The sequence below is a fragment of the Sarcophilus harrisii genome, chromosome 4 (assembly GCF_902635505.1).
Source record: "Sarcophilus harrisii chromosome 4, mSarHar1.11, whole genome shotgun sequence".
Classification (NCBI taxonomy): domain Eukaryota; kingdom Metazoa; phylum Chordata; class Mammalia; order Dasyuromorphia; family Dasyuridae; genus Sarcophilus; species Sarcophilus harrisii.
The window spans coordinates 67,897,242-68,185,599 of NC_045429.1; the positions used below are offsets into that span (position 1 = coordinate 67,897,242).

At 36.4% G+C, this 288,358-nt stretch overlaps 3 protein-coding genes across 13 annotated transcripts; 2 read left to right on the top strand and 1 right to left on the bottom strand.

Annotated features, from left to right (window-relative positions):
• Positions 1-15,751: 15,751 nt before the first annotated feature.
• AXDND1 (axonemal dynein light chain domain containing 1) lies at positions 15,752-137,147 on the top strand. Of its 6 annotated transcripts, none has more exons than XM_023503919.2 (26): positions 15,768-16,187; positions 16,721-16,884; positions 19,050-19,225; positions 20,171-20,271; positions 33,611-33,737; positions 34,515-34,600; positions 35,359-35,415; positions 35,603-35,705; positions 38,114-38,235; positions 43,062-43,202; positions 45,410-45,514; positions 49,148-49,268; positions 60,973-61,074; positions 63,725-63,888; positions 68,556-68,631; positions 75,643-75,877; positions 85,980-86,190; positions 88,560-88,653; positions 104,719-104,927; positions 111,584-111,680; positions 116,767-116,877; positions 131,480-131,710; positions 131,873-131,983; positions 134,047-134,138; positions 135,091-135,389; positions 136,807-137,147. In XM_023503919.2, the coding sequence occupies exons 2-26, from the start codon at positions 16,782-16,784 to the stop codon at positions 136,893-136,895; spliced, it is 3,363 nt and encodes a 1,120-aa protein (XP_023359687.1). In that variant the 5' UTR covers positions 15,768-16,187; positions 16,721-16,781; the 3' UTR covers positions 136,896-137,147. The 6 variants fall into 6 exon arrangements, 5 of the variants coding, with proteins under 5 accessions (XP_031792822.1, XP_023359687.1, XP_031792823.1 ...); XM_031936960.1 differs by lacking the exon at positions 15,768-16,187 and adding an exon at positions 16,363-16,592; XM_031936962.1 differs by lacking the exon at positions 116,767-116,877 and having other exon boundaries at positions 15,766-16,187.
• On the bottom strand, positions 137,037-158,776 carry NPHS2 (NPHS2 stomatin family member, podocin). Its single transcript, XM_003770400.4, has 8 exons — positions 158,440-158,776; positions 153,594-153,697; positions 149,247-149,319; positions 147,598-147,680; positions 145,303-145,506; positions 141,157-141,212; positions 139,157-139,235; positions 137,037-138,940 (listed from the first exon to the last, which is right to left on the bottom strand). The coding sequence occupies exons 1-8, from the start codon at positions 158,738-158,740 to the stop codon at positions 138,662-138,664; spliced, it is 1,179 nt and encodes a 392-aa protein (XP_003770448.1). The 5' UTR covers positions 158,741-158,776; the 3' UTR covers positions 137,037-138,661.
• Positions 158,777-178,743: 19,967 nt separating this feature from the next.
• On the top strand, positions 178,744-242,769 carry TDRD5 (tudor domain containing 5). Of its 6 annotated transcripts, none has more exons than XM_031936964.1 (19): positions 178,744-179,455; positions 179,987-180,255; positions 183,573-183,980; positions 185,266-185,447; positions 186,241-186,324; positions 194,692-194,748; positions 197,685-197,838; positions 199,891-200,054; positions 200,807-201,027; positions 202,772-202,984; positions 203,302-203,368; positions 204,342-204,542; positions 205,060-205,212; positions 206,922-207,041; positions 207,341-207,514; positions 212,615-212,761; positions 226,958-227,101; positions 229,080-229,299; positions 237,337-242,768. In XM_031936964.1, the coding sequence occupies exons 1-19, from the start codon at positions 178,824-178,826 to the stop codon at positions 237,588-237,590; spliced, it is 3,864 nt and encodes a 1,287-aa protein (XP_031792824.1). In that variant the 5' UTR covers positions 178,744-178,823; the 3' UTR covers positions 237,591-242,768. The 6 variants fall into 6 exon arrangements, with proteins under 6 accessions (XP_031792824.1, XP_031792825.1, XP_031792827.1 ...); XM_031936965.1 differs by having other exon boundaries at positions 180,014-180,255; XM_031936967.1 differs by lacking the exon at positions 226,958-227,101 and having other exon boundaries at positions 237,337-242,769.
• Positions 242,770-288,358: the final 45,589 nt, after the last annotated feature.

Consider the following 288,358-nt stretch of genomic DNA (forward strand, 5'->3'; position numbering starts at 1 on the left):
AGATATTGTATATCTTCCCTGAGGACTACTCCTCTCAGCCCACAGATATGGATGTGGAGCAGGGAATACTCCAGTGTAGCTGAGTAGAGAGGTTATAAGGCCATAAAGGCAGGACAGCCACAAATTGTGAAAAGCCTAAAGGAAGAGACAAGGAAATTAAGTGGATGCTATTGTGGAATTTCAGATGGGCAGGAAGTGTAGTGTTGTGTAGTGGGTAGAGACCTGGATTCTAGTCCATCTTGACATACCATTTGTGTGACAGAGGAAGAGGCAGCCAAGATTATGTTACTGGCCCTGCATTGGTGAGGGTAGAAGAGGAAAATAAACATAGGACCTACTGTGTGGTCTGTATGTTGCTGAAAAAAATCACATCCAGAATAGAGGAAGGGATGTATATGAGTGATATAGAAATGGAATCGGTGGGACCATGGTTATTGATATGAGAGAAAGAAGAAAGATCAAAAGATAATAACTTGGGAAATCAGGCCATAGAAATACTAAGGAGAATAGGTCTCATGAGCAAAGAAATTTAATTTTGAATATTTAAATTTGGGGTGCCAGTAGATATATTCTTTATTCTCCTGGGAAAATGAGTACAGATAGAAGAACAATTAAGACAGGAGATGTGTGAAGTGATTTGAGTGTCATTTAATTGCAAAGGCAAGAAAATGACTGAGCATGTCTTTGCAGAATAAATACTATTAAGTTATCAGGAAAAGAGATTGAATGATAGGAGTGTGAGGAGAGTGGTCTTGGAAGGCATGAAGAAGAGGAGGAGTGCAGTACATTGAGGGAAGGTGACATTTGGTGATGAAATTATTGACTTTAAAGAGCATCTTTAGTACTGTGGAAGAGGAAGTGTTATCACAGAAATCAGAATCTCAGATTTGAAAAGGATCAATCCCAGCTTCTCTGGGATCAAGGTGCAGAAATATTTTTGTTTCTTGGGTTTTTTTTTTATTTTTTTAGTCAGAAAATGCAGAGTATATAATGGCAGTGCAGAAGAGTGGGGACTAGTTTGGATGAGGAGCAGAAAGGTCCCACAAGAATAGTTAAAATTTTATTGCTACTCATAAAGAGAAGAAGAAATCTATAAATTCAATCAACACTTATTCAGCATTTATGTACCAGGTACTGTGTTAAAACTCAAGCTATAAAGAAAAAACAAAAACAGTTCTTGCTCTCTGGTTTAGACAGTGAACTGTACTACACACACAGCCCTATCCAATCTGTTGCCAAGTCCTTTTGATTTCATCTGCCACATCTGAAAATGTCCCCTTCTTTCTGAACCGGTCACCAATCTAGTGCAGGCTCTCATCACCTCGTCCTCGGATTATGACAATAATTTGTCGATGGGGCTACTTGCCTCTCCCTACTCCATCCTGGTTTATCTTCCAGCTGCCAAAGTAATTTTTCCTAAAGAAGTAGACCTGGCTGTGTTAACCTTAACTTACTACTTAATAAATTCCAAGGGCTCCCTGATGTCTGCAAGATCTAATGCAAAGGCCTCTGGTATTCAGATCCCTTCATAATGTAGCCCTCTTGGTCCTACTTTTTCAGTTTTCTTATTCTTTATATCACTCATTAAGTACTCTAAGATCTGATCCAGACACTGGCCTTGCTCTTTGGGGAACAAGATGCTCCATCTCTTGGCTCCAGGAGTTTTTTCTGGCTGTTCTCCTAAATCTGGAATGCTCTCCTTCATTTCCACATGGACTATTGGCTTCCCCAGCTTTCCTCAAGTTCTAATGAAAATCTTTATCTTTTAGAGGAAGTCTTGCTCAATCCTTCTTGATTCTAGTGCCTCCCTCTGTTAATTATTAACTTTTTATCTCGTATAAAGCTTGTTTGTATATATTTGCTTTGCTTATTGTCCCCTCCATTAGATTATCACAAGTTTCTCTTTGACAAGAGGGATTATCTTTTGCCTCTTGTGTATCCCTAGTGCTTAGTACAGTGCCTTACACATAGTAGATTCTAAATAAATGCTTATTGACTGACTAAACTTAGGGAATCATTCTCTTTTCTTATTGGATTTTTTTTAATTGAGGAGGACTATACAAAGTCATTAGAATCACTTTCTCCTCAGGAGCTATCTAGGTCCAATGGAAAGATATGGATCAAAAGGACTGGAGATGGCCCTGGACAAAGGTCTCCCATTGCACTTCCTCAACTAAGCTGTAAATTCTACTTCCAAGTCAATCTGGATGGTTCTCATTTCTTTTCTAAAGCTCTCAATTCTTTATAAAAAGAATATATTTATATATGATGAATGTACATATATATAATATTTATCTATTTTACATATAAGAACACATTTATATATAAAATATATATTTGACCTTTCGATTCTATGGTATTAGACTAGCAAGTGTCTTTAGCTAGGTCATACCATTTGTAAAAGAAATAGAATGGGTAAGAACTCAGATATAATAGTGCTACATCTTAAGAAATATGAGGGAGTCATATAGCAGCCTTCTATAAATCACCTGAGTAGAAATTAAAAATAGATGTGAGATTTGGGAAAAAAAGCAAACATCACAAGCCTGATAACAGAGGGATGTTATAGTAGTGTTCAAAACAGTGGTAGGTGGGGAGTACTTCAGTGATTCAGATATCTGCTAAAACTCTTAAGATTGCCTGAAGAAGAGTAGCTAATAACTTGTCTGTCTTAAAAGATAATTTCATCCTTCAAAAAATGGAGAGGCAATGGGAGAAATCAATTCTAGGTCTGATTCTCACTAGTAGTGAGGAACATTAGTGGCAGAGGTGTGAATGAGAACTTTGTGGGGAAGTGACCGCTCCCTCCTGGAGTTTGTTACGGAGGAGAGGAAAATCAGATTGCTTTTAGCATGTATCCTAGATTCAAGAAGAACAGATTTCAAAGGGTTCAAACGAAGGGTAGGCAGGATTTTATGAAACAAAATTCTGAAGGGAAAGAAAAATTCAGGAGTGAAATTCTAAGAATTCAGCAAGAAAGAAAAAAATATGAACTGTTTGAACAAATTGGTAAATCCAATCAATTTGGATTTTTTTTTCTTTAAAAAGCATGTCAAAAAGAAAGAAGCAAAAGCAAGTAACAGAATGATGTGGATGTGATGTGGCCATGTAAAAATTGACTGAAATGCTAAAGCTCGGAAGGAAATGAAATTTGTGAGGAAAGCAGAGGACCAAAAATATTTCTTTTAGGGAGTTATTTTGGGAGAAAAGAAGAAATGAAGAGATAGGCAAAGATGGAGGAGTAGAAAGAAGAAATACAGTCCAGTTCTAACAATTACTTTTAACAAAAATAGAGGAAGAACACTAGATTGAGTTAAAATTAGGAAATCCAAGAAGAAACTTCAATGTGTTATTTTTTAAAGCCCTCTTTAGTATAAGGTAATAGCCAGAGGTCTGAGGGCTCTGGGGAGAAGTTCTACCCAAATATTCCTATGCAAAGTATTCCAGCATGCAAACTGAGCCCGGATCTGTGGCTGTCCTTATTAGGTAAAGAAGAGTTCTTGGATTCAGTGTAGACAGGTAACTGTATAATGCTGACCAGAGTGGAGTCATAAATCCATTCCACAGAACCAGATTGGGGTCTGCAGGTAAATAATTGGGGCACAGAGGACTCAGGGGAAGGCCTTCAGTTCTGTTGCTTACTGATAGGAACAAGGACCAATAATAATCTAGAGCTCTAACAAGGGAGAAATCTGAAATTGTGTTGTTCAGGCCCAAAACAAGAGTGAAGAGTTTGCAAAGTACAAATGAGAAAAGAAGCAATACTCAGATTTTACCTAGATCTGAGAACTTGGGCTATTTTAGATTTTTGCAGACCCTCAACCTGACTTGCCCCTAAAATTCTTGAAGAACATAGTGCCTAATATTTAGAGAAAGCAGCAGCAGGACTCCAGAGAATACAATTCAGGACCAGACAAGGCCTTAGCATTTTTCCAGAAGAAAAGAACTTAGTTTTATCACAAAATCCCAATTGGTACGTAAAGCTGGAATAATAAGAGCAAAACAATTACCAAAAATAAAAGCTTTTATGAAAGTGAGAATACTCAAGTCACAATCCCAGAAGAAAAAATAACTACACAATCTCAGAGAAAAACAGGTTGGCCACAAAATTAACTAGAAGTTTTAGCAGAAATGGTGCAGGAGTTTGTTATTGTTATCTTAATCCTCTTACAAATAAATGGGAATTGCTAGAGAAAAGAACTGGAAAAGAATTGAGAGTTTTAGAAAAGAAATGAGAACCATCCAGATTGACTTGGAAGCAGAATTTACAGCTTAGTTGAGGAAGTGCAATGGGAGACCTTTCTTTGTCCAGCGCCATCTCCAGTCCTTTTGATCCATATCTTTCCATTGGACCTAGATAGCTCCTGAGGAGAAAGTGATTCTAATGACTTTGTAGTCCTCCCTCAATTAAAAAAAATCCAGTAAGAGAAGAGGATGAAAGGAAATACACAATGATAACTGTGAACATGAATTAAATGAAGGAAAATTGCAGAACGGATTAAAAAACAGAATCCAATGAAACATACAAGAAACATACTTGAAATACAATTGAATCATTTAACTATTAAGTGCCTACTATGTGCCAGGCACTGTGGTAATAAGCACATGGGAATACAAAAAATAGCAAAAGACAGTCCCTACCCCAAAGAGACTCACAAAGTAATCCAAATAAAAATGCACACAGCTAAAATAAGGGACTGGAGCAAAATCTGTTATGCTTCATCAGAACTAAAAAAAAAAAAAAAAAACAGTGATGACAATAATCTTAAACAAAACAAAACAAATATTGACTTGTTGAGAGAGAATGAAAGATACCATAAACAAAGGGATCAAATCAATATTTAGATATTTATTCTGAATAGCATGGTGTCTAAATACTTCAGAAAAATCAAATGGTTTATAGGGAGAAGTAAATGCAAAACTATAACAGAGAAGACATCACTGTTGCACTCCTCCCTCCCCTTTCATATGGGAGACAAATCTATGTAGGAGTTTTTTTAATTTTATTTTTTGTTCCAAATTTTCCCTCTTTGTTTTCATTCAGAAGGCAAGGGGAAATTTTTATTATGTGTGTATAATCACACAAAGCAAATTCCCATATCAGATGTCAAAAAAATTTAAAAAGCAGAAAATGCATTTCAGTTTGCATTGTTGAGTCCATTGGCTCTCTTTCTGGGAGCACATAGCATTTTTCATTATGAATCCTTTGGAATTGTGTTTGATCATTGTTTTTGAACAGAGGTACTAAGTTGATTGTCTTCAAATTACTGCAATTATAAAAATTACCTGCTTCTGCTCACTTCGCTTCATATCAATTCATACAGATTTTCTCAGTTTTTCTGCAACCTTCAATCATTTCTTACAGCACAATAGTATTTCATTATATATTATATATATATATATATATATATATATACATATTATAGTTTGTTTATTCATTCCCCAGTTAATGCATATCCTTTCACTAAGACATGTCTAACAAAAGAAAAGAAAGAAAGAAGATAAGTACCTGAATAAAATTTTAGAAAAGTTAAATCCAATCAATTTCATGTATAAAACATTTGGGAATTCATTAAATATGGGAACCATATAAATATAGCTGTAACACACAAAGATCTAAAAAAATTGGAGAAATTTTAATTGCTCTAGGATAAATTAAGCTGAATATAATAAAAATGGCAATACCATCTAAATAAATTTACTCCATCAGTTCCATGTCACAGTACCAAAAATTTATTTTGTAGAACTAGAAAAAAATGACTAAACTTATCTAGAAGAACAAAAGATCAGAAATCTCAAGGGAAATAATGAAAAATAAGAAGGAAAAAGGAAGCTAACAGTATCAGATTTCAGACTGAACTACATAGCAGTAATTTTCAAAGGAGAATAAAAACAAAGAGGTTGATCAGGAGAAAAGATTAGATCACCAACATACAAAAACAAATGAATCCAATGTTTGGTAAACTCAAAACACTTACTGGAGTAGAGATTCACTATTTGAAAGAAATTCAGGAAAACCTGGAAAATAGTCTGGCAGAAATCAGGATTAGATCAATATCTCAAATCATATACAAAGATAAAATCTAAATTAATAAATAAATTAGATATAAAAGATCATAGGAAACAAAGGAGAGAAAGAAGGAAATTTTTTTTTCAGATTTATGGATAGGGGAAGAATTTATGACCTGAAAAAGATCATTAATAAAAAGGATCATAGAATTTAAAATGAATAATTTTGATTAAATAAAATTAAAAGGGAAACAAAAAATTTGCAGCAGCTTCTTATAAGAACTAATAAAATTTGTAAGAATATTAAATAGTCCCCAAATGACAAATGATCAAATAATATAAATAGGAAGTTATTTACAAGTTATATGCATGGGTAATTTTACAGCATTGACAAAAGCCAAACCTAGATGGCAAATTGACTAATACATGTTAAATATGTTAAAGTATAAATTAAATACAATATATGTATACATGTACAAACAGTTATTTTGCTGTGAAAAAAGAATCGGACTCTGAAATATTGTACAATTAGCCTGTGAAGGAAATCAAAAATGCAGGCGGGCAAAAATATAGGGATTGGAAATTCTATGTAGTGGTTCATAGTCATCTCCCAGAGTTCTTACACTGGTTCAATTCATTACTGCTCCATTGGAACTGATTTGGTTCATCTCGTTGCTGGAGATGGCCATGTCCATCAGAATACATCCTCATACAGGGTCGTTGTTAAAGTATATAAGGATCTCCTGGTCCTGCTCATTTCACTCAGCATCAGTTCACGTAAGTCTCTCCAAGCCTTTCTGAAATCATCCTGCTGGTCATTTCTTACAGAACAATAATATTCCACAACATTCATATACCACAATTTACCCAACCATTCTCCAATCGATGGGCATCCATTCATTTTCCAGTTTCTGGCCACTACAAACAGGGTTGCCACAAACAGTCATGGGAAAGGGTTCCTTTCTCTTCTTTAAAAATCTCTTTGGGATATAAGCCCAGTAGTAACACTGCTGGATCAAAGGGTATGCACAGTTTGATAACTTTTTGAGCACAGTTCCAAATTGCTCTCCAGAATGGCTGGATGTATTCACAATTCCACCAACAATGTCCCAGTTTTCCCACATCCCCTCCAACATTCCGTATTATCTTTCCCTGTTATTCTAGCCAATCTGACAGGTGTGTAGTGATATCTCAGAGTTGTCTTAATTTGCATTTCTCTGATTAATAATGACTTGGAGCATCTTTTCATATGATTAGAAATAGTTTCAATTTCTTCATTTGAGAATTGTTTGTTCATATCCTTTGACCATTTATCAGTTGGAGAATGGCTTGATTTTTTTTATAAATTAGAGTCAATTCTCTATATATTTTGGAAATGAGGCCTTTATCAGGCCTTTGACTGTAAAAATGTTTCCCCAGTTTATTGCTTCCCTTCTAATCTTGTCTGCATTAGTTTTGTTTGTACAAAAACTTTTCAATTTGATATAATCAAAATTTTCTATTTTGTGATCAGTAATGATCTCTAGTTCTTTGGTCATAAATTCCTTCCTCTTCCACAAGTCTGAGAGGTAAACTATCCTGTGTTCCTCTAATTTATTTACAATTTCATTCTTTATGCCTAGGTCATGAACCCATTTTGACCTTATCTTGGTGTATGGTGTTAAGTGTGGATCAATGCCTAGTTTCTGCCATACTAATTTCCAGTTTTCCCAGCAATTTTTGTCAAACAGTGAGTTCTTATCCCTATAGCTGGGGTCTTTGGGTTTGTCAAACACTAGAGTATTAAGGTTATTGACTGTTTTGTCCTTTGAACCTAACCTATTCCACTGATCAACTAGTCTATTTCTTAGCCAATACCAAATGGTTTTGGTAACTGCTGCTTTATAATATAATTTTAGATCTGAGTTTCTTCCTCACACCCTTCAGATTTGCAAAGTTGACAAAAGTTAACGAAAAATGTTAGAGTTTGCAGGAAAACTGAGTTGATTCAGCTATTCTGGAAAGTAATTTGAAATGGCTCAACAAGTCACTCACTAACTGTAGAAGCTGTTTGACTTAGAGATAATACTACAAGTTACATACTCCAAAGAGATCACAGAAAGAAGAAAAGTGCCCAGAGGTACAAAAATAATTATAGTAAGTCTTTTTGTGGTGGAAAAGGATTATAATCTCAAGGAATGGGCACCTACCAATTAAATAAGGTATAAATATAATGCAATATTATTTCTACATAAGAAATCCAATAAAAATGCATTTTTCATTGAAAAATGGTTTCAGAGAAACTTGGGAAGACTTATAAAGAGTAAAGTGAACAGAATCAAGAGAACACTTTATATAAGAAAAATAACATAAAAGATATAAAAAACCTTTGAAAGTCTTAAGAACTCTGATCAATTCAATGACCAACCATTATTCCAGCGTACCAGTGATAAAATATATTGCATACTTCCAAACAGAGAAGTGTTGGATTCAAGATGCAGAATGAAATATTTTTTTGATATAGCCATTGTGGGAGTTTGAAGTGTGTGTTTGTTTTTGTTTTTGTTTTCCAATTGTTGGGGGTAGATGACAAGAAAAAATAAATACTTGTTAATTGGGGAAAATATGTAAGCAAAAGAAAAAACAAAGGATGAGACCATTTATGTAGTACTTTAAGGATAGCAAAGCACTTTATAAATATTATCTCATTTGATCTTCAGAATAACTTTAAGAGGTAGATAAATATCCTCATTTTATAGATGAAGGAACTAGGTTCAGTGACTTGCTCAGGGTAACAGAACTGGTAAGTATTTGACTACGATTCAAACTCCTGCCCAATATTCACAGAAGACTGAAGGAACTATTGGATGTGATTGTCAGTGAAAGCTGACAGAAAGTAAAAAAGTTGACAAGTGCCTACTACTTGTCAGTCGTTGTGCTAAGCACTTAATAAATACTATCTCATTTGATCTTACAACAACCTTGTACAAAAACTTATGCAAAGTCACACAATTTAGTAATTGGTTCTGGATTTTGAACTCGTATTTTCCTACCTCAGGACAGTGCTCTATCTGAGCCACCTGATTGCTCAGAGAAGTGCACCATGTTTAGGTGAAGGGCAAATTCCTGAATTTAAAAAAAAAGGGGGGGATAGAGAATGGGAGCCATACACTATACTAAAGGCAAAAACTATAAGTTAATGAACATCCAGAAAAGAAAGTTGTGATTTCAAAGGGCCAGCATGGCTTTAACAAAACAACATTTAAAAAGTCATGCTAGATAAACCCTAACCCCTTTTCCTGAAAAATTATTAAATTGGTAGATTAGGGGAATGCTATAGAACTTCACATTTTTAATGTAGAAGACTCCAGCAATTCTTAGAAAAAAGACTTGAGTGTGTAAGTTACACAACAATACAATTAGGTGGATTTGGAATTGTGATAGTTACTAGTTTTCAAGTCAAATCGAAAGGAATGATCCAGTGGAGTGATCCTGGGCTGTTTATCCCTAGAGCCTTGGACAAAGGCATTGTGCCATCTTTATCAAATCTGCAGATGATCCCAAGTTGTGGTTGTTTGTCCTTCAGGAGGCAATGTCTTCACTTACTCATGAACTGGATTTAAGTAAGGCTGAATTGCACAAAGTTGTCAGCCTTCCTCTCCTTCCAGAATCACTGAAATCCAGCGGCAGGACAAAAATTAAGACAATGAGCAATGAATGGTCCCAGTGGATGACCAAGCTCTAAATGCTCCACAGTGCTGAGAAGAGGGAGGGGATAAATCTTCACATCTTTAGGATAAACTTTTTTGAAGCCCATTGGTTACCCTCAAGTTTATCTCGGGGTACAGATGCTGTGCATGCTACAGATTTTTGGATGCTTAGTTAAGAGTTGAATGAAAAGTGGATGGGCAGCCATGAAAAGGACTCAGCATGTTCTCACACTGGTCTTCCTGCAATACTCCATACCCCACGATGACCCTGAGCTAGGAATTTGAGGTAATAATGGTTGATAAAACTGGGAAAAGAGCTTGGGAAGCTAGAACATTGGGCTATTTTTCCTTCATCTCTGACATATGTTTAACATTCCTTTGTTGAAAGTGGATTTTGGAGAAAACATAATAGACTCCATTTTATTCTACATTTGTTATTATTTTCTTTCTAAAGAAAAAGAAGGCTTCATGATACCTCTTTGAGAAGTAAGAAAATTCTCTCTCCATGCCTTTCTTCCCCCGAGTCATTTTATGATTATAAAATGGGGGGAGAAAGAAGGAAAGAGAGGGGAAAATGGAGGAAAGAAGGAGAAAACATGGAGGGGAGAGAGAGACAGACAGAGACAGAGAGAAGGAGGGAAAGAGAAATATATATATGTGTGTGTGTGTGTGTGTGTGTGTGTGTGTGTGTGTGTGTAAGAAAGAGAGAGAGAGAGAGATAGGAGAGACAGAGAGGAGAAACAGAAAGAGAAACAGAGAGAGAAAGAGGAGAATCAGGCAGAGAGACAGAGAGATTGGACCTTCAACTTTTTAAAAGCAGAATTCTGAGAAGGGCTCGAGGGGCTTAGATTTCACCGCTTTCCTAAAGGAACCCAGGATACAAAACAAGGTTCAGGACCTCTGTTATAGAAAGACAAGAAATACAGACGTGAAAGCATAATACAGTCCATATGGCCCTGAATGGAAAAATTAAAACATTTAACCCATATAACCAATGAATCAACAAGCAATTCAAAAACATCTATAGAGTATCTAGGTAGTAATGACAGTATTTATATAACATTATAAAGTTTATATTTTACTTTACAAATGTTTATCTCATTTTAATAACTTCATTACTACCTTGCAAAGTAAGTGCTATTATTATTTCCATTGTACAGCTGAGTAACCTGGAGCAGACAATTGGTTAAGTGACCCAGGACCCATCAGTTAGTGTCAGATGTAGCCTTCCTGACGTCAGGTCTAGTCTCTAGCAACTGTTCCACTTAGCTGCCCCAGTTCTTAGAAACCTTTGTTAACCATTCTTTAAATTATCCAATTATCTCAAACTATAGTGTTAGGGAGGAAAAAACCAAAAAACTCTGGCTGCAGATTCTCTTCTGAGAGATTAGTGTTTCCATCTAAATACTAGTTGAAGATTTATCTCTGCCCTTTGTCTCCTTAGCAATCTTTAGAAATTTAATCAATCTTACTCAAATTTATTCTATCACTACAGGGCGGAAGTTCTCACTTGTCTCAAAACCCAAAGTACTTTTTGTTAATACTGTTCCTCTTATGAGAAGTCAAATCAAAAAAAGCATTTACTACTGGCCAAGGTCTGTGCTTGAACACTGGGAATAACTCTCCCCTACCAAAAAAAGGGCATTGTGTCACTTAAGAAACTGATCACCCTCAAAATATTCCATTTTTACTAAAGTTATTTCTGTCACATTTCCTTTTCCCTGTTTAGTTAAAGGCAAAGTTTACAGAGAAATTATAAGGGGTGGAGTCAGGAAGCCTTGTGCAACAATTTAGCCACGCTGGCCTTCAGTTCCCTTCTCGGTTCAATGGATGCCTTGTATCTCTAAATTTACGATCCTATATCTTATTCCATTCAAATATTGTGAACCTACTCCATGCAAAGCAGTGTGTTGGGATTCTGGGGGAAGATTCAAGCCCAGTCTCGCAATCCAGGAAATGTGAGTTTAGTAGATCCTTTCCTAAGGGTATGTGTCAGAATGAATGTGTGAGTCAGATGACTAGAGCTAGAAGTGAACTGACCCAACTTGCTCAGGGTCACACCTCTAGTCAGTCACTAGGCTTACAGCAATCCTACAGAGAGGCCCCAGTATCTGGAGGGGATGGGAGTGGGAGGGAGGAGGATGGGTCACCGGGGACAAAGTTCACTGAATTTATCAACTGGCTGGGGATCTTTTGCAGAGTTCATTGGATGGAGTGCTAGCCATGAAACCTGTACCAAAGCCATGTTAAGGAACTGAATCCTTCCATTTGAATTATTTTGGAAAGATTCTGAAGGTCACCTGGAAGGATGAGGTACCAGACACTGAGGTCCTCTCTCAAACTAAACTGCCAAGCATTCTAACTCTACTGCAGAGAGCACAGTTCCATTGGGCCGGGCACATTGTTCCAATGCCAAATGTACGCTTGTCAAAAACATTATTTTATGGAGAACTCACACAGGGCAAGTGCTTACAAGGTGGTCAGAAAAAGCGATACAAGGGCACTCCCGAGGTTGCTCTTAAGAACTTTAGAATTGATTATATGACATGGGAGACATTGGCACAGAAGCCAGCAAGGTGTACCCTCATCAGAAAAGGGGATGTGCTCTGTAAGTGAAGCATAATTAAATTAATTCAGAAGAAATGCTAGATGCACAAAGTTAAGAGAATACACCCCAAATATTCATAGGGACTATTTGTGTCTGACCTGTACCAGAGCATTTGAGTATCGGTCTGATCAGCCACCACTGGACACATTGTTAAGTTCACACTAACATAAAAATGTCATTTGGTACTCTGAGAATGAAGGGCAACAACAACAACACACACGTCGACAGGGAGTCAGAGAATTCAAATTTGACCTTAGACACTCTTTAGCTGGGCAAATCACTTAATCTCTTTGCTTTAATACCCTGAGCAAAGAAATGGCAAATCACTTCAATATCTTTGCCAAGAAAATTCAAACAGGACTGAACAGCAATAACCAGAGCTTAAAGGGATCAAAGACATGTTCTTAAGCAACTCCTGACAGCATCTTTTTGCTGCTCTGGCCTATATCTGGAATCTTGTGGGAAACCAAATGGTCAAGTAGATTGGATATGTAAAGTGGCAGTGACCTAATTATAACACTAGTTAGTATTCATGTAGTGCTTTAAGATTTTAGAAATATCTTATTAAGCTTTAGAAATTTTTTATTAAATATTATTGTATTACATATAAATATTAAATATATAAATTTTATTAAATATTCATATATTATTGTACAGATAGATATAAATTAGAAATTTATTTATTTAGAGAATAAGCTTTAAAGGGAAAGGGACCTGTATGTGCACGAATGTTTGTGGCAGCCCTTTTTGTAATGGCTAAAAACTGGAAACTGAATGGATGTCCATCAGTTGGAGAATGGCTGAATAAATTGTGGTATATGAATATTATGGAATATTACTGTTCTGTAAGAAATGACCAACAGGATGATTTCAGAAAGGCCTGGAGAGACTTACACGAACTGATACTGAGTGAAATGAGCAGGACCAGGAGATCATTATATACTTCAACAACAATACTATATGATGACCAGTTCTGATGGACCTGGCCATCCTCAGCAACGAGATCAACCAAATCATTTCCAATGGAGCAGTAATGAACTGAACCAGCTATGCCCAGAAAAAGAACTCTGGGAGATGACTAAAAACCATTACATTGAATTCCCAATCCCTATATTTATGCACACCTGCATTTTTGATTTCCTTCACAAGCTAATTGTACAATATTTCAGAGTCTGATTCTTTTTTTACAGCAAAATAACGTTTTGGTCAGGTATACTTATTGTGTATCTAATTTATATTTTAATATATTTAACATCTACTGGTCATCCTGCCATCTGGGGGAGGGGGTGGGAGGTAAGAGGTGAAAAATTGGAACAAGAGGTTTGGCAATTGTTAATGCTGTAAAGTTACCCATACATATATCCTGTAAATAAAAGGCTATTAAATAAAAAAAAAATAAATTAAAAAAAAAGAATAAGCTTTAGAATATCATTTTATTTGAACCTTCTGTTTTATAGATAGTCACAAAGAGAGGTTAAGTGCTTGACCAGGGTTACACAGCTCATTAGTTTCTTAGGCCAGATTAGACCTAAACCTTGACTTTTAGAACCAGGAATCAAGTCAGTTGGGATCCAAGTTCACAAACTAGATTCCTGAATTCTATATCCTGGATTCCTGAATTCTATATCCTAGATTCCTCAGTTTCTCACCACCCTTATCCAATCTGTTACAGCTAAAAGCCTGTTGATCTCACCTTTGCAACATCTCTCAAATATATCCTCTTCTCTCCTCTGACACTGCCATCACTAATTCAGTCTCACTTAATGCTTGGATTATAGCAATAGCTGCTGGAGAATCTGCCTGCCCTAAGTCTCTTCCCCCATTCCAGTTCCTGTTCCTCCATTCAGCCACCAAAGTGATTTTCTTAAAACACAGATCTAATCACATCATTCCCTTATTCAATAAATCCCAATAATCCCTATGGTCTCCAGAAACAAATACAAAATGCTCTGTTTGGCATTCAAAGCCCTTCATAACCTAATTCCTTCCTGTCTTTCCAGTCTTGCATCTGACTCCCCTGTGACAAAATACTCTTTGATCTACTGACACTGACACCCTGGCTGTTCCACAAACAAGACACTTCCACGCTTGGCTCAGAGGCATTTTCTTTGGCTATCTCCCATACTTGGAACATTCTCCCTTCTCCTCTCTGAACATTGACCTCTTTGGCTTCTTTTAAGTCTTACAACTTCTTCCCCAATTTTTCTTTTTTTTTTTTTTTTTTGTGGTTTGCTTTATATATGTGTGTGTGTATGTACGTTTGCATGTTGTCTTTACCGTTAGATGGCAAGCTCCTTGAGAGCAGGAGCTATCTTTGCCTTTTTTGTGTATCAGATCTTAATATTATCTATTATTTTAGGGATACAAAAAATAAGTATTAAACCAGGCACTAGGTACCAGCCATTGCACTATTAGACATTGAGAATTTAAAAAAAAAAAAAAAAAGCCAGTCCTCGCCCTCAAAGAGTGAATAATCTGTAAATCTACTGCATCGCCTACTTGCCCCTATGACAAATCATTCATTTTTCGTAAAATGTTAATTTCTCAAATCCTCAGGAACTTTTTTTTTTTTTTGTGCTTGGCTTTAATTTTTTTAAAAATTTTATTATTTTAATTTTTAAAAAATCATTTATTTATTTTATTAATTAAAATAAATTTATTTTTTATTTATTAAAATAAATCATTTATTAAAATAAACAAATAATACAATAAATTTAAAAATGTTTTTTAAATTTAAAATTTATTAATTTTATTTTTAAAAAATTTAATAATAATAATAAAGCATTATCATTTTGATATTAACCACAGTGATCAGAGCCAGGGAGGCTTAATTCCGAATTCTACCTCACATAACTTGCTATTATAGTCCTGGGCGAGTCCCTGAACCTGCCAGCCTGTTTCTCCCTCTGTAAAAGGGATATAATGATGGCGCCTGCCTTTTAGGGTCTGGGGGAGAGCGAATTAAGCTAATAATGAACACGGAGCGCTTTGCTGACCTTCAGGGCTAATCGATGCAATTATAAATGCGCGCTACTATACTATTGCAGTGAGCTGGGGGCAGGGGCCGGAGAGATAATTGGAGAACCGAGATTCTGGCTCGGTTAATTGCCTCGCCCAGGGTCCCATGGTAAAGACTCTCAGCTCAGCTCAAAAGCAGGTCTCACGTCCACGGACTAATTAGCTGAGGATTCTGCGGTTCGCCTCCACTCGTCGGGAAACCGCCGAGTAAATTTCACACAAGACCGAATAAGGGACCTTTTGAACTCATGCGCACTGGCGTTGTTATCCCTCGGAAGAGACCTTTTGGGCTGGCATCGTTATCCCTCGGAAGGGACCTTTTGGACGCATGCGCACTGGCGTTGTTATCCCTCGGAAGAGACCTTTTGCGCTGGCATCGTTATCCCTCGGAAGGGACCTTTTGGACGCATGCGCACTGGCGTCGTTATTCCTCGGAAGGGACCTTTTGAACGCATGCGCACTGGCGTCGTTATCCCTCGGAAGGGAGCCAAAGGGCGCCTTTTGCCGTCGAGACAGGACCCTTCTAAAAAACTCTAAATCCTCTTGACGGCTTTCCCGCCTTTTCTAGAATCTTTTAAAATACCTCTCTGAAGAGACGTTTTAAAATGCAAAGAGTTTTGCCAGGGGAACGGCAAAAGCAAACGTTTACGTGCTTCGCCTTCTCCTCAGGCTTCGGTGGAGACAGCCATAATTGACAGTTGCTAAGGCCCGGGGAGGGGGCCCTTAAGTTTCTATGGCGACGATCTGGCGTCCATGGCGAAGTCCCTTGACCTCGTAGCGGAAAGAGGGAATTTTGCAGTGTTTTTGGCTGGTTTTTACTTGACTTGAAGGGTGGAAGCTGACGCTGCCCCTGCGAAGCCGTGGTGGGAACCCTTCGTCCAGCAACGGGGACCCCTCCCCACCCGCGTCGAGGGTCCCGGGGATAGGACCATGGCGGGGGGAGGGGAGGACGGGGAGGAGGAGAAGAAGACGGGGGGTGGGGGGGGTGGGGGAGGAGAAGGGAGGGGGCGGGCGGCGGGCAGTCCCGCTTCAGGACTGAAGTCCGGTGGGAGCCGAGCTCCTCCCCCTCCCCCTGGTCTCTCTGACAACCTCCCGGCTTTGAAAGCCTCCAGAAAACGGCTGGCTCCCACCCCCAGGCAGAATAGAATCATTCAGGCCCACGGACTTACGAGGTGCCGGGGAAGGACCAGGGGCTCCCGAGTCTGAACCCACTGGGTTGACATTTGCGGAATAGGAGGCTGAGAAATGGGCCTGAAGTCAGTCACAGAGTCAGTAAAAGGCCGCGGGAGCCTTTCCCACTCTTCTACCCCCCAGCAGGCTGCAGTCTGTCTCTCTGTGCTCTTGAAACCTCAACTCTGTCACTTTGTGACCTTTTACATATTTTTCTCTCTTCTAGGACTGCGGTGGTAACTGGGAGTGGAAACATTTGAGTAAAAGAATAATAGTTGTTATTCACCATGTCTCATAGTAAAAAGTCTGTTTCATTTCCGCCAGTCCTGCCCTCAACCTCTGAGGGAAAAGAAGCTACGGAATTGAAGACCACCCACCATAAGGAGATAGGTAAAAGCTACCAAAGAAGCATCCTACAATGGAAAACGTTCCCTATTCATTTTTCCCTCGTTTAAGTTGGCAACATACCTAAAACCTTAAAACTGTTTTCTCATAACATGTTTAATAAAGGAAAAGAGTGATACATCAAAACACCTAGTTTCACCTTGTTTCGTAACATGCATATAGCATTTTTGGCTATGTATCTGTTTCATTGGCAAGTCTTGTTTTATATTGTTTTGAATTAAGCCTATTTTAAACATGGATTATATGAACGATTCAATTCAATAAATATTTAAGCACCTACCAGACACTGTGTATTGGTGGTCCCACTGAAAGATTTATTTATTTTCTATATTTGTAAGTTATTATTCTCCGTAGTCAAGGTGGTGACTTTTTTCAGGGGGAGAAAGGTACCAAGAAATGTATGTTCAAAACATTACAGAGTCAGACCAAACCGACAAACTCTGATGGAATGGCTTTCCAAATTCAAGCTAATTGCTAGATGAAAACAAAAAGAAATTCAATACACTTTGATACCGGCTTGTTTACTATGGGATAAAAAGGAAGGGGAAGTCATTGATTGCCCAATTGCTTAGCTAATTGAAATCATGAGATCATAGATTTAGAATAGGAAGGAAATTTAGAGGCCTTTTTCTCAAATCCTTCTCTTTTCCTAATTTCCAAGGTTTTATTTGGGGGTTTCTACTCTCTATTTGGATACTTGTTAACTGACCAACCATCTCCCTTGGTAATTTTATAAGAAGAGTTCAATTATTATCTCTATGCAAATAATTCCCAGAATCAATATGCTCTCTTGCCTTGAAATGGATATCTCATAGATATCCCAAACTCACTATGTCCAAAACAAAACTCGTTACCTTTCACTCCAAAGCTTCCCTGATTCCAAATTTTGCTATTATGATTCAGGGTACTACTATCCTTCCAAACACCCAGCTTGGAAAAACCTAGGTGACATCTTTGATTCCCTAGTTGCACTCACCAGACAAGTTATGTCATTTCTGCTTTAGTGTCATCTCTCATATGTATGTCCTTTCTTTACCTTCCTACTGCCTTTATTCTGGTGCCCCATCACTTAATCTTAAATTATTTGGCAATCACCAATTGCCAAACTGTTCTCTCCATTCCAGTTCATCTTTCACTCATAGTTCCCAAAGAGATCTTCCTAAAACACAGGCCTTTCTTTTTGTAGTCAATAAATTTGAGTGGATCCCTTCTGTCTCCAGAATATTCTGCTTGGTTTTTAAAACCTTTCATAACCTTTCCCTTCTTGCCTTTCTAGTGTTCACCTTCCTCTCTTGAATATTCTTTCCTTTTGGTTTTTTTGACACTACTATCTCTGGTTCTCTTACCTGTCTGACCAATTACTTTTTTCTCAGTGTCTTTTGCTGGTTCATTATCCATATATATATCATGCCCCCATTTAATGTGAATGTTTCCCAAAAGTCTCTCCTTGACCCTTTTCTTTGTCTACACTCTCCTGTAGTCCCAACAGGTTCATTGGGTTTAATTTTGATCTTTAATGATTCACATGCAGTTCCATATATTCAGTCTCATTCTCATCCCTGAGAATTCCCAATTTGAATTCTGGACATTTTATTTTAACTGTTGAAAAAGCTGGGACTCACAGTCTCACACAGATATTAAAGTACCAGAACTTGGGCCAAAACTCAAAGATCAATTTGCTTTTCTGTATTCTGAGCTCTTTTATATATTTGCGTTATTTTTAACTAGTAGTCAAGGTTGTCAGTACCATGTATATTTGGAAGTCAGCAGCAGCATTCATCTTAGAGAACTCATTTCAGTGGTAGTTTTTCAGTCAAGTGGTTTTTTACACTATCCACCAATGTTCTTCCCACTTTATCCCACCTTTTTAAAAAAAATCTTTATTTTTTCCTATATTTTCCCTAGTTTTTTTTTTTCCTTTCCAGAGGGGGAATATAACATATTCATATAACATATTCATATAACAAATAATTTTTAAAAGAGAGATTTTAAAAAATCTTCAAAACCAATCAATGTATAGCTCTAACAGCATATGCAACATTCAGCATCCTCCGATCCCTCACCTCTGCCCGGTATCTTTTACAAAAGATGAGCTTTTTGTTTTCCCCTGCAGATGATACCAGCAACTTTTCTCTCCAACTACTTTCTAGTAACCTCCGAAATGGACGATACATCCAAGGCGCTAGTCTGCTCCGACCAAACCCCGCTCCAGTGCGATTTCATCCCAGAGGAAATTATTTTGTCTCTGACCAATACAGCCTATGCTGCCAGTTGCCCTGAAGCCTTACTACCCCGTAAGAAAGCCAAAAATGGCAAAGAAATGAAGGTATGTCCACTTGGGAGCATTTCCGTTTCTGACATGGAACCATCTTAGAAAAATCTATTTGTAAATAGGTCTTACGGTAGAAATCTATAAACCTTCCCTCCAAGGTCGAAGCTCCTAGGTAAATGAATGAATGAAACTTGTCCTTTCACCTTTAACCTGTTTACAAGATTGACAGGAGACATTTCCTTTCTTCCTCTTCTTCTTTCCTTCCTCTTCCCTTCCTTCCTTCCTTCCTCCTTCCTTCCTTCCTTCCTTCCTTCCCTTTCCTTCCTCATCCTCTTCTCTTCCTTCCTTCTTCCTTCCTTCCTTCCCTTCCTTCCTTCTTCCTTCCTTCCTTCCTTCCTTCCTTCCTTCCTTCCTTCCTTCCCTCCCTCCTTCTCTTCCTTCCTTCCCTTCCTTCCTTCCTTCCTTCCTTCCTTCCTTCCTTCTTCCTTCCTTCCTTCCTTCCTTCCTTCCTTCCTTCTTCCTTCCTTCTTCCTTCCTTCCTTCGCTCTCCTCTCCCTCTCCTCCTCTCTTCCTTCCTTCCTTCCTTCCTTCCTTCTTTCTTTCTTCCTTCCTTCTTCCTTCCTTCTTCCTTCAGCACCTCCCCCTCCCTCCTTCCTCTCCTTCCTTCCCTCCTTCCCTTCCCTCCTTCCCTCCTCCCTCCTTCCTTCCTTCCTTCCTTCCTTCCTTCCTTCCTTCCTTCCTTCCTTCCTTCCTTCCTTCCTTCCTTCCTTCCTTCCTTCCTTCCTTCTTCCTTCCTTCCTTCCTTCAGCTTCCTTCCTTCACTTCCTTCCTCTCCTTCCCTCTCCTCCTCCTTCCCCTCTCCTCCCTCCTTCCTCCTTCCCTCCTCCTTCCCCTCTCCCTCCCTCCCTTCCCCTGTTTACTCAGGATCTGAGCCTGTAGCAGGTTTTCGCGTGAGTACAGCGCCTTCTGCTGAGCCACGGTCTCTGTGCTTCTCCCCAGCTCGGCATGCGCCCCACCAGCAATGTTTGGCACCACCCCTGCCGAAGAGAGAAGTTTCGCTACCTGACGGATCACCCCATCTCCTTCACGGGAGCTGGAAGGTAAGGGGGCGGTCGCCGAGGGCAAGGGCCCAGGGAGGGGCTTCCTCCGCCAGGGCCGACCGGGCTTACTGCGGGGCGTTTACAAGCGCTCCGGGGGCCCGGGGCGCCGGCGGGCACGTGGCAGAGTGGGCTTTGAAGCCAAATCTTACCGACTTGGAATCCAGCTTTCTGTCGGATACGCCGGCGCTGGGCGCCCCCCGAAGAGACTTAGAGTCATGTTTCTTCTTCTTTTCCACCCCCTTAGATTCGATGCTCAGTTAATAATAACAACAACACATATGTATATGTGTGTGTATATGTGTATGTACACATGTATCAGTATTTATTGTTATTGTATATTATATATGCATATATTGTATGTCACCTAAGCACATGTATATTATATATGCACACGTGTACATTATAGACATATATTGCATATATGCACATATTGCATATTATATATGTACACATACACACATATGTACACATTATTAGTATAGAGGTACATATTGCATATCATATGCATACATTGTATATTATATGTACATATTTTGTATATTATATATGCATATATTGTATACTATAATGTATATAGTGCATATCATATATTCATGTTGTATATTATATATTGTATATCGCATATGTTGTATATTATATATGATATGGTTGTATATCATATATGTATGCATTGTATATTACATGCATATGTTGCATATTACATAGCACATATTATGTATTATATATGCATATATTGTATATTACATATTACACATTGTATATTATATGCATATGTTATATATTACACAGCATATATTATATATGCATATATTGTATATTACATATTGCACATTATATATTATATGCACAAATTGTATATCATATAAGCATATGTTGTATATTACATATGATATTGTTGTACATTATACATGTATACATTGTATAATATACAATATATGCAGATAACAATATATGTATACATTGTATATTATATGCATACATTGTATGTTACATAGTACATATTGTATATTATATGCACACACTATATTATATATGCATATTTTATGTTACATAAATATTTTATATGTATATTGTGTGTATTATAATCTATATATTATATATCATATATTATATATGATACGCTTGTATATTATATGTGTATGTTGTATACATATATAATATATATGTATGATATTGTATATCATATGCACACATTATATATTATATGTACATATTTTGTATATTATACATACATATATTGTATATGTATATTTTGTATACTATTATGTATATATTGCATATCATATATGCATATATTATACATGTATACACTGTATGTTATATGCATATGTTGTATATTACACAGCACATATTATATGCATATATTGTATGTTACATGTTACACATTATATATGCATATATTGTATGTTATATACATATTTTATAAGTACATTTTGTTTATTATAATATATTGTATATCATATATGCATGTTTTGTTATATACATATGTTGTATATTGTAGATGTGTACATTGTATATTGTATGTATGTGTTGTATATTTCATATGTACATATTGTATAGTGCATTGCACGTTGTATGTTACATATATGTGTGTATATGTATGCACCCATATATGTTGTATATTCCTACTATGTGCCAGGCACTGTGTTCAGTACTTTGCCAATGTTGACTCATTTTTTTCCTCGCAACAACCATGCAAAGTAGGTGTTATTATGATCCCCCTTTTACAGTAGAGGAAACTGAGGTAAACAAGGTTAAGGGATACATCTAGTAAGTATCTGAGTTTGTATTTGAACTCAGATCCTTCTGACTGCAGACCTAGTGCACAATGCACTGTGACATCTGAGGCTTCTAATAAAATTCTGCATGGGTTCCTGGAAAGGGTAAAAATGGGAAATCATAAAATGTTAGATCTGGACGTTTTCCAGGATCACAGATTTAAAGAGACCTTGGATGTCAAGTAGTTTAGCTTCTCACTCTAACAGAGGAGTAAACTGAGGCTTAAAGAGATTAAGCCAACTGCCCAAAGTTGAGCAGATAGGAAGCAGCTGAGCAAGAATTTGAACCCAGCTCCTTGGTTTCCCAGTGTAGAATTTTCCCCGCTGTGCTTGCACTACACTACACTACACTACACTACACTACACTACACTACACTACACTACACTACACTACCCTATCCCCCCAGCCTATAGAAGGTATGTAGCATTTTTTCTTCCACTCTTTAGCAATAGCAACAAAACATTTGAGAACAAATTCACTGCTTTGTCCCTCATGCTACAGTGGGACAAGATGGGATCAGTTATCGGATCTAGTGTAGAGTAAAGGCTAGAAAATAGACTATTGGGATATAAAGAGGGGAGGACTAAGCTAATTATTTCTGGAATCTATGCAATGTTTTTTTTTCCTCAAAGGGCCCTCTAATATCTATGAGTTTTCATTCATATCAGCAGAAATTTCCTAGACCCTATTTTTAGAACAGCAATAATACCACCTTATGTTTCCATGGCGATCTATGGCTTCCAAAGCTTTTTATTTGACTCTCACAAAAACACATTGCAGTCAACAAGGCTGAGTCCACTTTAATTATCCATAATTTACAGATGAGGAAATGAGCCTCAGAAAGACTAGATGGTTCCCTCATTGTCTAGATTTCAGCTTCTTAATCAGTGAGTCATGACTCCATATGAGGTATTATAACTGAACGTGGGGGTCTTGAAATTATGATTTAGTATAAGTGAATGTTTGATTTGTGTACCTGTTTTATATACCTGTATGCTTAGGGTCACATAAAAATTTCTTAGGTGAAAAAAGATCATGAATGGACAAAGTTTCAAGAAGCCCTGCTCTAGATATATACTAGACTCTTTTCTTTGAGAGTGTACCGAAGTTCAATGGTTTGTAGAGTTCCGTATAATTGAGTTGTTTTTTTTCCTTATGTGTGTGTGTGTGTGTGTGTGTGTGTGTGTGTGTGTGTGTGTGTCTGGATGATTCCAGAGAAGGTTGTAGTCATAGTAATCTTTCTAATCCCACTGCAGAAAAATAAAAAGAATTTTTATACTTCTTTTTATTAAATTGTTCTGGTGACATTTTTTGGGAGGGTGAAGGGCTTATTTACCACATTGCTTTTCCTTTCTGAATGCTGACATTGTTCTTAAGTTCATTATCCCTCTGATCATTCTAAGTTTTTTCAGGACTTGGGTCTTCTGCGTATTAGTTTTTTCTTGTGTTTCATAATCATTCAAAATTTTTTAACAAAATAAAACAAACAAAATTTTTGTGCTTTCTGATTATAGCTTACCTTTTTTGATTACAGCCCAGTTATTAGTTTATTTCTGGGTAGCCCCTTTACTAAGTTTGCCATTGCAGATTGTCTTCAATGTGCTTATTTGTTGAAAGTCTTGATTTTCTTGTAGGGAAAATAAATGGGCATGAATAGTAGCCCTGGGAGGAATGTATGTAACTACTTGAAAAAAAATCAGGCCAAAAAGGGTTCTGATTAATATCAACTTGGGTTAGATGTCATTTAGTGAGTAATCCCTTAGTCCTATTTTTGACCATTTAGAAACCTAATTACTGGTCATTCTAAGTCACTATTGCCTCGCCATATAGGTGTAATAATAGCAAAAACCTGCTGGGCCCAGATTTGTAGCTTAAAGGAAAGTTGTAGATATAGCTTCCTTAAATTTCTGCCAAATCTTTGACAGAGTCCCTTATGCTATCCACAGTTCTCACACACACCCCTCCCTGCAACCTCAGTAAATTCCAATGGATCAAATATAAATGCTCTGTTTGGTGCTCAAAGCCCTTTCTAACCTAATCCTCCTTTACCTTTCCAGTCTTTTTTACACTTTACTCTTTATTCCAGAGAAAGTAACTTCCTTCCTGTTTCATGAACAAGAGGCTCAATCTCTCGTATCTAGACATTCTTTCTGGCCGTTTCCTATGCCTAGAATGCTCTCCCTTCTCCTCCACTTTGATTACTAATCTTCCTGGGCTTCCTTTAAGTCTAAACTAAAATCCAACCTTCCTATTATCCTGAATATGCAGGATTGTTTGTACATGGTAATTTGCTTCCTGTCTCCTTCATTAAACTGGGAGCTTCTTGAAGGCTATGGCTATCAGAAGACTGATTTCAACCATTTTAAAAGCCCAGACCAGTTCATCTCACAGGATGCTGAACCAACAAACTTGCTCTTTAAGACATTGGGCTGAAAATCCGGAGATCATTAGCGCTTTTCCTTTACCACTAAGACAACTCCAGACATGGGTTTAGGAACAGATGTGGAGCGATTTCAGAAATAACGGGAAATACTTTGTTCAAAATGAAAAGATCAGGATTCAAGGCCCCGTTCCCAAGTCTGGGTCCTTGTCTCTTCTCCTTCTATATAGCATCTCACTTGATGATCTCATCAGCTGCCACAGGTCTAGTGATTTCTCTGCAGATGATTCCCAGATGTGTCTATAATCCAGTCCTTTACCTTTCTCCTGAGCTCCAGTCTTCCATCACCAGATTTCTTTTGGATTTCTTTCAAGTCCATGTCCCTTAGACATCTTAAACTCAACATGCTTAAAATACAAGTAATTGTCTTTTCCCCCTCAGTCTCCCTCTCCCAAAAAATTTCCCTGTTATTGTGGAGGATAACTCCATCCTTTCAGTCATCCAGCCTAAGCATCATCATCAGGTGCTCATTTTCACTAAAATCTCATGTCCATCAATCACCAAATCTTATCCTTTCTTGTTCATTTCATATGATCCCTTCCTTCCACAATACAGCCACTACCCTGGTTTAGGCTGATATGTTGTAATGTAATGTGATATGATATGATATAATATAACAATATAATGTAACATAATATGATATATGATATAATATAATACAATGATATAACGTAATGATATGATATATAAATCATAGAGGCAGTTGGGTTGCACAGTGGAGAGAATATTGGACTTAAGAGTCAAGAAGACTGAATTAAAATGTGGCCTCAGGCATTACTAAGCTATATGACCCTGGACAAGTCATTTAACCTTTTTGTCTAAGTTTCCTTATCTGTAAAATGGGGACAATCATACCACTTATTCCATAGGGTTTTTGTGAAGCTCAAATAGATAAGAAAGGCAAAGTACTTTGTAAACCTTAAAGCTAATTATACGCTAACTATCAAACTATCACTTTTGAGGTGCCTCCATTTTCTCAGTTGTCCAGGCTTGCAATCTCAGTGTCATCCTTGACTCTTTCGTCACATTCACTCCACACATCTGTTGTCAATCTTGTCATTCCTACCTTCATAAAATCTCTCATAAATGTCCCCTTCTTTGCACCGACACATCCACCATTCTATTGTATGACCTCATTCTTGGACAATTGCAGTAACCTTATGGTTATGGTAACCTGTCTTGAGGCTCATTCTTAGCTCCAAACTCTCCTTTACTCACTGCAAAGTGATTTTTCTAAAGTGATCATATGGCCCAATATTTAATAATCTCCAGTGGCTCCCTATTACCTCCAAGACCAAAAGGAAAATTCTATTTGGCTTTTACAGCCTCTACAACCAGGCCCCATCTTACCTTCCCAATTATCTTCCTCTTTATTCTCCTTCCCAACAGTCCAAGGACATCAGCCTTCTTGTTCCTCACCCATGATCCTCCATCTCCCATCTTCATACCTGGCTGTCCCTTATGCCAAGAATATTCTTCCTCTCTGCTTCACCTTTCATTTTGCCTTCAATACTCAGCTCAGCCCCATGTTCGACAAGGGCACTTTCCTCCTCCCCCTACCACAAGTACCTGCTCTTATTTGCTGTACAATATTTTGTGTGTATGAGTTTATTGAATGATATTTTAAGTTTTACAACATGAGCATCTTGATGGGAGAGAATGGCTTTTTGCCTTTCTTTGTATTCCAAGTATTTGGCATAATGCTTGCCACAAAGAAAAAGCTAGATAAATGCTTGTTACCTCATAAACTGCAACATGCGACAACTAGGTGAAAGAAATGGGAGTGCTTAGTCTATATTAGACTATCATAATAGTCTTTCAAGCGTTAGAAAAACAGTACTGTGGAAACTGTGTGTCCAAGAGGGCAAACTTTGGATCAATGGGCGGAAGTTTCAGAATTAGATTTAGTCTTCATACAAGGACCAGTTCCTAGCTATGTGACCCTGGACAAGCCATGTAATCCTGATTACCTCAGTTTCCTCATGTGTAGAATGAGCTGGAGAGGGAAATGGCAAACTATTCTAGTAGATCTACCCAAAAAAAATCCATAAAAAGTCAGACATAACTGAAATCAACTGACCAAAGACAACCCTCCTAACAGCTGGAACGGTTCAAAAGTTGGCATATGCTATCCTTAGGAAGTAGTGAATTTGCTATCACTAAAATGTCCAAGAAGCTCAATTAGCACTTGTCTGAAATTCATTTAGAGGGGTTACTTGCTCAGTTCTAGCTTCCACTATATTGTCCTTTCTAGTTTCAAGATTCTGTGATCTAGAAATATTTGAAAAAAGCCACCATCCTGAAGTTGTCTTAAACAAGATAAGATTTAAATTACATTATAATAGCAGCTTGATTTGAAATCAGGAAATCTTGATCTTCTCTTTGGTTCTGCTCCATGTGACATGAGTAAGCAGTTTCATTTCTCTGGGTCCCCATTTCCTCATTATTTTACAAATTGGTAATAATAGTACACTTCTCAGTGTTCAGGTGAGGAAAATTCTTGATAAACTAAATTTCCATGTAAATATGAACTCATTATACCTATAACATTACTCTTTTTGTTAGCATAAGATTTTTATTGTTTCTCTACTCTTGATTAATGCTGCTATCTTTCAAATCTAAGGAATAGATAGTTTTGCATTTATTTGCAAGTAAAATAACTTAATTCAAGGCTATAGCCTTTTAACTATGATCCTTTAAAGTTATCCTTATAACTATATCCTTTTAAGTTCAGATCATCTAAATTACATCTATATGCCCATCCATGTGATAGAATGATAGCTATGTCTTCTGTGCTAGAACCTGTTGCAGAAGAAATAAGATCTACTCAGTTATCTCAATGAAAGGCTTGGGGCCCTCCAAATGTCATGAAGCAGCTGATTTTTATTGTATGCCCTTGGGATGTGATTTTAATGAATAGTAATTACCATTTATATTGCTCTTGAAGTGCTTGGAAGAATAATTAAATGTTCGTGAATGTTATAATAAAATGCTATATACATGTATGTGTGTGTATATATATATTTTTATACATGTCGATACATACATATGCCATACCACATATATCCTAACTCTAGCCAATAGTTTTAATATAACTAAGATCCAAGAAGCAAAACAAAACAAAGACCTCTGAGCAGCCAAAATAATAATAGTAATAATTCTAATAGCATAGGTAGTGCATACTCTGGAATTACTCTCTTAGCTCCCACTCAAGTGAGATGAGTCCAGAGGGTGGCTGTTAGGTCCCCTAAGAGTTCTTAATGGTAGCCTTGAGGGGTTAGTGTCACTTCTAATGGTCATTCAGGCTCCCAGTAGTGTGCTCTCTGCCCTGATTATCAGTTCCTATCAATCAGCCAACCTGGATGGCCCTGGGCATGTAATCTTGTTTGAGTTTGCTCTTTTGTAAAATGGGAATAACAACAACCCCTACCTTCGGGGGTGGTTATGAAGATCAAATGAGATAATATTGATAAAGCTCTTAGCTTGGTGCCTGACACATAGTGAGTGCTGTATAATTGTGATAATTATTTTTCATTGACTTCCTGCTTCTTACAAATATACTCAGATCTGCCCCATCTGTAATCCCTCATAACACTCCCCTGTACCTCTTTTCTCTTTCACTTCCAAACTTCTGGAACAAATTGGACTTTTTCTCCCTTCCCATTTATGTCTCGCCTCTAAATCTATTATGCAACATGAAGTGGTTTGTCCACAGTTCCCCATGACCATTGCCAAATCTGATTTCTTTTCTGTCCTTATATTTCTTGGCCTCTCAGCAGCTTTTGATAACAACTATTTACTTCATTATGTGATTCTCTTTCTACATGTCTGCCTGCTTTCTTTAAGAGGATCAGTTACCCAAGTTTGCAGTGCTAAAGTCATCCTTGACCCTTCCCTTTCCCTCAACCTGTGTTGCCAAATTTTGTTAATTCTATTTTCATGATATAGGTCACATCTAAAGTGATTTTCCTGAAGTTCAAAGCTGATCACTTCAATCCCCACTCCCATTCAGTAAATCCCAGTGCTTCCTTATTGCCTCCAGGATCAAATACAAAATGTTGTTTGGTATTTAAAGCCCTTTATTGCTGAACCCTCTTTTCCAGTCTTCCTATACTTTACTCCCCAACAAATACTCTGGGAGCCAGTGAAAATGGCCTCCTGGCTATTCCATGAACAAGTTTCTCCATCTCTCAGCTTCCCAGTTTCTAACCTATCATATTGTTCCTCGGGTCTATACTACAAGTTTTGTAACCAATAATAGTTTTCCCACCTATGATGTTGCTTCTCCTTTTATCTGTAAAAATGATTTGTCTTCTCTCATTCAGAGTCTTTTGGCTTGCTGGGGAGCTGAAAGACCCCTTTTATTTGGTAACTGTTAGCTTTGCCAGCAAATTAAAAGTGCTTGGAAATTTGTGCTTCAGTCTATTTTAATTTTAAAAGTGACATTACCCTACTGCTCAAGAGAAGCTATTGCCTCCCTCTCAGCTCTAGTGTAAATTATTCTCTGTTTGCCTTTTATGGCACTCCACAGTGTAGCTCCATTCTAACTTCCCAGAGTTATGGCACATTCTCCTCCTGCCCACCCCCACATATACTCCATGTACCCATCAGACAGGAGGACTTAGGGTGCTGGGTACACAACATGCCATCTTTCCAGTCTATGCCTTTGTGCTTGGCCTGTGCTTCCCTCCCCAAGCATGCTCAGCATGTCCTTCCTCCTCAGCTCCTCCTCTTAGAACTCCCAGCTTTCCTTCAAAGTCCGACTAATGGAACACCTATCCTGATCCTCCTGGTTGCAATGCCCTTCCCTGAAAATTACTGGTATATATTTTGCATTTCATTACCTACAGATATGTTGTTTTTCTCCAGTGTAGGACTGGTACTGTTTTTGCACCTGCAGTACCTACAAGCATGGACCCTAATTGGCACGTAATAATTGCTTACTATTTTGAGTTGACTTGCACCAGGGTACAGAGCTGGACCCAAGTCCAGGCCTTCTGAATCCATGTCATTGGCTCCTAGAATGAGAACTTAACGACCTTAAAGTTACATGCTACAGTCATCAACTGCCCTAAGATGCCAACAGATGTAACAGGCTAATGGAAGCACTCTCGATTACAGAGCAAATGGTTTTAATCCAGGTCCTAATGACTGCACAGGACCCTGTCCTTTCTATACTTCTGCTTCTACACTCATAACAAGGTGATATGTTTGTACTGCTTACCTCACAGAGTGGTTGTGGGGAAGCAGAAGGGAACCATGATACTAATGAACGTTTCTACACAGCTTTTGAGTTTTGCAAAGTGTGTGAGAAAATTATCTCATTCATGTGAGCTTCACAACAATCCCATGAAGTACATACTACAGGTGGTATTGTCCCTATTTTACAGATGAGGAAACTCTAGCTTTGAGACCTTAATTTGCCCTTGGTTACACAGATTGTCCAAGGAATGATAATGTATAGAAGAAGTGCTTTGTACTTGTGCTTTAAGGGTATAAGCCTCTGTGATTTCATTAGTGTGGTTATTCCTATTCCCTCTGGCCCCCTTTTGCCTTGGTAGATTGGCTTCATGAATTCCTGTGGAGGGGAAAGTCATTAGCCAGTGACCAGATTTGGGGAATGGCCTCAGTAAATATGACTGGGCTGGTCCTTGGATGATAGACTTAGAGTGTGGCCCAGGACTGTGCTGGAAGCCTGACCTCTCTTGGGGAAGGGCTTGCCCGAGCCTGTGTTTGCTTGGCGTGGCTTCTGGGTATGAATAGATGCTTCCCCAAGGGGGCATCAGAGTGAGACTTTAGTGGAGACTCATAATCCTGAAGTACTATAAAATTCTAAGCTAATTATTCAAATGATAGAAAAGTTCATTCACTTCTTTAAGGTCAGTAATTGTCAGTGTGATTTAAAAAATTAGCAGTTTACCTGAGAACAAGTTCCAAGTTGTTCTGAAATCTTTTTAATTGCTATGGGGACGGAATCGAAGAAGATGACTCAGGGGAAGTAGGATGTAATGAAGAGATGCCTCAGAAAAAGACCCAAAACATTATAGCATATAAATAGCCAAAGAATGGTTTCTACTTGCATCATATACCTGTAGTAATAATTTGGTCATGCTTGCTTCTGCAACAGTTCAGCATCCTGTGGGAGGTGGAACCAGGTGATTATCGAAAAGTATAGAGGTGGGCCCGTGTACCACCCTTTGGCCATACTACTTGGGTCCGCCGGCATTGTCATAGTGTAAATACGTTGTCTGACCTTAGATCAGTGCCGTGTAAACCTAGCTCAAGTTTCATACTGGGTGCAAAGCTGAGAAATCCCTTCTGTTCTGGAGCATGCTGGGTGATCTTTCTCAGAATTAGTCTGGAATGAGAAGCCTAGCAGATCCTTGTCTAGCTGGGTAGTTCTTTTGATGAGATCAAGTTAATTGAGGGACTTTAAGTCTTCTGATGAAACTAAAACATCTCCAGGTGAATTGCAGTCTTTGAAAGTCTCAGAAACTAATACTACCACCACTCAATTCTCTAGACTGGTAACTTGGACCATTCAGGAACAGCCCCAGTTAGAACGGTGGGTTCTAGTAGCTTAATATCTTTGGTAGTGGGATAAAATAGCTTTTTTCTATTGGTAATTAAGGCTGTAACAAAACACATGAACATTTCAATGTATTAATGTGATACTGTTTTGATGTAGTGTTAGTTGTAAATAAAATATTTTAACATATCAAATACAAATATTAGTTCCAGTGTAGAAGGCCAGTGTTAACAAACCTTGTTATTACTATAGTTAAATAAATATTACATAACATTAAATTAAGCAGACATTTATGATTCTAATTCTGCTTCTTTTTTTCAAATTTTCTAAATTGCTCTAATATAGATTTATCTTGCTATCTTTCTTAAAGCAAATAACATTTGAATATTGGAGCTTTTAGAATTGAATTAATGAGCACATATGAGTCTGGTTGAAACATATTGGGGAAAAGAAAAGTAAGAAAAGATATATGTAGTATTTTAAAAGATGTCCTATGGAAGCAGCATTAAACTTTCCCACCTTAGCTCAGAATACCTACTTAGAACACACAGGGCAAACTGTTAGAGAGGTGGAGTTAGGCTGTGTGTTACCAAAAATTAGCTGAAGATTAAAGAAACTGCTTTGGGAAGGGTCATCAGGCAGAGGCCACATGAGCATTTATTTGGAGACATAGACATATGCACATACTATGCATATTTCTATTAGTCAGTTCTTTCTCTGGAGATGGATAGCATCTTTATAGGTCCAACTATTTTCATGTTTTTCTAAATCAATCAGTTTATCATTTCCTGTATCACAATAGTATTCCTTCACAATCATATCCCACAGCTTATTTAGCCATTCCCCAATTGAAGGGCATCATTTTAGCCAATCTGATAGGTATAAGATACCTAAAAGTTTTTTTTTAAGTTTACATTTCTCTAATAAAAAAGAACATAGCATTTTTTCATATATAGTTTTGATTTCTTTATCAAAAATTGCCTTTTCATATCCTTTGACCATTTATCAATTAGGGTATGACTAATATTTTTGCAAATTTGAGAAACTTTTTGAGAAGTGAGATCTTTATCTGAAAGATTGTCTGATAGTTTTTCTCCAGTTTTCTGCTTTCCTTCTAATCTTGGCTACATTGATTTTATTTATGTAAGAACTTTTAAATTATATACTTTAAAAATGCTCCCTATCTCTTGTTTTTTCATATATTATTTTCTTACATATGAGTCTGATAGGTAATATTTTTCCTGTTGTTCTAATTTTCTTAAAATACCTGGATCAGGTATCCACTTTGATCTTATCTTGGTGTATGTAGTTTGAAACATTGGTCTATGCCTAATTCCTGCCAGATTGCTTTACAGCTTTTCCCAACAATTTCTATCAGTTTTTTTATCTTTAATAGTATTTTATTTTTCCAAATACATGCAGAGATAATTTTCAACATTCACCTTTGTAAAACCTTGTGTTCCAAATTTTTCTCTCTCTCCTCCTCGCTTCTTCCTTCTCAGGACAGCAAGAAATCCAGTATAGGTTAAACATGTGCATTTCTTCTAAACATATTTCCATATTCATCATGCTGTGCAAAAAAAAATCAGATCAAAAGAAAAAAAAAACAAGCAAACAACAACATGAAAATACTAGGTTGTGATCTACACTCAGTCCCCATACTCTCTGGATGCAGATGGCTTTCTTCATCTTGTGATCATTGAAACTGGCTTGAATCACCTCGCTACTGAAAAGAGCCATGTCCATCAGAATTGATCATTGTATAATCATCTTGTTGCTGTTCTGGTTCTACTCACTTCACTTAACATCAGTTCATGTAAGTCTCTCCAGGCTTCTCTAAAATCATCCTGTTGATCATTTCTTACAGAACAATAATATTCCATAACATTCATATACCACAGTTTACTCAACCATTCTCCAATTGATGGGCAACCACTCAGTTTCCAGTTTCTGGCCACTACAAAAAGGGTTGCCACAAACATTTTTGCACATACAGGTCCCTTTCCCTTCTTTAGTATCTCTTTGGGGTATAAGCCCAGTATTTGACCCAAAAGAGTGGAACCAGGGACAATGAGTATAAGTTCAAAAAAGCACTTTTTGGTTTGCTCGCAGGAACAATTTCCTAGCATGACATTCAAGACAAGGTCTGACAAGGGCATCACCTCCCTCCTCCTAGAAGATTTTACTCTTTGAAGGTGGCCAAGAGCTAATGAGCTTTTTTTTTTTTTTTTGCTACAGCATCACTCTAATGACTCATATTTAGCTTCCAAGTCATTAAACATTCTCTCTCTCTACCTCAGATCCTTTTCAGAATAACTTCTGTATTATCTGATATTTGTGGATTTGATTTTTTTGGTACCGAAATGCTAGAGTTTTTTTTAGATCTTTTTGGAGTATTGGCTTTTGCACTTAGATTTCTAAGTGCAAAGCTGAAAAATATTATAGCTACCTGAGTGCCAGTTAACCTCACCTTAATTTCAGTTGTTAGTTCACAGTAGATTTTTTTTTTCAAATCTGTAATTGGCCAATTGAATATGATACAATTTTGTGGATAACTAATTAATGAATACATGTGTTTTTCATTTTCTTAGGGATGTTTCTTTTTTGTATGATGTTAAGGCTGAAAAACTAGCAGATTCGTGGCTTCCACACCTGGTAACAGAGATTACCTCCGCAGAAGAGCCACCACATATGGGTTTGTCTATACCTGACTCATCAGTAAGTGCAACTTTTTGGCCACAAATTTTTTCTTTTAGAATTCATTGAAAATAAAATAATAACATAGATGATTAGGTCCGATTGTCAGCATTTGTGTATGAGTGTAATTATGGTAGCTTTTTCCTTGAATGATCTAGGTCCTGCTTATCTTAGGGGAAAGATTTTTTTCCTTCTTTTTTTAAAGTTGTTTTTGTAATCACATTGTTTAAGGAGTTAGTATTACCGATAATGTATAGTCAAGACAAAAAGCATTCATTAAAAGCTCCTGCTAGATGTCAAGAACCTGTGCTAATCACTGGGGATACAAAGAATGATGAACACTTTTTCTCCTTGAGGATCTCACAAAGTAGGGAGACAGCATATAAACAACTATGTACGTGAAAGATGTGTACAGGATAAATTGGAAAGTGGATCACAGTTGCCTTTCTAAAAGTCATCTTAAAAATGGCAAGATATATAATTTTCAAGCTGCTGATTTGGATTTTTAGAATTAATTAAATGATCAGTTATTGGTAGAATGTAAGAAATAAAATCCATTGAGTTTCAGAGAACCTAGGACATGTATCTATTAACTGGACTCAGACACCAAACCTTCAATTTATTTTTCTACAGTATAGGTGATTTTGCTTCAATATTACAGCCTCTACCTAGAACTATGTGTAAACTATTTCTCAAATCAAAATCACTCATACTAAATCCTGAGTTTTTGGATGTGGGGTAGTAGTTACGTATCTTTAAGAATTCTTTTTCCCTTTCATAGCTCCATTTCTTTTTCAGCCAAAGAAATTAACAGATACTGTGATCCCTGAAGAATTTCACATTGCATCCAACACAGGAGTTGAAGGTCTACAGTATTATGATGAGTGAGTTTTATAATTTCAATGGAACCTTTCATAATTAACATTATTGCTAACTCTCTTGAATCAAAGAAATAATCCCAAGACTGAGAGAAGGACATTTATGGCCCTAGGAGTGGTTTAAACCCAGGGGTTTGTTGCTAAATATTTAACAACTGGCTCCCTGAAATAAAAAAAAGCATACAAAAACTTTTACATCTTATCTGCCTTGTTAATATTTATTCATCACTTTCTTAATAAAATCACTTCCATCAATTCAGTGAGTCAAGTCCTGACTTAGAGTGTTTATGATTTTCCAAGGCATTGTAAAGATCAAATGAGATAAGACTTATCAAGTGCTTTGTAAATGCTAGCTATTATTATTGATAACAATCTCATATTAACATATTATATAGTTTACAAAGCATTTTCAGATATGCTACATCATTTGAACCTTAAAACAACATTGTAAACAAGGACCCAGGAAGGATGCCCTAATGACTTCCTAAGATAAAATGGCTTTGAAAGGGGAAGAGCTTCATTAGATGATAAACTCCTTGTGGGCAGGGACTGATTTTGTTTTTATTAATTGTATCCTCAGTCTATCAGATTGCCTAGTGCATTGTAGCCACCTAATGTGGATTGAATTGGATCCAAGACTTAAGCCTGGGTTATCTTGTTGTCCATTCTCCTCCTGAGGGATGGAGAGTATGTGATTATGCATTATATTATAGTCAGATTATCAAATGCCCTAAAGAATAATATGTAAATTACCTTTTTTGCAGTAAATACACAACCCTGCTCACGGACAGTCAGAATAGGCTGCTACTTTTCCCATCCATGTAAGTAGAACTGATTTTATAAAATGCTTTCCAAAATAGAAAAGATATAATTTCTATAAAAGTCATCCACTACCCAAAGATGTATGTGTTGCCTTTATTATATTTTGTTATCTTTTGAGTTTAGAGATTTGGTCCAGCATAATTCTGATAACAGTAATTCTCCATTTCTGCCATTTTCCTCTCCTAGGAAACCAAATAAGAGAATTGAAGTGATACAGCTGAAGAAGGTGATGGATATGATGCTAGAGAAGGCTGGTGTAGACGCTGACAAATCAGTAAACGCAACTCAGGTAGAATACCCTTCCTAAAACTCATCATGATGAAGGGTATTTCATCTTTTAGCATTTCCTATAACCGTATGGCATGTATTAAAAATGTTTTAAATCTCAAGGATTACCCAATTGCAAAGTCCTTGTGTCTATTCTTTTAATAAGATGTTGTAAAAGTTTAATTATAAAAATGAATTCAGAGAGAGCCTGGGTGGTAGAATGAATAAAGAGCTGGCTCTTCTGGCTTTGTGACCTGGGCTCAGAGAGCTTTTTAAGAACTGAGTTTCAGAGCAGGTCCCAATCTGCATTTTCTTTAAGAAGTTTCCTGTTAGGAATTCCCTACACCAATGAAATCACAGATCTAGTTCCCCAAAAAATCAGAGACAGAATAGCATGGCATAAAAAGTGCTGTTCTTGGAACCAGGGGACCTAGGTTCAAATCCCTCTCATATTTACAGCTATATGATAATAGGCCTATCGTCTAGTCTCAGCTTCATTAACTGTAAAATTAGGGGATCGGATTAAGACATCCAAAGTTCTTTCCAGCGTTACAATCCAGCCCCGGCCCCAGTATTAGCCATTTAATGAGGGTTTTGTGAAGTAATTGGCCAATTTTACAATGCTGTGCAGATGTTTTAAATTATAAATTTCTATAGAAATTTCTGGGTCATCTTGTGAGTGTGTAGTAGCTTTTTTTTTTTTTAACTGTCAATGTGAAAGCATTAAAGTAGCTGATTATAATTGTTACCTTCTTGGAAGATATGGCAGCAAGAATAATTCTGTTCAACGACCTAATAACAAACATCAGATGATCCATCCAGTATAGTCAAGTTTGAAGAGAGGTTCCCATAGGTTGGGAGATCCTCCAGGTGCTCCTGATTGTAGTTCATGTTCTAATTGTGTTAAGACCCAGGGCTTGGCAGACTCTCCTAGAAGAGATCTCTAATCCTTCAAAGAGTTTGCCCTTTCCATCCAATAGGAAAGATTAATGGGAGAGTGGGTCTCCGACCGACTCAAATTTCAATATACATTTAGATGAATCCCCAGGAGTGCCTGTCTATCAGTATGTATCATATGAAAAGATAATACGGTTGGATGACAAATTAGGTCCACAATTAAAAAAGAGAATTGCTTTTAGGTAACTTCAAAGTTCTTTTACTGACCTCAAGGTTCCTGTAAAAGCAAAGGGCCCTTTTTCATTTTACCATTGTATTCTGTATGATGAGACATGAGAGACCACTAGCTCTGATGAGTATCATGCAGAGATCAGTGAAGAGATGCATGGTCAGTGTGAGCTGACTGCAGCATAGCTGCAGCGAGGAACTCTAAGAAGCAGGTGGGAAAGATGTCATCAATGAATTATAAAACAGGACGAGAAGATAGACTAGTCACTTGCAAGAACATGAGACGATGGGCAGCGGAGAGGGCCATTGGCTCAGTTTACAGGAGAACAGGGACAGAAGTCAGGCAGGATGAGCAGGCTGGACTGAGCTGTGATTGACATCACTGCAGGAAACCCCCACAGCATTTAGCTGCCAAATTCAGTTGAGGTGTAATAGTCTAATGGTTATGGACTAATATTTTTCTCTCTGTGAAGAGAGCTGTTGAAGTATGAATGTGAGCCTAGATATTACCAGGGGAAAATGACAGAACGGATATAATAATGTGAGTTTTGGATATCACCACTCGAACTGTGAAAAAAGCTACCAAAGAATCCCTCTTCCTTCATTTTAACTACAAAATGGGACAAATTTGAAAATCTGTTTTTTGGTGAATGTCTACCCCCTCCCCAGTATACAGCTTTCTTAATTAAATGTATAGCAATAATAGTAATGATAATAATAATAACATAATAGCTCTCATTTATAGAGTGTTTTGAGGTTTGCAAAGTGCTTGTATATCTACATCATCTCTTGCCATATTGTACAAAGAAAAAAACAATACACCAAGATGCTCTTTCCCTCTCCACTAATAATTTGCTTTATGACAGTGGGCAAACCACTTAAATTCTGTGGAGTTCATTTGGCTTGTTTGTAAAGGGTAAAATGTAAACATCTTACCTGTTTTAAAGAAGGAAATTGAACTAGATTGTAGGATGATGTAGTAGAGGAAGAATAGGATGATGTAGTAGAAGGAACACCAGGTTAAGGATGAGAATACATGGGTACAAGTCTTTTCTCTGCCATTGGCCAAGTTATTCAACCCTTCTGTATCTTGGGCTTCTCACTGTCAAATGGAAGGGCAGGGGATGATTCTTTAGATACTTTTCAGCTTCAAAATTCTATGATTCTATTGTTTTATGAGGGGAAAAAAAATTTCCAAAGGAATCTCGTTTTCAGTGTCTCTTGTAACACTCTTTCTTCAAGGAGTTGTATAAGATAAACTATTTACTTTAATGCCACACTTATCCCTTACTTATCTTCTACCAGATGCACAAAATTCTTGAAGTGCTGAAGACTGAGCAGAACATTTACAATACGGTATTTCATGAAATCATTCGACAAATCAGTGTGGAGTGCTCAGACAGAGGAGAACTTTTGGCTAATATAAGGTCAGAGCTTTGAGGGTGCTAATAGTTGTCCTTTATTTTCCAAACAATATCACGATTATCTTTGTTTTTCAAAAAATGATAAAATCTCTTTCCCTATTTTAAGAATAGGTAGTCATGTTTCCCCTTTCTTTCCTGTGATGACCTCAAAGAGAATAAAACTGTCTCAGCATTGGCAGGGATCCAGAAGCCATGCAATGCAACCTATATCTGAATATAAATCTATATCTGAACAAAATCCTTAACAAATGATCATTTAGGCTCTGTTTAAAGAACTGTAGTTAAGAATTGGCTACTTCTCAAGGCAGCCAATCCATGTTGGGATGACTCTTAACTAGATGTGTTTCTTCATGTGAAGTAAAAAATCTTCATTTTTTTTCAACTTGATCCTCAGTTGTGCTTTCTGGGGGCCATTCCTCTTCCAGAAGAAAGCCTTTCAGATATTTTTAGGCGACTACAGTAACCCCCTCCCCCAGCCACCTTCTCCCTTACCACATCTTTTCTTCTCTAGACTAAACTTTTCCAATTCCTTCAGCCAGTCCTCTCATGACATGATCAAATGAGGTCATACTTGTAAAGCTCCTTACAGACAACAAAGACCCCTTTCATGGGAGAGAGTGACTTCTATGAACCACTGGTATTTTCTTCTAGAACCCCTGTTTCATGTCCCTGGAAACACCAGCAGATGGAGGGAATAATTTGGGATATGCGAGTTGAGGAGTGTCCCTCTAAAGGGTGGAGAAAGATGCACGGATATTTTTCAAGTTATAAAATACCTCTTGAAATAGTAATAGTATAATCACTTCTCAAGGTTTTATTTAAATAACATAGCAAAAATTGTGACTTTCTCTCTCACTAGATATGGACCTCATGACTGATCTTCTCAAATACCCCATGGTTTATTGAGACAGTCTCAGAATTGTCACAGAGGTGTATCCCAGGCTGTCTCAGAACTTGAATAGCTATAACCTAAGACTTATGGCAGAGTTCTGAGAGGAAAACTACTCAGATCTAGGATTTGGCTACCTATAGTCAAGTCTTTCTTCTCCATAGCTTTCCCAGTTGTTTTCCTGTTCCTGCATCTGCCCTAGAGTTTGTTGAATAGTCTTAATTCTCCTTTGCAGAATTGATTTTCAGATCATCAAAATTACCATTGACTGAATCTCTGGTATATTTGCCAAGAACTAATATGAGGAGAATCTATAAGCTACTTGAAGTGGCGACATTCCAAGTATTGCTTGTTAAATTAAATTGCTACATTACTTGTTAATGGAGGGATGGCGTTATCTCGGCACATTCAGTCATTAGCAAAAACTAGATCGTCCTGTAATAAGTTCGTGGCACAACAACATAGGTACTAGGCTGTGCTCTATATGTGCATTGGCCAGTGATTGGTGGGTGATGATAAGTTTTAGCTGAATCCTTAATGTCTTCTGAAGACTTGACTAGTAACTGAGGGCCTCTTCCCTGAGTTAATCTGCATGGAAATTCCATGATGTTGGGTAGATGCTAGCTGGGGATGTGTGATCAAGTTCTCCATACTAGAAAAATGATGCCGTTATGAAGATGTTTGGCCTGGCACATAAAAAATACTTAATAAATGCTTATTGACTGATGAAATCAAATTCTAGCTACTGCCATGTTTTAGTGGATACTACAAGTCACAGTGGAAGAAGTTTCCTGGATCCTATCAGGGCTTTATTTGTGCACTGGTACCTTTCCTATATCCTTTCTATGAGACTGAGCATCCTTTACTCATTCAGACTCCTAGTAATGCTAATGCACTGAATTTTGGTCCTTAACCTCCTCCAGAAGTGTGGCTGACAGATATCTCCTAGACAGAAGTACTACACCCTGGCCCCCCGAGAACATTATTCTTGCTTACTGCATAGACCTTGGAAGCAAATAATGGTTCAGTCCGGACTTCTTCCTCCTCAGGTTCTGAGTTTTACCCAAGTGCGTTAGTCCAGCAGGCAGAATGTCTCAATAAGGGCTGGAGACCCTTGAAATCACTCATAGTGACTTTACACATTGGTGCTTCTATGAAATCTTCAGGGCAACCTGGGCAAGCCCAAAGAATTCCTTTCTTCTAAAAGTCACTGGATGGAAGTAATGATGTTGAATTTTGAAATACTTCCTCAGCCATCTTGATTTTTTTTTTTTTGCCAAAGAAATTGGAGTTAAATGACTTGCCCAGGATCACACAGCCAGGAAGTGTTACGTGTCTGAGGCTGGATTTGAACTCAGATCCTCCTGACTTCAGGGTGGTGCTCTAGCCACTGTACCACCTAGCTGCCACCTAGCCAATCTTGAATTCTAATAAACCACATGTAAGCATGGTGACTATTACTCAGATTAGGGCAATTTATACCCATTCACAGAAGCAGCATAGAGTTTTAATAAGATTGTAGAGCTAGAGCAAAAAGGGAGCTCAGAGACCATCTAGTCCAACCTCCCTGTTTTACAGATGAAGGAGCATTAAGTGACTTTGTCAGTGTCACACAGATAAAAAGTGTTGGAGATTTTAGCCCAGGTCCACTGAATGAAGGGTCAGTTCTTATGCACCTAACCACACAAATTCTAGGCATTTCATTAAATATTGGAGGAGACTGGAGGAGATTGGCCAACCTGAATGGTATAGACAAGAATAACTTATCTCTGAAATTCAATTAATTTTAATTTATTAAGTACATACTTAATAGTGCCAATCACTGTGTTAGTGATAAAGTGATGAAAACAAAAACTTTGCCCTCAGAATGCTGCTAATATTATTGGAGGGAAATAACATTTGCATATAATCCAGTATAAAATTTATTCAAGGAGTTCTGGAGGGCCTTAGCAACTGAAGGTATCAGGAAAGGCCTTTGTAGAAAACCAAAAATTCTACAAGGCAAAGAGGGAGAGCCAAGCATGGGGGACAGCTCTTGGGGTCATGAAGATCGAAGATGGAATGAAAGCTCCATACAGGGAAGAGCAAGCAGGAAAGTGTGACAGGAATGCAATGTGCATGGTGTGGAGGGATGGTGAATGGATGTGGAAAGGTGGGCTAGACCTCGATTGTGAAGGACTCCAGATGGCAAAAAGCGGAGGTTATATTTTATCCTCCAGTATTAGGAGGAGAAGAATAATAGTAAAGGAGGGCAGGGAGAGAAATGAGAATAGGAAGTTCCTGAGAGGTGTCCCAAATTTTCTCAATAAAGTATGACATGAGGAGTGGAAAGGAAATGCCATGGGTAGTTTGAGTAAAGAGAAGGTTTGGAACTGATCCTATGAAGAATGAAGTCATGCAAGTGAGTTGGATTTAAGAGAGGACAATGCAAGTTTAGCAGCCTCCCTTTTCCCTCCAGAGCCATCTGGGTCCATGGTCAGAAACATCTCAGGACCACTGGAGATGGCCCTGGATTCAGAGGGAGACCTTGGCTTGTGTAAGGCTAAGGCCTTTAACAAGTCTCGATTTGGTCGGGAAAACTGCCCATTCAGTGATTATTAGGAAATAAATAAGGCAAAGAATGGCCTTTACAAAAAAGTCTGGTAGGGGAAGAGACTCAGGATTTGTGACCAAAACAACCAAGCCCAAAAGAACTCTAGTATAGTAGAGAAGGGGAGGGCCAATTAAATGTACTCACAGTTGACCCAGTCAGCACACTCGAGTGACTCCCTTCTGCATCAAGGATGTAAGTAAGAGTAAAAGAGGCAAATGGCAAAAGTAAGCCAAGATTGGGATTTGGAAAGGGTGGAGGACTGATGGGACAAGGGGACAAAGGGTTTGAAGACAGAGGATTGTATAATGTTGAATTTATTAGCCAAGGCACCAGAATGTAGAGCAGAAACCAAGCCAGAGCTGGGGTGGCAGACTGGAAAACATGGAAAGTAGGGTGACAAGATGATACAATGAGAATATATATATATATGTATATATACATATATATATGTAGGACTGGTGAGGCATAGGGGGATAAAGATGAGAGACTAAGGTCAGAAGAATTCCAGTGTTCTGGACCATGGGCATGGTGACCATGATTTGTTTAGCTATTTCTCAATTGATGAGCACTCCCTAAGCTTCCGATTGTTTACTATACTAAGAACTTTTATAAATGTTTTTGTATATCCAGATCCTTTATTGGAATTATTTGTATTTCTTTAAATATTTTATTTTTAAGAGCTTCTCATCACTCCTGGCCTGATATCCCCTCTTAATTTCAGCCCATAATAATGCTGCTTGTTTTTTGTCTGAGAATACAAAGACAAAAATGAAACATCCCCTGCCCTTAAGAAGTTTACATTCTGTGGCCATTCAGGCCAATTCCAATAGACTTATGATGGAATCATCTGCATCTAGAGAGAGGACTATGGGGATTGAATGCGGATCACAGCATAGTATTTTCATATTTTTGTTATTGTTATTTGCTTATTTTTTCTCATTTTTCACTTTTGATCTGATTTTTTTGGTGTAGCATGATAAATGTGGAATTGCACAGATTTAATCTATATTGGATTACTTGCTGTTTAAGGGAAAGGGGATGAGGAGGGAGGGAGAAAAATTTGGAACACAAAGTTTTGTGAGAGTCAATGTTAAAAACTATCTTTGCCTATATTTTGAAAAATAAAAAGTTATTAGTATAAAAATAAACTCTTTACAACCTGAAAAAAGTTTACATTCTATTGAGAAAAACAATAGGCGCTCTATAAACATATTTGAAATATTTGTTTGCATCTAAGAATGTCTGTTGTCTATCTCTAATTCTGTTACTTTAACTCTTGCATACTTTCCATAAACTATCTCTTATTCACTCTAGTGTCCTTCCCACCTTTTTTTCCCCCTCTTACAGACAGAGGTATGTGAATTTGCTTGACAAAATAGCTCAGCAGATGATTGATTTTTACAAAGACATGGTGGCCCAACGCATAATGGACAAGCGCATCATAGAAGAATTGTATAATTTCAAAAAGGTTGTTGAAGAGCTGAGCAGGTATGAACTTTGATTGTCTTTGAAAAAAAACCTGGTTTTGGAGAGAAATGAAAATATTTGGGAAGACTAGAAACATCAAAATTGAAGTTTCTTCCATTCTTAAAATAGAGAATGGAATTGTGAAAATAATAATGTCACATTTATATGGATCTTTTGATTTCAAATGCCTTTTCCTCAAAACAACTTTGTAAGGTGGGTATAAATGAGAGTATGTGAACAAAAGGTGGCACAAAGCTAAATTTGAGTATTCTACTTTGGCATTCTCTTTGGCAGCTCTTTCTCTCATTTGTTTTGCTCATTGTGGCATTTTGGGAGATCCTTTGGTGGTCTTGTTTTGGCAGTTGAATTACAGATGAAATTATTATAGTTGGTTTTGATGTGAATTCTATTGTCTATTTCCCATGTTTTATTTTATTTTATTTTAAATTACTTAGACTACTCCTACTCCTCAGTCACTCAGCAGAGAGCTTTTTCTGTGCATGAATGGCAGGGAGGGAGAGAAAGCAGTAAATGAATAAATATGATTTGACAGCCCCCTTTTGTCCCTTTATCCTTTTGTCCCTTTCCCCCTCTACCTGTCCTGCTAGAAGTCAGATAAAACAATCCTGAGTCCACATTAGTTCTGTCATTTGGGAAATTTATTAAAAAATGATAAATCAAAATGATAATACTTTTTCTCAGTTTGATCCTTCAACTAGAGCAAGGCTCTGGAGGAGGGTCAAACCTTGTAACTTTCTGTCTTTATATATCTGTGCCTCTTACCAGTAAGGAAACACACAGCTCAGAAACAACTGGGACTTTTTTTTATTTCTAGCAAACTGGCTATGACACTGACTTAGAAAGGAAGTAAATAACTATTTTTTTTAAAAAGAAAATTTTGTATTTAAACACCTGTCTTTTCAAATGGAAAAGGTGGGGAAGGTGAAAACTGTACTTCACTAATTACCTGAATCCTTGGCCAGGGAACAATTTACCAACAATTGGATTCTTTCCACACTCTGGTCACAGCTGACATATGACCAAGTGCCCAAAAATCCTAGCACTCTGGTGGAGCACAGGCTTTTTCCTTCATCTATGCTGAGCATCCCTCTCCTGGAGCTCTTCTCTATCACATGTGCTACACTGTGGCCTGGCTTAGCCCATCTGTGTACCAGAGTGTGTGCGACAGTTTCTTGGAGCCACAGGTAAGAGTGGGGTGGGCTGCCAGGTGGACACCAGAGGTGGATGAGCAGCCCTGAAGAGGGCTCAGCAGCTCCCCCACCAGAGGCACGAGTCCTACTTGAATACCTCCTGAACCCCAAACCCATGAATGATTATGAGGATGTCTCTCCCAAGCATGTGATGACTTCCCTGGGCAGAGAACGGAGGAGAAAATTTGTTCCAATGGCCATGATGGCGGCTGAAACAGGTACTGTGGAGTGCTTAGGGCTTGGTCAGCCATCAGACACCAAGGTCGTCCATGGCATCCTGGTCATCTTCCCTTTTGTCCTGCCACTGGCCAGTAAGGCTGATGACCGTGCAACTGCCTCACTTAACTCCAACCCACGTGATGTCAGTGGTGGTCTTTCAAATCAAAGGATGAACAATAAATTGGTAATTCTGTGACTTTCCCAAGATCATATAGTTGGTGAGTAACAGGGCTGGAAATTGAGCCTCATTCCTCTGACATAAACCTAACGTTCTTTTCGCTACATGTGGTCATGAGCATTTGGTTTTGGAAGATCACTGTACGACCTATGTCATGGAGATGATGGATGTAACACATATCATTGATGAGGGGGATGATGGATGGTAACGGAGAGGACATTTTCAAGCCCAAGTATATTGTGGAATAGACCAAATGTGGCTTCCTTATCCTGGGATGTGGTTCACCAAATATTTTTTAGCAATTAAAAACTTTTAATTCTCTGGCGTTATTAGTTAGTAGTAGTCCATTAGGGCTTAACACCCTGACATTTCTGAACATGTAGCTGAGTTCTAGAGCAAAATAGTTCCACTTTTTGGGGGAAACTCACTTCTAAGGAAGTAAGCTATTCCCAATTTTTATTTTATATCTGAAGACACACACTGAGAGGTTTGTCTTTTGACCTCAAAGAGGTCATGTCTTTTCTAAGGCCACAAGTAATAAGTAACAGCACTGAGATTTTAACCTAGGTAGGTTTTTTCCTGGGTCACTGAAGGAAACAAAATTTCTCCTTTGATTTTAGAGAGCTAGTTCTAGTTCGAGAATATGATTTAAAGTTGAGGAGAAAAGCGGAGGCCATCCATGAGGAGTTGATGTTAGCTCTTCATAATGCCGAGAAGAATGCCAGGTGAGTTTCATAAATCTTAACTAAATTAGATGGAGAAGGGAGAGGCTAACTGTTTTTAAAACAATGAAATGCAAGATGACTATTGATGCCTTTTGTAGAAACTTTATGTATCATTTCTCTTTTGAGGTGAGAGTAGGATAACGAGTCCTAATTTCTTTGGGGAACGAGTCCCAGTTGGTTTTATTTTAATCATTCTGTTAATTGTGCCTTTCATGCTCTTTTCCTGTTTTTTCTTTTTTTGAAACTTGAATCCACTCTTCTTTTCTATTATCATCACATTATTACATTATTTAATAATTTTTAATATTTATATTATCAGAAACTATAGCATGGAATGGCAAAGTCAAAATTCTTAGTTAAGACAAAGAAGTGAAAAAAATGCAAAATGCAATATTGTTTCAAGCTATCATGCTCTTCATAAGATGGAATGAACATACTCTTTATAAGATGGAATGAAAGGGTGTCACTGTTTTGGTCTTATTGACCTGTTATACTTGATGACTACAGCTGCTGTCTTTAGACAAGTCTTGAGCACATACAATTATTCTGTAAGCGGGGAACTAGACCTTATAATATAAGCCTGTAAAAGTGTACAGGAATCCTTTAAATGAGATAATATTTATAAAGGGTCTAGTATAGTGCCTGACAATTTTTAATAAATTATATTTCACTCCTCTCCTCTTCTTTCCCCATTAAAGAACATTTAATATTATCTTTTCTATTTTCTTCAATGTGCCACAGAGCACAAACTAATAGAACCTTGTGAGAACAACTCTTTATCAGAACGATATGATTATATTGAAACAAGAGAGAATATTTCTTCCCAAAGGGATCCTTCAGCAACTTTGTGAATTGTACCTTTAGTGGTCACTGGTCACTAATATGACTTGTTTCCCCTAATATATATATATATATATATATATATATATATACATACATACATACTTGTAACTTTCTGTCTTTATATATCTGTGCCTCTTACCAGTAAGGAAACACACAGCTCAGAAACAATTGGGACTTTTTTTTTTATTTCTAGCAAACTGACTGTGACACTGACTTAGAAAAGGAGTAAATAACTATTTTTTTAAAAAGAAAATTTTGTACTTAAACATCTGTCTTTTCAAATGGAAAAGGTGGGGAAGGTGAAAACTGTACTTCACTAACTACCTGAATCCTTGGCCAGGGAACAATTTACCAACAATTGGATTCTTTCCACACTCTGGTCACAGTTGACATATGACCAAGTGCCCAAAAATTCTAGCACTCTAGTGGAGCGCAGGCTTTTGTGAAAGAAAAAAAAAAAAAAAATATATATATATATATATATAAAACTATCCCTCTTTAAGCAGTTGCTGGAAGAATGTACAGGGATATAATAGTTAATATATCTTATAATTCTCAAATGTTTTCTGTTTCTCTTAATGGACACCCCCCCCCCCCCAGTTACACAAATAATAAAACACAAAAGCCTCCATTGTTTTCTGGTACTGGAAGTTTCTTCCCATCACATGGCAGATAGGTAAGATCTGGGACAGTATAAAATATGTGAATTATCTTAAAACTTGTGTCAAATTTCCAATTATATTAATGTTATATTATTATTATTAATTATAATTATATTTTAATATTTATTATTAATAATTATAATAATTATTAATTAATAATACAGAGTATTTAATTATTTGCCATAACTCTCATGTTTAGATTATATGTTTTTATCAATTATCATTGCTTTAGATGTTGTGTAAAGGCATTAATTAGATTGTAAACCTAATTCAGATGGTGTCTTCTTCCTCAAGTTTTTCTAGATCTCACTCTTTGATGACAATCTGTGCTCTTGATTAATATGAGTGTTTGTTGTGGAGATAGAATTGATGAAATTGACAACTGGTTTGATCTGGTGTGGGGCAGTAAGTGAGAGTGATAATGGAGTAGAGAATGATTTCTAACTTTGAACCTGGTGCATGAAAAGATTATAATATCCCCAAAAGAAATAGAAGCAGTAGAAAGATGCATACATTTAGGTAGAGATATAATGAACTCCATCTGGATATGTTCAGTTTGAGATAACTGTACAGGATGTGCAAATGGAGATGTCTAGTAGGCTTGTTGGAGATATAAGATTGGAACTCAGGAGAGAGAGAAAAAGACTGGATATATAGATATATCTGAGTGATTTGCATCTGGATGCTTATTGAACTACGGGAATTGAGGAGAGAGAAGGTACAGGAGAAAGGAAGGTCCTAGGAGAGGGCTGTAGGGCACACTCCATACACTGGGGTCATGGGTGAAGGGCTTTCAAAGGAGGCTTCAGAGGAAGAGGCAGACAAACAGGAGATCTGGGAGAGAACATCATCAGAAGTAAGGGAAAGCCATTAGTGCAAGACTCTCCTGAAAGGTCACCTAGGGTAAGGACAGAGAACATCCTTTTGGTTACAGCAGCAAAGAGATTGCTGGTGACTTTGCAAAAGACCACACTTCTGGTTTAGGGATGAAGCTAGAAGCCAGACTGCAAAGGGCTTATTGAGTGAGAGGTGAGAAAGGGGAGATAGCCAGCCTACCAATGTTTTTCTAGGAGTTGGACTGTGAGAAGAGGATTGTTGTTCAGTCAGTCACATCCAAGTCTTTGTGACCATTTTGAGGTTTTCTTGGCAAAGATACAGAAGCAGTTTGCTATTTTCTTTTCCAGCTTATTTTGCAGATGAGGAAATTGAGGCAGAGTAAAGTGACTTGTGCAGAGTCATACAGCTAGTAAATGTCTGAGTCTAAGAAAGATGTTTTTCTGACTCCAGACCTGGAACTTTATCTACTGTGCCATTCAGCTGCTCTTGTGAAAGGGGGGAAGGAAAGAGAAATAGATTATTTTGTATAGTGGTTGATATTAGCTAAACAGTAAGAAAATTGAGATTATCACTTCATTCATCACACTTAAAGGAGCCCAGAAACAAGTATTAATTTCTATCCATAATATCTGTCTTTAACTAGATTTAAACTCCTCAAAGAAAATGACATGATATTCTATTTTTTAGCCACTGTTTTAGCTATTGTTTCTTTTCTTTCTTTATGTGTTAGGACTGGAAAACTGATATGATCTGCTCTTTTTAGATAAAGGAAAAATAACAGAAATTAATAAAAACATTTTACAATCAAACTAAAAATTAGTATTCCTGTTGTAAGTTCCTTGAAAAGAAGGAGCTTACTTTTTTTATCCTTAGCACTTAGCACAGTGCTTGGCACTTAACAGATGTTTATTGATTGATTGAATAAATTACAATAGTAGCTGCTGGCATTTACGTAATACTTCAAAGTTTGCAAAGCATATTATATGTGAAGTTGTAATTGAAATATATTGTACAAATTCTAATAAATGAAAGAAGAAAAATAACATGAAAGCTATTTTGAGAAAAGAAAAAATACCTTAGACTTTAGATTTTCATTGACTGCTTTTTCTTGAGAGATTTAGAAGAACCTTTAATATTACCTCTTCTATTTTACTCATGTGAGATGTGCTTATTACCTATATCTTCAGAGACTGTGTCACAGGTATCAGTGTATAGTGAATTTTTATTTTATGAAGAAATTAATGATTTTAGAGCATGACCAAACCAATGTATCCTTTATCATTAAATTTAGAATTGTGGAGCAATATCATGACTTATATACATCACAGAGAATAAGGATGGAAACCGACATTAAGCAGTTAACTTCAGAAAGAGACCTCTGGAACACAGCCAGCTATGACTTGGCCCTAAAGGTAGAGAGAGCTAGACAAAGCTCTGAGCCTTCCCTCCTCCTCCTTTTTTTCCCCCAGATTCATTTTATAATTGTAAATAACACTAATACAAAAACTTAGGGCTAGAGAAATGTATTTTAGCCTTTCCTGAACCTCTTAACTGATAATTCCCTCCTTATCAAGCTGCCTCGTTTTTAGTGACTTTGTAATTATTATCTTCATGTTTATTAGGATATACTTAGGTATTTAATGACTTCTCTACTGGAATGTAAGTTCTTTGTGAGTAGGGATTGTTTCATTAATTATATTTGTGCTATATTTGCACAATAGTAGATGCTTAATAATACTTGATTGATTGATAATTGGTCAATAAAGCTATACACCATGAAGACTGAAGACATTTATTAACTTACTCTTCTGGACAGGAAGTCAGTTAGATGTGGGTTAAAATGCCACTATTTTACTTTTTTTTTTTTTAAACTATATATGGACAAGTCACTTAATCTCTATGAACCTCAGTTTCTTCATCTGTGATGACTGCGTATTTTAAAATCAGCCAGAGTCAGGAATTCAGGTTAAGGGAAAATCTTAGATCTTTATTCTTTGTGGAGGTGAAGGGAGATGGTGATAGGACGGTGAGCAGCCTGTGACAGGAACCTGGCCAGCAGTCTCTCTCCTCTCCCCACCCCTTTCTCTCCATCCACCAAAATCATCCCTATGTCATTTCCTATACAATACATCAGAACTTGCACAAAGAGTGGGCAGGGGCCATTGTTTCTCCAAGCATATATTAATAGAGTATGGTCCAAATTACTGTTTAGCCTCATGTGCTTGGGACCTCAGTGCATCAACTCGAGCTTCAGCCCATTACATCTCCCTCTTTCTTTTGTTTTAGAACACAAGTGGTCATGCCATCCTGAATTCTCAGGGAGGTGAGAGCCCCCATGAGGAGGTGGTGATCACACCCCCCCCTGACTTCTCAGGAAGGGACGTGAAAGCACTAAAAAGGAGATGATCACGCGCCCCTCCTCCCCCCCCCTCGACTTCTCAGGAAGGGAGATGAAAAGCATCAAAGAAAAGTGAGGATTGCTAGCAGGTTTCTGGGCTGAAGGCTCTTATTAGAAACAGGTATGCACAAACCCATCAGCATGGGAGATATTACACAAGCACATAGCAATAACACATAGGCTATTAGTGATGACTCTCCCCACAGTCAGTGCAGGCTCGATGTGGTGTAACAAACATGAATTGTACATGCAAGCAGTGATATAACAAACAATATGAATCACCATGGTGTTGTAAAAGATTTCTAGAAGTCCTAGAAGGAGGGTATGTAAACAAAAGTCACACATACGCCTTCTTCAGCAGCCAAGAGATAGTCCAAAACCAATCTACTGTCCATTGCTTCACATGTCAGGGAATCCAATGATCCCCCCAAGTTTTTGAAATCCTGCACAGTTCTTTTTTATGGTAGGGAATCCAATGATTTCAGCAGATTTTGAAGTCCTGCAACAGTCTTATCATTTCTCAGGGAATCCAATGCTTCCTGAGGGTTTTCAAATCCTACAACAATTTTATCATGTTTCAGAGAATCCAATGATTCCTGAGGGTTTTCAAGTCCTACAACAATCTTATCATGTCTCAGATGATTCCTGAGGGTTTTGAAGTCCAATAATTTTCAATATCCATGAGTCAAACGCCATAACTGCCATGCTCTTTCAATGTGCTAGGCACAATCAGCAACGGAACCACCCGATATTTCTTGGGTCTTCTCCTTCATTTCAAGGGTCTGCTCCGTCTTTCTCCAATGGACAAGGCGAATATGGCTCGTTGGCACCCATATGATTCCTTTTCCATCTGTAGAGATACAAGCAAACCCTCTCCCCCAAGCAGTTAACCTATCTGGTCCCTTCCATTCGCCACTTTCTGGGTCTCTCTACATCACCTGGTGATTATTTAAAGATAGTGGAGCTGCTTGCACTGGACACTGCCTTTCTGGTGGGTTATAAAACCTGTCTGCCAGAGCCAGTGCATCTTTGTCAAAAACCAAGAAGTTAATAGTAAAAAGGGTTAGATTTAGAAGTTCTCTAGGGTTACCTGTGGCTCCCCCTTTCTTTTGTTTTTTGGAGGAGTGTCTTAATGTGTCTGTTTCTCCTCTCTACTATTGCCTGTCCTTGAGGACTAAAAGGTATGCCAATGGTGTGTAAAATGTTATACTGTGCACAAAAGTGTGCAAAATGTTTGGAAGTATATGCAGGACCATTGTCTGTTTTTATTGCTTGTGGCACACCCATAATGGCAAATGCTTGTGTGAGGAATTCAGTGACCACTTGGTCTGTCTCTTTTGCTGCTGGTATTGCAAAAGTGAATCCTAAAAAGGTGTCTACCACAACGTGGATAAAAGACAGAAGACCAAAAGATTTATAATTGGTCACATCCATTTGCCAACTTTCATTAGGTCTCAAACTATGAGGGCTCTTCCCTAGAGGGAGTGTAGGAGCGTGGAAAGGAAGGCAAGCTGTACAGGCTTTTATTATGCTCCTAGCTTCTTCTCTTGTTATTCCAAATTGTAAATGTAAAGCTCCAGCAGCCTGATGATATTTAGAATGAGATTCCTGGGCTTCTTGGAATAAAAGAGTATTGGCCAGCATACTTAGAAGACTATTTGCCTTTGAATTACCATCAAAAATGGGACCTGGAAGTCCACTATGAGAGGGGACATGCAAGATATAAATCTTACCTGTTTGCTTTCTCACTTGCTCTTGAAGTTTCTTAAAGAGCTGATATATATTAGAGGGTGCAAATTTTATTTGGGCTGTGGTAATTCTTTGTACCACACCCACTGAATAGGCCGAATCAGATATTATATTTATGTCTCCTGGATAATAAGTAAGAGCTAGAATGATTGCATACAATTCATTCTGCTGAGTGGACTGAAAAGGAGTTCTAACTACTCTCTTTATAGTTAAGTCATGAGAGTAAAAAGTGCAAATATTATGTTTGGATGCATCTGTAAAGATAGTTAGTCTTTTAAGAGGAACTTTAGAAACTTCAAGAATCCATCACCAATTATGTAATAGTTTGGTTATCTTTAATGGACACCCGTGTGTAAAATTTGGAGCCGTGGCTAATAAAATTTGCTACTCTTGGATGGTCTCACAGCACACATTAATTTGTGTATTAGTATAAAAGGTGTATATAAAAAAAGGTGTATATCTTGTCAAGTCTTGTCTCAGATAATTGTACTGCTCCCTTAATGGCCTTTAATAAAATTCTAGCCACAAGCACTGGGTAAGGAGTAAGGCTTTGTTCTGGTTGTGCTGGAAGGTTCACCTACTCTATCACACTGTCTCCTTGATGAAGGATGCTGTGGGTGCCTTTTGTGTAGCAAAAACTGATATTTTCAAGGGTTTTTGAGTGACTCTTTCAACTTCATTGGATAAAGCTAGTTCAACTTCTCTCAAAACCTCTTGAGCTTCTTTTGTAAGCTGGCGTGGTGAATTTAAAGCACTGTATCCTCTTAAAATATCATATAACAGTTTCAATTGATAGGTAGTCAAGCCTAATACTGGTTGCATCCATTGGATATCTCCTATTAATTTCTGAAAATCATTTAATGTGTTTAGCTTCTCTGTTCTTAAGGACAGTTTTTGTACTGTAAGCACCTTAGGGTATACTTACTTCATATCCTAAATATTGAGAAGGAGCATGTCTTTGAATTTTTTCTGGAGCTATGTACAATTTGTAATTCCTTAGTGTTTGTATGGTCTTTTGTAGACATGCTTCTAACATTTGTTCCTCAGGTGTACATCCCAATATATCATCCCTATACTGTAATAGCATAACTTTTGGGAATGCTTTCCTTACTGGAGTAAGAGCAGCAGCAACATACATTTGACACATTGCGGGGCTGTTTTTCATTCCCTGTGGCAAAACTGTCCATTCATATCTTTTATTAAGCTCAGCTAAGTTAACGCTGGGCACTGAAAAGGCAAATCTTTTCATATCCTCCTTATTCAGAGGGATAGAATAGAAACAATCCTTAATGTCTATAACCATTCTCTAGGGAATTGAGTAGGAGATAGAAGCCCAGGCTGAAGAGTTCCCATAGTTTCCATCTGTTCATTTTCCTTTCTTAAATTAGTCAACATCCTCCATTTTCCAGATTTCTTTTTTTACAACAAATACTGGGGAATTCCAAGGACTTAGAGAATAGTTAATAGACACTTAGTAAGTGTCCCTGGTCAAGTTGCTCCGGTATTATATCTAATAAGGCCTGAATTTCATTGCTACCTAAGGGCCACTGTTCTATCTACACTGGTGTATCAGTTTTCCATTGGATAGGAAGAGGTGAAAGTGTTGGCAGGCCTTTAACAGCAGCCCTGCCTAAAAAGCCGAAGTACTAATTTTTAACCCTAATCGTTGTAAAACGTCTCTTCCCCACAGATTGATGGGGATTTTTTCAACTATAAAAGGAGTAAAAACTCCTCTTTTGCCTTCAAAAGTCCATCTCATAAGGGCAGCATTAATTTCAGCTGCTATTGATCCTCCTACACCAGACATGTAGGTGTCTGTTTTAATCTTTGGCCAGTGACTGGGCCAATTGGCACCTTTAATGACTGTACAATCTGCACCAATGTCTACCAATCCTTCTAATGGTAGGCCATTTATATAGATCATGAAAATAGGTTGGTCAGCTGTTACAGCTGCTGTCCAGTATATTCCTGGATTTTGTGGCTTGGAGTCAGAATCTGGGCGACTATCACCAGGTCGCTTATTAGGAGTCTGTATCAGTAAACCTGATGCTACTACTTCTTCTGGGTGATAAGTCATATATTGTCTACCTGTGTTAGTGACTGGGATATTATCTACAGATTCCCCAGTTTCCCACATTAATGTGTGGATGGACACTTTTGTACGTACTCTCAGGAGGTGAAATGGTCAAGTCTACTGTACCTGGAGGCAAGAGATCCATAGGCTGGAGAGGGAGAGATTTCACTTCTCCAGGGGGTATCTCAGTTGTCCCAGCTGTATACAACTCTATTCTCCCCAATTGTATTCCCTTTCTCCCATCAGGTTGCTTCCTGGCTGATTGATTGTGTAATACCTTTCTCCCATCAGAGGGCTTCCTGGCTGATTGGTCATTTCTGGGTACTGGACTTTTAGGCACTCTCTGGGTGTGTACCATCGGCTGCCATCATGCCCCAAGTGTTTTTTTCCTGGGGCCCTGGGGCTGGGCCCCTCATCCTATTTCCCTGAATCTGTCTACATTCTGAGGCCCAATGGAAGCCTTTGTTGCATTTTGGACATGGGGTATTGGGTCTTATTCTCCCACCCTGTTTTCTCATTCTGTCTCTATACCAACATTGAGCTTTCAGATGCCCTACTTTACCACACTGAAAGCATTGATGAGTCTTTCTGGAAGTCCCTTGCCAGAAGGGACCCTGTCTTCCCATGTTGGGATCTTGGCAAGTCTGCATCATAGCCTGGCTATAAAAGGCATTTGTGCCCACTGTGGCACAGCATCTTATGAGCTTCTCTAAAGGAGCATCCTTGCGCAGTCCTAGTATAATTCTTCTGCAAACCTCATCAGCATTTTCCTTAGCAAGTTGCCTTATCAAAATGTCTGTTACTGCATTTTCACCATTAGTTTTTGTGATAGCTGTCTGCAAACATCCCACAGAGTCAGCAAAGGGTTCATTTGGCCCTTGTGTTATTTTTGTGAAGGCCTCACCCTTGTCATCTTTATTGTGGAGAGAAGCCCACGCTTTGATAACATTAGCAGCAATTTGCTCATATGCTGCTATCGAATAATTAATCTGTACTGTAACGTCTGCATAGGAACCTACACCTGTTAGTAGGTCACAGGTGATTGCAGTATGAACTCCACTTTGATTATTTCATTGGGCTTGTATCCTACAGAGCTCACTATATTCAGAAAGCCACAATAAGTTTTGTCCAGGTTCTAAGGATATCCTTGCTATAGATTTCCAGTCATTAGGGGTTAAGATTTCAAAAGCCAAATTTTGTAATAACATCTTAACATAAGCTGATGTAGCCCCATAAAGAGTGCAAGCCTTTTTCAGGTCTTTGAGGATTTCTATATCAAAAGGAGCGTATTTTCTACTTTCTTGACCTGAAGAGTTAAACTGTTGAATCAAAGGAAAAATGGGAGGTTGGAGCTCAGTTACATCTCTCCCTTCCACCTTGGCTTTAAGTCGTCCCTTTTGCAATCTAGTCATAGGAGCGGTTGGATGCTGGGGGGAAGGTGCTGGTGCTGTCCCTGCCCACCCCCCCCTCGCCACTACCCCCCCTCCCTCCATCCTGGAAGGTGGAGTTGATGGAGGAGAGTCAATTAACTACTCCTTAGGTGGGGCTGAAGCTGCCTTGTGGGGTGGAAAGTCACCACACACTTGAACCTCACTTAAGTCTCTATGCCCTGTGGGGATATGGTCATTAATCTGTTCATTGTCTTTCTCCTTTATCTCAGGCTTCCTAGCCTGGCTATTCCTAGAACTCTTTTTCTTCTATAACTCATAGGATTTTTTTTAAGGCCAACTGTATTATGTTGTATACATAGAATGCCTCAATGGAAATTGAACGAGGACCATTTTCGTTGTAATATTCAGAGAGTTGGTGCCCTATTAAAGTCCAATTAACTGGAGAGATTTTCTCTTCCTCTAAGAACCAAGGGGAGGTGTGTTTTAATATACCCAGAAGTCTAGCTATCTATTCCCAAGTTATAAGTAGCCCTTGTCCTTCTATCAGCTTAAGCATGCTTTTTATAGCGCCACTCTGGGGCGGGGATGGGGAGGGGGGTGGAGATGGAGGCTTTCCTATCATCTGTCCCATTTGTCTATTAAAATACTCACCTAAGTTCCTGGTCCCTGGAGACTTTTTCAGTGAAAGTAGGGGCCTTGGTTTCCATGCTTGGGCACCAAGTGTGAGGACTACATATTTTAAAATCAGCCAGAGTCAGAAAAATCTTCGATCTTTATTCTTTGTGGAGGTGAAGGGAGATGGCGATAGGAATGTGAGCGGCCATGACACAAACCTGGCCAGCAGTCTCTCTCCTCTCTCCCTGCCCCTCTCTTTCCACCCACAAAAATCGTCCCTCTGTCATTTCTTATAGAGTACATCAGGACTTGCACAAAGAGTTGGGCAGGGGCCATTCTTCCTCCAAGCATATATATTAATAGAGTATGGTCCAATTACTATTTAGCCTCACGGGCTTGGGACCTCAGTGCATCAACTCGAGCTTCAGCCCATTACACTCATCTGTAAAACTGGGATCACAACATCTGTAAAGCCTACTTCCCAAGGCTCTTATGAGGCTCAAATGACCCAGTGCAAATCTTAAACACTACATAAATAATAGTTATTATTGTTGTCTTTATTACTTAGCTATTATAGTGTAGCTTCCAATAAGGAATCCTTTTCTCCTTACCTTCACCAGAATTTACTGGAGTATGACTGAGAGCTTTTCCATCAGTAAATAGAGATGGGAATCAGTAAGAGCTCCAAAATGTCAATTTAGCTAAACCTAATGTCAGGTGTTGGAGGTTGGGGAAAGAAAGGGCTCTTATCTATTCAAGGAATAACTGTGCTGCTCTCTTGGGCTCTACTATCTTTTCCCTTTGGTGTCTATTCCACATTAATGGTCTCCTTGTAGCCTGACAGTTTCACTAGCAAAATCCCTCGATTTCCCATTTTCACACCTGTTTAACTCTTTCTTTATTCCCACCTGTGAAATATTAATCATATCTGTGGCTGTTTGGGAGTCTTAACAATAGAGCATCATCCCCAATGTCATCCTTTTAGACTCAAACACTGAAATAGGGATTCATGTTTTAGAAACAATTGTTATGTTTCTAGTAGCATGTTTCCAGGTCTCATAACCTACTTAGCATTTTTATAAATCACTTTTAGGACAAGTGAGGACTCAATGGATAGAGAAATAGGTTTGGAGTCAAGAAGACCTGAGTTCACATGTGGCCCCATAGCCCTGTTAGCTGAGAAGCAAAAGAGAAAATTTTCGAGCTAAAACCAAAGCAGAGACTTGGATTGTGGGTGAAAGTGGTCAGGGATGCAGTGATGACATTCACAATAGATTTCTCCTTGCCACAGCTAGCTGCATCTACTCAATAGGGCTAATTGTGCTAGGTAACAAGGTCAGAGGCTCTTGCTAGGTCAATACATCCAAGATAGTAAAATACTGACCCTCCTGGGCTCAGTCTGCAGAGAGGTCTGTTCTTTTGTGCTATCAGGTCCAGTTTCCTGTGGAGTTGGTGCTTCTGCCTCTAATGGCCAGTCCTTCTAACAGACTGAGTTGGGCTTCTTTTGAGAATCATATTCTTCCACTTTCTTTTCCCTTCTTCTGCTGTGTAAGCTCCGGAGAATAAAATAACCTCTGAGTGTATATGGTCTAGAACTCCCAGTCCAGCTTTGTCTAATGAAAGTATTTAAGGTTTAAGAAAGTGGCGGAATAATTGTTTTATTAAGCATCATATGCTTATAAACACTGTTTAGTTGTTTTTTTGGTTTTTGCTAAAAAGTACTAGCCTACCATAGGCATACAATCTCCAAGCATGTATCTGCTTCTTGGGGAGCCAGTACCAACCTGATAGGATCATTGTGACCAACGCTCACTGAAATAAAATAATTTTTTTTAAAAAAGGAGGCAGGGCTTCATCAATGGGTAAGGACTCAGAGTTCAATCTTACTCAGGTAGATCCAAATCCACATTACTCTTGGCATTGAGTTGGTACTGCTCAGCTTTCTATTGATTTCCTCTGTTGATTATCTCCAACTGATCTTGCCTATGGCTGATCTGTTTAAAGTTATTTGCATTTTGCCTCCCCCACTAGATTGTGAGCTCCTGGAGAATAGGCTTGTTCTTTTGCCTTTCTGTGTATCCTCAGGACTTCGCACAGTGCCTGTCAGTCCATATGCATTTATTAAGTAAGGAACAAAAAGGAGGAGAGGCTCCTGAGTGATGGAAGCCAGGGGAGAACCTGGAAGTGCTCATGAGGAGTCAAGAATATTCCAACTCCCTCACTTCATCCAGTGAGTTGAGGGGAATGAGTGAAATTGTAGCCAGTGCCAAGAAAGAGTAGCCAAGGTAGCTTTGCCATCAGGGGAAATCATGTTTCAATAATTTCTAGAAGATGGAAAGAGAGAAAGAGAAAAAGGTTTAGGATGAAGGGAAGTTTATTGCCTATGGAACCAGCATTCCAACGGGCACAGTGGAAGGGTTGAGTGGCATTTGTTTGGGACTTTGGGTGAGAGCATTGAGGTGAATGGGAAGAAGGAATTGGAAGATGGGGATGGAGAATGGGGTTTGGATGAAGACTTTCGTTCATATGTAAAATATGAATAAGTGTGAGAAGTTACCTGACTGGCCCCTTTTAGCCTTCCCTCAGGAGACAGGAACAGCAGAAGCTTGTCCCAGGAGTCAAGGTCTGGTTCCACCTCTCACCTGGTGATGTGATGAAGCAAGGAGTAGAAATCTTCCATATAGAAGAAAGTTCAGTTGAAGTAGATGGAACATAATAGGTGCTTAGTAAACTTACTGCTTACTAACAGACTACTCAGTAGAGAGAGGAACTAGGGGATGGAACACTACCCTCACTTGGGAAATAATATCCTTTTAGGGCTTATGGAAATGAGCAGAATGAGCAGAGGACTCACTAATGAATGCTACCTAGCACTTAAATATAGGTGACACAAAGTTGGTTAGGATAGTAATGTGTTAGGTGGCAGAAACAAAGCTGAAAACAATCCAAATGGCCCCAAACTCCTTCAGTATTTTTATGAATTCATTTAACACTCCCATCTCTCAATCCAGAATTCAGTACTGTCAGGGATGTTGCAGATAGGATTAGTGGAGCAGGTAGAAAGTTAGATCTCCAGAAAGTTTTCTCCAGTTCTAATGTTCTATTATTCCATTTTCCTTATTTATTCTAATTCAACAGTTTTAGAAAAATTCAAGTTTGGTTCTGGTTCAAACTGATTAACTAGATAATGATTTTAAAAATCAACCCTTTAGTTCATTTCCTAGTTCTCTAAAGCTCAACATTTGCATTTAATTTGGTACAATTTGTCTCTATTCAGTCCAAATCCTGATAATCATATATTGTTCTTAAAGGCAAGTGCTAGTCACACACGTTATGCCCACTTTACAGGTGAGGAAATCTGAAACTAGATACTTTAAATAATTTGGCTATCATCATCCATATGTTGGGGACTAGGAGATATTTGTATCTCTTCTGACTCTAGGTACAGTATTTTCTTCACTAGTGATAGATTTGTGAATTGCCCTGGCAAAAACCAAAAACCAAAACCAAACCCACTTCACTATAAATCTGAGGTTCTGCTTAGTTTGAACTTCATGGAACAAGATATCTGTTGGCCTCTCTCCAATTTCACTCTTCTCTGAGTTGTAGCTTATTTTTGAGTGTTGTATTCCCCCATGAAATTGAAGTTCCTTAAAGCCAAGGACCATCTTTTTTTTTCTTACTTATATCCCCAGTGTTCGGCACATGTTAGGTGTTTAATTTGTTTATTAAATTGAATTAAACCTAGTGATTAGCCCTTTAGAGCTAAGCCTCTGTAGATGGAAGCTAGTTCTTGTACAAGAGATGTACACTATAGCACTGAGACTATACTCAAGACCTTTCCAGTTTGCCAACCTTTTCTGACCTTGTGTTCTACTAGTAGAGCCTGGGAGAATCCAGGATCACAACTGCTTGCCATGATGAGGCATTGGAGAACTTTAGGGAGGAAAGGAAAAGAAGGGAGAGAAATGAAGTTAACAAGATGAAATTTTTGTTGGATATATGTACTTTTATATTTGGGTTCAAAAATTTTACTCATAAATTGAATTAAGGAAACTTGGCTTAATAGAAGTTCATTAAGTAGAATCAAAGCTGCTAGTCAACCATAAGCTAAAAAGGTGAATACTGTCTCAGGTTGCATTAATAGACGTGTAGTAGCCCGAACAAATGAAAAAGTATTCCTCCTGTTCTCTTCATCTTGATATGTTGTGCTTAATTCCACATTTTAAGGGTGTTTCACTAAAAGTTTTATGCTGAAAAGATGAAGAGAATCCAAAAGATGATCAGGATAGTGAGGAGTCAAGAAACTATTTTATATGAAGAATAATTGAACTAGGAAAGTTAAACTTGAAGAAGAGATATTTTATGGGAGATATATTTGCCATCTTTAAATATATGACAGCTGTTATCTGGCAGAGCTGGGCAAATGTTGAAAACAGAACCAGGGCCAATGGTAGAAATGACAAGGAAACATAAATTCACATATTGACTCAATAAACAGAAAAACAAACTATGTAATTAAACTCATATGGAATGGGTTGTCTTGTGAGAAAATGAACTTCCCATCATAGTACCATTTCACGTAGAACCTAGATAAACATCTATCAGGGATGTTGAAGACAGGATTCCTGGAGTAGGTAGGAAGTTGGATCTCCAAAATTCTCTCCAGTTCTACAATTCTATTGTTCTATTTTCCTTATTTTTTTGTAATTCAGTGGTCTTAGAAATAGTCAGGTTTGGTTCTGGCTCAAACTGATTAGGTGAGTGATTAAAAAAAACCCTTCAGTTTATTTATTTCATGCTTCATTTAAGACCAACATTTGCATTTAGTTTGGTACAGTTTGTCTCTATTCAATCCAAATCCTGATAATCTTATTATTTTCTTATAGGTCATTAATAAAAACAATCTCACACTGGCCAGAAGACTTTATCTTAATGAAAAGGCTTGGAATAAGTATGTCACACATTTCATTGTTATGTTGGCTTCCCAGGTAAACTTCAATTTAAGAGGCTTGTGGGAGCTGAGATTGTGGGCATTTATGTGTTTGGGGTGGGGGGAGTGGCAGAAGGGTGCATGTATCTGAAATTATAAGACTTGTACCCAATAAGAATAGAGAATGTGTGTGTGAATAGAAATTCCATGAAATAAGCCTAAAAAAGTGTTTGAAGCCAGATTGACGATGTCTTTTAAATGCTGAGAATGGAGTATGTATTTTTTTTTCAGAGACCACTAAAAGACTTGTCTAAGGAAACACTGTGAACAGACTTGTACATTAGGAAGGTTACTTTGTTTTACACAGAGAAGGATGGGTTGGAGAAGGGCGAAATCAGGCAGTTGCTACAATAATCTAGGAAAGATGAAATTGTAGTGGTTGTTTGATAGGAATGGAAGTTGAATGGGCTAGATTCCAGAGCTACAATTGAGGTAAAATCCAAATTTAACAAGCATATCTTGTTACAGGTATGTAGTAGCTACTCCATGCCATGGGGCAGGCAGGTAGGTGGGGCAGTAGATAAAAGTAGAAGGACCTGAGTTCGAATGTGACCTGAGACATTCACTAGCTGTGTTACCCCCTGGACAAGGCACTTTATCCTATTTCCTTAGTTTTCTCATCTATAAAATGAGCTGGAGAAGGAAATGGCAAACCACTCCAGGTACTCTGCCAAGAAAACCTCAAATGGGAACATGGAGAATTGGATACAATTAAAAAGCAACTGGACAACAACATGTGCCAGATGTAATGTTAAGTGCTGGGGATGCAAGGTTGCATGTGGGTGATGAGGAGACTGAGCAATTTGAAGATGATTGTATTTGATAAGAGAAGTTGGGAAGATAGGGAAAAATCTGGAAGCAGAAATGGCGAGTTTTTATTTTCTATATGTAGTGTATGAGATGAATGGGACATCATGTAGAGAAATAGAGGATAGATATAGATATATATGCGTATATAAATATATATATATACATTCACACATATACACACACATATATATGTATGACTATATATCATCTCCATCACTTTATTTTGATGACTTGTGAGTGAATATACATATACAAATATAGGTATACATGTATAAGTACATGTGTCTATGTGTGCATAATACATGCATGTATATAGAAATTTATGTATATGTGTAAAGGATATCTAATGTAACAATATGTATAGATATGAAATAGGATATACAAATATCCTTTATGCTTACAAAACATATGTATGATATATATTCATATACAAACATACCAGATGTGTATGAATGCATATGTATGCACTCAGTGCTCATATATATACACACAGTATATATGCACATGTATTTATGTATTCGTAAGTGTCATATATATGTCATTTTACAAAGAGATGAGTTAAAATTTTGGGAGTGAATGAAATTGCTAAGAGATAGAGAATAGCGAATGAGGGATCAAGGAAAGAGCCTGGGGGACCCACTCTCAGCAAAAACTCATTAAATTATCCAGAGCCTTTGCTACATGTTAGTCATAACAAATATATGATGTGGTCCCCATCCTCATAATTGGAAAGAAAAATAACAAGAAAAGGGAATAAATGTTTTTATTTTATTTTTCTTTCCTCTCACAATCAAGAGATAGTTTTAGTTTTAGATAATCTCAGTATATTAACTGAACTTCATAGTCTTCTTTCTTGTGATTGCCAGATAAATGTCAATGTTAAATATTAAGTGCTTTGGTTTTGAGCAAAGCCTTGGGTCTATTAAATGTAAAATCCTGAGAGAATTCAATGGAAGGTCAATTGAAATATTTCTTTAAGTTGCAGAAGAATAAATTCAATCTCTAATATTCCAGATCAGTAATCTCCAAGTGTGGTCTGGTAACTCCTGGATGTTCCCAGGACCTTTTCAGAATGTCTGTTAAATAAAAACTATTTTCAAAATAAAACTAAGATGTTTTCATTTCTAATGTAAGTATCCATAATCTTATAAACATAAACAAAAACTCAGGGTAGGGATGTTATATAGAATTAAGAGTGTCAAGGGATTTTAAGACAGAAAAAATCAAGAACTACGATTTTATATGTAGAAATGATTTTATATGTTGTTTTGTTAAAGTAAGATCATTGCTTTTTTAACTTCAGAAATTAGATAGTGGTGGAAAACAGAATGGTGCTCTGAAACTGCACTCATTATTTTGGGTGGTCACAACAAGACCTCTCTTATACAAGTTTTTTTTTTTGTCTTATTGTTGTTTTTTAATTTTTCACCACAATCATTAACCCACTCCATTGAGCTCTTTTTTTTTGGGGGGGGGGAAGAATAAGAAAAACATTTAAGCAAAACTTAACACAGACTGTGACTATCCTCACCTCTCTTCTTCTCCCTTTTTTCCCCCCAAGACAATTGCTATTAAGTGACTTGCCCAGGGTCATACAGCTAGGAAATGTTAAGTGTCTGAGGCCAGATTAGAACTCAGGATCAGGGCCCTATCCACTGTACCATCTAGCTATCCCTTCTACTTCTCTTCTGAGAAAAGGAAAGTGTGTTTCCTAAATAGTTCTCTAGTTCAAAGATTATTCACGACAGTTTATCAGAGTTCAGCTACTTTTTGAATGTTATTATTTACATTATTTTATGAAGATTTCTTAGTAGTTGCTTTCCTTGCATTTTATCTAGGATGCAAAAGATCTTTCACAGTTGCAGAAAGCTACACATCAATGGAGAAGCATTTTTAGAAATCTCAAATATGAGGTGGAGCAAAATGAAGATTACATCAGAGGCAGGGTGAATTTTATGGAGAACCTCTTAACCAAATTGCAGACGGTCCTTGAGAAAAATAAGTGGGTGTCCAATAAGTGCTTATTTCTGGTTTTATTGTGTCGACTCCCAGATAATGAATTTAGCTTGTTTTATGCTCAAATTCTGCACGCAACTCTGACAATTTATTGTGTATTGTTTAGTCATTTCAATCATGTCCAATGCTTTATGGCCTCATTTGGACTTTTCTTGTCAAAGACATTGAAGTGGTTTGCCATTTCCTTCTCTAGCTCATTTTACACACTGACAGTCGCAGATTTGAATTTGACTCTACTTGTAAAGTTAACAGCCTAATGTTAAGTGAGAGGATGTGGGGTGTGTGTGTGTGTGTGTGTGTGTGTGTGTGTGTGTGTGTGTGTGTAAGGGACTAGAATCTAAAGGGAGAATGGTATGAATTGGTGGAATGTAGAATCTTATAGTCATAGAATTGGTAATGACCCTAGAGGTCAAACTAGTTCAACTGGTGCCAAAGGAAAAGTCCTCTAAAATAGCTACAGCACAAAGCTGCCCAGGTTCCATGGGAAGATCTCCATTGATAAAGAACTTAACCACTTTCCAAAGAACTTGATTCTACTGGGGATTCTACTTAAGGTTTTTTCTTATTTATTATTTTGAGCTAAAATCTGCCTGTTCTTCCACACTGTTTCAAGTGTTCTCTTGGGGTTCTAAACCTTCCCCAAGGAAGTATTCAGATACTTGAAGATACGTTAATTGCACTTTCCTAGTCTTCAATTTTGCGTGTTATATATTCCCTGATCTAACAGATTCTCATTCTCCACCATATCACTTCTCTAGTGATCCACTAATTACTCACCAGACCCTCCTTCCAACCTTTCCAAGCTATTTTTCTTATGTTGTCCAACAATACCTTTATCCTAAAAAGATTTGTGCTGTTGATTTTTTCAAATCAGTTTGTCACATTATTCTAACCTGTCAAGATCACGTTGGATCCTGATTCTGTCTTATAAGGTACTAATTATTCCTTTAGAATAGTGTCATCCAAAATCTAGTAATCATGCCATGATCTAAATCATTGATCTTTGTATGTCATGGGCTAAGGATGAAGTCCTATGACACTCCATCAGATTATGGCCTTCTATTAGAAGCATCCCTTCAGACTGAAATCATACAATTAATCACAACACTTTGGTTCTAATCACTGAACCAGTTCTTAATAGTATTAGTAATAGTAGTAGGAATAGTAGTAGGAGAAGGAGGAGGAGGAGGAAAGTAGTAGTAGCAGTAGTAATAGTAGTAGCGATAGTAACAGTAATAGTAGTAGGAATAGTTGGAGGAGGAGTAACAGTAGTAGCAGTAGTAGTAGTAGCAGCAGTAATAGTAGTAGTAGTAGTAGTAGCAGCAGTAATAGTAATAGTAGTAGTAGTAGTAGCAGCAGTAATAGTAATAGTAGTAGTAGTAGTAGCAGCAGTAATAGTAATAGTACTAGTAGCAGTAGTAGTAGTAGCAGCAATAATAGTAATAGTAGTAGTAGCAGCAGTAATAGTACTAGTACTAGTAGTAGTAGCATCAGTAATAGCAATAGTACTACTACTAGTAGTAGCAGTAATAGTAATAGTAGTAGTAGTAGTAGTAGTAGTAGCAGTAGTAGTAGTAGTAGTAGTAATACTAGTAGCAATAGTAGCAGTAATAATAGTAGTAGCAGCAGCAACAGCAGTAGTAGTAGTAGGAATAGTAGCAGTAGTAGGAATACTAGTAGTAATACTAGTAGCAATAGTAGCAGTAATAATAGGAGGAGTAGTCATAGGAGGAGGAGTAGCAATAGTAGTAGTAGCAGTATTAGCAGTAGTAGTAATAGCAGAAATAATAGTAACAGTAGTAGCAGCAGTAGTAGTAGCAGCAGCAATAGTAGCAGTAGTAGCTGCAACAACAATAAAAGTAGTTGAGGAAGGAAGGAAACATTTCTGAAGCTTCCAAGATGTGTTGATAGGAATAGCCAAGTGGAGCAGTTGAGAGAATTCTGGTCCTGGAGTCAAGAAGAGTCCTCCTGCCAAATCCAATTCTAGCTTCAGACTAGTTGTGTGCCCCTAGCCAAGTCACTTAACCCCATTTACCTCAGTTTTCTCATCTGTAAAATGAGCTGGAGAAGGAAATGGGAAACCATTCCATTATCTCTTCCAAGAAAATCCCAAATAGGATCACAGAGTCACAGAGACTGGAATGATTGAACAACCACTACAAAATGTGTTGATGATGCACATCCTCGCTTTACTCCAGTTGTTATTGGGAAGGTTTTTAGTCTATCCCCATTACAGATATTCTTAGTTTTAGATAAATACTATTTTGTCATTTTAAAGAAAATTCTATTTACTCCTATAGTTTTTAATGTTTTTCTTTTTTGTATTTTGTCTCAAAAACTGCATCTAGATAATTAAGCCTTTTTCCATCTGGCTTAAGAGATAGAAAACTTTAAAGTGTGTTGGCTTCTTAATAAAATATGAATGCCTTGAGAGCAAGAACTAACCTGTTTTTTTATTTGTATCATCATACTTAGCATTTAGTCAAGCATACTTAGACATTTATTAGGCACTTATTATGTGCCAGATTACCTGGCACATAATAAGTGCCTAATAAATGTCTTTTCATTGATTTGCCAGTTTGGTACAGATTTAAACAATGGAGATCATCTATGAAACTGTAGAAAAATTGAAATGTGGGTGATAGAGGGATTACCCACACCAATAAAATCATAACTCTGTGAAGAGTTAACAATTAGAAGGTGCCACTGGAGAATGACCAAAAAGGGTCTGAAACTATGACATATAAACAGTGAGGGATCTGGGAGGTTTAGCTTAGAAATGAAAAAGACTATGGAAAAAAACAAACATAATAGCTTCCTTCAGATACTCGGAAGTGTGGAAGAAGTAAAATGATGGTGTCCTTGTATTAGACAAACCAATACCAATGGCTGGAAATTGCATTTGATTCAAGAATTTATTTTCTAACAATTCCATCTGTTTAATAATGGAACAGCCCACATTCTGTCAGGAATGTTATAGTAGGAATTTCTAAATTGAACTGCCCCCAAATCTTCAGGGTTCTTTTTTAATTATAAGAGGCAGCTGAGCATAATGCTCAATTTGTTTTTTCAGTTGAAAATATCTATATTCAAGCCAATTTGCCAAACTTTTATTGAGCCCCTAGAAGATAAAGATAAAGGGAGGTGTGATATGTACACAAGTAACTATAGTATGAGGTAAAATGCTTAAGTATATAAGAGAAGTTTGAGCAAAAGTGTTCTGAGTTTTCAAAGATGAAGAAATCACTTTTAGCTATGGAGATCAATGAAGGTTTCATAAGAGTAGAGAGTATTTGCTATATTAAAAATATTTTTGTTGACTTTTTATTTTATTTTATATATTTTACCACCTAAATTTCTTCCTGCTTCCTTTCCTTCTCCCCTTTCAGAGAGCCACATGACAATTTTTTTTTGTTAAAGATAAAATTCTTGTAGGAACTCAAGAGAGAAAGATGCGTGTTAAAATCAGCAAATGTTATCAGTTCATTGAAAAATAATATGAAACTGTATGCAATGTTACACATCCCTAGACACACCCTCCCCCAAATATATCTTTGCAAGAATTGGAGTTGGGGTACAGAGCTCTTCTTTGGGATAGATAGTTTTTTAGTGGATTTTTAGTTAAGTAGTACTTAAAAAGGCAAAAGTTTCTAGAAGAAGGAAGGATTCCTTATCCAGTAAGGGTTTTGTGAATAGATAGAAATATTGTTTCAATAGATTTCTAACATGGTTTTTCCAAGTTGGAGCAAGCTGATAATAATAATAAACCTTCACTAAGTTGGTTTATTACTAGCACCACTCTCTCTCATTCTTAGGCACTTTGCTGTCAACAGTATCTAACCCTTGCCTTTACATTTCCATAAAGTATAATCACAAGGGCTTTTGGGGAAATTAGAAACAGTTTCTTCAGTAGAAAAAAAAAAGAAATTGAAGATTCTTTCCCTAGATGGATTAGCTAGTAGATTTTCAGAGAGGAAATTAAAAAAACACTTCTCTTTTTTCACTATTTTTTGAAGGCATTTGGAGTTAAGTGACTTTCTCAGATTCACACAGCTAATAAGTATCTGAGGCCAGCCTTGAACTCAGGTCCTCCTGACTCCAGGGTTGGCAGTGTTCATTACTTTTGCAGCTTTAATCAACTAGAATTATTCTAATATTATTCTAATTTGGAAAATCAGGGATACAAATGGTAGCTATTTAGTACATCGTCTCTCATGGGTCTAGGACTTGTTTATTTGTTTCAAATTTTATTATTTTTCAATATTTACTTTTATAATATTTTGATTTCCATTTTTTCTCCCATCCTTCTTCCTCTCTCCCCTCTTCAAGATGGCAATCTGTTATAGGTTATATATGTTTGATCATATTAAACATATTTCCATATTAGTGTGACTTGAATTCCTGTTTAGGCTTGGTATCTTCTCTCCTTTAGTGAGAGATGTCTGAGTTTAAATCATTTTGGTTCCAGAACTATAAGGGTCTACATAATATATATCTCAATCTCAAAGTTGAGGAACTTAGGAAAAATATCTGAAAATTATTAAGCAGAAATATGTGATTATAAAAATATAATTCCATCTATTATAGACATAATATATTTTCTTTTCTACCTTTCTGTTTCTAACTTTTTTTTCCCTTCTTCCATTTTTCCAGGGTAGATGGTGAATTAGCTCCTATCAAGGACTCTGTCTTGAAGACAATATGTGCCGATTTCAGGAAATGTAACCAGGTAAGATTGTTGTAGATAGTTTGTTCTTTAAAATGCAGGCAACTAGGATTAGATGCTGTCCATGGATCTCCTCTCAGGGCTAGGAAGAACCATGATCTCTTAGTCACCACCAGTGAATAAGAATTTATTAAAGCAGGCACTATGCTAAGTTCTGGAGATGCAAAAGACCATCCCTTTCCTAAGGATCTCACACTTTAATGGGGGAGACACAGTGCAAACAAGTATTTTTTCAGGTGCTGAAAGCTAGTCACACTTGCATACTTACTTCTGGCAAATAGGTAAAATTTAATGCATCTCAAGCCTTGCCCTTCTCATAAGCCATAGGCCATTTTATATAAAGGCTCATTGGTTTTATCTGAAAGTTCCTTTCCCTGGTTGCAGAAAGAATTTTCTTGAAATTTTGCTGAAGAACAGCGGAAAGAATTCTGAATTTGGAGTCAGACAATCTGCCACTAGTTCTGTGCATGGGTTCATGTACTATTAATGGAAGAGGGGACACGTGCAATCCCTGTAATTCCTGCTCCTGGATGCCTCTCTGCAGGAACTCCTCTCGGTCTCTCATATCTCCACTTGCTGCTTTCTACACCGACCGACCTTCAGACTGTCTGGGACCTCTGTTGGGCTGCCACTTGGGTCCCCTTTCCTGGTTTTTCTATTATTGGTGCCTCCACTGAGCTGGGGCTTCCTGGTATTCTTGTTATTGTTTGGAGTTCAGCCATTTTCACAGATGCTCGTCTCTTCTTGGCAGAGATACTGAGTGGTTTGCCGTTTCCATCTCCAGCTCGTTTTATAGGTCAGGCAAACAGGGTTAAGTGAGTTGACTAGGGTCACACAACTGGGAAGTACCTGAATCAGGATTTGAACTCAGAACTTTCTAAAAACAGGCCTGGTGCTCGCTCCACTGCATCATTTAGCTTCTTCATTCTACTGTTCTCCCACTATTTGGGCCATCTTATCATTCTTTTTCCTAAAGGGACCTTTTAGTCATCTGAGCTCTTTTAGTCCATAGCTACAGGATCTAATTTAGCTCTTTTTTCATTTAGCTCTATAATCTGCATCCAGCAAGCCAACAGAAGCCCTGAAGCTTAGTTTCCATTTTTTTGAATTCCTTTGCTTTGGCCTGAGCTGCCACTCACTGAGTTCAAGCTGCTGCAGGATTTAAGCTGGTGTGACTGAATTCCAGATTTCAACTCCCAATACAAGCTCGGAACGCTCTGCCACTGGTCAGACACCAATAGTCCAAATGAACATTTGGGGTCGATTCTCTAATTTTGCCCATCTCACATTTCTTCTGGCCTTAATTCAATTCTAATTTGCTCATAATGCTCAGGAGGAGGGTACCCCGTGCTGGGTGGTCCTGGACCATTGTCTCCCATGTCACCCAATCCATTCTAAAGTTCTTAAGAGAGACCTTGAGTGTGCTTGTATTGCTGTTTCTGACCACTTTGTCAGCGCTTGCCCCATGTGAGTTCTCCATAAAACAGGTTTATTTGGCAAATGTATGTTTGGCATTTGAACAATGTGGCCAGCCCGGCGGAGTTGTGCTCTCTGCAGCAGAGTTGGAATGCTGGGCAGTTTAGCTCTAGAAAGGCGTCTGGTATCTCATCCTGCCAGATGATCTTCAGAAACTTCCGAAGACGGTCCAAATGGAAGTGATTCAGTTTCCTGGGTTGGTATACTGTCCAGGTTTCACAGACATATGACAATGAGATCAGAACAGTTCTGTAGACCTTGGGTTTGGTGGTCAGTCTAATACCTCTCCTCTTCCACAATTCAGAATCTCCCAAATACTGAGCTAGCTGTGGCAATGCGTGTGTCAATCTCATTATCAGTGTGTATATCCCTAGAAAACAAACAACTTCATTTGCTGTAATAATGGTTCTACACATGGATGGTAGGTGCTTGCTGATGGAGCATCTGTGTATTTTTTTTTGCTGGTTTTAGAATAAAATTAGCACAAGCAGCAGAGAATCCATCCATACATTGTTACAATGAAGCTCCATTGAATGCACCATCATCTGCAAACAAAAAAACCATGCATCAAGGCTTCCTCCACTTTAACTTTGGCTTGTTGCCTTTTCAAGTTGAAGAATTTACCATCGGTGAGGTAGCTGATTTGATGCCATGTTTGTTCTCATTGAAGGTGTTTTTCAACATGGCTGAAAACATCATGCTAATAGGAAGCATGGGAGCAAGCACAAAGCCTTGTTTTACTACATCAGTGATGAGAAAGCTCGAGAGCACCATCCATTGTCCAGAACCCAGACAAACATGCCATCGTTCAGAGAGCCAATAGTCTAATGAAGGAGGCAATATAACATGCAAGACATCTTTGCACAAATTTGCACAAATCAATTCACTCTATCCCAGTGATTTATATTTGATCCTCAAGGTGGAAGGTAGCCATTGGAATTTATTGAGTAGGGGAAGGACATGATCAGACTTGCACATTGAGCGGATGTGACCTAAATAAAGATTCATCTTACCCAAGGAGGAGTGGTCTGGTAGAAAGTAGTATATTGAAAATCTAAAGATAAGAGAGTATCAGGGGGAAAAGAGAATGAAAAGCTATAGGAAGATCAAGAAAATGATAAGGGAGAAAAGGCTATTAGATTTGGAAATGAAAAAAATCTTTACTAATTTTGAAGAGAATAGTTTGAGTTTCATGATGAGGTAGGAAGTCAGATTGTAAAAAGTTAAAAGAGATACAAGGATTATTGAAATTTGTATGTCAGGGGAAGGGGAAGAAGGGAGGGATAGAATTTGAAACTCAAGATTTTAAATAAAAATGTTAAAAAATGAAAAGTTATACTAACTCAGTGTTTCCAGTCCTGCTTCTCAATCAGTTTTGGGAAAGGTGTCCCTTAATCTGCCACCTTTTTATATTTTTTTATTACCTGCTACACATCAATTGAAGGGCATGTCCTATCTATTAGGTTTCACTTACCAGCAATTGGGGAGAAACTGAGATGCAGTAGTTGACATGGAATAGTCTTTATGTCATTAGAAAAGTTGTCAATAAAAGCTGCCTTGACTCATTTTCCACAAACTTTTAGTTATTTTGTTCCTGAGTTTTTCCTTGCTAATCTGGATGAAAGACTGAACGAAGAATTTTCCTTTTAGCAGGGGGTACATGCAGTATAGATGGACTTCTCAAGGAGTTTAGCCACAAAAGGCAAGAGAGATCTGGAATGATAGTGGGGATAGATGGGTCAAGTAAGTGTTGCTTGAGGATGGGGAAGACATAGGAAAGCAGACGGAAGACAAGGAGAGATTGAAAATAAATGACAGATTGTGATATAAGAGAGAGAAGAGTGAGCTTTCCTTTCAGTAAAATAGAAGGCAAGATTCTCATTTAAGTTGAAGGAAGGAGAGAGAGCTACCAGAAGTTTGAAAGGCGATGAAAAAGTGTAGAATAGTGGCTGTGGTCAGTGGGATCATGAGCGAGTTAGAGAAGCATAGCAGGATTGCCTTGTTTCAGTAAGGGTCCAGTTGAGGTTTATCCAAGGTTTTATGATTCTCTCCAGCTTTGTTCACCATCATGTGAGTGTGAGTCAAGGCAGTGGACGGTGAGAAGGATCCCACCTTGAGATGGGGGCTTGTCATGGGAAAGCCCATCAGTGAAATAGTGAGTTGATTAGTGTATATGGAACTGGTCCACCAAGGGGTCATCACCAACCAACAAGGTCTACAGAGTCATCCTAGGAAGGATGTGAAGCTCTGAAGAATGAAATTATAATGACACAGAGAATTATAATTCTAATGAGAGAGATAAATGTGTCCAATAAGAAAGCAGATGTGTAGGGAACTCGTGTCTGAGTCAGATTTAAAAGTATATGAGCATATATGAGAAGGGCAAATGACTAAATATGAATATAAATGTTTTTAAGAATTGCATCAAGAACACTAAACTCCAAAAGAAGTTGAAACTGATGTTAAATGCTAAGGATAATTTTTAAAAATTTTAAACTATGGTGTTGCCAAACTACTGTTGATATAGGATGGGGTTTTGATAACATATAATGATGAGAGGACTTAAATGTTCAACTCATATTTTGTTCCTATTTCCTTTTCCAAATAGAATGATTTTTCTCTTTGACCATGAACAAAAGTGGGAATCTAGGTTAAATGAGGAAATGGTGACATAGCATCTAGCTGCCTTTATATTGCATTTAAGTCAACAGGTCCAGATCAAGCATATCTAAGGATACTGAAATAAGCACAGTGTCTAGGCACACAGTAAGCATTTAATAAATGTCTATTGTCTGACATTGATGAGTGTGATTTTAGAGACATTTTCAGTGATCTTTGAAAGATCTTAGAGAAAAAGAAGTAATATAGGACCTGGAAAGAATAAATATCCCAATTTTCAAAAAAAAAAAAAAAAAAAAAAGGAAGAAGACAGAGCCAAGACATTTTAGGCCAATGAGTTTGACTTTGGTTCCTGGTAAAAATGATAAAGAACATTATTAAAGGAATAGTAGTGAACAGTCAAAATAGGAAGCAATGACTATTAAAAGCTAGTAAAATGGCATTATGAATAAAACAATATTGATTTCATTTCCTTTTTTTTTTTTTTTGATAAAGTAACTAACTGAATTGGAAGCTCTGGAGAATATTGTAGATTTAAGATACTTAAGTTCAACAAAGTGTTTCAGAAAGACTCCTATAATGCTAAGCTTGTGAATAAGATGAAGAGATAAAGGCTCAAGATGAACAGCCAAGTGAATGTGAACCTATTTGAATGGCTGGACTGAGGAATCATCTTTAATGGGTCTATTATAATAATTTGAATGATAGTTATCTAACGGGAGGAAGGGGGAAGAACCATTCTTGGCTGTTGAGCTTTTTTTCAGTCATTTGATGAAATTTGTCAAATTTGCAGTTGACATAAAATTTTGAAGCACATTATATAACAAATTATGTAGAACATAGGTGGCCCACTTGTCATCAGTGAAAATGGGAGAGCTGTATCTAGACCACAGTTCTAGGGGAGAAAAGATGTGGGAGTTGGATAGATTGCAAACCCATTATGAGTCATCAATATTTCCTGGCAGTCAGAAAATCTCATGCCATATTGTGCTAATAATATTTGAAACAAAAGTTATAATAGTTCCATTATATTTTGCCTTAGCCAGGCCAAACTGAGTTCATTTTTGTTCATCACATTTTTGAGAAAACATGGATGAGCTAGAATCACAGATAAGGTCAGTTGGTTGAGGAAAAGATTAGAGAACATTCCAAAGGCAGATGGTTTGAATGAAAGAACTCTAGATAATTTAGTCTGGAGAAGAGATGTTGGGGAGGACTGAGATGTAATACCTATTTTTAGATATATGAAGAGTTGTCCTATCTTTAGATATTTGAAGAATTGTTATGTGGAAGAGAGACTGGATTCTGTCCACATAGACCTACAAAGCCCATCTAGGAGCCACCAATGGAAATTGTAAAGAGTCACATTAAGACTTGATGAAAGATAAAAAAAACCTTCCTAGTAATTAAATCTGTCCAAAAATGGAATGGGATGCCTTGAGGTCCATCTTCATTAGAGATCTTTAGGAAAAGGCTGGATGACCACTTGCAGAATCTGTGAAAAGTATTCTTATTCAAGTATTGGATGAACTAGGGGATTTCTGAAGTCTCTTCCACTTGAGCTCCTGTGACTCTGTGATCTTATAATGAAGGAAAGACAAGGACTGGTTGACTAACAGGGAAAAGCAGCATGGATTAATGAATAGAGAGATGGATATGGGGTCAAGAAGACATAGGTTGAATCCTCAGATCCTTGCTAACCTGTAATCCTGGGTTAATTCATTTCATTGCATATCAATTTTCTCATCTGTAATTGAGTGGATTGACATTTAAGATCCCTTCCATCTACCAATCAATGATTCTATGACCTGGTTATCTCATGGAGCAAGATCCTGGAAGAGGTGTAAGAAGATGGAAACAAGGGTTCACTTTGACCAGAGGATCTGTATCCCAAAAAGATTGTAAAAGAGGTATAGGATACTTGTGTGCAGAAATGTTTCTAGCAGCAAAAAACTAGAAACAGAATGAATGCTCATCAGCTGGGGAATAGTTGATAAGTTATGGTATGTGGATGTAATGGAATATGATTGTTCTATAAGAAATGAAGATCAGTCTGAGTACAGGAAAGCCTGGAGAGACTTAAATGAACTGGTACTAAGTGAAGTGAGCAGAACCAAGAAAACATTGTACATAATAACAACAAAATTATGCAATCAACTGTGATAAATTTGGTTCTTTTCAACAATGAGGGGATTCAAGGAAATTCTAGTATACTTGGGATGGAAAGTGCCATCCTCATTCAGAGAGGGAACTATGGAGACCAAATGTAGATCAAAGCATATTTTCATCTGTTTTGGTTTTCCCCTTTTTCTCATGTTTTTCCCCTTTTGATCTGATTTTTCTTGAGCAACATGATAAATATGGAAATATGTTTAGAAAAAATATGTTTAAACTACATCAGAGTGCTTGCTGTCTTGGGGAAGTGGGGAGGAGGGAGGAGAGAGAAAAATTTGGAACACAAAGTTTTGCAAAGGTGAATGTTGAAAACTATCTTTGCATGTATTTGTAAAAATAAAATAATATTTAAAAATTAGGAAAAAAAACTTTGACCAGAGGGAGAACTACTTTATCCTTGAAGACAATTTTAAAGTGTGGAGGAAGGGAAAGAAAGGAAGTTTTGTTAGCTTCCATTTTCTCAAAAAAAATTAGTCAATTTAAATTGCTCAGAGATGAATGGGGGTAAAACTGAAGGCTTGAGGATAAAGGAATAGGTTTAGAGCAAACCTATACAATTGCCATATAGGTATGGAGAATCTAAAATAACTTAGAAATCGGGTGTTTATAATGTGTTCAGTATCATTTCATGACTTTCTATAGCACCTGTCAGGAATATTGTACTTGCTAATTAGGGATCCAGGAAATCTCCCATTAATGGGATGTTTAAGGAATGATTTTGTATTCTTTTCTTTCCTATCTTAGATATTGATAGAAATTTCTGACTTCTATGGTGGAGATAGACTAGTTGAAAAGATCGAGAGCCTCAGGATTGCTCAGCGTTTACAAGGATCCTGGACAGAGTTTGCAAAAGCAATAGTGAATCGTCACAAAAGTATAGATGGAAACCTTCCCTCACAAGGTCTCTTAGAAGAGATTAATGACAGTAGCTCAAGACTCTGCAGAGAATATGAATTAAGAGTGAATGGAGGAGAAAATGGTAAATTATACAATGAAAATTATGTCATTGTTTAGCATGATGCATCCTAACATAGGGAGGCCATGAAAGAACATTTTTTGTTGTTTTTAAACATCAGGTTTGCATAGAAACTCAATATTGAACTAAAATAGGCTTTTAAATAAATTTGGTCTCTTAATCCACAGCAGTTTAAAAGCATACAGTAATGTTAGGGGTATGGAAGGGGCAGGAAAGAAGTCCTTCTAAAGAAAGTCAGACATAAGAACTCAAAAAATGTGGCTTTGTGTACATACTAACAGCCATCTAACAGACTTTATAAAGCCCTGAGGATATATTTATATAAATAACAGAACAATCACTAATGTGTATAATGATGTGTCTGAGTTGTTCAGAAGTGATCGAATTATATTCATTTTATTTTTGAAAGTCAACTAAGTATAGAGTGTAGTTTAGATTTCCAGTCAAAATGATTAAAATATAAAAAAGGCTCAGTGCTTTGGAAAATTCACTTATATGGAATGAGGTTTCCAATGAAGTTGGATAAGAAGAACATACTAGTATATAGTTCCTATACAGGAACTGATATTTTAAAAATTAATTTTATTTAAAAGAACCTCCTTTGCCATATACCACATTTACTTACACAAATATTATAGATAAGTAGTTCTTTCCACCTTGTCAGAGCTTAAAGATGAAATCAAATAGAAAAAAAAAAGCTAATATTTATATAGTATTTACCATGTGCCAGGCAATGTGCTAACTAAGCACTTTTCATTTACTGCTAATTTAATCCTCACAAGGACCCTGGGAAATAGATGCTATTATTATCCTCATTTAACACATGAAGAATCTGAGCAAAACAGAGGTTTCGTAACTGTGAGCTTTTAGACTTTGCTTACTGGCAGACCCAAATATGGATCCTGGGAAACAGCATCTCAACACAATCAGTGTTTTCTTCCTGCACTGGAAGAAAGGCTAAAACTAAGCCAAGTTGTTGTTGTTGTTGTTGTTGTTTAAACTGGCCGATGGCTGAAATGGGGAGCTCTTGAGTGTGGCTCAGGGTAGAGTGGTGGGCAGAAGCCAGCAGCTGGTTTATCACAGTATTATGAAAGCAGAGAAAACAGAAATGCTTCCGTAGGTTATTGCAATGGAGCAGGAACCTGGCTAGAGTGAGAGCTTTGGGCTTACTGCTTTCCCTGTCAAACTCAGCACGTGGGGTAGGAAGAGATTATTACTTTGAGAAAAGGACAATGAAGGTTTAACTTCCTCCCCACTTCTTTCCTGATGTTTGTATCCTGAAAGCTTTTTATAACACACATTTTTCAATTTTTTAAGCTTTTTTCTGATTCCAGATTTGTTTCATATAAAACTATGATTGATCAAAATATCATGTCTCTTAATTAATTGCATACAGATAGATTAGAAGAAGTTGATAAAGGTACAGAAATAAAGAACAGAGGATGAACCTTTTTAGTTTGACTGTCAGAGAGTGTCATAAAAGGCCATTGCTTTTTCTTACAGTTTTGACTTTTTATCATATCAAATATAAATTTGTGTGGTAAATAGAATCTTTAATTTATATGCTATTAAATTTATTATATTAGGTTGGCAGAGTGGAAAGAGTGCTGAAGTCAGGATCTGGTGGTCTGAAGGACCTGAAAGATCTGACACTAGCTGTGTGACCCTGAGCAGTCCACTTTTGTGCTAATTACCTCTTCTCTGTGTATGGGCACAGAGGAAGACTTGAATTCAAACATAACCTCAAATCCTTGGCTCTGCAACTCTAAACAACTCACTTAACCACCATTCTTAATTCTCCCATCTATAAAATGGGAGTTAGAGTATTTTTTTCTAAGGGTTGTTTGAGGAGCTAACGGAAACTAGAAATATTTATTTTTAAAACCCAGAACATATTATGCATGGTTATATGCTGGCAACAACAAAAAGAAATGGGGGAGGGCTTTCAAAAAATATAAAGTACATTAACTATTGGAAGGCCAGATAGAAAACTTAATAACTGAATGTTAGAAAAGGAAAGAAACTATTAAAGAAAATATTCTTGGTCCTGATGGATTGACAGGAAAATTCTATCAAACCTAGTCCCCATACATATTCTCAAAAACTAAGAAAGAAAGCACCCTATCAGAATCCTTTTTATAAACAAGAACATAATTAATCATGTTAAAAAATCAAAACATCCAAAGCCACAAGTCATTTCAATAGATAATAGAAAATGTGTTTTACAATGTACAGAACTCTTTTATGCTAAAATTCCTACAAAGTATAGATATACAGGAATCCTTTTGTAATGTTATTAAAAGCATCTTATCTAAAACCAAAAGCAAGCATCATATGTGATGGGCATGCACTAGAACCCTTTCCAATAATTACAGGAAGGGGGAAGCAAGGGTACCCACTCTGATGTCCAGCTAGCAAGGATGCACTGGCAGTTGGCCAGTCCTTAAGCAAATTTCCACAGCCTGGATCGAGATCAATGTCGCACTGGAAAGAAAAGAGTTGGGGGATCAAGGTGTGGAGCTGCCTTTTGTAATCACATTTTGAATTCTTGAATCAGTCTAGTGCATCCTCACTGCTAGTGATGTGGTGGTGATAGGAGGGATGCTGAATGAGCTCTAAGTAGCTTTCAATTCATGGTGGTTTTCAAATTTTTGTTTTGACTTTGATTCTGGGTGCCCTAGACCATGGATTCAGCTGAATTTGCTTTATCTTTGTCTCAAATTTTCAGCTTTGAAACAGTTAGAGAGGTTGTAGAGCTTAGAAAAAATGTCCAGTCCTTCTTATAGGTCGCATTACCAGAAGTTCTAGGGGCTCTCTCTGGTTTTTCTTTGAATCTTCAATCTTAGAAGTGTATAGTGTACAGTAGTTTCTCAATAAACGTTTATTGACTGACTGAATTGAGAGTTGTAGTTGACAGTCATTGATGATCATGGCTAAACTGATGATGAATCATGAACTTAGGTAGGCTGTTAGAAGGATAATGGCCATGTCCATCTTCTCCATTTGGGACATGGGGAAATTGAAAAAGGGTAAGAAGAAGCATTTATAAAGTGCCTATTATGTGTTAAACACTTTTCTATTTTTACAAACATTATCTCATTTGATCTTCACAACTACCTGAGAAACAGAATCACACAACTGGAAAGTGTCTGTGGCAGGCTCCAGACCCTGCAAGCTTCTCTGTTCTGCCACTGGCATAGAAACCCTGGTTTGCCAGGGTATGCAGTTTTTATAACCTTAAAAGAAACCCCAAAGGAAGGAAGTGTTAATCATCTATATTCTAGGCACTGTGCTAAGCTATTTACAAATACTTTATTTTCACCAGAACCCTAGGATTATTAGCTCTATTTTATAATTAAGGAAACTGAGGCAGGCAGTGGTTAAGTGATTTGCTCAGGGTCCCACAGCTAATAAGTATTTGAAACTGGATTTGAACTTTGGTCTTCCTGACTTTGGGTTCCAGCACCTTCTTCACTGCACCATCTGGCTGTCACCAAAGGGAGGGGAAAAAAAGTAACCAGAAGAGCTGGAATAAAATGTGAATCTTAGAAAGATTCATTGTTGTCCAGTTGTTTCAGTCTTGTCTGATTCTATGTAGAGTTTTCTCGGCAAAGATGTTGGAATGGCTTGCCATTTTCTTTCCCACCTTATTTTACAGATGAGAAAACTGAGGAAAACAGGGTAAAGTGACTTGCTAAGGTCTCAGTTAAGAAATTCCTGAGGCAGGATTTGAACTAATCTTCCTGATTCCAAGCCTCCTCCCTGCCCTCTTAGAGAGATAGATTCATGAAAAAAATAATGATGAAATGTTTATAAAAGCCACTGTCTTACATGTACCAAAGTATCTTTTTTCTATATCTTTGTGGGATGTTCAGAGAAATCATTATATAAAACAAGACAACAAAGATAAATTTTGGCATATTTTCAAAAATATATAATTTCAGAAATATGAACAAAACCACTGCCAACTTTATATCATAGGCGTTATGAGTGTTCTATATTTAAATATAGTGCTGATGGTATATAGTAATGCACACATTGTAAGTAGATCTGTTATATCAATGAAAAACAAAATTTCACTTTAACCATTGATTCCCCTTTAGATTATACATTTTAGGTCAAATTGTTTGTAGCCTAATGTGGGGGAAGTACCCTTGAATGTGGGTCGCCTTGTCTCCAAGATCCACTCTTGTAACTACAGATATGCAGGGAGCTGCTCCCTCTGTGGCTCTGCTGTTCACCGAGGCCCTTCTTGGAACAATCATGGGGAACTTGACTTGCCCAGCACTCTCAAGAGCCAAGACAAGGAAATATAGTGTTTTGTCAATCCCAAATCTGACCACAATTGATTAGTCCCTCTATAACTGTTCTTATTTGTAAAAATAAGAGCTCTCTATGATGGTGTGAACTAGAGGGAGACATTAAGTAATGTCTAATAAAATCTTACCATTTTGTCAGCAGCAAAATGCCATATAGCATATAACTTTAATTCATTAAATTTTCCTCAACATTGTGTTTTTGTTAAGCAGTCAGATGCTATCCTTTCTATAATAGTCTTCTGTGTCTATAATAGAAGGGGCTGCAAGATGGTGCAGCCTGGAGCGCCTGCTCTGGTCCTTGAGGACTCAGTGTCCTGAGATCAATTCTGGTCTCAGACACTTACTAGCTGTGTGACTCTGGACAAGTCAGTAATCCTGATTGTCTTAGTTTCTCATCTGTGAAATTAGCTGGAGAAGGAAATGGCAAAGATTCTAGTATCTTTGCTAGGAAAACACCAAAATGGGGTCACAAAAAGTTAGACCTGACTGAAATGGCCAAAACCAGCAATCTTTCTCTACAAACTCACACACATACACACACACACACACACACACACACACACACACACAGAGAGAGAGAGAGAGAGAAAGAGAGAGAGAGAGACAGAGGGACAGAGAGAATATATCAGAGACATGGAAAGAGAGACAGACAGACAGAAAATGTGTGTGAGACAGACAGAAAATGTGAGACAGAGAAAATGAGAGACAGACAGAGAGAAAGAGAGATGGAATAGAGGCAAAGACAATGTGTGAGAGAGAGAGAAGGAAAAGAGACACATAGACAGAAAATGTTTGAGAGGCATAGAGAGACAGAGAGAGAAATAGGGAAGAGAGACACAGAGACAGAAAAAATGTGTGAAAGACAGAGAGAAAGAGAAAAAATGTGAGGGACAGATACAGAGAGAAGAAAGGGAAGAGAGAGAAAATGTATGTGAGAAAGAGAGAGAAAAAAGAAAGAGACGGAAAATGTGAGACAGAGAGAGGCAGAGGAGAGAGACAAAGACATAAACAGACAGATTCAGAGACAAAGACAAAAACAGACAGATTCAGAGACAAAGACAGACTGAAAGAGTGAGCTATCTGGTAGGTTGAAGAATGAGGTGTTCTGGGCATTGGAAATTTTCAGAAAAAGCAAAGTAAAAACTTTAAGCATTGAATCCTTTTTAAATATATCCCTTTTGAGAATTCCTGACAGAATCTGTACTTTGCATAACATGCTGATTTTTGCAGACCCTGTTTTTGTAAATCTCATGACTTGATATTATATCACCTGCTCTTAATAAAATGAATGGTTGAGTTAAAGTCTGAAGTGGCTTTCTACTAGAGTTATCTGCTTATCTTCAGTAAAATCATCTTTGTTGGGGTCCTCTGAAGTGGCAGCAGAGCACAGTAGTTTTAGAGACTCAGGACAGGAGTCCAGATCTAGCCTTTCTCACTTAATAATGTTCTGAGTATGGTTGGAGTCCTGGCAATATTGATTTAGAGCAGGAAGAGATCTGAGAGGCAGAGATGAAGAAATTAGGACTCGGAGAGCTTAAGAGAAAGAATTCTATTGGCTCCTTACCCTCCTTGTCACTTTCTAACCCTTCTTTCACTTAAATCAACTTTTAACTGGAAAACAAAGAATGAGCATCTTACTCTCTTCCTCAAGGAAACATTGCCATCTTCTGTATAGTTAGGGTACTGCTGCTGCAGAATATTGATGTCAGGTTGCATTTTTCTAAGCGTAGGCAAGATGGCATGTAGAGTAGGGATGGATTATGGGGATGGAGTCAGGTTCCAAAGAGAGGGGACTCCTAGAGGTTTGTAACAAAATAGGAAAAATATGCTAGTGAGATTGAGGTGCCGCTCAAACTTCCATTGGTATATAAAGTTTTGCTGATTTTGTAGAGGAAGCAGGATGGCTCCAAAGTCTCATGTGGGAGACCCAAATATAATTAAAGTGAGAGAAATTGCAATCTAATTGCTGTAACATGTAACATGCTGCTGTCAACTTGAGAAAGGTGGTGATGAATCAGATTTGTGTAATCTTGAAAAAGTGTACTTTTGGACCCATGGATGTCCCATGTTCTGTCCATTTAGGATATCCGATCCAGTGCAGAAGACCAGGTCAACCTGTTATAGCATAACAAAAATATCCCATAAGGTCATTTAGCTCTTTTGTTATGAGTCTCTACTCACCAAGAAAACTTTTGATAATTTAGTTCTAAGGTATAATTTTCTACTTGAAAGAGTAGTGGATATAGGTATTTCAGTCAGCTTAGCAGTACAATTCATTAAATTGACTTAATGATTTATAAATTATTTTCTTGCAAGTATGATTTTCACAAACCAGTTCCTGAGGGGATTTATAATTTCTGGTAATATTGATAAAACTAAGTTCCTGAACAGGCAAGGCTGAGGACTTGACGTTCAATATGTGGTGCAAAAACTTCAAAAGGTTCTGTTTGAACAGTTGATTTCTACCTGGCTATGTCATCTCACCTTTAATGGTCTTAATTTGGAATTTGCAAATTTGGTTTTTTGTGGTAGCTTCTCATAAAAACCTCTTTGTGGATTTTTGGGTCAGGACAGTGGCAGATACTTGAAGTTTCCCAGACTTTCAAGTGCCAGATCATTGAAATTTTAATTATCTGTTTGATATTTAATATCATAGCTCTGTAAATTTATACAGTGAGTATGTGGTAATGATTGAGTATAAATACATATGAGCTATTTGCCCTTCTCATCCTTCACCAGTCTTTACCTTGGTACCTCATCATAGCATGGAATTCTGGGTTCTCACAGAATATGCAAGCTCTGACAAGTTCTTTCAAGCTAACAGGATTTTTAAATATTGCCCAGCAAAAGACTGCATATCTATCTATCATCTGAGGACCACCATTGCTCTGCTTAGAGAGTTTTATCTATGGTTGGCGGCCAAATAATGCTGTTTGTTGAACATGATTATTGATCCTGAAGGGGTTGTAATAATCTCATTATTGAAGGTTATACTCACTGTGATGAATTTTTGAAGAATTGAAGTACAGACACTAAAGATAGTCCAGTAAAATGATGATCTTTTAACGTCATTTGAAGCAGTATGTTCCCTCTTTGGAGAAGAGAATAAAGGAGTTTGTGGAACTGGCCTATCATGTACCCAAAGATAAGAAATGACAGTTTATGGAATATTTTACTGTGTAACAAACTGAAGTGCTCATGGTAAATATTTGTAAGAGGACTATCGTGAAAAGGATTGCATCTCCTCAATATATGCTACAGAGGATGAAAAGGTAGAAAAAATTATATAAAAATATTATGGGACCATCCAAATCAAATCAACAAATAATTTGACAGTTGGTGACATTAGTGGAAAGGTGATATTAAGTGAAGATAATGAGAAATAGGTAGGAAAATATAGATCAAAAAAATAAGAAACAAGAAGTCACAAATTTGTAGGCCACCCAGACGCTTTGTGCCCAAATGTTATGAACATCTTGCTTAAGAAAAGAATCCAGGGATGTTGGACAAATCAACCACTAAATAATATTATAAACTGATATTGATTCTATATTTTGATAACAGGAAATGACAGGAAATGGCTTGTTTGATGTGGTGGTCATTCCTAAATCTCCTTGCAACACTAGTTCATAACTAGTGATTTCTTAGAGCAAAGATAAAAATTAGTAATAGGGGCTCATAAAATAGAGAAGTAATGGAGGGTAAAACCAGTTTAAAGAAAGCTTTGAGATCCAATTAAGTAAAGTCATCCTTTAAGAACTTAAGGCTGTGTAATACCAACTCCTACCTGGACAAGGTGGGCACAGGAACAGCCCTGTGGTTCTTGAAGGAGCGATATATGACTCTTGATTGGCTAAGAGAATGCTGAGTAAAATGTTTTGTACTTGGATAAGGGGCAGATATGTCATTTACTTTGCCTGGGTGGGATTGGGTATTTCAGATGAATATGTAAGGGCAACAAATATAAGAAAATGGAAAAGAACTGCAGAAATTTTTTTTGTTTGTTTTATAAAATGCTCTTTTCACCATCAAGTATCATTAAAGGCTCATTTCACAATCCCAGATATATTTATAGAGGACATAGAATTAGCAAGAAAAAGAACCAAAAAGAAAATGCAGCTAAATGATAGCAAGTTTACATTGTACTTGAAATGATTGAGAACACGAAAGAATAGATTCACAAGATATGGGGAAATGGCAAAGATACCAAAGGCATGAAAAAAAGTATTAGATCTATCAGTTCTGAAAAGTGGACAAGAGAGTATACACAACCACCCATTATTTACTTTTACATATATATAATTTTGTGAATATAATGCATCAAGGATATTTTTAATTAAGAGTATTATCAAGTAATAGGCAGGTTTTCATTAACAATAATGCATAGCAGCTCACCACTTTATTGTCATGTTATTGACTAAAAGAATTAGAAAATACAAGATCCTAAGCTGTTTATTATTATTGATTTTGTAGAAAAATGCTCCCTAGAAAGCTATTTTCCAACAAGATATCTGCCATTCATAACATCCACCAAAATCATTCAAGATTCCTTGAAAGATGTAACCTTCTGATGGTTAATTTTGATTCACAAAACAGAGTAACATGCTCACCAAAGATGTTTGCTACTATTATACTGATGACTTCAGTACAATTTAAATTGAAGAGAGATTCTGTCTTGAGAATAAGATTCTCCAGATGCTCTTATTTGCAGATAATCTTGTGCTGCTTATTATTAAGCCCTAGAACATTGTAGGATCTCCTGGAAGAAATCTAAAATTACTCAACAGAGTCTGACCTAACTATTCACACACAAAAACCTAAGTGAACGGAGAATGCTACCTGTTATCTATTGATTATGACAAGGCAGTTCAATGAACAACTTATAGAGCTCATCATATAGTGTATATATATATATATATATATATATATATATATATATATATATAAATCACACATACGGTGTTACATGTACACATATTCATATATATATGTATACATTCATATATGTCTTAGATGGGCACTGCAAATAGGGAAGTTGGTGCCAGAATTAAACCATAGTAAACTGTAATGTGCTTGGTAAATTGCAAAGTTGCTTAATGATCACAAACTTCTCCCTGAAAAAAGATCCATTTTAAAAATACTAATATTCTACCAGTGTTACTTTATGACTGAGTCATGGAATGCTTGAGTCTCCAGAGAATTTAAAATGAGTGTTCACTCAAAAGGGCAAAGAAGGATGACACAGTAAGTATAAGCAGGTTGAAATACATAACCAATTAACTATGAGGAAAAAGTCAGAATAAAGGATGTAGAAGATGGATTAGTTCAGGAGTAACAGAGGCACAGTCCATATGTTCCACTAATAGTCTTGTGATGTCCAAAGAAAGTGAAGAAGGAGCAAAGTAAAATGGGTGAACACCTGGGAGGTAATTTATGGAAAGATATGAACCAGATTTGCATAAAATGAGCCGTCATAGAGAAGTTGCAATCTGTATCATTAGAGGGAATTTAACAGATCAAAGATCAGATTGAGAAAGATCATTTTGAGTATTTGAATATAAAATAATATAATTGGTAATGACTCATTATATCTGATACCCAGCTAAAAATTCAAAAAAATCAGACTAAGAACTGATGTAGAGAGAAATTACCAAATGGCTAAGCAGTGAAAAAGGGGTTATTTAATATGAAATCATCAACTTATTTTGTAAAAATTCATTTTTAATTACAGAAAAATTCCAATAATCCCACTTAATGTTTTTTTTTCCATCTTTAACTATTCTTAGGTTTTAATAAGCTTTTTAACACTTTAAATTCTGCTTTTGAAACGTGGATATTCAAGATGGAAAGTGACCATCCACTTACTTCAATGAATCAGGATGACTGGAAGATACTTTATTTAAAAATTCCTGAATTGATTAGTTACCTGGATGGGATATTAGATATTGTTGGTCATATTCCATTGACTGAAGATCAGATAAAGAGTAATTATGTCCCGTAAGTGAAACCACTTTTACCTTAATTCTGCAACTTAAAAAGCTTCAACAAACATTAGGAGCCTATTGTGTACAAATAATGAGTGAGGTTTTTAGGAGGTTCAGATAATGAATGAGATAGTCTCTGCCTTCATGGAGCTTATAGTTTAATAAGGAGTCATGACATAGATACAAAACAATCACTTAAACATTTATTAAATATCATGATCCAGAGAGTATATTAAATTCTGGAGATATAAAGAAAAGAAAGAAAAAAAAAACAAGTACACAAAGAACTAGAGAATGTAATAACATATGGTGTTTACAGAAGAAGAAACAAAATATTATACAAATTCTAAGGGAAAAGTCATTCTTTACTGCTGGAGAGAGATCACGGAAAACTTCCTAGAAAAGGTGGCAGTTGAGCAGGGCCCTGGAATACAGGTAAAATTTCAATTAGTAAAAATGGGAGGAGAGGACATCCCAGGATTAGGGCAAAACTTAAGTAGAGGGCTATTTAATCCATGGTCCAGCATTCACCAAAATCTGGGCTCACAGTGAACTGGATATAACCTTGGGCATTATCTTGAAAAATATATTTTTGTCTTTGGCTAGTTATACTCCCATCTATATGAAAATCCCTAAGTACAGCTTTCATAAATGAGTTTAACAGAGTGCCCAGCTCAAAGAAAAAAAGTGCATATCAGATACAAGATAGCCATTATTTTATCTCACACAGAAAGAAGACATAAAAAAGTCAAAGAAAGTCCTACACAAATTAAGATAACACATAGACAGACTTCACTTGTCCATAAAAAAACAAGACCAATTATCCCTATCTCCATTTGGATTCCATTTCTCAGTAGGAACTTCTAGACTCAATAGCTCTCTATACCAGGAGGTAACATTTTAGGGTTATCTGTGAGGTAAAACTAAAGTTTTGGTGACTCTCTTTCCCATTAAGGTACTACCCTTACACATTCAGTGATACATTGTGGTTTAAAACTTGGTTTCCTCCTAGAATGGAAGCACCCTTTGGTATTACTGGAAGGTACCCACCTTTTCATAAGACTTGTATTGTCTGAATGGCAATTATAGTGAGCAAAGTACTGATAATCTGCTTCTCTCCTCATGATTCGTTCATCTCCTCTGTTATACTCAGGAATACATTGCTCAGAAACTTCCAATTCTATTTCTAAGAAGGCTAGGGCTCTCAACTCTAGAATTTAGGATTACTCTTGAGGCAATCTCCAATAAATCTCCCTTTTCATTGGAAAAGAGTAGATTTAAAGATAACGTTGCCTAGGAAATCAAAATCTACTTCCTCTCATCCTCCAACATACACCAGGGAACATTATCCATAAAGTCCCTCAGCTTCCATGTGCTTTTCCAGGATGCCCTACCATCGTTCCAGCTGTTGCCATATCTTGCTGTAGAAAATTGCATTCACAGGTAGACAGACTCCTGTGCTTAGAATGCTGTGGGAGAACACATTTAGCTCCCATGTACATCTGCTTCTCAGGAAGTCATTAATTAGCTCCTAGGGAATAGAACTGGGTACATCCAGGCACAATTCCTCCTGCTCCCTCCTCCTCACCAGACCTAATAGGTCTGGGATTAGCTCCTTGGAGGATTTTGCTTAAAAATTCCAAAAATGGTTTTCCAGTTTTCATTTGTGTGCCAGCACAAATAGTAGCTCTTTCTAACATAGCCCATTCTCCCAAGAATCTGAGTCAAGCAGACTCTTTTTATTTATTTTGGGGGCATTTAAGTGGAAGTTCTCTTTTGTTGTCTTAACAAGATGCATATGGTTATCTCCATATTCCATAGGTAGATAGTCATAGATAGCTAAGGGTCCCAAACAAAAGTTCACCATCCTATGAACTTATCAAGTTAATTGGGGAATTCACCTAATCAACTCCTTTACAGGAGGTAATGGGGGAATACTATAGTTTTGCTAGAATGGGAATAAGACTGGAAAGGTTAGACAATGGAATGCTTTTGATACTTGACTTAGGAGTTTTAACTTTATTTGGTGCCCTTCTTTTGTGGGGATCTTCTGAATCATCCCCTCAGTTTTTATTTGGAAAGGCACTGGCTTAAAAACAGTTGTTTATAAGAAAATTACTTCTTAACCAATATTTTTTAAAAATAGATCTGTATGGGTCGTAGCAAAGAATTGATTGTTGGTAGCTGTCTGGTGAGCAACCAAACCAAGCAACACAGGATTTGGGTCCATGTGGCCTAAAGTCACAAGAAAATAGTTATCTTATCACTTTACTTTGAACTATATAGGCTTGGTCAAATAAATTGTTCATATTTTAGCTAATAATTATTTAGATATATATTTTCAGAGTTGAGTTACTTCTTTAAAATTGATGTTTCCATCAGGGTAATCCAAGCTAATGTGTTTCATTTGATGCAACAATGGATTTTGACCTTATCTAACGGGACTGACAAGGACAACTGTGGGCTTCATCACCAAGTATGTATTGATCATCCTAGAGGGCCATAAAGCCCATCCTAGTGTGTTACAAGACAGTTTACCCTGTCCACAAGACCACTGACTCTCAGAACATTATAGCTGGAAGGCATTTTTGGTTGTCCATTCCTTCCAGTTGTATCTGACCCTTTGTGACCCATTCAGGGTTTTCTTGACAAAGATACTAGGGTAGTTGGCCATTTCCTTCTCTAGCTCATTTTACCATGAGGAAACTGAAGCAAACAAGATTAGGTGACTTGCCCAGGATCATACAGCTAGTAAGGGTCTGAGGCAAGCTTTCAACTTTCTGACTCCAGGCCCAGGACTCAATCCACTGCACCACCTAGCTGCCCATGGGAAAGGATTTTAGGGATCATCTATTTACACTTTTGATCGATTTTATAGATGAATTTTATAGATGATTTTATAGATTTTATAGAGTCTGAACCTCAGGGAAATATGGTATAATATAGCTAGACTTGGGATTTGAACCCAGGACTTCTGACTCCCAGTCTAGGACTCTTGCTACCATGCAACACTGAGAGTAAGGGAGAAGTTTTGTAGGAGCCCCTCAATTTATTATTTTTGAAGTTTTTAAAATTAGAATTGTGCTATTTCTTCCAGAAGGGAGTCCTGGAGATTACAATGGTATATTTAGATTTACTTTTACCTGCCAAAGGTCCAGTGTCATGAATAGTGCTTTTCTTCTGACATTGTAGACGTGGCTACTTTTAGAATTGACTGCACTTGGTCTGGGTGGTTACATGAGGTGAAACTGAAAGGTCTCAAAGGTCTGTTATAACTAGAACAAATAAATGGATCTTCTTTTGGGAGATGAATTCAATTCAACATCATTTCAAAGTCAACTCCCTTTTACATTCCTTCTGGATGCAGACCATTGCATTGGACATTGGAAGAATACAAAATTTAGATAATTCATGGTTTCTGTTCTTTACAGGCTGATGGGGGCTAAGACATATAGATAGATAGATAGATAAATGTACATGACACCTGAATATCTTTTCTAATTGAAATGGATCTATGATATCATGGATTTCAACATTCCTTCCAGTGTGCAGGTGATAACCTACTTGCCTAACCCAAGTCCTAGTCATACTTGCCCAACACAAGTGATAAGTATCCTCCCTTAAGTTCCAGACAAGAGATCCACCTGACAGGCTCGAGGGCTTCCTTATTTTATCCTCATACAATATAATACCAGTAGAGCATACTGCCTGTACATCTTTCATTTATTATTATTTCTAATAGTTTCTTCAGGGATAAGCCCAACTTTACCTCTTAACCAATGCAATATGTTCTTTTTTTGAAATTTTGGCTTCATTATTATGGAACATTTTATGAGTGGAACTAAACAATTTCACTCATAAGCTAAACTTGAACTGTCATGATATGATACATGCACTTAACATCCAAACATTTGTCCTAATTCACATACCACATGAATTCACATATGATAAAGATCATCCCAAAGAGGTGGCCACAAAAGATATTGGATTCTTCTCCAGTAGAAGGCTTCAAACAAAGTCTAGATTATCCTTTTTGGGGGATATTGTGGAAGGGAGTCTTGTTGAGATATAAGCCATATTAGATGGTGATTGAAGTCCCTCCCAGTTCCTAGATGCTGTGAGAATGTGCTTGAGAAAATTGAGAGCCAGAAAACAGGTATGTGTGGGGAGAATAAATGGCCTTAGGAAAAATAGGCCATTGCTATTGCTGCACAATGTGCACAACTATTTCCAACTGGGACTAGGAGTCTACAGAATTCTCAGGCTTCACAAAGATTATCTAGTTCCTATTGATATGGATCCCATTTGTAACAATGCCAAGAAATACAATATAATACGTTATCCACTTGGAGATTCTCAGTAACAGAGAACTCAACTTGGGACAGCCCTTGTTTTTAAATAGCACAGTAACTAGAGAACTGGCTCTAGGGTCCGGAGGATTTGATCTTTACAAATCACTTAACCCCAATTGAAAAAAAATGTGTTCTTTCTTTAAAAATCTCCCCCATCCTCAACTAATTTGTCCCATCTGGAGCAAGTTTTATTCCTCTTCCACACAATAAACTTTCAGATACATGAAAACTTCTATAAAATCTGCCTTAAGTCTTTTCTCCAGGTTAAGCATTTTAACTTAAAAAAACTCATCCTCATCTGGTGTATCACTCCCCACCCAGAGGGAACCATCCTGTAAGTGAAAACCATCTTGTCAACATCACTTATACAATGTGATGCCAAAAGCAAAACTTTTCTTTGTTTTCCCCTTTACAGTTTTATTCTTGAATGTCCTTTGGATGACTTTTCTTGGTTAGATTTATTGCCAGGTTTTCCTTAAATTCTATCTTCTTCTGCTTTTCTCTGCCTTAAAAAAATGATATTGTTCATGATTGCCAATCATCCTTAAAAAAGATTTTGTAAAAGCTTTTCTATTCTATCTAATATTGCCTTAGCTGCCACTTCTCTCCTATTTACAATCAAATAACATATTTTACTGATTTAGATACTTTCTAAGCTTTTTTGGTCTTATAGCATTAAATTTGCAGCAGCTAAAGTTATCTATGAAATTATTTTAATCAATGTCAATATCATTTCTAAAGTCCATTTCTAATGTCCCATTGTTGATTAAATAGTTTAAATAGTTCAGGGTTAACTTGTTTCAATTATACATCATGCCTTTCTTTCATTACTTTTATTTCTTATTACTTTTTAAAAAATATATATTTTTATTGTTTGCCTTTTTCTGCTTATATATATACATTAATTTTTTTAATGCACATTTCTTTATGACTCATGTTGGGAGAAAAAATCAAAACAAAAAGGAAAAACAAAAAGAAAAAAACAGAAAAAAAGAAAAAAGTGAACATGGCACATTTGCTTTACATTCATTCTGCATAGTTTTTTCCTCTGGATACAAATGGTGTTTTCTTCTCATTATTTTTTTTAAAAAATAACTAATTTCCATCTTTACCCTGACAAGCTGGTAGTTTGACTATCCACTGACAACTTGACTCAGGGATAATTAACACATAAATAACAACCAAATTATTTGGTTTCTGTCAAAATATAATCATTTTCTTTCTTTTTCTTTTTACAATGTTATTTGGTGCTTGCTATGTTCAGCACCTATCAATTCTTTTCTCAAAGGAAATGTTCATAATGTATAATCATGAGACTTCTGTGTCATCTATTTCTTTTTTCTGAATTTTACTTTTCCATATATTTCTTGCTATTTTCTCATATTTGCACTGAAATCTTCCAGATGTTTTAAGAGTGCTTGTTGATGATTTAATTTGGAGAATTTCTCTACATAATTGTAGCTCATTATTTGACATTTTAAAATTCTGGATATAATAGTGAGAGCTTGAACTCTCTCCCATGTTCTCTTGAAATTCACATGAAACAAAGCCTCTAAACAGAGTCTGATGGACTCTCCATCTCAAGCTTCTTCAGCTCAAGATAGATTAGGAGGACTTCAAGAAAGGTCAGTCTCACTGGGATGGAAAAAGAGCTCAGAAGGAATCTGGAAAAAAGCCAGTGAGAGGGTCTTAATCACAGCAGATCAGCAATGGAGACCCTCAGTCCTGGCTCAGTCATGAGGAGACCAGTGGGACAGCCCCCAATACCAGTTCAGAAGGCAAATTTACAGCTAGGGAAACCAGGCTGTTTCCTGGAAAGAGAAGGAGGGCTACCTTTGGCTAGACACCAAATACCAAGGGCCTCTATGCCCATAGCCAAGGCTCAGAGATGCACAAGAAGCTGGAAATGTACCCCAGGAGCAGAGCTGAACCATAAAAGTCATAAAAGAGGAAATACAAAAAGAAAATGAAAGAAAATGAGGAAGAAACAGAAAAGAATCTTGACCATAGAAAGCTATTATGGTGACAGGGAAGACCAAACCATCACCTCAGACAAAGTCAAAATGTCCAAAGAGGAAATCTCAAAGAGTGATATTAATTGGTCTCAAGCCCAAAAAGGTTTCTTGGAAGTGCTCATAAAAGATTTAAAAGGCAAATAAAAGAGGTAGAAGAAAAAATGTGAAAAGAAATGAGAGAGATGCAAGAGAGAGTTAACAGCTTGAAAAAGGAAGGAAAAAAATTGAAGAAAATTCCTTTAAAAAATGCAATTGACCAAATGCAAAAAAAAAAAAACCACTGAAGAAATCAATTCCTTAAAAAACAAAATAGGCCAAATACAAAAAAATTCACTGAAGAAAATACCACCTTGAAAAGCAGAATTAATCAAATGAAAAGAGAGATACAAAAAGTAACTGAAGAAAATCACACATTAAATACTAGAATGGGGCAAATGGAAATTAATGAATCAAGAATTAGTCACACAAATTAAAAAGGATGAAAAAATGGAAGAAAATGTAAAATACCTCATTGGAAAAAGTTGATCTAGAAAATGGATCCAGGAGAGACAATTTAAAAATTATTGGTTTACGTGAAGGCCATAACAACAACAGAACCTGGATGACATTCTTTAAGAGATCAACAAGTAAAACTGCCCTGATATACTAGAACCACAGGGGGAAATTAGTCATTGAAAGAATCCATCAATCACTTCCAGAAAGAGGTCCCACAAGGAAAATCCCAGGGAACATTGTTGCAAAACTCCAGAACTACAATCTCAAGGAAAAATTACTGCAAGCTACCAGACAAAAACGATTCAAGTATCGAGGAGCAACAGTCAGGATTACCCAGGATCTGATAGCATCTACAATAAAGGATCAGAGGGGCTAGAATACTATATTCTGGAAGACAAAGTACCTGGGTTACAATAAAGAATTAACTACCCAGAATTAACTACCCAGTGAGACTGAGCATCCTCTTTCAGAGGAGGAGATAGATTTTCAAAGACTTTCAATCACTTCTATTAAAAAAAAAACATAACTAAACAAATTTTTTTATAATTAAAGTTTTTTATTTTTTAAAACATATGCATGGACAATTCTTCAACATTAGCTCTTGCAAAACTTTGTGTTCCAATTTCCCTCCCTCCCCCGTTCCCCAATATCCTATCCTAGATGGCAAGTAGTACAATATTTGTTAAACATGGTAGAAATATATGTTAAATCCAATATATACATACATATTTATACAATTATCATAAACAGAAAATTTAATCTTCAAACACAGGACTTAGGAGAAGCATAGAAAGGGAAACAGGAAAAATGTGTGTGTGTGTGTGTGTGTGTGTGTGTGTGTGTGTGTGTTGTTTAAAGGTTAACTATTTAAATCCTTAGATGAGATCATGATATCTGTCACTCTTGAGAACTGATATCTGTTACTGAAGTAGTTAGAGGGGGGGGCATACATGGATGGAGATTGTGGTTGTAAATGGATTCTGATATGAGGATATAAAAAAAAAAGACATTAAGGAATGAAAAAAAGGATTGTATTGGGAGAAGAGGAAATAGGAAATAAAATGGGACAGATTATATCACATGAAGAGACAAAAAAGACCTATTGCAATAGAAGGAAAGAAAGAAAGGGGGATGAACATTGTCTGAAGTTTAATCTCATCACTTTTGGTTCAAAGAATGAATAATGTAATCCCTTAGTTGGGTATAGAAATTTATCTTATCCTATAAGTAAGTAGGAGTAGAAAGGGGAAAAAAAGAGAGGGGTTGGATAGAAGAGAGGGCAGAAATACTAGGAGAAAAGGGTAAGAGAAGACAGTATGATAGAAGGAAGGACAGAGTGTGGCTGGGTTAGAAACAAAACACTACTAAGAAGGGATAGGGTGGGAAAAGAACAAAAATATATATAGGGGAGAAAATAGGATGGAGGGAAATACAGAGTTGGTAGTCATAACTGTGAATGTGAATGGGATGAACTTTCCCTCCCCAAAATGGAAGTGAATAGCAGAGTAGATAAAAAAGCAGAATCCTAAAATATATTCTTTATAAGAAACATATGAAACAGAGAGATACATACAGATTAAGGGTAAAAGGCTGGAGCAGAACTTGTTTTTCAGCCAAAGCAAAAAAAAAAAAAAAAAAAAAGGAGGGATAGCAATTGTGATCTTAAATAAAGCAAGTAAAAATAAATCTAATTAAAATAGATAAGGAAGGAAATTACATCTTGTTAAAGACTGTAAAGATGTAAGCTTGTTAAAGAGTACTATAGACAATGAAGTAGTATTGATATTAAATGTATATGCACCAAATGGTACAGCATCTAGATTCTTAGAGAAGTTAAGCCAGTTACATGAAGGAAATAGATAACAAAACTATATTAGTGGGGAACCTGAACCTCCCTCTCTCAGAATTAGATAAATCTTACCACAAAATAAACAAGAATGAAACTAGGGAAGTTACTAGAATCCTAGAAAACTTAGATATGATAAATCTCTGAAGAAAACTGAATAGAGATGAAAGGAATACACCTTTTTTTCAATAGTACATGGCACCCACACACAAATTGACCATGTATAGGGGCATAAAAACCTTAAAATCAAATAGAAAAAAGCAGAAATAGTAAATGCTTCTTTTCCAGACCATGATACAATAAAAATTGTATTCAATAAAGGATCAGGGAAAGATAGACTAAAAACCAATTGGAAATTAATCAATCTAATTCTAAAGAACGGGTTAAACAACAAGTCATAGAAACAATAATTTTATCCAGGAGAATGACAATAAGACAACATAACCTATCCCGAAATCTATGGGATGCAGCCAAAGCAGTTCTTAGGGAAATTTTTATATCTCTAAATAGTTACATGAATAAAACTGAAAAAGAGGAGATCAGTGAATTGGGCATGCAACTAAAACTACAAAAGGAACAAATTTAAAACCCCCAACTAGATATAAAATTAGAAATTCTGAAACTTAAAAGAGGTTAATAAAATTGAAACTAAGAAAACTATTGTAGTAATTAATAAAACTAAGAGTTGGTTTATGACAAAAACTAAAATTGATAAACTTTTGACTAATTTGATTAGAAAAAGGAAAGAAAAAAATTACAATATCAAAAAATAAAAGGGCAAACATCACCAATGAAAAAGAAATTAACACCATAATTAGGAGCTATTTTGCCCAACTGTATGCCTGCAAGTCTGACAATGGATGAATGTTTGCAAAAATATAAATTGCCCAGATTAACAAAAGAGGAAATAAATTAATTAAATAGCCTTATTTTAGAAAAAGAAATTGAACAAACCATCAGTGAACTCCCTAAGGAAAAAAATCTCCAGGGCCAGATGGATTTACAAGCGAATTCAACCAAACCTTTAAAGAAAATTAATTTCAACACCATGTAAACTCTTTGGAAAAATAGGTAAAGGAGTCCTGCCAAATAACTTCTATGACACAAAGATGATACTGATACCTAAATCAGGAAGAGCCAAAACGGAGAAAATTACAGACAAATCTCCCTAATGAATATTGATGCAAAAAATTTAAATAAAATATTAGCAAAGAAATTACAAAAAGTTAACAACAGGATAATATACTATAACCAAGTGGGATTTATATCAGGAATGCAGGACTGGCTAAATATCAGGAAAACTATTGCCATAATTGATCATATCAGTAATAAAAACCAACAGAAATCATATGATAATTTCAATAGATGCAGAAAAAGCTTTTGATAAAATATAGCATCCATTCCTATTAAAAATACTAGAGAGCATATAGATAAAGGGAATTCTCCTTAAAAGAATAAACAGCATCTATCTAAAACCAATAGCAAGCATTATTTATAATGGAGAGAAACTGGATATGTTCCCAATAAGATTAAGTTGAAAGGAGGATACCCAATACTATCACTATTATTTAATATTGTACTAGAAATGTTTGCTTTAGCAATAAGAAATTACAATATGCAGTGAGGAGATAAAACTATCACTTTTTGCATATGATATGATATACTTAGAGAATCCTAGAAAATCATACAAAAATCTACTTGAAATAACAGCTTTAGCAAAGTTACAGGATATAAAATAAACCCACACAAATCATCAGCATTTCTCTATATCACTGATAAAGCCCAGTAACAAGAGATAGAGAAAATCCATTTAAAATAATTCTATACAAAATAAAATATTTTGATGTTGTAAATTTGATGTTGGTTATTGGAAAAATATCACTCACTCATGGATAGACCAAGATAATATAATGAAAATGATAATTCTACCTAAATTGGTATACTTCTTCAGTGCCATACCAACCAAATTTCCAAAAATTTATTTTATAGAGATAGAAAAAATAATAAAATTAATCTGGAATAATGAAAGGGCAAGAATATCAAGGCAATTAATGAAAAAAATTACAAAGAATGGTGGCCTAGCAGTACCAGACCTAAAACCTATAAAGCTGCAGTCATCAAAACCATTTGGTACTGGCTAGTAAATAAGTCAGTGGAATAGCTTAGATTCATATGATACAATAATGACTACAGTAATCTAGTATTTGATAAACCCCCAAACTCCAGCTTCTGGGCAAAGAATTTACTATTTTATAAAAATTGCTGGTTAAAGTGAAAAATAACATGTCAGAAATTTCGTATTGACCTATATCTCACACTTCATACCAAAACAAGGTCAAAATGGGTACATCATTTGGGAATAAAGGATGATACCATAAACAAATTAGGAGAACAAGGGATCATTTATTATCAGATCTTTGTAAAAAGGGAGGAATTTATGACCAAACAAGAACTAAAGAACATTATGAAATGCAAAATGGACAACTTTGATTACATTAAATTAAAAAGGTTTTGCCCAAACAAAACCAACACAAGATTAAAAGGGAAGTACAAAACTGGGGAGAAAATTTACAGCCAGTGTTTCTGATAAAGGCCTCATTTGTTAAATACATAACTGTGTCAAATTTATAAGAATTCAAGTCATTCCCCAATTGATAAATGTTTAAAGGATATGAACAGACAATTTTCAAATGATGGAATTAAAGCCATCTATAGTCATGAAAAAATGCTCTAAATCACCATTAAAGAAATGCAAATTAAAAACAATGGTGAGGTGCCACCTAACATCTCTCAGACTGATTAGACGACAGGAAGAGATAATGATAAATATTGTAGTGGGTGTGGAAAAACTGGGACACTGATACATTATTGGCGGAGTTGTGAAATGATTGAACCATTCTGAGGAACAATTTGAAATTATGCCCAAAGCTATTAAACTAAGCCTACCTTTGATCTAGCAATGCTACTATTGGGTTTGTATCCTAAGGAAATCATCAAGAAGGGAAAAGGACCCAAATGTGAACAAATGTTTATAGCAGCTCTTTTTCTGGTAGCAAAGAACTGGAAAATGAATGGATGCCCATTAACTGGAATGGCTGAATAAGTTGTGGTATATGAAAGTAATGGAATATTATTGTTCTATAAAAATGATGAACAAGCTGATTTTAGAAAGACTTGGAAAGATTTATATGAACAGATGCTGAGTGGAACAAGCAGAACCAGGAAGATATTGTACACTGTAACAGCAAGATTGTGCAATGATCAACTATGAAAGACTTGGTTCTTTTTGGTAGTTCAGTGATCCAAAGATATCCTAATACACTTTGGATAGAAAATGCCATCTGCATCCAGAAAGAGAACTATGGAAATTGAATGTAAATGCAACACATGATATGTTCACTTTTTTTTTCTTTTGTGGTTTTTCCCTTTTGATAAGATTTTCTCTCCCAACATGATTTGTAAAGAAATATGTATTAAAAAAGTTAATGTACATGTATAATCAGAAAAAAATAAAACAATTAAAAAACCAATAACATAGAACTAAATTAAAGATATAAACATTTATCAAAGAGAAGACAAAATTATGTGTGTTTGCAGGAGTTGTGATAGTATACTGAGAAGATCACAAAAAATCAGCAAAATTACTAAGATACTAAATAACTTCAGCAAAGTAGAAGACTAAAAATAAATTGACAAAGTCATCAGTGTTTCTATGTAGTTTTAACTGAAAGCTAAAGCCTTCAATTCAAAATGACTGCATAATATAAAGTATCTGAGCATTAGTCTATATAAACTATCTAGGAATTAATCTAGATACATACAACATTTATATAAATACAATTACAAAATGTTTTCTACATAAAAGATGTCAAGTAATTAGAAACTCATTGTTTATCATTTGATAGTGCAATATAATAAAATAATAATAATATTACCAAAATTGACTTACAAATTTAGTGCTTTAACAATTACAAGGGGACATTTTGATATTAATTTTTTTCTGAAACAATAACAATTAATTTGGAGGAACAGAAGATCTATAACCTCATGGAAAATGAGGAAAACTATAAATGAAAGGATGTCAGACCTCAAATTGTATTATAAAGCAGTAATCATCAAAAGCATTTGATATTTTTTGAAGAAACAAAACAAAAACAAAGAAGAAACAAAAAAAAAAGGAAGGAAGGAAGGAGGGAAAGAAAGAAGGAAAGGGACAAAAAAGATGGAAGGAAGGAAAAGGAGAAAGGAAAGGAAGAAAGGGAAGGAGGGAAGGAAGGAAGGAGGAAAGGGAGAAAGAAGAAAGGACAGAAGGAGGAAAAAGAAGGAAGGAAAGAAGGGAAAAAAGGAAAGAGGAAAGGAAGGAGAAAAGAGAAGGAAGGAGAAAAGGAAGAAAAGAGGGATCGATCTTAATACTTCCTAGCTGTGTGACCCTGGGCAAGTCATTTAACCCCAGTTGCCTCAGGGGAAAAAAAAGAATTGATCTATTATACTATTTAATTGTTTAGATCAAAGCTTCCTAAACTCAGTGTAGCAACTTCATGTTGGGTTGCATAACTGAATATGGAAGTTTTAAAATTGTGACTTCTCTGTAAATGTTTTGTCTATGGACTTTACATACTTATGTACCTGGGATTGTGTAAAAATTTCTTGAGCTAAAAGAGGTCATGAGTGGAAAAAATTTAAGAAGACCTGATCTAGATAAGACCAGAAGTAATCAAGAACAGTAGCCTGATGTTTGCTAACCCAATAATATAAATGGTGTGTGTGTGTGTGGGGGGGGGAACGAGGGAGAACTCCTTTTTGGACAAGAACTGGAGAAAAAATTAGGAATTTGTTTAGCAGAAATTAGATTTATTCAACATTTTATCCTAGCATATTATATTCAGTGCTTAGGTATCACAGTGGCTAGAGTCCAATATCTGGAGTTAGGAGAACCTAAGAGCAAATGTGCCCTTAGGCACTTGCTATGTGACTCTGGGCAAATAACTTTAAAAAACTGCCTCATTTTACTCATCTGTAAAATGAGGATAACATCAACTACCCTGCAGGGTTATGGTAAAGATTAAAAGAGATAATAGTCATAAAAGCTATTGTTATCTGAAACTAAGACAGGAAATCAACAACATGCATAATACCCAACTAATGTGAACAAAGAACATGAACAATTTCCAAAAAAATTGCAAAATACAAATGGCCATTTTAAAGCAGGCTCCATATGACTGATAGTAAGAGAAATTCAAATTCCAAGAAAGTCTGAGATTTCATCTTATGCCCTACAAATTGGCAAATTGACAAAATGGGAACATTTTCAACATTGGAAGGGCTATAGAAAGACAGTTAACTAGCATTTATTAAATATCTATTATATGCCAGGTATTTGCTAAGACAGGTATATTGTTAGTGAAAATATAAATTTTTTCAACAATTTTGGATGTTGATTTGGAATTGTTCGGTCATTCTAGTCATGTCCAGATCTTCATGACCCCATTTGGGCTTGTGTTTAGCCTTTTCCTTCTCCAGCTTATTTTGCACATGAGGAGACCAACGCAAACAGGATCAGGTGATTTACCCCGGATCACCCAGCTGGTAAATCTGAGGCCAGATTTAAATTCATTAAGATGAGTCTTCCTAACTCAAGACCTAACCTTCTAACTATTGTGCCATCGAACTACCCAAAATAGAATTAGATTAGAAAAATGGCTAAATGTATATACCCCTTTTATCCAGTGATTTTACTACTTTACATGTACACCAAAGGCATTAAAGACAGAAACAAAGGTCTACTGTATGCCAAAATATTAATAATAGTCCTTCTAGTAGAAAAATATATGGGAATAGCTTAAAATCTATGATTATGAGAACACCAGTAGAATATTTGTGTGCTGTAAGCAATAGCATAAATATGGAATAATGATAACTCTTTGTAAAGTACTTTAAGTTTTACAAATGTTTTATAGATATCTCATTTTATTTTCACATTAATCCTGGGAGGTAGGTATTAGCATCTTCATTCGAGGGGATTCAACGAGGGCCCAAAGGAAACAAAGGCTCTTTGAGGGGCCAAAAACAGTCCTGTCCAATCCATTCCTTATGGCTCATCCAGTCACTGGGACATTAGCAGGTACATGGCCCTTTGCTGGGATCTTAATTGTCCCATCAGCAAGACATAGATCAGGATGACTGGAGATGGTCCCAGATTCAATGAGAGACCATTGGCCTTTTTAAGTCAAGTTCTTTCTCAGGTCTTGGTTTGTCTACTCTAAGACAGCACAGTCAGAAAACAGATAATGAAATCTACCTCCCTCTTTCTTTAGAGGGCCTGGAAGAAGACTATCAGGGAAGAATTTATATACACTGTTAGGTGTGCTCACAGTATGCAATCTTTTTTCTTAATTGTTTTTCTTTGTTAAAAGGAGTTTGAACCTTGGGAAGTTGGGATAAGAAGGGGTCTTTCACCAGAAATAACTGTGATATAAAAAGACTAAAAATATAAATAGGGTAAGTTTTTTAAAAGGGGGTGCTATTGCTTAACTAGGAAATATGGGTTAGTACATACAGTAGTGATGTATGTGAAATCCGTGTTAGTACCCTGAATGCCTTAGAATCAGCCCAAGTCAGGATAAGCAAAAGTCCTTGGTCTTTATTCTTGGTCTTTAGGGGTAGAAGTGAAGGGAATGGACACAAGCTCTCCACAACCTCCCTTCTCCTCATCCACTGCAAAAGTGACTCTGGCTTGTTTTACTCCACCTCCTAATCCCTCCTACGATTATCTGTATACACCAAAAGATTGAACCAGCACAGAATAGTGGGAAGAGCCATTTTCCAAGCATATGCTAATAGAGTATTGTTCAATCGGTAATTAGCCTTAAATGCTTGGTTGTCTGATTCCAGTGCATCAACTCAGAGTTTCAGCCCTTTACAGTGATCAAAGCCATTAGTCCAGATGGGTGATGCAGAGGACCTCCTGTACTGAATCCAGTTGTATATCCTGTGTTGATTCCCTCCCCAAATTACCATGTTTCTATTTTCTGTTTTCCTGTTGATTTTTCCACTTATTAGAATGTAACCTCCTTAAAAATAGCCAACTTCATCCTCCACAAAGATTGTTTGATATGTCTCAGTTCTTCAGCCATCATTCATGCACTTACCTACAGCCAATCACAGTCTCCTATTTTCTTGAACAACCTGAAGCTGTCCAAAGTGAACTCTCTCATTTCTCCTTCCCATTTGTCAAAACTTCTTGTTACTGTTTATCATTTATGAACTCTTCCTGTGCAGGAAGCACAAAGGAAAAGAATCGTTACTTCTCATTGATGCTAATTCTTTTGCTTACACTCTTAGATCCTTTTCCCTGAATCCTCCAGCAATCATTCCCCTTTTCTCAATAATCTTCAGTCTTTCCACCAATTCCTTCCCATTTGCCTACTAATACTCATAAGTCATCCCAATTCTGTTTTTAAAAAAATCAGCCAAACCTTTTCTTACCTTTTTTATGTCCCATTCAGACATTGTTCTCAACAAAACATAAGTTCTTTGAGGAGAGAGATTGTTTCATTTTTGCCTAGCACATAGCAAGTACTTAGGTACTTATTATCCTTTTCTTCTTTTGACTTCTCTTTTTCATCAATAGAATTCAGTTTTCCAAGGTTACAACTTCTTTCTTTCCCCTAATTTATCATATCCAATCTATATACAATCAATGACCATGTCTTGTTACTTCCACCTATACCACATTCCTGATCTTCATCTTCATCCATTGTGTCTACACTAGTCCAGGTCTTCATTAACACTTGCATAGACTATTACAACAACTTCTTAAGAGATCACCTCATCTTGACCTCTCCCTCCCTCTCTATATTAAAGGATTCATATTATAGATTGCTGACAAAATAACCTTATTTATTTGTAAATCTATTTATTTACTACCTGTGTTCTGTCAGTGATTTCTTTGTACTTAATGAATCAAATTCATTCTTCTTTGCCTGGCATTCAAAAATCTTCCTTAGCTTCTCACCACCCTACCTTTCTAGCTTATCACTTATAATTCTTCTAAGTATTTCCATTAAACTAGATTACTTCTCATTTCCTAATCACATTCAGTGGGTCTCCTCTTCTGTGCTTTTCCCATGCTGTTTCTTCCACCTAGAATGTCTCCTTCTTTGCTGGTTAAATTCTTGCTGATACTTCAAAATATACTTCAAATGACATCTTTCCCATGATCTCACCAGTCTCTAAGCTTGAACCTTAAATAGAAATTGATTTCACACCTTTCTAACATATTTATGATGTGATATTTTGTATTCTAGTTATATGTATATCTATCTACTTTCTCTAGTAGACTCTTAAAATCTGTGATCACAGACACTTAGATCTTATCTAACCTTTACATTTCCCCAAGTACCAGCCTTTGCACACAGTAGATACTTAATAATAACATTTTTATAGCAAATCCTTGCAATTCCATCAGTGTGAGAATGTCATTAACCATAACTTTAGAGTCTTAATTACTGAGGCTTGGGGAGGATTAGTAGCTTGACAATGATTAGTTTACTATGTTCAGTAAGTTAGTCAGTCATAAGCATTCATTAAGCACTCTGCTTGTTACTAAGTATTTGGGATATAAAGAAAGGTTTAAAAATGGTCCCTTCCCTCAAAGAGTTTACATTTTAGTGAGAGAGATACCATGAAAATGATTTTGAACATACAGAATACATACAGAGAGATGGAAAATAACTACAAAACAGAAGACACTCAGAAGAGGGAGGATGGGAAAGACCTGCAAAAGGTAGGGTTTGGGCCAAGTTTTAAAAACCAGGTAAGGTGGAGGCAATGAGGGAGAGCATTCCAGGCATGGAGGAAAACCAGAAACAAGATATTCAGTTGAAAGATGGAGTGTCATGTCCAAAAAACAACAAGAAGGTAGATGTTGCTAGATTGTAGATTATGTGGAGGAGAGTAGGTCATAAGAAAACTGGGAAATTAGGAAGAGCTTTCAAAGCCAAGCAGAGTATTCTAATCCAAATATTATTTCAGTCCCAGGGCTCAATCCATTACAATATACTGCCTCTTAATGAGGGTTTGGTAAATTGACTAGGCAAGTTGCTTACCTTCTCTAGGTTTCAGTTTTGTTACCTGTAAAATGAGAGGGTTTGATTAAATTCTTTTTAGCTCTCCAATTTTAAAACTCTATGAAATTTATAAAGCTTAATCATAAGTATATAAAAACAGATGCTTATTTGCACAACTTTGTTTGAATTCTATAAATCGTGCATTTTAATTGGGGAACTAAACTTTGAAAGTGTTTTTTAACTAAATTAAATTTATTTTTTGATTACATTTTAAGTTCTTAACTGTCTTCTTTCCTCCTTCTCTACCCCGCTCCACCATATATACATACATACATACATACACACACACATACACACACACACACACACACACACAGGTCTTCATACTGTGCATACTTCTGTTTATCAGTTCTTTCTTAGTGTCACAAGAAAATGTTTTTTAAAGGCTACACACTGGCATCCTTTCCATTGCATTTCTTTCTGAGGAAATAGCTCTCTTTAAATGGCAGCAGAATAGTGCCTTTTATTAACATTCTAAGCAAAACTAGAGATAGGAAGACAGAAGCTCATATGCTATAATGAATAAAGGATTCAGGAGCTATTTTATGATGAAACTAGATATTAGATTTAAGCAACATAATATCATTAAAGTCAGGATCCAAAGATTGAAGACATCTCCAATGCCTAAATGCAATATAACTTTAATGAAATTTAAATGGTTCATGTGAAATCTAATCTTTTAAAATAATATTTTTCTTCCTAAAGGTGAATGAACTCCATATAGCCATGATTAAGTGGATGGTAAATTTGTTGATTTTAATGGTACCTGACCATTCTGATGAGCATAGTCTCCCAAAGACTCAACAGGAGCTCAGTGAGGAGGAAATTCATCTTCATACAGGTGTTGCTATGTTGGAGATAGAAGGCATATCACTGGCAAAAATGTTGAGCCGATTCTCAATCTATATATTCAGGTGAAAGTGATGATTGATGTTATACTTATGAAGATAAGATAAATATAAAGTAGTAATAATAAGTCTACATTAACTTAATCTCGAAAGATATTTTCAAGAGATTTGTACTTCATCCATACTGTTTTTTTTAATATTTAAAAACATTTTTAAATAAAAAATTTGAATAGAGGCCTTTCTGACATGCTTATCCAATTTATAGAAGACACAAAATGGGGGAGAATAGCTGTTACATTTGGTAACAGAGTCAGAATTTCAAAAGATCTTGATAAAATGGAGCTCTGGGCTAAATTTAAGATGAAATTGAATAGGGATAAATGTGAAGTATTGCATTTTGGTGAAAAAAAAAATCAACTTTACAAGGACAAGATAGAAGAACAAGATAGGGGAATATGGTTAGATTTCATTTTGTCTAAAAAAGATATGGGGATTTTATATGCTCAATATTAGTAAGTGTTATAATATAGCCACTAAAAACAAAATAAAACAAGTAATGCAGTCTTGGGCTAAATTTAGAGTCATAGCTTCTGGGAATAATGAGGTAATAGATTTGTAATTCAAAGCCATTGTATGTCCATGTCTTAAGTCATGTATTCAGGTCACAGTTTTAAAAGGATATTGATAAAGTCATGTGAAAAAATGCTTTAAATCCTTAATGACTAAAGAAATGCACATTGAAACAACTCTGAGAAGAAACAGAGTTGGGAAGGCAGAATGAAACATTTCTGAGTAGCTCTCCCAACACACCTCTTCTACAACAACCTAGAAAATGTGCCAAACCAAAATATGATTGGGAAAACCGAGAAAAAGTCATAGTCATTTTTCTAGCCCAGAACAGTTTAGGAAGATAGATGGAGAGGAATATGTACACTAGGGTGGCAGCAGCTGTATCCAGGAGCATTCCTGCTCCCAGAGGGAGGTAGGGAATTGGTATAGTGCACCAGGAGAGAAATAGATGCAAGGCCACCTGAGAACTAGCACTGGATTCAGAAATGGCTAACATCCAGCCTGTCACCCATTGGCCAATTCTGAATCAGAGATCCAACATGGAGAGGACCAGGGTCCCTAACAGAGCATGAACACAAAACACATTTCAGAAACTTAGCTATATGGCTCTGATTGAGAAGCAGAGCAATGACTCCATTCTACCCTTTAGCCCAGCACATTATCCTGCAGTGGAAAAACCAGAGCAGGGAGACTAAGACCAAAAAGAAACCAGCAATTCATTAGTTTGATACTGCAGAGCCTCTCAGTGGGCTAAGAGCAATTGAGTCCAGCAACAGTCTACAGAAACTCAATTACACATAGGCCAGTAAACCTAAACCTGGGTCAGGAAATTGTAGAACCCAGACCAGGAGGATGGAAGACAGATCTCTCCCTGGACCATTTGACTTTGGAAGAACTGAAAACTTATAGGGCTCTAGACTGAACTGTGAAAGCAACAGAAGCTCAGGCCAGACATCCTCCTTCCCCTGCCTCCAGATGTGAGCAAAGTCCAACACTAACATAAAGTCCAAAGTCAAGAGGTAAATTGGAGGAATGAACAAATAAATAAACAAAAGGAGCCTAACCACAAAGATCTACTATGATGATATTGCAATCGAAGTAAAAGTAAACTGAGGCACAAAGCTCTGCACACAATCAATTTATCAGCAAAGAACAAATTTGCTAATAAATAGGATCTCAGCTTTTCAGCAAGCTAAGATTTTAAATGACTGACAACTTAGTTTAGAAAGGAAGACTAAACTTCTGAACTGGTTCTGAACTTAAAGAAACATGACTTAACTAGTTATACAAAATGTCAGTAATTGATATAAAATAAAATCAATTACAAAATGGAATTAATGCAATTTTTTCAATGACAAATTGACACAAATGAAGAAGAAAATTACTTGAAAACATTGATAAGCAAAGCCTCAAGAAAAATAGAGCTAGGATACAAAAAAGAAATCTTTAGAAGAGTTAAAGAAATAGAGAAAAAAAATAAAAAATAAAAGCAGTAGAGGAAAAAAATGAAAAAAGAAATGAGAGCTAACCAAGAAAGTTGTATAAAAAAATTCAATAAAAATGGAATAAAATCTTGCTGAAGAAAACAATTCCTTAAAAATTAGAATTTATCTTAAAATTAGAATGCTAATGACTCTGTGAAATGTGAAGAAATAATATAGTCAAAAACCTTAAAAAGAAAAGAAATTATGAAATATACTATAGGAAAAATAACTGACTTGGAAAATAGAAAAAAAATCATCTAAAAATCATTGTTTATCCTGAAACCCCCCAAAGAGCCTAGATATCATATTTCAATAAATTATAGTGTCTCAGATATCTTAGACCCAAAGATCAAAGTAGAAATTGAGAAAATCCACAGGTCACTTCTTGAAAGAAACCCCCAAAAGAAAACTTTTAGGAATATGTAGCTAAAATACAGAACTCCGAAGTCAAAGAGAAAATACTGCAAACAACCAGAAAAAAAATTCAAGGACCACTAAACAAGTCAGGATTTAATATGATTTAACAGCTAATAAAGGAATGGAGGGTTGAAATATTCCAGAAGGCAAAGAAGTTAGGTATATAACCAAGAATAAACTGAGTTTAATGCTACAGGGGGAAGAATGGGCATTAAATGAAAAGAAGGACTTTCATGCATTTCTGATTAGATGACCATAGTTGAATAGACAATCTGACATACAAATAGAGAATTTGAGAAGCATAAAAAGATAGATGTGAGTGAGAAAACATAAGGGAATAAAAAAATTACATTATTGTATGGAAGAGGTAATATATGTAACTCATCAAAACTTTATCATTATTAAGAGTTTTAGAGACAGACTAGAGAACTCCAGTGTGAGTCTTTTATTTTTATATGATCTAAAAAGAAGAATGGAAAAGTGGATTGCATAATAGGATAAAGTAGTAAAATTATATTAGGAGGTTACCCCACTCAGACCTAGGTAAACCTAGCCACAAACAAGAAATTAAAGTGGCTATTTGAATTTTAGAAAAAAATTAGTTATGATCAACTCCTGGAAAATACTGAATGGAAATAGAAAGGAGTATGCCTATTTCTAAGCTGTGGATGGTACCTTTATAAAAATTGTAGTAAAATTTGTTATTTCACAGATAAATGCAGAAAATCAGAAAGATTAAATATTTATGACCATAATGCAATAAAAGTACATTCAATTGAAAACCTTTGATGCATAGATTAAAAATTAATTTAAAAATAAATCTCTTAATTCTGAGGAGTCAACCATTAATAGAAACAACCAATAATTTCATTAAAAATCATGACAATAATGATAAAACCTACCAAAATTTTGGGATATAGGCTAAGAAATACTTAAGTAAAGTTTATGTCTTTACACATTTACATCAATAAAAGAGAAAAAGAATAGATCAACAAATTGAGTATGTAACTAAAAAAGGAGAAAATCAACAAATAAACATTCAATTAACATCAAAACAGAAATACAAAAAGTTAAAAGAAAGAGTAGAAAAATCGAAAGCAAAAAATCCATTGAATTAATAAATAAAACTATGAGTTGGCTTTTTGAAGAGAGCAATAAAATAGGTAAACCACCAGTTAATTTGATGTTAAAAAAATTACCAGTATCAAAAATGAAAAAGGTAAATTTATTGTGCCTAACTATATGCAATAAAACTGTCAGCCTTAGTAAAATAGACACATATTTACAAAAGTATAAATTTTCCAGACTAATAAAGGATATTGAATTAAATAACCCTGTCTTCAAAAAAAAAGGAATTTGAACAATCCATAAGAAAAATATCCCTGAACCAGATGAATTTACAAGCTAATTTTATCAAACATTTAAAGACTAATATACATATTGCTTGAAAAAATAGGTAAAGAAGAAACCACCAAATTCTTTCTTTGACATAAATATAGTCTTGATACTAAGTCAAGGAGAGTCAACACAGAGAAAGAAAACTATAGACCAATTTCCCTGATGAATATTGATGCAAAAAAATTTAAATTAAATGCAAACAAGGAGATTGCAGCTATATATCACAAAATATCACTATGAACACACTGGCTTTGTACAAGAAATTAAATATAAGTACAACAGACTACATTAACAATAAAAACAACACATATGATTATTTCATATGTGAAATCATATTATTTCAATAGATACCAAAAAAAAAACTTTTGACAAAATCTAACATCAATTCTAGTTTAAAAAACGAGGCAGCACAAAAATAAGTGGAGTTTTTCTTAAAATGATAATTAGTTTCTATGTCTCAGAGCAAGCATTATCAATATGGAAATAAACTAAAAATATTTCTATTAAAACTAGGAGTAATATAACGATATTCATTATCACCATTACATTTCTGCTTAAAATTTAAGCAATAAGACAGGAAAAAAATAAAGGAATAAGCATAAACAGTGAGGAAACAAAATATCACTCTTTGCAGATAATAAGATGATTCATTTAAAGAATCTGTGGGAGTCAATTAAAAAACTAATCAAAACAATGAATGTCTTCAGCAAAGTTGGGGTATATGATATAAACCTACACACATCTGTATATTAACAAAATCCAGCAGGGAGAGATATAAAGAAAAATTCCATTTAAAATAATTATAGACTGTATAAAATACTTGGGAGTCTACCTGCCAAGGCATACACACCCAACAATCATATGAGCACAAATAATTGAAAAAATATTAAATAAATAAATGGAGAAATAGGTGAAATAATAATTTCTCATGTGTGGGCCAAGGCAATATAATACAAATCTAATACTACTTAAATTAATTTTATTTAGTACCATAACCAATCATATTACCGGAGAATTACTTTATAAAGCTAAGAGAAAAAAACAAAATTCACCTGGAAGAATAAAAGATCAAGAATATTAAGGACATCAATGAAAAAATTTGTAAAGGGAGACTAGTAATACTAGATCTCAAACTAGACTTCTTCACTTGTTTCAGTAATTTCCAATTCTTTGTGCCCCTCTTTGGGGTTTTCTTGGAAAAGATACTGGAATGATTTGCCATTTCTTTCCTTAGCTCATTTTACAGATGAGGAAACTGAGATAAATAGAGTTAAATGGCATGCTCAAGGTCACATAGTTAATAAGTATTTGAGACAGGATTTAAAGAAATGATGAAGATAAGTCTTTCTGATTTCAGGCCCAGCGTTTTCTCCACTATACCATCTAGCTGTCCAAACTATAGCGCCAAACTGTAATCATAAAAAAAGATACTAGGTAAGAAATAAAGTAGTTAATCTGAAGACTTATGGGCATTAGGGCATTGTTATTTTCAGTCCTTTGAAAAGTACTTTAACTCAAGTTACTAATGGGTCTTGTATAGAAAATTTCCCAAAGTTTCTGGTTTCCTATTCACTTTATGAAAAACTCAATATGCTATCATGATACTTTTTCATTTTTCATTTTCTTTTATTAATTTTTATTATGTCATTATTCCTGGAACATGTTGGCTAACTGTCAATATTAGCTTCACCTAGTTAAAATCTGATTCATGGAATGATAATATTAGGTAAAGACTTTGACATTCCTCAGATAAGAGACCAAAAGGGAGTTTTGAGCTTCCTGAGGTGATTTATTTATTGTGAAATGATTCTACTGACTCTGATTCTACTTATTTTTAAGGCATATAAATCTTCCCTATCAATCAACCCATCGTTAACTTTCTAAATGTAGTTTAATCTGTAACCTGACAATTTATTTACAGAATCTGTTTAATGTTTTGTTTCCTTAGGAGATATATGAGATTATGATTGTTTAATTAATTTTGTTCAATTTTTATGACCTAAGAGAAAGTACTAAATTTATTTAACTTTTATGACTTAAAAAGATGTACTAGATTGCTGTATGTAAAAAATGATTTTTCTGGCTCTCTAATATAATTTTTCCTATTTAAAAAAGCCTCCTTAGAATCCTAATTTTTTCTCCAAGGTTGTTTTTCTACTTCTAAATTTATGCTTAAGCACAATAAAACTTAGATTTTTACATCTACAATTTCTGTGTTATGATAGGTATATTGAGCAGTAACCCACATGAACTGAAAAATTAGATATTTCTACCATAGCATAACTAACACTTTTATTTTAGTCAACCAAAAATGATGGTTATGTAGATATGTAGATAGCCTTTTTAATGAATAACTTAATGAATCATAGTATTTATGACAATTCACTCAACTTGAAGAACTAGTGCCTGAAATGAGGTACCTAATAGTGAACAGTAAAATGGCAACTTAATATTACAAATGCCTCAAATTTAGGAAGTTGAGTTCTCAACCACTAGCTTTAGGCTTTTTCTCTTTCTCTGTCTTTCTCAATCTCTTTCCTTTCCTCTCTCCCTCTCCTCCCCTTTTTCTTTCTCTTTCTCTCTCTCTTTCACACACATATACATATATTTATACATACATATTTATATACATATACATATATACATATATATATATATACACACATATACTAATGTTACTAGGTGGTAGACAAGATACAAATATCCAAGACTCTACAGGGTCAGAATTGATGGTTTTCTTTGCTAGTATAGTATTAAAGAATTATTGTTATAGTAAACTCTCTTTTCTTTGAAATTTAAAGCAGAAAAAAGTTCCAATAATGCTCACATTTTGTGAATATTCTGTTTCCTCAGTTGTTGCAAAAGCACAGTGGCAGCAATGAGTACCAAGAAAACATCTGTCACACATCCAGATCCTACTAAGGAAGTTACGAATCTGTCAAAGATCAAGGTAATCTTCCTTTCAATATATGCATAAATAAAGCAATTCTCACCCATTTTATTCTAGATTGTAGCAGTAGGATTAGTCTGGGAATAATTCATTTAAAAAGCTTAGAGCACAGCAAGCCCAAAAGTCTCTATCCAATAAAACAAATCCCACTCCAAAAGCTCCGCTAAATTCTAAAATGTTCAGTGGGGAGTTTAGTATAAAGTATTCTGATGCCCTGAAACTTTACAAAATTATTTCTGGTTCTTTCTAATTGGGTCATTAATACATTAAAAAAAACTTTTCCCTAAAAGAGAAAAGAGGCCGTTAAGTGAGACAGTGGACAGAGGATAGGATTTAAGAGTCAGAATGACATGAGTTAAAATTCTGCCTTATTAGTTGGATCAGAGTCTGTAAATATTAAGTGTGTACTATATGCCAGGTACTGTGCTAAGTGCTCTAGGAATATAAAGAAAGGCATAAGATAGCCTTAAGAAATTCACAAATCAATAGGGGAAGATATCACATAAAAAGAAACTGGAGTGTGTGTGTGTGTGTGTGTGTGTGTGTGTGTGTGTGTGTTCCTCAAAAGAGTCTGGGAGAAGCTCCCAGATGCTCTTCCTAAATAGAAGGAGTTCCAGGGATAGAGATTATTGAGGAAGAATGAATAAAAAAGTTGATTTCATCTTACAGAAGGATGAGATTTTGAAGATAATGAAATCCAGAAAATTAGGTGGGTAAGAAATGAGTCATTAAATCTCTTTCATCCTCATTTTCCTCATCTGTAAAATGGGGATAGTACCTATCTCCCAGGGTTATTATGAAGATAATATGAGTTAATAGTTGTAAAATGTTTTGCTTACAGTATAAATACTAATATTAGAAAAATGTTTTTTTTTTATTTTAACTCATTTGATTGGAGTATGAAAAGCTAAACTTCTACCCTTTTCTACCTCCATAAACTTTTTTCTCTCTCTTTATTTGTGTCCCACCATCGCCTCTAGGTGTCTTTGGGGACATATTTGTCCACTGGGATCCCCAGGCCATAACATCTTATACATTCATGCTTTCCCTAAGCACACACACAACTTTAAAAACTCTTATCACCATTCTTCTTTTATATCAAAAGTCTTATGTATCAAAAGTTTTATGTATCCTTCCTCCTGGAAGCTGACTAGTTGTCAGTTGGAAAAGAACTGGTAATTCACAATAACTGAGTAATAATAGCTCAGTGTGTTATTCCTTTTAGATTAATCTATATTTAATAAGACTATCTAAAGAAATGAATTTCTAATGGCCTAATTTTATATGAATAGAGAAGATAATTGTGGGCCTTAAAGTCACTCATATAGATAGCCTTATACTCTGTTCACTCATGAGGCCAGAAATTGGTGGTTAAGTAAGTGGAGAATAAATGAGGTGTTCATATTTATTTTATTGAGCAAATATTTTGTGGCTAGAAAAAACAGTACATCCTAAATATTTATTTCTATACAGCTTTCATTTTTGCTCATGGTAAATTTTGTTCTAGTAGCTATTTCTTTGATTAAAGAAAATTTAAGAACCAGTATTGTCATCAGTTAAAGCATCATGTTCAAACTTATTACATGCATGTGTCAGTAAACCAACAAAAAATTTATTAAGCACTTACTGTGTGACAGGCATTTTGCTAAGTGCTATCTTCAAGTTTTTGAAGGACTTTCAGTTAGAAGACATATTAGATTTGTTCAGTTTTGTCCAAAAAAGATAGAACTAAGTAGGACCAATGAGTAGAAGTTTCAGAAAGAAGAAAATTCTGGGATAAGAAAAGTGGAGTAATTGCCTCTTGGACATAGTTATTTTTTAGTGTTCTGGGGAAAATATCTCCTTTCTGAGTTCATTTGGTAACTAACACCTGCTGAAAATTTATCTGCCACAACCTAGAAATTATAGATTAAAAACTTAGGTTTTATTATATGTAAGCATGGATTCAGATCTCAGATAAAAATAAAAAATAAACCTGAACATTTAAGATAAAAAACCCATGAATAACCATTAGGACTCAAATAAGGCTTCTTATAGACAGAATTACAGCAGAATGACAGGAAAGAATTCTTTTACATATTTCTACCTTGTATACTTAGAGTCAGGTTTGGGTCAGGTGAGGTTAATATAATAATAATAGCACTTAACCAAAAATTGAAGGAGGAATGACCTTGAACCTCAAATAACAACAAAAAAAATGACTCAGACCATAAAAATTGGAGAAAAGTAGATTCCTAATCCTCTGGAGCTCCCAATCTCCTAAATTCATAAAGTTGCCTCCTATGCTGGAATTGCCCCTCTCAGGATCTTTGGTTGCCTGTGCTCAAGCCAAAGAATCATACAGCAGGAAAGACAGCGCCTGGAAACCCTGATTTTATTGAGCTCAATAAAATAAATATTGCTCATCTTGGATAAGTACCTGTTCTATAATAATTTTGACGTCTGCTAACATGTTGGCTTTTCCTGCTTTAGTGGCCAATCTTTCTAACAAAGCTTTGGTGCAACTCAGGGATGGCTTTTGGGAGGTAGCAATAGGATGCCCGCCAGTAGAAAGATAGCATATGGAACTCAATCATCACCTTGTTTTATCCAGGGGTGGCAAATGGGTCACCAGCAACTCCAAGGACAGCACATGTGTTACCATAAAAGACTCATTTCCAGGCATACTCAATGAGGCGTACTCTTATTTAGCCAGAGCAGATTGTGGAGGGACGACCCCCCTGATTGTACCCATTATAGTTATGAATATTATAATCACTAGGAATTATTACAGAATTGGGTGGAGAAGAAGACTTCAGACCAGCTGTTAAGTATGGAGGAAGAAGCAATTACCCTGGAAGTCAAAAGATGAGGATGGCAAGAATCAGGAAAGAGTGATCAGCCTGAATTTCAGAAGTTGTTGGACAATGATGCTAGAGTAAAGATTCTAGACGTGGCAGTAGGGAAAAAGCCCAACTCGCCTCCTGATACAGTGAGCCTGAGTCACCAAAAAATAGCAGTCAGCATTTAGAAGGGTTTTTTTTTTTTAGTAATTTCCTATGAACTCAAGAATCCAAGATAAAGTCCCCTGTTTAGCATTAAAAGCTCTTCCCAACCCAGCCCCTTCTTCTCTTTCCTTTCTGCTTAATATCTCGCCTCTCTTTTACATACTGCTAAGATTCAACTACATCAGCCTACTTCCTTCTTAAACATAACCATCCATTTTCCACCTTTGTACCTTTGTCTTGGCTGTTCCTATGCCCAGAATGCTCTCACACCTTACTTCTGCCTCTTAGTTTGCTTGGCTTTTTTATGGCTTACTTCAAACCCCCCTCTTATAGAAGGCTTTTCTCCTTCCCTCTAACTGCTCATGATTTTGCCCTGTGAGATCACTGCCAATCTATTAAATATTTCCTTTGTAAGTATTTTATTTGCATATTGTCTTCCCAATAAAATGTAAGTTCCTTAAGAGCAGTGACTATTTTTACCCTTAACTTCTATCCTTAGCACAGTGCCTGACACAAGCTGTGCCCTTAATAAGTGCTTATGGACTAACTGGCAAGGGAGGTACTCATCAGGAGAAATTTGGTTTCATTTGGTGCCAGGAAATATGAGAAGAAAAGCAGAGTTAAAGTATAAGGGGAAGGATGTCAGCAGAAAATCAAGGATTTCCCTGAAAAAGAGAGTGGAGAGAAGATAATCATTCAGGGAAGTATCAGGGATCAAAAGATGATAATTTCCAGCCATCAATCAAAGAAGAACCACGACTTAAGCAAAAGCTTATAGAATAAACCAGACTCAAGGTTCTAAATAGATTGCTGTTGTGATGGAACTTTCATTCAGTGCTCTAGTCTCCCAGGTGAATCCAGCAGACTTGGTTGGAGGTGGGAAGGGCCCAAAGGTAAATGCTGTTGGGAACTAGCCATAGTGCTGATCTAGTATATACTTCCTAGTATATACTAGCCGCATTAACCTATGGACCAGGCACAAAGCATAGAAAGAAATCAGATGGGACCTTACTGGCAGAGAAACAGCATGGCCTTAGGAGCATTTTGACCTTTAGATGGTTTCTTATACCTTGATAAGGGTTATCTCCTCCAGAAAGGGTAACTTAACACGGCACCTCCTATGTGACTTCCCCTCAGTACATTTGGTGTCTCTTTAGTTGCTGTCTGTTCAGGTTGCTATTGATCCTATCATGTAACACCAATAGGAACAGTGATTAGTCAAGTGCTTTAGGTTCAGTCTTTCTAATAACATTTTTGAGGCCATTTCCCTTCCGTTAGGATGTATTTGTGTCAGGGTATGTTTGGGAAGACTCTGAGAATAACACCAGTATTTTCAGGAAGACTCCCTTCCTCACACCCCTAGAGTGCCTGTTTTATATGATGGTACAACAGCTGGGAAATGGCTTCAAGAATTATATAGGGTGACTTCTTTGTTTGTGATAAAACAGGAAATGCCCCATATATTGCAGAGGTGCTTCTGCTGGTATTTCAGGCTGCAGGATTCATTGACACTCAATTCTCAGGAGCCGTAGGAACAGACAATGATCTTCCTGGTTATTTGGAAATAAGATTTAATATTTTGTCACCTGTTTGCAATAAGCCAAGCAAAGATAAAAAACTGGGAAGGACTGTGCTGGCCTTTGAATGGTAAAAGGGCAGATCTTTAGACAAACTGGGCTGTGCTAGTATTATCATGGTAAATTTAATATACATTTAAAAAGAAAAAGATGTATGTAATGGAGGTTTCTGGTTTCATATCTAGCCCTTTTTAATTTAAATTTTTAGATGTTTATGTATATTAAGTTCATAATAATGCAATATGAGTAAACAGGACCATGAGGTTCAATAACATCACACTTTTTGAAGCTGCTGCCATCCATGACTATCTAGCTCTATATCATCTGTCCCTTGTATTTGAGCAATTTAAGAGTTTTAAATTTTTTGAAGACAAGATTTTTTGCTAATTGTCTGAGGAACAAAAATGCAATTATTTACTTAAATATTTGTTGAATAAGTGAACAATTGAATGAATAAATCAATGAAAGATTTTCTTTTTCCACTTAATAAATTACATATTTTAAACAATTATCTCCTCCTAGAAAGAATGCATTGATTGGGTTACTACATGCAATATCCTTCTTTCTAAGTTGAAAGGAAGAAAAGTCACTTTATTATCAAATGAAGATACCAAAAACCTGTACGACTACGAGGTATTTGTTAAAAATTAGTATTTGCTATTGTTTTTGCTTTGGATAAATGTGGCATAATAGAAAAAAGACTGGACTGATAGGAAGAGGCCAAGGGAAGGGCAAGGAGAACTTTAAATATCTACCATATGCTAACTACTGTGCTAAGTGCCTTATAAATATCATATCATTTGATTCTTAGAACATTCATGGGAGGTAGCTCATAATTTTACAGTTGAGGAAATTAAGTGACTTACTCAAGGTCCTAATCTGGTTAGTATCTAAGGTCAAATTTTATCTCAGGTCGATCTTCTAGGTCCAGCTCTCTCTTTTGAGTCTCCTGGATGTTCCTGAAGCTCAATTTGATTCTTCACTTTGCCATTAAATAGTTAGAAGACCTTGAGCAAATTATCTAACTTTTATGTGTTTTACTTTCCTTTTTCTGTAAAATGAGAAAAGTTGGAGTAAACAAAAATCATGTCATATTTATATAGTCCTTTACAAAAATTATTCTTACAACAAGCCTATAAAATTTGTTCTCATTTTCGAGATGAGGAAGTTGAAGTTCAGAGAAACCATGGGACTCATTTTCTTTTTTTTAAATTAAAAAATGCTTTTTATCTTCAAAACACATGCATGGATAATTTTTCAACATTGATCCTTGTAAAACTTTGTATTCCAAAATTTCCCCTCCTTTCCCCTACCCCTTCCCCTTGATGGAAAGCAATCCAATATATGCTAAACATGTTAAAATATATATTAAATCTAATATATGTATACATATTTATACAATTACATTGTTGCACAAGAAAAATCAGATCAAAAAGGAAAAAATTGATAAAGAAAACAAAATACAAGCAAACAACAGCAAAAAGAGTGAAAATGCAATATTGCGGTCTATACTCAGTTCCCACAATCCTCTCTCTGGGTATAAATGTCTCTCTTCATCATAAGATCATTGGAATAGGCCTCAGTCATCTCATTGTTGAAAAAAGTCACGTTCATCAGAACTGATTATCATATAGTATTGTTGTTAAAGTGTACAATGATCTACTGGTTCTGTTCATTTTACTTAGCATCAGTTCATGTAAATCTCTCCAGTTCTCTCTAAAATCATCCTGCTGATTGTTTCTTATGGAACAATAATATTCTATAATATTCATATGCCACAATTTATTCAGTCATTCTCCGATTGATGGGCATCCACTCAGTTTCCAGTTTCTTGCCACTACAAAAAGGTCTGCCACAAACATTTTTGCACATGTGGGGTTCCTTTCCATCCTTTAAGATCTCTTTGGAATTTAAGCCCAGTAGAAACACTGCTGATAAACAAAAAAAAAGTTTGATAATTTTTTGAGCATAGTTCCAAATTGCTCTCCAGAATGGCTGGATCCGTTCATAATTTCACCAACAATGTATTAGTGTCCTAGTTTTCCCACATCCCCTTCAACATTATCACTATCTTTTCCTGTCATCTTAGTCCATCTGAGAAATATGTATGGTATCTCAGAGTTGTCTTAATTTGCATTTCTCTGATCAGAAGTGATTTAGAGCACCTTTTCCTATAACTGGAAATGGTTTTAATTTCTTCATCTGAAAATTGTCTGTTCATATCCTTTGACCATTTGTCAATTGGAGAATGGCTTGATTTCTTATAAATTTGAGTAAATTCTCTATATATTTTAGAAATGAGGCCTTTAAATGTAAAAAATGTCATGGAATTCATTTTCAAGGATTCATTCTATCCTGGTTAATAGAAGCCTGTTTGATGCTTTGCAAGGCTGCTCTGGAATTTGTAGCATGTAAACAGTGTTGTTTTATTACTCTTAATTCACCTTACTCTAGGAGAAGAGTACATATGAACATTATACATTGTAATGGAGAAAATATTACTAATGCAGATTAAACTTTAAAAACGTGTAGTATATGTTTCTATAGAGCCCCGCAGTTAAATATTTACCAGTGTACTTCTGTAATTCTATCTAAACATTGCTTAAGCTCAGTAGAAATGCAGTAGATGGCTCAGGAAACAAAATCATCATCAAACTGAAGGCTAAGAATAATAACTGACATTTACATAACACTTTAAAGTTTTCAAAATGTTTTACATTTATTATCTCATTTGAACGTCATAACATTACTTAATGACTACTACAGAATAAATACTCCATCAAAAAAGAAAAAAAAGAGAAAAAGAGAGAGAGAAAGAAAAAGAGAAAGAAACAGACAAAGAAATAAATGAGGCTCAATTAGCAGGACCTATTCTTGATGAAATCATGTGGACTCTTTGGGATCTCTGCTTCCTTTTCTAGATGTACATTTCCTATGCCTTTGATAATATGCTCTAGACTATGGATAGGAATTAAAGTTGAGTTTACTGGACTATAGTCTGTAAAATTATATTCCCCCCACCTTTTCCAAGGTGGGTCATTTGTCTTCTTTTAGTCTTGTGGTGCTTTCCCCATTCTCCACCATCTTAGACCACTGACTGTCACTAAGGAACAGTAGAGTTACTAAGTGCTTTCTCATTTATTTATTTAGGTTTGATTTCAATTCCCTATTAGCTTGAAGGAATAGGACCAGGAGGGCATCAGATCATCTCTGCATGGGCTGCTGGCCAGCCACACCTTAGGTACTTGAAGACCATAGAAATCATTAGCAAGACTTCAGATAATATAGAATAACTCCTGTCCCAAAGTCCATTAGTATGGGACTCTCTCCTTATTGGTGATGGTCTGAGTGAGGTCAGAACAGAGTTTCTAAAAGATATCTCTAACCTTTACTAGCCCTCCTACATAAAATTTTAAGGCAGTCCCCTTTGAGGACTCTTCAAGTGACAGTTCCCCTGGAACTCCTCAAGCTTGAGTCTTTAAGCATCAAGTCATTTTGGCCACTTCTGGCTTCCAACTTTGAGAGGGTAGATAGAAAAGGCCAACACAACTTCAGATCACTGAAGAAAAAGACTCTGGGAAGATATGGAAGGAGCCAGTAGTCTCCATCATGTCTTGCTATCCTCCCCTTGGGTAAGATCTAGAACACGCCCTTAGTTGAGCTAAATTATCTGGTTCTAAATGGAAGAGCTTCTTCATTCTGTATTCATGGTATGGATTCAATGTATATCATCTCTGATTTCTGGTTTGCTATGATATGGGATAAATGGACTTCTTTGCCATCTGCTATGTGTGTTTATAGTAAAACTGATAGAAAAAAAGAAAAGAAAATAGGAAAGAGTTTAAGCCTTGGATGTAGACCTTGGAATGCCTTCCCCCAAGAAATAACAAAATGATCAGAAGTTATATGGAAAGTGATCATATCCCTTAGACAAATGATATTTAAGGGAGCAAATAGATATATTTCTAACCTTGGACCCCTTCTCTCTGAGTTTAGCAAAGTGGCTTCTAGCTTCAAATTGCCCTTTTGATGGGAATGAAATTCTCCTTTGGAGAAGTGGGGAGAAGAGGCTTGCAATATCTGTATCACTTCTCTTTGAATCACACAATCTCTTTATATAGTATTTACACATGGGGGTTTGCCACTTCTTCACTACAGTACAAAAAAAGACCATTATTCTTCTGAGAAATTCACAGAGTCTGACCTGAAAGGAAATTCATATAGTAAGGCTGAAAAAACAAACAAAGATAAAAAAAATGCCAGCCATATTGTGGCGCTTAGTACACTCAAGGCACAAGCTTAGAAGAAGACAATTTGTTCAACATGATTTACAAGCAAAGCCTCAGAGGAGAAAAAAGCTAGCATTTATATTATATTTAAAGAGTTGAAAAGTAGTTTACAAATATCATTTCAACTTGTTCTCACAACCACCCTGAGAGGTATATTATATTGTTACTCCCACTTTACAGATGGGGAAACTGAGACAGAGATTAAGTGGCTTGCCTAAGGTCAGCTAATAAGCGTATGAGGTCAGATTTAAACTCAGAGTTTCTGGACTTCAAGGCCAAAAGTCTATCTATTGTGTTACCTAACTGCCTATATTACAAATTGTGACAAATTCTCCTGTAATTCTTGAAAGAAATAAGGAGACTAAACAGCTTAGTACGAGATAGAAAACCTTACTCAAGTGATAAACTCTTTACAAATCAAATTGGACCAGATACAGATGAATGGCTACATGTAACAATAAGAAGTACTAGAAGAAAATTGAAAGAAAAAATATCAGACAATTTAGAATGTCTCTTATTTAAAACACACACAGATAGAATCTGGAAAATGAGTCAAGCAAAGATAATCTAAGAATCATCTGACCATCTTAAACATAAAAAAGACAAGAGAGCATTTTTCAAGAATTCATGAATAAAAACTGTCCAAACCTATTTTTAGAATCAGAGCACAAGGTGAAAATGGAAAAAATCCATTAGTCACCTTCTTAAAGAAATCCCTAAAAGAAAAGTCTCAGGAATGTTGTAGCCAAAAGCTAGAGTTTTCAGGTCAAAGAATAAAGACTAAAAGCAACTAGGAACAAATTTATTTCAAGCACCAAAAATCAGTCAAGATCATAAAAGGAGTGAAGAGTTATAATATGATATTCCAGAAGACAAAAAATAAAATCATAACTAAGAATAACTTGGCCAGCAAGTTTATGTAAAATCTTTCAGTGGAACTATTAACTCCAGGTTGCCTATTTCATTGGGCTTGTATTCTACAGAGTTCACTATACTCAGAAAGCCACAATAAATTTTGTCCAGGTTCTAAACATGTCCTTGCTATAGATTTCCAATCATTAGGAGTTAAAACTTCAAAAGCCAAATTCTCTAATATCATCTTAACATAAGACAATGTAGATCCATAAAGAGTGCAAGCCTTTTTCAGATCTTTGATAATTTCTAGATTAAGTAGAGTGTATTTTCTTTTTTCTTGATCTGAAGAGTCAAACCCTTCAATCACAGGATACATTTCTATTCTTAAATCAGATGTATCTTTCCCTTCCTCTTTAGCTTTAATTAGTGCCTTTTGCAATCATGTCATAGGGGTGGACATAACTGCTGCATGATGGTGTCACTGTCCCTCCCACTCCTCCTCTTCCCTCCACCCACAAAGGGGAAATTGAGGGGGGAGGGAGGTGAGGTGAGGAATGATCTAAGGGTGTCTACTTGGGTGTAACTGAGCTGTGAAAGTGAGAATCACCACACTCTTTAAACTTATCAGCTTGGTACTTAAGATCTAATTCTCCATGCCTTTCAGTTGCTTTATTAGTACCATCCCCCTCTTCTTCTTTCTTCTCACACTTCCTTGTCTGGCTGTTCTCCTTAAAGCTTTTCTTTCTTTTAGAACTTGTGGGCTCCTTTAAAGCCAATTGTATTATGTTGTATATATAGAATGTTTAGGAATTGAATCAGGACCATTATCATTGTAATATTCAATTAGTTGCTCTTCCACTAGTTTCCACTTGTCTAGTTCTATTTTTTCTTCCTTAGAGAACCAAGGAGACATGCATTCTAATGTTTCTAAGAGTCCAGTGATCTAGTTCCAAGTTACAATCAAACCTAGGTTCTTTATTAGCTTAACTATGCTTTCTACACATTTCCTTTAGGGTGGGGAAGGCTTTTTCCTTAGCATTTGTCCCATTTCAGTTGAAACACTAGTTTAACCCTTACCAAAGTTTCCTGCTTGTCTATTTTTGTACTCATCCTATTTCTAGGTCATGGGGATTTCTCCAATGAACTCACAATCGTGTCAGTCGAACTGCTGAGTATAAATCCTTATATCCATGTTCAGGTGCCAAAATGTAATGTCCGGGCTAGCTTTCTGGAGATCCTCCAGAAGGGCCTTGGTTTCAGCAGGATAGACATCATGAGAATGGACAAGAATAGAATCTAAATTCTAAATTCTTTATTCTGGCCCAGTCTTGATGCAGGAGGCATGAGAGCCACCACAAAGCTGGTCAAAGATAGAATGTCTATCTTCCAGTCCCTGTTGGCCCTTATATACCTTATTGTAATTACATAATTAATACTGATTATGTGTGAACTTAGAGAACCATTACATCACCATACTAAGTACTAAGTATTATGTGATCTAGAGAACAATCATCTCATCAATTCCACTGAGTTACCACCTTGTTTCAAGTATACTTCTCCAAAGTTCTGCCCTCTGGAATCTTTAATAAATAGAGGATATCTCAGTATTCCTGTTGAAGACAGTAGAGCTTTATAAATAATTTGAAATGTAAATATGGAAGTTGAGAGAAACATAGAATGTCAAGTGCATCTAAAAAATTGCAAGGGACCATACAATAATGAAGTGTTTATATTTACAAGGAAGAAACAAGTTTCTTCTCAGCTAATAAACAGACATATATTAAGTCCTTATTATGTTCTAGGAGAAAAAAAAATAAAAATGTGATCTCTATCTTCAAATAGCCCATATTCTAATGTGAGAGATAACATGTAAATATATCTTGTTTACAAGATATATGCAGAGTAGATGGAAAGTAATCTTTAATGGAAGGCATTAAATATAGCAGTTGGAACTGAAGAGGCCCTTTTGCAGAACATAGGATTTCAGATGAATCTTGAAGCCAAGGTAGCAAAGATGAGGAGCAAGAGCTTTCCAGGCATGGAGAATAGCCAACACAAATGTTTGGAGTTGCGAGATGGAGGGTTGTGTGGAAAAAATTAGTAATTAGACTAAGGTAGCTGGAATATGTATATGTATATGTATATATATATATATATATATATATATATATATATATTACATTATGGGGAAGAAAATAAGAAGACTGAAAATGTATGAAGATTCCAGATTGTAATCGGCATTGATGGGGGGAGAGGCTTTTTTTAATTTTAAGAATAAAAAATTAAAGAGATATGCATGGACATTGTATCATAGAAGGCATAGCCAAGATGGTAGAGTAAAAGTGGAGACTCAATTGAGCTCTCCCAATCACGATGAAACAATCTCCAAGTCCAGGACAGCAGGAAAGTTCTGTTTTAGTGAGATGGTAGTCAGAATCCAGCAGAGACATGAAAAGCAGGCCATTCCAAGGCAAGAACAGCACAAGCTATTCCAGGGCACCAGTAGAAGAACTTGGACATAGTTTATCAGTGGCAGCAGTGGCTTCAGGATCTCTCAAGTCACAGATAATTAGTGGGTCAACTGGTCAGAAGAAAATTATAGAGGATACTTGCTGGAATTGAGTGTAGGGCCATGTCTCATTGCCCATAGAGAGTTCTGGGTCCCAGTCCAAGACCTAAAAGGAGCACTAGCTTATTAGTGCTTTTAGCTGAAGGGGTATAGGGAAAAGAGTGGAGTGCTTGTGGTCATTCACAGACCAGAGCATAGACCAGGAGAGCAGTGACCACACCTCTCTTTAGATCATACCATTTTGGAAGACCAAAAACTTGCAGACACTGGAGCTAGTTCTGAAAACAGCAGCAAGAAAGGCCTGAACCTTGGGACAGAGCTCAACTTTAATGTAAAGTTAAAAGTCAAGAAATAGGCTGGAAAAATAAATAAATAATAATAATAAAAGAAACTGACTATAGAAAGTTACTGTGATGATAAGGAAGATCAAGACAAAAATTCAGTAGTCTACCAAATCAAAATAGCTACATGTAAAGCTGCAAAGAAAAATGTGAATTGGTCACAGCCTGCTCAAGAGAATTCCTGAAAGAGCTCAAAAATAATTTTAAAAATTAAATAAGATAGAGAAAATATTGAGAAAAGAAATGAGATATAAGAAAATTATGAAAAGAGAACCAAAAGCTTGGAAAGGAAGCACAAAAAACCCACTTCAAAAACAGAATCACAAGGCAATTGCAAATAGACTTGTGATAAAAAGTCCCTTCCACATCCAGAGAGAGAACTATGAAGAATGAATATATATATCAAAGCATAATATTAGCCCAATTTGAGCTTATTTTTCTTTTGCAGCATGATGATTATGGAAATATATTTAGAAGAATTGCATGTGTTAAACGTATATCAGATTACTTGCTGTCTTGGGGAGGGAGAAGGGGGAGAGAGGGAAAAAAAATTGAAACACAAAGTTTTGAAAAGGTAAATATTAAAACCTGGTAAAATACATGCGTTCTTTGCATGTATTTGGAAAAATTAAATACTATTTAAGAAATTTTAAAGCTAGCATTAGCCAAATGGTTAAAGAGGCACAAAAACCCATGGAAGACAAGAATTCCTTAAAAACATGATGGGTCAAATGGAAAAGGAGATCCAAAATCTCATTGAAGAAAATCCCTTAAAAATTAGAATTGGGTAAATGGAAGCTAATGATCCCATGAGATAGCAATAAACAATTTAAAAATTAGCAAAAGAATGAACAAATAGAAGACAATGTGAAATATCTCATTGGAAAAACAACTAACTGGGGAAATAGTTTGAGGAAGTAAATGGAGGAAAATTTAAGTTCGTAATCATAACCATGAATATGAATGGGATGAAATCCCCCATAAAATGGAACTAGATCACCGAGTGCATTAATAATCAAAATCTTACAATATGTTTTTTACAAGAAACATATCTTGAGCAAAGAAATGCACAAAGAATAAAGATAAGGAGCTGGAGCAGAATTTATTAAGCTTCAGCTGATGTTAAAAAAGCAGGTTGTCAATCATGATATCAGACAAAGAAAAAGCAATAATAGATATAACTAAAGAGATAAGCAGAGGCCTATATTTTGATGAAAGATACCATAAAGAACGAAGTAATATTCGTACTAAATATTTATGCACCAAATGCTATAACATAAAAATTCTTAAAGGAAAAGTTAAATGAATTATAGGAAGAAATAAAGAGTAAAACTCTACTAGTGGAGGACCTCAACTTTCCCTCTCAAAAATAAGAAAGAACCTAGATTTTTAGAAAAGTTAGATATGACAGACTTATGAAGAAAATTGAATGAAAATAGAACAAAATATACCATTTTCTTTGTGGTACATGGCACCTACACAAAAATCAACCATGTAATAGGAAATAAAACCTCACAATCAAATACAGAAAATCAGAAATATTAAATTCATCCCTTTCAGATCATAATGCAATAAAAATTACATTCAATAAAAGACTTTGCAAGCATAGAACAAAGATTAATTGGAAACTAAATCTAATCCTAAAGAATGAAAGGATAAAAGAACAAATTACAGAAACAATAATTTCATGGAAAAATGACACAATGAAACAACATGCCAAAATTTATGGGACGTAGTTAAAACAATATTTAGAAATTTTATATCTTTAAATTTAACATCAATAAAATAGAGAAAGAACAGATTAGTAAACTGGATGTGCAATTAAAAAAAGAAAACAAAAAGGGATCAAATTAAAACTCTTTAATTAAATACCAAATTGAAAATCTAAAGAAAATAAAATTGAAAACAAGAAAACCATTACATTAATAAAACTAGGAGCTGGTTTTATGGGGATGGATACAATAAAATAGATAAACTATTGTTGAATTTGATTCTTTTTTTTTAAAGAAGAAAAACAAATCAACCGTATCAAAAATGAAAGAGGTGAATTAACTACTAATGAAGAAAAAATTAAAGGAATTATTAAGAGCAATTTTGCCTAATTACATGCCAATAAAGCTGTCAATCTAAGTGAAATGGAAGACTTACAAAAATTACTCAAATTAACAGAAGAGGAAGAAAGATACTTAGATAACCCTATCTTAGAAAAAGAAATTAAAGAAACTCTCAATGAGCATCTAAGAAAAAATACCCAGGACCACATGGATTCACAAGTGAATTCTACCAAACAATTAAAGAATGATTAATTCTGGTACTATATAAAATTGTGAGGGAAATAGGCAAAGAAGGAGTTCTATCAAATTCATTTTATGACATATGGTGCTGATACCTAGAGTAGAAAAGCAAAAACAGAAAAAGAAAACCAAAGACCAATTTCCCTAATGGATATTGATTCATAATTTTTTAATACTTGCAAGGAGCCTACAGCAATAAATCACAAAAATCATATATCCCGTATCAAGTGGGATTTATACCACTGATCCCAAGGCTGGTTCAATATAGGAAAACTGTCTGCATAATTGAACATATCAATAACAAAACAACAAAAATCATATATTATCTCAATAGATACGAAAGAGCTTTTGACAAAATTTAATATGCATTCTTGTAAAAACACTGGAAAGCAAAGGAATAAATAAAGCTTTTCTTAAAATGATAAATAGCATCAATCTAAAACTATCAACAAACATTATCTATAATGGAGATAATCTAGAAGCCTTCCCAGTAAGATCAGGGATAAAGTGATGATGCTCATTATCACCACTATTATTCAATATTGTTCTAGGGATTCTAACTGTAGCAATAAGAAGAAAGAAATTGAAAGAATTAGAATAAACAAGAAAACAAAACTATTATACTTTGTAGATGATATCATTGTATATTTAGAGCATCCTAGTGAATCAACTAAAAAGCTAGTTAAAACAATGAGTGGATTTTAAGCAAGTTTCTCTGTTAAAAATACATTTCTCAAATATATAGACAACAAATTTATATGAAAATGTCATTCCCAATTGACAAATGGTCAAAGAATATGAACATTTTTCAGACAAAGAAATCAAAGTTATCTACAGTCATATAAAAAATTTTTTAAATCACTATTGATTAGAGAATTACAAATTAAAATAACTCTGAGGCACCAACTCATACCTATCAGATTGGCTAATATAACAAAAAAGGAAAATGACAAATGTTGGAGGGGATATGAGAACACTAGGACACTAATGAACTGTTGGTGGAATCATGGACTGATCCAACCATTTGAGAAAGCAATTTGGAACTATGCCCAAGAGCTATAGAACTATGTGTACCTTTTGGCCCAGCAATACCACTATTGTAATATATATATATATATATATATATATATATATATTACAATATTATATAGTGTAATATATATATAATATATATTATATATATTATCTGTATATCTATCTATCTCTATATACGTACCATCTGTATATCTATCTATCTATCTCTATATATGTACCATCTGTATATCTCTCTATCTCTCTATATACTATCTGTATATCAAAGAGATAAAAATTAAAATGAGAAAAGGACTAATGTACACAAAAATATTTATAGCAGCTCTTTTTGTGGTAGTAAAGAATTGGAAATTGAGGGCATATCCATCAATTGGGGAATGGTTGAACAAGTTGTGAAATATAATTGTAATATAATATTATTGTGCTATAAGAAATGATGAACATGATATAGAATGAAGTGAGCAGAATTAGGAGAACATCATATCTGGTAATACTAATACTATATGATGAACAACTGTGAATGACAACAATTCTTAGCAATAAAATGATTCAGGACACTTTCAAAGGACTCATGATGAAAAATTCTGTCTGCTTCCAGAGAAAGAACTGATGGACTCTGAATGCAGACTAAATGATATTAACTTTTTTTTTACTTCCCTCCTTCTTTTGTTTTTTGGGGAGTGGGTTGAGTTTTCTTCCACAAAGTGACTAACATGAAAGTATGTTTTATTTTATTGCACATGTATAACATATCAAATTGCTTACTATCTCAAGATGGGATAGGGAAAGAGGAAAAGATAGAATTTAGAACTCAAAACTTTAAAGAATGTTAAAAAGTATTTTCACCTATAATTGGAGAAAAAATATTTTTAAAAATTTATTTGGAAACAGTTACATGGGAAAAATCTTTGCAAGTTTCTCTGATAAAGGTATGATATTTGAAATTTATAAGAAACTGATTCAAATATATAAGAATGTCAGCTATGTACAAATCAATAAATGGTTAAAGAATTTTAGGAGGGAATCCTTAAAGGACAAAATCCACCAATTGACAGAATATAAACTATTAATTTTAAAAAGTAAGTTTAAACAACTCTGATGTTTTTTTTACCTCCCATACATCATTGGTAAAGATTGGTAAAGAAAACAATAAAGAAAAATGACAGTTGTTGGAAGGAAAGGAGTAGACACTGTATGTAGACCTACATTTGTCATTCCATAAAGCCATTTGAAGCTGTGCCCCTCGTATCCCGAATTGTATATACTCTTTCATTAAGCTATATCACGATTAGGTATACAATTCAAAAAACATTAAAGAGATGGAAATGATCATAGATACAACAATATTTATAGGAGCTTTTAAAAAAATGTAATATAATTGGAAACAGAGTCAAGCCAACAAGCAACAATCCTTGCTCAGTTTGCTTACAGTAGCTAACACAAAAACAATTAGGGACAAATAGAATATAAATTAAATTCATGATAATCTGAGAGAGAAGACATTAAGGTTTAAAAGGGCTAAGAAAGGATTCTTTTAGAAGTGGGGCCCAACAATGAAGGAAAGGCTGGATAAATTATGGTACATGTAATGGAATATTATTGTGCTGTAAGAAATGATGAAAGCGGGTACTTTCAGAAAAAACTTAGGAAGATTTGTATGAACTGCTGCAGAGTGACATTTAAAGAGTTAAGAGAAAAAATTATATAGTAACATCATAAAGGCAAAAAATATTTGAAAGACTTGAGAACATTCATCAATCAGAAATCCAGAAAACCAATCATAAGTCATCCTGCCCTCCTATGACAAACAGGTGATGAAGCCAAAGGACAGAATGAAACACATTTTTGGACATGGCTTTATTGGATTTGTTTTGCTTGACTAGTCTTATTTGTTATGAGAATTGTATTTTTCTTTTTTATTAGGGGTGGGGGAGAAATTGATTGCTGGAGCTGCTATAATGTTGACAAAATTTAGAAGAATATAAAAGGGAGCACCAGCCCTAAAGTCAGGAGGATCTGAGTTCAAATTTGGTCTCAGACACTTAACACTTCCTAGCAGTGTGACCCTGGGCAAGTCACTTAACCCCAATTGTCTCAGCAGCAGAAGAAGAAGAAGGAGAAAAAGGAGGAAGAAAAGGAGGAGGAGGAAGAGAAGGAAGAGGAAGAGGAGGAGGAGGAGGAGGAAGAGGAGGAGAAGGAGGAAGAGGAGGAGAAGAAGAAGGAGAAGAAGGAGAAGAAGAAGAAGGAGAAGGAGAAGGAGAAGGAGAAGATGAGGAAGGAGAAGGAGAAGAGAAAAGGAGAAGGAAAAGAAGAGAAAAGGAGAAGGAGGAGAAAGAGGAGGAGGAGGAGGAGGAGAAGGAGAAGGAGAAGAAGAAGGAGAAGATGAGGAAGGAGAAGGAGAAGATGAGGAAGAAGGAGGAGGAGGAGGAGGAGGAGAGAAAGAAGAAGAGGAAGAAGAAAAAGAAAAGAAGAAGAAGAGATAAAAGGAACTAAAGAGAGAAATGAGAGCATTATTATTTAAATGCATTGAAGGGAACTGAAAAAATTCCAAAAAGAAACAAGGACAGGCAGGAGAGGTCTGAAAGTAACTTACTGAATTTATTATATACTTTTTAAAAAAAGTTTGATATGTATATATTTCCTCCCCCTCTTTATCTATGCTCATCATTTTAATCAAAACTTCTAACTGGGGGTTTTCCCAAGGTTCTGTCCTGGACCTTGTCTATTTACTCTCTCAAAGACCTCATCAGTTCCTATTAATTTAATATCTCTAAGCAGAAGACTCACCATAGATCTATATATTCAACTTCATTGTCTCCTGTAAGCTTTAGCCCCTTGACACCAGTTACTATGTCAAACCATGTTCTAGTGACATCTCAACTCAATATTTCCAAATTTTAATATTAATATTTCTCCCTAAAATCCACCCCTCTTCTAAACCTCTCTATTTCTGTCAAAACCATCTCTACTTAATGGAATCTCAGTTAATTGTCACAACTTCCTAACATCTCAGAATTTTCCCTCCTTGTCCCAAAGAACCTCCAGGCTATCATGGTGCCCTTGGTTCTTTGCATCCTGCCCTGGAAGTCTCCAGATATCCTTGAATCTTGTCATGTGTGTCCTAATTATGGCATGAATGTCATTAAATTTCCATCTTCCTCCCAAAAGTCTCCTTGTCCCAAATCCTGACTGAATTGTCAACAGTCAGCCTTATTTATTCCTATGATAATTATTTCAAATATTACTCATTATTTTTATTCATTGTGCTAATAATAGATATATTAGAATTATAAAGCACTTAGAATATAATGTACAATTATATAAATATTAGTTATAGAGCACTTTAAAGTTTGTGAAAGCACTTTGTATACATTATTTCATTTGATCTTCACAACAGCCCTTTAAGGTAGCTACTAGATATTTTATTATCCCCATTTTACAGATATGTAAACTGAAGTTCAGAGGAGAGAAATAATTTGCCCATTGTCACAAGTGATTGTATATAATTAATAAGAACAATGACTAGCATTTATATAGTACTTTAAGATCCTTGCAAAGTGCTTTACCTATGTTTTCTCATTTGAAAACAGTCTTGTAAAGTAGGCACGATTATTAGTATCAGTTTACATTTGAGGTGACAGAGAACGGGAGATTGGGTATCTTTGTCCATGGTCAAACAGCTAAGAAGGGGATCAGAGGATTTGAATCCCTCTCCTGGGCACACTCCTACGCCAAATAAATCCCTTTCTAGTATAACAAGTTGCTTACATTAATGCAATATAATTACCAATATAACCTTGGGCGCTGAATGCCCCAAATCTGTAAACCTACTAATTGCTTTGCTTTCCTCGGCAGCTAGTCGTAGACAGCAAGACCTATGATGTCAGCGGATGGGAAAAAACTTTTGGGGAGATGGCACAGCAATATTTGGATGAGAATTTTAAGTTGGAAGAGACTCCAAAACGAATCTCATATTTAAGGCCAGCAAGAGAAAGTGAGCCTCAGAGAGGCAGTAACTGGTGGGAGAAGAGTACTTTCGAGATGGCGCAAAAAAAGGCGGAAGCTTTTCCAAAACGAAGTTTACAAGTAAGACAATGGAGGGAATTTGAGATTCCGAGGGGCTGTACCTGGAGGAGCATGATAGGTAGACTATTTGGGGAAGGCGGGGTGAGGACAGATAATAAAAATGGGATAGGGCTGGAAACTTGCAGTAATGTTCTCGGTGATCATCTTTGCATCTCCTTGCAGAGGGAGCGTGAGCATACTGTAGCTCCAAAGGAAAGTGTTATTTGGTATGCTGGAAAAGATCAAAATATCCATTCCAGACCTCTGACATTAGAAAACTTGACACCTACAGAGGTAAATGTCTGGATTACACATTTAACTCAATAATGTTGCGAAGGTGATGGAACAGGAGTAAGCATTTATTAAGCACCAACTAAAGCCTTCACAAATGTGGTGTTATTTAATCTTATTAAATACTAAATTGACTGTAAGTACTACCTTTATTGTAATTTTGTAATCCCATCACAATCACTTTACAGCAAACCCAGCAGTAATATCGGAAGAAATTCCCACCATGATATTTTTCTAAATGATGTGTGTATTCCTCACTGATCTCTGGGTAAGTCATCTTCCCTCAGGTCTCTGGAGAGTCACGGGCCTGCACTTTGACAAACAGAAGGTGTTTTCCCCTCATTGTCCTTCTACCTGGCATACAATCTTCCCTTATTTCTCATGTCTCCCTTCTCATCACCTCATTTCTTTCCCCTCTCACTTCTTCCTAATTCCTTCTCTAGAAAGTCAAATGGTTCAGTGGGTGGAGCACTGGGCCTGAGGTAAAAAAGATCCAAGTTCCAAATTTAGCCTCAAAATTACACTAGCTGCATGTCCCTGCACAAGTCACTTCACTGCTCTCTGCCTCAGTTTTCTCCTCTGTAAAAGGGGAATAATAATAATAGCACTTACCTCCTAGGCTTGTTGTGAGTATTCAAGTGAGATTATATTTGTAAAGTACTTATACTTAATAAATGCTATACAGATATTAGCTATTATCAAAATTTTGAGTCCTTTTCATAGTTTGAGAGCCATATATAAATATACATATTATATATATAAAATAACAAACAATAAAATATACAACATAAAATATAGTGTATTTTACTACTATTATATTATTACTACTATTATTATAACTACTGCTGCTTCTGCTGCTACTACCACTACTACCACACCACTACCATTGTCACCACCACCATCACTACTACTACTCCCATTCCTTCCATCATCACTATTACTACTCCTACTACTCCCACTACTACCACCATCACCCCTACTACTGCTACTACTACTGCTGCTGCTTCTGCTGTTGCTACAATTACTAGCCAGCATTTATAAACCACTTTATGGTTTACAAAGTATTTTACAAATTATCTCATTTAATCTTTTCTTTTCTTCAGAGTACTGAAGTACATTTTCTTCCTTTCCAAACTTAGGAGTCACCTTCACTTAATTCTTTACACCTCCCATCTTTAAATCTAAGCTTCATTCCTCAGTTACTAAATTTTTTTCATCACCAATTTCTCAGGCCTATGGACATTAATTCATCCTTCTAATCTATAGATGCAGAGAGAAAAGAGATGTTTAGATGATTCTATCCAGCATTAGGAGCCAGTTATATAACAAGAGTTATATGTTACTTCGTTTGATCTTTAAGACAACCATGCCTTGTAAGTGTCATTATCACCCCTACTTTATAATTGAGCAAACTGAGGTTAAGTGACTTGCCTAGAGTCATATAGCTAAGTAAGTGAGGTTGGATTCAACCTTATCTTTTTGACTTTAGACCCGGCAAGTGGTAAAGCCAGAATGGAAAGCCCAGTTTTCTAATTCTACTGTACAGCATTTTTAACCCGTTGTTTTTAATGCTATTAGTAATGTCTTTAACTTTAGGTTTCCATCTTTTTTTTGAATCAAATATAAAATCTTAACTCCTTTTGTCTTCCCTTTTTGCCCATTTCTGAGGTTCTTTTCAAGATTTGTTTTTATCTGAAACATTAATCAGCTGATTGGGTAAAAATCTTTTTCTAACCCTAAGATTCTGTGATTTTAAATACTGTGTATAAATTCTTTTTTTTAAAGGAAACTCCTTCTTTCTCATCTTTTCTTCCTTTCATTGAACTCTTCTTTATTTATGACCCTTTCCCCATATCCAGCCCAGCTCTGATATCATCCCAAACCTGAGTGATTTGGTGTTCGGATAGAAAAGACAACTTTGACAAATCAGTAACTCTGTTACTTGTCCTCACCAGCTAAAACTGGAGACTAGGTCATGAATAGAAATGTCCTAGAGCTTCTCAGCCAGCTGAAGTTTTCCTTGCTGAAACCCTTCACTTGTTCTCATCTTCCATTTCCTTTGTTAGGAAGAGCTGACTGCCCTGGAGAAATTCACCAACAACGAAAAAGAAAGATATGAAGCCCTACAACTGATTGAAAGTTTAAAATTTAAACTTCTGTAAGTATTAGGCACCCTCATGGAAGAAGAGCAAGGAGAGTACTCCTTCTGTCTGGAAATGTTTTCATATAGCAAAGATTGAAAACTATAAACAGTGTTTTAAGTTGAAGGCAATTGAAGCAATGGCTTCTTTTATAGCCTTCAATCATTCCTCTAGTTTTCATTTAGAGATAGAGTATTGAATGGTAGTTTCCATTTATCCACTTTGGGGCTCCACCCTGTAGTAAAGAAGGAAGGCAATAGCCAATCCCATTGCTACTGTGCCCTCCATCCCTTCACAAGGGATGAATAAAGTAAAATTAGCATCCATGGTAGGATCAAGAACCCAGTAAAATGACCCCTAAGTCTTCTTTTCCATGGCCAATTCAGGGACAAATTGTAAGAATTATTGGGAAACAAATTATTGGGAGAATCTGTGGAACAAATCACTTAACCCCAATTGCCTCAGCCAAAAAAAAAAAGTCACATCAATTCACGGACTCTGTTTAATTCTCTAAGAATATATCTGAGAGTAGTGCCAACTTTCATTGATAGAGAGATTTCAAATTGATGCCCAAATTCACTTGGAAATTTGAATGAGGGGTAGCTAGCTGATGCAGTGGACCTGAGTTCAAATCTTATCAGACACTTAACACTTCCTAGCTGTGTGATTTTGATCAAGTCAGCCCCAAAATGTGAAAGTTAATGTGAATAAAACCACAGGTCCACTCTTTAATGAAAAGTTACTGAAAGTTGCATCTCCTTGTTTACATAAGAATCAGAATTATATAATTATATAAGAGCCAGAATTCTGAACATCCTGACTGTCAGATTCCATTTGGAAATCTTGATATGCATAGATAATCCTGACAAATTCTTTCTTTCTACTGATAAATTCTTGTACCAAAGAGATTTATAAATACTACCTATCTCACCATCTGCCTCCACCCCATGGGGGTTTTGCCTATAACAGGGATACAGAAGCTCGTGTCCAACATGCAGAAGAGAAATTTGAAGAAATCAGTGAGAAGCTGACTGAAGCACTTGCCAAAAACCGTCAGCTGCAGAAGGAGCTGGAAAAAGCCAATGAATCTTTAAAGGTTATCCTGGCTAAAGAAACACCCAAAGATGAGGCTGAGGGAAAAGATGAGGCTAAGGATAAAGATAAAGATAAAGATAAGGATAAAGAGAAAGAGAAAGAGAAGACTAAAACTGAGGATAACATTGAGGAAGAGGAAGAGGACAAAAAACCAGGACCCTCTGAAAAGAAAGGTGATGGTTATTTCCTATGCTTAGAATAACTCTTAAATGTTTTAGAAAAGCTAAAGAACATTCAAAACACCTTCCTGGTCTGTACTTGTAATCACAGAATTTTAGAACTAAAAGGAATTACAATTTCCTATCATTTGACAGTTTAGGAAACAGAAGACCCAGGATAACCTAAGGAGATATTGTCTGAAGTTGCACACAGCAGTTTTGGATCTAGAATCCTGAGCTCTTTCTACTTTGTCATATTAGTAATGTGTATATTAGAAAGTCAGAAACAAGAACCCAGAAAATCCTGTTTAAAAGCCAGGTTTTGAGGAAGTTTGCCAGTTTTGTGAAGATTATAGAATCACAGCATTTCAGAAGTTAAAGGAACCTCAGAAACCTGGAGCTAGATTGGTAAAGTCATTAGTAGAGAGAACTCACAGGTGAAGAAACTCATAGCACTAAAACAGACTGGTACCTTTTATTATTTGAGAGTTACCGAAAACATTGAGAGGTTAAGTAATTTCCCTGTGATCACACAGCCCTGTGTACCAGAGGCTGGACTTTAAGGCCTCTCAGCCCAAGAACTAAAGGCTCATCCAGTCTTTGCTTGAAGACTCCCTGTCTTCCTTTTATAGCTAACTGCAATCACCGTTTGTTGGCAAATTCCAACTCTGGTACCTACTTCTTCTCCCTGGGGTCAAACAGAATAAGTCTAATCTTTGCTTCACATTACAGGTTATTCAATACTGACTAGAAATAGTCTAAGTGGGGCCATTTCCAGATTTAGTGAAAAAAATAAAGCTTTTGACTTTACAAAAGATAGGTTCCTCAATCTGGAAAAATTTCTCTAGAGTACTGGAATTTGCTTTTGCACAACTTTGTGCTCAATCTTCAAGTATTAATTTAAAACAAGGTTTAGGCTACTATGAGCTAATCATACAAGTAAATGACCCCTTCTTATATCTGTCTACTCCTCCAGCTTGAGAATTGTCATAAAGCAAAAGCAGACACCTTCATCTATCAATAGAGAGACAGATTAAAAGAAAATCTGCTGATTCAAACTGGAAGGAGAAAAAAATTGAGGCAGGAAGGGATAGATGAGAATCCTGAAATCAGGAATTTTTTTTCCAAGAACAGTAATACTGTCCTGGGACAGCCAAGCTGCCCCAAATGTTTTTCCCATACTGCCTGACATTTGTCAGGCCACTGCCCGAAGTTTCACCATTTAGATATTCAATATCCTTAATAATCATCTAATTCATTTGTTATCAGGATTCTTCTTTGCAAATGTTTTGGGGAAGGTTATGGGGCTATCATATTAGTAGGGATTAGCTCTTTGAGAATGACTTGTTATTTTATGCACCATATAATAGAGTATTTATTTATTTATTACTATCATCATACTTGAAACATTATGGTTTTATTCCCCCCACAGTGTCTATACGTGAGTCACCAAGTAAAGACAAGGACCACCATCCTCCAAGCAAATCTATTACCAAACCATTCTCCAGATCCAAACGCTAGTGATAATTTACTTCTACAAAGATATTTCATTTGTTTTTATTGTCACTTATTATGTTCATTGAATTCATTTACAACAATCCCATCACAAGACATCATACTCCCATTCAACAGTACTCCTAAGGAAGCCAGCTTGAATTCTTTTTTGCTTTTTAAAGTCATAGTGACTGTTGCAGTGAATCAGTGCAATACCTTACTGTACAGAGAGACCCCAAATTAAACAAGAATTGTGCAAAAGTTGGTGGATTTTTCATTATCTCTTCATAGAGACCTGTGACTTTAAACTTGTCCCAGAAGTGAGAAACTAGAGATGGTTAACCTGGAGAGAAGACCTGGGTGGGGATGGGGGTGGGCAAAGGGATATAACATGAAAATCCATCTTCAAATATTTGATTGATTGCCATGTAGAAGAGGGGCTAATTTGGTTACTTGACACAAAACAAAGGTCAAAAATAGGGTATTCCAGAAATGCTCAGAAAAATTCCAGAAAAGCCTAGAGGTGATCCAAAGAGAAATGAAATGCCTTAGCACTAATGAACAATTCCATTCTTTGAAAAGTTCAAGCAGAAATTGGATGATCATTTCTTGGGAATATCATAGAGAGACCTCCTATTCAAAAAATTCTGGTATTCAGATTTTACCCAATTATCTCTGAGGTCCTTTGACTCCACCAGATCTCAGTTTTCTTTCTTAAGATATTTTCCATTATGCCATCCTAAATTATGATGCTAAAAGTTCACCTGGTCAATAATGTGAATTGCATATTGAGAAAAGTGTTCATCATTCTCTGTGGCCCACATAACTGAAAGTTTTCAATATAGACTAGATTAGATGTAATACTATTTATGAAATTTGTGTCATGCTAAGTGCTTAGGGTACAGAAACACAAAAATTAGATTATTCTAAGTCCCTGTTTTCAAAGATTACATTTTAGGGGAGGAAGGCAACACATAAAGATGAGATAGAAAAGAGGAGAACAACATTCACACAGAGACAAGGGAACCAGTGGGACCAGGAGAAATCAAGCATTTCCAATCTTTGGTCCATTGTCCCTTTTCTTGCTGTTTGCTACCAGTTTATTTGCAAAAGTTCCACCCAAATATAATGACAGGTATTCATTTCAATCTCTATGCAGCAAACTAATATTGCAGACTAAAAACCTGTAAGTATGGCAAACATCACTTTGAAACTTGGGTTTTATGGAGTTTTCTAGTGACTTGGAGTTTTCTTAGCTGATGTAATAGATGCAAGTTTGGGCTAAAAAATAACTATCCTGCTAGATGACATTCAATGATTCTCTATCACATGATAGTTGTAAATATGTCTAAATACATTTTCCCATAGAAATGAAATTTTAAAATAGGCATAAATTTTATAGTCAATTAGAAGAAATTTACATTGCTTTTTAAATTTTATAATGTATGATGATTTAACCAAGAAATTTTTAAGTGACATGACTGGGAAAATCCATTGTCTTAAAATTAATTTAAGATGAATATTTCTTAAGGAAAAATTAGAATTTCCTTCCCAAGGGTTGTTCTAAGTAGGCGGCAAGATTTTTTTTGACAAGCCAAATCACAATGGGAAGATTAACATGTTACTAATGTAGGAAATGACATAGGTTTTTCACCCCAAGAGGGCACCTATCATTCTATTGACCAAATGGTGGTGACCAAAATGAGTGCAAACCACAAGAGCGCTAAAACAAATAACTATATTTTGCATCCTTTGGTATTGCAGGACCTCTTAATTATATCCTTTTGGGGGTCTTACAACATGGGAGAATCTTTTTTTGAGGGATCCTGTGTCCCTGCAGTCCTGGGAGGATTTGGTAAGGGGAGACTTCCTTGCATTCTGCTGCCAGCAGACGGTAAAAGATTCATGAGATCAAAAGGTAAAGGTAAGACGACAGTGGATGGCTTCTCTGTAGACAAGGACTGAAGGGTGTGGAGATAGCGAAGTTGGACAGCGGCTGGACTGCCCGACAGTATCTCAGCTGCCATCCTCAGGGACTCGGAGGCAGCCTTCTCCCCTTCAGCAGCAATCATCTAGGAGACAGAGGAGGTACTGAGTTCCCATTTTTGAGATTTGTGAGGGGGTCAGTCACTGTCCCTTCCCTCACACCATGTGTCCTGACCCTCAAGCACTGGTGGTGAAACTGTCCCAAGGCTCCTAGTTTTACAGGATCCCCTGCCTGGCTGAAATAAACTGGGAGCCAACTCGCAGGCAGAAGCCAACGGCATCGGGGCTCAGTGATGGCTTACCCTCACTTTGGCCTGTCTTTGAGCTTCAGCTTCCACAGCCAGGGACTGCTGGAGGCCTGTGGGCAATCTTATGTCTTTACTGCAAAAGAAAAAACAGTGGCCTTGAAGTGGGATTTCTGGGTAAAAATGATTTTTTTTATTATTCAAAAATGTAAAGAATAACCAGAAAAATAATGGGAAACCAAGACTCTGATCTGGCTACTACCACCTAGTGCAGATCCTCATTACCACTGGGTTTTTTTTTCCAATTTTGGAAAACTGGAATAGCATATTATCTCCAGTTTGGTTCATTGATGATGGCTTGATTTAATTTGAAATCCTTTTCTAAATGGCAGCTATTTGCTCGGGGATTCTCACCTGAATTCTTTGTATTTAATACAATGCTTTTATGAATCCTGAATTTCTCCCTGAAAAGAACATGATCAGAGAATTTTAGGTCTAGGGCTAAAAGGAACCTCACAGGCCATCTACTAAAATCTCATTTTTCAGATAAGGGCACTTGAGGCCCAGGAAAGTGAAGTCATTTGTCCAAAGTCTGTACACATGTCATGTTGGAAGTGAAATCTGAATCCAAGTCCTATGAATGCAGAACCAATATCTTACTCTTCTTTTTAGTCCAGATAGAACATGGACTGATGAAATAACCTCAGGATTAGCATTTTGTTGTTGCTTATAATGTTGATTTTAATTGGTTTTTATGTTGTTGCTGATGTAATTATTGTTCTACTGTTACACTGCTTTGAAGAGGTTGTAATAATAGCTTATATCTATAATTTTTGATAGCTGACAATGTGCTTTCTTCATACCATTTCTGGAAGGCAGCAAATTATACTGAATTTAATCTTCCTGAACGAGGAATTGAGAAATTTTGTGTTGTAACCTAAGCTCTAAGTCTGAAACTGAACCATTTATGATACTGATAACATGGCCTTACACATTGTAAAGTTTTCTTCATAATGAATTTATGAAGCAGGCAATGCAAATGTTGGGATCTGCATAAAGAAATGAAGGCTAGAAGAGGTCAAGCAAATTACCTATTGTTACAAAATTAATAACTAGCTCTCTAAAATAGAAACAAAACCTAAATTCCACTGAATACTGAGAAGAATGGAAAGATTGAAATGAATTCATGCACAGTGAAATAAGCCCTCCCTACTATTCATATATACAGTAACTAAAAAAATTAAATGCAAAGAAAAAACTATACAATTGAATACAAATGTTTCAAAGTTATAAAGAACAAGCTTGATTCAAGGATATAAGAAAAGATACTTCTCTCTTCTGGCATGGAACATTACGTGTAATGTTATTTTGGGGGATGTACTGATTGATTTTCCTTATTTTTTCTCCTCTGCTTTTAAAAAAAATTCTTTGTTTTGAGGATAGTTCTCTGGGATGTTATAGTGAAGAGATACAAGGAGAAATATAGATGATGTGAAAAAAGGTATCAAAATTTATTTTTAAAAGCTAAGTCCGCTGACTCTATCTCCATCACTTTTTCTACTAAGCCAAAATATCTTTAGTGGTGAGACAATACACAAATTAATGTTAGAAAATAATTCTTTCACCAAAAGCACAACTCTGATGTGGTGTGGAGTGCCTAGACTTTTCCAAAATTTATCCAGCAGAGAATTTTAGCTACCAATTAGATCCTACCAACCTGGAAGGATCCAGAAATGAAATGTCATCCCAGACCAAGCTATTTAAGCCCAGAGAAGCTGGTCACCAGAAACCAGATCTCCAGGTAATGTATATGTACATATGTATGTCTATGTGTATGTAGATATACACATAAGTTGTAGAATAGCTGCTGATTTGGATTGCTGGAGGAAGTTTTCTTACCTAGAGGTACCAATAAATAGGTCTCCCCTCTGACCAAAAATATAGCAGGAATGTGGCAAATAGTGTCAAGTATTATAAAAAGGTTAAAGAGAATGAGGACTGAGAAGAGTAACATGACCAATGTTAATAATTTTCTTTATGGTTCACTTCCTACCTACATTTCTGTCCGCTCCACTTTGATTCCCCAGCGACAAGTGATTGCATCCAAAGCCACCTGTAAAGAGCAGAGTTTAAGGAGCTTACATTTATATTGGAGGAAAATGAACCGTGTCATTAGTGTGGATCTCCAGGAGCTTGGATCACTTTTCTCATGCAGAAAGAGCGTGGGAGTACTATGTATAGTGCCTAGAGATACTATGTATAAAAGAGCAGAATTTCAAACATCAAAGGGACCCTCCAAGTTCACCTAATCCATTTAAGCCCTTTTACATATTCTGGAAAAAAAGTACCTTTTTCTTAAAAGGAAATTGGAAATCAGTCATGCAAAAAGATAGGAAAATAGAATACTTATTTGTTCTTATAATGTTATCATTTACTTGATTGTGTTGCCAGAGAAGTCAACATTTTTTTTCCCCTTAAAGAGGCACTAGAAAGGTGGCTCCAGTTTTTATCAGTCATTTCTATCTCTTTCCCACTCAGTTATTCCTATGATAAATGGGGTAATTGGTTGTTTTTACTCTATGTATATAGAAATGAACAAGTTTCTTCTGTCTGATAAATTGGACATTGGTCCTGTGTGCCATGAAGTATAGAGATTTTCTTATATGAGGGCCTGAAGCATTGCCTTTTTCTCTTTTCTTTCTTTCTTTCTTTCTTTCTTTTTTTTTTTTTTTGTATTTATATTACAGATTTTATTGGTTAAGTTTTCAAAAAGGACTCCTCTTACTAGCTCAAAGTGAGCACCACTTTGGAATTTGATAATGTCTTAAGTTCTCACTATTTTGCATTCCTTTGTTTATTTAATAAGCATATATATCCAGCACCGACTGTTTGCCAGGTACCATGGTAGTTAGATTGATTCCTCGGTTCTATTTCCTAATCTATCCTTTTTATGTCTTCTTCCCCACTTTTGCTCTCCCTACTTTATTCAACAATCAAACAATTGATAAACATTTATTAACACTTTGAAAACTGAACTTTTTTATTCCTTGCATTTCTCCATTCCTATATTCCTTTTCTCATTTTTAAAATTTTTCTTGCAACCCTTTTCTCTTTTAATAAAATAAATAAAAATTTCCATCTTTCAGTTTCCATTTAGGTTCCAGTTCTTCCTTACTAGTCATGTCACCTTGGAAAATTAATGCTTCCTTCCTAGGTCTCAGTTTTCTTCTCTGTAAATAATGGGATTGAACTAAGTGATATCTAAAGTCATTTCCAGCATTAGAAATTCTAATGTCTTTAGAGTAGTTGAATTATAGATAATAGTGCTGGAAGGGACCTTAGAAGTCTCTTAATCCCCTTGTTTTATAGATAAAGAAACTAAGAAACTATGTAATTTAGGATCATCATAGTCTCAGAAGGTTCATAAAGAATGCTACCTAGTCTAATCTCTTTCTTTTAGAAATAAGGGAACAGAGGCCCAGAAAGATTCATAGCTTTCTTAAGGTAATATGGACAGTGAATAACACACTAAGGATTTAATCTCTAGGTCTAGTACTTCTGAAAACAAAGCATTGTCAAAGCAAAGGCAAATTTGTTCCATTTTCTATTTGTATCTTGAAATTTTCATTTGTGAATCAGGGAATAATCATTTATATAGCACCTATTATGTACTAAGCACTTTTGCAAATGTTATCTCATTTGAATGCTGTTTTCTATCTTTTTTTTTTTGTTTGTTTCTGGTTCTCTTTTTCTATTTTATTTGGCATTACTGCTCATACATTTCTTTCATTTTCCTCTGTAAATACTTTATAAATGAAGTTATAATTTCCAAAGGGAAACACACATACATAGCTATGATAAATCACTGGCACTATAGGAATAAAGTGCTTCAGGGTATTAAACTTGATTACCCCAACAACTCTATTTATTTGCCTTATCAAACCGAAACCTGTAAGCCAGCCTTCCTTTTAGATGTAGTTTCCTTTGATCTTCTGATTTTGTTTATCAAGAGAATATGTAATTTAATTTTCCAGTGGTAGGTGAAGTCATAGTTCATTGAGCCAAGACCTGACATTTAGCATACCTACAATTCAATTAATTTCAATGAAAAGCTATGGGAAAATTATTAAACATAGTTGGTATCATTTTATGCCATACCACCATTACCACTGGGGAGGGAGAAACAGTTATATGGAAGTGCAGACCATGTTATATTTTTCTTTGTTTCTTAGGTTATTGTGGCTAAAGCCTTTCCATACTTGGACAATAGATTCAGTTTTTCATCAAGACTATAATCAAAGTCTTTCTATCATGGTAGAATCTTCCAGAGGAGGACTAGCATTTCTTTAAAATTCTCTAGTTATTCATGAAAAAAAAATGGAATTAAGATTAAAAGTGTGTTCAGTGTTTATTTTTTAGGAGACCTAATTAAACATTTATCCTTGCTAAATATTCCTAAGTCTCTTCAAATCTAAATGTCTTGACCCAAATAATGAAGATCTTAAAAGGAAAAAAAGTTCTCCTTGTGAATAATAGCTTCCATGTAGTTGTTCTAAGTAAATGCTTGCTAATTTCCCTTTTAAACTCATAAATATGCTAGCTTTAAGATCATAAGTCCACGATAAGCGGACCTAAGGGCAGGAACAATCGGATCTAGGAAGCTTCTCTCTTCTGTAACCATCCTCGTCCTCTCCATCACTGTTGGAGACTTGAATGTTAGATAGGGTAGGGATCTGAGTCAGGCCCTCCCATGCAAGCCTTTTCAGATGAATCTGATTAGCTCTCCTCCTCAGGCAGGAGCCTACATCAGGAGCCCAGGCCCCCAACTTTCTCTTTCCACTCTCACATAGACAAGACACCAGCAGGGGTATTGTCAACAGAGATTCCTATTCTCTCAGGAATACAAAAGACAAGATCAAACTCCCTTAGATCAGTGGTTATGGTGTTCGCCCAAAGGGAATCCCACTCACACAGTGTAACTATGGCTACACCACAGGAGTCGAGCTTTTCAGAGTAATAAGCATAGTTTATACTGGGATAGGCAGCTCCCCAGGACACAACATGCCCAAAAGGAACGAGAAGGATCATTATTTTTTAAATTATATTTTGTAAAATGTCCATATTTTTAGTTCCAAAAAAATTCCACTTTCCATAACAATTAAGTAATAATTTTACAATTTCAGGGGTCCTCAAACTACGGCCCGCGGGTCAGATGCGGCAGCTGAGGACGATTATCCCCCTCACCTAGGGCTATGAAGTTTCTTTAAAGGCCCACAAAATAAAGTTTTTGGTCCGGCCCTCCAACAGTCTGAGGGACAGTGACTGGCCCCCTATTTAAAAAGTTTGAGGATCCCTGAATTAAGTTATAGCAAAGATTCAAAACCTCTTGTGGACAGTAGCACGTAGGGCACAATTTTTAAACCTGCTGGTGTCCCCCTTTTAGTACCAAGTCCTACACCAGTTTCTTTGTAGTATAAATACAGTAGTCATTCTCCAGAGTCAATCAGATCATCAGTACCAGAAAATTCCTGGTGCTAATTTACATAGTAGGTGTCTGATTGCTTTCAGGCAGGGGTGAGGAGCTGATCTATAGTCCTGGCTACAGCTGGACTAGCTTAATTATTCATAACTGTGTAAAGAACAATCAGTTGCCAGGGTCCCAGTCCCAGCCAGTTCAGAAGTAAGAATTGGGATAGATTTAGTAACTCAAATCCAATTTGATGAGAAAATTCATCAAATATAATATAGATAGCACCAAAGCTAATAACAGATGAAACACTATTGTACATACATCACTATTTTATATTTCTGCCCTTTTAATTTGGGGGGGTCTAAGACCCACAATTTTATTGATGTGGGGGAATTCTCGGTGTGGAAATTCCCTTCACAGATTCAACTAGTCTGTAATGTATGGCCTTAGTGGATGGTTTGTGGTGAACTGAAAATTCAAGTTATTTGCCCCTGGTTACACGGTCAACAGGTAGGAATTAAATCCAGGTTTTCCTGATTCCAAGGCCAGCTCTCTATCCCCTACTCCACACTGCCTCTCAAGGATTTTATCAAAAGGGAATATTAAAACGGGGTTTTCCAGGGTTGAATGTTGAAGATTATTTTTTCATATATTTCAAAAATTAAAAGCTATTGTTTAAAAAAAGGGAATATTAAGCAAATTAGCTTTCCTCCCCAGCAGCTTACATAAATACCTTAGTGTCTTGGGCAATGCTTTTCCTCTCTAGGAGTATCTCGGTGAATGAGCGATGGGCCAGGAGGCGCTTCATAGTGATTTGTACCAGCAACTGGACAGCTCTGGACGCTTGGGCAATGTTGCTTACAAGCAGGGAGGCATTTTCCATCCTGTAGTAGCAGATGGCATCTATCTCCATTATTAGCATATCTTTGGTCACCACCTAAGCAGAAATCAATTTCAAGGACCAATTTTAAGCGAGAAAAGAGCAAAAAAAAGGGGGAAGAAACTTTCTCAAGTAGAAAAAGTATAGCTGGGGAACAAAATGAAGCAGAATATGCTGCTAAAAACATGAGCATATTAGAGTTTGGTTTTATTTTGGTCAATGGAATCATATAATTGAGAAGGACATGGGGAGAGCCTATCTGGGAGCCCCACACTCAGCAGAGTGCAAGTGCTTTTAAGGGTGACCGTGTGTCTTACAATTTTATCCTCACCATTTAACATAGCGCCTGCCACCTACGTACAAACTAAGTGCTTAATAAATGCTTTTTCTTTCTTCCAAGCGGCAGAATGTTTTGTGAGAGAAGTCCGTAGAGCACAACCGCTGTCACTCAGCATTCAGATAAACTGTGGAGGTCAGCTAATGCTTCAAGCTGGCCCCTTGTGTATTTCTGCCTCCAATCGTGCTGTTCCAACCTTTGCTACTCACCGATGGTTGTCTACAAGCTCATCCTTTGGAAAACTCTGTTCTGTTATAAACAAAGTGCTTTACCTTTCTCTCAATACTCTTGTCCTCTCCTCGCTTTAACAGAAACTTAGATTTCTCCCAGGAGCACAAAATCTTCATAACCTTCTCTAAAACTTGTCATCACTTTAACCTTATAAGCGTGACAATGGATAGAGTGCCAGACCTGGAGTCAAAAGACCCGAGTTCAAATGTTGCCTCAGATCCTTACTAGTATGGGCATCATGCCCAGTGACCCTGGGCAGGTCACTTAACCCTGTCTGCCTCAGTTTCCTCATCTGTAAAATGAGCTGGAGAAAGAAAGGCAAACCCCTCCAGTATCTTTGCCAAAAAACAAACAAACAAACCCAAAGGGGGGTCATAGAGAGCCCAAAGTGGGTCATGGAGAATCAGACGTGACCGGAGAACCTCATCAAGTCAAATTTTTGTGTCTTCCCCAGTGCCAAGCACAATTCTGTTTTTGTTGAATGAATTCATAAATAACTACCCTAAATTTGTTTTATAAACCCTAATGTTCATATACCAAGTTGTTTTTTAAATAAATTTAATAAAATAATAATAAAAATTTAATAATAATAATAATAAATTTTTAATAAAAATCAAGACAAGAGAGGACAAAGCCAAAAAAGAACCATAAATTCAGGACTGGAAGATAAATGCTTATCAACCAAATTTCCTTTGGAAACTTCAGGCTGTTATCTCCAGGTAACTACTAGGATTATAGGTTTAGGGGGATAGAATTCTGGACCTGGAGGCAGGAAGATCTGAGTTCAAATTATACCTCAGACACTAAACGATCCTGGAGAAGTGCCTACCTTAGTTTTGTTATACCTATAAAATAAAGATAATATTACTATCTACCATCAGGATTGCTTTGAGGACAAAATGAAATAAGATTTCTTTGAAAACTATATATTAATATAAAAATACTATACTATAAATGTTACATAAATATACTAACTATGCTGCAAAAAGACTATATATAGTTATATATGGTCTCTATATAACTAACTATATTTATATATATACAGTCTCTCTATATAACTAATTATATATCGTTATACATGCATATATAGAGTCAAATATATATATATATATATATATATAATATATATATATATATATATATATATATATATATATATATATATATATATATATATACTCTTTATTGTCAGAGAATTCTATAATGGACTGGAATAGACTTTGGAGAATCATTCCAACTGCTTTATTTTTCAGATGAGCACTCTAAGGCCCAAATAGAAATGAAGCAAATTGTGTGGAAAACACTTTGCCATCCTTAAAATATTATATATAATCATGAATTGTTGTCATCAACCCCAGAAGCAGTAAGAGCCGGAGGCAGGATCAGCACCCATGGTATCAGGCTCCCAGTCCAGCAACTTGGCCACTACACCATCCTTAAGTTGGATGAACAACCAAAAGAATGCAAATTAGTGCAGTTTTTAATTGCTTTTTCTCAGCATCAAAGTTTCCCATCAGATATTAAATGTCAAATGATAATGGAAACAGGCAGAGAAGGTAAAACTGGCCACTTTTTCTTACCTCATGGAAAGGAATCTCTAGAGTTTGGAGGCGAAGATCCACCTTGTGATAGGTATCCAGGCAGGGAAGAAAGAAGAAAAGGCCTAAAACAGGAATCAGTCCTTCAGTCAATCAGTCAATATTCATTTATTAAGCACCTACTGCATACTAAGTGATAGGCAATTCAGTAGTAGATCAGTAGTAGAGACATTGGACAAATCCCCCTGCAGCATCATCTGTGTACCTTGGACAGGTACATTGCCTACCGCTGACCCTCAATTTCTTCACCTGTAAGAGGAGGTGGTTGGCTTGTGAGGTCCTGTCCAACTCTGAATCTATCATCCCATGTGATAGATACGACACTAGCTGCTGAAAATACAATGCCAAAAGTGAATCATTGCAGACTCTCAAGGAGTTTACATTCTTTTGGAGAAAGAAGGCATAGTGATGGGGGGAATACATGTCCCAGGGTTTCACCCTGGAAACCCTCTGCTGTCCCTCATTTTCCCATATAAGACGAAAGTTGGCTAAATGCAGGACTTTTGTCCAGTGGTCATTCTGTGCAGAATATTGGATGCTTGGGTCCAAACTCCTAGATAGCAAACGGGGTACAGCAACCATCTTCTTTTAAAATGTGGGAGGGATTTGGTGTCAAATCCTGGGGTCAAGGGATGGCACTTGAATGGAACACTCATTTCTGTGGTTATTAGTCCCCAAAGCAACAATCATGATGCAAAGTGCATTATATGGCATTTGAGTACTCTATCTGCTCTGCATGTAGGCTGTATACAACTAGCTTTTGATATATGATCCTTGAAGCCATGGACTGTTTTTTGCCAATCTTTGTAAACCCAGCATAGAGGACAGTGTATGGCAAATAATATGTATTTAATAGGTGCTTATAGGCTGCTCAATCAGTGCTTCTTAATTAAGTAGTAGATTAACTAATTGAAACTTAGAAGGTATTTTCTAGGGCTCTGATGGTATCCCAGCCTACCCAGCACTCTGTAATTCAGAGGAATCTGCTAATCCTGCTTGAGTCACAATGAGAAAGCTCTTTAAAAGCAAATAATCTTTATCCTAGAATCTGTTATGTTGTACTTTAATTGTGCTATAGTGCAAATCGGACACTTCTTAATGCTGAAATTATTCCTATTCCTAGGCTTCTGGCCTAAATGACATTCTCAAGATTTAGAACTGGAAAGGACCTTAAAGATTGTCTAATCAAATCCCATCAAGGGGTGATGAAACTGAAGCTGGGATTGGAACCCCATGTTTCAAGTCTCCAAAACCAGAGTTCTTTCTACCATATCGCAATATCCCTGTCCATTACATCTTAGTTTAAAATACTAATCCCAGATGAATTCTTAATTAATTTATGGAATTATAAAAGGAGGAAAGCATCCCAATTCCTTAGGTACTCACTGGGAGAGAACATGATGGCAGCAGGAATCAAGACTGCAATCATACTTAAATAAGGCACAGAGTGGTTGGGGAGAATGGCACAGAAAATACAGATAAACAGCATGAAAGGGATTACTGAGACAAAGTGCTTTTTGTATGACATCTCATTTGACCCTTGAAGTAACCCCCCCCCCCCATCGAGGGAAGTGTTATATTATATAATGAAAAAATGGAAGAAGCGATGGAACAAAAAGCACATTCCTTACCAGGGCCTCTAGCTCTTCCTGGGAGAAGATGTCCCAGACGAAATATAATGACTCTCTCATATTCCCGCACAACCTGAAGGAGAAAAATTAAGATGTTCAAATCCCCTTAGAAAAAGGAATGGAACCTTTTTGAAAAGGCTTTGTAATTTGCATGTGAGCCTTGGTAATATAAAATCTCATATCAAACCAAAGAAAGAGATCATTCCATCCAAATTGATGGTTAAAATAATCACAGAAACAATCTTCCATAGAGGAAATCTTTTTTCACATTTATATAGAGTTTTGAGGTTTGCAAAATTCTTATAACAACCCTGTGAGTGAGCTCATTATAAGCTCCATTATGCAGCAGATAAAACTAAAACTCAGACAAGTTAAATGACTATGTAAGATCATACAACTAATGTTTGAAGTAGGAATAGACCCTGGGTTTCTGCCATCAGTATCAGAATTCATATCATAGCTAAGAACTTTTAGGAACTTGAGAAACAGCAAAAAAAAAGATTTATCCCTAATATGATTATGTTCATGGATAAAATTCCAAATAAGTCTTAATTATTCAAAAACATGGCTCACAGGTTTGGTCAACCTTTGCGTTAAATCATAAACAAGCTATGTAATATTCTGGTATGTTAATAGATTGACCATCACTTCGGTTTTGCATAAATTTCTGATTTGTCTGAGTTTCTCCTGATCTATTAAATAAACAGAGACCAAACAAGATCAAAGGATCATTGACCTAAAAATGGAGGAGACCTCAAAAGCAATCTAGCTCAAATTTCCATTTTATAAATGAGAAAACTAAGATCTGGAAAGATTGAATGATTTGTCCAAAGTTATCCAGGTAGTAAATGTAAGAGGTAGAGCTTTAATTCAAGACCTTTGACTCCAGAACTGGTATTGCTTTCTATTATACCATAATATTTCCCCTACTTAAAATGCAATATGTGATATTTTTTCTAAAAAGCAATTACCTTTCTAAATTACTTCAAAAAAGAAATTTAATTATATGAATTTCAGTTTATATTTCTAACTGAGAGCTTCAAGCAGACTGTTAAAAACCTGAAAATTCTGAATTTTTTTTCTAATCAGTTGAGTTTTCATTTGAACGGAACACAAACTACCCAGAACTATTCTAGGAATCCACACATTTATAGAAGCATTGCCATTGTGGGGGGGAAGGGAAGGGAGTAACTGGAACTACTTTATAGCTTTATATCAGACCCTGCCCTCAGTTATTATGAATTCTAAATCTTGTTCTATCATTTGTACATATTGTACGATACATGAGTTTAATTTACATTTTCACTGGGGAAATGATAATGATCAGAACTATGGCTTGCAACTTTGATACCTAAAGCAAGCACCACAATCTGAGCTTGAAGCAAAGTGATTGTGGGGATGGGAGAAGATCTTAGGAGAGATGAATGGCAGAAGGAGCCATGATGGTGGGATTTGGTCAGGGAAGCGTATCCTTATGCCGGAGCCACAGGGAGAAGGAATCTTTCCTTCTTTCAACCAATAAATTCCTTGGGTTAATATATCATTGGGGTTATATATCATTGTATCCCTTAGATTCTAGTACAGTGCTTGATCTTTAGTAGATTTACCAGTTGCTTTATTTAATTGATTAATTGATTGTTAACTAGGTACAAAACTCAATTGTTTACAAGTACTATTATAAATACTATCAATGCTTAATCTTCCCTAGTTCCATAGTTATAGCTGAAAGCAATAGAAATTTACCTCTAGCAATGATAAATTGGGAAAATATAGTATGGGGGCAGAAATTGGCAGATTTTACAAGGTACACCCTAAAGGAGCACTAAACAGAAGACATAAGGTCTGGGTACAAGTCTCGCCTTTCCTACTTAGCATCTTCAGGACCTTGGACAAATCTTGTTCCCTCCTCTAGGTCTGACCTGTGTCTTCTAAAATGAAGAAGTTGAAAGTGGAATAAACTAAGTCTCTTCCAGCCCTAAATTCTCTGATCTTTTAAAGCCACTCAGAGAGATTCAGCTTTTCTTTGACAATTCAACTCAACTAAGCAGACATTTATTAATCAAGTGCAAGATATTGGAAATGAGATAACAAGATGAAAGTCCTTTCCCTAAAGAAGAAAGTGGAAGATTGGGTGCAAATCCTTGGCTAAACAGTAAATTCCTTGAGGTCAGGATGTGTCTTGTACACCTTTGTACACTTCACAGGACCTCAGAATAGTGCTGTGTCCATGACAGTATCCTCTGTCAATATTTGTTGACTAAATGGATTTTTTGGAGGATGACCCAACCAATTGCCTTTTTAATGTACATATACATGTACATACATGTACATGAATGGAGGAAATCCATACATTCAGTTCCTTTTGTTCTCTTAACTGTTCCCCTCACATTCCTGTGATAGAAATAGAAAACCACATGAGTAATTCTCGTTCTCAGTCCTGAATTTGTCTACCCACTTTACAACAGGTTCTCCTGTTTGATGGTCCTGTTTGAAGGACTCCACTCTGCTCCCTATCCTTGTTGAACTTGAATGGGCCAGCATTTGACTCCAGATATTCTTAAAGGTTTAAGGACACCTTGGATAATGTAGGAGCCACTATGTAGCATAGTGGACAGAGTGCTGGGCCTAGAATCAGGAAAAATTCCTCTTCCTGAGTTCAAAACTGGCCTCAGATTATTACTAGCTGTGTGTCTCTCAGTAAGTTATTTATCCTTCAATTTCCTTCTCTGTAAAATGAGCTGAAAAAGGAAATGGCGAACCACTCCAGTCTTTTTGCCAAGAAAACCCCAAAAAGGATCATGAAGAATTGAAAACAACTGCAAAATGACAAAATAATGACAAATACAGGATTTCCTACCTCTCTAAAATGAAATATTTGGATTAGATGATCTGTAAGGTATTTTCCACTGAGGGGCAGTCTGATGTAACATAAAGAGTATTGTCTTGGAGTAAAAGACTTTCATTTAAATTCCATCTATCAAAAAGGATTATGATAGTCACTTTTTCAAATCTCTTATTATTACAAAACTTTTATATTAGTGCTATATTAAATTTCCTATTATCACAACCCTAAAGTGGTTGAATTCAGCTCCCTAGCTGTGCCATGTGGTTTTGAAGTATTCTTGGAATTATGCTTTCAGGCAATCTGCATGAATGTAATACATGTGGATGGAGGGACAGAGAGGCAGTAATAAGCTTTGTGTGAAATGTATCTGAAAATGATTTCCAAGGCCTAAATATGTTAGAGTGGTAGGTTGGCCCATTGAATGAAGAGCCAGTCTTAAAGTCAAATAAACATGTGTTTAAGCCCTATCTTTGATGTGTATTATGTGACCCATGGGCCACATAACCTTTTAATGTCTCCTAAAAAATCTACAATCTTCAAGATTATAGAAGACTCAGCTAGGTGGTGCAGTGGATAAAGCACCAGCCCTGAAGTCAGGAAGACCTGAGTTCAAATCTAGCTTCAGACACTTAATACTTTCTGGCTGTGTAATCCTGGGTAAATCACTTAACCCCAATTGCCTCAGCAAAAACAAAACAAAGCAAAACAAAAAAACCAACACAACAAAAAAAGATTATAGAAGACTCATTGATTTATCTCAATAGAAGGTGTTTCCACACCAGGACTTTGCTATAAATAATGACTATGAGGGGGAGGGAAGGATCCTACTTTATCATTCCCTTTGACAAGTAACAATATATTTGCCTAAGTCATAGCACCTTTGGTTAAATATCCATGGGACTACACAGAGGATGGTGTTATTCTTCAGTAACTAAGAAAGAAATCCTCCAGTTTCTTGTCATGAAAATCTGAATCCTATGTTACATGGAGGGAGGCAAAAACACACAAGTCAAAATTATATTGGCAAATAAATCAGAATCCCCCACAGTTTCAGACTCTGTATATGTGTCAGTTACCACTTATGTCAGAAGCTCTGTGAGCTTTCTCATCTTTGATTTAATAACAACATTTTCATGTGAAAGATAACTTGAGAGATGCTTGTCTTAACCTAATGTCTTACTGATTTACAAGGTAATATAAATTATTTTTATTATTTTAATAGGCTAATTATTTTTGAATAGACATATATACATATATGTATATACACACATACACACAAATATATGTATGTATGTATATGTAGGTTATCTCCTCCTAGAGTTTAAACTCCTTGAGAGCAAGGATTGTTTCATTTTTATCTTTGTATCCCTAGTTTCTAGCAGAGTGCCTGCCACACATAACAAGTGCTTGTTGATTGATTGAAGTTGGTAACTGTCTTTCAGATTAGTGACCCACAGAGAAGTACCAAGAAATGACTTTGTCAGGGCCTTATACAGTCTCACCTTTATGCAGAACCAAATAGAGAAGGGGAAAGTTGCAATGATGAGCATCAGCGATAAGATGATGAGAAGCCACTCACAGATTCCTAGATGAGATGATTTTTTACCTTTTAAAAAAGAAAAAGAAAATACAAATAAAGATTTGCAATACTAACTGGCTAACAGTACTGGACTGACCTCTCAGCGGAAACAGCTCCGGAAAGGAGGCAAAATGAACTAAAGAACATAAGTGAAGGAGTCATTCATGGAAGAGTCAGTTGATGATACAGGAGGAACACTTTTTGACATGAGTCTCACCAGTGCCTGAAATCCCTGTTATTAATTCAACTCAATAAAGAATTATTCAGTAGCCACTGTGTACAAAGTATTATGCAGTATCTATGTCAGATTGCTTGCTGTCTTAGGGAGGGGAAAAACTAAGGGAGGATAGGAGAAAAATTTGGAACACAAAGTCTGACAAAAATGAATGTTGAAAATTATCTTTGTGCATTTGGAAAAATAAAATACTATTGAGAAAAAATAACCCACAAAGTACTCTGCAAATATAGTACTGGAGATATAGGGCTTGATTTAATATAGATCTGTCTCTTAGGATACATTCTGAAAGGGGAGGAATGGAAACATATATCCAAATAACTATAGGAGTTGATTATCTCCAGGGTGCATTCCATTAGCAGAAAGCAGTGTGGTATAAAGAAAAGGATTCTAAATTTACGTTCAGAAATTTGGGTTTCCAAGGGAGTTCCCAAGCCTATAAAATAAGGTGATTTGACTATATCATCTCTAAGGAAACTCCTACTGAAACATACCATGATGTGATGGAAAGAGCACTGTTAACTGGACTAAGAGACTTGGATTCAAATTCCAGAATTACCCATACAAAAGTCCATAATCCCAGAACCAGATACTTGACTTCTCTGGCCCTCAGCTTCTTCATCTATACAATGGGAATATTGGGGTATTACATAGAAAGCATTCTGTAAAATGGTGAAGTACTATATAAACTCAAAGTATATAAATACATACATTTATATATTACATAAATAATGCAATTTATGTATAAATTTAACTCTAATGAAGTTTAATTTAACTCCCCAGATTGTCATCTTGATTTTAAAATGAATATGACCATTATATTTTTCAGAGAGGCTGTATGCATATTCAGAGCACTTGAGTTCAAATCCTGTTTCTATAACTTATTGTGATTTATGCTTCATTCTCAAAAAGGCCCATGGTAACAGGGAGGGAATGCCCTGACATGCAGGTGAACTGGATTTCGGTGAGGGAGGGCTATGCAAGGTCACCTGCCTCATTTTCCCTTCCAGAGCTATCTGGGTCCAGTGACCAGATATAGATCAAGGTGACTGGAGATGATCCTGGATGTGAATCTAGACAAGTTTCTTGATTTCCCTCAACTTCTTTATCTTTAAAATAAAAGCACTGAATTAGAGGATATCTAAGGTTTCTTCTATCTCTAGCTCTGTGGTTGTACACTACAAAAGAGAGTGACATAAGAACAAAGGAGAGGACCATTTAAACGTAAAATGAGAAATAGAAGAAGGGATCACATTTTCATAGTTGGGGTGGGGAAAGCAAGAGACAGTTGACAGAGTGTGCCATATCTTTTGACAGAAAGATTTAAACAGCTGGAGAGAGTTCATGATGGTGAAAGGAAAGCTGGCAAACTATACTCAAAGGGCTTTGAAACAGTGCATACCCTTTGACCAGTAATAACTCTCTTAAGTCTGTATCCTAAAGAGATAAAAATCAAAAATTAGAAGACACTGTGTATACAAAAAATTTGTAGTAGCTCTGTTAGTAGTGGCAATGATTTGGAAATTGAGAGGATGTATAAGATTGCAATGTATATGATTGAGAGGATGTATATGATTGTAATGGATTACTATTGTATTATAAAAAATAATAGGCAGGAGGCGCTCAGAAAAACATAAAAAACTTACATTATTTGATGGAAAGTGAAATGAGCAGAACCAAGAGAACATTTTATACAGTAACAGTAATATTGCATAATGATCTAATTATTCATAATAGCTATTCTCAGCAATGCAATGATCCAACACAGTCCTGTAGGACTTATGATGTAAGATGCTGTCCATCTCCAGAGAAAGAACTGGTAGAGCCTGAAAGAAGATATTTTTTTTCTTGGGGTTTTTGTGTCTATATCTTCTTTCATAGAATGATTTACCTGGAAACATGTTTTGCATGACTATCTCTGCATAACTTATGTTAAATTGCTTGCCTTCTGAGGGGAGGAAAGGAGAGAGGGAGAGACTCAAAATTTAAAAAAAAAAAGTTAAAATTGTTTGTACATGTAATTGGGAAAAATAAAATCGAAAAAAAAGATTTAAAAAGAAAAAAGTAACACTGCTAGAGAAAAGTCCATTTGGACAGCATGAATAAAAGGCCAAGAAGGTGAGAAAAGACAAGGCAAAAGATGGAGGATAGAGAGTTTTCCAGTTTGTTTAGAATATAGACATTAAAGAGATTGGTATAAAATTAAGTGGAAAAGTTACATTGACACCAGACAAGTATTAGACAAATTTTATCAAGTCTGACATTTTATCTTGGCTGGATTTATTGACTTTCATTATAAGGGACATATTCAACCTGAGAAATTTCATTAGTCTTGCTTCTGCTTCCTTTATTCAGGGTCTCTCTAAAGTCATTAAAACTTAAAGCTGTTCTAAGAATTTTAGGACACCTTTTATTTATGTGAAAGTGATAACTTTGTTGAAAACCAACACAAGAAACAACATATAAATATTTAATAAGAGGAAGCCAAAGTTGAAGAAGACATTTTTTTAAAAAAAGCATTTGAATATGATACCTATTTTTCAATCTCTGAACAGTTTTATCTCAGCACATGAAAGTCTAGAAGCATCAGTTTTTAAAGTTTTTGGTCTCAGAAACCCTTTATATTCTTTAAAATTATTGAGGACCCCAAAGAATTTTTGTTTATATGGGTTATATCAATCCATACTTCCTTTACTAGAAATCAAAACATCTTAGTATTATTATGAAAACATTAATGACCTCTAAGATTCCCTGCAGAGGTCTCAGGACTATACTTTCAGAACTGTTGGTTTAGGCTCAGACTTATCAAATCTACTTTGAAATTTCATCCTGGTATGGGGTTCTCAGGATTTTGGAAGCTATGAAGCTATGTCAACAGAAGAGAGATTGACGTGTCTTAACAAGATGTTTCATGTATAGGCTTAGAGATGGACTATTGTCCAACTGACATAAATAGAGTCCAATTGCCAGAACATTTATCACTAGATAAATTTCTCCCTCTTCCTCCTTCCCTTCCTCTCTGTCTCTGATTCTTTCTCTCTCTCTCTCTCTCTCTCTCTCTCTCTTTCTCTCCCTCTGTCTCTTTGTATCTCTGCCTTTGTGTGCATCTCTCTTTTCTCTCTGTGTTTCCTATTTAATAAAAACATGGGTCATTTTAAGTTTTGAAAAGATAAAAAATAGAATCACTAATGTTAGGGCTCAAAGCTCTCTTAAACATCATATAATCTAGAACTCCTCAATCTTTGTTGAAATGAGGATTCATTTTAATTTTTGGAAGCTCCAAGATCCCAGAAAGATAGTATCATGAATAAAGAGCTAGTCTCATAGTCAGGCAATCCTGGGCTCTAGTATTGCTTCTGATATATATTGGCCATGCTCCCCAAGCAATTCTGATTCTGACTTTGGACTTAGGGTTTCACTATAATAGGGTGAAGAAACTCTCTTCCTTTATAGTCTAGACCAATCAATATAGAACAAGAGCTGCTCAGGAACTGATAGTTTTAGAGAGTTACTTGGAAGACACAGAAAGGTTTTACAATGTAACCAGGGTTATATAGCTAGTATATGTTAAAGGCAAGATTTGACCAAGTCTTCTTGACTCCAAACTAATATATTAGTCATTATTGCAGTCTATTTCTCACACTATGAAATATTTGTTTGTTATGGCTTTTATTGTGTAGTCTATTTTTAATCTTTTATTATATAGTCTATTTTTATTTTTTATTATGCAGTCTATTTTTTAAATGCCTTCTGTGTTAGAAAAAAAATTTTTAATGAATTTTTAGAAATAATAATGGATATTTATATAGTCTTTGACATTTGTAAAGTATTTTACATATCATCTTTTTTTCTTTTAACATATAATATTTTATTTTTTCCTCAATTTCATGTTAAAACAATTTGCATTATCTCTAACAGTCTTTCAGGTAACTTATTATATCCATCTACAGATGAGGCAAGTGAGACCTATCTAGAGTCACAAAAACCCTATCAGAAATAGTATTTTATATCAAGTCTCTCTTGATTTCTTTGGGTAGCACACTTTCTGAAATATCATGGTGCCATAAAAATTTTATTGTTGTTGAGAATTTATTTCTTCTCTTTTCCCTTTTTAAAGTGACTAACTAGAACCTCTGTGCCTTAAAGAGCTGGAATCATAAATATAATGATTTTATACTATGTTAAAAGTCTTTTCTGTTATTTAGACTATCTTTCAACTTTTCCCATGCCTATTTCCCAGGTTTCTTGTCTCCTTTCCCCAATCTCCAGCTGTGGTTGGTTATTTTTAATCCCTTAAATTTATACTTATATATTTTAGCTCTCTTTTCAATTAGATTGTAAGAGTGTTAAGGGAATCAGAAAATTGTGCCTAGGTCACTTTTTGAACCTCTCTTGTAACTTAGAAGAATGATCTTTGACTGCTTTATTAATGCTAATGACTACCTGCTATCCTTTTATGGAGATAGACTATGGAGACATGGAGAAATGAAGCTATCCCTTCTCTTCCTCGACTTCCCACCATTTGCACACATACCTTCTTCCTGTTGCTCACTTTCCAACAGTGCTATCACCTCAGCTTCATCTTCCAAGGAGTCCATGACATCATCTACATCCACTATGGTGGAAGTCTGGATCCTGTTATCCACTTCTAGGGTAGTCCCTTCATCCTTGTCCTCCTTTCCTTTCCTTCTCTTAGAATCTTGCTTCTCCTGTCGAACGTCTTGGCTGCGATTCACTCTCTCACTTTTCTCTGACTTTCCTCTTTTGTTCTTAGGTGGAGAATTTCTGTTTTGTTTATGGGCCTCCCTGGAAGAGCTTCGAGACCTCTTCTCCATCCTTAGGATAGGTTCTGCAATCAGAACTATTCAATGGAATGGTAGGTCCAAGAGAGCTCCAGGCTGTATAAATATATCCTCCCTTGCACAGCCATACCATGTGACCAGTGAATGTTATAGTAAAGAGGGGGAAGATTCAACAAATACAGACTTAGTTATTAGATCTGTTGAACAGTGAAATGGGACACCTGGGATTTAATAAATTTTTCTTGAACTGTTGCACTCTCAGGTCACAGAGCCTATCATCTCAAATACCATAATTTTTATGAGATCAGCATTATACTGCTTAAAATCTTAAAGAGAGAGACAGCTTGATATAGGGGAGAGAACTCTGATCTCAGAATCAGGAAAATCCTGTGCTTGAATCCTGCTTCCTACATTTACAAAGTGAGTAAGGCAAATATCTGAGTTTCATTTTTCTCATCTCTAGGCATGGTAACTACTTCAGAAGGCTGGTGTGAAGATCGAATAAAAGGATGAGTGAAAATGTTTTGTAACTCTTAAAAATCTAAGGAACATTTTCCTCAACTAGTCATTCATCCTAATGAGTTGGGTCCCATAGAAAGAATAGATGACTACTTCTCCTCACAATTATATGGATAACTTTGAGGGGATGTGGCTTCTAGCATTATAGCTCCTGACCCTCCGCTAATGTGGGAGCTCATTAGTTAAATTCAACTAGCTTTTACAAAAGAAGGATGATACAAAACATTTCCTCAAAACAGCATTCTACTTTCACACATAAAGCCCTAGAGAGGGCTCAAATTCAAAGTACATAGCTAGTGAGTCACACTTGGAGATATGTGTAACGTATCAACTTCTGACCATGAAATTTCTTTTCTCCCTTTGTAGGCATCTCATCAAGATCTGTGAAGGAAACACTTTCCATGGGGTGGTCATTTGTTGGACTAGGTGAGCAATGTGGGTTGAGCGGCTAGGTCAGTCCACCGCTGCTTTCCGACCCCTCTACATCTTTAATACCCTGTGCTAAACAGATTCTAGGGAGGTTAAATGCCAAATAAAGAAGTTTATAACTTATCCTAAAGTTAGTAGAGAGCCCCTAGTACTTTTTTTTTTTGAGTAGGGGAGTGAGTGAGGATGCTGCCTCTTCAACTTTGGTCTCAGGACTATTCAACATTATCAAACATTATTGAGGATCCCAAAGAGATTTTGTTTATGTGGGTTATAGTTATCAACATTTACCAATTAGAAATTGAAACAAATAAATTTTAAAATATTTATTAAAAAAGAACAATGATAAACACATTACATATTAAAAGAAATAACATGTTTTGTGAAAATAACCATATTTTTTTAAAAAATCTCAGAAAAGAGTGGCACTGTTTTACATATTTTTGTAAATCTCTTTAATGTCTATCTAGCTTAGCAAAAGATAGCTGGAGTGTTTCTGTTGTGGTACATTGTTTTGGCTGGAGTACATGAAGACTATCCAACCTTATACATATGTAGTTATATGGAAAATGCTGAAAAGTTGGGTTTTCACAGTGTTGTAAGATTTAAGGTGATGTGAGATTGGGATAGTGGCCAAGAGGTTTTCAGAATGTGAGAAGTTAAGGAAGATTAGGATTCACAGAACAATTAAATGATCACTAGAAGCCTTGAACAAACAAAGATTGGAAGCTAGGAAGGCACAGGTGGATTCAGCCAATCAGAAAGTCTTGTAGTTTTGAGAAAAGCACAAACTTAAAATAGTCGCCCATCCAGCGCAAACTAATTGAGATCAATGACCTGACTTGATCAAATCACTATTGCTTCTACTTAATAGACTAACTGAATATTAAACAATACATCCCAGAGGAGGAATTTTCCACCATTTTTGAATACCCCACCATGGGATGTATTGGGGGGGGGCATGTTTTATACATATTAAGGGGAAACAAGTAATGGGTATATTAGAAAGACTGTAACCCAGATAAAACATCAATCTGTTCTATGAAGGGAGGAGCTGCTCAGAGGAGCAAGTATAAAGGTCCCCCCACTTCTGTACTCAGAGATCCCTCTTCCAGAAGAGGAGTGGGGTCCGCTTCTGTCCAGAAAAGTTGAGCCGATTCTTCTTTAATAAATTTTCCTTGATAACCAATTTTCAGTGTCAAGAGTGTCATTTCTAACAATTTTGATGCTCAACAAGTGGGGTTTAACTTGCAGACCTCTGATGGAGCAGGGTAAGACCCCTTGGGAAGAGGGTCCCATTGATTTCAACGGTCCTAGAGGTTGAACCCCATTCCCTTCGAACTCACAACTTCAAACCACAAACTTTGAGGTAACTGGGAAGAATCTTAACGATTGGGGAGCCAGCTGGCAGACCATGCAAGTAATATATGGAACAAAAGTAAGAAACACCCTTTGTGAATCAGAGATCACTTTCTAGGATTTTTCTAGGAATCAAAGGCCTTCTAATGGAAGGCCGAACCGGGCAGTTTTACCATGTAGCGAAAATCCACGAGGAAGTCTTGAGCCGGCATCGCCAAAACTTCCTGGATTTGCAGAGCTAGGGTTAGGGTACGGGGAGGAATCCCCGGGAAGGGATTGGGAGGACGCTCCCAGGAGTGGGGGCAAGGAGGAAAAGAGACAACTCTGTGCTAGACTGAAGGAAGAGGAATTTGAAAGCAGTTTGTGTTTGTCTGTTTTTGTGTATGAGTGAGCCTGTGTTTTATTTTCTGTGTTTCAGCCGAATTATTAAAAAAAAATATCTGGCCATTTGAGATTTAAAAGCTCTTGCTATGAACATAATTGGATTAGTTCTGAGAAAGGGAAGGTTTTTAACTGCTGCATCAATGAAAAAAACCCAATATATTTCTGTGGAGATACCAATTTGGGTCTGCAGAAATAGTTAAGATTATAGAACTGTTAAAACATTTCAGCAGATTCTGGGGTTTTGAGACTAATCAGTAAGTTGCTCGGCACTGTCTCTCAGTCAGCTAATTGGATGGAGTTGACCTAATTTACATGACTAAACGACTTCTGAGGGCCAGAACTTGTGGCTTACTGGAAGAACAAAACCAAAAACGCCTTCTCTAGGAGAGCCTTGTGAAATCTATCCTAGCTAGGCTGTTGTCCCTCCCTGTTTGGCTTCTTTTGGAGTTTGTGCTGGTGCCCCAACATCTTCTGTATGACTCCCTCCCCGGCATTTCTGGCGTGGAGGATGCGCTGGTCACTGTGCCACAGACCTGCAGCTGGACACCTGGGTCCAAATTTCTCTGATCCTCTCCCCCAGGGCCTGAAGTCTACTAATTTCTTAAATTCCTGTAGATGGACTTGAAAGAGCAGTTTTCTGCTATCTCAAATTCTGGGACTGTGTTTGTGAACATGTTTATTCTGGTATAAGATTTTAGAAATATGTGTGTATTTATATTGAAATACTGCTAGAAGTTTAAATCTGTATTTGATTTGAAGTTTAAAAAATTCGATATTGAAAAAAATATTCTCTGGTAATTAATCTAAAAGGTCACATGTTTATGTTTAAGCTACCGTGTTACTTTCTAAATTGTATATTGGGTATGCTGTAACATTTTGACAGCCCTCCTGGATAAGTGGTATAAATTTTGTGAAATTTGGTAAAGTTATTTGGAATATTAATTTGAAGGTTTGTCTTGCCTTCTCCCTTTAACAAAGCAAGAAAATTTGCCATATAGGGATATGTGTAATTGCAGCATTGCAGAACAAATTGCACATAAGTATGCTTTGGTAGGGACTAATAATTCTGATAATGAAACAACTATTTGGTGTGGAAACAAACAAACTACTGTTAAATTTTTATTTGTCCCAAAAGCAGGAATAAACCTGTTGGGAAGAAATTTAATTCTTAAATTAGATCTAGAGATAAAACATAGGGACTATTGGCTATTAAAGTACATTTGTTAAGTATTGAATCCAGTGAAGATATTAGACCAGAAGTTTGAGTTGAAGGGAATTGTGAGGGGGTGAAGGTTGATCCAATGGAAATTTAAAAATCCTCAGGCTGTAGCCTGTATTAGACGGTATCCTATCCCAATGGAGGGAAGGAAAGGGCTGCAGCTGGTTATTGATCAACTGTTAGAGGAAGAGCCAGATCAGTTAGACTGGTTAAAAGAAGAAAAGAAAATGTACAGGAACAGGTACAGGTAAAAGCAGGCTCTGGTTACAGTCCCAGTATTGGACCTGCCTACCCTTAACAAACCTTTCCATCTGTTTGTAACTAGATAAAGGAACTGTCTTGAAAGTTTTAACTCAGTTGTGGGCTAGAGAAAGGCAATCTGTTGCCTTCTTATCCAAAGTACTTGATCTGCTCATCAGGGGATGGCCTGAGTATATATAAGCAGTAGCTGCAGCTGCCTTATTAGTAGGAGAAAGTCGAAAATAATAAGTATATTACCGACTTCATATAGTTGTTGTTGCAGAAGGTGGGGGCAGTAGGGCAGACAAATGAAATAATGAATTTGGGAAGGGAGAGAATTCTGGAGAAATAATAGAGAAGTTTCCTAGGGATGCTTGTCTCCCATAGTCCATCATACCAAATAATTCACATAAAAATTTCCCAAATTCAGAGTCCTCTCTAATGATAATAAGATTAATGAGGGAATCCTTCACTAGATAGTTAATAAAGAGAAATATAGCTCTTCACCAACCTGAGATTTTTAGAGCCCTAATAATTCTCAATTTCTCTGCCTGAATGGAATGAGCAGAACCAAGTGCATAATATTAGCAGTGACTATAACAACATAAGTGTACACCAAGAGAACCAGCTATGCAGTGACTACAACAATGTAAGTTAAAGAAACATGAAGAGAACAATATACTCAATAGCTATAACATTGTAAATAAAATGAATACAAAAAGGAAATTGAACTCTGATTATTGGGAAGACAAAAATCAAACTATGAAGGTTTTGAAGAAGAGACTCTGAAGCAAAGGAAAAGGGAATTACTGGGACACACTATGTACTACCAATCAAGGTTTCTCTAAATTCAATCTGTAGTGGGTTGAGAAATTATTGATGTGAAGATACACATTATCAATAAAGAACTATTTTAAAAAACAAAATAATGAATATATAATGATATTTATCAAATATTGTGGTTATCGTTCATCACTGAATGCAATCTATGACATCTAGTATAATTCCTAATATACACAATGTGGTTGCTTAATAAAAATTATGCTTTTAACTAAGTTGATCTAAAATTAATAATACATGTGAAAACCCTTTGTAGCCAGTAAAATATACAAAAACATATAAAATATACTCATCTTGAATTTTAGCAACTAGTATAGCAATCTTAGAGCCAGCCAATTTTTTTGTTAAATATTTCTTTCAGGAGAAAACAAAAGATGATTGACTAATTGGATGTCAAAGGGTAATCCATCCCTTTGTCTAATCTAACACGCTTTTAATAAATTGCCTAATAAACGTTCCTTGGAACTCAGTAAGATACTAGGATACAAAGACAAATACAAAAAATCACTGCCTTTAAGGAAGTTTCATTTTCCTGGGTATAAAGAAAGAATGTGACGTTTAAATAGGATAGCGATTGACCATGTAGGATCCTGAGTATTACAATTTGTAGTTCACAATCAATTTGTACTTCTTGTCTTGTCTCAATACGCAGGCATAACTATTTGATAATCATCACCAAAGTCTGGTAGGAATTATAAATTATTCCTTGGGGGGGGGGGAAGCACTTCAAATTCTGAAAAGAAAGTATAATGAACAATTGTAGCCAAGTAGGAGAGATTCAGAGCCTTAGACTTTCCACTAAAGGCTTAGGAAGAAAGATAACTAAAAAATTTTGCTTCGTCAATATTCCCAAAGAGTTGATTGATGCTTGAGGTCAGTAAGACTCAGTGCTGTGTTGGCCCTTTTGGTTCTTGATGATTTACCTAATTCTACTGCTAGATAAACATATGAGGGGAGTGTAAAGAAACTTTTGTTTGCTCTTGGATTCCTGTCTAATTGGAATTGTGGGTCATTCTCTTGTGGCACACACATACTTTTGAACTCCTAGCTTTGTACTTATTTTTATTTCTTGATATTTTGCCAGCCTTAGAAATTAAATAAATTGGAAGCTGAATAGGCTAATTTAAATGTTAATGTTCACTGTTTACATTATACAAAATTAAGAAAGCTCTCTCATCTTTGTACATCCTTTTTTTCCCCTTTCTGTACAGGATACATAATTAATTCTTGGAATTTAATCTCAATAAGTTATGGGACTGGCTGGAACTAGAGCAGTCCTTCGTAATACTAGGAATCACTGAAGGCAATAACAGAAGGGGGTACTGAAGGGTCCAACTCCCTTAATTTTATAGATAAGGAATTTGAACAGTTCAACAACTTGGCCAAAATATGTGTGTGTGTGTGTGTGTGTGTGTGTGTGTGTTCCATTTAAGAACTAAATGGAAGAACTAAATGCAGAACTGAGACATGAATTTAAGGTCCACTAATTCCAAATCCAATAATTGTTCTATTTTGCCAAAGTCAGGAAAACAGCCTAATTCCACTATAAATTCAAATGATCTAATTGGAACTGGATTCTTCCTATTCTTGAATAATTCTTTTACTCTTTTACTAATACATGAATATTCTTTATTAATTGATTTCCTATCATACTGTACACAGTGGCTATCTCAACTTTCTCCATTCAATTAAAGTTCTCCCTAGACTTAGGCCCAGACCCATATCCTTTCGTTCCCAACAAAGCCTAGCTAGCATGAGCTCCTTCATCTTCCCTCCTCCATGTTTAAAAAACTTCTCTCTTTACATATTCTCTGCTTTTTAGAAGTCTCAGAGGAAGTGTGGTCCTCCATGTCAAGGCTAACCCCTTACTCATGCCTTTGATCCTCTGTCTACCCTAGGAAGCTTTCCCCATAGATCATCCCCTCTTTCTCATCTTTAGTCCCTCTTTGTCTACTGCATTCTTCCCAATTATGTTTATATATGCTCAGGTCTTTCTTATTCTTCAAAAATCTTCATGACCTACACTTCCATCTCTTTAAGCTTTTATATTTATCTCTTTTCCTGCAACACTCCTTGAAAGAGTAGTCCATATTCATGAACTCACTATTGATTTATTTTTCAGCTTGTTATAATCTGTCTTTTGACCTCATCACTATACTAAAAGGGCTTTCTCAAAGGTAAAACCATTTTATATATACTTCTATTAATCAGTTCTGTCCTTTGTTAAAAGTTAATTCATATACATATATAATAATATATTATACTCAATACTCAATCTATAAGACTCAAAATGACTTAGCTGTTCAAAGTTGTTCTTAGAACAATATTGGTGTTACTATATACAATGTTCTCTATACTATATACTATATACAATGTTCTCTGCTCATTTAACTTTTCATTATTTCATATAAGCCTTTATATAGTTTTCTAAAATCAACCATCTCCTCATTTCTTATAACACAGTAGTATAGCACACCACAATCATATACCACAACTTTTTTATCCATGTCCCAATTGATGGAAAGTTCTTCAGTTTCTAGTTCTTTGCCATCAATAAAGAGAATTGCTATTTCAAATATTTCAGAACATAAAAGTTCTTTTCCTTTTCCCCTTGGGAATCACCTTGGGAAGCAGACCCAATAGTGTTACTGCTGGATCACAAAGTATACACAAATTCTTTGGGCATAATTCTATAGTAACAATAGTGTCAAAAACTACAAGAGCATGAGGAATGAGAAAAGAACATTAGGTATTGTAGGATTAATGTAGGTTTGGAATTTCCATTCAACAGCCATAGTTTTAAAGAGGATAAGAAAAGAGAAAACTTATAGCATGAAAGCAATGTGCAATTAGCAAACACAGTGATCACCAAGACAAGTAAGAAATAGACAATAGACAACATACAACATATATCATTACCATTATGCAGAATCGCCAACATCTGGATTCCAACAGCTGAGAGAACCCAGGTCACAGCTATCCAGAATCTCAAAAGGGAAGCTTTGTTAGGCAAGTGATAAAAAGTGATAAAGGTTTTTATAAGATGAGAACAAAGAAGGCACTACACTAAATATTCTCAGTTGATACATGACCCTTGAGATAGAGCAGCGCTCCCGCGCCCCCCCCCCCCCGCCCCAGGTATAGGGATGTTCTATCAAAAGAGGTCCATCAAAGAAAATATTTGTTTATTCCTTTAGAAGGATTATGTTTACTCCAGGAACTAATCAGGTTTCTGGAGTTAACATAGGCCTGCCATAAAGGATATTCATTAATAAAGGTGCCAGGGGGATGGCCAATTCTCCTAAAGCTTCCTGAGATTTATCAGATAGGTAGTAGTGCATTTCAAAGTTCTCAGCAAACAAATTTATACAAAAGCATGCCTGAGACTCACTGAGATTCCTCACCAGGATCCCATCCAGATGTAATCACTGAAAGTTCATTGGCAACCATTGAGAAAGCCATTTTAGTAAAGTGATTGGGAGAGGAGGGAAAAAGTGCACAGCAGAAAACAAAAAGAAAATTAAGAATCACAAAAAAGCAGAGTAGTTTTGAAAATTGCTGTGTAGTATTTATTACATAGCTTTTCAATAAAAACATAAAATGCAAAAAAACCCCAAAACACAAGAGGCTCTTTCTAGGGGTTTTGTGACTGTAATCTACTTAGCTTCAGCTATACCTTTGTCCTAAAAGGTTCACTCCCTTTCTTCAAAGGTATCCATAATCTAATTGCTAAATCTGTCTTTTCTCAGGCCTCATTCTTCTTGACTTCTTTGCATCATTTGCTATTATCATTTTTTTCTGCCTGGGGTTTTGTAAAATTGCTTTTTCTTTCCTCTCCTATATGGATGACTTCTCAGTCTCCTTTGCTGAATTGTCACCCATATTATGCACTCTAACTATGGGTTTAAGTAGTTCACTTACTATATTTTCTCATTTGGTAAGTTTATCAGTTTTTGTAGTTTTATTATCAACTCCATACTACTGACTTCACTTCTACATATCCAATCCTAATCTCTCTCTGTGAGCTCCAGCCTGCATTTCTAATGATCTATTGGACATTTTTTTCGGGTTATACATGTACTTTTCTTTTTTTGCTGAGGCAATAGGAGTTAAGTGACTTACCCAGGGTCACATAGCTAGGAAGTATTAGGTGGCTGGGGCCACATTTGAACCACAGGTCCTCCTGACTTCAGGGCCAGTACTCTATTCACTGCACTATCTAGCTGCCCCTATATAGGTACTTTGAAAAAAAACCCCACACATTTCCTAAAGAAAATTAGACAAATGGAAAAAAACACAAGAAAAAAGCTAGAAGAAAAAGAAAAAAAAGTAAATATAGCATGAGTTAATTTACATTCAATGTCCATAGTTCTCTCTCTGGCTGCAGATGGCATTTTCCATCCAAAGTCTATTGGGATTGCTTTGGATCATTGAGTCACTGAGAAGAACAAAGTGTTTTATAGTTGCTCAATACACATTCTTGATGTTAATGTGTACAATTTACTCCTGGCTCTGTTTGTTTCACTCAGCATCAGTTCATATAAATCTTTCCAGGCCTTTGCAAAATCTAAAACTGTTCATTTTTTATAGAACAATAATATTCCATTATTTTAATATACCATAACTTATTCAGCCATTCACTCATTTTCCAGTTTTTTGTCATCACAAAAAGAGCCACTACAACATTTTTTCCACATGTGGGTCCTTTTCCCTTTTTTATGATTTCCTTGGGATACAGGCTCAGTAGTGGTATTGCTGGATCAAAGGGTATGCCCTTTGGGGATAGTTCCAAATTGCTCTCCAGAATGGTTGGATCATTTCACAACTCCACCAGCCATGTATTTTCCACATCCCCTCCAACATTTATCATTGTCTTTTCCTATCATCTTAGCCAGTCTGAGAGGTACTTCAGAGTTGTTGCATTTGCAAATGCAAATCTAATCTCTAATCAATGGTGATTTAGAGCATTTTTTCATATGATTATAGATGACTTTAATTTCTTCATCTGAAATTGTCTGTTCATATCCTTTGACCATTTATCAATTGGGAAATGGCTTGTATTCTTATAAATTTGACACGGTTCTTTATATATTTTACAAATGAGGCCTTTGTTTGGAAAAAAAATAGCCGTAAAAATTCCTCCCAACTTTATGCTTATCATGTTTGTGTTGGTTTTGTTTGTGCAAAAAGTTTTTAATTTAATGAAATCAAAATTGTCCATTTTACATTTTATAATTTTCTCTAGTTCTTGTTTGGTCATAAATTCCTCCTCTCTCCAAAGATCTAATGAGTCAACTATCTCTTGCTCTCCTAATTTGTTTATGGCATCACCCTTTATCTCAAATTATGTACCCATTTTGACTTTATTTTGGGATGGGGTATGAGGTATTGGTCTCTGACATATTATTTTCCAGTTTTCCCAGTAATTTTTGTGATACAATGAGTTTTTTTTCCCAGAAGCTGGAATTCAGAGGTTTATCAAATACCAGATTACCATAATCATTGATTATTGTGTCATGGAGCTAACTTATTCCACTGATCCACCACTCTATTTATTATCTAGTACCAAATAGTTTTGATGACTGCTGCTTTATAATAGAATTTTAGGTCTGATACTGCTAGACCACTGATCTTTGTATTTTTTCCATTAATCCTTTGATATTCTTGAGCTTTTGTTCTTCCAGATGAATTTTGTTATTTTTTCTAGTTCTATAAAATATTTTTTGGCAGTTTGATTAACATGGCATTGAACAAGTAGACCAATTTAGGTAGAATTGTCATTTTTATATAGGAGCTCAGCCTAACCATTAGCAATTGACATTTTTCCTATTGTTTAGATCTCACTATTTGTATAAGAAGTGTTTTGTAATTGTGTTCATACAGTTCCTGGGTTTGTGGTGACAAATCCAGGAACCCAGATAACCAAATATTTTATTTTAACCACAATTATTTTAAATGGAACTTCTCTTTCTATTCCTTGCTGCTGGGCTTTGTTAGTAACATATAGAAAGGCTGATTTGTGTGGGTTTTTTATATCCTACAATTTTGCCAAAGCTGTTAATTAATTGTTTCAAGTAGGTTTTTGGATAATTCCCAAGGATTCTCCAAGTATTCCATCATATCATTTGTAGAGAGTGATAGTTTTGTTTCATCATTATTTATTCTAATAGAATCTAATAGAAAAGAAATTCTATTTGTTTTTCTTTTTTTTATTTCTACAGCCAACATTTCTAGTACATTACTGAATAATAGTGATGATAATGGGCATCCTTGTTTCATCCCTGATCTTATTGGGAATGCATCCAAATTCTCCCTATTATAAATAATGCTTGCTGTTTATTATTTTAAGAAAAACTCTATTTATTCCTGTGTTTAGTGTTTTTAATAGAAATGAGTGCTGTATTTTGTCAAAAGCTTTTTCAGCATCTATTGAGATTATTATATGATTCTATTAGTTTTGTTACTGATATGGGCAAATATGATAATAGTTTTCCTGATATTGAACCAGCCCTGCATTCCTGGTAAAATTCCCATTTGGTTATAGTGTATTATCTTGATGATAAATTGTTGTAATCTCTTTACTAATAATTTATTTAAAATTTTTTCATCATTTGGAACTATGCCTAAAGAGCTATCAAACTGTGTATACCTTTTAATCCAGCAGTATCTCTACTGGGTCTGTATCCCAAAGAGATCATAAAAAGGGAAAAGGACCCACAATGTGTAAAAATGTTTGTAGCCGCCCTTTTTGTACTGGCAAGGAACTGGAAAATGAGTGGATGCTCATCAAATGGAGAATAGGTGAATAAGTTATGGGTATATGAATGTTAATGAATATTACTGTTCTATAAGAAATGATGACCAGGATAATTTCAGAGAGTCCTGGAGAGACTTACATGAACTGATGCTAAGTGAAGTAAGAAGAACCAAGAGAACACTATACACAGCAATAACAAGATTATTTGATGATTAATTCTGTTGGATGTGGCTCTTTTCAACAGTGAGGTGATTCAGGCCAATTCCAATAGACTTGTGATGCAGAGAGCCATGTGCATCAAGAAAGAGGACTGTGGGAACTGAGTGTGGATCACAACATAATTATTTTCACCTTTTTGTTGTTTTTCTTGTGCAGCATGATAATTGTGGATTAAATATGTATAGAAGAATTGCACATGTTTAACATACATTGGATTATTTGCTGTCTAGGAGAATGGGTGAAGGGAATAGAGAGAGAAAAAATTTGGAATACAAGGTTTTGCAAAGGTGTTGAAAAATATCTTTGCATATATTTTGAAAATAAAAAGCTATTTAAAATAATGATTTTGCATCAATATTCATTAGGAAAAAGGGTCTATAATTTTCTTTCTCTGTTTCGGCTCTTCCTAGTTTAGGGATCAGTACCATATTTGTGTCATAGAAGGGACTTGGAAGTACTCCTTCTTTACATATTTTTCCAAGGAGTTTACATAGCACTGGAATTAATTGTTCTTTAAATATTAGGTAGAATTCACTTGTAAATCTATCGGGCCCTGGGTATTTTTTCTTAGGGAGTTCATTGAAAGTTTGTTCAATTTCTTTTTTCTAAAATGGTATCTATTTTGTTTTATTAACTCCTGATTTTATTAATTACTTTAGTAGTTTTCTTAGTTTAAATTTTATTAATATCTCCTTTGAGTTTCAGAATTTCTAATTGGTATTTAATTGGGGCTTTAAATTTGTCCTTTTTCTAGCTTTTTTCATTGCATGCCCAGTTCATTGATCTCTTTCTCTATTTTATTCATATAACTATTTAGAGATGTAAAATTTCCCCTCAGAACTGCTTTGGCTGTATCCCATAGGTTTTGGTATATTGTCTCATTATTGTCATTCTTTTGGATGAAATTATTGTTTCTATGATCTGTTGTGTGACCCAATCGTTCTTTAGAATTAGATTATTTAATTTCTATTTAGTTTTTAGTCTATTTTTACTTGGCCCTTTATTAAATGTAACTTTTATTGCATCATGGTCTAAAAAGGAAGTCTTTATTATTTCTGCCTTGATTGTCTGTGAGGTTTTTATGCCTTAATACATGGCCAGATTTTGTCCAAGTGCCATGTACTGCTGAGAAAAAGGTGTATTCCTTTCTGTCCCTATTCAATTTTCTCCAGAGGTCTATCATATCTAAGTTTTCTAAGATTCTAACTCAATAGTTTCTTTCTTGCTTATCTAATTCTAAAAGGGAGAGCTTGAGGTCTGCCACTAGTAGTTTTGTTGTTTATTTCTTAGGGTAACTGACTTAATTTCTTCTCTCAAAATTTGGATGCTGTACCATTTGATTCATATACATTTGGTAGTGATACGACTTCATTTTCTATGGCATCCTTTAACAAGATGTAGTTTCCTTTCTTATCTCTTTAAATTAGATCTGTTTTTTACTTTTGCTTTATCTTAGATCAGAATTACTATCTCTGCTTTTTTTTTTTTACTTCAGCTGAAGCATAAATTCTGCTCCAGCCTCTTACCCTTACACTGTATATATCTGTTTCAAATGTGTTTCTTGTAAACAACATATTGTAGAATTCTGGTTTTTAATCCATTCTGCTATTTGTTTCCATTTTATGGGAACATCTTATTCACATTTACAGTTATGATTACCAGCTCTGTATTTCCCTCCATCCTATTTTCTCCCCTATATATACTTTTGTTCTCTATTCCCACTCTGTCCCTTTTTAATAGTGTTTTGTTTCTAACCCATCTTTCCCTCTACTTGCCCTCCCCTGTATCACTCCTCCTCCTTTCTCTTACATCTTTTTCCTAGTATATCTGTCCTTCCTTCTATCCAGTTCCTCCCTTTTCTTTCCCCTTTCTCTTCTACTTCCTTATAGGGTATGATAAATTTCTATTCCCAACTGAGTGATTATTCCCCTTTTGAGTCAAAACTGATGAGATTAAGCTTCAGACAATGCTCATCCCATTCCCTTCTTTCTCTATATTATAATAAGTTTTTTGTGCTCCTTTATGTCATCTAATTTGTCCCATTTTAGCTCCCCTTCCTAATACAATCATTTTTCCATCTCTTAATGTCCTTTTCTTTGATATCATCACATCAGAGTCCATTTACATTCATAGTCTTCATTCACATATACCCCCTCCAACTGCCCTAAGAAAAGTTACGGTTATAAAGAGTTACTGATATCATTTTATCATCTAGGATTGTAAACAGTTTAACCTTTAAATAATATATATTTTCCCTATTTACCTTTCTATGCTTCTCTTGCATCCTGTGTTTGAAGATCAAATTTTCTGTTTAGTTCTGTTTTTTTTCCAATAGAAATGATTGAAAGTCTCTTACTTTATTGAAGATCCATCTCCTCCTCTGAATGATGATGCTCAGTCTCACTGGATAGCTGATTCTTGATTGTAATCCCAGGTAATTTGCCTTCCAGAAATAGGGCTTCTGAGGCCTCTGATCCTTTAGTGTAATTGCTGCCACATCCTGGGTAATTCTGACCGCTGCTCCTCACTACTTGAATTGCTTTTGTCTGACAGCTTGCAGTATTTTTTCCTGGAGACTGTAGTTTTGGAGTTTTGCAGCAATGTTCCTAGGGATTTTCCTTATAGGATCTCTTTCCAGAGGTGATTGATGGATTCTATCAATGACTATTTCCCACTCTGGTTCTAGTATATCAGAGCACTTTTCCTTGATGATCTCTCAAAGAATGCTATCTGAGCTCATTTTTTGGTCTTTTTTGGACTTCAGGTAGACCAATAATATTTAAATTGTCTCTCCTAGATCTATTTTTCAGGTTGGCTGTTTTTCCAACGAGATATTTTACATTTTCTTGCATTTTTTCATATTTTTCAGTTTTTTTTTGACTGCTTCTTGATGTATCATAGAATCATTAGCTTCCATTTGCCTGATTCTAATTTTTAATGTGTGATTTTCTTCACACATTAGATTAGAAAAGATAGCTTTTCTATCTCTTTTTCCACTTGATTAATTCACTTTTCAAGGTGTTTTCTTCTGTGGATTTTTTCTGAATTTGGCCAATTGTGATTTTTAAGGAATTTTTTTTCAATTTTTGTCCTTCCTTTTCCAAGCTATTGACTCTTATCTTGCATACCTCTTGTTTCTTTTCCCAATTTTTTTTCTCTCTCCTTATTTGCCTTTTAAAATCTTTTATGAGAGCTTCCAGGAAGCCTCTTTGGGCTTGAATCTATTAATATCACTGAGATTTCCACTGTGGACATTTTGTCCTTGTGTAAGTTGGTATTTTGGTCTTCCCTGATTTTTATGGTTAAGGTTCTTTTCTGTTTCTTGCTCATTTTATTTCTTTCTCTTTACAACCCCCTCTTATTTTGTGACTTTTATGGTCCTGGGGTACAGCGGGTACTGTCCCAAACTACTCTGAGCCTTGCCTTTGAGCATAGGAGCCCATTTTTTTTAGTGTCTTGCTCCCAACAGGGGGTAGCCCTACCTGCTCTATTCAAGAAACAGCCTGGTTTCCTGGCAGTTTTCCAGGGGCCCTTTGTGTTTGGTGTCTTGCTCCCAACAAGGCGTAGCCCCACCTGCTCTATCCAAGAAACAGCCTGGTTTCCTGGCAGTTTTCCAGGGGCCCTTTGTGTTTGGTGTCTTGCTCCCAACAAGGCGTAGCCCCATCTGCTCTTTCCAGGTAATAGCCTTGTTTCTAGGTTTGCAATTTGCCCTCTGTACTGAAACTAGAGATTACCTTACTTGTCTGCTCTGCTACTGGGCCATGACAGAGGGTCTCGGTTGTTGATTTGCGGTGATTAAGACCCTATCACTAGCTTTCCTGGAAACTGTCTTGAGCTGGACTGAGCACCTCTTTCACCCTAGCGAGACTAACCTTTCTTGAAGTCCTTCCAACCTATCTTGAGCTGGAGAGTGATTTCATTCTGTCAGGTTCTATTCAGAGGCTTGGTTTAATGTGGTTTTAGAGCTACAAAACTCAAGAAGCTTCTTGGCTTTACTCTGACATCTTGGCTCTATCCCTAGAATTCCCCTCTATTATATATTTTAACTGAGTATTATCTCAAATTAAGCATGTCTAAAAGAGAATTATCTTTTTTCTCAAACTCACCCCTATCCCAAATTTATCTACCTTTGTCAAGTGTATCCATCCTTCCAGGCACTGAGGTTCACAACTTTATTATGTTCAGCTTATTCACTTTAGCCAACAAATCCAAACAATTCCCAAGTCTTGTCATGTTTCTCTCCATAATATTATTTGCAATTATTTCTTTCCTATTTATACAAACACTAGGCTCTAATTACTTCTCACCTAGATTATGCCAATGACTTCCTAATTGGTTTCCCTGCCTCAAGTCACTTGCCATTCCAATCTATCCTTCTCAAAGCTTACAAAGTGAATTTCCTAAAGCATAACTGATTTTCTTAATCAAAAAATTCCAATGTTTTCCTATTGCCTTTAAGACCAAGTAGAAATCCTTCTGTTTAGCTATTAAAGCTCTTCCCAATCTGGTCTCAATCTACCTTTCTAACTGTATTTATGCAATATTCTCCTTGCCCTCCTCTATAGTTAGGTAGCCCAAGCTTGCTGTTCATCTCCATGACTTCAAATTCTTTATCCTTGGGGCTAGAATGAAGATTTTATTTCATTAGTTGCTGGTGTCTGGATGTATAGTGTGTTCAAGAGGTTTGGCACCTCGGGTATGAGGGCTGTTAAGCCCTTTTCAAGACTGCTCATCCACCTTTGATGTTTGTCACTCAATTCTCACCTATGACTCCAAGAAGCTGTAGAATGTACAACAGTCGCACCCCAGTAAAACCATCTTGGCAGAGAGGTTAAAAAAACAGAGAGGTTAACCATGATGGGTAAGTTTGGTTTACATCTACTCTGAGCACATGATAACTTCCCTTGGTAGAATGGGTGGATGAGAAGAATTTGTTCCAATGACCATGAAAGCAAACACTGTGGAGCACTCTTTCCATTGTACCAGCTGTCCTGTATTTAGTTTTAGTAGAGGTTTATAGCATGGAAACACACTAGATAAGGGGACAGTCATATCAGTCCTATAGACATCAGACCCCCCACTATTCCCAATTCCAGGTTGCATGGTAAGTTTTTACCCACTGAGAGGTATGTGAAGTCATTTGGAACAACTTGCTAGAGCTAAAAAAGGAAAAAAAACAAAAAATAAAAAACAGGCAGCAACATATAAATAAATGGAAAGAGTTCTATCCAGAGACTCAGGATCTGGGTTCTTCACCATTTGCCTATTTGACCCTAGTTAAGTCACATAAATTTCTAAATGTTTACTGAAACTAAACTGTTTTTTTTACTCTTCTGTAACATGACAAAGTTGGCTTAGATAGCTTCCAAGATCACTTTTATCCAAAATCTATGATCCTATAACAATCATGTATACATTTCCCCCAATTACTTATTAAAACATTTTTTAAACAATTTTGTTTTGAGTTCCAAATTCTTCCTTCCTTTTTTCCCTCCCAAACCTATGACTTCCTAATCTTTACCTGGGACTTCTATATACCAACAAAGAATGAGCTGGAACTTCTTAGTTTTTGAAACCAATTTTCTTATACTGTCACATCCTCCCTTTCTCTCCATCATCTCAGTGGACCATTTAAAAAAGGAATTGGGTTACTATAGATAATATAAAATATCTGGGAGTCTACCTGCCAAGATAATGTCAGGAACTATATATGGATACTTTTTACAAAATACTTTCAACACAAATAAAATCAAGATTCAATAAATTGGAAGAATATAAAATCCTCATGTGTAGGCCAAGTTAAAATAATAAAAATGACAATTCTACCTAAATTAATCTACTTATTCAATGGCATACCAATAAAACCCCAAGAAATTATTTTACAGAGCTAGAAAAAAATAATAACAAAGTTCATCTGGAAGAACAAAAGGTCAAGCATTTCAAGGGAATTAATGAAAAAAATTCAAATGAAAGTGGCTTAGCTATACCAAACTATATTATAAAGCAGTGTCATCAAAACTATTTGGTACTAAGAAATAAAGTAGTTGATCAGTGGAATAGGTTAGGTTCACAAACCACAAGTCAATGACTATCGTAATCTACTGTTTGATAAATCCAAAGCCCCCAGCTTCTGGGATAAGAATTATTTGACAAAAATTTCTGGGAAAACTGGAAATTAGTATGGCAGAAACTAGCTATTAACACATACCTAACACGAAGATAACGTGGAAATGGGTTCATGATTTAGACATAGCGATATTCATAACTTAGAAGAACAACGGATAGTCTACCTCTCAGATCTGTGGAAAGAATTTGCCACCAAAGAACTATATTAATTAAGTTTTATTATATTAATGTATGGATGGATGTGGAAAACTGCGTTTATTTTGAAAATTGAAAAGCTAAAAAAAAAAAAAGAGAGAGAGAGAGAAAAGGAATTGGGGACTTGGGACTGGCCAAGTCCAAAGTACTATGAGAAACTTAAACTTTACTTTCACTTTAGAGACTTACGCTGTAGGAAATGGGGAGTGGGGATCAGGAAAGAGAAATTCATTGTGTGTGAAAATAGGTATACAGATCGATAAGCAAGCATGGCCAAGAAATCCACTTTGACCGAAACTGATGACATGTGGAGAGTAATATATGATATGACTAGAAAGACATCTTGGAGGCAGATTGTGGAAGGCTCTAAATATGGTAAGTATTCTTGTTCAGTAAACATTTCAAAACTAAAGGAGAGTGGGCTATAAAGCTGCCCAATTTGACCCACTGATTCCATTACTAAGTATGTATTCCAAAGGACTCACAGAAGACGGACTCACATGTACAATAGTATTATTTATAGCAGCTTTTTTGTGGTAGCAGTGAATTGGAAGTTGAGGAACAGCATCAATTGGGGAATGGCTTAACAAAGTGTGCAATGCAATTGTGACGAAGCACCGTTGCGCTGTGTAGGGAATGAAGAGGGGCTAGCTTAAAAACAAAAACAAGCCAAGGGCAGTGAGAACAACTTCCAAATCATCATGCGCAGTTATCATAACGATAACGACCTGCCAAGACCCGGCTACTCTGATCATCCAAAAACCATCCCAAAGGACTCATGATGGGGATTAAAAAAAAAAAAAAAAAAAAAAAAAAAAAAAAAAAAAAAAAAAACCGCCATCCGCTTCCAGAGAGAACTAAGGGATGAACCCAAACAAGTATCTTCTCACTATATTTTTCTTACTTAAAAAAAAAAAAAAAAAAAACGCCTAACATGGAATATTCTAGGATGATTTCCAAAATAATTGCTGTCGATTTCACCACACTGTTGGGTAGGAGGAGAAGGAGAGAACTAACTTAAAGTTAAAAGAATGTTAAATTTAAGTACGCCAAAGGAACGAGTCTTTGATCCAGATACGAGAGATAATTGCTGTGATGTCTACCGAAAACGCATAGGGAGGAGGAGACTCGACCTAGTACCAAAACCACTGTTAAATTTTAACGCTACGCCCAGAGGCGAACGGCAGTCCTGTCCCAGGACCCAGAGAGCTATCCTCTGAGGAGCTCTGTCAAAGAACCAAGCAAATAGTGTGATAAGTGGCGCTGTATTTCAGTTACAAAAGGACGGTCTGGGAAGTTTTCGCCCGCCCAGGAGGCGCTCATGGGCCAGAGTCCGGTCGACGGCGGAGGGGCCCGGCTCCGCGTGGAGGGCAGGCTCGCAACAGATTTGCCAAGCCAAATAGGGAGAGCGGCGCTGATTTACGCCCACTGGCTCTCGCAGCCCCAGCCTGTCGGAAGGCTTGCCGCCCGGAGGGTGGGCCCTGGCTTTCCACGAGCAGCATCCCCGGCCTCGGGCCCGAGGGGCCCCAGCGGGAGGGCAGCGCTGGCAAGCTTGCCGGGCACGAGGCCGGAGTGGCGCCGCCGCCCACCCTGCGCTCCTCCGCAGTCCCCAGCCCCGTGGTCAGGCAGGCTCGCCTGCTCCCGGGATGCGGTGGCCCTTCGGCTTCCACGCCAGCTCCTCGCCCTCGGGGCCCAGGATGCCCGCGAGGCAGCGCGATGGCCGCTGGGCCAGCCGGCACGAGCCCTGCGCCCGGCCGACGCCACCCCCGCGCTTCCTCCTCCGGGTCGCCACCCCCGTGGTCAGGGCAGCTCCGCTCCTGCTCCCCCCGGGGATGTGCCACAGGTGTTCGGGCTCCGACCTCGCTCTGCTCTCGGCGGCCCTGAGATGCCCCTGCCGGCGCCCGCCGCTGCCCCGGCCGCCGCCGCCTCCCCTGCCGCTACGGCTCCGCACGGCCCTTTGGCCGCGGCCACAGGAGCCAACGGTCGCCGGCCCGGGGCGGGGCCCCGGGGTCCCGAGGGCGAGGGGCTGGGCCCCTATCCCGGGCACTGCCGCTGCAGCGGCCGCCCGGCCCGCGCCCAGATCCCGGCCCGCGGCCCCCAAGGCGGCGGCCCGAGCCGCGGCCGGCGCGAACGCGCGTGGGCCGGGTCGCAGAGGGCGGGGCAGGACGGCGACGCCCCCGCTCCCGGCCCTCTCCTGCGGCCTCGCGGCGCCCCAACTGTCCCGAGGGCCCCGGCGGCCTCGCGCAGCCTCCCGCCAGGGGCCCGGCGTCCCGCGTCCCGGGCGTCAGGACGGGCGGGCGCCGCTGCGCAGGCGCAAGGCCCCTCCTTCACAGCTCGCTCTTCTGCCCGCCGCGCCGCGCGCACAGGACAGCGGGCAGCGGGAGAAGCCAGTGGCGGCGGCCGCAGTGGGCGGAGAGAGAGGGGAGCTGAGCTCTAGCGGGGGCCCCGTGGCCCAGCTCGGCGGGTGAGCGGCGGGGAGAGACCGCCCCGGCCGCGCCGGGCCCCCCCCCCCCCCTCGCTCAGCCGCGGCCGCACTGGCCCTGCGGCCTCGGCCTGAGGGAGACGTTGGGCCCGTGCGCGGACGTTGGGGGGCGGCGGGCTGGGGGCGAACGTTGCGGAGCTGGGGTCCGGCCCGCGAGGGGGGGGAAGTGCCGGCCCAGAGCCGGGGGCTGAGTGGCGGGTGGGGGCAGAGCCGCGGGCGGGACTGGCCGGGGAAAAGGTGGGGACGAGCCTCGAGGCGGGGCTGGAAGCCGGAGCTTTGCAGCCGCTTTTCGGTGCACCCCGAGAGCGGCCCCGGGGGCCGGCCGGACTTCGAGCCCCAACTCCCGGAGAAGTCTTGACAGCTCCGGGCCGAAGAGGCGGGGCCGGCCGGGCCGCGGGGCTAAGCCGTGAGCTTGCCGATCCTGCCTTTTTTTTTTTTTTTTAACTTTTTTTTTATTTTAATAGCGATCGCAGCTGGTGTTAACGTTTAAAAGTAGCCCCTTTTCTCATGCAGCTGTGTGGCTTCTCGGTCCTCCTCTAGTGTCGGCAGCATGTCGGACCAGGAGAGGATCCAGGAGTGCCTGCGCAAGGAGATCCGCTCGCTGCTCATCTCCACCAAGGACGGGCTGACCCCGCAGCAGCTGGAGAGGGAGTACCTCTCGATGGTGGGCAACCACCTGCCTCTCCGAATCCTGGGCTACCGCTCCACCATGGAGCTGGTCCTGGACATGCCGGACGTGGTCAGCGTCTGCCCCTGCGGCGACGGCACCGTCATCCTCAAAGGTAGCGCAGCCCCCGGGGCTCGGGGCTTAGGGGCCGGGCGGGGGCCTGTCCGGGGGCCAGGGCCGTGAGAGCGCCAAGGCCCGTGTCACAAGGCCCGCCTGGCATCCGCCCAGGGGATCTGTGACCCAGCCGCCTGGGAGCCACCCAGACTTTATCGGCGAAACCTTCGGGTTGTGTGCTCGCGATGTGCGGCACGTCCGCCTCTCCTGCCCTCAGTTCCAGCCTTTCAGAGACTCTTCTTCACACTTGTAGCCATATAACTTCACCAGAAGAATGCTCATTTTTAAAAGAGAGGCCTTTGTTTCGGAGAACCTGGTGTCTTGAAAGATACTAGATCATTCCCCGAAGGCAACCCGGTGAATTCCCCTTTTCCTTTCAGTTTTGGGGGCGGCTCGCAGCCTTGCAGTCGCTGTCCAGGAGACTTTTTCTTACACGTTGTCCGTCTAAGTGGTGCTGTAATGATGACAGACGTTCCTCATAGCCTCTTATTTCTTGAGTGGGGGGCCCACGTAGAATCTGACTGCCAACATGTTTCGGGAGTTGTCAGCCACCTGGCATATGCAGACAGAGCGCTCACCCAGCTGTCTGAACGTTGTTTGACTTGGACTTTGCATTGGATCTCTTCTCGGGAGTGATCATCGAAAAAATAGTTACATTACTTGTGTTTTCCACTTTAGCCCTCTCAACCTGCTAAACCTCTTTTCTTGATAGGAATGCTCAGACACTCACTGAACAGCACTCTTTTGATTAAATGTTTCTTAAATTATTCATTTTTACATAGATGGCAGATATCTTGTTGGAGAAAAGCATTTAAGGCCGTATTTTGTTTTACCAAAAATCTTCTGTCCTTCTAGTCAACAAGCTTTTAAGCATAGAGGGGATCTTAGCTTTTAAGCTATTGTTTTTCAGCCCTCTTCCTGGTAGGATTTCCTTAACAGAAATAGTGCTTTGTCATTTTCTTCTCAGCTCATTTTACAGATGAAGAAACTGAGGCAAATGAGGTGAAGTGACTTGCTCAGATCACATAGCTGGTAAGGATGTGAGGCCAGATTTGAACTCAGGGCTTCCTGACTCAGAGCCTGACTTTCTTATCCTCTGCCATCTATACGTATTAATCAGTTATGTGATAGTAACGATGTGGTCAGCTAGTGAATGTTGCTTTTGAAAACTGGCCTCTTTTTTTTTAAATATTCTCTGCCAAGGTTGACCTTGATGCACATGTAGATTATTATTATAATTTTGTAGTTGAAGAAAACATACGATTTAGTGGTTATTGATGTTCTTTTATTTTTTGGTAGTTCAAAGATGTTTTTCCATGCCTTTATTACCACCTCCTTCCATGTGACTTTAAAAGTTAATTTATATTCTCCATTGGTATAAGCCCTGGATCATCATTTTTTTTCTGTTTGGCAAACTAAGTCAAGTATTTTCTCATTAAGATTTTTGAGACTCTTGGTCATTATGGCAATTTATTTACATCTTGAACATCTATATGAAATTAATGTAATTTTTTATATTGATGTCCTTTTCTCCATGAATTCCCTGGGTAATTACATCAAGAACTTGTATAAATAGGTCAGGCTGAAATTATTATAATTGCGCTTGCTATCTTTTTCTTGTGTTTATTCTTTCTACTTTTGTATTTTAATTATTGCTTTAACAAGTTCATAGTCTGACTACACAGATACTTGATTAAAAAATAACTTATCAGTAACAAGTTATTTTCTATCAATAATTTGGGTCATTTTTGTTATGTTATTTAGTGCTTACCTTGTCCAACACCTTATGTTTCTTTTCTCAAAGCAAGTATTCATGGTGTATATAGAGCTATGTTATCTACAATCCTTGGCTTCTCTCCTTTCTCCTGAGCAGTATTTTCTAGTGTGGTGGTTCGTTTCTAGTCCTACTTTTGTGTTATCTTTGTATATCAAATTACATCTTAGATTTTGAAGTTCTTAAGTTCTTTGTAAAGGTTCTCTGTCCCTTTGCCTTCAAAGGATGTTGATGAATATGGATCTTTTTGGATATAATCTTTCAGAAAAATAGTTTATATGAACATTCTGATAGGAGATGATTAGATGTCCATGAACTGTCTCAGATGCCTTTGGAAGGGTGATAAAAACCACCTCTAACAACTTATTTTGCTTCTCTTATATTTTCATTTATAGCAAGAAAGCCAAAATAGTAAAATTCAATTCTTCTAATATGTCATTAGACAAGGTTCCCAAGTTAATTCACTTAGATGGTCTAAAAACAACAACTATTAACATCCCCTTCCCTCTTTTCCTTCACTTTATCACTGTAGTTGAAGAAGCAGAAGTTGGGAAAGGGCATGTACATGACTTTTTATTTTGCATTTTTTTTCATTTGGTCATCATGGACAAAAAAAAATTATCAAGTATTTAACTTAATGAAGATGAGCATTTCTCTACTTAGTTAATCTGATCCTAAAAAAGCAGATGCCATTTGTTACTAAGACTCTTACTAGAAGCCAGACAGAATTTGCCCCTTTCTGGAATGGACTTTATACCAACCTGGATCACTCCATGCTCCAATGAATGAGGGCTTGCCCAGGATCACACATCTAGTAAATGTTCACTACTAGGATTCAAATTCAGTTTTGCTCTGATGTATAGGATTACAGATTTACAAAACTAGTAAATTAGTTGTAAGATCCCTTTGAGATTATCAAGTCCAACCTTCTGATTTTACAGACGAGGAAACTGGAGCCCAGAGAACTTAAATAAGTAACTTGGCCAGCAGCTTGGAGCTACTAAATTCTGAAGCAAGATTTGAACTTAGATCTTGCTGACTACCAAGTCCACCATTCTCTCACTCATACTGTAATGTTTCTAATATTTAGATCCCTGGAAAAATAATATTGATGAACAAAATCATTTTAGTGAGTTTCAATTCTTCTTGGAGTTTATAAGCAATATTTCTGCTTTTCTCTATCCTCTGGAAAGGGTAACCTTAAAATAAACAAAAAACAAGAAGTATAGGAAGAAGGGAAAAACACTAGATGTGATATCCATTCTTGTGGCTTTTTTTTTTTTTGATCCCAAGTGCATCCCTTCCCAAATATTAAAACACAAGGCAATGTGAAAGCTGCATGTGTGTATATCTTTTTGTGTCTATATGATATGTCTGTATATAAGTGTATTATGCATACATGTGTGTAATATAGTATATTATACAGATATATATATGTACACACACACAGTTTATTAACTACTATCAAATAAAAGGAAAGATTGTCTGTAGGAAGCTGAAGGAGGAACTGTAGAGTCTTAATTAACCTTTTCTTCCATTTTCAGCCATTCCAGATGAAACAACCAAAGGAATAGCAAGTTTAGTGGCAAAACAAAGAAGTAGTAACAAGCTTCGAAATTCCACACAGAAGGGAAGAGCAAATGTTGGTTCTAGTTCTGGTTCTCGTCGGAGACTACCTTACCGGGGAAGGATACCCCCCATTCTTCCAGCTGTGGTAAAGAGTGAGCTAAAGGACCTCCTGGCTTTTTCTCCAATACTCCTTTCTGATTTTGAAAAGGCTTTTGCAAAGCGATTTGGACGGTCATTCCAATACATGCAATATGGATTTCTTTCTATGTTTGAAGTTCTGAGTGCAGCTTCAGATATCATTGCTGTTGAGCAGACCAGGGCAGGTTCTTTGTTGACCTTAAAACGAAATCTACCAAGTGAACAGAAGAGGGGGTTACCAGCAGGTAAGAGCCTCACCATCACTAACAAGTTTAGATTTTTTTTTTCCTACACAAACTCTTATTATAACTTAGTAGACATAACATACGTTTACTGATTAATTTTTTATCATCTGAAACACTTATCTAGTGGCACCAGTTTTCTAGCCTATCTGGATTTCCTAGTGTCGATGCTTAAATAGTACCTGAAGAATTTTGATGTTGTTTGTAGTATAATAATATTTTGTTTTTTCTTATATTTAATGATTCTTAATGGTTTACAAGTAAATTTTTATATAGATTTTTATTTGATCCTTACCAGGTCTTTGGAAAATAGGCATTGTAGACTTTATAAGATCTATCAAGAGAACACATTTGAAAGTGTAATCATTTTCCCTTTTACAGGGGCACAGCTTTGGGGTATGAATGGAGCTATGGGGAGAAATGCCCAATTAAATTAACCAAATTAACCTTGGGTTGTCAGGTGAGAGAGATCTATGCCAGTTTGTTGTCAATATGTACAGCGTAGGTATTCTTATAATTTTTTTTTAACAAATGAGGAAACTAAAGTTCAAAACAAGTAAGTTATTTGCCAAAAATCACTTAGCTAGTACAATTGGATTTCATGTGTTTTCATTTTGGACTGCTGAATCCATTGTTCAGTCCAGTTTTTTTTTTCCCACTTAAATGCAATCTTGTTTAAGATGAAGGTTACTTAACTCTGGGAGATGACTATGAACCCACTACATAGAATTCCCAATCCCTCTATTTTTCTCTGCCTGTATTTTTTATTTCCTTCACAGGCTAACTGTACACTATTTCAAAGTCTGACTCTTTTTATACAGCAAATTAACTGTTTAGACATGTATACATATATTGTATTTAATTTATACTTTAACATATTTAATATGTATTGGTCAATCTGACATCTGGGGGAAGGGGGGGTGAGGGAAAGGAGAGAAAAAGTTAGAACAAAAGGATTTGCAACTGTCAATGCTGAAAAATTATCTACGCATATATCTTATAAATAAAAAGCTATAATAAAAAAATTAATCATCTTCCAAAAAAAAAAAAAAAGATGATTACTTGTTACTGTTATAGTTGAAGTAAGTACCATTTAACAAATGGGAACCTGGTTGAATAATTCCTTCCCTATTGTGAGTAGTTGATGGCCTTTCTCGTAATCTTATTTTATTAATAAAATGATAAAATTGTGGGGATAAATTATTAGTCAGTTTCTTGAAAGTGTGTTAAGGCAATAAGCTTGGCTTTTGATAAGATTTTTTTCACTTTTCTTTTTTATACATGTAAGGTAAAACACCACAAGTTGGAACAAAACAACCCAAATCCTCCATGCCAACACCTATAGTAAGGACATATTTACCAGAACCTGCCTCAGCTACTGAAACACTGAAACAGCCACATCCAGTAAAAACCACAGAATTGAATGGCATGGAGACATCATGTTTGGACCAGTCTGAAAAATTAAACCAGGTGAGAAACTTTGGAAGTGGTAATGATTTAGAAAAAGTCATTGCTTGCCTCTTAAATAGAACATAGGCCAACCAGACATTTAAAAAAAAATTTTAGATTTTTAAAACAAAATTATTTAGTTATTTTAGGAATAAGTAGACTTAATTTTTCACATGGAAGTCCCTAGGAATCCCTAAATATTTACTAAATCTGATAAAGCAATGAATGCATATTTGAAAATAAGTGCCCTTAAAGTCATTCTAATATCAAACTCAAAGGAACAGAGATTCTTTTGGGATTTCAATCTAAGTGTAATAATGGGTAGTGCTAGGTTTTAAAGAATTTTAATTAATGCCAAAAATGAAGTTGAAGAATGGAAACAAATGGAAATCCATTCTCCAGTCAGCTAATGTTCATTAGAGGGTCATAGAGAAACTGTAGTTAGGAGAGTTCCTCATGGCTTTTTAAAAAAAAAAAAAAAGGAAAGAAAAAGTGCTGGTAAGCTAATAGTGTTAACTAAAAATTATTATAAGAAGAAAAAGTTCTAGATAAAAATAATGGGTAGGTGAAGACTCTTCCACTTCAACATTAATCTCATTGTAGATGACATTGATTGATGAGAAATTTCAAAGTAAGACCATATTTTTGATGATAAACCTTAGCTGAATGAATAATGCTTGAATATATCCAACTTGCTTGTTGATTTTTTTTGAAAAATATGTTTGCTGAAGTAAAAGAAATGTCATTTTGTATCCCCTTGATATTTTGCCTTTTATCATCTTGGCACCATAGTTTTATTTTTTATTTTTTGAAGCTCGAAAATACATTCAAATCAGTGATTGCACAAATTGGACCAGGAGGGACAATCAATTCAGAGCTAAAGAAGAAAATAAAATTTGTAAGTGTAACATACTTCTGGGAAATATATAAAAATGAAGGGATTTGGGCAGGGGGGAGCACTAATGGTGTAACAGCAGAAGAGTCCTGGAGTTATAATATGAGGATCTGGGATTAAATAGAATATTGTTAATGATTTTCTTTGTGACATTGGACAAGTTATTCTCATCTCAAAAGTTTAGAATGTCACTTAGTCTTTCTTTCTGTCCCAGTCTTTACCTTTATATAATCAAAAACTTCAACTGACTTGTTTTGTTTTGTTAGAAACTTGTTTTGATTTGTTAGAAACCCTAGCCTTCTAATTCATCAATCTGTTCCAACTTCTATGACCACCTCACCATTTCAGCCTTATATAGACATGGTCACATCCCTGACTTCATCTTATATAACTGTTCTGTTTGATCTAGAACTCTGAATTTATTTTTCCCTATCCACGTATCTCCCTGTACTTCACTTTTCCTGTATTTATTTTTTGACCTCTCCAAGATCTCCAGGTATTCAGTTGCATCCTGTCTATCACCTCAACTCTGGTTTGTCTTTAATTCCCCTGAAAACGTTGACCCTATTGTTAACAAAATAACTTCTGCTCTCAAATTCCTTTTCCACTTACCCTGTACCTTCTTTAGTCTTGGGTTTACCCCTTCTCTCTACCTTATCTGCCTGTCTGCACATGGTAGGGAATATGGCTGATCTTGACACAACTAAGCAAATTGACTTCACCACAGAATTCTATTGCTTAGCCTCAATGGGTCCTCAAAGTTATAGAGCAGACCTTTTATATTCTCTAATAGATTCTGTGTTGCAAACTGACCCTCTTCCTTCCATAATTGTTCAGACTTCTTTCCCATTCAGCAGGGACTCTCACATCAACTTATTATCTGAGAAAATGGAGCCCCATTTTCTCTCATGTCTGCTATTCTACACCTTAGAATAACTTTAGAATTACCTTTCATTCTTTCCTCTTTTGCTCTATTGTGATAAAGAAGTAGCCTTTCTCTCTTCACCAAGACCAAACTTCTCTTGTGCCCCGAGTTCTTTCCCTTCCTGTTTTCTCTTGGAGTTGAGCGCTTCATTCATTTGCTCTTTCTCTCATTTTTTGTATTTCTTCAATCTAGTGACTCCTTACTGTCAACAAACCTGTCAAGGTCTACACTATACTTTTAAAAATTGTTTTAAAGCTTTTTATTTTGAAAATACATCATAGTTTTTCAGCTTCATCCTTGCAAAATCTTGTGTTCCAAATGTTTTTTCTCCCTTCTTTTCCCCTCCCCCTAGACAGCAAGTAATCCAACAAATGTTAAACACGTCATTCTTCTATACATATCTCCACATTTACCATGCTGCACAAGAAAAATCAATCAAAAAGGGAAAGAAAATAAAATGCAAGCAAACAACAGAAAAGAAGAAAATACTTTGTTATGATCCACACTTGGTTCCCACAGTCCTCTCTGTGGGTGCAGATGGCTTTCTCCTTCACAAAATCATTGGAACTGATCTGAATCACCTTGCTGTTGAAGAGCCATGTCCATCAGAATTATCATATAATCTTGGTGTTGCCATGTACAATGATCTCCTGGTTCTGCTCATTTCACTTAGCATTAGTTCTTGTAAGTGTCTCCAGGCTTTTCTGAAATCATCCTGCTGGTCGTTTCTTCTAGAGCAATAATATCCCATAACATTCATGTACCATAACATATTTAGCCATTCCCCAATTGATGAGCATCCACTCAGTTTCCAGTTTCTTGTCATTACAAAAAGAGCTGCTATAAACATTTTTGCACTTTTCCCTCTTTTATGATTTCTTTGGGATATAGACCCAATAGAATCACTGCTGGATGAAAGGGTATACATACAGTTTGATAGTTCTTTGGGCAGAGTTCCAAATTGCTCTCCAGAATGGTTGGATCATTTCACAATTTCACCAACAATGTACTAGTGTCCTAGTTTTCCCACATCCTCTCCACATTCATCCTTATCTTTTCCTGTCATCTTAGCCAGTCTGAGAGGTAGGTCTATACTATTCTTGAAAAACAACCAGCACCGTGAACAGATCCAGCCATTCTGGAGAGCAATTGGAAACTATACTCAAAAAATTATCAAACTGTGCATACCCTTTGATCCAGCAGTGTTACTACTGGGCTTATATCCCAAAGAGATCTTAAAGAAGGAAAAGGGACCCACGTGTGCAAAAATGTTTATAGCGGCCCTTTTCATAGTGGCAAGAAACTGGAAATTGAATGGATGCCCATCAATTGAAGAATGGCTGAATAAATTGTGGTATATGAATGCTATGCAATACTATTGTTCTGTAAGAAATGACCAGCAGGATGATGACCCAGGAAGTCATTATTATTAGATTTCTTATCCCTACCAAAGGAGTAAAGTGAATGTCTTTTTATGTTTTCTTTGAGATCATGCTTGTTCTTTGTAATTTTTTGGCACTCACTTTTGATCATTTTGTGGTGATTATTTTTTCCATTTGTGTGTTGTTTGTAGTCACTATATATATTGTTTTCTTGGCTCTACTTTGTTCATTTCTTTATTTAAGCCTTTCTATGCCTCCTATATACATCATAAATATAATTTACAACAGTAATATTTGATTACTTAAATGTGCTGTTTGTTGAGCTATTCCCTGATGTCAGCATCTATTTTGTTTTCAGTTCTTTGCTATCCCACAAAATGTTGTTATAAATGTTTTCATCTCTATAGGAAATAGTCTTTTTCTTAGTGTCCTGCATGCGGGGCAATGGGGGGGGGTTATTATATGTCTAGTATATCTGTGTCTGTCTGCCTGCCTATGTGTATATGTCTTTCTTTCTCTCCCTCCCTCTTCTGGAGGTGGCTAAGTGGTAGAGATATAGAGGGCCAGACCTAGAATCAGGACTTTTTGAGTTTAAATCCAGGTTCAGACACTTATTAGCTGTGTGACCCTGGATAAGTTACTTAACCCTGTTTGCCTCAGTTCCTCATCTGTAAAATGGACTGGAAAAGGAAATGGCAAGCCACTATAATATTTTTGCCAAGAAAATTCCAAATGAGGGAAGTTATGGAAATAACTGAACAACCATAGCACCTATCTCTGTATCAGAAGGTATGACCATTTTAGACACTCTATTTTAACAAATATTAAGTGCATACTTGTTGGAATCTTTACAAACTGTTAAGCCATTAGAGTTGATAGAAACAATAGTTATCTAATTTGGCATGGTTCAATATGATTGATGTGATCTTAGAAGGGAGATATTTTGGACCAGAACTTGAAACAAGGTACTAAGTACAACTGATAGAAACGATGCTTATGTTCACACCTTTAGAGAGCTCATAAGTATCTAAGTACTCAATGGAGTTCACACATTTGGGAGATTTCAGGGATTAGTATGAGATATCAGAATTCACACCTCCCTTAGGGCCAGAGAGCACTCTGGGAGATAACCCAGAATCCCTCTCTCTCCAGAAGGAGGTGTTAACCTTTGGGAGATCATATATATACAGGAAGCTCTTAGAGCTTGATAGAGTTTCTTGGGAACATTGACTGGGGTCGGAGAGGAGCACTCTGGGAGGAAGCCCACAAGCCCTCTCTCTGAGACAAGAGAGATTCATTGCATCTTCCACCTTGGGTGCTGGCTGGAGGCTGAAGAAAGCAGAGGCAGAAGCCAAGGACAAAGCTGCAAGGTCTCTTGGGACCAAGCAGAGAGGTAGGCCTCTGAGCTAACCGGGCTATATTGAAAGACACAATAAAAGATCTGAACTTTTACTAGCTGGCTGCGATTTTGGAGTAATTATTTATTTCAACTGAGACTAAGGCTGCCTCCAGAAAACCTCTCCAAGAAACCAACCCTCTCCCCTAGAGAGAACGCTTATATTTTAAAGAACAAAAAACACCAACATTTTGGCGCCTGAACAAGGACTGACAGGCCCTTCAGTGGATTTCAGTGGAAAAGCTCCTCTCCTTTTTACTCGGAACGGAAAGGTTAACTCCTCCTTCTGGAGAGAATGGGAATTGTTGGAATCTTTACAAACTGCTAAGCCATTAGAGTTGATAGAAACAATTATCTAATTTGACATGGTTCAATATGATTGATTTGGTCTTAGAAGGAGATATTTTGGGCCAGAACTTGAAACAAGGTACTAACTACAACTGATAGAAACAATGCTTGTGTTCACACCTTTAGAGAGCTCATAAGTATCTAAGTATTCATTGGAGTTCACATGTTTGGGAGATTTCAGAGAGCATGCTAGGAGATATCCCACAATCCCACTCTCGGAGAAGTAGCATAAATACAGCTCCAGTGAGCCACTGGAGAGAGTTATTTGGGAACATTCCTAGAGGTCAGAGAGGAGCACTCTGGGAGGAATCCCACAAGCCCTATCTTCGAGGCAAAAGAGATTCATTGTATCTTCTACCTTGGTGCTGGCTGGATGACAAACCTTTGGATTTGGAGACATTCGGAGGGAGCTCTTGGAACCAAGCAGAGAGATAGGCCTCTGAGCTAACTGGGCTATATTGAAGGACACAATAAAAGATCTGAACTTTTATCATCTGGCTGTGTTTTGGAAAAAGAACACCACACATACTATATACTAGGCAATGTGATTAAACTCCAGGTTTACAAATAACAGCCCTTGCTTTCAAGAATATGTACAGAGTAGCTTCCAAGAAGCAGGCGATAGATTTCTTTATAAATGCTGACTTTGTTCAGAAATTTTTCGTTTGTATAAACCTAGCAAAAATCAGGTGACATCCCTTTCTTCCTCTCAGCTAATACTTTTCTCTTATACTACAGCAATAACCTTATAATAGGTCTCCCTGCCTTTATAGTTTTTGCTTTCTAATTTATGCTCTACAGAGCTGCTAAAATAAAATCTTTATAAGATTTGGTGGTGTCAGCTCAAAAACCTTGAGAATGTTTTAGATGCTTCTAGAGTCAAAGGTAAAACTGCTCAGCCTGACACATAGACTTCTTCAGTTTATTCTTAACTTCACTTTCTTATACTGATAACTGCTTTACTTGCAAAATTCTTGTGATCTTGCCATTCACTGAACTTAACATTTCATTTCCATGTATCTGAATTAGCAGTTCCAGAAAATTAAAACAACTACCAGTTTCAAATGTTTGCATCTCAGAATCCTCGTCTTCCTTTGGGCTTAATTGTCCAATTGCTTCCTTCTATATTGTCTGATTTTTGTTCCCCACCTGAGTTACTTATTAGTGCTTGTTTTCATATAATAAATACATCTCTTCATACGTATTTTAAAAAACCCCTGTGAGAGTGGACTGGCTTTATGGTGATGCGTTGTTTGGTTATTGCAACTATGAAACAATACAAAATGGCCCTTACTAGTCTTTTGTGGCCTTGTGCTTCTGTAGTGATTGTGGTAGAGTGGCAGAAGGGGGACAGTAATTTATCTATTGGTACTCTTAAATATTAGATATTTGACTCAACTTACATGTTATTGTACTGAAAAGAATGTTGTGTATTACTGAAAGAACCAAACCAAAAATCTTGAGAATGTCACTACAAATGAAACGAGTTTCTAAGAAGCTCAATAAATAAGTTTTCGGGTTTTCTTGAAAAGGCAAAATGTAGGAGTAAATTATATTGTATGTCCAAAGTCAACACAAAGCATTTCATTGTACACCTTAATTATCCTTAGCATTGCCAGAGAGGATGATATCTGTAGCCTACCACTCTCATTATTTGCAGTATTTTGTTAGTGTTTTTTCTTTTAAAAATGTTTTTTTAACAATAGGTGTAAAAAAAACACAATAGAGGCTTTGTTAGTGTTCTTTTTTATTATGTATAATGTTCTGGTTCTGCTTTCTTCTGCATCAATTTACAAAATTTGTCTTTTCGTGCTTTTCTGAATTCCTTACATTTGTAATTTCAAATTATTGCCTTTTCAATTTCCTGAAACCCTGAAGTAATTTGCCCAATTATACAGTCACAAGTTATAGAGCCATCATTCAAATCCATTTCTGATTCTAACTTCAGAAATCTCTGCTGCAGTTACACTCTTCTTGTTCAAAGCAGTTACTATCCTGGCTATCTCTCCTGCTTTGTTTCAAAAATTCTTTTATTTGATCTGTTGAGGTCCTTTGCATTTTTTAATGTTCATTCATTGTCTTCCAACTGAATGCTCAGATTTGCTAGGAAGTGTGTCCTAGGATCTAAGCCTGAGTTTTTAAATTTACATGTATTGAGTTTCAACCTTTATTCAACTATAATTTTTATAGGAAAATTTAGTGTGTTGCTGACTAATTTTTTTGATATGTAATCTTTTCCCTGAAGTTTAACAAACAATCTTCTGGGTGAGTTGTGTAATTTTTTTCCTTTGTAAAGGGTTTCTTTCAATTTGCAGTGTCATCCATTTTTTTATTATAAATTTTCTTGAATGGTTTTCTGAAATACATGTTATTAGGAGTAGGGATAAATCAATTTTCTAGAACTATTGTTCCCAAAGCATTTGCCATTATTTATACTTAGTTATATGGACAAAACTAACAGTATAATAAAGGTAGAATAAATAATGGCAAATGCTTTGCAATGAGGAAACTACAAAGGGTCATTGTAAGGATCAATATGCAAAGCTTAAAAGTTCTATGGAAATGTGAGCTCTAATTAACTATTGAACCTATTAAAATTTTTTGTTTTGTTTATATTAAGAATTTTTTTAGTGTATTTTTTCACTTCTAGTCCTTTTTTCTGTTTATTCCATTACATTTCTATGTATGTGTGAATGTGTGCATGTACAATATATTTGTTTTACTTGGGAGTATTTTTTTAGCTTGCTCATTTTTAATGAATTTAAATATTCAAATGAGATAGTAATTTTGTTTATTTCTTGGTTATTTCTGTTCTCATTTTTGAGGAGAATAAGAATCCTATATAGTCATTCTTTTTAGAAAGGAAGGAATCCTCCCACTGAATTTAATGTCTTCTTCCTACAAAGGGAGCACTTAGGTAGCACACTGGATAGAGTAATGGGCCTGAAGTCAGGCACTAACTAGCTGTGTGACCTTGGGCAAGCTACTTAACCCTGCTTGTCTCAGTTTCCTCATCTGTTACATGAGTAGCAGAAGGAAATGGTCCTAGATGGGGTCATGAAGAGTTAGACATGATTGAAATGACTCAATAACTGTGCAAAAAAACTTAGGCCTTCTTCATTCTTAAAAAAGCAAACCCCAAATCTTCACTAGCTGCGGCCATCCTCTCAAGTTATCATCTCATGTCTTTTCTCTCCTTCTCAGAGCTAAACTTTTGGAAAAGGCTCTTTGTTTTCATCATTTTCTGATCTTCTGGAACCCTCTGTGGTTTGACTTCTGACCTTACTGCTCAATTGAAACTGCTCTCTCCAGGGTTACCAAGTGAAGATTGCTAGATCTTTGTGGCCTTTTCTCCAGCCCCTCTCCATCAGTTGGTCTGATCACCTGCTCCAGGATCCTCTTCCTGCTGTGGGTTTTTGTGACATTCTTTCTTGACTCTCCTACCTGCCTTACCCACTCTCTTTTTCCTGTGTTGGATCATCCTTTTGGGGGCACTCCAAGCTGTGTCCTGCTTCCGGAACTTTTCTTCTCTTGGTAGGCTTTCTCATTTGGTGAAAGTATTGACTCGCTTGACTTAAATACACCTTTCCATTTCCTGTTTCTTGGTCTTTGTACTGGCTGCACCCTATGCTTTGCTTCTACCTTTTAGAATCCCTGCTTACCTTCAAGATGCAGTATTACCTTTTACATGAAGCTTTTCCTGATAACCTTTAGCTGCCAGTGACCTCCTCTGCTAATAACACCTTGGGTCTATTTTCTTTGAATCTGTAGATGTTCTTTATGTAACTCTGGTGCTAAATAACTAGGCTAATAATGCCTGGTACATATGAAATCCTTGTTGAGGAATGTCCAATATTTTAAAATATGAGAAAAAATGCTATTCAACTTGGAGAAATATACAAAATTTCTGATGGGCAGCAAACAAATTGCTTTGGAGGCAGAGAAGTTCTATCAGATATAGGATGAAATCCCTTTATTTTCCATTTTTGCTTTTCTTTTGCTTCCTCGACATTGTTTCTTTCACAAAATTGCTTCACTTTTGGGTCCAAGATATCCATCATGTCCATGTGTATGTAGCATTTTACTGAACTAGTTCTAGATAATTTTATAGAAATTTTCACTTGTACTTACACTATCTGTCCTTTTTCCTTAAAATATTCTCTATGTATCTCCCAAAAGCTAAGTAAGGTTTAAGAAAAGCTGAAAATATTCAAGTTTCTGAAGTTAATCCTGTTTAAGAATGGTTAGGCTATTTTTAATTCTTGCCAGCCAAAGTTCTAAATGTCTAGCTAATCAGTCTGATATCTTCTTTTCTGTAGGTTGCATCAAAATTTCCACAGGGATTGCTTATTTCTAAATTGCTTGGAGAATTTGAGGTAAGGTTTTTGTTTTCTCTTTTACCAATTAGAAGTCTTGTAAACTTTATTTTCCTAGGGAGATTTAGAAATTGTTCTGCTTCTCCATTGGTGATTCAGTTGCCTTAAATTTTTTAGTAGTTTAATTATAGCATTAAGGCAATGCAGTGTAGTGGAAAGAGCTGTGAACCTTGACTCAGAAAATTAAATATTTAAATGTATTAATGGGAAAAAATTTTTTTAAAATACTAATAATCATTATCATACCATAGAAGTGTTCATTTTCAAAGTGGAGTAAAAAAGAAACCCAACCTGAACAGTTTAAAATAGCATTATTGACGTAGTTGAGTTTACATGTAAATTTTCTGAGATATGCCATGACTACTCTCATCAAACTGTATTGTAACAAAGAATAAATACTACTCTCATCAAACTGTATTGTAACAAAGAATAAATATTATCTGCTTTATGTTGGATACAGTGGAAAATGCTGTCCAACACTGTCCAATAAAAGAGATACAATATATAAGGTTTTATGATAACCCTGTTGAACTTTTTTTTTGTTGTTTTTTTTTTTTCCTTTTTTATGGGCATTTTGTTCAAGTTTTAGATAATATGACATAATATTTTATTTAGTTTACATAATATGACAATAAAATTACAATGTTTTGATGTACTCATGGCTGCAAAAAGATTTTCAGGTTAGTATGTCAGTTATGGAGGCACTGTAGGTTTTTTGATCATTAATTGGATTTTTATGGGACTAAGCCATTAATTAATTAACTAAGAATTTTTTAATGTAGTCTAGTGATTCTCTGGTGATTGCCCAGAAATGCTAGAATCATATTTCTTATGTTCAACTTATTTAATCAAAAACTCTTGACACATCTTATATTTGATTGTAACTTTCTAATCCATATCTCCCACTTCCTCATCTCTTCTAATCCCATTCTTTGCCTTTCTCCAGATCCTGCGCCTCAATATTTTAAGACATTACCTCTGTCCTGACTTTTTCTCTACAGTTTTTCCCCAAGTAGTTAGCCAATTCAACATTACACCAGTCCTCTATTCTTTTGTTCTCTGTCACAACTTGCCAGACTTTAGCCTTGGATCACTCCCATTATCTTTCTACTGGATAAAGAAGTCAAACATCCCTCTTGATGGGACACTAGAACAAATTTATGTTATTTGACTTAATTTCTCTGTTCTTTTTACTGTCTGGCAATGGTTTTGATCTTGTCCCTCTGATTGTCTCCAGTAGATTACCACTTCAGTCAGTCTTTATGATTCATACTTGTTCTGATCTTAAACTTTCCTTATCTACTGGTTCCTTTCTTACTGGGTTCAAACACCAGGGTCTCCCCTATTAGTCAGTTAACATATGTCAGAGTAAGCACAAAGAATACAAAGAGAAGCTTAAGACAGTCACTGCAGACAACTGTGCACTAACAAGATAGACGGAGATCACATTGGAGAGCATCAGCAGAGGGAAGGTATATGAAAGGTGTTACAAAAGTAAAATTAATAAGACTTGGCAGATTTAATGTGGAGGGGAGAGGATGAGGCACCATACCAGTAAAGAGGAGTAGGGAAGAGGAAAGAATTTGGGGGAAAGATAGTCACTTTGGGGTCTGTTGAGTTACAGATGATCTGTAGGTAGTTGGAGATAGAATTTGAGATCAGGAAGAAGATAGATTGTAGACTTGACAATCATCAGATCTCTTGAGAGCTCATTGACTTGCCAAGTGAGAGAGTTTAGAGGGACAAGAGAAAAGGTGTCTAGGACAGAGCCCTGGGGACACCCAAATGTTAGAGACTGTGCCCTGGACCAGGACCAGGAATCAGAACCTGGAGACCGAGAGGATAGAAGATGTGGGCACACAAGGGAGGGCAGCCATTAGGGAGAGAGTGAATGGGGCCCGATTCCCAGCTATGGGTTTCAAGTTTCTTCCTGGAATTCCCTTAGATCTTGAGACCTGACATCCAAAAGTTATGAGTTCAGATCCAGCCTCAGAAATGGGATGATCTGGGGCAAATCTCTTATCTTTCTCTGCTCTGTTTTTTCATCTGTAAAATGGAGGTGATAATAGCACCTCTCAGAATGGGTGTGAAGATAAAATGAGATCTTTGTAAAGTACTTTGTAAACTTTAAAGTGCTGTGTACGTGTTAACTATTCTTTAAAACCAGACTTACTGGAGACATTTCAAACTTCACATGTCAAAAACTGAATTCCTCTTTTCCTCCAGATTTACTCCCTTCTTTGTCTGAAAGGAATCGCTTTCTTCCAATCTCCCACACTCATGACCTTGACCCCTCATCTGTCACACTACACATCCGTTCAGTTGCCAAATCTTGTTGTTTCTCCTTGTATAGCACTACCCCCTTAGTTTAGTTATCATCATTTTTGGCATAGCTTATTGTCCTACTTTTGTCTCCTTGGCCCAAGGCGCTTCCAGACTTTGATACTTGTGTGACTAACTGCACAACTAATTCTAGGTGCTTCCTTTTGCTTCTAGAAACTTCTAGAAGCATAGAAACTTCTCTGATTAACTTGTAAATACTATTATAACCCTGTCCAACATATCTTTTCATTCATATAGAACCTTTTCCCTTCTCACGCTCTGTTCTAATCAAAGTTGTGGACTTTTTTCCTTTAAACATGACCCTCCCTTTCCTGCCTTTCTTGCCTTTTCTCTACCTGTTCCTTATATCTATAATGTACTTCCTCATACTTCTGCTTTATGGAAACCTCTCTTTTTTCAAGACCCAATTCAAACAACAATTTAAACTTTCTTGATCTCAGTAGCTAGTGTCTTCTCCCTCGGATTATGTTGTATTTAATTTCTTTGTATTTTATGTACCAGCACAACATAATGCCTGGCTTAATTAGTGCTTCTTGATAGTTTTGTCCATTTCCTTCTGTCTTTCATTTTAATTTAATTTTTTTTGATGATAGGCAGTTTTTAAAGAGCCACTTTCACCAAAGAGATTGGGATTTTTAAATGTGGCAGAGCTTGTTGGATCTCTTAGTGACATTCTTCATGTTGAGTTCAGGGAAGGTGAACAAGACTTACTGGTGTTTGATGCAGAGATGAAGCATCTGACAACAGGTGAGTTGAAATTAATTATTTAAAGGCTGGCCAAAGTGGTCCACAGTGACCTATAATAGTATATACAGGATAAAATACAAGAATATCTTGTATTGAATTGAATTCCTTTTTGGGTTGGTGAGAGGGGCCTAAATGGATTTTGCATGATAATTTCTTTTAAAGTTCTACTATATTGTCTACCTTTGTATGAAATTATCTCTGTAAATCTTCATATGTATATGACAATTCAATGCTTGACTCATTTTTCAAATGGAAGACTGAATTGATGACTTATGTTTTATAATGAATGACCTCTAATTGTAATTTTACTTACAGGAATTGGTGAATGTATTTATAGTGAGAAAGGAAGTCCTAACCTTGATACTAAAGGGTAGTTAAATTTGCTTTTTTTTCTTTAGCATTTTTGCTTTTGATACTTTATGTTGCTTTTTTTTTTTTTGCTTTTGTATCATTTTTACTTTTGATTATCTGTATTTCTTTCTTCCTCTCTACCTTCCTAAGCTATCTGATAAGTACTTTTAAAAAAGCCTTTCAGTTGCTCTTTGTAAAAGCCAGTCAGTTCCTAATAATACTTCCCTTCCCAGTTTCCCTTTCTTCCCTCAGAAAATCACCTCTGGTAATAAAAGAAATACTTAAGTTAAGCAAGAATAAGTCAGCATCCTACTCTTGTAGTTAGGCATGCTTTACTTTCTATATATTTGTCAAATGATCTTTTTCTATGTCTAAAAACAGGATGCTTTTAAGAAAAATAATGAAAATAAATAAATGAATGAAGTTATATACATATATTTGTAACTTGTGCCATTTAATTTCATTTTGGAATTCAATATGCTAGAATACTTCCGTGGCAAATATCCACATACTTCTTTTAACACATTAACAAACCTAGCTATTTGATTTTATTTTATTGAAATTGTGATGTTTTTGTTAAGAGCAGCCTTGAAAGTTTCACAGCTCTTTGATTCAAAGCGATAAAAACTTTAAATATCAGAGCCAGAAAGAGACATCAGTAGAGAGAGATCATTTAGATAAAGCTCCCACCCCACCCTTTTTTTTCCCCTCCAAACAAATGAGGAAACTGATACTTAGGTGAAATGACTTGATCCAGAAGAGCTAGGACTTGAATTTTGGTCTCAAGAAAATAAAATCCCAAAATTAGCTTTAAGAAATCTACTTTAATGATAAAATCCTACTTATAGCTAATTCCACAAATGCTTTAGAGTTTTTTTTGGCATATATTTTAATGAATAAAGCGCCTTTCATACTCTTAAATTTTGTATCCTTTTGTGTGGTAATAGTTTATTTAGGTAAGGTTTGGGAAAGCAAGAAGTATTTCTGATATTAACAGTATAAAGAGATGAAGAGGATTGATGGCTAATTGCTGCCTAATCTAAGAAGTGAAGAATTGTAAAGAACTCAATTACATCTTAACTTTTCTACCTTCTTCTTGCCTGACATTAGAAAAAAGATTACTGTATAAGCATGAAGAGAAAGAGTTTTTGTTGTATTGTTTATTTTAAAGGAGTTTTTGTCATGTTAACAAAGTATTGTTGCTATGGAGCATTTGCCAAGACATGGAAATATCAGCAATATATGTAAATATTTTATGTTACTAATGGATTTTAGCTATTCTGTTTTATACCTGCTAAAAGTTTGATATTGTTCTTTTTAAGATTTTTCTGGACTTTAGATGGTTCTGAAATGAGAAGTTGTCAGGGAGTAGCGTAAAGCTTAAAGGTATAAGATTTCAAAAGTGCATCTTGAGAATGTTCTGATAAATCTCTTTGTACTACATTTTTTGGTAGGGAATAGTATTTTGTCATAGGGACATCTTTTTATGTGAAATTAGTTGAGAAGAATTTACACATTATGAGGCTATGTCATCTGTAGAAAGTTAGCTTGTATTATAAAAGCAATCACCTGAGTTAAAATGAAATTTAAAAATGGGAAATTTTTGTATAGTACAGTCTCAGGTGCATAGTACAATTCTGACTTTGGCTATTTAAGATATACCTCTTTTACCTTTCAATGATGAATGTTTGGTCCAACTAGATAAGAAAATAGAAGACCAAGCCAGTATGTCCAGTCCCCCTAGAAACTCCCTTTCATCTCCGGATATTAAAGACACTTCCTGGAATTACTCTGTAGAAAAGCATAGAGATATAGAAGAGAAGGTCTGCAAGAAATTCAACCTGATCACAAAGCCTGTGCCCCTGGTGAGTGGAATTTAATAACTTTAATTTTTAGATCTGTAAAAGTAATGTGGATGGTAATTTAAATGAATTAAATTGAACTAAAATACCCTTTTTACAAAGATTTGTTTCTAAAGACAACTTTTCCTTCTGAACATTTTGTTCTGACTGAAGTCATTAAAGGGAGGGCCTGCCATCTTTTAGTCATTGTTTCTGGCTTTTCCTGTTGGCATATAATTTCTTATTTATGGCTGAGGGGTACTTAATTCTTACAATTTTGTGATTTAACCATCATTTGTCAAAATTTGGGTCAGACACTTTGGAATATTTAAAGTTAAGGTACCCCATATGACTACTTTTGGCTTGCTGACTTCAGGCCTCAACAGCAAACGCCAGAATATACCCCTAATGTCTAGGTTACTACTGCTGTGCTCTTTTCTTTCATTTCCCATTAATCCTTTCTATCCTTTTGAACATTCTGGAAGTAATGCAATAGCTTTTTAGTGGGTAGTAGGATAGAGATAGGATGGGATGGGCCTGAATGAAATAAGAATTCCTGTAGAAAAACGTGGTATTTCTAAATAAGAATTAGAAAATTTTCTCATATTGATGATGCCATGAAGCAGTCTGATAGTGTCACCCACTTAAGGTCAGAGAGGGGGTTTACCTGAAAGCACTTTTGAGAAGCAGAATCTTTCTTTTATATACATCACTTTGCTTATCTCATGATTGTAACAGCATTTGGAATTATATTTTTATGTGTATGTTACTTGTAGCATATGGGAATGAAACAATCACAGCTCAACTTGGAGATGTCTGGCTATGAGATACCACCAGATGCTGTGCAGAACAGGAAACTCTGCAGCCTTCCTCCATTAGACAGCAGCACCCTTGTCGGGGTCTTTGTAGAATACATCATCTCTCCTAGTCAGTTTTATATTCGAATCTATAGCAGGGATTCATCTGAGTTATTAGAAGACATGATGATTGAAATGAGGTAAGAAACAAGATTATTTGCCTGAATTTTTTCTCCACTTGAAATTGTTTCAATTTAGTATTCAAGTCTTTTATTACTAAATCCTACTACAAAATTTTGCTCAGTTTTCTTCATTTAATGCTGCCTTGATTTGTATTCTAATTTTTTTGAGATTATCTCAAGATATGATAATAGCCTTCCATATACAGTGATAATTACATAGTTAGGTACTACACAGTGGATGGAACACTGGGCCCTGGAGTCAGGAAGACCTGAATTCAAATTCACCTTTAGGCATTTATTGCCTGTGTGATGCTGGGCAAGTAACTTAACCTGAATTTGCCTCAATTTCTTCATCTGTAATATAGAAATCATAGTACTACCTACCTTAAAGAATTGCATTTTAACAGTGCCTGGGACATTATAGGTATTTAATAAACACTTATTCTATTCCCTTGTTCCTAATCATAAAATATTAATATTATCTAACTGAATAACACATTTAGGAACAGAAAACCATTACCTCTTGGTATTCTTTTGCATTTTGGGTCATCTCTAATATAAGGAAGTTCTTTCTTTTGAATCAAAATACCTCCTTCTAACTTCTACTTGTTGACCCTACTTCTATTGATTTAAGCAAAACAAGTCTCATTCTCTTCCACATGAGAATTCATTATATCTTTGAAGTTTACAATCATGTTACTCTTTTCTTTTCCAGGACAAACATACGTATGTTCACTTTACTTGACCCTTTTATGCAGTGTGTTGAATTTCCACCCTCATCATTTTGGTCACTATTTTCTGTAAATACTCTTATTTTTTCAGTGTGTCTTCTAAAATTTGAAAACTAGAACTAAAAGCATTCAAATCTGATCAGTCCATAGCATGATGATAAACTTTTTCTCTGGATGTTTTTTATGTTTCTCCCTATTAAATTTTTATCTTAAAACTTTATCTTTTGATTGAAAATATTTCTAGAATTTTATGTTCATATATTCATTACATGTCATAATTTAATATTCCCACAAGTTTTGTCAATAAAGTAGGCATTCAGTAAATTCATATTGAGTGAATCCTCTGCCTGTGATACTGTTCATAAATTGCTTTATATTATTTATTAATACTGCCTTATTTCTTGTTAGTCAGTATAGAGAGTCTTAAATTGGAAAATTCTCTTTATCAAAACAGATCAGAACTTTTTACCTTATAGTCTTGAAGAGATCCTTCTGGCTTCAAGGCCAACTCTCCATCTACTATACCATATTGCCTCTCTGAAATCAGAAATTTGGATTTAAAAAGAAATTTCTGGTAGGTTTTTCTTTTTTAGAGAATTCTGAAGAGGGAAGAGATTTGTCTAGTAAAAGAAGTTCAATTAAATGAGACAGGTATTATGATGTAGTAAGTTTAGAAACTGGGAAGAGCTGAGTTTGAGTCCTACTTCTAGGACAAAGTCATTTAACCTTTTAATGCTTTAGGCAACTCTAGGTCTCTTTAAGTTCTGATTTCCAAAGACGTGCTAACCAGAATTGGTAAGAGTTCATTACTATGTCAATGAAGTTAGAGGTCTCATCCCTGTCCCTAAAGAAAACAACTTGGGGAAACTACAGTATATCCTCCTTCATTATTTACCTAACTATAGGATACCCTCCTTCATTATCTACCTAGATTTCTCTGCTCATGAAACACAGAATAAAAACTGTTTGTGATTTCTTTCATGATTTTTGTTTTGTTTTGTTTTGGTTTTTTTTTTTTTGGAATTTTGCAGGCGCTGCTATTCCAATCAGCTAGTATCTGATCGCTATATCATGCCAGAATCTTTTATCCAACCTGGCCATCTTTGTTGTGTAAGGATTTCTGAGGATAAATGGTGGTACCGAGTCATTATTCACCGAGTTCTTGGGAAGCAAGAAGTTGAGGTGTTCTACCCTGATTTTGGAAATTTGGGAACTGTTCAAAAGTCTTCTCTGAGGTTTCTCAAGTAAGTTAACAGATCTGACCAGTTAAGGCTGGAAAGGTGTTCTCTGTGGATTCTTTTAAATTTACCTCTAGACCCCTATATTTCTTTATTGGGACCAGACTTTAGATAAAGCATTGTTACTATGTTTCATAGATATGTCTATATTACTCACTTGCTTTTGTATGTCTCATTGTCCTTTAGTGAATGGGTTATGAGATTAACTACCATTAGATTAGCTTTTTGGGGGGATGATTAATCAGCATTATTAAATTATAGGGCTAAGACTATACATTTTAAAAAATGGACTAAGTAGCCTTCAATTTGGATTTCTTTTATAGGTGCTGCTATATCAAGCTTCCTGCTCAGGCCATTCCTTGTTCCCTGGCTTGGGTGAGACCCATAGAGGTATGTATATATGTACATAGCTTATTTTAACATTGTAAAATTCTTCATTTTAAGAACAGTAAAACTTGATTAGAATAATTGGGCTTCCTTTTTCACATAAGTCTGTTTAAAATTAATTTTTTTTCTGGTCACAAGCACCGGATAAGGAGTAAGACTTTGTTTTGGTTGTGCTGGGTGGTTTACCCACTGTATCACATTGTCCCCTTGATGAAGGACTGCTGTGGGGGCCTCTTTTGCAGCATAAACTGATATTTCCAAGGGTTTTTGAGTGACTCTTTCAACCACATTGAATAAAGCCAGTTCAACCTCAAAAAAAAATTAATTTTTTAAAGCCTGAACTTAAAGAATAAACAGAAGAAGTTACAACTAGATCAGTAAGGTAGACCTTGAGATATGCTTTAATGAATAAGAATCTAGACCTGAAAAGGGAGTTAGGTCATGCAAGGCAAATTCTTTATTTTGTAGATAAACTAGACTTTGGAGTGACTTGTTGGCAACTTCTTAAGTGACACATAAACAGAACTAAGATAAGCCTCTTGAATCCCAGTTTAGCTCTTTCCATTGTACTGCAGTGTATAGTTTCAGTGGCAGTATGTATTAAACATTTAATAAAGGATTTTTTCCTAATGTTTGTTGTTCATTTAAGGAACTATTTTAAGTTATGAATTATCCTTAGTTTGATAGACTTTTTAAGTTTAGATTCAGATTTTGCCTGCTGAACAGTCCCTTTATGTTGATGATTTACTAGGAGTAGTGCTGTCTTGTTTGTGGAAGGAAAAACATAATTAACATAGCTCTAAAGTTATGAGACAGTGACTACAGACAGACTCAGTTTTAGTTTATAGAGGCACCTCATGCAAACTTTTTTTACTGGTTTCTGGTTTGTCTTACCCAACTCTAGACAAATAGAAACACATAGTGACTCACCTATAAATCTTTTGTGGTTAATCTCACTGGTCAACTCTTGTTGCAGGAGCATTGGACGCCCCAAGCAATTTTGCAATTCCAGAAGCTGTGTGGCTTGAAGCCATTGGTGGGAGTAGTGGATGAGTATGTTGATGGAGTCCTCAACCTCTTTTTGTGTGATACATCCTCAAATGAAGACATCTATTTTCATCATGTCCTGAGAGCAGAAGGCCATGCCATTGTCTGCCGAGAAAATGTCCCATCTAAGGTAGATAGTAAGTCTACTTTGTAAACCTGACTTTAGGTGCAGCAGTAGAATTTCTACTTTGCTTAAGTGCAAATTTTCAAATGATAACTGTCTAGGTGGATGGAATGGATAGAACACTGGACCTGAAGTCAGGAAGACTTGAGTGCATATCCAGTCTTAGGCACTAGCTGTATGTTTCTGGGCAGGTTACTGTACCTCTCCTTGTCTGTTTCCTCAGCTGTAAAATGATTATTAATAGCATTTACCTTCTAGAGTTGTTGGAAGGATCAATGAGATGATATTTGTAAAGTTCCTGGCACATAGCAGATGCCATATAAATGTTTATTCCCTTCCCATAGACTTCATATATTGTGACCTGACTTTACTCTCCAGGATACATTCTTATTTATTAACTTATAAGTTGTTATTTGTTAAGTTAAATTAATAACCTAATATTTTATTGCTTGAAAAGTATGACTTAACTACTTCATTTGTAATTTATTTTCTTGACTAATTGTGTCTTGTGTTTAAATCCCAGGGTTTCAGAGAGCTCAACCCCTTAGCCTTGTATACAAAATGCAGTCCAAGGCCTGAAGAACCTGGTTTGACAGAACTAGGTCTTCCTTCTCATCAGCATTATTTTAATGAGGACAGAGAAATAACAAGCCCAGAAAATGAATTGATACCTCTGGTAGGAAGCTTAATAAAAAAAAAAAAATACCTTATTTCAAACTATTCATCTTACAGGATCCTGTTCTAATCTAGCTACTTTCTTCATTTGCATTCCTGCTCTCCCTGTACCTTTGCTTGCAAAATTCTTTTTTTTTTTTTTTTTTTTTTTTTCTCTTTCATCATTACAGTAGTTTGCTTCCTCTGAGATCCAGCCCGCATTACTTTTTCCGGAAACCTTAGCCTTTAGCATTTTCCACCCAGTAGTCTTTTCTGTTATAGTATCTCTTATACAAGCTAGAGCTTACTCCCTAATTTTCATTTTCATTCCATGCAAGGTCTTTTCATCCTGCTGCTTACTGAATAAGAATAATATAGCAAAAACCTACTATTCTGGCAATTAGGAGACTTGGGTCTTAGACCCAGTTCTATGACTTCGCTAACCTTTGTGCTGCCCTAAGGAAATCACGTAAGCCTTAGGAGAGTGCTGATTTTACAATTGTTTATCATCGTGCAAAATCTATATTTTTAAAAACTTTGTAAGGTTTTTTTTCTCTCTCTGAATGTATCATAAAAATGTCTCCATGTGTGAACTTCTGGTGATTTTAAAAGAGAATAATATAAATTATCTCTAATTATTTAGGATACCTTTATGGATTGATAGAAAAAGGACCAGAGTAGTATAACAATATTCCTTTGAAAGCTTCATATTACCATTATAGTATAATGTGAATGTTTACCACCACATTTTCTAAAAGCAGATTTTAATTTATTTTTACTTTACTTCAAAATGAATGTTGGTGCTCTTACGTTTTCTGAAAACTAAATTGTTGAGCTTTGTTTCTTTGATATTGAATCAAAAGGACTTTATTTCTTTTTCTTCCCAGTTGTAACAGTCTTAAAATTGCACAAAATTAACATGATTGATGTGAACATAAGGCCATGTCATAAGAGAGTGTCTAATCTTTAAGGAGGCAATGTTTAATCTTTTTTTGTTTAGCATGTTTTTTTAAAGCATTTTCTTTTAATATTATGAACTTAAGTATGTAGAGAAAGAAAAGATGATTATACAAGACTATAATATTACATATAGTAATATTTTGTATATGTATGTACATATAAATTGGTATATATATATATACATGTGTATGTATATATGTTATATCATACTGTAAACTTCTTTTACAGGATTATATATGTTGTATAATATTGTAAATTTCTTTTATAAGATTACAATGTTACATATAGTAATATTTAATATATGCAGATATAAATTTATATATATACATGTGTATGATGTTGTGATACTGTTGTGTGATACCATAACGTTTTTTACATAGTTTTTTTAAAAAAATTGTGTGCATGTGTATATGTGCATGTAAAATTAGCAGTGCTTAATTCTGTGACTCGTATCAGCGCAGGTAAAATGACCTGGTACAGAAGCTATGTCGTCTTTGTTGTATCTCAACTTCCCTTTCAAAATTTTAAGTTTGCAATAAACTATATCTCAAATATGGATGGATTCATTTAGAGATGCACCTGACTACCATTTGTAGTTCCTAGTTCATAAGTTGATTTATTGTAACTGATATCAGAGATATAAGAAAAAACAGCATTTGTTTGAATACAATGGCTTTCCAGTTTGGGGTGTGCTGTGGGCTTCTTATTTTAACATAAGTGTAGCCCGTGATGTAGAAAAAATAGAAGATGCTTCTCTTTGCTGTCTTGTAGAGAGGTGCTGGTGACCGCACATCTATCAGCTACTTGGAACCTGAAGCGGAGATGCTCTTTCTAGGCTCAGACATAGGTTCCCCAGAAGCCCAGGATGAAGACTGCCAAGAAAGCCAAGAGGTACCTGGGACCCAACAGGCAGTGGGGGGAGAAAAGGATGTTGCCCAAGATGGGTTGGAGGGAGTGCTGGCTGAAGGGGTATGGGATAAGAAGCAGCTATGAAGGGACCAGGATGTCCCGGAAGCATGGTGCACAGGCCCTGGGGCATGGAGCAGCTCGCACTGCGGCCCTCAGGGCCCCAGCCAGCATGCAAAGCAAAGATGGCCACCAGGTCTTTAAGCAGCATAGACCTAAGCAGGTCCTGAAACGGGCGATCAGGCAGAGTTGGTTTTTATTTTTTTTCTTTGATTCCTCTTCAGCTCGAGTATCCCATTGAGATGCCGTACCTTGAGTCCGTGTCTATAGGTGATGATGTGTGGGACGAAAACTGGCTGCCTCTGCAGAGTGACAGAGAGAAGAGAAATGGGAACGCCGCACTCCTGTTTACTTCAGGACGGAAGCAGTGTCAGCCGTGCCAAGAGTCACTGCAGAAGGTCAGAGCTTGGGGAGGAGAGACGGATATTTCAGTGTAGCCACAAGGCCATGTTGTCGTAGATTCAGCTCATACTTATCAACCTCTTTTCATAAGATGCATAATGAATTTTCTTTTGTCAACAGTTGCTAACAGAGAAAGTGTGGCTATAAATATTTTTGTTCAAATGGGTCCTTTTCCTTTTTCTTGATCTCTTTGGGATACAGACCTAGCAGTGGTATTGCAGGGTTAAAGGGGATGCACAGTTTTATAGCCCTTTGGGCATAATTCCAGATTGTTCTCTAGAATGGTTGGATTATTTCACAACTCTACCAGCAGTGAATTAATGTCTTAATTTTTCCACATTCTCTCCAGCAATTGTAATTTTTCTTTTGTGATATGTTAGCACTCTATTATACCTAATCAGTAGTGATTTTTTTTTTTGTGACTGTTGATAGCTTTGATTTTTTATCTGAAAATTGCTTATTCGTATTCTTTGGCCATTTATGAATTTGGGGAGTGGCTTTAATTTTTATAAATTGGATTGAGTTCCCTACATATTTAAGAAATGAGACCCTAATCAGAGAAATTTGCTGTGAGATAATTTTTTAAGTTCAAGTACTCAGAATTACCTATTTCACTTTCCATAATCCTCTTTTTTTCTTTTTTGGTCATAAATTCTTTCCTAATTCATATATATGACAGGTACATTTTTCCATGCTCCCTTAATTTACTTGAGATGTCTGTACTTCTTTGTCTAAATCATTTGTCCATTTTGACTATATTTTAGTATATTTTATGAGATGTTCATCTCTGCCTAGTTATCGTTTTTTACTTTCCCAGAAATTTTTGTAAAGATGGTGAGTTCTTTACCCCAAAAACTTGAATCTTAGGGTTTATCAAACCTTATATTACAATATATTTACTATTGTTGTATTGTATGCTTAAATCTACTTTACTTATCTATCATTTTAGATTAATTGAGCCAGAATTGTCATTTTTATTTTATTGGCTCAGCCTTACTTGATTGAGCAAATAACATTTAACTAGTTAATCAGATTTGTCTTTACTTCTGTGAAAAATATTTTGTAATTGTGTTCACATAAACCTTGGGTTTGTCTTGGCACGTATTTTATATTGTCTTCCATTATTTTAATGGAATTTCTCTATCTCTGGCTGCTGAGTTTTGTTGGTAATATATAGAAATGCAGATGATTTATATGGGTTTGTTTTATATCCTACAACTTTGTGCTGAGGTTATTAGGTTTTTTTTTTCAATTAGTTTATTTGATTCTTGAGGATTTTCTAAGTATATCAATCACATCTGCAAAGAATGATAGTTTTGTTTGCTCATTTTCTTAGATTCCTTTAATTTTTTCTTGTCTTATTGCTATAGCTAGCAATTCTACTACATTACTAAATAAGGTAGTAATAATGGACATGTTGTTTCACTCTAGATTTTATTTAAAGGTTTCAGGTTTATTGCCCTTGCAGATAATGCTTGCTCTTGGTATTAGGTAGCTAAGGCTTGTCAGAAAAGCTCCATTTATTCTTATGCTTTCTAATGTTTTTAATAGGAATGGGTATTGTAGTTTAATAGGAATGGGTGTTGTAGTTGATGTTTTTCAGCATCTATTGAGATAATCATTTAATTTTAACTGTTTATTATAGTTGATAGGATCAGTATTGATCATAGTGGTATGTCCATTATACTATCATTCTTTGCATTGTCTTGCTAAGAAGAGCAGTGTCATTCACAGCTGATCATCTCACAACATTACTATTACTTAGTACATAGTACATTTCACTTTTTTAGCTCATGAAGAACTTTCCAGGTTTTTCTGATACCATCCTACTCATTATTTCTTATAGAACAATAATATTCCTTCATAATCACATACCACAATTTATTCAATTTTTTCCCAGTTGATGGGCATTCCCTCAATTTTCAATTTTTTTGTCCTGAGGAAAAAGCTGCTATATTTTTCCTTCTGTTTTTTAACCTTTTGGGGGGATTCATGCCTCGTTGTGGCATTGTAAAGTCAAAGAATATATATGATTTTTATAACCCATATCTTTCTTTCAATTTCAATTGGGGAATGGCTTTTTTAAAAAAATAAATTTGACACTCAGTTCCCTATACATTTTAAGAAATGAAGTCTTCATCAGAAAAACTTCAAAATTCTTTTCAAAATTACTACTGCTAAAACTGTATATCCCCTCTGTTTATTCTTTTTTCCTTTCATTTTGTCCCTCTTCAGAAGTGTTTTGCTTCTAACCAGTCCCTTCCCCATTGTGCTTTCTCTTCTAGCACTCTTCTTCCTTCTTGTATCCCCTTCTCCTCTTACTTTCCTGCAGGGTGAGATAGATTTCTACATTCATATGTTGTTATATTATGTTATGTTATTTCCTCTTTGAGCCAGTTCTCATGAAAATCATTCCTCTTCTCCTTCCCCTTCCCCTCTTCCTATCCATTGTAAAGCTTTTTCTTGCCTCTTTTATGGCAGATAATATATACCATTCCACTTTTCTCTTTATCTTTCTCCTAGTACATTCCTTTCTCACTCCTTGATTTTATTTTTTAGATATCCCTCAATATTCAGTTCACACCTGTGCCCTCTTGTCTTGATTTCTCTCTGTCTTTTCTCTCTCTGTATATGTATGTGTGTGTGTGTGTATATATATATATATATATATATATATATATGTATGTATGTATATTTCTTCTGTCCAACTGCCAGAATAATTAGAAAGTTCTTATGAGTTAGTTACAAGTATCATCTTCCCATGTAGGAATATAAACAGATAAACTTTGCTAAATCCCTTATTTCCCTTATCTTGATTACCTCCTTATGCTTCTCCTGAATCATATATTTGAAAATCACATTTTCTATTCAGGTCTGGTCTTTTCATCACAAATAGTTGAAAGTTCTCTATTTCATTGACTATCTACCTTTTCTCCTGAACAAACATACTCATTTTTTTCTGAGTAGGTGATTCTTGATTGTAATCCTAGCTTCATTACTCTCCAGAATTTTATATTCTAAGCCCTCTGATGCTTTAATGTAAATGCTGCTAAATCTTGTGTTATCCTGACTGTGGCTCCAGTACACTTGTTTGTTTCTCTGAATGCTTAAAAGTATTTTCTTTTTTTCCTGTGAGTTCCAGAATTTGGTTATAATATTTCTGGGAGTTTTCATCTTGAAATCTCTTTCAGGAAGTAATCAGTAGATTCTTTTCAAATTCTATTTTACCCCCTGGTTCTAGAATATCAGGACAGTTTTCATTGATAATTTCTTGAAAGATGACATCACCCTACATCTGTAAAAATGTTTGTGGCAGCCCTTTTCATAGTGGCAAAAAACTGGAAACTGAGTGGATGCTCATCAGTTGGAGAATGGCTGAATAAGTTATGGTATATGAATGTTACGGAATATTGTTCTGTAAGAAATGACCAGCAGGATGATTTGAAGCCTGGAGAGACTTACATCAATTGATGCTAAGTGAAATGAGTAGAACCAGGAGAACATTGTACGTGGCAACAAGAAGATTATATGAAGATCAATTCTGATGGATGGGGCTCTTCTCAACAATGAGATGATTGAGGCCAGTTCCAATGATCTTGTGATGAAGAGAGCCATCTGTACCCAGAGAGACAACTGTGGGAACTGAGTGTGGATCACAACAGTAAAAACATTTTCACTCTTTTTGTTGTGGTTTGCTTGAATTTTATTTTTTTCTCATTTTTTCCTTTTTGATCTGATTTTTCTTGTGCAACAAGATAATTGTACAAATATATATGCCTATATTGAATTTAACATATATTTTTACCATGTTTTAACATATATTGGATTATTTGCTATTTAGGGAAGGGGGGGTTTGGAGGACGGGGGGAAAATTGGAACACAAGGTTTTTCAAGGGTCAGTGTTGAAAAATCATTTTTTATATGTTGTGAAAATTAAAAAACTTCAATAAAAAATAAAGGTTAAAAAAATGACATCCAGGCTCTTTTTTTTGGTCATGGCTTTTAGATAGATACCAAAAACTTTTAAGTTATGACTCCTGGATCTATTTTCCAGAAGAGTTGTTTTTCCAGGGAGATATTTCACAGTTTTCGATTTTTTTCATTGTTTTGGTTTTGTTTTGTTGTATCTTGATTTCTCACAAAGTCATTAGCTTCCATATGGTCAATTCCAATTTCTAAGGAATTATTTTCCTCAGTGAGCTTTTATACCTCCTTTCCCATTTGACTAATTTGCTTTTTAAGACATTCTCCATTAGTTTTTTGTATTTTCTTTTGTATCACTCTCTTTTCTCTTTCCATTTTTTTCTCTACTACTTTTACTTGATTTTCGAAATCCCTTTTGAGTTCTTCCATGATCCAATACCAATTCTTATTTTTCTTGGAGACTTTGGATGTTGGAGCTTTGACTTTAATATTATCTTCTGAGGATGTATCTTGATCTACCATGTGTAACCATAGTAGCTTTCTATGGTTGGAATATGTTTTTATTATTTATTCATTTTCTTAGCCTATTTTTCTTTAAAATTTTTAAAATTTCTTCCTGATGTATTCATGAAGAAAAGTCCTTAGTAAATAGCTCCTTCATATGTCTTTTTTAAAAACTATTTTCAAGATAGTTGAACATGATAGCCAAAATAAAAAATTACATAGAACTGAAAAGATCTATTTCAAGAATTGCTTTCACTTGTCTGTGATCCAGGTATTCCAATTAACTGGCTTGAACCTGCAAATAAACTCAACAGAAATGAATTATATTTGAACCAGGAAGTGTTGATGGATTTATATGTATTCAGAGAGTTACAATCAAATTGCTGAATTTTCTCTTCAGTCATTTTTAACAAGATTGGGTATTTTAAATGAAATTGAATGTAATATTCTGGGATTATAGTAATGGATAACATGCCTATCAGAAAGGAGAAATAATTTCCTATTACAGGCTGGCTTTTCCATGCCTGTCATTACAATTTATTCTTTTGCTTAAGATATACAGCTTTTTTTGCTTCTTTTTTTTTTTTTAACTTTCTAAAAGATATCCTTCTTCCTGGTTTAATTGGTACTTGACCTTATTTTGCATGCAATTACTTTTTTACATATAGGAATGGTGTTCTGCTGCTGAAGAACTGTGGAATGCTGCATGGCAGCATTCTGAGTCAGAGAATGATATGAAGATTGAACTTAAAACATCAGAATTTCAGGAACAGGATGCTCAGGAAACTATCACTGACATAGCCAAGAGCCACAAGGTAAATACCTGATATTATTACAAGTTTGCATTTCTGCAATATTTTAAATTTTTTTTACAAATAAAATTCTTCCTAGATCTTTGCCTTTCCTGCAGTTGATAAGAGTAAATACTAATAAGAAAAATATAAATTTGATTTCACAAATAGCTTACTGCCGTTGAACTTGCTATTTTGTGATTTTACTTGTATAGGTCTTTAAATCATTGCATAAATTAACATAGCTAATAATCTTTTTGAAAGACAAAATTAGGCCTAGAATTATAGAAAACCTCAAAAAATCGGAATTCATTGCTTTTGGGAAAGAAAAATGGTCTTTCTCAGCCTTACCTAACCCTGTGAAAATATTCAATTTATATGTGTTGCTAGCTCATAACATTGTTTTGTTTCATCATGCCTTGGTAGTGGGCACCAACATTGATACAAAGCACAACTGATTGATATTGTTCAGATATCTCAAGGACATCTTAAAAGCAGTTGAAAAATATTTCTGATTAATGAGGGTTGATAGGAATTCTATTGTCTTAGTACTTTGTCATATTAGTAAAGAGGATATAAGTTAAAGCAACTTGTTCACTGCAAATTTAGGATGGGTTTCCTATAGTATTTTTTTGCTTTTCTATAGTATTTTATTTTTCCAATTACAAGTAAAGATAGTTTTCAACATTCATTTTTGTAAGATTTTGAGTTCCAGAATTTATAGTCATTTTGAGTAGATTATAATATTAAAAAAAAAAACTAACTCATCAGGTGAAATCAATGAAAACAGAATCATGGTCTACTATATATGGCAGACTGCTTCAGAAATATAGATTACTTAAGAACACATTGCTTGAGAACAAAATAGATGTAATTATTGGACTGATTATGTGGTTTTTATAATAGTACATTATGTATGGACTAGCAAGGGTTTCATAAAAAGAAGTATAACAAATAGGTCCCAATTTTTTAAAAAACAGTAGACATTTTTAAGCACCTCTGTGCTGAACACTGCTAAATGTTGAGAATACAAAAAAAGAGGTAAAAGTCCCTGCTTTCAAAGAGCTTACAATCCAGTGAAGGAGACAACAAATCAAAAAAATAGGATAAATAGGAAATAAGAAGGAAAGCACTGGAAGTAAGAGAGATTTAGAGTAAGAGAAGAGAGAAATACCAATGGAGCAGTAATGAACTGAACCAACTACGCCCAGAGAAAGAACTCTGGGTGATGACTAAAAACCATTACATTGAATTCCCAATCCCTATATTTATGCCCACCTGCATTTTTGATTTCCTTCACAAGCTAATTGTACAATATTTCAGAGTCTGATTCTTTTTATACAGCAAAATAACGTTTTGGTCATGTATACTTATTGTGTATCTAATTTATATTTTAATATATTTAACATCTATCTACTGGTCATCCTGCCATCTAGGGGAGGGGATGGGGGGTAAGAGGTAAAAAATTGGAACAAGAGGTTTGGCAGTTGTTAACACTGTAAAGTTACCCATGTATATAACCTGTAAATAAAAGGCTATTAAATAAAAAAAAAGAGAGAGAAGAGAGAAATAGAAACATTTCCTATTAAAAATAGGATTTCATTTGGAACTTAAAGAAACCAGTAGGTAGAGGTGAAGGGGGAGGTTGTTCCTGGAATAGAGGTCACCAGAGAAAATATCCAGTTTAAAAGATGGAATGTCTTGTTCATAGAACAATCAAGAGACCAGTGTCACTGGATCCAAGAGGACATATTGGGGAATAAAGTGTAAGAAGATGGGAAAAATAGGAGGAAGTTTGGTTATGAGGGGCTCTGAATTGTGAGCAGAGTATTTTGTATTTTGTTCATTGTGGGGTTAGGGAGTCAGTGGAGTTTATTGAGTAGAGGGGTAACATGGTCAAGCCTGTACTTTGGTGGCTGAGTGGAGGATTGATTGGAGCGGAGAGACTTGAGGCAAGTAGACAGATGTACCAGCAGGCTATGGCAGCAGTCTAGGGGTGAGCTAATAAGCATCTGCACAAGATGGGGGGACAGTGTGGGAGATGAGAGGAGGTGTCCGTGACTGGCCTGTGGTCTGGAATGACCTAGCTTATTTGAAAGGAATAGCGTAGATAGGAGAGAGTTGGAGTTATCATTGGTGAAGTATTTGAGGAAATCCAGGAGAGCATTTTGATTAAGGGAAAGGAGCAATATTGGCAATGAATGGAGTATGTCAGACTTGGACAGAAAGAGGAAAAAGATGAGTTTAGGAAACAGTGAAAAGGTCAGCACTATTTAATTGTGATAGGGACTTGGATTATCCAGATGTCTTTTACAGGTTTGTTGTTCTGCCAAAAGCAGGACAAGTTAATAGTATTGTCTTGAGTTGCCTTATTGATGACTGGAGAGCACCTATCTGCCATAAGTGAGTTCATGTTATTAAGACCAAATGAACTATTTTCCATTAATGAAAAGTACTGGCACATATGAGTGATCTTGTTGTTTTGTAAACTGTATTAAATGTTGCATTTATTTTAATATATTTTATTTTACTTTTGCTTCCATTTATTTGTGCACCCCTACTATCACAACATAATAAAGCAAAGGGGAAAGTTTTGTCTTTGAAAAACACGTTTTCTCAGCAAAATCATCTGCCCACCTAACAAACACTGTAGATAATTTGCTTTGAATTTATACAAAGAATAGTTGTTAAATAGATGGACATTTTGTTAATGTCATACCTTTTAGCAGACCCCAAGGGATCACAGTAGATAAAGAGCACCAGCCCTGGAATTAGGAAGACTCATCTTCCTGAGTTCAGATCTAGCCTTGGAAACTTATTGGCTGGGGGGCTGTTATAAATTCTCAACTCTACAGAGGGTGCAGTTTGTGAAAAAGGAGGGAAGTAGTTGAAACTTTCAGTCCACTCCTGCAGAAGCGGGTGGAAATTCCATGAGTTCACAGGCTGATAAAGAAGCGGACACAAGCCTTTGTCCTCTGAGCTGTGGTTGGGCCCAGCCCTTCGAGTCACAGGCCTCCTCATCCTGCTCTTACCTGTTGCCCCCTAGGCAGACATCCCGTATTCAGTCATTAACAGGGGCTAATGCTGCCGCTAGGGTGGGTCAGATAACTTGCAATGAGCTTGTAAGGCAAGCACAGTGTAGAAAAAGCCGTCTCCTCCCATTGACCCTGACTGGTTTATGCTGGGGGCCAGCCTAGCCCCCTTTGTCTGCACTTTGCAATTAGGCTGGTTCCTCCTTCTGAAAGCTGATTGGCCAGTATGGAAACCTCACTTTGAGTATTTCTCACAATGACTGGGCAAGTCACTTTATTCTGTTTACCTCAATTTCCTCATCTGTAAAATGAGCTGGAGAAGGAGGTAGCAGAGCACTCCAGTATTTGTCAAGAAAACCATAAATGGGGTCAAGAAGAATTGGATGCAACTGAAAAATGACTGCACAGCAAAAATGATTAAGGAGAACTTACTTTGTAGGTAAGAGCCTTGATCAGATATCAGGAAACAATTTTTACAAGGTTGCTGAATGTGCTCTTTAGTTTAGAGGGAACTAGTTTTTTTCTCTCGTTTGTCTGCTCTTTGGTTGCCCTGTGCTCTTGAGAGAGAGAGGTCAGTCAGAGGACAAACCAGCTGACTGTTCTTAAATGCCTCACTGGCTTACTGGCTTAGACTTTTTTTTTTTACATTTTTAAATATAATAAAACTTGAGTCGGATACAAAAAAAGCAGGAACGTAGTGCAGATCCCCACTCTAGAGAATTGAGCCTTTGTTGGGGGTGGGGAGAGATCCTTTCTTGTTTTTGAAGTACTCTTCACTTTGACTTTGGGTACACCTCTGAATTTTTTCCACTTTTATTTGATTTTTATGTATTTTTCTTAAAACTTGTAGAAAAGGGTTCCAGGACAAGTATGTGAAGGTTTGTTCTATGGAACAGGCCAGATCTCGGAGCAAAAGAGAGCAGTTTCAAAAAGGCATTTTTGTATAAGCCCTAAGGAAAAACTTAGTAAACTATGGAGAAGCAGAATAGTGTGGCAGAGTGCCCCCAACCCTTGAAAAGAGGTGAGACCCTCAGGTGGAAGACACTGCCTTTTTAGACAAGAGTAACATTTTTGTTACACAAAGTAGACTCTAGGTAGAATACATTTTTCTTTCCAGGATACTCTTATTTTCCTGTGGCTACAGGAATCTGGTTGCTCCGCTGCAGCTAATCTTCCTTTGATATCCTCATGTCTTCGTCCTACCTAAGGACAAGAGCAGAGCTGAGTTTAAACATTTTTTGGTTTAAGTAGGAGAAATGCAAGCTTTAGACAGAATACCAGCCATAAAGTATAAACTTACTATGTGGGACCAATGGCTCATGGACTTTTCTTTATTTCTGGGTAAGCCATGATATTCCCTTGTTCAAACAACCAACCAGTAATTTTAGATGTGGCAGGAACACTAGAATATTCCCTTGAATGCCTTTTCCCTCTTTTGAGCTTTATTGCTTCCTATCTAGCTTTGAAAAATCACAGAGGAGACCCTCTTGCGACCCCTTACCCCCCCCTCCCAGTTATGTGGGAACAAGCCTAAATTTGGAGACAGAGGACTTGGTTTGAATCTGAGTTCTGCTGCTTTCTAGTTCAAACCTTGGGATTGTCCCTTCCCTTTTCTGAGCCTCAGTTCATCCAGAAAATTAGGAGACTGATCTGCTTGTTCTATTAAAATCTCTTCTGCTTCTCACTCTGGTGGTCACAGAACCCTCTAAATCTCTTAGCCAGTTTCCACCTTGTTAGTGTTCCTTCCTGCCTGCTTTCAGAAGAAGAAAGTGAAAATGGGAGAAATGAGAAGCCACTTTTAAACAGCTACCAAAAAAAGTTAAATTATTATGTTGGCACTGCATGATCCTTTTCTTTTTTCCCTTGAACTCCTGGGTCGCCTTTTATCAAAGAGAATACGGCCTCCTCAGTTTGAGGTACCCTAGGATACTTAGGTCTTGTGAATGCCAAGATTCTTCTATTTCTGTTAAACATCAGTAAGATTTTTCTCTTGCTGTTATTTTCCCTAATTTTTCTGTTAATCAAGCTGCTGCTACTACTACTACTGCCACCAAAGTTAAGGTTTGTTTTTTGTACTTTGCCTTTTACCTTTATTCATACTAGAGTTAAACTAACCAATCTAAATTAGAAACTTCAACTTGGTCTCTTAAATCCTGTGTGCTTATACTATATATTACCTTAATTGTTGGAGTAAATTGTCCCCAATCTGTAGAATTAAAATACTGGACCTAATCTTACCTTAAAGTTAATTATTACTATAATCTATTTGGTCATTTGTGGATTCTGTATATTTGTTTTCTTGTTTACTTTACTTGTTTATTTGCCCACATAACACTTGAACAGTTTTTACACATATGTAGGAATATATATGAGTAAATGGAATATAATTTCTCATAGTGTTAAAGTACTAGCTGAAAATGAGTTGCTGTAAATACGTTTTAACAACAATGTAAAAAGGAGAGAAAAATTCATAGTTTAGAAGGCCAGTTGGGGAAGTTAAGAACTTTAAATCTTTTCTAGAGTTGGACCTTCACTGACTCACTGAGTTGACTCCTTTATTTTGTTAGTTTATAATTTTACTAAACCATGGCAAACATTAAGAACATATGTATTCAGTTATTTTAACCTGTCTTGGCTGTAATCTTAATGATGGTGTTTGTCATCCTGCCTATCAACAGGCCAGAAATGCTTGAAAATTTGTCCTAGGTGAAGGGGATGTTTCCCACAAAACAGAACAACTTATATGAAATTAAGGTATTGTTGAAGTGTAAAGTATTAAGTGAGATTGAATTTGTTGAAAGATTGTTATAATTAAAACCATATATAAAATGTAATTGGAACTCTTATCAAATAACTAATAAAAATTTTTTAATATTTTTTCCTCAGTTACATGTAAAAAAAAAATTTAACATTTGTTTTTAAAACTTTTGAGTTTTAGATTCTTTCCTTTCCTACTTTCCCCCTTTCATTAAGAATTCAAGCAATTCCATATAGGTTATACAAATGTAGTCATACAAAACATTTCCATGTCATGTTGGGAAAGAAAAAAGACCCAAAAAAGCCCATCCTCAAGAAAAAGGTTTTTGTTTTTGTTTTTTAAGTATCTTTTGGTCTGTATTTAGATACCATAAGTTCTTTCTCCTAGGTATGGATAATGCTTTCATCATAAAACCTTCAGAGTTGTCTTGGGTCATCTTTTTTCCCTTCCTTTTTTATTGTTTTTTTTCTGGTTATACGTGTATATTAATTTTTTAAATACACATTTCTTTATGAATCATGTTAGGTGATAGTGTATTGTTGAGAATAGTTAAGTCATTCACAGCTGATCATGTTAAAATATTACTCTCATTTTGTATATAGTACATTTCACTTTGTATCAGCTCATGAAAGTCTTTCCAGATTTTTCTGAGGCTACCCTGTTCCAATATATAGCACAGTATTTCATAATTACATACCATAATTTTTTCAGCATTTCTCCAATTTATGGGTATTCCCTCAATTTCCAATTCTTGGCCCTAGAAAAGAGTTGCCATAAATATTTTTGTACATATAATCCTTTTCCTTTTTTAACATCTCTTTTGAGATACAGACCTGGCTAGGTCAAAATAACTCTTTGGCCATATTTCCAAATTGTTCTACAAAATGGTTGAATCACTTCACAATTCCACCAGTAATGCAGTAATGTCTCAATTTTTCCACATCCCCTCCAACATTTGTCATTTTCCTTTTCTGTCCTATTAGCCAATCTAATAGTAGGTATTTGATAGGACATTTGCATTTCTCCAGTCAGTAATGAGTTAGAGCATTTTATATCTGGCTATAGATTACTTCATCTGAAAACTATTTTTATCTTTTATTCATTTATCAATTAGAAAATATCTCTTCTTTTTATAAATTTGACTGGGCTCTCTATATGAAATTTCTCAAAAGAAATGAGGCCTTCATCAAAGAAATTCGCTTCAATTTTTTTGGCAATTATACTTGATAACTCAAATACCTAATCATTAAAGGCATATTTATTGCTGAAGTCATTGACATGTTATACTTAATTCATTATGGAAAGGGTGAAAACCTATTGAATAAGGACATTTTAGTAATTGAAGAAAACACACCAAAAAAATGCAAAAGGGAACAAATTAGGTTGCTATTTTGACAATTGCTGCCCAAAAGTCAGAAATCAAAACTTTTTAAAAAGTTAATAGAATGTTGTGTCGGGGGTGGGGGGGTGGGGGAACCCCAAGGAAGAGAATTCTGGGTAGTGAATAATCAATGTATTATTTAGACTGGCCAACAATCAATAAATCTATGGCCGTGGATTTCTTTTAGTAAACAACAACTAACCCATGGAGAACCTCAAAGCCTTAGTTTGGGGGGGGTTGATTTTTGTTTTGTTTTGTTTTTTTGAAGAGGAATGCCATTGACACAGCCCTCATTGGTGAACATTATGACAGTAGAAATCTTCAGCTCCTTTTGTGGAGAACAAGGCATGATCATAAGATTTAACAATTTCAGCAATGGTGTGTGTGTGTGGGGGGGGGGAGTCCTGTTTCCATCCAGACCACTCTTAATTGTTTTTCTTTTCTTGAGCTGGCTTATCCTAAACTTTAATGGAGGAGCAAAAGGACAAGGACTTCCCCCTTGCCCCAGTAAGAATTTATCCAAATTGAATTCTATTTATATACTTCAAACAGAAGTTAAGTCTCCTAGTTGGGTGGGAGGGTCCTGCCAAGATTGAAGAGCACCTTGAGGATCAGGGCAATCTCATTAATCAGGCATGTCCTTCTAAAACTGACTTTTACAAGGACTGGCCTTAAATGAGGAAATAAAGGAGAAAAGTCTGGATCCCAAGTTAATAATTGTTACTAATATAATGGCAAAATAATCTCAATAGTAAAATCTATAATACACATTTTGTGTATTATAGATTTTGTATACAATCTTAGAATAGATGCTTATACAAACATTTCAGATAATGACTTAAATATTTTAAGTTTCTCAATACTTTGGGGAATTATGAATAACTTTAAGGAATGGGAAAGATTTAACTATGTTGAGAATTTTGTCACTTTGTTTTCCTTCTCTCCATCTTGAATTTCTCTTATTCTTCATTCCATTTTAAGCTAGGCTCATAAGACTAGATATGACGCAAAATGCTCAGTTCTGTGTGCCACATTTTAGGAGAAATATTTATGGCTGAAAAATGTTCAGAAGAGGATGACTAGTATGGCCTTAGTAAAGACCTATTCTGTGGCTCAGAAACCTATCTACGATTTTTGTCTGCATTGATGAAAGAAATTTCCACACCCAAAAATTTTCCATGTTGAAATTAGAGATCTCTCCTATATCCATGTATAATGAGAAAGGCATACTATGAGGGATGATAAAGATACAAAGATTAAAAATACATTCTCTATCCTTGAGGAGCTTAAACATACAATATTAATGAATTCCTGTTGAAGTCTAATAGTCACTTTAAGAATAATGAACATTTGCTTAATGTTACTGTTAACTGCTAATTCCGACAACTATTTCTAAATGGAAAAATTCATACTTTGTTAACTTTTTGATGTAATATTTTTCTCCAGTTACATATAAAACAAATTTTATTTTACATTTTTATTTTTGTAAAATATTATGCATATATAATATGCAAAATATTTCCATAAAAATCATGTTGCAATAGAAACCCTCAAGATAAAGTTTAAAAAAAGAGAAAGAGAAAATGCTTCAATATATATTCAGACACAAGTAGTCATGGATCATTGTACTGCTGAAAATAGCAAAGTCATTTGTAACTGGTCATCCCAAAACATTATTACTTCATATACAGAACATTTCACTTTGCTTAAGTTCATTTTTCTTTCTGAGAACATCCTGTTCATCATTTTCCATAGAGTAATGATACTCTTATCACAAAGACATACCCACACTTTAGTGATCTATTCCCCAATTGATGGGCATCCCCCTAAATTTTTTTTGCCCCGAGAAGAGAGCTGCTATGAATATTTTTGGTACATATAGGTCATTTTTCTTTTTCTTTTTGAATTATTTTTAGTGTCTTTAAGTCAATGGAAATGTATGAATTTATAGATTAATTGGGGCATGACTATGTCTGAGTTCCCTCTATGTTTGAGAAATGATGCCTTATCAGAGAAACTTGCTTTGACAGTCTTTTTACAATTACTATTACTAACTGTATTTTCCCCCTTTTATTCTTCCTCTCCTTTCACCCTGTCACTTCTCAAAAGGATTGTGCTACTAAGCACTCCCTTCCTCAATGTGTGCCCTTTCTTTTATCATCATCCCCCCTTCCTATATCCCAGTCCCCTTCTATTTTCCTGCAGGGTAAGATAGATTGCTATACCCATATTGAGAATGTATGTCATTTGCCATTTGAGCCAATTCTGATGAATTCCTCCTCTTCTCTCCATTTTTGCCTGCCATTGTAAAAGCTTTTTCTTGCTTCATTTTTTAAAGACAGATAATTTGCTCTATTCCACTTCTCCCTTTCTCCAGAATATTCCTCTCTCACATCTTAATTTCATCAAAATGGTTTTATTTTAAATTTTATTGCTATCTTTTATTTTTATGTTACTTTTATTTCCAAATATGTACCTCCCAAAACCTTACTCAGCAGCAAAGTGTCATCCTTTATAATAAAAGATATCAAAGAAAGAGAAGGGGAAAAAAATCAGTTCAGAAAGACAAACCAACATATCAATTAAATCTAACAAAATAAAGGTAGTGTTTCCACTTGTGCAGTTTCCTGCCATATCAGAGAAAGGAGGGAAATGCATTTTCTCATTTCTGATTTTGGATTAAGCTTAGTCATTATTATACAGTGTTTTAATTTTAGGGTTTTGTTGTGGTTGTTATTCTTTCTTTTTACATTGTTTTAGCTATTGTATAACATTGTTTTATTAGGTCTGCTTACTTCACTTTGCATTAACTCACTTACTGTATTTCTCTGAATTCTTCACATTGTTTCTTAAGCTCATTAACATTCTATCATTTATTTACCATGGTTTATTTAGACATTTCCCAACTAATGAGCATCTACTTTGTTTTTAGTGCTGAAATTTTCAAATTTTATGAGAAAGTCATCTCTTATTTCTCCAAAATTTTTGCATTTCTTGTTTCATAGGGCAGAGCAATATTCTATTGCATTTTAATGCCACTTTTATTTAGCCTTTCCCATTAATAACCACCTATTTTATTTCTCTTTCTTCAGAATTAATTCTTTTTAATAAAGAGTTAATAGAACATGCCAAGCTAATTTGGTATATTTCATTTTACTCAATCTGCTTCATCAGACAGCAGAAATTTTGTGTAAAGTACATAAAACTATTGAATTGCATATGAAAGTGTAATATCAAAAGTAGAACAGTAGAAAAGTAGATTAGAAGCCTTCAGAGCCTTTATTCAGAGGAAAATCAACAATTAAAAAATATCTTTATTGCAGAATTGAATAAATATTTTTGACAAAATAACTGCTTAGGATCACCATCCTAACCAAAATTGGTTTCATGTCACAAAAAAAAGAAAAATATATGAGCTCTCAGAGCATCTTTCATTAGGCACTAATTTGTATGTTTATATTAGAGTCAGAGAATCTGAAAAGCTTCATAAATATCCAATTATACCATTATATCAACCCTCATGTCAATTTTCTTTTAAGTAATCCAGCTCTAAAATTGGTGAACTAATGAAGTTTACCAGCAGCTTCTATAAATTGTATGCTGAACTTTTTTGGTTGATTTCTCATTTGTCGGCGAATAGCATGGTGAAGTTATCAATAATGAAATTGTCCCTGAAAAAGAAATAGCAACAGTTAGGACGTTCAGAAACTGATCAGCAAGATTGAGGAGGCCATTCAGAACATCTAGATAACATGTTCCCATCTATACTGGGAAGATTCAACAGATTGTAATGCAGCATGTTGATACTCTGTGTAGAGATGCAGATTTGATAAGATTGCTCTGAAAGTATATGCCAGTAATATGACAGAAAAGGAAAATGATAGATATTGGAGAGGATATGTGAAAATTGGAATACTTATGCATTGTGGTGGAGTTGTGAACTGATCCAACCATTCTGAAGAACAATTTGATACTACGTCTGGAGGACTATAAAATTATTGCATACCTTTTGATAAAGCGATACACCACTGGGTCTGAATCCGAAAGAGATCATAAAACATGGAAAAGGATCCACATATAAAAAATGTTTCTGGCGGCTCATTTTGGGTGGTAAAGAATTGGAAATTGAGGGGATGCCCATCAATCAGGGAATGGCTGAACAAGCTTGGTATAGGAATGCAATGGAATATTATTGTGCTATAAGAAATGATGAGCAGGTAGATTTTAGAAAAACCTGGAAAAAATTAGATAGGGTGATGCTGAATAAAATGAGCAGAACTAGGAGAACATTATACAGAGTAATAGCATTGTACAGTGAACACCTTTGATAGACTTAGCTCTTTTCAGTAATTTAATCATCCAAAACAATTCTGAAAGACTCATGATGGAAAATGTTAACTACATCCAGAGAAAGAACCCTGGAGTCTGAATGCAAATTAACGCATAATATTTTCATAATATCTTCATTTTTTGTTTGTTTCTTTCTCATGGTTTTTCCCTTTTGTTATGATAATTCTTTCACAACATGACTAATGTGGAAATATTTTTAATATTGCTGTACATGTATTACCTATATTTGATTGCTTGCCATCTTGGGGAGGGGGGAAGGAATGGGAGGAAAATTAATTTGGAACTCAAAATTTTACAAAAATGAATGTTGAAAATTACCTTTACATGTAATTGGAAAAAATTAAATACTGTCAAATGGGGAAAAAAAGAAAGTACATAACAGTATTCAACATCATAGACTCATGAAAGCTATGAATTCACTTTATTTGTTTGAATAATAGCTTTTTATTTTCAAAATATATGCTAAGATAGTTTTCAACATTCATGTTTGCAAAACTTTGTGTTCCAAATTTTTCTCCCTCCCTTGTCCCTATCCCCACCTTAGGCAGCAAAATAACCCAGTATATGTTAAACATGTGCAGTTTTATACATATTTCCACATTTATAGAAATGATAAAGAAAAATCAGATCAAAAAGAGAAAAAAAGCAAGCAAAAAAATAAAAGAGGTGAAAATACTATGTTGCAATTCACATTCAATCCCCCCACAGTCTTCTCTCTGGGCTCTCTCCATCACAAGTCTATTGGAACTGGCTGGAATCACCTCAATTGTTGAAAAGAGCCAAGTCCATCGCAGTTGATCATCCCATTATCATCATCTTGCTGTGTAGAGTATTATACAGGTTCCATTCACTTCACTTAGCATTAGTTCATGTAAGTCTCTTCAGACTTTTCTGAAATCATCCTGCTGATCAAATTTCTTATAGAACAATAATATTCCATAACATTCATATGCTATAATTTATTCTGCCATTCTCTAACTGACGAGCATTCTCTCAGTTTCCAGTTCTTTGCCACTACAAAAGGGCTGCCATAAACATTTTTGTATATGTGGGTCTCTTTCCATTTATTATTTCTTTGGGATACAGGCCCAGTAGAGAGACTGATGGATCAAAGGGTATGCATAGTTTGATAGCATTTTGGACATAATTTATGGATTCATTTTTAAAACTATTCAAAAAATCTGACATTACTTTCTAAATTAAGTTTAGGCCTGAACTATGAAATGTTTTGAGAAATGCTGTGTTAACAAAATTGGTATCAAAATGTACAGCACTAATTATATAACCTCATAACTTCTAATAAAATATGAAAAATTAGATGCTTTATCAAAAGAAAGTAAAAATTCTGAAAAGTATTAATGCTGAAAAGTATTTGGATGGTTATAGAATGAAAAAAAATGAAAAAGTGGTACTTAAGAGTTCATACACAGAGAAGTTGAGCATATGGTATCTATTTGAAACCAATTTTAATCAGAGGATACGTCCATAGACTTGACTTGTTAACTTTACCACAAGCATTAACTATAATTTTAAGATAAATATACCACATGAAATAGGGAAATGCAAGAATTATCCCTTGTTAATGAAAAATTGACATAATTCTGGATTAACCAGCTTAAATCCAAAAATATCAATTTCAAATAATTTAGTATGATTCTCTTGATTTCTTATTCTCAATAATTATGATAATCTAGGTTTTAGATAATAAAAGACTGGCTGAAGAATAGTTGGTAAGCCTTCTATACTTGTTCATTCGAGAGTTACATCTATATTTACATATTCAATGGAACATTAGTTCTTTGATGACAGGGATCTTACTCAAAAGAAATGGGATTGGAAAAATGGGCCAGGGAAGGTATGTAATGTAATATATTAGGAAGATATATTCATATAGTGAAATTGGACATCATGCTGGAAAAACCACACTTTCTCATCAGAATATACTACAGATACATTTGGGCAGAAACGGGAAATAAATCACAAGCCTGGCAGAGTGGCAAGGTAGAGGAGTAATAGGAATCTTCTATATTTTGCACCTATATTAGTATTCTCACTCTCTCCCTAAGTAAAATGACTAGCTTTTTTTTACTTGCCTTAATGATAATATTCATTCTCCATAAAATGGAGAAACTAACAAGGGGAAATGATATTTTGGATCTGATTCTCAGGGAGGAACAAATTGCTTGGTATAAATGTTAGGAACCTTGAAGAAAGTGCTCACCCCCTCCTAGAATTTGGTAGAGGAATAGTGGGAAATGAACCCAAAATTTTGAGAGATCAGATTTTAAACAGTCCAGAGGAAGGACTAGAGTATGATCCCATAGGATAAAATTATAGATTTCAAAGATTAAATTCTGAAGGGACAAAGGGAAATGATTTGGATGAGAAAAACAGGTTGTCTGAAGAGATGGCTGTGGATACACAGGAACTCACAAGCCAACTTAATTTTTAAAAAACATACAAGGGTAAGTAACAGAAGTTGAAGTATAGCACAGTACTGTAAGAAAATCTGTGAGAATGCTAAAGCTCAGAATGATCTGAGGCTAATGAAGAAAGGTCTTAGGGTGGGATTGACTACTGGGAAAAATAAAAATTAAAGAACAGGACTGCTGCTTGGGGTGGATGGGAAACTAGTAACTTTTAAAAGAGAAAAGGCAGAGTTGCTCAGTTATTATTTTGCTTCTTTCTTCTCTGCCAAGGACAATGACCTTTGGATGGGAAAGGACAGAACAAAAATGGCTAATAGAGAATTGATACCCAAGATAAGTAAGGAAATTATAAAACAGCGCCTAGCTGCCCTTGATGAATTCAAGACACCTGGCCGAAATAAACTACATTCTCAGGTACTGAAAGGCAGATGCAGTAACTGAACCACTGATATTTGATAGGTCATAGAGAATGGAAAAGTAATTACAGGACTAAAAAAGGGCAAAATGATGTTTTGATTTTCTACAAAGGGCATGGAATTATAGGCCAGTGAACTTGACTTCCTTCCTAACAAAGTTCTAGAAGTACTTGTTAAATAGCATACATCCAGGAAAGGAAGCAGTAATCACAAAGAGCCATCAGCGTGGTTTTATCAAGAATAAGTCATGCCATACTACCATTATTTTCTTTGTTGAAAAACTGATAGATGAGGGAAATGCTGTAGCTAGTTTACCTAAGTTTTTAATAAAGTGTTTGATATATTATTTCATATTTCTACTGTGAAAAATGGTGAAATGGAGGTTGGAAAAAATGGAAGTTAGATGGTTTTAGAATTGGTTAATTGGACTACAAAAAGTAATCATTAACAGTGCCGTATTTACTTGGAAGGTAATCCAATGGAATGGTCTTCTGCTATTTAACCTTTTTTTCAGCTTCTTGGATAAAGGTATCTGTGGCATGCTTAACAAATTTGTAGATTGAAACCACGAGAGCTGAGAACACAGCTAACAGTGGTTGACAACATCAAGATCCCAAAAGATCTTAACAGCCTACAGCATTAAGCTTAATTTAATAAGAAGGCTTTTAATAGGGTTAAATGTAAAGTGTTATTTAGGTTCAGAAAATCAGTTTTAGAAGGCAGAAAAAGGGGAGCATGGTTGGATAGTTAATTTAAAACAGTTCAGGCTGAAAGCTCAGGATGAGTATAATAGAAGCTAAATAAAACAAATGCTATCCTGGACTGCATCGAGAGAGAGGCAGAGCTTTCTAGAATAAGCAGGTGATAGTCCCTTTGTATCTCCCCTTGTCAAACCATATCTCAAGGTTTGTGTTCATTTCCTGGTGCAAGAGTTTAGGAACAATATTGATCAGCTGTTGAACATCAAGAGAAGGGCATTCAAGATGATGAAGAGCCTTGAGTTCATGCCATAGGAAGATGCCATATGTGTGACCTTATTGTGAAATGAGAAGGTTGGGCTAGATGGCTTCTTTGATTCTGTCCAGTTCTAAATCTGTGATCCTCTATTGACCTTGGAGAAGAGAAGACTTAGGGGGAGAAGGTCATTCTGTTCCAAGTATTTGAAGATCTGTTATATGGCAAGAGACAAACTTGTTCTCTTTGGCCCCATAGGAGTATAGCTAGGAGCAATAATTGCAAGTTGCAGAGAGACAAACTTAGACTGGATGTTAGGAAAAGTTTGTTAACAATTAAGAATCATCCATAAGTGGAATAGAGTACCTTGGAATGGGTTCCTTTTTACAATGGTGGTCTTGAGAGGCCAAATGAGCACTTGCCAATTGTGTTGTAATGGGTACTCTTTTTAGATTTTGCAATGGACTATGTGACTGCTGTGGTCTCTTTGAACTCTAGAAATCTGACTTTTTTGTGCTTGTCCCTTTATCCCAGTAGTAAAATAATATTTGTATTTGTTGGATTGAAAGTAAGGCATAGAGAAAAAAGTGACAAATTAACCTTTTCTGTTACAAGATAGTCATGTGAATTCTAAGATATATGTTTGGACTTGAAACAAAGAAAATCTAGAAGTTATCTATGCTTTTTTTAGTGTTTGGAAGAATAATGGTAGTCAGTGATAGTTGCTGGGTGATTGAAAATATTTGATAAGATTATAGTAGTACTTGTTACTTTTGTAAAGAAGAAAAAAAAACTTTTGTTTTACCTATATAGGTGGTATTATAGCTTTAATCCTACTTTTGATTTGATGACTAGGCAAAAATGGAGAAATCTGATTCCTGTGCAACAAAGTGTTCTTAGAAATGCCCAGTTTTGTTTGTAATCATTGAGAGGAATGGAAAGGTAAAGGGGATATAATTCTGATTATACGGTGCTAATTTTTCTTTTTTCCCTCCCCCCCATTCCTTCTAATATAATTACAGCAACTAAATCTAGAAGATTCTTCAGATTCTTCCACACTGTCCAAATCATTGGAAGATTTCTACATCTCTCTGATCCATTCTCAACAGTCAGCAGAATTGAACCATTCTGAGCCTGGTCGTGTTCAAACTCTGCCAAAGCAAATTCAGCTTTCTACAGCAGCACTTACCTGTAATTTACTTCCCACAGTGGTTGATTCCCAGGAGAAGCACACTGGTTTAAGTAGGTTTAAGTACTCCCATATCTGCAAATGAGTGACAAATGTAATGTTGTATTCTTGATCCTATACACTACATGGATCCTGGTTCTCTTTCATAGATTCATAGAATCTTAATGTTAGAAGTATTAATAATCTAGTTCAGCTAGACACCCAGTGCAGAAGTTCCTTTTAGATTATCATCTGATTTCTGTTTGTACTGCTCATTACTTTGTAGAGTGAGTCATATTTTGATGTGCTCCAGGAATTAGGTTTTCCATAATTAAAGAATTTTTCTGTCCCATTTTTATCTATTGGTTTTGCTATCTGGGTAAACTACAGCTTCTTCCATATAATTGTCATAAAATATTTGAAGGACTGCTATTTAATGTCCTATTTCCTCCCTCTACTCTTCCAGAAACCTCCAGGCTAAATATGCTTGGTTTCTTCCACCATTGCTTATATAAAATACTTTCCCAAAAAGCCATCATTCTGGTTGCTGTCCTCTCAAAGAGTCTTTAATTTGTCAATGTATCTCTTAAAAAATGTACCTGAAATTGGACACAGTATAATCACATATGATATGATTATAACTGATAAAAACAAACAGCAGGGTTTAGGTTCCAAATCTACATATTATACTTCTCTTCATGTAGACTAAAGTTGCATGGAATTTTTCACCTTAATGTTGTGGAGTTTTCCTAAAAACTTTTTTCAAGTCTTCCTTAATTATAATTACACACTTGACTTTGTTTTTTAACCTAAAGGCAGGATTTTATCTTTATCCTTAACATATTTCATCATTTTTGTTTCAACAAGACACATTCCAGCCTATCAGTATTTCTTAAATTTGATCTTGTCATCTTAACATTTTCTCAGCCTAATCTATTGTAATCTGCATGTATGACTATCATATCTTTTTTACATATTTATCCAGGTTGTTAAAAAAATATAGAACAAGGCTTAAAATAAGGCCCTAGAGCAAGGGTCCTCAAACTTTTTAAATAGGGGGCCAGTTCACTGTCCCTCAGATTGTTGGAGGGCCGGACTATAGTAAAAACAAAAACTTTGTTTTGTAGTCCTTTAAATAAAGAAACTTCATAGCCCTGGGTGAGGGGGATAAATGTCCTCAGCTGCCACATCTGACTTGCGGGCCGTAGTTTGAGGAGCTAGAGCCTTATATAACTTCCATCAGTTCAGTCTATTATCTCTCTCAGAGTACAGTTTAATCAGCTAGGGAAGCACCTAATTATATTATTTACATCTGATATCATGAAATATTTTTGTAAAATTCAAGTTAATTATGATCAAGATAATCCTATACCTATCACATTCCTTTAATGGCACCAACATTAGTAATTATCTTAAGTGGGTTTTTTATGTATTTATTTAAAACTTAAATGCAAAATTAGAAAAACAAAATAGAAAAAGATAGAAAAAAATTATCTGACCAGCAGAATATCAGGGAGGATTCAGAATATATAACAATAAATTTCTCTTTCAAGAAAGCATATAAAATAATAGAAGACATTGTATTCATAACTGCCCATCTTTGCTTCCTTGTAGGTTTTTTGTGTTCTCTGTTGTGTTCTTTTTACTTTTATTCTTTTTCCCCTTTTTTCTCCCCACTTTCCCCAAGCAAGTTGCAGTTGAGATGGATATATTTATGTATATGTATGTATACACACATAATATAAACCTACACATGTAGGTTTATGCACACATTCTTAAATATACATATACATCTATGGCTGACATAAAATCTAGATTTCTCTCTTAACTGACTCTTTACGTTTGACTTTGTGTAAGATCAATGATTATTACCACCACTTTTTTTCTAACAAATTCTACTCCTGATCATTGTTGTTCCTGCTAATTTTCTACTTTACTTTTACCTGTTAATTTCCTTGCTGTTACTATAACCTCCCCACCCTATCAGCTATGGCTCTCTCCCTTAGCTTCTCCCCCTATCTTTTTCCTCCATCTTTTTCCTATTCCTACTAATAAAAACACCTTATCCCATTCCTGTTAATCTAAATAATTTCCTCTTTGGGGTGAGAGGTGGGGGGATGTACCAGCCTCTTCCCTCATCTCATTCCTCTTGGTTCTTACTATCATACCTCATTTGTATAACATAATTACTACTTTTACTTTTTCCTAGACCATTTTGCTTCATATCACACTCAATCCTACTACTCCAATCTTTCTTTTGAACTACCCAATTACTAATGTCAGTCTTAGACATAGGGTTTACATTTCCACATATGAAACAAACAATTTGTCCTTATTGAGTCCTTTGAAATTAATCTTTGATGTTGACTCTTTTGTGTTAATTTTCTGTTGAATTCAAGTTCATTTGAGACAAAGTCCTGAAAAAATGACAGTTCATTGAATGTCTTTTTATGCTCCCATTCAGTATTATTATCATTTTTTCTGGATATATTATTTTTGGCCATGTCCCTTCTTATTTGATTGTTGACATATAGTGTTTCAGGACCTGTAGTCTTTTATTGTAACTACCGATAAATTCTGTACAATTCTAATTGAAGCTCCAACGTATTTGGATGGTGTTTTTGTTGTTACTTTTGCTTGCAAAATTTTCTCTTTTATCTAGGGGTTTCAAATTTTCTCAATTCTAGTTTATGTTTTCCTTGTAGGAACTCTTTGGGTGGTGGATTTATTTTTCTATTTCTCCTCTCCCCTCTTGTTCTATTACTTCAGGGCAATTTTCTTTAATTATTTCTTGTATTATTGTGTCAAGCTTTGATTATAGCTTTCAAGTTATTCTTATGGCTTCTCTCTTGATCTGTTCTCAGATTTGTTGTTTTTATATTTCATCTTCTCTTTTTTTAATTCTTTATATTTTGCTTTATTATTTCTTTGTCTCTTGTAACTTCACTGGCTTCCCCTTGCCCATTTCTAATTTTCAAAGAGGCATTTTCTTCTTTAAGACTCTGCCTCTCCTTTTCTAATTAGTTGACTTTGGTTTCATAATCTTGTTTTTCTTGTGATTGTTTTATATAAGTTTTTCCTCAATCACTTATTTGATTTTTAAGGTCTTTTTTGAATTCTTCAATAAATTCTTTCTGGTGGTAACCATTTAAGATTACTCTTTGGGGTAGGGAAGCCTTTTATTACTTCAATATTCTTCTTTAAAGATAAACCTCCATTTTTCTCTGTTTCCACAGTAACTTTCTATGGTTTGGCTCTTTCGCCTTTGCCGGCTCTTTTTTTTTTTTTTTTTTTTTTAATCACTGCAATCATCTCTAGACCTGGGGTGGGAAGAATGGTTCCTCTGGCTTCACTTCATCTCCCTCTCAGACCTGAAACCCCAAAGCAAGAGCTCCATCCTCCTGTAAGTGCCTGTAGCCAACAGCCAGCCACCCTCCCCAGACTCAGACCTTGGAATCCTTATGATGTCCAAGAAGTGAAAGTTCTGTGGTGTTAGCTAAGGCTACTTTATTAAGCCCAGATAATCCCATGGCTCCCTTGCTTACTCTTTCAAACCTAGAGGTGTTCTTACTTCATATCTGTTAATCCTCTGTCCTGGGATCTTCAGGGCTTCTCCAGCTATTGTAAAAGGACCCCTGTTCTGCCCCAAATCATATCTGTTTTTCACCAGTCTTGTTTTGTTTGTGGGAGAAATCTGGAGAGTTTGGGATTTTCTGACCTCTTCCATATTCCCACAGTCACTGGCCCCCATTTTAAGTGTTTTAGGTCCTTTTTTATGATTTCTTAGCATTCATTAACAGTAGTTCTTTAATGACATGCACAAATTTTTGTAATTTGGAATATGTTTGTCCTGTCCAATAGGACTAAAATACTCTCCTACCTTTTTTTCCTATTTTAGGCTGTATCTAAATTTTTTAAGATTTTTACATACTCTTCCATTATGAAACACAGAATAGTCAAGTAATTTCTATACTTTCTTGGTATCATTATGTTAATATATTTTGTTGCCCTCAGCAATATTTATTTCTGGATTTTAAACATACTTGTACCACTCACGTTTTCATCCTGGTCCCTATTCCTCTCTTTCCATATTCAGAAAATTTTAGTTTGGAATCTGAATAGATCAAAAAGTTCCTATACAGCTTCTCTTCCTTGTTGGGATTATTACCAATTATGTTTTCAGAATTTCATTTTTTCAACAATTTAGCCACCATTTATTAATATTTTCTATATGCAAGATTTTGTGCTAGGTGCTGGTAGAAAAGTTTTTTAAAATGATAGTTCCTACTCTATAAGGCAGGATTCTGTTGAGAAGAAGGAATGTATCCCCTATGCAGAAGATGCCCAGACACAGAGTCCTGGTTATAGTTGAGGATGAGACGAACACTTAGCATGTTAAAATGCTTAGAAATAAGGAATGGCATTTTGAGTTTGGGGAATAACCATTGTTTAATTGGACTAGGATGTAGAGTTCATCATGAAAGGAAGTAATACACAATGGGGCTAGAAGATAGGTTGGAACTGTTATAGGTGGATGAAGGTTATGGAATTTGTATTTTATCTTAAAGGTATTAGGGAACTAGTGACAACTTTCAAATAGGAAAGTAACCTGGTCATATCTGTATTTGAAAAAAGTTTGGTAACTGGGAATAGAAGATAATGGAAGCATGGAGGCAAATTAGGAGATTATTTTAAAAGTTCAGGCAAGAGGTTTTAAGCTGTTAGCTGAATCTAAAGAATACAAAGCTCACAATCCTTCATGACTTCTGGAGCATTTTAAGTGGAGAGAAAGAAGATAAAAGCAAGAGACATCAGAGACACAGAATTGATTACTGGGCCAATATGTTGGACATGGAGCTTGAGGAAAAAGCAAGACTCAGAGATGACTCTGAGATTTTAATTAAGTTTCCATAACTGAAAGGATAGTAATGCCTTTAAGAGAAACTGGGAAAAATTGTGAGGAGAGAGCAGGTTTAAGAAGGAAGAAGAAGATTCATATGTGCTGAGTCTTGAGTTTCTGACAAGATATCCACGTAGAAATGTTTGACAGTTGGAGGCCTTAGCCTGGAATTAGGAGAATGATCAGGGTTGACGTCTTGGGAATCTTCTGCATGAAAGTAATGACAATACAAAGGAGCGTATCAGATGACTAGGAGAGAGACGTAGAGAAGGGTGATGAAGCAGAGCCTTGGGAGATAGCCATCAAGCAGTCAGGAAAATCCATTAAATACGTCACAGTTTTCAGAAGGGAGAGTTATCAGTAGCAATGAAGACTTCAAACAAGTATATAGGAAGACAAGAAGTGAAAAGGATCATAGGGCATGACCTTTAAGAGAAGAATTTCTTTAGGATGAGGAAGTCAGAAGACAGATATCAAGCAATTGAAGAATGAATTCATCATGAGAAAATGGAAAAAGTAATCAAAAGCTATTCTAATTTAATATTGGCTAATAATTACATTGTACTTTAAAAACCTTATAGAACACTTTATATGCATTTTCTCATTTGATCTTCCCAGGAGCCATGTGAGATAGGCACTAAAAGACATTTTACAGTTGAGGAAATTGAGTCTTAAGTTAAGGAACTTAATGTGGTTAGAAAGCTCTTGAGAGTCAGAGGCAAAATTTGTGCCCAGTTTGTTCCTTAACTGCGAGGCCACTCTCCTGGAATTTTAACAACAAAAGAGAGGAAGTGTATAGAGAGCAGGGTCAGAGGAAGGGAACTTAAGGAGAGTGAGACTTGATGGTGTTTTTAGGCAACGGGGAAAATCTACACAGAGATTGGAGATAAAGGGAAGTGGGGGGGGTATTATGTGAAATGGATCAAGGACACAAGTGGAAATATTAGTCTTGGCAAGGAGGACTGGACTATCTCTGAGAACAAAAAAAAAAGATAAAAAGATGTGAATTTTTGAGGAAAATAAACGAGGTTTCAATAGTGACCTCATGCTTTTCATATGATCTCATGGAAAGAGGGAAAAAAGAAGATGGGAGTTAACAAAATTTGGAAAAGTCACTGGAGAGTGAAATAAGGTGTCAGGGAAGAATCCAAGATTGCCATGAAGCAGGGAAGGGCCATTTGGGGGTTAGATAACATAAGTTTATATAGTACACAGTCTACATAGTTTTGTAACTCTACAGTGTTCAGTAGTTAACGAATTGCAACAAAAAAGGAAAATGATAGACATGATTCAGAGAGAGAGGATTCAGGTGAGTATGGTCCTTTGTTGAACTTACTGACTCTGTAGGCTTAGAACCAGGAAGGGGAGAAGCAAAGTAGACCAAAAGAGGAAAATAACTTGTAGAACAAGAGAATACAGTGTGCTAGAACAATTGAGTTCTCGCTGCCACATTTTAGAAGGAATATTGATAAACTAGAGAACATCAAGATGAGGGCAGCTGGATGGTAAGAAGAATAAAGACCATATAAGGATCACATAAAATAATGGGATGTTTAGCTTGGGGAGATGGGAGATGCATTAACTGTCTAAAAGTATTTAAAGGCCTATTATATGGGAAAGGAATTCAATTTGTTCTCCTTGCTTCTAGACAGTGTTGTTTGTCCTTTGTTCTTGAAAAGAACCATGATGTCATTGAAGTGATACCACGACAAAAGAGCAATAAGTAGAACAGCAGATTTAGGCTTGATAAAAGGAAAAAATTCCTAACAATTAGAACTGTTTCCCCCCTCCAAAAAAATGTAATGAAATGGAGTGGCTTGGGAATGGTAGATTTCCTTTCATTCCAGATCTTCAAGCAGAAGTTATGGAATAACTTGTTAGAGATATTGGATACAGGATTCTTGTGCACATACATAGAAGTCTTCCACTTCTCATACTGCAAAGGGAAGTAGACCAGGAAAAACGGGGGTTGAGGGACCAGAACTTGTCTAGTAAGAGAGAACAAGTTTGAGGACAGAAGCAGGGAAGGAAAGGGAAAGGATAAAGGATAAGGCATTGAAAAGCAGAGTTGGGAGTTCAATGTTTGGGATGACTGAGGTCATGCAAGGTAAGGTAGAAGACCTAGTACACCAATTTGTTGTACAGTGTGAATAACTAGAAGTTTAAAAAAAAGGTGACAAGGGTGGGTTTTGAGAGCAAAAGCAAACTCATAGGTGCAAAGCTCATTGAAGAAAAAGTGGCCTGGAGGTTGGTAGATGATAGCAAGAATTTCGATGGGGTGTTATTATCAGTTAGTCTGAATTTCAGAGATGGTAGGTAAATGATGGTGGCAGTAAGGAACCATATTTTCCCTTAGACCAGTCAAAAGATCATCCTTAACTTAGCTGAATTTTTAAAAACTTCTAAAAGTCTATAAATAATGCAGCATTTTCTTACTTCACCATTACTAACTATAAAATGGCATGGTCAGTTCACAAATATTTCCATCCATCCTATATATTACTTACCTTTGCTGAAAAACTAGTGATATGATACTTTGGCAACTGGAATCTGCCACAGTGACATGTACATAATAGACATTGATTAAATGTTGACTTTGAAATTTGGACATTTTAATTTTACCTTTGACATTAGCCTGGAATTAGAATATCTTTTTTGAAGGGATCCATTTGAATGCTTACTTTATTTATGGGAGAAAAAAGAAAAGCTGAAGGACTTTTTTTCTGAAATCCTACTTGAGTAGTCCAACAGGTCTGTAATTTCATTAATGTGGATAAAAAAAAAACATCCATCACTTTTTAACCTTTGTCCTTCCATAAAACCTTATGGGGAGTCTACCTAGTGTTTGAAATAAACCCATTTTGTTTTTATGCCCTTTTCAGGATTGTTTTTCCTGCTTTTTTTTTTTTTGACAATTTCATTTCCTGAGATTGTCCTTTTTCTTACCTTTATTCTGCTTCCCATCCTGACATAAATTGGCTTTGTCTTAATGCACCCTTTCCTCTGAACCATTTTCTCCCTACTACCCGAAAATTATTTTGATTCATTTCTACCTCACATATTATGTGCCCTATCATTGAGAACTGTCAACAAAAAAAGGAGGCATCAATTGAGTATAACCTAGAAGGAAGTGATGTAATTTGGATAGAGAAGGGAGGTGGTAGGTGGAGATGGCTTAGTGCTGCTTTTACATTTTGTGTTTTCTTTTCAGAGGAAATTGCTCCAGAAAATATGAAGAATGAGGATTTCTCTGGCAACCACGCCCTTACAATGTTCAAAGACAGCACCTGTGCCCAGGGATCCATGGAACAGATCTCTTTTATACTCTCTCCCGAGCACAGTGTGTCCCAGAAGCTCTTCATCCCTCGGAGCACAGCCACAGCAGCACTGGGAGCCGCCGCACGCCTGGCCATGTCTAGTAGCCTTCTACATTGGTATCCCAGATTGAGAAGAATGGAAGCATGAGGGGAGGGGAAGAGAAAAAAACAAACTAGATGGGGTAGACAGGGTAATAAGCCTTAATATTTTCCATATCCAAAAAGAAGCAAAATGATTTAAGATAGTTGATATATCTTGCCTTTTCCTTATTGTGTGACTGTACGTTGGCTCTCTTAGGCAAACAGTCCACTTTGACTTAGAAAATAGGCAGTTGATGTTCTTTATTTTTAAGTAGAGATAGTGGTTCTTATGCTGTATGGTTATGTTGATCTTTTTTTTTTTTTTTTTAGCAGTGATTCAAACTGATGGTTGCTTAATGGAAACCCTATAAATATTTTTTTCTTTTTACATGTCTGATAATTTAATGAGAAAAAATGAGTAAGGTTTTGTGATCCATGTTTAAGAAGAAAATCTCTTCCTCCCATATAAGAAATCTAAAAGTTTTTTTCCCCTTTGTTGAATTTGAATTTTTTTTTGGTGAAAAGAAGTGATAATTCAAAGGCTTTTACCCCTTACTCTGCCACTTTATATTTCAACTTTTTACGTTCTCAGTAATAAAACCTATATTCCTTGGAGGCTTTATTTTTGGCTTAGTTTAGCTCACTTTGATTTTTAAATTGAGGCAATATATTTTGTAATGTAGAGAAATCTCCTGAAGAATAGCTTAATAGCCTAAAATTTCAATTGCCTTCTATAGCTATAGCCAGAAATATGTAAAGTTCCTAAGTGATAACGGTTTTAGGATTTATAAAACATGCACTCTACTAAGCCAACCAGATTCTGTGACTTGCTTTTTGACATGCCATTTAGTTCATAGAAAAATGGTATTTATTGAATAGAAATTTTGAACTAAGTAAGCGATGCTAGTTGACTTTTCGTGGTAAAATAATATCCCAAATTGATAATCAACTTAGCTGTTTTGAATGGGATTTTTTTCCTCCACAGTAGGTAACAGAAACTATTCGAGAAATGCAAGAAGGTTGAAGTAGCTTAAATTACCTTGTTAGTTGCAAGGAAAAGCGCTATTTACACCTTTTTACTTCAAAAGGAGAAATTTAAGACACAGGTCAGTTAGGTTTAACTTTCCATACCTTGGAGTGACTTTAAACCCCTTCCATCAGTTTTATCACTAAATTTCTACCAATGGAAGGAATTACTTATATAAATATATTCTATATAAAAAAGATTATTGTTCACCAAACCTTTCTTAAGAATCACTTAGTAATGAAAAAAAGGCAACCCAGGTACTTTGGATGCTGATAAGACAGTGGTTTAAAATGTTGTAAAGTTTTGAAAAAATATTTTACTGTTAAATACAGGGACATTATCAGGATGATGATATGCCTAATTTTTTAATGTATTTTTTAAAATTTTACTGGTAGTTGGCACAGCTGGCTAAACTAAAACAAACTAACATTGTAATTTTAGCAACCCGTTCGCTAGGAAACTTTGATGAGTCATAAACAATATGAGTCAGTGATCAATTAATAGCATCTATGGTATTGTGTGACTATTTGGACATTATTTGATGTGGGTGGGAGAATTCCCAGTATATAATGTAGGTTTCAGTAGTTTTCTGAATGTAATGATAGGTTTCCAAGGGTTGAACAGCTTAAAGAATGATGATCCTTAGAATTTTCCATGAGAAAAAAGAAACAAATAAGGAAGAGTATTCATTAATGTCCCCTTACCAACTCAAGTATCTAATTTCCTTATCTGTGTTTTAATGCTTTATTCTTTGATAGTAAATTTTTCTCTGTAGATATAGGTCATAAAGCAAATGTTCACCTGCTAAAATTACTGTCCTTTAAATAATACAACCAAATTACCAGGAAAAGATCTGCCAAAATGTGAAGTTGTTTTTCTTAGTAATATACTTAGTTCTAACCCACACAGAATAAACTTCACAACTGGGCAAATTAGATGATGAAGAAAATACAGATGTTTATGGACCTTTTGATAACTAGTCAACTTGCCATTAGCCATTTGTAGAAAATCATTTAGGACCATACAAAATTAATCAGTGTCAACATACTTTGAAAGAAGACTTAACTTCTGATTTAAGCAGAATAAATCAGGAAAGTCAATCATGAGAAGTTACCTGTGAGACATGGACCTTGGTTTAACTTTAGAGAGCTGAATCGATTATCCTTTCCAGAAGGAACTATAATGGTTACTTGAGCTAATAAGCAGAACTATTGACCCAACACTTGGAAGCTTTTAAAAGGAGGTAATGGTCAAGGTTGTGCATATGAGCGTCTCTAAGAACGAAATGTGGTTTTTGGTTTTGTTTTTCTTTTTTCTTGGGCTACACTGATGCTTTTTTAGGAGTTAATATGATCAAATTTCTCATGTCAGGAATTAACATAATGGCATCAACTATACCAAAAACAAGGATCCTCAACTTTTTTCTGGTAAGCAGCTACTGTTCTGAAGACCTATGTTCTCTGGGGGACATGAAGCATAGTGTTTATGAAGTGTGATTCCAGACTGATGGGTAAGGGACTACCAGGTAGCCCCAGGAGTCAAGGAGAGTAATGCCAAATATGGCAGCAGTTTTAAACTCATCAGTTTCCAGCTACTTTGCCCTTGAAATACTCATTCCCAAGGAAACCAGAATAGCCTGGGAGCATTTGAAATCATTGATCTCACCACCTTTTCCTCTTGAGTTCATGGTTCCTTCAAGCCAGTATTTCAAATAGCCAAAAGTTGCAGTTCATCATGAATCTTTCGAGGGACAGCCCTGGTAAAAGAAAGAGAAGAGAATATGCTTAAGAAAGGCATGTGTTTTTGAGTACTGACAAATGAAATAATGGGACAGCTGTACATATGGGTATTTTATTCAGCTGAAATGTTTACAAGATTATCATGAGTCAGAAACCAATGTCCAACAAAGGAATCGCCACAAAAATATTTTACATAGCAATATTTTTTCAAAATTTTAAGACCTATTTCTCTGGAGATTAAATTTTTTTTTGTCCAGTAAGTAGTAGGGGAATTCTGTACCATCATGCCTCACTCCTAAATTGAGATAAGTATTGCTCGTTTTCCATGGCTCATTCAGTCCTCAGCCTTTGTTGAGAATGGCCACCTAGTGTGCATAATTTTTCAATTTGTAATTTAAGCTCAGCACCATTCCTAATGACTTATATACCAATTAATATATTCTGCCAGTAATTAAGAAACCCTGTAAGCTTTCATTGGATGCAAATAGATGGATCACTGGGAGAAGCTTTTCTAAAATTCAGCTGATTCGGTCCTATAGACAGCTAAAACTTTAAGTCAGTAATTTTCCTAGTACAGAGACTGAGAACTGAATCATGTACTAGTTCCTTTTATGTAAAATTGAAGTCTTGGCCAGAGACCAAAACAGAATATATAGTACGTCTCTGGGATTAAACCCATAGCTTAATTTTCTTGGTTGTCAGCATAGTAATAAAGCAATGACAGCTTTCTGCTTGTGAGTAGCCTTTGTTTCAGGTTTTAGTATTTGAGTGAGAATAGGTGATGGGGGATTTTTAACTTGTGAAAATGGGTTTTCTAGAAACAATTTTACTTGAATTCCATTTTATCTTGGCACAATTTGGATGAAGAAGCTGAAAGTTTCCTGATTCAAGAACAGGTTATGTCTTCACTTTTCCTTACACAAGATTTAAAGGTTACTTTTTGAGGGGAAATTATGGGTGTTACAGAAATTCAGGTAATGTTAGTATTAAATCGGGAGAGTAGTGAATGAAGAAGATGCTGTACTTGGCATCAGGAGACCTAGTTTCAAATTCTGGCTCTGTTTACTGGGTGTGGGTTACTTGACTTCTCAGTTTCCTTTATAAGTTGAGTTGAAGAAGCTCGACTAAATGACCAGTTCAAAGTTCTTTAGATTTCTGGAATTTGTCAATAGCAACTTGATTGATTTTATTCCAAACCTCCTAAGTTTCACAATCAGAATATCACATCTATTTTCTCAGGGTTTTTAAGTTATTTTTTATAATTGGCTAGCGACCTACTAATTCAGCAGGTGTGGCAATTTTCTTTGGCTTTGTAAAAACAGAATTTGCATTGCACTATATAAGTATTTTTCAGATAAATACCAGTAGCTCTCATCTGCTTTTCATTTTAAAATTTATTATCCATTTTAAAACACCATGGTTAATGACTATTCCTTCCAATGTCATCTAAAAATTATTTGTGGATAAATGTTTTTGGAAAGGTTTGAAAGATCTCATTTTCTTAATGCCTTGAACAAATAGAACCTTTTACAGATTTAACTTCATTTAGAGCTGGAAGAAATTGGAGATTCCTTCTAGTCTGGTCTTTTCTTTCACGATAAAGAACCTGAGGCCCAAAGAAGTGAAGTAAGTTGCCTGAAATCATAGGTTAGTAAGTAACAGTGGCAGGAGAAGGATCCAAGGCCTCCAACTGCAGATTCTGCACCTATGGTTGCCTAAAAGTTTATTCAGGACTTCCATTTACACACCCACCTTAAATCCCTGATAACATTTTCAGAGTCTTGTTATTTGCAAAGTTTGCTTTGTTCATTAGTTCACTTAGTAGTTCAGTGAATGTGACTGTGAAAAATTTGGTCAGCCTATTTTTCACCTGATTCTTGAATGGGGTCAGCATATCTCAAAGCAAAAAGAATTCCCTTTGTAAAAATATACTCAATGTTTAAAATCTCCCCTAATTGCATATATGTAGATAATATCTATTGGTTAAGACATAATGGTCCCTTTGTTCTAATTTTTGTCAGTGAAGACTATAGAATCTTTCAGTGATAGACCTTCAAATGGCAAGGGATTTGCTTACTTTATAATGTATTTGCTTCCATTACAAAGATTTCCAACTTTGGTCAGACAAGTGGGCAATGTAGTCTGGTGCCAAAAGTAACAATAATATTGTTCTTGTCTTTATCTGGGAGTGGAAGAACACTTACAAGAACAAACAAGAAAGAGAAGTGGACAGATAATTGTAGTTAAGTAGTAATGTTCATTATTCTTCTGGTCAGAGGAGGATCTATTGAAAATGGACATATAATAAAATGTTTCGTGTTATTTATATAATTCCTCCATATCTAAATTTGAGTAAAATTTTGAAAATCAGAAAAATAATTCCCCCCAAACTTGTAGTTCTTTTTTACCCATATTCTTGGGCTTAGATACAGTTTAGTAAACACACACACACAAAAAAAAAACTGGACCAAAAAGAAGTATGAATTTTGAAATTAAAAAAGAATACAATAAAATAAATTTTTCTCTATTGAATCAATAAAATTAAATTTTATTCTAATGCTTCTGAATTGTCCAAGCTTACTCCAGTCATGCTACTTTTTCAGACAAGCCTATAAACAGGTGATAGAATTTTCTGAGCTAAGATGAGAGAAACTGCCATATCTTTTTAGTAATGTTTTGTTTATCTAAAACCATAATAGTGGGCTGGTTTTAGCAAATGATTAAAGATCTATAACTTATATTAAAGTGCTTTCCTTTTCAATGCTGGGGCTGGGGGAAAAAGGCAATTTGGAACTCAAAATTTTTTAAAGGAATATTAAACATTGTTTTTACATGTAATTGAAGGAGAGGAATAAAATATTTTAAAAAGCCAGCTCCAAGTAACTTTTATGGTTAAAAATTTTTTTCTCTCATTTGGAAAATCATCTTGAATGAAATGAATACATGAATATTTCAGCATTTCTAACTATTTGAACTAAATTTATATTCCTTTTGTTTGGAATAATTAACTTTGCTAATGTGGTCCAATTAACCATCCCTTTTTTATTTCAAATGTTATTTTGAGTAGTCTTTTTTAAAAATGGAAGTAAAAAGTAAGCCTAATACAGTAATTGCAATAACCAGTGCAGCCCCAGAGAAGAGATAAGGAAATATGTTCCTTTCCTTGAAGCAGTAGAATCTCAGTACAGAATGTTACATATGCTATCAAATTGAGTTGATGTGTCACTTTTGCTTAACTATTTTCTTTGTGAGAAGGAGAGTTCATTGTGGGGACTGGGGAATAGAGAAGAGGAAGTTTGTATCCAGATATGACTAATGTGACTACCAGTAGCATTAATAAAACTTTTTTTTTTTTTTAGGAAAGGATGTGCTGGAAGAGTGTAAATGTAATTGGTTTCCTTTAACTTTGAATTTAGAACTGAGTAAAGCACCTTTACTGACGATTGAAGGAACTTGATTTATCTGCTTGTATTAGTAGTTTTCTTTCAGAGCATATATTCGTTTGGTTCAGATTTTGGTGAAGAAATGGAATTTTTGAAAGAGAAAGTTACAAAGCAATCTAAGTACAACTTTTTAACATCCATGAGAGGCTTCTGTATCATAATGTAGGTCAGGGAAACCTTCCTTGCACCAGTTTTGGTTTTCATACTTTTTTATTCTTGGAAACTTAGCCATTGACTTACTGTGTTAAAGTTAGAGGTTGGAATGCAAAACCTAAAAAGAAAAGTCTTTTCTAACTCTAAATCTGTAATCCAGTCATCCATGCAGCATCCCAGAGGATTTGACTTTAGATTACTTGACTGAAAAATTAAAACTGAGAATTTTCAAATTAGTTAGAACTAGTCTTTTAAATGGTGCTTTTTGTTGCTTAAATGAATGTCATAAAATCTAGAGATAACAGGAGGAGAAATGTTTCTCATGTTGCTCCCTATTGCCTCCTAGTACTTATGACCTATGGTGTTCTTTTTTCCCCCAATTTACGTCATATCTTAAATGGAAGCAACAGGAGCTGTGAAAATGCCATATCTCCTATATGTTTATAATAATGGATGCCCAAAGGAAAACTGAATAGGAACGCCAGGAATCTGTCTTTTCTGTTTCCACTTCCACTAAGTTTCCTTTTTCTTACTTTGTGATGGGCTTTTGACTGTTCTTTTCATTGTTTCGGGAAAGTATTCAGACTGTTTGAATGAAGCTGAATGTCAGATAATCTATAGGAGAGAATCTAAAGATCTGTCTAATCCAGTCTACTCCCCTCACATGTCCCCCAGTTGCCTGCACATCTCCTTTCATACATAGTAAAAATAACACTGAATTTGACTCATTGATCTTAAGTTACAGTTCTTGCTACTTAAACACATGTATGACATTGGGCAAATTACTTGCTACCTCTGAATTTGATCTTCAAGTGGCAGGAAATTTTAATTGCTTATGATTTATGAGGTAAACATCAGGGAATTTTGAAGGTCTTAACAGTTAAAAATAATTTGGGGGTCAGCTAATCCCTTTATCTTTCAAATAAGGAAACCAAGGCCCAGATAAGTTGTGTGTCATCTTGGCCTGTATAAAAGAGGTAGGTAGATGTACTCTTATTTTTAAAAACTGTAGAAACAGGAGAAAAAGTCTGTGTGTGTGTGTGTATATATGGCTTTTAAACAGATTGAATAGAGGATCACTGAATTCTCAAAGGGCAGCAAAAGGATAAAATGTGGAATGGACAAACATAAAATGCCTATTGTCCTTTTTCCTTCAATTTACAGTATACTTTGAAACCTTAGTAGATGATTTGGATGATGGTCAAGGGGCAAATAAAGATGTGTGGTAGGAAAGTGTCAGAATGATTATTATAAAATGACTTTGAGATTAAGCTATTATATCTGAAGTTCATGTTTGATACCAATATTTTCTTAAAATATACATAAATGTGTACTTTTGACATTCATCTTTCTACCAAATAAGATATAGCCAATAACAGCCAGGAAGTGATGAGCCTCATTTGTTTTGTTTTAGTAATACAACAAAGGAGAAAGAATTATGGGAGTTTTAAGTTTTCACCATTATTACCATTTTCCCTGATTATCATTGAGTAGGTTACACATTGATTTGATATAATAAGCCAATGGATAAAAAAAAATTGGGAAATTTGTGAAGCTGAATTCCCCCACCCCAAAATTTGTAGCAAATATATGTGGGGAGTAGGGTAGGTATCACTAGGCCCATTTAAGTCTTTTAGGATAGTAGCATTACTGGTAAGGCGTAGCTTCCTCTACAATTAGCTTCACATTTGTTTATGGTCATGAATGCTTTAGGGTAAAGTAAGCAGTATATGTATTTTTTGTGTCTTTGGGCTCAGAATGAAACAATTTCAGACCTTTTATGGCTTTTTTCAAGGAGAAACTGAATCTTCCTTTTCTTTGTATCTTCTTGTTACATTTAAAATAAGTACATGACTATGAATTTGGTTCAGTTCTTTTCATAGTATATGTGCTTGTTTTGTCACTACACAAGTATATCTTGGAGTAATGAAAGGGTAATGTTTGTAAAAAATGCTGAACTTAGCACTATTGCCCTTTTTCTGTACTCTCTACTCTGTCCCACAGAAAGCAATAGTGAGCTACCCAAGAAATAAAGGCTATTTTGTATTAGCAATTTCTTGGGTTTGGGGATATGAAATCCCTTAACTAGCAGCCAGCCTACTGGTGATGCTGACTTCGGTACTTAGCTAGAATGGTCCTCAGCTAATAGTCATGATTTGTTTTCAAGAGCACACTTAAAGCCTTCCAGCTTTATGCAAACCAAGCACAGTTTGTGCTTCACTAGCTTAGTGGTCAAGAATCACCTTTGAACTAAGATGAAGAATTAGGATTAAATGTTGAAAGCCAAAAAGATCTTCTGGGGCATCTTGTCCAAATCTTACATTTTACAGATAGGGAAATTGAGGTTCAGGGATGTGAAGTGATTGCCCAAGATAAAAGCACATACTGGTAGAGGCAGGATTTAAATCCAGTTCCTTTGAATTGAAAGCAGGTGTTTGCGATTCCATATCCTACCATTGAAGCTGGGAGGAGATTTCTCTACTGAGAAAAGAGCAGTTCTTGAGCTTCAGACATTTTCTGAATTCCATACACATTGTTATAAACCCATGTCTTCTGTACAGTTTTTTGTTGAAGATGTATAATTGTTGAAAATTTAAATGTACAAATATACAAGTTCACTAAGTATAGACAACTCAAATCACTAAAATAACATTTTTAAAAGTCCTTAGTGTGACTTCCATCATCAAGAGGCATCACCATTGCATGAGTACCTAAAGCATTTGGTCCTGGTGCTGTATCAGATAAGAGACTTGGACTGAATCCAAGTATTTATTAAGAATTTTCTGTGTGCTGGATGTTTTGCATCCATTTTAAAAATGTGGTCTCTGGTTCTAGGATATGGACATTTTAGACACTATTTTTAACAATTTAAAATAGTTTTTTCAGAACAGTTGGACTAATTTAAAGCTCCCATCAACAGAGCTAAGTATGCATGACTTCTTATATTTACTAATATATATTCATTTCTAATATTTATTATGATCTTTTGTCTCATATGTCAGTTTGCTAGATGTGAATTGAAGCCTCAAGAGATTTTAATTTGCATTTCTTTTATTAGCTACTTGGAGCAATCTTATATTGCTAATAGTTTGGTGGTCTTTTCTTCAGACCTTTCTTACCTTCTATTATCTATTGAGGGATGATATTCAGTTTTATGGAAATGTTTTATTTCTATGCATTAATCAGTTATTAAACCTCTACTCTTGGCTAGATACTATTTTAGGTGCTAATGGTATAAAAACAAGAATGAAACAGTGCCTTACTGTTAAGAGCTTAACACTCTGTTAGTACATATACAAAATATAGCTATATACAAATATTAAAAATGGAATGCAGGTTGAGTTCAGGAGTCACTAATAGGCAGAAAAGGAAGAGAGTGAGATATCTGAGAAAAGGAGTTTTAAGCTGAATTTTAAAACATCTAGGTATTATAAGAGGTAAGAAGGGGGAGTATATTCTAGCCTTAGGGATGGACTGCTAAAGCACAGACAAAAGGCAGAGGATGATGCATGGGGAACAGCAAGTAGACTGATTTGACAGAAAAGAATTTTTGAGGTTAATGTATATAAAGTTATGTCAGACCAAGTGGTGAAGTGCTTTAAATGTCAAATGAATTTATATTTGAAGTATAATCTGACATGATTGCTGCATTGATTTTATTCATGCAAAACAACCAGAAATTTGGAAGGTTTTGGAATAATCCAGGCCCTTGCCTAATGAGATGAGACCTTGAACCAGGTTTATAACCATCAATGGAGAGAAGAGAACAAATGTGAGAGATGTGAAGGTTGAATTGACAAGACCTGGCCATTAATTTAATATAGAGGTTATGGAGACAGGATTGAAGATGACACCAGAGAATCATAAGTTTGGATCATCCAGTGTCTGATGGACATTGATGTGCTATGTGTTCAGATACTCAGTCAGCTAGCATTTATGGGTTCAGTGATATAAATTACCAGGGGGAAAAATACTCAGTGTGTCCTTGAAGCTTTAAATGCACGATCCTGTGATCCATCATGGACACAATTACAGGAGTCTATGGGTGTCTGTAGAATACTTAATAATTTCACTATGAGAGCTGCATACATTAAACATGAATTCACTCAACTGCGTGCAAAGGACTGGGAAAGGTGCTATGGGATAACCATGCAGTGGAATTGTAATATCAGAGGAGCATATGGAGAGCCAGCATGGCTTAGTGAATCAAGTCTTGTTCTAGCCATTGAGAACTGAGTTCAAATCCTGTTTCAAACACTTAGCTGTGTGACCTTGAGCAGTTACCCTCCCTCAGCCTCAATTTCCTTATTGGCCAAAGTTGCACCTGCAGTGTAAATAAAGCACTTAATAAGTGATGGTTATCATTATCATGATTATTGTTATGAGAAGGGGGTATAATTTGGGAAAAGCCACAGCAGTATAAGAATTCCATGACAGGATTGCCTGAACAATCCTGTATGCCTGTATCCTGAGGGCAGCCCTCAGCATAATTTTCTGAGGCACTTGCTACTATGAGGATGTGAACCTGTGACAAGAACAAAACACATCTGATCCCCAGAGAAAACCCTGGAGCCTTCAAAGCATGTTATCTTCCAGGTAGGTGTGTCTACTTTGGTTAGCCCCAAAAGAAGCATAATAAATGTGAATAAGGAAACATCTACCATAATTTCCCTATACCTTAGTTAATGCTGCCATTTGTGCTGATTTTGGTCTAACAGTTAACACTAAGAAAAAAGGTCCTCACATCAGCCACATATGTGGAACCATCAGTTACAGCAAATGGTGAAGTTTTGAATACCATGGGTAATTTATTTTACCTCAATTGTGTACTTTCCAGGGATGTCTGCATCATAATATTGATACTTGCATTGCCAGAACTAACTCAGTGTTTGGGAGGCTCCAAGGAAAGTGTGGGAGAAAAGAGGGATTAGGCTGACTACCAGCTGAAGGTCCTCAGAGCCTTTGTTAGCTGACTTCTTTGTTATATGCTTGTGAAACCTGGACATACCAGCACCATGCCAGGAAAGTGAATTGCTTCTATTTGCATTATCTTAGATTCTGAAAATCAGCTGGCAGGATAATTTACCAGACCCTGAAGTTCTTAAAACCACCGAGCATTCCAATTCTACAGCAGAGAGCACGGCTCCATTGGTTTGAATGCCAAATGTTCGCTTGCCAAAAAGATGAAACTCACAGGGCAACTGCCCACAAGGTAGTCAGAAAAAGTGATACAAGGACACTGTCAAGCTCATTCTTAAAAACGTTAGAATTGATTGTATAACAGACAGTGAGTGGCACAAGACTCCCATCATGGTGTGCCCTCATCAGAGAAGGTGCTGTGCTCAAAGGAGGATTGGCTCAGAAGGAACTCAGTTGAAAAAAAGTTGAGTTGAAAAAGCCACCCCCAAATGTTCACATGGATCACTCGTGTCTTACCTGTGGCAAAACATTCTGAGCTTGTATTGGTCTGATCAGCCTCTGTTGGACACACTGTGATTCCACTCTAACATAGTGATGTCATTCTGGTCCTCAAGAATGAAGGACAATCAACAACCTAAAAGCCTTAGGGGAGCAGGACAGTGGAAATGAAGTGCAATTCCACTTGGCATCAAGCAGTAGGAAGACAGAGTGAAGGGTGAAAGAAACTAAGCTTCCATTAAAATTACATAACTTCAACGTGGCCTAAAAATAAGTCCCTTAGGGTTTTCTGATTTTCCAACTTTTCCAGAAAGGCTCAGAACCCTTATGGGTTGTTTTTTTGTTTTTTTAATTAGTTGATGGCATAAGTTTTCTAGATGGCAAAATTATCAATTGGTGCTATACTAAACTTTCCTTCTTCCCTCCACCTTTTACTCATTGCCCTTGATTTTTCTAATGTACTTATTTTTTTTGCCTGATTTTTTTTTATACTTATAACTTTTTATTGACAGAACCCATGGCTGGGTAATTTTTTACAACATTATCCCTTGCACTCACTTATGTTCTGACTTTTCCCCTCCCTCCCTCCTCCCCCTCCCCAGATGGCAAGCAATCCTATACATGTTAAATATGTCACAGTATATTCTAGATACAATATATGTGTGCAGATGTACTTATTGACTGCTGCTTTTGCATGTGTCTTTTCTTGGCTTCAATAACATTTCTTTCCTGCTTCTCCTTCTCCTTATCTACCCTCCATTTCCTTAGCTGGTTCATTTTCCTCCTGTTGCACCTAGTATAAGGATCTATCTATATCATCTATTTCAAATCTCTTTATACTCTTTCCTTTGGTTTCAGTTAGCACTTCCAAGCAGATGACTAAAAACATTCATACATATATGATAGTGCGACTTATATAAGTACCATTTTCATGTTTCAGGTCTGTATTTACAGTAACCTGGAGGTTATCTTCCATGTCCACTCAAAACATGTCCAAAATGCCTCATCCCAGAACTTGCCCCTATCACTTAGATGACATCTCATCCTCCCAAGCACCTGGTTTAAAACCTGGCTCCTTGATTTTTCCTTTTTATCTAAACCCATTTCAGCCAATTAGTTGCTGAGACTGTTAATTCTGCTTTGGTGATATTTCTTAAACCCATCCTATCACCACTAGTACTGTCCTATTTTAGATTTCTTTCACCTTTGGTGTTTTCTTAGTAAAAGATACTGTGAGCAGTTTGACTTTTGCTTCTCTGGCTCCTTTTATAGATGAGAAAACTGAAGCAAAGTTTCAGGATGAAATGAACTAGCCCAGGGTCACAGAGCTAGATGATTTCTGAGACTGGATTTGAACTAAGTTCTTCCTAACTTCTTGCCCAGTGTTCTACTCTGCCAACTAGTTACCTCTTACCTAGACTATTGTGATAGCATACAAAATGCCTTCTGCCTCTTTTCTTATTCCTCTCCAACCATTCCTTCTCCTGGTGGTGAAATGACCTTTTTTAGTCTGATTCCTCTGTTCACTCACCTATGATATTCACTTGGGATCTGTGAACTTTTTTGTATCTTGATAATTGAATTTCAGTTTAATTGGTTTACCTTATAATTTTGTGTGTGGTGTGTTTAAAAACATTTTCCTCAGTTCATAAAATTGCCAGAGGGTTATGACACAAAATGACAGCTTATTAGTCTTAATGTCTAACACCCTCCACAACATAGCCCCAAACTAACTATCCACCCTTGATTCTCTTCCCCTTTGTGTAATCTGTCAGCCAGATTTTATTATCGGCTATCCATCATTCTCTTGCCTTAACCTCTTCCTTGGACATAGTCCCACCATAAAACCTATTGAAATTCCTTCAAAACACAGCTCAGATGTCACATCTATTAAGTCTAATCTGATTTCCTCTTCTATACTACTACTAGCTTCTCATGATACTTGGTTCTTTGTTTTGATTTTCAGTCCTTGTATTTTATAGTTATTAGAGTGCTCATTCTCATCTCCTGATTAAATTATACGTTTCAGTACTGTGACTTTTTAAAAAATATATTGTACATAGCAACAACAAGTTTAGTGATGACCAACTCTGATGGATGTGGTTCTTTTCAACAATGAGGTAATTCAGGCCAAATCCAACAGACTTGTGATGGAGCCATCTACACCCAGAGACAGACAATGTAGATCACAAGATAATATTTTCACCTTTTTTATTGTTTTCTTATTTGCTTTTTTTTTCTCATTTTTCCCCTTTTGATCTGATTTCTCTTGTGTGGGATGATAAATGTGAAAATATGTTAAGAAAAATACATAAAAATCTATCTCCAGCACCTAGCACAGTGACTGGCACAGAGGAGCTGCTTAATGCATATTTTTAATAGAACTGTCTAATCCCTAACCCCATCCTATCATTGACTCTGCTAACGATATACTCTATAAAGCAGAGGTCATGTAATTTCTCAGAGAATCTGAAATGTTTGTGTATACTAGAAAGAAAAAAGCTTATATATGCTAATTGATATAAATTTGGAGCTAGAAGGAACCATTAAAGGTCTTTTAGTCCAATCTCATTTCACAGATGAGGAAAGTGCTAGTAAGTGGCAAAGGCAGGATTTGAACCCATATTTGTGGTCCTCTGACTGCAACTCCAATTCCTTAAAGGCCTATCTTGCCCTAGGATAAAAATTTGGGGAGGTTATGATTATGTAAATTATTATTCTGCAAAATTATGAGTTTATCCTCCTTCCCCCATTGTGGAGACAGTATCTTGATTTTAATTTCATATTTTTTCTTAATTCCAAGGGATTGTTTTGGTAATTGACCCATGAAACTGCTCCCCCAATGTCGCACTGAAATCCCCCCTGCCTTCCTAATCTTAAGTGTATGTCTGAACTCCTTACCCTTCAGCCAAACATTAAGGGACCAAAGACCATTCTCAGCCATTTTGGTTCTATTTTAGGGCTTAAAACATTGATTAGGTCAGGCATAAGAGTAATCAACTTCAGGATCAGAGGGCCCAGGAGGTGAACAAAAATAAGATCTCATCTTTGCTTATATTAAAGCTTTAAAGTTCACTGCTCTATGTCTAGCATGAAGTAATGGACTAATTGTCCCATAAGGAGGAGAGGGAAGAAATAATTCTGACAAATTATTAAGGAATTCCCCTATTTTCATGACCTGAAACTCCTTGAGCTAAAATTCAGAAATAACTTCCACCATTTGGTGCATCTCTGCAAGAGGTCCCATCTGCCATTTGGGGAATAAGATGGCCAAGAATCAACTTATCCTCTCAATTCATATAAAAATCCTTCCTCTCTCTCCTTTCTGCCCACCTTCCAACCTAAGGTTATCAGTTGCTTAGAAATTGGAGAACAATTTATAAGCAATAAGAAACTGGGCTAATTTTGGTAAAGCCAGAATTAGTTTCTAGATTTCAAGATCAGTTGAACATCATGGAGATTGATTCAAACATTAAGTACGTACTGTATGCAGAGCACTGACAACTGTAATATCTTGAAACGTAACAACTAAATGGCTTAGTGTGACATTAAGTTGCAATAGGAATATGGGGAAATTGTTAGCGGAGTTAATCAGAGGTTTCAAGTAAAAGATGGCAAACTCGAGATTTCAAGAAAGGTTAGAGATGACTAGGGGACAAGGAGAATTTGCACGGATAGATGGGGAGTGTGTGGAGGACAGCAGTATAGTTGGGCTGGGATACGGAGCCTTGCAAGGTAGAGTGATGGTAGACGGTAGAGACTTAGACATAGGAAACTACCATCGGTTTGGGAACAAAACAGCACGGCTTGATCCCCAAGAGTGATCATCGATGGAGTGGAGCAGAGGGAGAACCATTAAGCTACAGTACTGGGTGCCCGCCTCGAGACAGTCCTCACAGACGTTTCTCCGCCCGGTTGAGTCCGATTTGAAAGAAATTCAATACCCACCGGACTGATCTGTCCTTTCACTGAGAAGGAGGAACCCGAAAAATGCAGACAAGTTAGCAAGTCACATGAACTGCTGAAGCAGCTACAACTGAAAATTTGCCTGAGGATTCTGACTACCATGCTTGTTCCCATTTGGTTCTTTTGTGTCCTTCCTGAGCAGGAGGTATCAGGAATGAATAGTGATGAAAAGATTGGTAACCAATGAAGCTTCCAAAAAGAGCCATTTTATTAATGCATTAAGATGTTGGTGATCTGTAATAAATGGATAGGATTAAGAGGGGACAGATTGGAAAGATGGTCTAGGGAAATTAGTAAGTGGTAGCAATTTGGAGATGAGAAGAAAATGAGTCATTCAAATATACTACCTATTACAAAGGAAAGGAGACGAATGGGGAGGGTTGGGCCACTCCAGATAGAGACAGAAGTGAAATCAGAAGCTCATTTGAGAACGGGCACTGAATCTGGCTCCAAATTCCACCATTACTTGCTACCCCTGTGATAAATTGCTCCACCTTTCTAAGTCTTGGCGTTTTCATGTAAAATGAAATTTGATTACATGCTCTCTAAAGGGGCTTTCCAGTTTAAAATTCTCTGATACTAAGATTAATTTGGGCATTGTAGTGTGGCTGGAAGTACTTTACACTATATGCTCACAATATTCCACAGATCATCCTGGATTCATCCTAGGAACCCCGAAACTTTCACCTTGTGTGAGAAAAACCAGACCATTACTTCCTGGCCATTTCCAAACCACCCCACCACATATCCCCCAACCCATTCTAGCTGAGCTCCCCTTTATCTCAAAATATAAGCTGTTTAAGACGAATTCTTATATTAAAAAAACAGCCAATAGAATCCACTAAAATTCAAAATTGCACTGACATTTATGTAGCCCCCTGTGTGCCAAGCACTGTATTAAATGCAATACCAAAATTCTGAACCCCAAAAAGGGAATAAATTAACACCTTTAGGATGAGTGAAATTGTTTAAACCTTCAGGTCCTTTTTAGCAATTGGAAACGTAGGTCTGGCACTCAGAAGAAAAATCAGTGCTGAAGATAAGATTTCACAGTCATTTATAATAAGGTAGTTGAAACAATAGAAATAAATGAGATTGCCAAGGGAGAGAAGATAGAAGAGAATAGGATCAAAGATAGAACCTGGGGGAACTCCAACCTTAAAGTGTTAGAATGTCGAAATACAAGAGATAACCAAGAAAAATGTAGTCTCTGAAGTCAAGGGAGTGGGAAGACTAAGTAAAATTTAATGCTGCAAGGAGATCCAAGAATGAAGAATGAAAGAAGCCACTAGATTGAAATTGAGTCATTCCAGGAACAGTGCCTAGCACATAGTAGGTGCTTAATAAATGCTTGTGGACTTTCCAAAGAGCAGTTTTTAATAGAATGGTAAGAGAGAATGAATTATCAGGGATGATTATCAAGATGAGGGGTTTAGTTAGGAGAGGAATTGTGTAAATCTTTATTCAGAAGTTTAGATAGAGATCAAACAAGATGGGGATAGAAATGGGAATTTTTTTAAGGATTTGGGAGATGACCACATTTATAGACAGTTTGAAAGGAGCTAATGACCAGAGATTAAAAATGCATGGAGGAGGAAGGACAGAGTAAGCAAAATCCCGGAAGAAAGGGTTAGAAGTTGAGTGGTTACAAAGGTTCAGGTTAAAGGATTTGGTGAGAAGGATTATTCTTTGATCACTGGGCTCACAGCATGACTTTAATAGGATCATAGAATCCTAGATCTAGAGCTGGAAGGATTTGAGAGACCATTTAGCCCCAACCCCTTATTTAAGAAAAGGAAAGCAAGTGAAGGTTACTTAAGTAGCCCGAAGTCCCACAGACAAACTCAAATGTGGAAATCATTCATAGCACTACACTGCTTCCAAGGGAGAGACAGGTAAAGAGCCAGAGCCGCCTTGGATCATTTTTAAGATGACTGGAATGACTATTCCCCAGTAAAGAATACGTTTGAGAGATGAATCTAGGTAGGGAAAGTGGAGGCAAGAAGAGAACACAGCTTTGTATGGACAAGGAAAGAGAAGCCTAGAAAACCCATGATGTTTCCTTGAGGAGGTCACTCTTTACCTTGGCTCCCCTTTCTAAAAGATATCACCGACACACCCATGCTGAGCAATGTAGGGAGAACAGATGCCTTCAGATACCTTGAAGTGAAAAGAAAGCTGAGACAAAAAGATCTAGTCTCGTCCTTATCCTGCTTACTCCTTATGTGACATTAGGTTTGTTAGTTTCCTTAATATAAAATGAGAGGGTTGGACTAGATATACTCAAAAGATCCCGCCTATCCCTTAATTTATGATCCTATAATTATCTCTCAAGACTGATAAGACTCATACCAGAGGGATTATTCTTGAATATATGGGAATACAAAGGAAAAAATATGCTCTCATTCTGATGCATCAATAAAAATAGATACAATTCCCTTTTTTTCTTTGCTAGCTAAGGATTTTTCTAACTTTTTCACTACCTACTTAAACAAAAACCCTTTGCTTTTTTAAAGATTTGGATTAGAGATTTTGTTGTCTATGAAGCTTGAAAACAGTCTTCCACAGTTATGAATGATGGTTCCTTTGGCTGTTGCAGATAGTATTTGTATTGCAAGGATTGTAAATAGAAGTGCTTGGGCTTTAAATGGCCTGTCAGAAAGCATTTGGTGCTGGCAGGATGAGATTAGATGATAGCTCTTTCAGCCTAAAAAAGTGCTTTGGAAGAATCTGCCAAGTGCTAGATATTGCTCAAAGAACTGAAAAGATCACTTTCCTTTTGGCAGTTTTTATCTGCCGTTTCTGCTCCATCTTATGAGATTCAGATCAAATAAAGTGTGGCTGGCAGGTCCCCTTGGAAATTTCTTTTTGTTCAGGACAGTTTGTCTAGAGATTACATATCCTGCTTAAACAATGTGTGGGACAGTAACAACCACAAAAACAGATTCAAAGAAAAGCAAAAAGGGATTTATTAATATCTCCTGAGAAAGGAGAAAGATCTCCTAACCAACAAGGTATCAAGTAGTGCAAAGCACAAACTGCAAAACACAAGATTAAATAGAAGTCCCCCCCCCCCTCCATTTTGACCTTTTCTCATCTTCGGGAGTCCAGGTTTATGATCTCAGTATGAAAATCTATCCCAGAAACAAAAAATTGTCTTTAAAAGAAGTATTTAAATTCTAATTAAAAGGAATGGGAAACAGAAGGGGAATATTCAAGACAAATACTTGCAGCTGTTTAGCTATGGCTCAACTTATTGCAGTCTCAAGACACAAATAGGGCTCGAAGCCACATTCTTATGAGTCTTCACTCAGTTTATCCCATATAATTATGATTTTTTTTACAGGTTTTAAAAGCCCTTTAAAAAAATACAGGACTTGAAAATGATATATGTTGAAGGGGATGTGGGAAAACTGGAATGTCAGTGCACTGTTGATGGAGTTGTGAACTGATCCAAGCATTCTGGAGAGCGATTTAAAGGGCTATAAAACAGTATATATCCTTTGATCTGCCTATAACACTAATAAGTCTATGTTTCAAAGAAATTTTTTTAAAGGGCTTAATGGGAAAGACTCATTTGTACAAAAATATAGCTCTTTTTTGGTAGCAAAGAATTGGAAATTAAGGGGCTGCCTATTAGGTAATGGCTGAACAAGTTGTAATATGATTATAATGGAATGTTGATATAAGAAATAATGAGCAGGATGATTTCTGAAAAACTTAAAAAGATTTATATGAACTAATGCAGAGTAAATTGAGCAGAACAAAGAGAACATTATCACAAAACAATATTGTATGATAAGCAACCGTGAATGACTTAGCTGTTCTCAGCAATTCAGTGATCCAAGACAGTTCCAAAGAACTGATAATGAAAAATAGTATTCATCTCTAGAGAGAGAATTATGATGAATACAGACCAATGCACTCTCTGTGTATTTCTCTGTCTCTCTCTTTTTCTCTCTCTCCCACTGTTTTTCTTTCTTCCATTCTAGCTTCCTTTTTCAAGTTTTCTTCCACAAAATTACTAATATGGAAATATGTTTTACATGTATAGCCTATGTCAGATTGCCTACTCTCTTGGAGAGGGAAAGAAAAATAGAATTTGGAACTCAAGACTTTTTTTTAAATGTTAATTTTACATGTAATTAAGGAAAAAATAAACATGGAGCCTAGCACATAGTAGGCACTTAATAAATGATAGTCGTCTGACTGAGTCTACCAAACTTTACAAATAAGTAAAAGAGACAAATTTTTACTGAGTACTTCCTCATAGATAAAAGCACTTAATGGACCAAAATGAAGTGACTTTGAGAAAGAATAGAGGAGAAGGAAGACATCTAAATAATTCTCAGATAATCAATTTCTGGGTAACCAAGAGTCAGCTATAACTTTTTTCCCTAAGTTACTAGATTTCCCTTCCTCTTAGGATTTCCCTTCCTCTGTGAGTTCCAAGGGCACATTTCCCAGATCAATAAAATATATAAATAAAATGTTTATAAAGACAATTTAAAAACAAGATAAGATAATAAGAGCACTTAGCTGACCATTATGAGTTCAAGTCACCAGGCTTAGTAAACAATCTCAAAAGAACTGGAAGATGAGATTTCTGAGCCACTGCCAGTATTCTTTGAAGGATCTTAGAGGATGAGAAAGATGTTCCCCAAATGGAGTAAGTTAATGTCCTGATTTTCAAAAAAGGGAAGAGTGGTATCTGCAAACTACAGCCTAGGGGCTTCAACTTTCTAGAAAAATTCTAGAGCATATTATAGTAATGGTTTGTAAACATCTAGAAAAGGAAGTAATAATAGTAATAGCAAAAAATCTTCGTTAAAGGGAAGGGTGTAGATATAGTTTACCTTGCTATTCTAATGCTGGATGAGGGCTTGACTTGACACCTTCAGCCCTCAGAACTTTGCCCCTCTCCACTCATCCTCCCATTTGTCTACCCTCATGTGTCTGTCCCCAGTTGTCTCCTGCCTGTCTATGTTGTCCCATCCCCCCAATCCAAACATCCTTGCTTCTCTGTCCCCACCCAGCCCTTACCTGTCCTTGAACCCTGTGTTGATCCCTCCCTCCACAGATCCCTTGCCCCCTTCATGTCTCTCTCTTTCCCTCCCTTCCCCATGTCAGGCATTCAGATGATTAAATTACACAGTGATTTGTCAAAAGATCCACTTAGGTAAAAACAAGAACTGTCTCTAGTAATTGAAGTAACTTTGAGCCAGATTGAATGCCCAGAACCAAAGAGAATCATTAGTGGCTCGATTTCAGCCTGGAAAACCAGCTTCCCTGTTGTGCCCCAGGAATCTGTGCTTGGTCCTGTCCTATTCATGGATAAAGGTATAAGTGGCAAACATGCCAAATGTGCTGATGACAAAACTAGGTAATCTAGCTTTAAAAAATGTATGACAGGACTAAAGGAAAAAATACAGGCTAGAACAATGGGAAAGATCTAATAAGATTTAGTAGGGATAATGTAAAATTCCAACTTTACTTGATAACATTCTAAGTCAAATAGTAGGAATTAAATTTGATGATTAATAGGGATAAATAAGTCTTACATTTTGGATTAAAAAATAAACTTTACTAGTACAAGATGGTCAAGATATAGCTATACAATATTCATCTGCAAAAAAAAATCTAGGTAATTCAATTCATTAAATGCTGACTATGGATCAGCAATGTAATATGGTAGCAAAAATCTAGTACTAATTTAGACTACAATAGGAAAGACAGAACTTCTAGGAATTGAGGGATGCTAGTATTACTATACTTTGTCTTAGTCAAATAACACCTGGAGTAGTTCAGTTCTTGGCACCATGTTTGAGGAAGCTGTTTGCCCATCTGGAGTAAGTCCAGAGGAGAGTGATCAAGGTAGCTAAGGGCTTTAATAAAGACCATCACCAGTTGAAGGAACTAGAAATGTTTAGCCTGGAAATGAGAAGACTTAGAGGAAACATTCTTGGTTTCAAACATATGAAGAACTCTCATGTCAGAGAAGGATTATACTTTTTATGTCTTACCACAATGGATAGAAATGGAAATGGTGGATAAAACTTGTTTAAAAAAAAAAACAGTTGTTTGTCCCTTGTTCTCATTCTTGAAGAATACCAGTGAGATCACAAGGGTTGATATTTTGATTTTTGAGTCTATTGGATGTGAAAGTCCTCAGCCTCCCTCTCTCCTCCAAAGTCAGTGAAGTTCAGTAGTAAGTAGATTTCAGCAGGGCAAAAGTCTCCTCTTCCAGCCCAGAGATCTGAAGGCAAGTCTCCAACCTGCATAGGCATCAATGGTCTTTGCATGTGTCTGTTCTGCTTTCACTTGGAGAAGGGTGTGTTTTTTAGGATTTTTAAATTTTTCTTTGTGGGGGCAGAGCGGCTACTGAGCACTGAGTAGAGGGGCAGCAGCAGGGGGAGAGAGAGAGTACAGTTCTGTACAGTATAAGTTAACATTTTTTTTTGGTTTGTTTTTGGAATGAAGCTTTCTTTTAAAATTCTATAAAGTCAATTTTGTAATGTGAATTTACATAAAGCAAGATTGTTTATATCAGCAAGACTGAAAGAGATGTATATCTCAGTCAAAAGTATTCAAGAAAAAGCTAAATGATCAGTTATCAAAAAAGTTATAGAAAAGGGCAACTAGGTGGCACAGTGGATAGAGTGCCAGCCCTGAAGTCAAAAGGATCTGAGTTCAGATGTGACCTCAGACTCTTAACGCTTCCTGGCTGTGTGACCCTGGGCAAGTCACTTAAATCCAATTGCCTCAAAAAAAAAAAGTTATAGAAAAGATAGTCCCAGATTATGTGAACATGTGAGGTCTCATCCATTTAAAGACATGAAGCCCCAGTTTTCCAATAAAATACCCATTTCTCAGACTAGACACCAGTCACAACCATTTCTTTTATTATTCAAAAAGAGCACTTACTCTATTCATTTTTGAAAAGAATTAGATTGGGCTGTTGGCTCTTTGCCCATCAGCTAAAGTCAGTGGTTCATCATGTCTTTTCTTCTCTGTAGCCTCTCAAAGCTACTTCTACAGTCTCTCTTATTTTTCTAATAAGGTTACTTCTGTTACAGTAGAATTATTTTCTGAGAGAAATTAGGTTTCAAATAATGCTTACCATATTTTTCTTTGTGATGATATGTTTCTCTCTCCCAATGAAACTTCAAGCTGCTTATGGTCAGAGTCCATAAATTATTTTTTCTATGACTCCCCTATCACCTAGGACAGTGTTGGACACATAACTGGACAGAGTAAATTTTAAATTTATTGTGATATACATGACAGACAATATGTGACTAGACAACTTCATTTATTGAACTTTATGATAAGTACCAACAATCATAAGAACTGTTGATACGACAGCTTCTATTTCCTAAGAAATCTCTGGGGGGAAAAACCATGTATACTCTTTCACTTACAGTTACAGTATAACAAAGAGGGGGAAAGTATCATCCTTGTCCACAAAGAGCTTACATTTTGTTTGAAAGAGTTAAGTGGACTAGGCTGGCCTCTCCTTCCTTCATAGAACTTCTGTCCCCCATACAACTTCCCATCTGGCCTCTTCCTACCTGCAGGGGACCTAGAAAGACAGCTTTCCATCATGCTATCTACTCCTTATCTTCTGGTTTGGCCAATTCCTCCCTACCTGAACTAGGGAAAAGGCATTCTACGTTCTACTTCCATGGATCCTGACCTGAATAGCCTCATCCTTCCTCACACCTCCCATAACTCCCCTCTATCCTTATCATCTCAGGTGAGATTTTTTCCTCTTCTTCACTGAAGTGACATCATTCAATGAAAGGAACTCTTTTCCCCTCTTCATTTCAAGTCATTCAGAGGGCTTCTATTATTATCTCCTCCTTCAGCCTTGTCCTGCATGAAGAAATGGAAACTGTGATGAAAGAAAACTCTCTTATATGCACAAATGATCCTGTTCCAATCCTGTCTTTTCCAGAAGCTTACCCCCTCTACTATCCCCATTCTTATTTATCGTCAATATTTCTTTGTCTATTGATAACTTCCCTACTACCTACAAACATGCCCATGTCTTCTCCATCCCCACTTGATCTTTCCTGTCCTTGAGAAGACCATCTACATCCATTTCCTTTTCTCTCACTTTCTTATTTCTCTATAATATAGCTTCTGACCTTATTATTCAATCAAAATTGCTTTCTCTAAAGTGACCAGTGATTTCTTAATTGCCCAGTTTAATGACTTTCTCAGTCCTTATCCTTCTTGACCTCTCTGCAGCCTTTAACACTGCTAATCACCCTCTTCTTCTTGACGGTCTTTTCTCTTCAGGCTTCTATGACATTGATCTTTTTGAGATACAAACCTAGTGGTGGTATAGCTGGATCAAAGAGAGTGAATGGTTTTATAGCCCTTTGGACATAGTTCCAAATTGTTCTCCCCGGTATTTGGATCAGTTGAGTACTTCAGAAACAGTTCATTAATAGACTTATTTTCTTTCAACCCTTCCAGCATTTGTCATTTCTGATAGGTGTGAGGTGTGGAGCATCTCAGAGCTGTTTTAATTTATCTTTCTCTAATCAATAGTGAGTTAAAACATTTTTATAAGACAGAAAATTTTTAATCCTTCTTCATATCTTCTGCAGCCACAAGTGCTACCATTTCTCTTAGCTCTGGAATTGTGATCGGTGTTCCAGTCTCCATGTGATCAATCACAAGCATTCATCTAAGTCTTACAACTGACCTAGAATCTCTTGTGGACAATAGAATTGCACCAGCTGAAGTCAGTACCAAAAAAGGGTTTCATGTAATCTCTTTCTGACCAGTTGTCTGACCCCCTCAGCATCTTTGAATTGAGAGCTCCTGAAGATGCTGCTGTTGTTACTGGGATAGCTGCCCCCTGTGGACTACTTAAATTGTCTTAGGCTGGAAAAATCTCTCTCTCTCTCTCATATTTTGTTGGTTCTGTGGCTCTAAAGTTTAATTTAAGGAATTATTTTAAAGTTTTTTGGGCAGGAATGTTAGGGGAGTTCAGCTAGGTCCTAGACTATATTCCAACCATTTTGACTCCCAAAAAATCACTCCATATATTTTCACTGACTTTCCCCAGACTTGGAAACTCTTCCTTCTCACTTCTGCCTCACAGCTTCTCTGATTTCCATCAAGTTCCTGCTAAATTCCCTTCTTTTACAAGAAGCCTCTCTCAGTTCCACTTAATGATAGTGCCTTCCCTCTGTGATTGCCCCCAATTTATCCTGGATATGTTTTGTTTATACATAAGTCATTTGCATGTTGGATTCCCATTAGACTATGAGTTTCTTGAGAGAGGAGATCTTTGCCTTAGTAACCTCAGCTTAGTGCAGTGTCTGGCACATAGCAGGCACTTAATAAATGAACATTTTTTTTATTAAATGAGACTACAAGGCACAATGCTGTTAAATATTAGAGACACAGAAAGTGCTCCAGGAATGAGAAAAGGATAAATTCTCAGTCAGAATAGCAAAGACTTCATGGTATAGGTGGAACTAAAGAATTGGTTGAGTTTTCAACCTTCTTAGCTACTTGTGAGACTATGTCAATGCCCCTGAGAGAAGGATCAACCATCTGTTTTTGGAGTTTGAAATAATTTTGCATATGAAACCAAGAGCAGAGTGACTACTACAAGCAATGATATCTTTGTCTTCATCTATATACACCTATGTGCAAACATGTATACATATACATGTATGTACACAAATACACATGCATACACATATATAAATATATATTAAATAAATATATGTTTAAATAAGTACAACTTTGAATCTCCCTCTGCTGGCTCCTATCAAATATTGCAATATATTTACTGCTATCATTTTCCCATCCACAATTCTCTGTTATTTCTTTTTGTATTTGGCTTTTGGCTATTTTTAAATTTTATTTAATGTCATAATTTTAATATATTTTTTCAATTTATATGTAAAAACAATTTTAACTTTCATTTTTAATGTTGTTTTAGGTTTTTTATTTTTGTAAAAGTACCAAAAAATCATCTTAATGGTCTATCTCCTGTAAGGATGAGGCTGATAGCAAAGGAGCAGGGAACAAGGAGGGAGAGGAAAGTGGAGATGTGCTTTTTCTGATGCTTTCTGGGGCCCCTGCTTGTGCTTTTCAATTCTGCTGCTGTCAAGCTCCATTAGGAGATTTAGGCATCATCCTGCTACCTCTGAGGCCTGGCCTCCCACTGGCCCCAGCTGAAATGAGGCCAGTACCAGGGCTCTGTAACCAGAAAAACTGATACAGAGATCTTCACAGTCCTAGTTCTCCCCACTGTCCTCTGGAGCTATTCCCCTTTCACCTCACCCTAGGTCTTCCTTGCATCCATCCTCCTCTGTCCTTCGTCCATTAGGTTGCAGTGCTTATAGGTATTACCGGGTGCATTTTGTGACAGGGTTAGAATATATTGCCAGGTGACCAATAATAAACCTCTGGCATGGCTTTGTTGGGAATTCAGGGGAAAGGACTAGTATGGAATATCCCCAGCAGAAGTAGGGATGTAACAATCATCTAGCTGACAATGGGGGTCCAGTGCCTGGTAGGGATTAGGCAATGGGGACTGAGGGGTAGCAAGTGGTGCTGGTCTATCTTGTTCACAGGCTAATGGAAGAAGGATAGAGGAAAGTCCCTAGCCCCCAGCTTGGTGCCAGTGGTGATGGCTGATTCTGGTTTCCTGTTGTCAAATAAATAAATAAAGATATGTTAACCCTATTTTTTTTGTAATGAAGGGAGGACAATTAGCAAGATCATGAGTTGTGTTTTCTTTTTTCTTTCTAATTTCAAAGCTAATGGTTTAAGAAACGCTGCTATGCTCAAAGTATAGCACAACATTTTATGAGATGATTTGTCTGATATGTCCAAGTTATATGGAATTAAAACAAATCTGAAAATTTTAGTTTAGGAATTGCAAGATATCATGTTAAAGTTAAACATACTTTTATTTCTTGCTCTCAGTAATTGGTCTGGAAAATGTAGTGAATGGAAATCATGAGGCAGAGTTTGATAAATACTAGCTTTATGACCCTAAGCAACTTATTTAACTTCTCCATTCCCCTTCCCAAAATTATCTTAAACAATACATTGCAGAATAAATGTTGATCTGCATTTGTAAGCTCTCTAGACCAATGACATTTCAGGTCTTGTCCTAGATAGATAGATAGACAGATAGATAAGTAGGTAGGTAGATAGGTAGATAGAAAGCTGAATGGATAACCTTAACAATACAAGTCAAAACAGAAATTGATTTTGTGAATGTGCTAATGGTTTTAACAAATTAGATATTATTCTGACATTTGCTAATGTGATTCTGTGCTGTTGTGTGCCTCTGACTCAAAGATTTAGACTCTGTTTCTTTTGCTCTCAGTCTCTTCTAGTCTGTGAAGTCCCTGGCAGTATAGCAATTGGTGTAAAAGTGACCAAGTCTAAGATCCATATAGCCCACTTGCATTCTCAAAATGGCATCAAGAAGCCAAGTCACAGAGATAATCTCTAAAAGGAAGTAATTTCAGGTTTCTGAGAACCACAAGGTTTGCTAAGAAACATAACAAGAAAGGACTAATAAAGATTCTACACATTACTAAAACCAATATCCTAGGTCATCAAGACCCTTAACACCCAGGTCCATAAATGCAAGTTCCTATGACCTCACTTAAATCACCAATCTACCAGGTCCCAAAGATACCTCTGGATGCAGTGACTCTAAGATTCCCACCAAACTCACAGGTCCCAAGGTCATTAGATGTATGGGTCCCACTATCTCCAAGCTTGATCTAAGGTTTCAAAGTCCATGGAACCACAAATTACTAAATCACCCCCCAAATCATCAAGACTAATGTCAAAATTACCAAATTGGACTCTATAAAGTCATCATGTCCAGTGATTCCAAGACTGCTAAGTCCTCTAACCTCAAAGCTGCCAAGGTCATCAGTCCTAAGGGAGTCAAACCCAAAGCTGACAATACCTTTGGGCAAAGGGTATTACACCTAAGCCTTCAAGATAGATGATTCAGGACAGAAGGACTTGATTAAGCACTAAACCATAGTTTTTCTTAAGCAGGTTAGTTGGTCACAAGAAAATAAAAACACAAGCAAGTGAATAAACAAGCTACACCATATTTTCAATAATGACCTTCATACAAAGAAATATTAAAGTATACAGAGGAAAAGGATATTGGGGAAAAGGAGATGGGTCAGTCAGTCAACAAGAATTTATTAAGTGTGTACTAAGTGCCAGGTATGAGGGCTGTAAAGAAAGGCAAAAACAGAGTTCTTGTCCTCAAGAAGCTTACATTCTAAAGGAGTAATAAAACACACAGTTACATATAAGATACACAACATTGTAGATGGAAGGTATCTCAAAGGAAGACACTAACAAAGTGAGGAGAGGGAGGAAGGTGATCTAGAAAGGCTTTTTATGGAAGATGAGATCTGAATGAAATCTTGAAAAAGGTCAGGGAAGCCAGGAGGCATAGTTGAGGAGTCTAGGCATGAGCTATTTCTATGCAAAGTCGCAAAATGAGGAGATGGAGTGTCATGTTTGAGAAACAGCAGAGTATGTGGAGAGCTCAAAGGAGTAAGAAGACTGGAAAAGAAGGAAGGGATCAGCTTGCTATTTTGGTCTTGATGACAAGGCACTCCATTGTAGACTCAGAACTATCCCTCCTCAGTCCCTACCTTCTCCTTTACATGCCCACTGTGCCCTCTCACTCTCTTCTCTACTGTGCTGCCATGGAGAAATTACTGGATCTAGAGTTAGGGGACCTAAGACTGAATTCTGGATCCACTACTCGCTTACTGGTTATATGATTTTATTGTTACTTCACTATCGACTTTCATTTCCTTACTTGTAAAATGAAGGGTTTTGGATGATGATCTCTAACATCCTTTCCAGCTTTATGCTTCTAAGATCTTAGATCACTTCCTCTCAAGTTCTTTCCATCTCCTGTTGTTCTCTGAAAGCAGGCTTCCTTCTGATGATACACTCTTAGAACCCTTTCTAAAACCTGCTTCTAGAAGGTCATTGTTGAAAATATAGTATAACTTCTTTACTTCCCAGTACTACTTTCAGCCTTTCTCTCTGCCACCATTACTCCGTATTCACCTTTAAAGTTTACCCTACTCCTCTACAGATTATCATTGCTACCATCTTTAAGGCTTTAGATTACTTTCCATTTTCCACAATTAAAAAAAAAGTTCATGATCATCATGGCCACCATAACTCCCATCTCCCTTCAAGAACTCTTGATTCCCAGTTCTACTGCTTCTGTTTCTATTTTCCTTCACACATACATAGGACATATAAAATGCCTCTCCACTAAACTGAACTTCTCAGGATTCCAAGTTATATCTCTCTCTGTCACAACCAACCCATACCTTAGTAGAAAAATTTTAGAGAATTGCCAAAGTTTGAGTGTTTTATTCATGGTTATATATCCAAGTAGGAGTTAGGAACAGGTCTTTCTGATTGCAAAATCTGCACTCCTTTGATTCACCACACAGTCTCTCGTACAAACAGTGAGGAATATAAATTTAGTGTTAGAGAAAACAGATGGACACTGAGAGGCAGACTGCCTTTCCATCCTCCAGTGCAGCATCCTAAGAAGTAATCACAAACTTAACACTTTGGCACCAATTGTAAAGTGATTATTAATCATTTTCTTTTTAAGTTCCGTCCCTGAACTCAAGTCTGTCATTGCCAGGCAGGTAGAATGACCATGATTTGGATGGATGTGTGTTCATACAGTAACTCTCAAAAAGATATTCTGCAACAGGAAAAATGGAGGGATGTATGCCAGTAATGCCAGGAGAATAAATGAGGAGTCAGATGCCCAATAGTACTTTGTAATTATAATCGGTTCTGAATTATAGTCATTTGAAATCCAATGAAAAGAAATAATGCTGTACTGTCAAGTAATGAAATATTGGGGTAGGGGGTTGTTGTGCTGCCAAGCTTCTGTCTCTAGGCAGAGAAGAGTGACTTATTCCATTCCTATTAGGGAAATTGCAGAAGAGGAAATTGCCATAGAAGTTATCTGAAGAATTGAAAGTAACATTTAAAAATACAAGTATTCTTTCTTCCTAAATGTTTTTAATGTGATAAACAAAATTTTGAACTTCCAGGACTGACAAATGACATTTATACAAGGAAGCACCTACTAATGAAGTATCTTTTTTCAATCTAGTTCTTATAAAATAGATGGGAAATTTGGGAGAATTATGAGTGTGGAGTTAAGAAATGCTAAAGCATAAGAAAATGTCTTAGTATTGAAAAGGGAAGCAAAAGAAATTTAAATCAGAGAGGACATCATCCTTGGACCTGCCAAGTATTACAAAAGCAAAAGGGAAGGGCTGTATGCAAGCTACAACCATCAGTAGACATACCCCTACTGATTTTGCAGTGCTGAGGATAACATAAGGCTGGCTACTCAGGGCCATTAAGTCCAATCTATGAGTGAACAAGAATCCTCTACTTGCTCACATTTAGCCTCTGCTGGAACATTTCTTCCTTATTCTAGTTTATTACCACTAACTCTGATATATGTAATGGAGCACCCCCCCTCTCCATTTTGCAATAGTGCTAATTACTATTTCCCCCTTATTCTGAGTTAAATATTCCTTTTTCCAAGTGCACTCAAACTGGAAGGGGCCTTGGGCTATATATAAAGCAATTCATATCTAAATAGGAATCCTCTCTTCAATATTCCAAATAAGTATAGTCATCTAATTTCTACAAGAAGATCTTCAGTAATGGGAAACTCTAGGCCCTCCAACGCAGTCCATTCTGTTGGTTTCGTCTCTTCTTTGACAAAATTTTTCTACTCATTTTACTGAGAATTTCTTCTTTTATGGGAATACATTTCTAATTTTGTAATGGAAGTCTACAGAAATATTGGCTTTATATCTAAAGATGCACTTTAAAGACAATTTTACTACAGTGTACCTATTGCATAAAGTAAGGCTAATACTTAGAAAAACCTTTTCCCTTGACTGAATCCTTTTTAAATGCTTTTTTTTTCAGAATAAAATGGTTGATCTAAAAATAAGCATGTCTTCTTGCTTTTAAAAATGATATAAGCAATACTTTTTACCTCTCCTTCTTCACTTCCCTCCTTGCCTTTATGAAGAAAGAAAGATGAGGAAGAAAACTGTCCTAGATTGTTTCTAGTTAAAGAAGATACCACATCAAAAGCCTTAGCTCACCATTCAAAAGTAATAAGAGAAACAGGGACATGTTTGCAAGAATAAAATCTATTGGAGTGATTAGACATGTGGATGATCTTATGAAAATTCCTTTTAAAAAAAGGATTAAATGTAACACATTAAAAATAAAAGGACTGCCCAGATTCTGAATATATTTACTATGACAATGACAATGATAACTGTTATTACTATGACAACTTTTATTATTATTTATTATTACTATCACTTGATATATGATCTAAAAAGAAATTAGACTGGTCATTTGATGAGTGTGAGAGATAACTAAGGGACAATCTTCATGTTTTATTAATATCTTCACGAAAGCAAAAAAAATCAAGATCTCTAGAATTCTGTTGGGTAGCCCCTGTATGAATTTATGGGGAAATAGGGATGAGTTGCAGAAGTGTGATGAATCCATCTTATCCCAGCTCCCAAAAGCCAATTATTCAATTTTCTGTTTAAGTATTTACACCTTGGAAATCACCAAACACTTTAAGTCAGAACTTGAGTTATTGTTTTGTTTATTTTTAGTCTTAAGGAAATGAAGGAGACAATGGTGAAAATGCAAATTAAGCTTAAAAGTGTTTCGTGAATTTTTGGAGAGCTAGATATTAAACATTTACCAATACATCCCTGTGTAAGGATCTTATAGGATGGGCAGCATAATTGGGTTGCAAAGTTAAGAGATGCCAAATAGGGTTACAAAACTAGTAAATGAGAATACTAGGACTAAAATCCAGGTCTTTTAATCCCTAAACCCATGCTCCTTCTGCTGTATCATAGTAATTGGGGGATTACTTATTTCATTAACTTCCATTAATATATATGTTTAAAAGGTCTTCATAGTTTTGGATAGTTTTAAAACTTGAATTTAGATTTAGATGTAAATTTATACATAGATGTATGTGTTTGTATATCATATGTGTGTTTATGTATGTAGGTATGTTTGTATGCATGCATATATAAATTGAGCAGTGAGTTAAAGATTTCATTTCTGCTAGTCCTAGGATAGTATTTCAAACAAGAATATATATTGTGCAAATGTTCAATTAAATGCCCCTTAAAAATGGTTTCTGTGATACCTACATCCTATTTTTTTAAACTGCCCAAGGACTTTATGACAACTCTGCACCTAATATTTTGTAGATATAGATACATTATCTAGTTGTCTTTCTACACATATATCTATGGATGGGTTCTATATCTATGATTTCGTTAAGTATAAGAAACTCCTAGGTCAGGGAACTCCTCTTCCCAATACAGTTTGCCATAAAAGTAATGGATAGCCTTAGAAAGTTGTCTATGGCCCTCTCAGTTTTAAGTGACTTATTCACACAATTATTCTATATTACAAGAAGAACCTGATCTCATATCTTTCTGGCTTTAATATCATCTAGCTTCCATCAATTATTGCATGCTTCCTCTATAGACACATATAAATATGATGTGTTTATATGTGAATTTATTTCTAAATGTTGCTAGAAATTAGAAAAAGAGATATGGCTTAAAAACAAGAAGGTATCTGTTCACATGAAAGGTGGACATCGAAGCTGACTATCTGAAACAACAGGCTTATGATATACCTCAATGGATTGAACTGAAAGAAGAATTTTGTAACTTTATGAATTGTAGAATTCTTTGTTCCATTACCAAGAGGTCTTATGAAACCATCCTTCTTAAGAAATGTTTAAGGATAGGATAGATAATGATCTTCCTAAGGTGATCTGAGTGCATTTCTCTTTGAATATAAAGAATTTGACTCCTTAAATTTCTTCCGGCTTTAAAATTCAATAATCTTTGAAGCCATTTTTATGGTTGGTCAGTGAGGAAGGAAAAATTCAAATATTGTTTTTGTTGTCTTCAGATAAACTATCCTATTAGAACTGTGGCTTTTCCATCTCTAGTCATATGAAAAAAATGCTCTAAATCACTATTGATCAGAAAAATGCAAATTAAGACTACTCTGAGGTTCCACTACAAACCTCTCAGTTTGGCTAAGATGGTCGGAAAAGATAATGATGAATGTTGGTGGGGATGTAGGAAAACTGTGACACTAATACATTGTTGGTGAAGTTGTGAACTGATCCAACCATTCTGGAGACAATTTGTAACTATGCCCAAAGGGCTATCAAGCTGTACAGACTCTTTGATGCAGCAGTTTCTCTCCTGGGATGTAGAGATCATAAAAAAAGGAAAAAACCCACATGTGTAAAAAATGTTTGTAGTAGCCCTTTTTGTAGTGGCAAGAAACTAGAAACTGAGTGGATGACATTGAAGAATGACTGAATAAGTTACAGTATATGAATGTTATGGAATATTATTGTTCTATAAGAAATGACCAGCAAGATGAATACAGAGAGGCTTGGAGAGACTTACATGAACTGATGCTGAGTGAAATGAGCAGAACCAGGAATCATTACACATGGCAACCACAAGATTATACAGAGATCAATTTGGACATGGCTCTTTTCAACAAAGAGATGATTAAGGCCAGTTCCAATGATTTTGTGATGAAGAGAGCCATCTACACCCAGAGAGAGAACTTAGGGAACTGAGTAGAGATCATAAGATAGCATTTTCAACTTTTTTGTTGTTTGCTTGCTTTTTTTTCATTTTTTTCCTTTTTGAGCTGATTTATTTTTTGTGCAGCTTGATAAATGTGAAAATATGTACAGAATTGCACATGTTTAACCTATATTGGATTACTTGCTCTCTGGGAGGAGAGAGAAAGGGGAAGGGAGGGAAAAAAATTCAGAAGACAAGGTTTTGCAAAGATGAATGTTGAAAACCATCTTTGCAGGTATTTTAAAAATAAAGGGGGGAGGGGGCAGCTAGGTGGTAGTGGTTAGAGCACCAGCTCTGAAGTCAAGAGGACCTGAGTTCAAATTTGACCTTGATAGCATATTTATTATGAGTTTTTTTCTTCTTGAAGGTGGTGGGAGGGAAAGAAATTATATGCTTGTTACTTTTGACAATAAAAAATAAAGTACATCAGAGAGAAAAGTACTTGGACATTGCTTTGTTTGTCTTTGTTTCCCCTTAGTCTTGTCACCAAAATTCAGATAAATGGCCACTCTTTTCCAACACCTGATTTCTATCAGTCAAGCAAATGTAGTGAACTTGTGAACCTTCCTTCCTTCCATCCATCCCTTCCATGACAATGAACTGAGCAGAGGACCATATATAACTTCCCTGAGAGGTCAGACAGTAACAAAAATGTAATATCCAAGGTACAGGTGACAACATGTCCTCAGATACTTTGATGCTTTCCAGATGGCTGAAATCTGTGAGAATGAACAAAATGGGGGAAAAGAAGAGGCAGGAATAAAATCTGACTGCAAAATGCATTTCCTTCAGTCATGTTCCACAAGTGGAGCCCACTTTCTTTTTTAAAATAAATTTTGTTGATAGTTTATTTTTGCATTACCTAGATTTCCCACTGTATTCCTTACATTTTACCTCTTTGAGAGTCATTCCATATAATAAGGAATTTAAAGAGAAAATAGGAAAAAGAGAAAAAAATTAGCAAAACTGGTCAACACTTAAAATCTGAGATTACATTCAGAGTTATACAGCTCTGGATTCCCTGTCTTTACAAAGAAGTAGGAAGAAATGTCTTCTCATAATTCTTCTTTGAGACCAAGTTTGCCCTTTGTCATTTAGCAACATTCTTTTTGTTTGTTTACTTTATGGTGATTGTTCTTCCATTTATATTACTGTAATCATTGTGCATATGGTGGGGGGGGGGGGAAGCATGCTTACTTCACATTGAAATAGTTCATGTAAGTCTTTCCACGTTTCTCCATATTTATATATTAGTCATTTGTTATAGCACAGTACTATTCCTTTATATTCATATTCCACAATTTGTTAGCCATTTCCTAATAGATAGGTATCTACTTTATTTTGGGTTCTTTGCTAACACACATATACAAACTCACATATAGTGCTATAAATATGCTGGCATAAATGGAGTCTTCCTTTTTGTCACGACTTCCTTGGTTATGGTGATCACTTTATTTGTACATTCCAAATTGTTTTCCAGAATGTTTGTATTAATTCATAGCTCCAGCAAAAATGCATCAGTGTGTCTATCTTTCCACAACTCCTCCAACATTGTCTATTTCCATACTTCATCAACTTTACCAATTTCCTAGATGTGAGGTGAAAGCACATTTCTGTTATTAGTGATTCATTACATTCTTTTATCATTCTCACATAAAGTTGTTAATAGTTTGCAATTCTTTTAAGAGTTGTATGTTCAACTAGGAAATGAATGTAAACTGCTTGCATTTTTGTTCTTCTTCCCAGGTTATTTATACCTTCTAAATCCAATTCTCCTTGAGCAACAAGAAAACTGTTCGGTTCTGCACACATATATTATATCCAAGATCCACTGCAATCTATTTAACATGTATAGGACTGCTTGCCATCTTTGGGGAGAGGGCAGAGGGAGGGAGGGGAAAAATCGGAACAGAAGTGAGTGCAAGGGATATTGTTGTAAAAAACTACCCTGGCATAGGTTCTGTCAATAAAAAGTTATTTAAAAAAAAAAAAAAAGAGTTGTATGTTCACATCCTTTGACCTTTTAACTGTAGGTGAGGTGGGGGAGAGGGAATAATCATTTATGTAGCGCTTAATATGTGCCAAGTACATTTTTTACAAACATTATCTCATTTGATCTTCACAATAATTTATTATCCCCATTTTACAAGGAAAAACAAAACTGAAGCAAATTGACTATGAAGTCTTCTCACAATCACATTCATAGCACTAGCAATTCAAATCTACTCCACAAAAGGACAATAGTAGAGCTAAAGTGGTCTTCTATGGATGATACCAAATCCTTACGTTTTCTTCTCCTTCCTTCCATTTGTCCTTCTCCAAGTCTTATCTCATTTGCCTAGGAATTCATCCAGGGCCCCTACTAGCACCAATCACGAGGCACAATTACCTGTCCTCAGTCCAAGTCACCTGGAGACGTTACTGGATTGTCTCCTTAGCATGCAAAATCAAGTAACTGGAGTACTTGGGAATAGAGGAAAACTTCACTTTTTTGAGAAGGGGAAGGGAAAAGAAGAACACTTTGAATCTCGCTGGATCCCCACGAAATTGGTCTTCGAAAACTCCCAGAAAAAGCGCCCCAATCTTACTAGGGTAAGGGATCTTCAGAAGATTGCCTTTATACCCTCCCCTCTTTCCCGTTTCTTATGGCCCACAGAGAGTTTTCTTCCAGGGAGAGGAAACTGGCGTCTAAGGGCAAGGAGACAGAATAAGGAGAAAAGGGGAATAGAGGAGCAGAATGAGCGCGGTAAAATGATGCGGAGTCTGGGTTGTGCAGTTTGATGAGATTGGGCATTTGAGGGCGGTTTATACCACGGACAGCTCCACTTGGGTCGAGCTCTTGGTGATATGAGATTGGGCATTTGAGGGCGGTTTATACCACGGACAGCTCCACTTGGGTCGAGCTCTTGGTGATACTTCTCCATCTCTCCTTTCCCATCGCTTTGCCAAGTGTGTGTGTGTGTGTGTGTGTGTGTGTGTGTGTGTACCACACCAGGCGTTCGTAGTTCATCCTTTGATTTCCATTAGTGCCCCGAAGGTGTCTTGTCTTTCCTGGGATTCGGCCCTGGCAGTTGGCTGCAGGTCTCTCATGTCCCCCAGAGGACACGGGCTGGACTCGGCGCTCCTTTCTCCGCCCCCAGGCCGCGACGTTGCTTCTCCTCCTCTCGGCTAGCGGGCCGAGCCTGGGAAAGTGGGTGTGTGCCGGGGAAGAAAAAGAAGCCCCTCAGTCTCCCGGCTGCCTGTGGCCTGCCCCCAGCCCCCACCCCCGGCCTTCGAGCTTTGCGGCTCTGCTTCTGGCCGACCCGACTCTCCGAGCTTCTGTCCGCCGGAGGAGATGCGGCAACACCGACGGCGGAGCGCGAGAGTTTTACGGAATAACCAGGTGTGTGTGTGAGAGAGAGAGTGTACGCTCAGTGTTCGCGGAGACAGTGGGGCGCGGAATAAACACATTTGTCCGTGCTTAGTCTCTTCCTTCCTCCTCTCTGTCTGTCTTTCTGTCCGCCAGTCTGTCTATTCTGCCTCCCCCTCCTTTCTTGCTCTCCATCTGTCTGTCTCTGGCGGTCTGGCGGGGCTCAGGGAGCTTTTACGTCCCCGTGAGCCCTGGGGGGATCCGGCTATAGTCAATTCTTCGTTTACCTTGAAGTTTTGTGAATTAGCCCGACGTGGGGACCCAGGTCTGTTTGTGTTGCTGATTGGTGTGGCTACCTTTCTGAGCGCTCGGGTCCCTCTCTGTCCCGACCCTGCCTCCGTGAAGCTCTGCTATTCAGGGCGTCTTCCTGGGCGTGTTGACCCAGACAGTGCCTGTTGGCCCGCCGGCCTGCCTGTCAGTCTGCGCCCTGGGCGCAGAGCACCGGGGAAGGTGGGGCGCGTGAGACCAACTCCGTTACTAAGTGTTTTCACCCCCTTGAGAATCTCTCCTCTCCCCCAGCTAAAGGCTGCATGACCCTTCTGTCCCTTGCATCTGCTACCCACCCACCCACCCCTGCCAGCCAGTGCCCTTGCGAGCTCCCGGGTGTAAAACTGAATTCAGCTTCCTTGGGGTGGGAGTGGGGATGGAGGTGGGGGGCATATGGCCGCTGGGTTACAAGACTTAGAGGGGCGGGAGCTGGAAGGAGGCACTGGCCACAGCCAGAAACCCCGCGTCCCCCCCCTCCCTCTTTCCCCTCCCTTCTAGTTATCCAATTCGCCCGCCGCCTCTCAAGCGCTGCTGCCTGGACCGAGTTTGGCTGGGCTGGGGAAGGGGAAAGAGGAGGGAAAGGGAGGAAGTGGGGACAGCTGCTCTCAGAAAACTAGAGCTTCCCTGGTAAGTAACTCATTCCCTTTCCTTACGTCCCTTTGTCCTCTTGTCCCTCGGCACGTCGGGCCAGGGATGGAAGGGTCTGTGAAGACGGAAAAAGAAAAGCTTTCCTATGCTAACTATGAAATGTTTCCGTTTGCTGAGAGGTAGAGGTCGGAGGAAGAGAGAAAAAGAAAGAAGAGCCATCCTAGGGAAATGATGTTGTTCGGTGATTTGTTCCTTGTCCCCCTCCCCCTCCAGCACTCCTCTTCTATAATTCAATGTGTGGCTGTGGAGGTTCCCTGCCCCCCACCCCACATGAAATCCTGATGTCCTTGAATTTTGCATTTCGTGTCAAATCTGACGTGTTGTGTGACAGGTTGGGAGGAGAGGGAGGTGACAATTAAATATTCCCACCTGTTCTTATTTTGAAGCCCATAGTCAACTGCTCCTTATTCTTAGGTTCTTTCCTCTCCTCTCTTTTGCCCAGCCCACAACCCTTGCCCAACCCCACTCCTTTCTGCCTGGTAGATTTGAGAGGCTTGTGCTATTTCTGATGAGAGTTGTCCGAATGCTGAGTTTTTACCCAGGCAAATTTCAGAGCCTTGCTTTACCCAGACACTGCCGTAAATATCTTTTATACTTCAAAAGAGTTGGGGGCGGTAGGGAAGAGAAGTGATGGACAGAAGGAATCAGATAGGGACTGAGATTGCTTTAGGATTATGTTTGCTTTGATTGAGGGTAGGTTGGATTTAGAGTCCTCTGGGGAAAAAGGAAGGTTGTTTCTGTATTGATGAAGTGCTTGGAAATGACACATATTTATATTCTTGTTTGGAGTCCTAGGATTTTCCTGGGGAATGATTATGTCCCTGGGAAGAGGTGAAGGAAGGCTGGGTCAGACTTTGCAGAAACTTTAGAATGGTTGTGAATTCATGCAGACTTAAGAATAGTATTCTTCAACAATAGTTTTAAATTTCCTAGAACTCTACTTGAAGAGCCCAGCACTTATCTACTAGAGAATTTTTTCTAGGTTTGGGAGATTTGCCTAATGATGGTGAAGGCATAAATCTTAGGCATTCAGAGAAAAGTGTAATCCTGCCTCCTCATCTATGACATCAAACAAGTAAATAAATACTGGCTCATGCCTCTATGTCTCCATCTGCATTGGGAAAATGACAATAGCTCTTCCTTCTCCCAAGACTGGAGGGGCAAAGAGATTATCTATATGCATTTTAAATAGATGGAGATCTATGGCCAGAAGAGTCCAATGTAAGAAAGAAGCTGATATGGTAACGTCATCAATATTGCAGTAAGCACTAATAACCTGGGTCTGTTTCAATCTTGGAATATCTCCCCAGCTCCATCCAAGGAAAAAGCAAAATAGTCTGTTGATGTGGATCAAATAAAATCCCTTGTGTGTTTTGCCCAGAACTCTCTGCTTAGCTTCTGGTTTGCCCATACATAATTAGAAATGAGAGTTGCTTTGTCCAGAAAGTACAAATTAGTCTGAGCATGAACATCTCCAGGCAACGGATGTACCACCATGATTAGTGCTGTGTCTAAACACAGTAGCTTTCTATGATATATGAAGGTGGATGAACTGTAGTTTCCCTCACCAAGGGACAGAGGGTCAACATTTTGACTGACTCTGATTGTGACTTTAAAAGGAAGAAAGAGGAATCTGTTAGACACCCATGCGCAGTTAGATACACCTAACCCTCCACAATTTGGAGTGGTCTCACTTAAAGAGACCGATAAAATGGGTCTTTTAGAACTAAAGTGAAATTGTTTTTGGAAACTTAAGGTAGAGACAGATTTGAGAAGCAGGGTATTTAAATTGTATAAGATGAATGTGGGGAGGTATGTATGGTCTTGTGAAAATAAAAGAAGAAATGTCATTAAGTCAAACATGTCTTTTTGTCAATGTGAGAAGCATTCTGTGCACTATGTCAAGTTGCCTCTCTACAAAATATAAAGTCAATATAAAGGGACTTTGGGGAAAGATCACAAGTGGGAGGTGATATCTATGGTAAGCTTTGAAGAAAGCTGGGAATTTTATGAGACAAAAATTGAAGGGATGTATTCCAGATTGGGAGGGGGGGTGTCACTTAGGCAAAGATTTGGAGCTGGAAAATTAGATCTGCTTCTGATTCTATCCCTTTCCACTCTAAATTCCAGACTAAATTAATGGTTCAAAAATCACATAGCCTGGACTCAGGACTTGAACCGAGGTCTCCTGACTTCAGATCTACTGTTCTTTCCAACACAACATATTACCTCTGAAAAGCTCATTGGGTACCTAAATATACCTTTGAGGATTCCTTTCCCATCAGCCCAAATTCTCAGTTAGTTGCTATTTCTCTCCCATAATTCCTCTCTGCTGCTTTCCCAACTTGAAAGCACAATAGTCAGTCAACAGATATTTGAAGGGTGTGTAATAAGGTACTAGGCACTATTTTCATTCCCTTGTATATAAAAGGAACAGAGGAGATGAAAGAATTGCTTCCAGGCAGAACAATCCTGGTCCCTCAAACACCTTCAGATCACCACATGGCAGTTCAGGAAAGACCTTTGTTCTCTGCCCTCTCAGATCAGTTCTGGCTCTCCACTGTCTACACAACAGTTAATGATTTCCATCAAACCAGTTTCACACAATTTCTCACTAAATTAACTTTATCCATAGCAGTTTGTGCCAGCTCACTTTATTGTTTTAAAGAACTCCAAGGATTTTCTCTCCCTGCCTCTTTTGCCAGGCCTGTGCAAACTATAATCAAATAAAAAGACCAGATTCTCCAAGATCTGAATTTCATACTCTCTTGTGGCTTTATGTGTATACCTTATGGCAGATGGTGTGTGTTTGTGTGTGTGTTGTTTTCTTTGGGCATGACAATTATTGAGAGTAATGTGATGATGAACAGGTCTCTTGTGAGACATTTGTGGTTTCATACAGGCTGAAATTGTTTTTAAACCTTGGACAGGTTTGCTACTTTATAAAAACCAGCTCTGAAGGTTGTTGTTTCACTGCAAACTTTCCTCTTCCACATAGCTCATCTACGAAGACTCATCTTTGACTTTCCTTCAGATTCAAAGGGAAGAGATTTGAATTTTCTTCCTAGCCTATAAATTCTGGAACAGACAGAGCAGCTGCATCATCTGGGTGTTGTTTCGTCCTAATGATGGGCATGAAGCAGAACTTGACTCTAGGCAAATGCCAGAGCACTGGTGGCTAAAAGCTTCCACACCATTAGCAATGTTGCTACTGACATTGCATTCATGTGTTTTTAAGTCATTTCTCTTAAATTTCCACCTGACTTAGAAATTATCACTCCCCTGTCTGTCTAAAGGAAGTTTCCAGGTAATTTTGTAAAGGGCATCCTGCCCTGATGATGACACCTTTGATCTTCCATTGTTAGAATAGTAAGAAGGAAGAAATGCATTTTATCTTACCACTGAAACATGAAAAGCAGCAGCAATGTTATAGGTATCCACACATACCTCATAAAGAATGGTCTTTGAAAATCATCAGTTTAATGACTTACTTATAGCTTAATATTCAGAATAATATTAGTGATTACTTCTTAGTTATATGTTATATATTAGTTATATACATATGTTATATATGGATATATATATATCATATTTTGACAAAAGCACACAGTAGGTATTACTTCCTGATATTCGCCAAATCACCAGGAGATTTCTACTACTCATAATAATAACAGTTCCCATTTAAATGGCACTTTACAATTTACAAGGCATTTTCCTCACAACAATCCTGTGAGATAGGTGGTGTAAGTACTCTTATCCCTATTTTATAGATGGGATAACTGAGGATTATAAAGTCTAGGTAATTTATTTTAAGATCATATAGCAAGTTAATGATACAGGTCTCCTGGCTCCATATCCATTTTAACTTATAAATCTATATTTTGTATGCTATGTATATAATAGTGTATAAACAAACATGCTCATATATATATATATATGGATCTATACATATATATTTCTGCGTATGTGTTTATATATGTATATACACAAACACACACATATACACACATACCCAAAGAAGTTGCATTTTAAATATTTCAAACCAGTTATTTCAGTCTGTCTTGGAACTTTCTCACATAAAGGACAATCAATAAATATTTTCTGGATCCAATGAATGGTTAGTGCCCTAAAAGTTTTAAAGTTATCCTGTTCACTTCTGGGCTAATTCATGCAATAAAATAAATTCCCTTCTAAAGGTAGAAGTTGATTTACACTCAAAGTCAGCCTCTATTAGAACAATACTCAAAGGAACTGTGATTTCATCAGTATAGGCACTCTCATTTACCAAAGCAAACCACAATTCAATTATGACTTAGTAGACAAACTCTAGAGAGTTTTTGAAGCTTACAGAATTTAAGTAACTTGTCCATTACACACTTAGTAATGGTCAGAAGCAAGATTTTGAACGGATGCCTTTCTAATTCTGAGTCTAGAACTTTTATCTACCCCACTAGGCTGCCAATCACACTTGAAAAAATATTGTTCAGCTATTTATCCCAACCTCTTATCTCATTTACATATTTATACATGGAGAAACTGTTTTGTTTTGTTTTGTTGTTGTAATTTTGCAACATTCACTTTCAATTGTTTTGTGATTGTTTCTATTTACATCGTTGATACTATTATATCTATTGCTTTCTTGATTTTGCTTATTTTATTTTGCTTCAGTTCATCTAAGTCATTTCGTGCTTTCCCATATTCATCAATCATATTTACCGTTTCTTATGGCCTAATAATATTCCATTACATTTGTGTTCCATAATTTGTTTAGCCATTTACAGATATATGGGCTTTTTGTTTGTGGCCCTTTGCTACACCCCACCCTCCAAGTTCTGCTATAAATATTTTGGAGTATATATAGATATTCTTTTTGTTTGTTTTAATCAGAAACTATCTGGGTATATATGGCTAGTAGTGAAATTTCTGAGTCAAAGGGTATTATGTCTTAGTTACTTTATTTGCAAAATTCCTATTGTTTTCCAAAATAGTTATACGAACTAGAAGGTCCATCAATAATGCAATAAATATGCTTCTCTTCCCACAATACCTCCAACACTGACTATTCACAACCTTTTCCCTCTTTGCCACTTAGCCGAGTGGCAACTTCAGGATTGTTTTGATGTGACTTTCTCTTGTTATTGGTTATTTTAAGCATTCTGTCATATGGTTAATAATTTGCAATTCTCTTTTCCTTTTTTTGAGAAATATTCGTTCATATCCTTTGAACGTTTATTGGGGAATGTCTTTAGTCAGATTCACATTTTCAAAACAGATGCCAAATTCACCTTAGATGTTAGAGGCAGACATAAAGATGTATTTTATTTATCCTTTCCACCTCCATTTTTCCCAGCCGGCCTGACTATGGTTAAGGATGGGGATAGGAATAGGGCCAAGCAGTCTTCCATTTTTGCCTTCTGTGAATGTATTGGAAAATTCTCCTCTATTGTAAACTGTTAGACTTACTGAAAGGAGCTCAAGGCAATCTTTTTTCCCCAATCAACAAATCTTCAAAAAGTACTTTTTATGTGCTAAGTTCTACTACTAGGTTTTGGGAGAGAAACAAAGTTCAGTTTTTATTGTTATGAGTCTATGGTATAGAACAAAGATAAAATATCAATATAAAATGCGACTATAATAATAATGATGATGGATTAGAGAAACAGAAAAATAGGATGCTATTTAAGATATAAGTAAAACCCTCCTTCCCAGGAGGAGTCAGGGGAAAAAAAATCTTTGAGGAGTCATTATTAAATTTTAAAGGTTAGGTAGCAATTCAACAGACAAATGTAAGGACAGCACATTACAGCCCTAGGGAACAGACTGATCAAGGGCTTGGCAGCAAGAAAACCAAAAAGTATATTTAAGGAACAAAAGAAGTAGCCTTGTTTGGTCTATAGTGGCTTGAAAGAGTAAAAGGAAATAAAGCTGAAAGAGTGCACTTATGTTCCTTTGCCCGTCTCAATTATCAGCAGAAGAGTCTGAATGTGATCAAGAGTCATGAAAGGTTTTTTTAAAGCAGTACAGTAGGGTGGCCAGATCCAGTCCTAAAGAATGACAGAATCTCAGAAACAGAAAAAAAAAAGTGTTTTTATTAAGCACCTTACAACTATTATTTGATCCTCACAACAACCCAAAGAGGTAGATGCTATTATTACCCCCATTTTATAGATAAGGAAACTGAGACAGGGAGACATGAAACAAGCTAGGGTCATACAGCTAGTAAGTGAGGACAAATTTGAACTTTTTTCCTGATCCCAAACCTAGCCTTCTATCTATTGCACCATCGGTTGCCACAAAGCTGGTAGGGACCCCAGAGGCCACCTGGTTCAGCTCAAAGCTGACCAAGAATTTCTTCTACAAAGTCCTCCACAAGTGGTCATTCAGGCTTCAATAGAAAAACCCACTTGAAGGGAACTTAAGACCTTCTGCAGCAGCTCATTACTCCCTAGGGTCATTTGATTAAAGAGTTTTTCTTTACATTAAAACAAAATTGCCTCTTTGCAAATTCCTCCCATTGCTTCTAGGGCTACAGACTGTGGCCAAATGGAAGGAGTCTCTTAGCCACAAAAGCCTTTTTAAATATTTGAGCCCAGCCTTCCTGTTCCCCTAGGTCCTCTATTCTGCAGATCTAATAATTCCTTCCTTAATTGATCCTTATAGTCAAACTAAGTAGCATTTGAGTATTTACTATGTGCCAGACACTGCTAAGTGCTGAAGATACAGAGTCACTATTCCCAGAGAGATCACAGTCTAATATTAGATAAAGGAAATGTGAAAACAATTATGTACACATTTTATACAGAGATATATAACATATATGTATGTATGTATGTGTATATATACATGTATGTGCATATATATGTATATTGTGTATTACCAGATAAATTAGAGATAATCTCAGAGGGAAAGCAATGGTATTAAGAAGAATTGGGAAAAGATTCTTGTAGAAGGTAAGATTTTAGTTGAGACTTGAAGGAAGCCAAAAAAGCCAGGAGATAAACATGAAGTTGAAGAGAGTTCCAGGAATATGGGATAGTCAATGAAAATACATGCAGTGGGGAGATAGCGTGTCACATTTAAGACCAATGAGGTGTGTGAAAAGTTAGGAAGGGGCCAGTTGTAAAGGGCTTTGAATGCCAAACAGAGAATTTTAGATTTAATCTTGGAGGTAAAAGGAATCAAAATGAAATTTATTGAACAGAAGGATAACATGGTTGATCTCTGTTTTAGGAATATCATCAGTTTGATACCTGAGTGGAAGTTAGACTGAAGCTGAGAGAAATCCAAGGCGGAAAAAATAAGCAGAAACTATTGCAATAGTCAGTGTGTGAGCTGTACCAGAGTGGCCCCTATCAGAAAAGAGTAGGAAGCATATAGAAGAGATGTTATGATGGTAAAACAGCAAGATTTCAACAGGCAACAGATGAGTGATATGGGGTGAAAGATTGAGGATGGCATCTAGATTTTAAGCCTGGGCGACTGGGAGGATGATGGTGTGAAAGAGAGTAACAGGAAACAGAAAGAAGAAATGACTGAAGGGCAAAGGTGAATTCCCTCTCTGTCCTGTTTCAAATTAAATTCAACAAATACTTATTAAGGGTCTGTGTGAAAGACACTGTGATAAATCCTGCATATATGATGCCAAAACTAAAATCGTTTTTACCTCTGAGAACCTTCTACTGGTGAAATAATATATACATAGAAAATGTAATTCAGTGTCATTTGAAAGAGAAAGAGCATCAGAGAAAGCTTCATGGAAGAGATGGCATTTGAATTAATCCTTGGAGATAAGAATGCCAAAAGATGGAGATGAAGAGGGGATTAAGTTAAGAACATAACTGTGTAAAGGGGAAGAAAAAGAAAATAAGATGCTCAGTTCCAGGTTCCAGTTAGTAATATAATTTGGCTGGAATTCATGGTGCATAAAGGAAAATTTCATGAAATAAAATTGAAAGATTCAAAGGATCAATGGATCTTTCTATCTTCTGGTGACTGAACTATTCTACATGTGTTGTGTCCCCCTATTAAAATGAGAGCTTCTTGAGAACAGGGACTGCCTTGCTTTTCTACTTATATCCCTACTGCTGTGTATAGTAAATGCTTAAAAAATGCTTCTTCATTCACTTGTTCAAAAGTAGATTGGGACATATTGTGGAGATCCTTAAAGGACAAGCTGAAGAGATTATATTTATTTCTGAATTTTAAGACCATAAGTTCCATAAGGATTGGAGCTATGTTTTATGTAAATTTTGCAAATTCTCCCATCATCTTACATGGTGTTCTGCAATAGGTTGGTACTAAATACCTGTCTGCTGAATTGAACTGAATTTTAGGGGCCAATCACTTTTTTCTCTAAGCAGTTGGAAGCCTTTCCACCACATACTGCAGAAGGGATTTGTATGTGGGGCTCTTAGCCAGGGAAGATTCCATTAGGGGATTTAATCAGCAAACAGGGCACTGGTCCAGGGCAGAAAGAAAGAAGTAGTTCAATTAATTCCAGAGATCTCAGTCAGAACCTCCTCTGACCTTTTTCATCCAGAAATGGGAAAGGGGCTTCATTTGAATCTAACCCCCCAAAAACAGGCAGGACTCACAAATACTGTGGTCAATGATTTTTATATGTCCATAATCACTCGTAGAGTTCCTTGGAACATCTTTCCCTTTACAAAATGTTCAGGACAGTCAAACTATTCTTATTCATCAGATAACATTCCATTATTCTAGAGGAAATGTTTCCCTCCTCACCTCAGTCTCTTGGAATCCCTAATTCCTACCAAAACTTATATAACTCACCTTCTTCTTATATAACCTCCAGCTTCTTCTACATGTGGCCTTTCCTAAACCTCCCCACCCCAGCTGATATAGTTTCCTTAAAATTTTAGAGTTGTCACATACATATATAGAGTAAGAGTACAGACCTGGATGAGACAAATTTGTCCAGCTCTTTCTCTAAGAAGCCTGTGGCAAAGCTTCTTAAACTGTGGTTCTCAGCTCCATTTGAGAGTCATAACTGAATGTGGGGATCATGAAATTATGATTTATTCTCGGTAAGTGTGTGATTTATATGCCTGTATACCCAGGTTCACATAAACATTTCTTGGATGAAAATAGGTCATGAGTGGAAAAAGTTTAAGAAGTTCTGCTCTCTGGAATGTCTCTTCTGTCTTCAGGCCTTCCATTTCTCCCTATAAATCGGAATAATCATTACCTCTGTTCAGATCTTGAAAATGTATTGGGCTGATTACCACGTTTACAGAGGGAGCAGGGGGAGGCCATAGATGCCACATGTCACCCCAGCCAGGTATCTCCCTCTCCCTTCACAGATAGAATACACCACAGGTTCCTGATGTTACCAGCATGGCAGGTTCAATTCAGTCCCCAATGACTAAGTATCACCTTGTGTACTAGGTACTGAGGGCTTAGCAGAAGAATAAGACACAGTCCTTCCTCTCAAGGAGCTTATATGGTATGTCATGTAACAAGACACAGGAACCAATTGGGAGAGTCTAAGTGACAGTATGTTATCAAGTGAAATGGCAGAAACAATGTACCATAGCAATTCAACAAATGAGAGCTGAAGGAAGGCTTCATGGAGGTAGTGGGAGGAGCTGGTACTGAAGGATAGATAATTAACAGCATTTTCCCTAGAATTAAGAAGACCCGAATTAATGTGGCCTCAGACACTAGCTCTGAGATCCTGGGCAAGCCACTTAAACCTAATTTTTGCCTTTTTTCCTTAACTGTAAAATAGACATATTTATAGTACCTATATCCCAGAGTCATTGTGAGAATCAAATGAAGTAATAATTATAAAGCTCTTGGCACAAAGTCAGCATTATAGAAAAGTGTTATTAGAGGGAAAGGAAGGATCTTCTAGGAAGGAAAATAAACATGGTCCGTATGAAAAGACCTGCCTTCCTAAAGTAGAGAATGTGGATAAAAGAATAATAACAGTATATAAAATGCTTATACTTTAGAGTCATTCTCTTCTTTGTTACTCACTTCCCCCTGAGACACATAAGTAGAATGATGGTTATCTCCAACGTATAGGTATAGAAAGTGACATACAGAGAGGTGGAATTATTTGTCCAAGGTCTCTCAGCTGTGGGACTAGGAAAGAAGTCTTGATTTCAAATTTGGACAATTCAATAAACATAATTATTAAAAACTTATCATGTGCAAGGCATTGTGTTAAGGTCTAGGAAGACAAAAACAAAAATGGAAAGGAAAAAAAGTCAATCCCTACTCACAAGGTGCTTATGTCCTGTTGGGAGTCTCCAAACAGATGGCTAAATAAGAAATTATCTGAGGTGAGAACATTACTAACTAGTGGTATCACTGAGACAATGAATGTGAAAGTGTTTTGAAATTATAAAATCCTGTTGAATATAGTAGTATAGTAGTAATAGTAGTAGTAGTAGCAGTAGCAATAGTAGTAGAGTAGGAGCAGTAGCAATAGTAGTAGTAGCAGCAGTAGTAGTAGTAGTAGTAGAAATAGTAGCAGTAACAGTAGTAGTAGTAGCAATAGTAGTAGCAGTAGCAGTAGTAGTAGTAGTAGTGTAGAAATAGTAGCAGTAGCAGTAGTAGTAGTAGCAATAGTAGTAGCAGTAGCAGTAGTAGTAGTGGTAGAAATAGTAGCAGTAGCAGTAGTAGTAGTAGTAGCAATAGTAGTAGCAGTAGCAGTAGTAGTAGTAGTAGTAGTGGTAGAAATAGTAGCAGTAGCAGTAGTAGTAGCAGTAGCAATAGTAGTAGCAGTAGCAGTAGTAATAGTAGTAGAAGAAGAAGAAGAAATAGTAGCAGTAACAATAGCAATAGTAATAGAAATAGTAGTAATAGCAGTAGTAGTAATGGTAGCAGCAACAGCAATAGCAACAGAGTGCTAGTAGTAATAGTAGTAGCAGCAGCAGTAACCTGTGGTCCAGAACTCAAGCTCTGGTTTTATACAGAGCAGGTTCAGTCTTGGAGGTATCATTCTTTTTGCCTTGTGCCCCTATCTAGAATTTTCCCTTGGCACATTGGAATGTGGCTTGTATCTGTCTATTAGTGAAGGGTAGTTCTATCTCTTGCTACTCCAAATTTTGTCTCCTACTTGGTCCAAGAACTCCTCTGTGGGAGGCTTGGTCTGGATATTTTTCCAATGGAGCAGTCCCCCTCCAGGCATTCTTTCACTACTCTGCCATGATCTTTTCTGGGTTGCCATCACTGGCACTAAGATATTGTCCAAGTTATTAAACCATAACGAGGTACTTTAGAAGGATCTTTGAACACAAGTAGAGGCAAGCGTGTTATTATTGTCATTATTGATGTCTTTATTTCAGGTCTTCCTATTACATATTATTTTAAATTGTGGGAAGGCTATAATGTTAGAATGTTCTTTGAGCTCTCTGGAGATGATTGTGGCCCTGGATCTCTTTCATGGTAACATTAGGAAAAGGTACCATCTTGGAGATCCCTCTGAGTTTTACTAGGGAATTTGTAGGACCTGAAACATTCTGGTAGTCACTATAGTAAACATCAGAGAAGAATCAATAAAATTAAATTCTACCATGATATTGATTTTTTTTTTTTTGCTGAGCAAATTAGGGTTAAGTGACTTGCCCAGGGTCACACAGCTAGGAAGTGTTAAGTGTCTGAGACCAAATTTGAACTCAGGTCCTCCTGACTTCAGGGCTAGTGCTCTGTCCACTGCACCACCTAGCTGCCCCATGATATCTGATTCTTGAAGTGAATGCCAAAGGCAGAAATTTTGACAGGACACATAAACATAGAACCACTACGGTTCAGATTTGGGAAAATCCTCAGAGACCATTTAGTCCAACCCAAACTTAAATGGGCCAAAATATCTGGCAGGTAGGCTTCCAAGCTTTGTTTGAAGACTTTCAGGGAAAGAGAAACAGTTCTCTCCTCCTTTCACAGGCAATCCATTCTGTTTGGTAAAGAAGTTCTTTCTGACATCAAGACTAAATCTGATTCTATGTAAATTTAAATCCAGCACTTTGAACTGCACCGTCTAAGGCCAAATAGTATACATCGAATCCCTTAAGTTTTCTTCTCTTATGACTAGATCTCCCTATTTCCTTGACCTGCCCCTAAGAGGACATGATCTCCTTCACCATCTTGTTCATCCTTCATTTTATGCTCTCAATTTCTAACTTTTAAAAAACGGTACCCAGAACTAAAGACAATATTTTTGATGTGATCCATTCTAGATGCAATAACTCTCCATTCGGCTTAAGATTCTGTTGGGTTTCCAGGCTGCCATGTTAATGCTGCTCACTCATAATGAACTAACAGTGCACTGAAATCCCCAAATCTTTTTCTGTTGAAATGCTATCTAGTCACTCCTCCTTTATTTTGTTTTTCAAACCCAAGTGTAAGCGTTTACACTAACTTTACTCATTATCTCCAGTAAATGTTAATGATTCCCTATTACATTCAGGATCAAATACAAAAGTCTCTGGCTTTTAAAGCTCTTTATAACCAACCTATTTCATAACTTCCAGTCTTCTCAGACAATTCTCAGACATACTCTCCTCCTTATTTGCTACCATCCAATGACATTGGCTTCCTTGCCATTTTTCACACAAGACACCACAGTTCTCAAATCTTCATTTTTTTCTGGCTTCCCCAGGCCTAAAATTCTCTTCCTCATCTCTACCTCCTGGCTTTCATCAAATATCAACAAAAAAAAAATCTCACTTTTTCCAATAAGACTTTTTCAATCCTTCTTAATTCTATGCCTTCCCTCTGAGATTATCTTTAATTTATCCCTTAAGACATATCTTATTTGTACATAGTTGTTTGCAAGCTGTCTTCCTTATTGAATTTTGGAGGTTCTTGAAGGCAGAGATTTTTTTTCTTTTTTTTTTTATATCTCCAGCACTTAGCACAATATCTGGTACATGGTGAGCACTTATAAAACAATTGTTTGACAATATTAAATTTGTCCCAGGATATTAGTCTGTTGTCCTGATTCAGTTTTCCAGTATATTAC

What these genes read in the sequence shown, in the direction of transcription:
- TDRD5 (XM_031936964.1), top strand. Translation starts at nt 178,824, where the DNA reads ATGTGCCACAGGTGTTCGGGCTCCGACCTCGCTCTGCTCTCGGCGGCC. An exon ending in AATTGCTTGGAGAATTTGAG is followed by an intron (nt 194,749 to 197,684) that starts GTAAGGTTTTTG and finishes TTTTGATGATAG; the next exon opens with GCAGTTTTTAAAGAGCCACT. An exon ending in CTTGGGTGAGACCCATAGAG is followed by an intron (nt 203,369 to 204,341) that starts GTATGTATATAT and finishes CTCTTGTTGCAG; the next exon opens with GAGCATTGGACGCCCCAAGC.
- AXDND1 (XM_023503919.2), top strand. Translation starts at nt 16,782, where the DNA reads ATGTCTCATAGTAAAAAGTCTGTTTCATTTCCGCCAGTCCTGCCCTCA. An exon ending in CTGCTACTTTTCCCATCCAT is followed by an intron (nt 35,416 to 35,602) that starts GTAAGTAGAACT and finishes TTCCTCTCCTAG; the next exon opens with GAAACCAAATAAGAGAATTG. An exon ending in GCTATGACTTGGCCCTAAAG is followed by an intron (nt 49,269 to 60,972) that starts GTAGAGAGAGCT and finishes ATTTTCTTATAG; the next exon opens with GTCATTAATAAAAACAATCT.
- NPHS2 (XM_003770400.4), bottom strand. Translation starts at nt 158,740, where the DNA reads ATGGAGAAGAGGTCTCGAAGCTCTTCCAGGGAGGCCCATAAACAAAAC. An exon ending in AGGAAGAGCTAGAGGCCCTG is followed by an intron (nt 147,681 to 149,246) that starts GTAAGGAATGTG and finishes TTCCTGTTTTAG; the next exon opens with GCCTTTTCTTCTTTCTTCCC. An exon ending in AAAGTGGAGCGGACAGAAAT is followed by an intron (nt 139,236 to 141,156) that starts GTAGGTAGGAAG and finishes TTTCTTTTGCAG; the next exon opens with TAAAGACATAAGATTGCCCA.